Source organism: Accipiter gentilis, chromosome 32 (assembly GCF_929443795.1).
Source record: "Accipiter gentilis chromosome 32, bAccGen1.1, whole genome shotgun sequence".
NCBI classification, from domain to species: Eukaryota; Metazoa; Chordata; class Aves; order Accipitriformes; family Accipitridae; genus Astur; species Astur gentilis.
Genome location: NC_064911.1, coordinates 19992729 through 20228083, shown reverse-complemented (window position 1 = coordinate 20228083; position 235355 = coordinate 19992729). Strand labels below are relative to the sequence as shown.

Below are 235355 nucleotides of genomic sequence, written 5' to 3'. Positions count from 1 at the left end.
TCACTGTGATGGAAGAGGTTTTAAACGAACAGTGTGTTCACCTGCTGCTGCAGCAGCATGGCTCCTTGGGGCTATCCCAGGTTAATGTTTTTACCATGTGCTGTAATGCAACAGAAGCAACAGCCAAAGGCTTACAGCTCAGTATTTCCCTCTTTGGGTGTCTGGCACCACGGTTTGGTGACCACAATAAGAATTGCAGCAGGCAGTCTTTCCGAGAAGCAGTCCGACGCAAGGGTGGCGTAGCGCTGCACAGTGTTCTTGTTTGCTTAGTGGCTCCTAAGGATTTTAGAGAGAATGCAGATAAATGATTTAAGAGGCAAACCTGTTTCTCACTGCAGAGAGTTTGGGGCAAATAAACTGTTGGATTTGGTCCACAAGTTGGGCGTGTGTGTGCTTTTTTGACAAAAGCACTGGTCCATGAGACTTTGGAGGAGTAATATACAATAGCCGCCAGCGATACAACCCATTCCTAGCAGCTTTCCTCTTTAGGCAAGGGTCAGCCTTTTTACATGACAGCTCTAACTATTAGCCTTGATCCAGTAATGCACTAATTAGCTGATGTCACAGGAGAAAAATCTAAATCTGCATTTAGAAGATGCTCAGCGTGCACATTGAAGCCTCTGACCAACAAAAAGCACTAGCACAGACGTTTATGATCCTCCCCAACACAAATCCTACTTTGTATTTTTTGCATCATAAGAAAGTTTGGTTGAACAGCTGGTATTAAAACTTGAAATGAAAAATACAGTACTGGCAAAGGTAAGGGATTATTTGCACGGGAACACGTTTATCTTACTCAAGAATGTTCTTGGGCTTTCAGCAGCTAACATGCAAAAAACAAATTGCAATTTAATGGGTTCAGAACAGCAGATGCACGGTGTGGTGCTTTCTGTAATAGTGAAAATTGTCAAAGTGTCAATTTAGAGCAAATATGTAGGCTGGAATTGCTTAGTGGGATGTCTCTGAGACATAGTAAATAAGCCTTTTCTGCCTTCAAGAGGTTATCAAAATCTAGTTTGTTGTAGACCTCAGATGTGTCTTCTGGTTTAATTTTGCAGTTTTTAACATTTGGTACCATTAAAATTGTGGAGAGCTCTGGCTCTTGGTCTTGAAACAAAGTGATAGCCTCTCAATAGATACTTTATGTGAGTATAATTAAGAAAAGGATATTTTCCCCTTTTCTTAATTATATTCACTCATCCTCCAAATAGTATCCTCCCTATTCCTTAGGCATTTTTCCTCACAAGCTGTCATGGTCTAAATATCCATTTTCAGTAGTTTAACCTCGTGCAATTTGTTCAGAGTTTGCATGCTTTTTTCGAAGCTAGAAAAAAGAAGTATTTTTAAAGAAAGAAGCTTCATTTTACATACTGCAACTGAGTCTTCAGAAACTGTGGTTCAGTGCTGTTATGCCTGACATTTCACTGAGCAACAGTATCTTCAGATCTTGCAAGTCACCTGAGTGAGAATAAATGGTAGATTCAGGTTTTGAATATTCAAGCCGTTTCTGTGCAAACTAAAAGAATGTTAAATCTAAAAGAAAACAGTTAAGTCAAGTCATGAAACGCTCTTTCCTCTTTTGGAAACGTGGTCCAGTAATGAAGTTATAAAAAGAGCCACCCTGCCCCCAGAACTGCTTATTCAAAGGTCCAGGCCAGAAGTGAACATTCCGCTTTCAAACAACTTTCCAAGACCTTTTGCCTTTGCACAGACCCAGCCTGACAAAACCAATCATAAACCCTAAAGGCCAGCATTTGCTCTTATACAGTAACATAAAGATGATGCCACAATTTTCTCAGGCAGCTCTTTGCACCTGTCAAATCCACTTAGTGCAGAATATTAATTACCACTTGGACCCCAGGAGCAATATAGCAATATGTTCGCTGCAATTCACAAAGACAACAAGTGCTCCAAAGAAAATAGATGTCCTTGAAACCACTTCACCCCCCTTCCATTTTGCAAATCCCCAAGCAGCAGTTATTTCTCTAGACATAACTGGGCTAATGGGGAGTGAGTCCTTCCTTTTTTTCCCAGGGCTACAAGCTTACAGTTTAAACCATAAAGCTGAGCTCTAAACTTATAAAAGTTTGACTCCACAGGCAAATGTGCCACCTTTTCCCCTGATGCATATATAGCTACAGCATACCTTAGCTTCCCCTTTTTTAAAGAAAACACACACAAAAACTAGTGGCATAAATGCCAGACTGCAATTTCATGGCACTCTAACATTTTCAGCTAGTAAGGAGGCCTCGTCCCGTTTTACCCAGGGTCAAGGAAAGCCAAGATCTCTTGGTTCAGGTAAGCACCAAGTAAACTAGAAGACACCCAGGTCCATGGGGAACCTGTGGATCTGAGCTCTTCCAGAGTGCAAATCCGCTCGCCTGTGCCCCGGCAGTGTTTCCCAAAGACTGCCGGCCAGCGCAGCGTCCCGGGCATCCATCACACCTGGTGCGGAGATGCCCAGGAGCCCGTCCACGGGCACTTGGCACCGACCAGCCTCGCACACGGGCGCATCCTTGGCCACAACCACCATAGCAAAGAGAAGGACTAAAAAAACCCTCAACCTTTCCTGAATCTCTATCGATGCAGAGAGCTCACACTTTCTATATGGCTGATAGTTGGCATTATTTACATTGTTTCTCTCTATCAGACAGCTAGATCAGACCAGTTACGCAAGACTCGGGCATGTGCATTTATAAAGTCTGGTTAAAATCTTTGTTCTGATTTAAGTACCTGTGGCACTCTGGCCTTCCTCACTCAGTTCAGGAATTGAGGAGCCAACAGCCAGCTTAGAGGCAGAAGTTAACTCAAGTTCTCTAAAATATAATCTTTAATCAATTAGTCAAACAGAAAATCACTTATCTCCAACTTTCAACACATTTCAAATAACTTCTAGTTTATCCTTCAGATGGGAAAAAAATCAAACCAGGCCCCCATCCAGAAAGACCTCCCTCAGACCCTGAAACTCCTGAACCCCGACTAAGATGACTAACGCTGGAGAAAACCTCAAGAAAACCTGGGGAAAGAGAAAACTTCCAACTTAGGAGGATGGAGTCCTCAACTAACTGTCTATATCATGTTGATTTTTAGTATTCAAGTACTAGATATGAATACTTTAATAATATCAGCCCTAGATTTCTTCACTTGTACAGCATCTTGACGTGATGAATATTTTCTCTTTTGCAGTCCTAAACCTAACAGATTGCTCCTTGTGTTAGGTCTCCCTCCAGTTCAGCAGGTCCTAGGGGTGAGAAATACACATTTCCTTGAGGAATAAGAAGCAACTTCAAGAGGTCTGGTTTAAAATGTTTGCACGGGCAGAAGATTAAATAAGCTTACTGGGCCCAATTAATTTTCCTGTTTTCAGCTTGGTCAAAGTATCTTCGACTTCTGTATGTGTCATGGCTTGGTGCTTTCATTGCAGTAGTTCTTACATACTGTTTTAAGACAAGACTAGATTCTCACTTTTAGCTTTCTCAAGTTATTTCTCGCTGAAGGAATATTCATGATAAAGGCCACCTGAGTATTCACTTTGATTCCAGTTAAACAGGCTTGTTCTGTCTACTGATTAACAAAAGCACAGCAAAATTGTGACTGTGGCAGGGAACACAACATGGTTACGCACACGTGTTGTACAAACAATGGAGAGGACTAGAATATGTGGTTCATTTTTATTCACATTTAGGCAATTTTTATATTGCTGTAGATGTCAGATACATGAGGATATGTGGGGCTTAGAAGCTTAGCAAAAGCAAAGCCATCGATGCTGCTTAAAAGCATTTTAAATATCTATGATCACAACAGTTTTGGCATTACCAGTCGGGACTGTGAAAAGTAAAGGAATCCTGAAGAGGCAAGAATTGCTTTGAAGTGACAAATAAAAAACTATAATCTGTTATGGCAATACTTGCTTTTATGACAGGTACTAGTGAAAACTCCATATATTTAAGCAAATACTGAGATTTAGTACAGCTTCAGTAAGAATCCTTAAATTGCACCCACATTTTCTTCTTGTTAAGGCAGTCAAGAAATTGCAACATATATTAAATACGAGCTTGGTATGTGAAGAAAGAAATCTACCAATGTCCAAAATAGGGGCCTTTTTTTTTTTTTTAAAATCAATAAGAGATTCACATTCATGAACTGGCAGTGTGAAAAGTCATGGGAGAAGCAGGCAGTAATTGGTAGGAGCACAGCTAAGGCACCTAGTGAGACAGAGAGCCACCTTAGCCGTTCTGAAAACCTCTGACAACTATTATCTCTGCTTGCATGATGCCCTTTCTTTGTAAGTATGAGCTTATTAGCATTGGGTCTGATTTTAATATCTGGGTTTGGCTAGGTGCAGTTCTCAGTACTTTTAATGATGGGACCTGAATGCACATAATACTTACCGCACACCAGTCTACAACTGGTCCTGGTTACACAGTGAGACAAGGTGCGATGCCAGCTGCTTCGTCTTCCTCCTTTGTCAACTTATATTACATTTATTCTTTGCTAGAGCAGTGCCACACGCTCGAGGCTATTAAACCCACTGCCAGATAACACATCACTCTTGTACAGTGAGAAAATTTTATGGCCAGGTACATTGTCACTCAAATGCAGCCCATTTTCAGACATCTACCTGCCAGCATGATAGGAATCATTCCTGAAAAGTTTTTTAATGCTGTGAGACCTTCAGCCCATCATTGTGTCAAATCACATCTCTGTCAAAGCACCGAAGAGTTTCTTCCTGCACTTTGCAGTGAAAAACAAGTAAAATAATAACTCAGTTCCTGTTCGAATCCCAGACACCCGGAAAGCACAGAGCATTCCTGACCTTTTCATAGGAACCCCACATATGCTTTGCTAATAGCCTTGTAATAGAAACATCCACCTCTTCTTTGATTTGGGAAATTCCAAATAATAGCTGTTTGAAGAAAAGCATTGAGCTGATGATAGCAGTAAGATTTCCAGAAGCAGTAGTAAAAGGTAATCCTTTTTGTTACCTGACAGCCTTCTTTTCTCTAGAATTTCAAATCCAGTTGGATAACTGTGAATGAATTCAGTATTGTTTTGGCGTGTTCTTAGCTGTTCACACAGCAACAGAGAAGTAAAACATAAGGTTATTACTCTGGCACACACACACATGCAGGACAAACACCAGTTACTCTTTCTTACACCCCCAAATGAGAAGATCAGCGAGCTGCAGATTTCCACATGGCACGCACACACCACTGCAGCACGAAGCCAGCTTGCGGAGCATCCCATTTGCTTTCTGTTTAACAGAGGCACAGCGACATCTCAGTCCAGCCTGCAAAAAGACCCCAGCCAGAGCCTGCAGAAGGCAACTACCTTACCTGAGCTGTAGCATCGGCACCTTCACATGGGCAGAGGTGGTGGGCAGCCCCCCTCCTGTGTGTCACAGGTGTGCTAGGACTTACGTTTCCAGAGCAGCAAGGTGTCAGATTCAAGACAAGAGGAGGTTTAGAGTCTGAGTTTGCTGCCATTTATAATGATGCAGGAGAAGGCTGAGGAAGCGCGAGGCCCGAGTCAGGGGATTTGGAAGGTGAGTGAAAATGCGTGTGGGAGAACTTGGGCTTACCCCAGACTTGCACCCAGCTGGACAGAGCGGTGCTGCTCCAGCTAGTGCATTGGTGACAGGTACCTGCTGCACTGGTGACATTTGGGAGCTCTGAATCAGCCTCATTGACTTTAACATACCTCAGGTAGTCCCAAGTCCAATATTGAAGCTCACAGCCATTGCAGTAATGTGGCATCCTTCTAGCATTAAGAGCTCCCGGAGCACAGGTTACTGAAATGCATTTCTGAGGTGAACAGGTGCTTCAGGTCAGAGCATCAGAAATTTTCAATTCCCCTGAGATCAGTGCCAGGCACGACCGTGTAACCACAGCACAAACATCCTGAACCTCCGGTGAGAGACTTGTCATCCATTGGCAAACTAGCTTTCTCCAGCCAACACAGCTTTTGCTGGGGTCTCAAAATCTATGTCATGTTTCCCTCTGCCTTGTGCTTTTATTTGCTAAATGGCTGCACCTGTGCTTCCAGCGGGGCTCAGTAAATTTGGCTCTTTGAATCCAGAGAAGCCAAATTATCTAGCAGCAGCAATTTCCATGCAGGTGCACCTACTTTTCTACTTATCCTTCCTTAGCTGCTGTTCTGTTTTTTGGTGGCTTTGTGCTAGGAGAAAGAACATGGTGCACGGATTGTGTGAACTGTGCTATCACCTGCGCTTGTTGTGTCCTTTGCAATGAAAACCATCCCCAGAAGGGGGTAAGCCCAGGTGATGGGTCATCCTGTAGCAGGGACAGCTGCCCAGATTAATTTTCACTACCTCTAAGAAGAACCCCAAAAGTGCTCTCACAAAATGCCAAACTCTACATTGCTGTTATCCAAGGAGGTGAAGAGCAGCCTGATGGGTCCCTTTGCAGAAGGACGTTTGCCATTCACTAGCTGGGACGAAGCATGCAGGGAAGAGCTTGTCGTCCTGAGGAAAATGATCTCCCACAGGAAAGTGAAATGCCAGGTCTGGGAGCAGGGAAGTGAAGGGGTTTTACCAGGGAAAGTTTTGAAAACAGATACTTCTTTAATGTTCTGATATTCAAAATTGCTTGTGAAGCCTGGTCATTCTTACCTTATTTGCTTTGCCATTGTAATTTTTAAGTTTTCTCCTCCAAGAGAAACAGCCTATTACAACTTCTAAGATTGTACTGATAAAAGACAGTTATGTTTTCCTGTGACTACCACCATCTACATTCTCCAGTTGCTTTTCCTACATAAAAAAGGAAGATAAGAGAGTTCAAAACCTACTTATCTGAGGGGCTGGAAGAGATTGGTAGGCCCTGCCTCCCTATCGCAACCTTTACAATGTGTCAGAACAATTACTCTCATGGATCTAGAGATTTGTCTAGAATTACAGTTAATTAACTTGCTAAAATACACTAAGATAGCACTCCAGTTTGTAGGGTAACAATTTCAATACAATTAGTTTACATGTTAAATTTTTCATCCTACAGTACTAATGCTTTAAAAAATACAGTTAAATTTCTAATACTTTAAAAAAAAAAAGGCATAAGAGCATTAAGCCCTGTTGTTAGTTTAGCTGTTTGCAGTCCAGACCCCCCATGCTGTCTAACAGTGGAACTGTGAGCGCTGAAAGGGGAAACTCAGACGTGTGTGGCAGCACAAAGAAAGTCTCTGAAACTTCTCTCCCCGAGCCTGCCAGTGGTTTACACCAGCCACCTGTAAAAGTTTGTGCCTGCACAGTACTGGAAACCACCTTAACCAAAAGAACCAGCACCAAACAGTGGTGTGTTGAGTGGGTCCGACACCCCTCCTGACCCAGGCAAAAAGTGGAGGGGAGGGTGGCCCAGGCTGGTGGCCACCGCAGCTCCCTGTGGACGTTTAACAAAGCGTCTTTCCCTTCCTCAGCCGCTCCGTTCCAGGCTGGGGAGGGCTGGCACCCCCTCAACCTTCAGGGCTGGCGACCCAAGGAAGTTGGTTATTTTCCAGAGGTGGGGAACGTGGCGGGGGGGGGCAGGAGGAGGGAAGCAGCTGCAGGAAGCGGGGAGCAAACGGGCCGGGGAATGTGCTACCAGCTGCTAATTCCTAGGGAAGCTCAAGAGCCGGCCGAGGCCGAAGGTGCCAGGCGAAATCTGATTTCTGGCTGAAAGGTATTAATAACCACAGATATGTACAAGTACCCGATGTTTAGCTCCGTCCCCTCCCTGGCTCTTTGTAACCTAAGGATTGCCCTGAACCAAAGTCAGTGCCTGGAGGACCCTCTCCTTGCCGAAGCCCACGGGAACTGCCGTTGCCCCCGCGGCTGATAAGCCCCCCCAGTGGGGAAGCTGCAGAGCGGTTGCTTGTTCCCACTTCCAAGCAGTATTCCTGCCCACCCTCCAAACCGCAGCCCGCCTGCGCGAAAACCATCTCCTCCTCTCCGACCAGCCTCCGCGCTTCCCTCATCAACGCGTCTCTGTCCTGTTCCAGGCCCCAGGTCCCTTTCTTCAGAGGAGCAGCAAGACCCCAGAGACCTCGCGCCTCGTGGGACCCACGAACCGCACCGCCGCTGACCGCAGCCTCCCCCCCCAGCTCCCCAGGCAGGACCACAGGAGCGTAAAACCCCCAAACCGAGGGTAAAAGCGCGACAGCTGTCAGCGTGGTTACGAACGCAACGCGGCACAGCCAAGGAGCTCGCAGGAACACCCCACATCTTCAGGCCACACCAGCGGCAAAGGTGGTTTTGTGCCGGCACAGACTCCAGGCACGAGGAGAGCGGGGACTGCTCACATGTGCGGAGAGTCCACAAGAAGAGGAGTGATGGGATCCCGTACCTTCAGGAGAACGCGGATTTCCGAGGGTGTTTTACGGCGCTCTCCCGCCTTGCTCGCACAAGTGCAAATTTCAGCCCCGGCTGTCACGGAGTCCGGCGCTCCTGCAGACGCTTCGTACGCTAAGTAGCTCACGAAGTTCACCGGGCAGCTGGCTACTGTACACCTGGACACAAATTTACTGCATATACTTGTGTTCAGCCCTTTGACCTGTTAGCATAAGAACGGATTCATCTAACCCTCTTGCTCATTTACAAAGGGATTGTTAATTAAGTAACAGAACTTAATAAACACTTTGAATATTTACCATCTTATTTCCAAGTGTCAAGTGCTACGATCTCACATTAAGAAATACTTGCTCCTTTTAGACTGTTTTCTTAATAACCCAAACATTTTCCAAATCAAGAATTTGAATATTAGCATCCAAAGGCATGAGCCTGGTGTTTCACACCTGGCTTCTACACATAAACAGAAGTCTGCCACAAGACTGGTGTGTGCATATTAATGAAAAGTCATTTCATACAACTCTTCAAACAACAATATTCAATCATTTCACATCAAAATAACTTCATAGCTCAGCAGCGTTTCCTGTTTTTCTTTAAATACAAGCCCAAACATTTTTAAAAACAGCTGTTTATATCCGCAGGTTTAATGCATAATCAATCCTCTTTGAAAGGGGAAAATCCATGTGTTATGTGAAATACTTTCTATTACTACAGTGAAATGCCGCAAGAAGAGCTTGTACTTCTACAAAATCTCTTCTCTCAGAATAATCAATGTTCAAAACAAAGCATTTTCACAAAATCTTATTTAACTTCCTTTTACAAAGCATGATATGCTGGGCTTCTAACTTGGATTTATAAAATGACAAGTTAACATCTCAATGGGATAAAAAAAAAAAAAAAAAAAAGTAATCTGATATAAGGAAACTCCGTGCCAAATTCAGACTTTTATTTGCAGAAAATGGAACATTTCTGAGATGTCTCATATTTCTGAGGTACAACTCAGGAATCAGTACTTTATTTACCACAGATACAATAGTTTATCTCTTTCCAGAGATGCAGTTAGGAAGCCAGAGCTGTTCATTTCTGGATATGTGTTCCAAATGTATGACTACAATTCTTATTCTTTATCCCCCATTTCCTCCTGTTCTCCTAACTTTGCTGCTAACTTCACAAAAAACATGGAAGTAATCTAGAAATCTTTATTGCTGGAAAGCTATGTTGGGACTATCATTCTTCATACAAAAATATTTTAATGCGGTTATTTAGAAATGTTAAATAAGGGCATTTCAGTGATAAAATATTTTATTAGTGCTTCTGTTTGAGTACACTGAGCAATGTATTGGGACTTTAACAAAAATTCTCATTTCACTACCCGATCTGACTGTCTCAGGCGCCACTGTTACAACAGAAGCAGATGCTGTGGCAGAGGAAATCATCCCCACGGTAAGGTTCTGTATTGCCAGTTGAGACCCATAAAGCAAGATTCGCATACGGTGGAGGTGGAGCGTGTATTTTATGTATCTATGCATATCAAAAAGATTATGGGAACTCTGCCAACCACGTGTGAAGGTGACCAGCCAGCTGAACACTACGTCTCATCCAGCTCCTGGCAGGCAGGGGGGTTAGCCGTGATAACACGATATGCTGGCTGGAGCCAGCTCTAGCATTTGATGAGATGACAAATAGATCCTTTGTGTGGTTTTTTTTTTGTCACTCTGAAGCATCACCAACATCACTCACCCACTCACTCCACGCTATGCAAAAATATCCATTATTTAAACGCTTTGTATAAGCTCAACAGAGATTGCTGACAAGGTATGAGATACTCCGCGTCTAGCAAAGAACACACAAAACCTCAAACAAAAAAATGGAAGACCTTATTTTGAAAGGACAAAAACAAACATAGAAACTGGAAGAAATGAAGAGAGCCTCAGGTTCAATAAAATGATGAAAAGAAAGTCTTGCTGCAAAACCAGACTGTAGAGTGTATCAGTCTGTAAGTGTACAACATGATGTAGCAAACAATACCACGTAAACAACAAATGAAACAATATCACACGATAGAGAACTTTGTGCATGAAATAATACAACTTTTTATTCACGTTTTATAGATTACTTTTATTTATTTTTGCTTTAATAATGCATATTCTGTTCACTCTGTGCAAAATCGGGGACAGAGGCGGGCGTTTAAATCATCTAACGAAAATCAAGCGGACATGAACATTCAAGTTGAGGGAGAGGCCTATCAAAACCAGGAAAGCTAAAAAGCCACAGCTGCTCAAGACAAAGCTGCTCTCAGCTGCGCCCTTTTGTCCTGCCACCTCGCACAAACCTGGCTCTACCGACTGAGCAGCTGTACGCTGAGAAGGTGACCTCCGCTGGGCACGGGGACACAAGTCGTCGTGGTAGCTACATCGGGGAGACCTGGCTCGCAACCGGCTCCAGTCAGTGTGTGGCAAAGAAAGGCACAAATCATTGCAAAGACCGGATTTCTGTTGGTTTGTTTCCTTCTTGTAAATACATTTCTGTACACAACGTAAATTTAAACTGTAGGGGATCTGGGGACATGAAATTGCATATTTAACAGAACTTAAAACCAGAACAAAAAGTAGGCTGTTCTATCTTGAAGCAAAAATAATCCCTCCAGCCCCAACATTAACATTCATTCCTGGCTATATGCAGTACAAACATTTTAAAATCTGTGACAAAAGACAATTAAAAACCAAAAGTCAAAATCATAAAGCTTGTAAACAGATAATCTGAAATACACTTTCTTTATGGAAAAATATCATCAAAATAGTACCACTATGGACTAAACTGCCTGAGTTTTCATTTCACCTAGATCTTGAAGTAGAGAGCCTTTAGCACAAGAAGATCAATTTCAGTCACAACTAGTGCTGCACAGCACTGCTTCGGGTGGGAATTTTGTCCTCGTTGTTGGTATTTTTGTTGTGCTATCAAAAACTGTTGTGCTAATCCTTCAAATAAAGGGATGTTGAGGCAATTCTTAAATCATTTGGCACAAAGTTATTTTGGCTGGGGCATAAATTTGAGTCTCAGTCATGAAGAATAATGCAATATTCCACCTATCAAGTATTCACTTTGATTGAAGAGCTTTCTTTATGTCATTAACTTCCATCTGAAAAAAAACCAAACAACAAAACTGGGATGAAATCAGATGCTTTAACAAACTGAGGCACAGTTGGTTCTGCTTGAAAAGTACATGTTCCGTCTTGCCCACAGGTGTCGAGTACGGGTTTTATACTACTCTTATTTCCACAGATTTCACAAATTGAGGTCACCTTCTCAGCTGCATAAGGTGACGACTCGTGGCTTCCTCTCCTCCGAGCCTGACAAGTACAGCCATCGAATGTACCACGAGACCTTTCAAACTCTTTAAATTACAACTTTGACAAGCCACGCAGCTCACTGCCAGGAATTACTTGCAGAACGAGCACTGTGTCCGTGCACCAGCTGCTGCACTTACACCTGGCACAAGTAAACTGAACTGCTGACAGTGAGCACTGGTAGCTGAGGAGCAAAACCCATCGTGTCACTCCTATAGGGATGGTTCTTGCTGTAGGGACGGCAGTTGCCTTCTACACTCATCAAGCCTGGTCCAGGCAACTTAAGGGCTCTGATGGATGTACAGCCATGTGGTAAAAGGATGTGGCTGAAACCATCACTGGCCCTAGTTGTACACTTGGCCCCTCTGACAGAGACTGGAAACCCCAAGGCAGGGGTATTGGATTTATTCAAACACACCCACAGTGCTCAGCTGCGCCGTGGCCTCAAGGCAGTCTTCTTTAATGCATGGACTGAGAGCTGTGCTACCTTAGGACTAGCAGAGCACTCTTAAACTAATGCAACTTTTCTTTGCTGAACTCTCATCTTCTTGTAAAGCTAGTAATGCCACCTCGGCTAGCATCTGAACATTTACCAGTATAAGCAACATTTGAACTGGAGTAAAAGCATTCAGCTATGAGATCATCATTTAAAAACCATCAATACAGGTTTCTGTATAAAGATGTAAAGCCATCCTTGGAGGTAGAATCCAGACCTCTGAACAGTCTGGTCTGTTAGACTAAATCAATAACTGCTATTAAAAATGTTCATTGATTTTATCTGAATAAATTTCAATTTTAGCTGAAGATGAACTGTGTGTTACTAGAAGCCATACTCCTATGTGGTTGCACACATAAAGTCCTTTAGGCAGCCCTGGAGCACAGACATTGATGGTCCCCAGTTCTGCCACCCTTTTCCATGTTCCCAAGCACTTCACTGAGCAGGAACAGCCCAGGGAAATCACAATTCGATTTTCTATCCCTAGTACAAAGAAAAAGTAGTTGACCTATACCATAAAAATATAAAATATAATGAATACTAAACCACTTATCCAGTACATCAGAATAGAATAGAATGGAATGGAATAGACTATTTCAGTTGGAAAGGACCCACAACAGTCATGTAGTCCAACTGCCTGACTAATTGAGGGCTGACCAAGTTAAAGCATGCTGTTAGGGAGTTGTCCAAATCACTCTCCCAAACCCAGAAGAGCAGTTGCAGCATCATTCCGTATCGAAGCAGCACAGTCCATGATACTAGCAAAGGCCCAGCTCCATGATTCTCGCACAAGTAGGGCTGCGTGCTGCCTGGCAAATGACTGAGCCAGCATGACAACATCTAGAGCTCAGGTACTATAGAAACTACGGCAGCAGTAACTGGGCTCTTCATCAGAGCACCTTCTTTCATATTGTTTAGGATGCTTTAGTAAAGACAACCTGCGTACAGTCTGTAAAGCAGACATAAAAATCTTGCTATATGAAATAATATTCCAAGCATATCAATGCTAAGACAAGCCTACTACAAAATATAAAGCCTTGAGAAAGAGCAAATAATTTAAGAAGACATGATTTCATTTGTGACAAAATCAAACCATTAGAACTGAGACTAAAAAATATCATAGTTTGAATCCTATATTGTGTTTCTTTTTTTTGTGTGTGTACTTGTGCCGATAGATTTTTAGATAATTATCAGGCTTTTCAGTAAGAACCCAGTATTGCAATGTATGTGACACAGACTGGCAACACTATGAAGGGAACAGGTATGTCAGTAGTTTTCGATTCACTCGAATCTAAGTACCTTAGCAGAGTTTTATGTCCCATACCTGAGGCTAAATCAAACCTGGCAATACTTCCATAACATTATAAATAATGTAAGTACCTGCAATCGTAGACGGATCTTCTTTTCTTCATCCAACTCAGACAGCAACTGTTTAATCTCTTTTCTGTTAAAAGAATGCAAAAAAAGCTTGGAATGTAAACAATTAAACTAGTAAAATACAAAAGATCGCCTCTTGGAGACATATTTTCCCCGTTTCACTAGTTACCTTTTTTCCTCGGAACAACTAATCAAAGTCAGTCTACTCTTGTATACGGTATGCTATACTACAGACAAGTAAGACTCTCTATAGTAAGGACAGTACCCTCCACACCCCAGGTGGCTAATGCATAATATATTTCCTCCCAACAGCCCTGCATCCACAGGCTTTGCTCCGGACTAGCAGTATCAACACGGCATCAGCACCCGGTTGCCTTTTTTTCCATACAAAATGGAGATGGCTTGGCTGTTGGTGGGTTGTAGGAACGGGTAACACAAATCCTGCCCCATACTTAACCCCCTGAAAAGCTGTTTACGCCAGCAATACAATGTAACCTTCAACTTCATTTAAAGACGTAAGGATCCCCACTAGGGATTTGCTGTCATCCTTCTTTGTCGGGAAGAGGAACGTAGCTGTAAGGAGCAGACACCTTCTCATGTCCCCACTGAGTGATCTCACCTTAAGACAGAAACCCGCAGGTGGAAGCAGCCCTTGCGAGAAGGGCCGGGGAGACCCGAGGAGCAGGGGTCGGCCTAAGAGGCGAAGCCGTGGGGCTCGCTGGCTAGATCCAGCTTCAGCCATGCCCTCCCGCATCTTCTCCCAAACTCCCGGCACACCTCTGTTCCGCCACAGTCTCTGCACGCTGCTTTCCCTTTTCTTTTTCCTGCCCGGGCTACGCACAACTGACGATGTAAGTGAAGGTTTAGCTTCCAAAACATTAAATATTCTCAGGAATAGCGAAAGCTACATGCCAGCCCCAGTTTCTCCTAAGAAATGAGCAGCTTAAAGAAAATAAAGATGCCCAACACTAAAATATTAAGATTCAGGGTCATAAACACAAAGGTCTTCAAATGTCCTAATGACAATTCAGTTACTTCTTTAGTAATATGAGCTTCATGGGAATATGTGCCAACAGTCAAACAACAAATCGATTTAATAATTTCAGGAACTTGTAGTAATCCGTACTACAGCTAGAACAAATGCACCCCTTATTACGATCAATGCCCATGAGTTCCCAAATAGTTATTGGCAAATAAAACAACATAAGAACCTTATTCACCGCTTATAGCTTGTAACTTAAATTTTTCAACACCCCACAAACATCTGCTTATGTCATAACACAGGAAAAAAAAGCAGTTACAGATGGATAGTGCCAGTCTTTTTGCCTGACCTTCTCACCCCGAACGTGTTCTTGTCAGACAAAAATCACTCACAAACACAAAGGCACACCGTGCAGAGTAACAGACGTGAAGGCAAGCTCAGGAAGGAACTGCCACCACCATGCATGGACGGATGCATCCCACCTGCAGTTGTGATTTGCAGTACTTACTTCTGCTGGTCTTTCATGGTTTCAATGATGGTTCTTAGCTCCTTAATTTGTGTTCTCAGCTCCTCCAGGGCAGTCTGACCTTGGCTCAAGTGCTCAGTCTTTGGCTTTCCTTCAGTACCAAACAGGGATGGGGAATTTGACCTGTGGCCTGTTGTTCCCATAGCGATGGAGTGAAATCCAGGTGACGGTGAAGGGGATAGTGATGGTTGCACATTACTGCCACTAGCCAAACCTCCTGGTTTTGGAGGCAAGGAAGTTTTATTATCAGACACCTGCAAGAAAAAGAGTAACATTTAATGTCTGGAGAAAGCTTTATGAAAATCAGACCTCTAACAAATATTAAGTGTTTTGCTGCTCTTTCATAATGTTGAAAGTCCATGTCAAACATGGACAGTTTTGATCAAAGCTTAATAAATATAACAATTAGTCATTCTCTTTGTACATGTACATCAGAGGGCTCTAGTTGGGATGCAGAAGTTCAGACAGCTTCGGTCAGGCTTTCCACACTTGCTACAACCAGTCAGCAATAAGTGTTTCCAAGATCTCAGACGCAGCAGTGAGATGAACCAGGGACAGACGCTCAGTGTTTCTGTCAGAAGTGTGTGAGAACATACCTATGGACGTCTCCTGCAGAGCACAAAACTGCATGACCAAGAATCCGAGTTGTATTTTTTTTGCAGATTAAATTTATGATCGTCAACTAACCATTGAAGGAATCTTCAACATCCAATGTTTTTTTTTTTAAATTAAAAAAATGTGTTACACGTTGCCCTTAGCATTACAAAAATAGCAAAATATTCCTTCAGTTTGCTTGTTGGTATGATATAAAAAGAAAAACAAAATCCCATGACTTCAAAATGATAATGTAAGAAATACATGTACTGTACCGTCCCTTGTTAACTGAAGCTTCTGTGAATTCCTATTAACTACCAATGGCTCTATTCCTCCATAAACTTAACAGAAAAATGCAGCATTAACCGAGTTACCCTGGAAGCATGGGGCTATAGCTCAGAAGGATCCCATGCTCCTTGAATTGCAATCCAGTGCTCTACTTATTAGATAAGGCATAGAAAATCTGAAGTCCAGCTACCATATACCACCACCTACTTCACTGCATACACCGAAGTGTACAAGTACAGTTAGCACAATAGCAAGTAAGGTGAGTCTTAATTATTTATCATATTGTTATTTGGCAATGTTAATGTGTGCATTATACGACAACTACCAGGAGTATCTGAAAATCTGATTTGGCCAAGAGTAAGAAAAAGCACTAGGCAACCCTCCAAGTCTATCTCGGGAAAAGGGATACTGAAGTTGAATGGCAAATAGGGTAAGATATTGAGAAAAAATGGTATGGGAAGGCGAAGAGACATTGTAAGTGAGGACCTGGGGAGTGGGGTAGTGGCATTAGCTGGACAAGGTAACTGAGAGAAAAGTTAGTGGTCAGATAAAAATTAGGAGAAAGTGTGATGGGGAGGGCAGAGCAGGATACACTGAGTTCTGCAAAAAACAGTCTTCCCATCTACAGGAGCGTGATTTGAGTACAGAACCTGTCCTGGGCAAGCACTGCATAAAAAAAGTATTCTGCAGAAAAAACAGCACGACCACAGAAATAAAAATGGCATTATAATCACAAGAAAGCTGAATCACTCCAGTGGCTTGAGTGGTTGACTTCATCACCTTAATAATGTTCTTTTCACATTTTTTATATATGTGTGTGCATGTGTGAGTAATGTGTACCTATAAATGGATCTTTCATACATAATAATCCTTATATCAGTAGATGCAAGTTTCCTTTGGATTGAAAAGAGACGTTCGGCTGAGTTCAAACCTGGAGCAAGTGAGCAAGGCACAACGGGAGTCATCCAAGCTGAGCCCCTTATTCCGGCGCTTAACTGGCTATCAACATTAAAGCCTCTAGCAGCTACTTTCTGGCAGCAGTCATCTTCTTTTACAGGAACATCTACATCCTTGGCATACCAGCATCTAATTGACAAATGTTGGCCCAAGAGTATTCCTTAATGCAAGGGCTCCCAGAAGAGGGAGCTATGTAACAAAACATTATCCTGACAACTTGATCACAGACGACTTCATCTTTCAAATACGTTTGTTACACTATTAGAATGTAACAGTTGTAATATTAAAGGTATGTTATGTACTAAAAACTAGCTCCAACCTCTGAAGCCTGATCTACACGCTCCTTCTGTAATATTCGATCATCCTGTGGTTTTCTACCAGTACACAGTAAAAATGGCAAAAGCTTATAAAATGAACACTATTATACCAGTATAAAAAGCGTTTATACTTGCAAATTTAAATCCACATACTATTAGAGTGGGTCAAAGAGTTGTATTTTCTCTGCTTACAGACACTTCTAATGTAAACTCAATTTACAGCTGCAAAAAAAGGGCCTTTGTTTCTAAAATTTAGTTCCCTAGCTTCTCTGATTCTGTGAAATATATTTATACTAGAATGATTTGTTTCACAATATGGTTATGGAGACATTTTAACTGTGCAATTCACTTCAGACTTGCATTTCAAACACAGAACAATCTTTAGTAACCCTGACTGTTGAATTAAATTAAAAAAAAAGAAAAAAAAAGAAAAAAAAAGAATACTGTTTTAAAAAAAGAAGATGCATGTGATAAGGTTAAGCAGAGGCATTCCAATTAACTTACTTGTGATATTGTAACTGTTCTTGATTTCCTTGACGCTTCAATAGCTTTGTGAGTAATGGAAACATGTTCCTCCTTCTCGTCTTCAGGACTTGGTGAGTCAAAGAAATCAGGGCTTGAAAGGGATGACTACGTAGACAAACACGCACACCACAAGAGAGGGGAAAAAAAGCGCAGGTATTTTCATTGTACAAGCACTTAACAAAGGAAGAAGAAAAGCATTTATGTGGTGAAATTTTTTTATTTTTTTAGTTTTTAGTTATCATTTTCAAAGTAACAGCACTTAAAATCAGGACTCTCCCCCTTTTTTACATCTTATTTTCAAGGCTAGAATGCCTGCAAAGCGTTCACGAAATAAGCTATACTCGAGAGCTGGATTCAACATTAATTTCCATCCTTGCCTTGCGTTACAAGACGAAAGCAGCCTCCAGTCCACAAGAAGAGCTGCACGTCCCCTGGCGAGGACGCAGAGCCCGGTGCTGCGGGCTGCCAGCTCTGTCCCTGGGCAGCTCTGCTGTGGCCGTGCTCAGGGCAGGGCTCACTCACGCGGCTGCTCCCTTGCACGCTGGTGGCACGGCAGGGCTGCCTGGTGCACGGCTTCTTGGTAAAAGTGCAAACGGGGAGGGTTCTTTCCACCCCTGGTTCCTTCCCCCATAGGTTTGACAGGGGAAGAAAAACCTTTTTACTTGTCTTCTACGGGTCTGTATTTATGTACGTGGTCAATTTTGAAAGCTTTCTTTTTTGTGTTCGATTAGTTTCACCATAATTCTTTTTGTTTCCCTCCACTCTTTTTCTTCAGCAACATAAACAGAGGTAACCGTCAGTAGTTGTTCTCATTCTGATATTCCAGAATGCAAAAAAGTGCAGAAATGAACAAACCCCAAATCCCAAAGAAAAAGACACTGAAAAACTAAGCAGTGGCTTCCAAAGTATGGTTTATGAGACCAACTGGTCTAAAGATACATATTAGAGAGTGACATTTGAATCACCCTTATGTTTACAATTATGAGTGTAACGAGAAGAAACACATGATGGCTCAAGGAGAGCTGTTGTAGGCTGAAATGGTCTGTTTGTCCTCAAAATCTGGTAAATATTCTAGAGAAACCAAGGGAAATGCTTCTTTTGGGAAACACCTTCAAAATCCTTAATACTTAGCACAGCGTAGTTTATTCCAAAGATTTTTACAAAGGCTTTTTCTGGCCTCAGTCATGGCTGGCAAGGAATACTTGGCAGCACCCAAATGAGGGGGTACAAATCTTATGAGGGAGGGAACGTTTTAAACATCAGTATTCAAAACACTGTCAGCCTTTTGACAGTAGTTTTCCTGAGCTGCATCTCTCTGCTTCACTGTACATGTGAAGGAATGGCTGTGCAAATGTCGTAAAACTACCAGGGAACACAAATGGGGGGGGGGGGAGGGGGGAGATCAGAAAAAAATATTTTTAAAAGAAAAGGAAAATTAACTTACAGACGTGAGAGACTGGGAGGGTGGTCGCCTGCCAGTAGCTTTTGGTCTGGTTGTGGTTGGATGATTAAGCTTCTCAGCAATTGGTATTACAGAGTCAAAACCTTCCAAGTCTTAAAAATAAAACAGAATTGATTTGATTTGCTGGCAATTGTCCTCAAAGGGAAAGAATCACAATTTTTTTCTAATTTCAAAGAAATCAAATCCCATTTTCCCCATTGTGCCACAGTGTTCTGCACACACTAAGCCACCACGATGGCACTAAAAAAACCTGGAAGTCAAAGGCAGCTGTTTTCCAGTCACCCTTGCCAAGCACAATTACCCTTCCACCTCAAACACAATAAAGCAGAGGGGAACGTATAGGGAAGCCTTTGGCTTTGTTTTCGGCATAGTGAAAGCTAAACGACAACATGGGTCCTGTGGCATGGAATAAACAGTTTCAAAATTTCCATCTTGCTATTAGAGGGGTTAGTAATTTTTTTTCCCCCTGAATAATGGGAGACATAAGAGAGCGCACGCGTTGTCTCAAGAACTGTACTGTCAGCGCTGCACCTGCGGCAATTGCCTAGGGCAGCACGGAATGCGGATGGTGGAGCTGGAAGTGATCTGCAGGATCCCGGACGCCCGCAGCTGGAGGCAGCACAGTTTCCAGTAGCTGTGGGTGAGAGGAGTATCTCCCTCCAGTAGTCCAGAGGCTATGGTAAGTAAAAACTCTGACAGGCTCCTGAAGCTGTACAGAGCCCAGGAAAAAGAGGTCTGCTCAAATGTGGTACTGGCCATCTTCACGGCTAGCGAAATGCACTGGGGAAGTGTTTACTGAATACAGCCACGTGCTAGCATGTTTACATGAAAGAACGATGCGGAGGCTGAGGGAATACTCCAGCTCGTGATTATGTGCCTGAATCAAATGGCTTAACACCATTCATCTATTTTTATGGGTTATATCAGTTTCACTCATCGCCATTTCAAAATGCCCTCCTGCATATGTTAAGCAGAAATGAGTCAGAAAACATACAAGAGGCATTTTTGACAAGATAAATCACAATTCTGTAAAATTACTTTCAGACGTGAATCAAATACTGCAATGATATTCATTATTCAGAGACTATTTTTCATTGCACGCATGTAGGAAGAAATAGCTTTTAAGTTAATAGTTATAGATATTGGGCACTTAATTTTCAGAACTGTTACAGAACAATGAATCTCTGGAGATTGAGTTTGTTGCTGTATTACGACCATCATACAAAATTGCACAATGGGAAAACAAATGAATTAATGGGCCTATGCAATAAACTACATGTACTGAAGGACACTTAAACTGATTCCAAGTACTCATGATTTGGCAGCTGGGAAGTAAATGGGATCAGACATTCCTTATTCAGCAATATTCTTCTATCTCTGGGAGATAAAAAAAAGAAAAAGGAAAAAAAGAGACCTCTTTCAATAGCCCTGAAATAGTCTAAGGTTATTCACCTCCACATACTACTCTATTTTTGGAGCAACTCTTCCTATTTATAACCAGTGACCCCACTGTCCTCTACCAGGTATTTTTTCTCATTGCTTTTTTTCTTGACTGTTGCAACCTATGTCCAAAGGTAGGTCACAAAGTCTGTCAATGGGAATTTGGCAATCCAAAGCCTCAACTGTACCTGACGTGTCAGGTGGGGCTACAGTGCTTTTCAAGTAGAAATGAGCTAGCATTAGCAGACTGCACAAAACCTATCCGGAGTCCTAAAGAACTTCAGAGTTTCAGGAGAGGAGAAAAGGAAGTAAAAATTTATTTTCTGGGGAGAAAAAATGCAAATGTAAGAGCTGGTTTCCAGTAATATCCAGTTTGAAGCTGACACATGAGGTGATAGCTAAATGACTTGCTTAAGATCACACAGCAAATCAGTGATGTATTTTCATACACTGTCTTAATTTTCAGCACTATGTTACTTTAAGTTGCACAGCAAGAATATATTGCCATCAAAAATATACACTCGTCTATAAACGTGTGAAGCTCACATACATGAGTACAAACGGAGGCGGAAGCAATCCTTCCGTTTGTCCCAGCCTCTCTTTCCCACCTAGCTGGTTTTACTATTTTTTTTTCCTGAGCTAGTTTTAATCCGGCTCATTTTCCAAGAGCACGTGCCCAGCCACACAACTACCCATGGTGAAGGAAGGATCGGGATCAGTACCAGAGGACTGATACAAGCTGCTAAAACTGAGAGGAAGAGCAGGCTCCAGCTTTGCGGGGCAGCAAACTGGCTGGAGTCCAGCTGCAGCCTGGGAAGGCTCCAGTGCGTGACTTCCCTCTCCCTGTCTTGCTGCTTCCATGGTATGCACCGCTGTCCTTCCTCTCTTCTTACAAAAGGTTAAGTATCTACACTAATATGGAAAACAAGCAAGGAAAAAAATAGTGAAGGCATTAATTCACTGTGGGGGTTTGGGCTTAAATAAACTAATAATTACCTAGAGTTCTATGTTTGATCAGAATAGTCAAATACTCGTGTTTAAATTGTAAAATGTATCAATATACAGAGAGTGTGTGAATTTGTGTCCTTGAGACCCATGAGCACTTGCAGATAAAATCTGCTCCACACATTTTAAGAATACCGTGAAAGATGAACATTTCTGTGCAAAGCTTCTATTATCAAGAAATATTGGGAATGCTCCATTTTTTGCACTTCTGAATGCATTTCTGATAGCTAGAAAAACAAACTAAAGCAGCCTATACCTGCACTGAGTTTTAAAAAGAGAACAGAGCAGAGGTTGGAAAGGCTCCACAGGTAGAATCTGCTGCCAAACTAGTGAAATCACAGCCATTCAGCTGATACTATAAATGAAATTCTATTTAAGTGTAAGGGACAAGGTACAATGCTAAAATAGTAAATCCATTTCCAGTACTTCCATATGCCCTTTATCCCCCCCCTGTTTGTTCTCCTTATTTAGATGTGGTTCTTGCTCCCAAATCTGCTCTGCATCTAAGGTTATCATCACCTTCCACGGTCATCACCTATGAGATATTCATTCAGGAAAAAATCCCATCTAGTAAACTGGTAACTAGTCAAATGAGGCACAGAACCACTCAAGAGACCTCTGCCTTACTGTCATCTGTACTGTAGGTTCAGTAATGAATTCACTCATACTGTTATTTGATTAATTTTTGCTGATGGAAAGCAAGGTTATAGGGGTATGACTATATTACTCACTAAGGTCACTAAATGCAGAGATTTGATTTTAGTTTGCATTTCTGTAGCTATCAGAAGTTGGGAGCTTAAACTTACATACTAAACAAAATGTAAAACCTTCCTGAGCCGGACCAAATGGATGGCCATTAAAACCAAAGTCCCGTCTACTGTATTCACAGCCATGTTAACTGCCAGGAAGGCAGACCTGAACTCTGCACTGCTCCAGCTTTCTCTATGTCTAGTAATAATAAACAGTAAGGAAGGTTCCCTTGAACACATCGAACATAGAGGGCACCCATCAATTAACAGTGCCACTCCCTAATTAAAAAATAGTTGATACTTGTTCTGCAAATAAACAGATGCATTCATCATTATTACTGTCTCACTGATCAAGCTGGTAATTCATGAAGTAATTCATAAGATGGGAAGAAAGACATCAGAGTAATTCTGATGTACTAGTGTAGTACACATAATACAATGTCTGGCTTACTGAGCAAACATATTTAATGAATATGAAAAACGTTAGCTGTGCAAGAATTATTCCCTGGTATCCTTCCAAGCCAGTTAAGAATAGGATATTTTTCCCCATTGCTAAGTTCATTTGGAGACATGGTTATTTAAAGCACAGTGATGGTGTTTTTTAAAAAAATGCCCAGATCCAGGAAAACAATTATGCAAGGAAAATGTTCTCAGCTCATTAGACTTGCACCTTCTTGGAAAATAACCTTCAATCCACCCCCCACCCCCACCCCCAAAAAAAACCCAGAAGGAAAAAGTTAAATGTTAATGCTTCCTTCCTTACCCCTTTTACCCCCTGCATTTACTGTTCTGGCAAAAAATGTGGCTAGGCCTTACCTTTATCTTACGTTCAGGTTTTTTAGTCTTTGGGCAAAGTAATTTATACATAATGAAGACAGAAAGCTTTCTGAATTAGCAGAGAGATTTCACCTTGAGAAAACTGAAATGGAAAGTGATGGATAATAGCAGAATCAAGACATTCAGAATGCTAATGACGAGGCGTCATAGACCAGAAATACAGCAGGGCTGGAAGAAATGAGGCAAAGGTGGTGTTCAATTCATTTGAAGAAGATAATGTCACAAAAGCCACAGAGACAGATTTCATTTCATAATCATTTTCCGTACATTTAAAAGATTGACAATAGGCTTGTGAAATGGTATGTATACTGTCTTTAAATGCAATAATCCTGAAAGCTATCAAATGAGACAGGGATACTGCAGACAGAATCTTCTGCACTAATGTCCATTCAATACATAGCCCTTATTAAAAAGCAGCTCAAACAATAATCTGAATGTTACTGGGAATTTTCAGAAGACCACAATTATTTTAGCTACTTCAAGTGCCCAGATTCTGCTACCCTCCCCATGCTGAACAGCATCGTACCCTTCAAGGAATACAGCCATGCTCCTGGCCAGGGTCAGGGCAGCAGAATCTCTCCTGTAATGAACTGCAGACTCTTCTCTGAGATTTGGGTAATGCACTTTTAGCAGGAGGGCTCCCTGGTGGCAGGGTTACTGTGTTCAGGAGCGTAACAGTGATGTGCCGGGGCGACCTGCCTGCACGGTTCTTTGCTTTGGAGGGAAGCAGCTTAGCTCACCTGGCTTCCCAGGACAGCAACTGGACAGCCACCTTTCCCAAAGTGTACGGTTACCTTTTCCCATTTCGACCCCGACTTTTATTGCTTTACTAGCTGAATGTAGAAGGCTGCCATAATGAGCTTTCCTAAGCACTTGCCAGTGCCCTCATAAGGATTTTATTTTTAACGATTCAGAAGATGCCAAGAAAGAACTGAAAGGTCAAGAAAACTGAGCTAGAAGAAATGGATATGCTGTTTTCAAGCACCTCAACTTGACACACTTGGAGAACAATTTAAATTTCTGGTTTACTGCCTTTTTCTGGACCCTCCAGGGCAAGAGATCTAATTAATTTACGTAATGGACCATTAATGTATCCCTGATTATAATATTTACAATTCACAACTATGTTTATGGGTGATTTTGATTTGCTGACATAAATATTACAACTTAACCCAGCTGGGTAATTCTGCTCCTTTGCTTCGCTCTACTAAAATGAACGTGAACAGCAGCCTAGAAAGAAATAACTGCTTTAGGCAGATTTCGGTCTTCATTATACGAGTCACATTTTGTCCTCTAACCCTTATATTTACCAGTATTTTCTTTTTTCCAACTTTTACTCTGTGTCTTCAGGCAAAATAATTATGTCTCTCAGTATAACAGCCTGTGGTTTAAGGACAAACCTGCTCCATTCTATAACTTTTTACTGGAAATATTCTCCATCTTTTTCCCTCATGTGGGCCAAATCTTATTAGATCACTTGTTCTTCCAGTCAGAGGCACAAGAGCAATCACCTCCTCTAACAAATATGAGCACGTTACAGCTCTAGAACAACTGCAAATACAGATCAAGGAAACATGATATACTGAAGATTTTTTTTATGTGTTTGTTTATTAGATATTTTCAAGTCAGGGTTTTTTAACAACCCTTCCAGGCAAGTTAGCACTAGTCTTGGAGGGAGGGACAGAAAAAGATTGTGGCTAATAACGTGGGTTTGGCCAGTTCTCCATGATCCACCAGCAAATGCGCTGAAGATTAAAACCCAAAGAGATGCTGAAAAATGGACTCATGTTAACCAGCTTTCAGGGAATCTCTTAAGAAAATTCATACCAACACTATATGTTTCAGCAGGAATTGATGAAGGCATATGTGCCTTGCGTTAGCACTGATAAAGATTATTAACTGCTTTCATAAATACTATGCAAAATGTGTGAAGAGCCAGGAAAAATATTGGAAAGATGTTTCTGCTTGGCTCTGTGTGGGAAGCGCCTGTGCAGCTCAGTCTTTTTGCAAAGCACAGAAACTGCTTCTTGTGTGGATTAACTGAGCATTTCCACAGTAGATGTATTATTTTTATTTCTTTGTGGCTTATTCTTTAAATCACTTAGCTTAAATCCATATGATTTTAAGTGTTAGATGATTTCAAAGCAAACCTACTTTGGATAGACACAACTTATTTCAGGATTGCAGGATTCCAAAGTGTGTGTATATATATATAGTTAAAAGACTTAGGATTAAGTTACTTTCAGTGTAGCTTATGTTGCTTTAGAAGCATTTTAAACCAAGCTCAAAAAGCCACTGTCAATCTAGAACAGTTGTTGGTACATAAGACTTTACAACAGATGTAACTACCATGATTTAACAACAGCAATACTGGAGACAAAGTCTGGGGCGTCATGACCGTGCGCTTTCCACTTAGAGCCAGTGAGCGCTCTTCAAATTTCTATGTTTTGTGGACTTTTTTTTCCTCTTTCAGACTAGGGAACCATCCTAGCATGTTGCTAAATATTTTTGTAAGGACGTCACGACGAAATATATGCATTACACTTTGCGATGACACCATCTGTCTGAAAGAACAGGTTAATGAAACCACAGCATTGACAAACAGCGCCTGCAAACTGTACATGTCACTTAATATCACTAAAATTTCCTATGGTACAATCAAATAAACTACAATGATTTCTTGTTTCAATGCTATGGTGCAAGATCTTCTGTCACAATAAACTAAATTTCAAGTTTTAGCTAAAAAAAACCCCCAACCTGTAATAGCCATGTACACATTAGGTGTTCTACAAAATATTTCTATTTGTATTTGTTTGTTATGCATTGTCAACTAAAGCAAAGACAGGACAGACAAGAAATGGAAAAAAAAAAAGCCTTACCCTCATGAAATGAAGAAAAGTTACCCATGGCAAAGAGATGTATAGAGGAAAAGCTGGATGAAAGATGTGTGGAAAAGAAAGTAAAGGCATCACTGAAAACCGGGAAAAAGAAAACAAAAGAAGTGAGGAGGAATGGGGAATGGTTGCTCTTAAATAATATATTCTGAAGGCTAGTTTTCCAATGTTTTTTTGTAAGGATTGTGGAAAGAAGCAAAGGCATGAGCAACAGTGGCAATAGCTGCCGTTGTACCTACAATCAGCAGTGATGTTGCTGAACAGGACTTGCTCTTGTCAGTACTGATTGCAAAACTGTAATCAGTGCTGTATTATCATCAAGAAATTTAAATGTCAAGTCACAACTCTGCTGAGCATGCTAGTGAAATCAGGCCATGCGCCAACATCTACATCAAAATCGCTTTATATATATGCAGCTGACAGAACGTTATGCACAGTATTACACATCACCTCAGCCTTGCTCAAGCATTTGTGACAATCCTGATCGGTGAAGTTGGGTTGAGAATGTTTTCAAAGGTATTTTTAAAAGGGTGGGGTTTTCTGGTTAGACAACACTGATCCACTGCTGGAATGTTACTGAGAAAATAAATAGAAAAATGCCATTTCTGAAACAAGCAGTGTTTAACACACTGATCTAGAATAAGGGGCCTAGACAGCATACAAGTTTTCACCCTGGATGCCCCAATTCTCCTCTGCATACTGCTTCTCAGTTGTTGATGGAATGACTGGTTTTGTTGTTGCTGGTCACTTGTTTGGTTTTTGGGAGATGGCACATGGAAGGACCCTGCGCCATCTCCTCCCTCATCGTAAAGGTTTTGGCCTCATCATGATGAGGGAAAGGAACCAACTTGGAAATCCTTAAAACGCTTTCACAGAATGGAAAACTGCTCTCCATCCAGCTTTAGTATGGTTTGCTTTTATAATCAAAACTGTCTCTCCAGTGCTTTTGTACATCTCCCTGCTTTGAATGAAAAGCAAGAGCTTTAGGCTGGCTATAGGACGGAGAAAGCGACAGCCGTTAGATAGCCAGCTTAACATCGCTAGTGTAGAAAAGCCAGGAGAGTGCTGTAGTGCTCGTTTTCCGTTCATGGGTCACCATCAGGACTTGGCGTAAGTGTGAAAGAGGGTGAGGCAACTTGTGACCGACTGCTGCTTTTTCCTCTGTCTTCTCCGAGAGCTCTGAGTGCCCAGGAATGGTGTTGGGGCTAACTGCGGAATGAAGAGGAGCCCAGTACCCAGAATGGTCGTACACCCAAGCTGCTGCAAAGGCCATCTACCTTCCATTTCTTCAAAGGCTACTGCTAAGCCCCACCTCGTCTGTCACATAGGTCCCCTCTAATTCGTGGTGTCAATTTGGATTACTGAAAAGACACTGAAAGACTAGACTTAGTCAGATCCATTTTGTCTGGAAGGATGAACCTCAGAGAAGCTGAGGCTGTCCTCCCCGCAGTGTACATCAGACTGGGGCAACACCGGTAACACGTGCCACAGTTAAATATTACTATTACCTGGACTCACGCTGCCTGATCCGTCGAGTGTTTTGAAATACACTGGGACAACTCCACTCGCTCATCCATCATTTTTACTAATAGCTCATTTAGCCACAAGATTTCTCCAAGCCATTGTTCTCTTTGTAAAGAAATAAAAAATCTAACACATTTATCATAAATCTTTCCCATTACACTGCCCCATAAACTGTCCTGAACTCCAAATCTTGCCTCATAGTAAAAGACGCTAATCCACTGGGAATCGTTTTGGCTTATTATGTTTTAATTTATTGCTCTGCCCCCTCTTAAAAGGCTGTTTATTGCTTTAACAATATTTTACATGAGCCATCAAAAGCCTCCTAAAATTCGTATCAGTTATGATCTTTGGGTCCACTTTCATTCCAAAATCATCACTTATTTCTTTTTTTCTTCTAACGAGTTGTCTAAGAGGCCAGAATGACATGATTTGCCCTTGGAAATGCCATTCTGGTTTGACCCTATCAAGTTATACTTATCTAAGTATTCACACTATTTTATCCTTGGGCTCAATAGGTTCCCCTTGTTAGTGGTAACAGGAGGTCAACAGCTAACCCCTTTGCAACATGTTGTGTACGTGGTTTGGTTTATGGACTCTTGTTGGCTCCTATTCTCCATTAAAAAAAAACAACCAACGCCCCCCCCAACCCTGCCCAAGTTCTGAAAATGAACAAAAATTATTATAAAGTAAATTTCCTACCTAGCCTTTTATAGCATGTTAAAAAAACCCAGAAAAATACAAACCACTGTAAGCTTTTGTCCTGATAGTGATTCCAAGGCAACGAGCACTAGGATTAAAAAGGTTTAATTCCATCGGACCACCACATGCTATCTGCAGTCAGAGCTTTCTCTTTCCAGTAAGCAGAAGCTTACATGCTTTGAAGCAAATTTGTAAACACGAGTGACAAACACTAAATGGTAGAATTTGACTGCATTTCCATACCATTCCTTTACATTAATCTTTACAATACAAAGGTTCATGCAATTTATCACAAGCTTCCAACTTTCCATGTTTATCCCAAATGAAAATCTGGAAAAGAACATACTACTTGCTTCTCCAGAAGAACGTTACTATCGTAAACCATAGCAACAGCAGAAGGTTAAACAAAAGCAGACATATGGATGCTGAAAAGCTCATAAACCCCTGTGAAATCATTCATATGATTTCACACCATATTTTATTGATACTTTGCAATTAAAATCCATCTATAAGTTAAAGCTCTGCTTTCAGGTCCGAGGAAAAGGCAGGTTTGGCTGTTGAAAGTGGACTGTTTTTCAGAGACGTTTTACTAATAAAGCAGCCCAGGTGGAAACCACCACACCGACGCAACGTTTAACGCCGCCAGCGAAAGGCGGCGAGGCTGCGGGACGCGGGGCGCCCGGGTCTGCCCTTTGCAGAGACAGGGCTCTCGCGGCGCAGCTGCGGCTGCGGAGGAGAGCGACGGCGGCAGCTGGCACCGGCCTGCTCCGAGGCTGAGGTGGAAGATGGCTGTCGCGGCTTTTCCTTGCAGCCCCGGGACCGGAGCCCCTGGCTTTCCGAGTGCCACGCGCTGCAGCACCCGCCCCGCAAACACCTCTCCTGCACTGCCGACTTGGGAAGGAGGGAGGGTGAGAGAAGGAAGAAAAACAACCTATCGGTGCGCCTTCCCAGGTGATTTCCCGATTAAACTGTTAATGTTGCAGGAAGCCAAATTATTATTTTTCAAGAGAAATTTAGACCGCTTTTAATTGGTGTTTGCAGCAAAATTTATTCAAATTGGCCTGAATTGGGTCTCGATTCCTTTGTATTGCAACGTGTAAAGCTTACTAACTGCACCAAACCCGCAATCTTTTGCAGCATTAAAATACAGCAGCACTAATACTACTTCTGTTAAACAAGCATGACTTACTATCGTTGGCCTTCTCGCTTGTTTCAGATTTTTAAACAGAAATTACAGAAGCCCTCCTATTCAAAATAGCTCACCATTCCATATTTCCTTTTAGAATTATTTTTTTTAAACAGAAAACCCCAACAAAACTTTTTTAAGTAAAGCAGAAATGATCCTTTAATCCTGTGGTTAAAATTTTACATGAATGCACTCACATTCATTGCCAAATCCTCAATCTGCCTTTTGGATCATAACAAAGTCACTAAAAAGCAGGAATTTACACCACAAATTTCTTAGGCAAACTACAAAAAGCACTATAACTTACCGATGTCATTGCTTCTTTCAGAGGAGTCTTTCTCTAGGGTGCCGGATACTGCATTGCCCACTAATTCCACTTTTGGACTATCACTCCTGCATTTGGAGCAAGAAGAGGAGATATTTTACTGGAGTTTTTGTGTGGGTTACAGTAAATTGATAGCTAACTTGCAATTAATAATGAGAGAGCAAAATATTCTTCCTTTGCAGCACCAGAGTAACGGCAATGTGTCAGAGAGAGCAATCTCCAGTAAGTAGACATGCTGTATGGATTAACCTTATCTCATTTCTCCTTAACACCTGTCAAAAAAGCCTATTTTAGACACCGTAGTGTCCTGAATAATTCTTCAGATGTTCACAGCATCTCAACATGAAGGAAACTTAAGGGCAAAGGGACATTCTTCAACATCTTATTTGTAATTTTTTCTAATTAATTGGCTTGAATAAACCGTAGTGATGGAGTGTCTGGAATACGACAGAAAGGGAGAGAATCTCGAGCTAGCATCATGCATTTCAGTGGTTCCTAGTATTTACTCATAAATGCAGCTCCTCCACCACATTTCTGCACGTTGCTTATGACATTAGAGTACGAATATTGTTTCCGTAGGTCCAAAGAACCAAGATCACCTACTCTGTCTGAAATGTCTTTGGAATAGGCAAGTGTCAAGAGTTGTGACACTTTATAGAGAGGAACTGTTTTTCAATCAAACAGGAAATCAAACATAAGCAACATGATTATTCTTTCTTAGTAAAACTTTCTATCCCACAACTACTTAAATTTACCAAAATAATCTGACTACTGAAACAATTAATTAAAAAAGACCCGGGGTAATTGAGTAGCTCGGCATTGCACAGGTCACACAGACAAATCCCTGTGACATTTACTGTGATAACAACTGTTCAATTAATGCAACAAATTGTACTTACCATCATTATCAGGTCACCTGACAAGTATCATAGTTTTTCCACAATGACTATTCCCAGCGTAGGGCTGTAGCAATTAAGATGTACGTAAGATACCCAAATTATGGGTAAAAATACAGACCTGCCCCTGAAACAACCCAGGCAGATGTGCTTTTCTATGAACACTAATAATTAGCCATTGACAGTAAAATACATAGCGAGCTCCTGAATCTCATTGATTTTTTCATTTGACTCTGCTTTTGATGCCAGAAGCTGATGACAGATGGCCTGAACCTCAACTCATGGTGGCAGTTTATGAGCAAAACACAAAGGGGCTGGAAACCCTACTTCAGGCTTCATGGAGGCTGTGATAAAGAGCCTGAAAATTTGTGTTAAAAAAATGGAGTAAGTCAAAGATTAAGTGAACATACATCCAGTTAAACACTGTAGTAAGGTGGCAAGTATTCTATGAACTAAAAAAGATAGACAAACAGTTTATGACCTGAAAAACAAACTAGTCCTACACAGCTATCCATATAGCAGGCAGTCTGCACCAGGAAGGAAACAGAAGAAATTTAACATGTTCCTAGAAAAATTTATTAATCGGGGAGATGATAAATAAGGGTATTTTTGAAGTGATCTACCTGATCAATCAGTTTTCTTATCATTTGGTCTTTAACTTTTTTAAAAAATTGCTTATGTATTTGTAAATCTATAAGAAGCAACATAGTTTCTTGGCTGACAGGGCAATGAGCATCTGAGTGAGTACTCTGTTTTGCACACATGTATTTCCCAGCAAACTGAGAGCACCATGTGAGTTGGAAGTGCTCTAGGAAATGTGTGAGTACAGTTTTGGAGGAGATTCTTAGGATGGCGTGATTTAGGGCTGAAAGTCACAACATTTACCATTTGACTACAAAAGATACCATGATACGTGACAACGATCCCACAAAAAAAACCCAACTCTGCTGTCAAAACAATCAACAGGCTTATTATGCCAATCTCTATCCACGCTGTGAAAGGAGCGGAGCCATCCTTTCTTGGTCTCAGTGTCTCCCTCCCTCTGCACATGCCCATGCAGATAGGCTGTCAGCTTGATCAGACAGACGATCAGCCTGAAAGAAACCCCACACTAATAGAAATTCCACTGCAAACTGATTATTTGCCATCTGGAGCAACTCCCTGACCCATATGGCTGAACGGCTGCACAAATGCTGGTGCTAACATACGGGAGGCTGCGGGAATGGGCTGCCAGGAGAGGGAAACTGCCCCTGTTAGCAGCAGCACGGACACAGATTGGGTTAGACTGACTGCAAAAATGCACTTTCTGTAGGTCTTTATGGCTTGTCTGCTCCAGAGAATTGACTCATCTGTAAATTGTATAGTCACAGGTACATCTAAATAAGCTGTGAAGCCTTTGGAGCAAACTGACAGCTAGTCTCTGTCCCACATGGTTTTTGTCTCTCCTATTGCCCTTGAAGCCCTAGCCTGCCTCCAAGGAAGGAGGATTATATTTAAATGGAAAATCAACCATCACCACAAAAAGTCAGTGAGATGCAGAAGATGCAAGCCACTTAGAACAGAAAAAACCCCTCTTCTGCTCAGCAGCTGCCACGGAAATCTCACGGGACTCACTTTAGAACTACAGCAATTTTTCCCCTAGGATCACGTACTGGTTTTGGCTGGGGTAGGGTTAATTTTCTTTATAGCAGCCTGTATAGTGCTATGGTTTGGATTTGTGCTGGAAACAGCATTGATAACACAGGGGTGTTTTCAGTATTGCTGAGCAGTGCCTGCACAGTGTCAAGGCATTCTCTGTTTCTCTCGCTGCCCCACCAGCGAGGAGGCTGGGGCTGCACAAGAACGACCCAAGGGACATCCCGACCATCTGAGAGCGTGCTCAGCAATACGAGCCGGGGGAAGGAGGAGGAAGGGGGCACGTCCAGCATTATGGCATTTGTCTTCCCAAGTCACCGTTACGCGTGATAGAGCCCTGCTTTCCTGGAGATGGCTGAACACCCGCCTGCCGATGGGAAGTGGTGAATGAATTCCTTGTTTTGCTTTGCTTGCATGCACAGCTTTTGCTTTATCTGTTTAACTGTCTTTATCTCAGCCCACAAGTTTTCTCACTTTTGCCCTTCCAATCCTCACCCCCATCCCACTGTGGGGGAGTGAGTGAGCAGCTGGGGGGGTTGAGCTGCCCACTGGGGTTAAACCATGACAGGTCAGCAAAAATTCTGCTGGTTCAATTTTTGCTCTAATTGCCTTAGGTATTCCAGATTCTGGAAATGGATACCAGCAGGTCTTAAAAATATTTACTATCTTATGAAACTGAACTGGTTTAAAACCAAAACACCTTTACTGAAGTGACTGCTTCCATTTGAAGTTTCACATTTCTCAATTATTCAAGTAACTCAAAGTCTGTTCCATGGATTATTACATTATGTGCACTTTCTGCCCTCTTCCTGTAAGGCACCATTACAAGTTCAAGCTTACCAGACAGAACACCTATATGAGATAAATCCATTAATTTGAATTAGCTGATAAAGAAATTCATAGGGAAACTGCTAGCACTGTGATCATCAACATGCATCATCATCACCTTAAAAATCACCTTTCCTTCTAAGTTTTAATCTAACTACTGTTACGAGTAAAATACTTTCAAATATAATGGTATTAGATGAAAAGACCAAAGCATTTTTTTCTGTGCTAGACATAGCAGAGTTTGGACAATTAAGAATGTAACAGGGTTACTGTTTAGATCTGCTTTTCCACTTTGTTAATGTGAAAACTGAAATATCTTTAAAAATGCATGGTTTCTTTATACAATTTTGTACTTAGAAAAAAGGAAAACAGAAGAGCAATAAAACACCCCTCCACAACTCTGAATGTTTAAAGTATTTATCATATGTTTAAAATATTCCAGGCAAAGGATAGAACAAAAGAAAAGCTACCCCATTGCATGCCTAGCCAGGGAACTGAACACTGGGGTATGTATTGGTCTTGCCAAGAAGACATCACTTAGCTAAAGGTCGCAGCAAATACTTGCTTTTCCAAGCACGCCCAAGTGACCAGCAGGTGTGGACTACATTTTGGAACCACTGGGCAAGCCTGTTCAAAGCCAAGAAGTCCAAAAGAATCTGTGGCAGTAGCACCTGGATAGAAGGGTGAGTTCTCAGAGATGCACAGCCAAAGCACTTCAGTAAGATGAAACTGGCAGCACAAGGCAGGCACCGTCTTTCTTACTTTATGTGTCTCAGATTTCACACCGGGAGCATTTGTTTAATGAACCATATGTGGAGGAATGAGGGGAATCAATGTCTAGGATTTCTATTTTATTCCACTCTACCCTACACTCCATTCTGGTATTTAATTCACCATTAGTATACTAGAACTCCAGTAGTTCAATGGCAGCTAATTTTTCCAACAGCGAAACAGTACAATTATTTCTATGCCTATATTCTAGTATTTCTGCAAGATGTGCAGCTTGCCCATTTTAGGCAACTGTTTTTTTCTGGTTTTCACCTATTTCTATCCACTATGCATACAGGAAGTCTGCAGTGCACAACCCAGACACTGATGACTAATGTAGCCATCTCGACTTGATTAGGACGACAGGCGAGGCCTTTTAATGTCTGCAACCTCTGCTTTTCCAAGCTCTAGCAAGCAGAGATTAAACGGAGTTGCGTTGGCAAGTCCAATTTCTCAGTGCTCCTCAAAGGCTGTAACCAATTCTGATAAAGAGCATCATGTAATTATAGAATAACAACCAACATCAGAGCATAAATACTTGACAGCAGTATTCTGTGGTGGCAGCAGCTTAAAGAACATTCTATGAAGACACATGTATTTTGCTAAAAATTGATCTAAAATGATCAAAGAAAACAGACTGAAACCAAGCTGACAGTGTTTGAAATAGTCTAACGCTGTTCCTCAGTACAATCCATGCTTTTCCACTGACTTAGTGCCCTGGCTAAGCTGGAATAATTTGAGGTAAACTAAGAAAATCAACATCAGCACAACATACTGATGCAGACATTTCTCACGTATTCTGCAGTGGAAACTATGATGTTGCAGTAACAGTGTGTTAATCAGTAGAAATGAACTAGTAATGAGCAGACTAAGACACTTATTCTTGAGAAGATAGTTATGATCCAGCCAGATGACTAGAAGGCTTTTCTTTTTCTTTTTTTTTTTTTTCGTGTTTTGTTCTTTAAATATAGTTTACCATGAAATAAATTGTGACATTAACTGTAAAATCGAAATTCTTTAAATGTGTGTTTTTTCCAGTAATCCCCAAAGCACTGGACTGAGGAAAACCAATACCTTGTATGAGTCACAGGCACAACTGGTCTTTCTGGTCGTCTCGGGGGCAAGGTACCAGGTCTATTCACAGAGTTTGCTTTGGGTGGCCGAGGTTTCTTCGGAGGTATAGCAGGAACTGAAGGCTTCTGCAAGTCTAACTGTTTTTGCTCTCTCTCTGATCTTTCTTTAAATCAATTATTTCCAGAAAAAAAGAACACGGATATTATTAAGTGGAATTCATTTGCACTCACAAGTCTACAATTAAACAAGAAATCTTCAACTGTAGATACTCTGTATACAAAGAAAAAGCTTATCCCCTTTCACTTCTGTCCTAAATTATTCTTTATTTGAAATAACATGTTTACCACAAATCAGTTGCTTGCCCTGCCTCAATGTTCTGCCTGTAACTCCTCACGGGTGAAATGTGTGTGCAGTGTCTGAATGGGAATGCCAATTTTTTATTTTAGTAACTTACCCATTTCTGAGTGTAAAAAATAAGACTGGCAAAAAAATACATACCATATGGAACAATTTCCCATGAGCACAACTTAAATCAAATTCTTATATGAAACAATATTAAGTTAGAAGGTCACAAAAATAATTATGCTGGATATTCTTAACACCTCTTGAACAAACAAAGAAATACCATTTCTGGGGGGAAAAAGGTGTGTTTCAAGTGAACTAAAGTTAAATAAAAATACAAGCATTAAAATTTAGCTATGTTTGGCAGGATGTAAACTGCTCAGAAAAATCAGACCTTTTATTTAGGTTTTTAAGCACACACTTATATGCTGAATTGTTCAGCTTTGCCAATGAAAAACTGGATCATTTGCAGAACTGATTATGCATGGTTAGGAAGTGCCACAATACTAATATCCAATCCCAAACATGCAATGCCTCCGAGTATGTAAAGTACAATACACATGAACAACTCTTGTAAATAATGTGCTCTAAATTCATAATACAAAACAAACACGTAAACGTGTTTGCCACACCATAGGAAACCCGCCTGTTCTTAAAGAAAGGACAAAACTCTGAAAGGGACCGAAGTTTCGCTGTCTGTACCCTGCTACGTCAGCACCCCGCTTCCCTCGACAACACGGTCTGCGATAGGTCACGAATATTACACCTCTGTACACAGCTAAGAGGTACTGGGAATGTTACAGGGTATTGCTTAATGGCTTCTGGGTTTCGGCTGAAGAGGGTCATGGAATAAATCAGCAGAACCACAACCCACATTAGGTCTGGAATAGTCCAGTAAGTGGCTGTTGTTCACAGGTGTACACCCTTTTTCAGCACTTTCAGTTGGTGTAATCATTGGGTCCTCTGTAACACGGCAGCTTTTCCAGCGTGTTGTGTAATTTTCACACACTCCTGTGACTATACTGCGTCAGCGTCCAAGAATCTAAACTATGTGTGCGGGATGGGCTAGGCATCCTACCAACACACAGCCTGAAGAACGCTCCTGTGCCGCCCCTGCTGCCGCGCCACAGCGAACAATTCCTGCCACTCCCCGGCGCTCCGAAACATAGGCATGACTCCCACCGCCTTTCTTCACCATTTAGAAAAGTTCCAGATATTTATACCCTGGGACAGTAAACTTCCTCCTCCGGTTTGACAATTGGCTTTGTAAATCCAAAAATGGAAAGCAAAGGTATTTTGTGGTTACCTTTATTGCTAAGGTAACCACAAGACGTAGCACACATAACCAAAAGTAAACATATGTAGACAAAAGTGCTAAAACACCTGTCAGATTGCCAAGATGTATATCCAGAAGCAGATCTTGGTGCACAGTCTGAACATTCTGGCACTAAATTATAACTGCGTATTACACACGTCGTCGTGTGCGCACAAGTTCGAATACTTAGAAGTTAAGAAAACCCATAAACAAACTTGTCTGTACAATCTAATAGTCCACTTAAACATACGAGACCTGACCCCATCTTCAGCTAGAGAATCAATGCAACCATTTTCGCCAAGCTATTCAGAATGCACAATGAACACAATGAAACCATTAAAGGTTTAATTCGCTTGTCACTGCTCTGCGTGGTACTGTGTCCCATTTCTTGCAGTGTTCAAACCCGGTGCTGAAGACAGAATTTTTTCATTTCTCCACAGGCTTGCCTGTGACTTTTGTGGCTATGATAATGGGGTGATTCAGAAACGTTAATGGCTGTATCTTCACAAAACCCCTCTGTGATACAGGAAAACCACCAACCTTGCTTTTAACTAGAGAACCAAGACATATAGATGTTAGAAAAAAGGAACACACTAATCTGGGGTATCTTACTCGATCAAGGACCTGGGTTTTACTGTGCACAGAGCTTTAGACAGCATTTTATGTATTGAGAGCATATCTCCCCTTGACATCAGCTGAGGCTGCTGTGAGTACTTAACAGCTCTGGTACAACTGAATACCCTGAATTTAGTCCAGAAGCAACAATGAGATCCTTTCCAAAATGCATATCATCACAGATCTATCAGAGTGGGAAATAAATATCCAAACAATACACTTAATGAAAACAGAGATTGGGAAATGGGGATGTGCATCGATTCCATTTCCTCTGTCTCTCTGCAGAGAGGAGGCAGGAAAGCACATTTCATACCTTTTTCTTCTGTTCGATTAGGAAGACATTCTGGCCTTTCAGGAGGTACCTTTTTGATTTCATGCTTTCGATCTGTGGTACCTGTCAAAGAAAGGAAAATTTGGAATGCTGAACAAGCAAACAAACCAGCATATACGGGCACATAAGATTTAATTCTGCAATTTCTTAGGCTTTTTACGTTCTCCAATTTGAAAATGTCTTGCTAAAACTGAACATAAATCTAGTTTCAAGTATTTGCTTACACCATAATGACAAAAAAAGCAATTGGATGTTTATGTTTCCACAGTCAAGTGCAGAGTTTCCAAAATGTGCACCTCAAAAGCATAGGCACCTTCAGACCATTCTGTGGAAAAAAATAATATTCAGTAACTACAGATTTTTAAACATGGACAGATCCTTTACCATTGTAGACATACTTAAATGAAGAGCAATTCAACAGTGCAGAGAATCATTAGGAATAAATCAATTAATTGGGCATTTCTGCCAAGATAATATTTAATATAGAAGAATATATAGGGCTTATTTTACATAGTTACCCCCCTGCCTTTTTTCACCTCTGGTACTAGCTGTTCACTACCACATATTAGAAGGATGAGAATGGTTGTATTGACAGTGTTCTGCATGACTATTTTAACTGACAGCCTTTGGCCTGGAGGTGTAAGTCTCTGCCGCCTTCTGCCTCCAGAGTGGAGACCCTGACATACTGACTTCTGTTGCTACAAGGAATATGGGAACTTGTGGCACCAACAACGGGAAGATTTTGCAAAAATTTCCTGGCACATGCAAGATGCAGTCTTCTAGTCCCGGTATTATAAGAAACGCTTTACTGGATATTGGCTTCGCTGCATTGGCTAACTACGAGGTGCTAATGCCATTTCAACTTAGCGGTGTTGAAAACTGCTTTAGGTAACACTGTTAGTATTTCAATAAAAATTACAGTAGAGGACATCCAAGAAAAGCAGAGGAGGCAGGGCAGGGAACACAAGGCAATTTTTTTGCTTCAATCTATTCTATTATATGCAGTTCTCAAGTACATTTACATTTTCTGAATGCGCTGTCACAATTCTCTTCTGCAGCTGGTTCCTAGAAATCAGTACTCATCAGGGCAATTTGCTCATCGGTGGTGATCACTGGCCATTGTTCCTTTATGTAACTGTGCTGTTGGACAGGCAACACTTGTATCACTTCTCATGTCAATAAATAATACTGAATTGCCATTTTATAGTTGGATTCGATGATCTTAAGGGTCTTTTCCAACCTAAATGATTCTACGATTCTGTGAAAAATACTTCATTCCTGAGAGGAGAAACTGTCGCTAGAAACCAATTAAAGCCATTCTAAACACAAGTTATGCAAAGCACAAGTCAACATATCGATTATCTTGCACATACTAGTGTGTTCAAGGAAAAAAGAGACACAGGTCTATCTATATACCTAGTTACAGTAAGATTCTAACAGTCATCATTAACACACAAAGGGACATTCTCAGGTCACGTCTAAAACAATGAGCCTGCAAACACGGAGGAGCTCCCCGGCCCAGGTGTACTCCCTGCTTGGGTTGTGACCCCCAGATTAATCATTCCCCAGGCACACACCACGATCCTGCCACAGCTGCCAGGAGAAGGTCCCCTGCGAGGAAGCTCTGTGAACTCCGTACCAGCTCCAGAGGGACTCAGGAGAGTATTCCCAGCCTCCAGCCTAGACGCAGGTGTACTGCTCATCTCAGCTACCCAGCGAAAAGCCTACTGCTTTGGAATGACTGCGTAGGGGACTCATGCTCCTAACTTTAGTTCTCCACTTTTCACCTTACTTTGTAAAGTAGCCCAGCACAGACGGCCCTTTCAGTCTACTGCCGTGCAGAATTTGGAAATACAGCCAAACTTCCAGCTATAGCATAGTACAAACTAGACACCTCCTTTTCATATGTGCTGCTTGTACTACAAAGACCAATTCCAATTCTCTGCTAAGATTTTATGCTCTGCATCGGAAGATACTGATATTTAATTATTTAGCCTGCAACTGACAGTTCTCAATTTATTCATCACACTATGACTGTTTAAATATGCAGAAACATTGCTGGAAATTGTTGCCTGCTATCAACAGTAAGGCCTGACATGGGGATGCGGTAAAATACAGTGTTATCTCAGTAAATTGATAATTTGACAAAGTAGAGGATGTCAGGATGGTAATAAACATAGGATGATTTTCACCTCTAAATATCTATCAGAAGAAAGTCTTGTGCATCATCAGCCAGCACTTGTCAGGGACTGAGTATGAAAACAAAGAACAGCAATAGCTTTGGCTTTGCCATAGACTTACATGGCCTTAATCAAATTGTCTGCATCTCTTACGCACCCATTTTGCCTTCTGAAAATGGGCACATTATCCTGCTGTGGCGACACAGCTAACGCGTTCGATGCAAACAGGTACAAACATATTAAAAGTATTATTCTCTAATTACAGGAGTATAAATGGAAAGAAACATAACGTTTTATAGAGCTTTTCCAAAACGGGTCAGGCTGTAAGGTCGGCTGTCACCAAGCCATATTTAGTACGGAAGCACCACTAGATGGCAAAGTTACACTGTTCGCTCTGGACACTGTTACTCACTGATCTTAAAAACAATCTATGTTTTTAGGAGTCACAAGACAGAGTGAAGAATAAACCATGGCTGTCAATAAGCAACACAAATATTTATAGTCATGATTCTGTAGTCAAAAACTGCTTGACAAATTCAAACTAGTTAAATTATAGCCTATTGATTCACAGTAAATTGTACACTGGTGTAACTTGTTCTTCTATTAACACATCAAGACTGCAGGAGAGAGAAATTTACTTTTTAAAGTATTGAAAGCTGGAACAGACCACAGTGGCAAGAAAATTAATCTGGCTAAATTGGATGTGTTCATTTTGTTTTCTTAACGTGTGCCAGCAGTGGGGGAAGTGGTAGTGCTGCTGCAGAATTTTAACAAACTAACTGGAGTTAAGGGATTAAAGAATTCCAGCCATAGTTTTGTTTCCACCACAACTGCAATACAAATGAAAACTCTGAGAGCATCCCATGCCTTGTGATTTGTGATTTTACATGAATGGAACAGGAATCTGGTTTCTGAGGTCAGAACTGTCAAGCGCGTAGATACTTTAACTGTTTCTAAGTTTCACGGAAAAAATAAACCATGCAGGCACTTTTGAAACTCTGTATTGAGAGGTCGTTTCGAAACTACAAATAAAAGTGGTTTCAGCTCTCAGTATTTAGATGCAACTCAGTCCAACATATTCCAAACCCAACTTTACTAGCACTTACCTGTTTGGAAAACATAATCAGCCCCTCACACATTGCAACACCATTATCTACATAACCAGATTCAGGATAACTCCTGTAAGTTTTATGCTTATGGCTATGAAGTATTGAAAACCAAGAATCTCACTATGGCATAGAACCTAGAGACAGACAGACAGCGCCAGCATTCATGGATATCCGTAAGATTTAGATTGCAACTCAGATAGGGCCACTGTATTACAGCCAAATTCTCTGACGCTATTTTATGGCTATGCAAAAAAGCTCTTTATCTCTAGAATAAATCAGATCTGGAGCTGTAAAGTGAATGCAGTTTTCTCCTGCAGGTATTATTAGACTCCAACATATTGGGTCTATACTGGAAAGACACGCACACAATCAACTTCAGTCAAGGAATGGAACTGGAGAACTTTTAAAAACTGAAGTATGATGCTCACTCCAAATGAACATGTTCAAGGGGCAAAATACATTATTTTAAAATGGTGCGGATGGTTGCCTGCAATACATTTAAAAAGCACACCACAGTCTTTCAGGGCTATCATCTTCTTGCAATTTGATTCTGATTTATTAGTTGTTGTCTAGATGCCTCCTGCTTATCTATTTTGATACAGATTTATTCTATATAAATTTGAATACACTTAATTTAGACTGAGATGTGCTCACTGATGTGCTGTATGAAATCAGCTGCACCTCACCTGATCCTTGTTTGATGACAGGAGCTGATGGAGGTGGTGGTTTCTTCGGTCTCTAAAATTTAATAACAGAAGAAAACAGTTTGCTTCAAAATGCCTGTAAATCTCATTCATACAAAGGTTAGAGTTAATCATACATTGCTTAACATTAATAATTATAAAACTTGAGACTACAGATCTGTCACATATTTCCCCTGAAATAACTTCATTAAAATAAATTTGAAGAGACAAAATAGCATTGACCAAATAAAATTACATTTTTCTACTTTTGCAATTGAAATGTCCTCCTGAGGGGAAAAGTCCAGTTTGTGTGGCTTAAGATTAGAGAAGTACATGACCTTTGGTTTACTGAAGAAACTGATTTATTTAAAGTTTAATCTTGTAAATATTCCAACTCATTTTGGAAAAAAACAAAGACAAAAAACCAGCTCGATGCAGCAAAACCTGGAGTGTGTTTTTTCAGACTCACGAATGGGGCAGAAATGCAGAACACAGGAAATGCTGCAAAAGTTATATTTTATTTGCTCACTGTTACACATTTACAGCTGCAATTGTGAAAGACAGTTATCAGAGTTTTAGATGTTTGGTGAAATGAAATAAATTATTCCAATCAATCTGTGCTTTTTACTTTTATCACCTCTGTTATGACCATTTTCCTAATAGAACTGTAGTAGCTGAGAAACATGACCACCAAATCAGTGCCAGAACCATTTGCCTTCACCTGCAGGAGCGCCTTTTCCTCTGTGTTGATGTGTGTCCCACACACACCATACTGGCATTGACCATACATGTCTTGGAATGAATACACAAACAAATAGAGCACCATGCCGGATCAAATGACATACCTTAACTCTCACTCTTAAAAAAAAAAAAAAAAAAAAAAAATTTTTTTTGAGAATAAAGCCTAAGTAAAAATTAATAATTGTTTTCTTCATATGTCCATCCTTTGTTCTGAGCCTTATTTTCTTTGCTACAGATTGATCACAATCCCTGTCACTACATTGCTGGCTACGCAACACTCTGTATTGCCTTGTGGAACTGCCTATAAGATGATGTTTCCAGATATGCAGAGCCAAACATTTAAGTTGATATTTTCTATCAATCTCATGTTTAATTTTTTCCCCTATTATTTTCTATATATCTGCCAAACGGCTTACCTCCTTTCAAGAAAGACCAGTTGTTTTGCTCACTTGCAGTAATTAGTTCAGCCTCTGCCCTAGAGCTCACAAGTCCTGGTCTGAATGTTGACAGGGAGCAGGTTTGCTGTGAAGGCTGAACCCTTGCCACTCACCCTTCCCAGGGATCTCCCTCAAATCTAGCAAATGTGTTCATCTCTGCAGAAAAAAATACCCGTTTTGCCCAGACTGAGTAAGCCTAACAGCCTAAATCTCTGAAGTCGCCATCCTGCAAGCCTCGGGTTTCTCCTACCACCTGACCCTAACCAGCTCACCTCCTGTCACCAACCCGAGAAAGCTGTGGCCAAGAACTCAGAGTGATCTTCTCTAGCCTGACTGCCGCGGGCCATCGTCCATGAACAGCGAGTCCCTTAAACTCTCGGAGACGCTGCTGAGTTTAGGCAACAGGGTTCAAGGTCTAAATGCAGAAGAGTGCAGAAAAATGTGGAAAGGGAAGAAGACAGGGACAATAAGTTTCTTGTGATAGCAGTTGAGGGTTTAGTTGATAATAGCTGCAGAGTGAAACAGTTGGTGCTGAGGTTCCAACAGCATAATATACACATTTGGGGCTTTATTCTGGAGCGGTGTGAGCCTGATCCCATTGACTGTCCATAGGTCAGCAGCTGGAATATATGAGGTGCACTCCTTTAGCACATCTTTTGGCTTAGTTCTCATCTGAAAAGAGGCTAGTTCGTGTCCCCTGAGACCTGTCTTCAAGGCAAACCAAAGCACAGTACGTGCAGATGGACAAACGAGAGGTTCACTACAAATCCCACCCCTGATTAAAACTAACACACTAATGTAGATAAGCACAAAGGAGAAAGGATCCTAGGGTTCGTTAGACAGAGTGGCTTTAATTGGAAGCTGATGAGGGAAATACTTTGCTCCAGAAAGGCAGGCAAAGATCAGAAAGGAGGTAGCGTGCAGGTGCCTTATGACTGCTGAATGAAACATGGAGAAGGAAGGAGGAATTACAAGGGTCTGTGGCTGGATGGGATAACTGAGAAGGTGATGGAGACAGACTAGAAGTGAAGCCAATAGAAAGGAAACCAGGACTGGTTGGACAAGAAGAGAACAAAACTACAGAGCAAGGACAAAGAGCGAGGAGGGAGAGGAAAACAAGCTGGATAAAGAAATTGGGTGTAGGGATAGAAAGTAAATCCAGATGGTGATTTAGACTCAGGTAGTGAGCTCAGGGGAAAATCCTGTAATTGAGACCACCTGAGAGGTGGAGACTGGGACTAGGCAATGAATAGAAAAGGCCTGGGACAAATAGCCATGTGTGGAAAAGAATCAGGATTGGAAAATTGGGGACTGAACAAGGAGATGGGAAAAGATCCCAAGTTTTTGTTCAACAAGCAGAAGAACTACTGCAACAAATACTTTCAGGCCATGGGATGGAATCCAAGGTTTCTGGATCGCATCAGAAAATACCTGAAAAAGGCACTGGAAAAGTATCAATTTCCTTCCCTTTTAGCACTGATTCAAGCAAAGACAGACAGTCTGTAGTCCCACCAGTTACTTACTCATGTGGCCCTATCCGTGCCATTTTAAAAATTAATAAAATTTTATCCTCCACATTTACAGCAAACCTAGCTGCAATTTGTATGTGTCTGAATATTTAATTTATTCTACAAGTTATATTCATTGTACTCTAAAGAAAAAAACACACTTAAAGACATGCAAGTTCAAAGGGACTGAATAAATTTCACCACAAAAAAAATGGATAAGAGTAAAGGTGTTTTTCTTCTATAATAGGCTCACCATGTCCTAAGGTTTACGATTTCTGCCTCTTCTGGAAATCACCGTTTATTACTAGGCCTAAAGCTAGGATGTCCACTCTGCTATGGAATTGCATTTTCATCTCTCACAGTTTTTTCTGCTCTTCTACCTTCATTTTCAATAATTATCATGTTAGCTTCTGTGAGTTGTTTAATAGTTGCTTTATTAAGCTTTCCAAGTTATTTAATTTTTGCCTCCAGCATCCATTTTTATTGCCAAAGATTGAAGCTGAGTGTCAGTAAGTCTCGGTTTTATCACAGAAGGCTTACACTGTCACTGTGAAATACTCATCAAAAGCCTGATTGCAAGCTCATAATACCCCACTGATGACTGAAAAGGTTCCTAAAAATGGAATGTACTTTTGGGGGAAATATTCCATAGCTGTATTTCAGGAAGCTGCAGAATTTCTAAACATTGTTTGGCAAATAACAATGCCATCTCTTTCAAATAAATAGAGGCTGAAAAAGCTTTTGCATAGATATTATACCTTCTTTTTTAATAATTCTGGGAGAGGTAAAAAACATGCCTCTGAGATACCAAAAGCTCACTGTTGCCTTTCAAATCTCACAGTTAAAATTTCACCCTTTTCATTCTGGAACGCTGCTTGACTGCTGTCAATCAGCATGCAGGTGGTACACTAGCTTTCCATATTCCACCACAAAAACAATGGAGAAGAGGAGTTAACAATTCTGGTCATCATTGCATTACCCAACTCAGCAAACTTCCCTGGGACCTCCCGTTCCCCTCTCTCTCAAACGTAGGACGCAGGACAGAGGGCTTTCAGAGCAACGCAGTGGAGGCAGACTGACTAGATGGGCCAATCAAACCGATCAAAGAAACTCCATAATATGACTTTGAGTGCCACACGTTCTCTTTGTGGATGCTCGTTACCCAGAAATTTGTTTCCTTTAACCTTTTTTTTTTATTAAGTTAGAAGTAAAACTTTGCCAAAACCACGTATCCAAAAGAGAATTTCTTTCAACTCCACTTTCATTCTGTCTAACGCAAAAATGAAATACATTGCTTACCTCTTTTTCAAAATCAGAAGGAAGAAGCTTGACAAAGTTATCTGGAAACACACCTCGTCTGCCATTGAGTTCTCCTTCCCACCAGCCCACATCAATGCAATCCTACAAAATAGTAAAATAAAATGAAAACCACAATTTGCTTGTGTGCTGAGCAGATTTGTGTGCTCAAGTGCTCTTTTGCATAATGTCCTGCCTTTTTACTAGAACATGACAATTTAGTGGAGTGCCAGGTTAAACGGGTAATGTACCAGATGAAAACTTCAGTAATCACCCCGCCATTACATTATCACATGGAACAGCTAGGAAAGAACAATAAACATACTGTAAGAGCCCAAGAGCTTGTCTGTGTCTAAAGCAAAACACGCTTTCACCATTTGATCTATTAAACCAGTAAGCATTTTGAGCACGTATGATACTACTTCTCTCTGACCTCATTTTATAGAAGGACAATAACTTAATCAAACTTCACACATCCCAGGAGGTAAAAAAGCTCCTTTATTTCCCATACTTTCAAGAAAAGCTTGACACATTGGAATTATTAAATTTCATCACAGTCCAATTAAGAAGGCATTATACACCTGATCAATATCAAGCATCACCTTCTTCTGCAGCATTTTTGAGCAGCACAATGCAGAGTGCGTAGCAAAACAATGCACAGCTAAATGCTCACAATAAGTGAACTACTATATCAGTGAGTCTAAATGATGAAAAAAATAGCACAGCTATTTTGGTAATGAATAATAATACTAACAGAAGCCACAAGCAGTTTAGAGAAGGTTAAAATTGTTCCTTAAGTCCTGGATGGTAAGCTCCACGTTCACTTATGTTTGTGTTTGCTGAAGAGAACAATTCCAGTTGAGATTTTCCACATTCTTCCCTGAAAGCTGTAGCTGAACCAATTCAGCTGTTTTCCAAAACACAATTATGGGAAAGTCACCCGTTGTCCGCTCAGTCTTAAAACCATTTCAGCCCATTTTAGTGGTTGGCTCAGCACCAGGCTGGCCAACCTTTCTATCCTCTTGAGCAGTAGCCCTAAATCTTCATGTGGCTCAGAGCCATGCAATAAAAATTATACACCTGAGGCATGAGGGAAAGGGAAATCCCACAAACAGCGCACGGGTTGGACATGGCGAAAACTCCCGAGGGATTCCCCCGTTCTATGAGAGCCAGGGCTAAACAGGGTTGGGTCCGCAGCTTGGACCCCACGTCATCTGGCAGCATCAGCCTCAAGCAATCACCGCAGCATCACTGCTCCCACAGCTACAGGTCTGGACGGAGCAAACCGTCTGCTCCTGCCAGGTATAGCCAGCTCTACCGGCAGCAGAGCCACCTGGAACTGCTCAAGAGCTCAACGTGTTGGGTGTTCCTGTTCCAACATTTCTAGACTAACCCTGTGGAAAATCTCCCAGATTTAATGAAGTATTTTTGCTTTTCAAAAAAATCACATTTCACCACTGTTCAGAAGACATAGGTTGAAATTTAGCAGCTGCGTTCTCTGAATACTTGGTGGTACTGATGTAGGTCTAACAGTTCTAACGGGGGGTACGGCCACCATTCCAGGTCACCCTGCGGTGAGGACTCTCCATCGCTCCCTGCTGCAGAAACGGAGTGGTTCCTTCCCTGCAAGGACTTTATCTGGGCTGTGGAAAAAGGCATGATCGTGTACAAAGCTGGCTCATTACAGTCACCTGTCTTTTCCTGCTTTTCGGTAAAGTGAGAGCGAGCAAAAAAGCTGTGCATTGGAACACCAGAATACAGGGACAAGAGGATATAATAAAAGCAGGCAAGAGGGGGCAGGTAGTTTAGGAAAAAGGGGGAGGCCACAACATGCCCTAATAGATTTTCATGGAGAACAAAGCTAGAAAAATTGGACAGAAGCAAATGAAATAGGCCAAATACTACAAGCCTCATCTATGTTATGAGGCAGCACCTCTCCAGAAACAGCACTAGATCAAGGGGTCCAGAATCTTAACATTCTTGTGGTGTGAGAAAATAGCTTTAAAAACACCAAGTGGAACTGCGTGTCTTAACACTGTTTATCTACACAATTTGGTTGTGAAGGCGTACCTGTTGTGCAATACATGTAAAGGCTCTGGGGTTAAAAATGTCACACGCTCAAATCAGTCACTGCTGTAGCCATGTGTATTAGGGGAACGGAATGTTAAATATTCATTAAAAGACAGATCTGGGTGGTTTTCTTTCCAAGATGAGTATCCAAAATGAGCAAAGACTTTAAAATATAGCCACTCGGATCTTAATTTTATCATCTGACTAGGAACAATCATAGCATGCCCTCACAATTTAGAAAAGTTTTGAAGATAAATGCTTACAAAGCATCTGGGCACTACAAAAGTACAGAGGGGAAGAAGTAAAAGGAAAAGAGTATATCTTTGTCTAGAAGACATAAACAGTAGTTTGAATAGGGGAGAGGATCCACTGAAAAAAATCTGAATGTGAATGGGCGATAAAAGATTGCATGAGAATACATGCATGCAAAATAACCTTATTGTTACATTTTCATGAAATAATTTGTTTCAGCTGCTACAGGGACGACAGAATAATGCAAGTTAACTTAATGAGGTATATTTAATACCAAGAGAAGTCTTAAAAATATTGTTCACAATGACTGTGCTTGCTAGTAGATTTCTGTAACTTATAATGCATGAACACTGGATGATATTTGAGACAAAACAGACTAGTGTTAAAGAAGATAATTGCTTTTATGCTTTGGGTCTTTTTAAAGTTATTTTTCTGTTCTAGGCTTTTTATTTAGCTTATTTAGTCCACCTCATCTCCTGAGATAGAGTATGCGCTAACTAAATATGCAAGCTAAATAGCCTGGTTTCTTGCATCATGTCTGTTTTGGGTGTTTATTTTTTTCCCCCTCATATGTCAATATTTTACTCTGATGTAGCCTGCTCCTGATCTACAGATGCAGGTACTGAACAATCCTTTCATTCTTTTTCTGGTCGCTTTCTCTCATACTCAATCTGTGCTTTTCTCCCACATTCTCCCTTCTCTTCCTTCAGCAGTGTGGCCTTCACCAAGGACACTTAACCTTTTCTAGACCTTCCCAGGAGTTATTTAGGAGGTATTTACCAGTTCTGTTAGACCGTCAGGCCTTTGTTAGTGAACAGGGCTGATTCTTGACTAGCTGATGTTTTCAAAAGATCTGCTGAGTGAATACAGGGCTCCACCGAGGACCGAGATAATCAGCTAGTGATGCATAGCACAGGCAGGCACTGTGCAGGACATTACTCTGAGCGCAGAGCCAGCACCCCCCAGTCCCGATGGGAAGGCGCTCTCCCGCCTGGCTCGCTCCACTCACGCAGCCGAGTCATCAGTGCACTCAACTGTTCTACCACGTGGTGGGTTTTATAATGCCCTCCACCCCCCAGGCCACTAATCTGAAATTGCCAAAACATTTATGACCCAATTTAGATTTCCAGAAATATTAAGAATAATTCAAGCGTCCAGAGATCAAAAGCTTGTGCTTCAACTGCTAGCACAGCTTAGTGCTAGCTAATAATCCTGACTAAACAACACACAACATCACATATGTCCTTTTTAGGTTGGATTTTTTAATGCTCTTAGGAAACACAAATCTTACTCCTACTTCCTCGTTTTATTAACACCCATGAATTTTGTATTCGATGCTTTTTTTAAAGCTCCTTTGTTTTCACGAAGATGCTGTTGTGTTAACACGTTCATTAATGCCAAACAGCTGCAGGTTTGCTTTTTTCTCCTCTCTAGCCTGTCACTCAGGCTTATGCAGCCAATCACCACGGCGCATTTTCATACAGTAAGTAAACCTTTAGGCAGTTTCTCTTTAATTTTCTCATTTACTTATTTGCCACAGGAGGCTTCTGTGACACGGAGCAAAAGGACAGAAAGAGATCTCAGGCATTAAAAGCTACAGATGAGATCTGGTGAAGAATCTCCGTGGTGGTGCCCTCCCGCTACCCACGGGGTTGCAGGCTCGCCTATGTCTCTGCAACCTCTGGATGCCCACGTACGACGCTGGCAGCGGGTACGTCATCACGAGACAGACCACCACCCAAGGATACCCCAGTTACAGCTGCACAAGCTCCCTCAAGTGCTAACAAATGCCAGAGCTGTGAAGCACAAACAAGACGACATGATTAAAACAACGTGGCTGCCTGTGAACATTGAGCAAAAGCTACTCCAATACTTCTAGATGCCCATCAGCTACGCAATCCTAATCATATTGCCCTTTTTAATATATCTTCATGTGTTCAAGGTCAGCAAAACGGCTGTCATTTCAAAATGCAGATATTCTACAAAAGCTGTCAAGCTATTACAATCCAGGATCAATATTCCAAAATTTATTAACAAACCAAGTGGCTTTATCTCTGTGTTATCCTGCCAGACTCATAACAATGTAAACAGACAAAAATCAGATGCTGAAATACCCCAAAAGTTCTACGAAAAATACGTATTCCAATTACTAAAAATGCATCTTAGTTTAATTTAAGAAAAAAAAAGAAAACAAAAGATTTACAAAACTGAAAAGTAAGTCACGGCAAAAAAGTAGAAATTGTGTTTGACAGATACTAGAGTTCATGCAAGTTAGGTGGTAGCTGGGCCAACATTTCGCTACAGTAAAAATCAGCTCCTACCAAAGCTTGACTCAGAGACTATAGTTCTGTACTCATTGCAGTGACAGTGCAATCAAATGCCTTAGAGAAATCCACTGCCAGTTCACATTGCCATGCCTGTTTTCATTGTTCAGGCAGAGAGAAAACAAAAATCTAGAGGGGAATTCTAGCATTTTCTTATTGAAACACAAATCTTGGTTTTATCCTCATTTCCAGTGAAGTAGTTTTGCTCCAAAATCTTGTCTCCGATGAATTTAGTTCAAATTACTTTTTAGACAACAAAGTAAAGGGAAGGAGGAGAGACAAAATGAAAGAAAGGTTGAAAGGCTCTTCTATGGCAGAATCAACATCCATTCTAACTCCAAGCTCGGCAGATCCCAAATAAGTGATAATAAACTCAATACATTGGATTTATTAGCAACATTCATCTTGTGATACGTATCAGGGTAAAGAACTGGACAAAACATAGTGATGAGAAAGACACAGGTGTTGAGGAATTTTTGAGGAGGAATTTTTAAACTTTATAAGAAATAATATTACACAAAACATAAGGTACTAAAATGTCAACCTGAGCTGGAATTCTTACATAAGTCAGAAAAATATTGTAAGAGGAAAGAGTAAATGTGGGAGAAATGGCAACTACCAGAAAACTAGAATAAGACTAGCTTTTGTCACATGTTGCCAACAAGTTTAAGGCTGTACACAGGTGAACTAGAAAACACCAGTCCTCTTCTTGACATGAAGAATAAGAGGGAGAGAACTATCCTTCATGTAATTAGAAGTGAGACACGCAAGCTGTGAAGAAAATTCTAAGAGGGAATAATCTGGAGAAAACAGGCTTTTTTTTTTTTTTTTCTGAAGGGAATATTAAAACAGAAAAGAAGAAAACAAAATACAAACCCCAAACCAACGATAAGACAAGAAAGATAAGAACATAGTTCCACTCTGAAACTTCTGTCTGTGGTGACTGAAGGGAGATGGGGGCAAGAGAGAGAGATGGGTGGCAAGAGAGACCAGACAAAAGCCGTGCAAAGTTTCCATCTGGAGCACCAGATTTTTCATACTGTTACTGAATGTAAGTGAAATACAGTGAAATACTTAAGTAGGGTTGACAGGATAAGGTCATGGCTTACAAACCTCCTTCAGTCAAGCACCATTGCTGGTTTTCTTTGGCGGTAAAAGAGGCGACAGCCGAGGTTGATAAGGAAGAGCTGTCAGTCCCCTGCTAACTTGATCTCTGCTTTACTAGCTGATACCACATTCAAAACCACGAAATTAAAAGCCACGAGTTGATACCCGGCAGGTGACTCGTCTCTCTTGTGGTGAGCCCTGCCCCAGCTACGAGCCCGATGGTGACGGATTGCCCCGTCACACAAACACGACTGAACCCTCCCTCCGGGAAACGCTGGATTTTCATATACCCCAAAGACAGAGGGGTTTTTTGTCATATAAAGCTCTCTCTTAAACACCAGGCTTGGTTATTACAGGTGGGTTTATTTCTAGCCCACACTGCCACTTGCACTCTAGGCCTGAGCCAGATGAAAGGATCACGAAGGCAACCAACGCTTTCTCTGAAACCGGAAAGCAGCACTTCTGGTTGTGAACATATTTATAATAAAAACTCATGACCTGGATTTTTTTTTATTATTTCGCTAAGAGTCAATAAAGCATACAAGATTGCTATAATTTAAATGTCAGACATGGGCCAATCTATGTTTTCTTCCAACTGCTATGCGTTATTTTACTTTTTTTTTTATTCAAGCCACTTAGAGGAGAGTTACTATGTGCTATGAGACTGGACTTAGCCACTGAAAATAAAAACCAGTAGCTACTCAGCTCTCTGTTCAGTTATCATTACGATTTTTCTCTTGCCTGTGTTCAGAAGCCCACTGGACTTGTATCTAGGTCATCGCTGAGGCCGGCTGCAAGCGCAGGCCAGATTTCTCTCTCTAGCAGCAGCAGCAGCAGCCATCCGATGACACTCGCTGGGAGCCAGCAGCAGAGCGACTTCTGCAGCTTTACCAACAGAGATGGGAACCTGAGAGCATCTCAGCAAGAACCTGAAGAACAGCAGCACCGCAGCTGGCAGTGCACGCCGGGGCACAATAACGGGTCGCAAGAGATGCAGAAAGTTTTACGGCCAGGCAGGTATCTGCTGCTTCAGCTGCGTTTTCTATTTATTTTAGGGGCAAAGATGTTTTCTGCCTTTTCCCCCAAAGCAATCAGGCCTTCCAGGCAGCGCCCGCTCCCTTGTCTCCTGCTACTTTGGGAAGGACTGACCATTCCAGGGAGTGCCACGGCCCAGGTTCCTCTCTCCCCTCCCTACCCTACCTTCCAAGCTGCCCCTAGCAAAGGGGAAGGCTTTTGTTGGTAAATGAGGAGTTTTTCCTATTCCCCAAGGTCCCGAAACAAGTAACAAGCTATATATTTATTTTCTCTCCTATTCACGACTGTGCTGCAGCTGTGTCAACTCTCGAAGAAACACATCTGAAAAAGGCCGATCTTCTCGTCTGTGAAAAGGACTTCTGTTTTTCTGAGGGAGCTGATCCCTGCGCAGGTTGGCCCTCTGAACTTGCTGCTACTTTGTAATACTGCTAAAACATGAAGCCCTGGTTTAGACATCAACCCCTAACTGCTCAGTTTTCAGCTTTTCTGATTAAAAGTTTTCGATACAAAAGTATTTCATCCTACAGATGTCATCATTATAGCTAGGACAGAAACAATGCCAAACCCAAGAACAAGCAGGTCCTCAGAAAAGGCAGCTGCAAAGCATGTACTGTGGCATGCATACTCTTGGAGTGTTCACTTAAGAAGTTTTTTTGCTCATGTCAGTAGAAGCATGCATGCATACTCATCATTTCCAGAGATCTTCTAAATAACTGGCCTATAAGAATTATCTTTTGAATTTAAGATTTATAGATTACTAAGCTTCAAATATACCATTGGCAAGCTAAATTTACAAAGGAAAAGTTCAGACTATTCAGAGTACTGAGATACACCATAACGGTGCAGGGTTTGAAAAAGTGACATTTTCATAGTAGGATACCAGAATTTCACTGAAATCTCCACTAGAATACATAGTTCCTTGCACAATTTAAAAAAAAAATAAAATAAAAAAATAAAAAAAATCCCAGTTGTATTCATCAAACGTCTGCTTTCCTTCTGCCCTTGCAAAGTGGGTTCTCACTAAGAAGAATGTTGAGCTGTTAAAATCGCATTCAGAAAGCCATGAATACTTCTTGCACTTGCACTGGGAGCTTTCACGTGCCAGCTCTGCTATGCAGGCAGCAGCGCATTAAACGACTACCACCCTCTCTGTAAGCATCTCTCTAGCAGTCTTTCCACAACTGAGAGCCAACCTCGTAACTTGAAGAAAAACAAACCCCCTTTAATGGGAACACACGTGTCTATACCACTTTTCAAGACGCCATCCATACACACAGAGATACACATAACACACAAAGGCTTCTGAACTTGTGCGAGGATTAAAGGTCTCACAGAAAGACAAATCTGAAGGACAAGCACGGCGCCATCCAGCCCCCCGCCGCAGAGCACCCATGGGGCAGCGCTGGGGCCAAGAGCTCCCAGCTCTCGCGCAGAAGGCCACGGGACAGGCTCTGTGATTTTAAAAGTTGGTGCATGACATCACTGGGCAAACCCAATAATGTGCGGAGAAATTTCTATTTATTTTTTTTTACCCTGTGATTGAATGAACTGCCTTGATTTAAACATACGGTCAGGTGTCAAAGATCAGCATTATTTTAGTAATTTTGAAATGAACTAAACAAAACCTGACCTCACACCACATCAGATCTTCATTAATACAACCTTGTCATTGGAGGGAAACAACAAAATCATGTTAAAGCTGGGTGAAAAAAGCAGTTCAATAATATTCAAGAATGTTTCTTTAACATTTCTTACTACATTCAGTTATCATGATGCTGAAACTAAGCCATATTATTCTCAAAACCCAATTTTATTTTACAAGTCAGAAAATAATTGATTTTAGAGTCTTCATAAATTCTTGTAAAAATTGGTAAAATATCTATGAATGAAGGAAAGCATCTCTCCAGAGGCTTATGTTACACCCACCTTGTGCTACCTAAGACTGTATTGAAAATGATCAAGCTTTGTTACTTATTAAGCTCAGTTACAGAGATTGAGACCTTAAAGAACAGTGAAAAATTGGTGGATACTTTTGAAGAAAATGCTGGCTATGATTTAAAGTACCTGGTTAGTAATCAAGTACTCCTCAGCAGAAACATAATTTTAAAATCTGGCAATAAGGCAGAATGAATCTCCCAAAAACTACCTAATCCAAGATAATTTAGATAAAAGAGACAGTGCAACAGACAATAAATTAGTCTTCTGAGGCAGTCCTGGAGAACACCCGTTCTCCCTTCACATATGCTTTCTTGGAAATATTCATAGATTATGAAATACTGAAAGAAAAGTATGAGATGAAACCTCCCAGTCTGGCTCTGTTTGGCCCTTAACCCAGGGATTTATCCTGCTCAGGTCCTCAGCCTATGTCCCAAAAGACCCAAATCCTGCATGGATCCTTCCCAGCTCCTGTCAGCTCTCATGAGCAAGCCATAAGGAACCTTACATCTGAGGACGCCAGTTGCATCTTTTAAAGCTTAAGAAGTCAAACAGGTACACTTTTCTTTATCCATAAGCTCCAAGGCTCCACAAAGAATTTACCATTGTCAACACTGTGCAGAAGGAAATGGAAGAGACTGTCAGAAATTAGACATTATTTCAGCTGTGGTTACACTACTCTTTCCAGATGGTGTTTTTTTACTGGAAGGCACAAGAAGAAGATACCTCTCCAGAAGACAGTTGGTTCAAGAATTGGCCCAGGTTATTGAGCCCTGCAAAAAAGAAATTGGCTGTGAACAATGAAGGACCCGCAATACCCAGGACATTAGGGTAGAGGATCTAGCAGACCAGATGAATTTTGTCTGTTAAATCTGTTGCAGGCAAGGTCTAACCTTTTGACTTTATACTCAGTGACTAAATAGTTTAATCAGTAATGGAGCTGAAATGCTTTGATGAAATATTTGTACAAACAGGAAAAATTACGTCGCTCACTGAACAAAACAATCTCTTCTGGGGATTCACTTCACTTGCAATGTTCAGTCAGCAGAATATCATGGAGAAATAAGTATGTTCCACAACATAAAACTCTAGCACTCCAATACTCAAATTAAAACTAAATTAGCCAACACAAACACAAAAGGTGGTGCTAGTAAAAGACATAATTTATGCATCTGATGAGCCAAGATATAATATTTATGTAATTACTTTTTTTAAATTTAGAAATATTATAAAAACATAGAACAAAACATTTGAAGGATTATTTAATGCTATTACTACTTAGATTGCAGACATGTTAGGACCAGGGTCCTAATTACTTGGCACCATATGTGCATTTCTACTTTCCCTTTAAATAGCTCTCCCTAGCCTGAAAAGGTTGGATTTCAGATAATACTATCAAACCAGCAGGTGAAACCAACATTCAGGATAAAAGAAAGGATGAAGCTAAGCAGTGAGTCTAAAGCCCACATCGTGAGCAATAATCACAGTCTTCCAGATGCCTCAGCATTTCAATGATATCTTTTGTAAGCACAGGGTAGAAAAAAAAATTCTTTCCTTTTTTATCTTAAAATATGTCATCTTTTTAGATTAGCTTGGCTGTATTAAACATACTTACAAATAAACCTAACTCTTTGCAAATGGTGCAAATCTTGAAGCATTGCACGCATGGGGGATCCTGCCACTTCACCTACATAGCTTGGCATGAACTTCCATTTGTCAAAATTCAAATTTAGGATTCCCCAGGAACAACAGAATCCCTTCTTCTGAAGGCACTGCTGTAGTGCTGCAATCAGTGATAACGAGAACAGTAAAAGAGAACTTCAGTGCGTACTTAAAAAAAAATAATATTATTAATATACTAACAAGAAGAACATTCAAATGCTGGCTGTTCCCTTCTTCCCTGTACTAATCTCAGGCTTCACAGTCAGTGCTCAGCTCAAACATTCGTGTTTCAGTGATGTTTCTAAAGATACCAGTGAAATGTAAGCTGCACCTGGTACCTTCTTAAACATATTGTCAGGCTTTGCCTCTATGCAGACCTTACTTAATGCCCCATTGCTAATCACAGCAGCCAAGAGATGCTGCAAGATATGAATAAATGTTAAAAATTCATTTATAAACATCTGAAAGTCTTGGCCAAGGACAAGGTTCAGTCAAGAAGCAAATTGAGAGGACAATTACTTACAGTCTGTTTCCCCTGTAACTTACTGAGTGTATCAAACCACTCCTACCGCAGAAGGGTAGGAGCAGAACCATCCCTTTCAGCAGCCACGCTTTGCAAAATAATTTCTTGTATTGAATCAGCAACGTCGGTACGAGCAGGTTTCTCCATCAGCTCAGGAGGCGGGATGGCTTGGGGGAAAAACTGGTGCTAGGCACAGCGCAGGGGACAGGGAACACAGAAAGCAGATTAGGTACGGCTATTAGGTCCGGCCAAAGATGTGTTGAATAATTCATGGATATCTCAGGAGAGAAAAGGGCAGGCGCTGAGACCCTTTATGGTATTGTTCTCTCTGAGGGAAATACCTATTTATTTCCAAAGGCAAGCAGTAAGTGCCTTTATTGCTTACATGGTATTCTTTAAACATAAAACATCATAAAAGCTTTCTTAAAGCGGGACATTATTTGAGGCTTACTTACTCTGTTCCTTTCAGTTTCTATGTGCAAGGTTGTTGCAGAAGTTACAAATGCACAAAGTTTCTTGTATTAAACCCCCAAATAGACGTATGTGTGTGACCAAATATTTAGTGTCAAAAATCCACAGTGTTGCTCTGATAGAAAGCCGGTTTTATGTTTTATTAAACCAGATCATATTTTCCCCTGCATAACCTAAATTTTTTGTATTGTTGTATTAGTAAACTAATTTCTAAAAATGAGATAAAAGCTTTTAGCTGTCAATCGAGGAAAAACAACGTTACCTGAAAGGCTATCATGAAATATGACTAACTTCTTCCCTTCTTTTGAAAGATACAACCTTAAGCTACCATACTTTTGCTTTAAAAACTTCTGTTTCTTGGCCAATGAGCTTTATTTTTAATTACTTCATGTATTACCACTCTTTTTTTTTTTACCCATAGAGTAGAAAATACCAAAATTTTCACCTTAATAGGGAAAAATGAGTGATACTATCTACCTATTTGCTCATACTGAAAGAAAAACTGGAAGTCTTCTAATTCCTCCACGTATTTCTATAACCAAGGGTTGTAAAGTATCTATGTGCTGTTTGCAATTAAAAGCTTACAGAAAAATTCATCAACAAAAAACCCCCATAGAAACAAATGGAAGCAAGAGAGAGGTTTCTACCCTAGTGACACCACGACCTAGCGAAATGTTCAATTAAGCATCAGCTAGCGCGTCCTCCTCTATCACACCGCCCGGCTCCTGCTCCTTCCCCTGCTCACGGCCTCAGCTCACTGGAACGACTCTTGTACATAGTACTTACTAATTTCATCCCTTTGGGAGCCTCCCGCATCCGTCGGAGCAGCTGTTTTCCTTCACAGCCCTACCCAGCCGAGTTCGCCTTGGCAATCGCCCAGCCAACGAAAGTGCTCGGGACAATTACCTCCTGCGCCAGGATGAGCACTCAAAGATGCTGTAAGAGGGAACACCGGGAGAATTGTTTTGGCGAAAGGGCTGTACTTGGGTGACTGTCTATAAATTCAGTGAGGGTGAAATTAAGTGCCTAACGACTACCCTAATTGGAAAATACTAAACGCTTCACATAAGGACGGATTCCATTCTCTAACACGGACAAATGCACAGAGCAGTCACTGCAACAGTGAAAAGGTGACATTATGAGAGAGACTATCAAGAGCGAATCTCATTTCATTGTTTCTTTATACCCTTCTATTTGGCTGAACTTACTTGTCTGTCCTACCACTTGACTGTATGTGCTTCGGGGCAGGGACTCACTACACGTACAGAAAACTTGCAAATCTCCCACTAAATTATTAACAGTAACACTGAAAGCAAATACTATCTTTGCAAAACCTGACTGCCATTATGCTTATTTTTAGATACTAGGTTTATGGCTCTTTCTTCCCCAGCACAGAATTAAGCACTACAAATTGGATCGCCATTAAATATCTGGATTGTCATTAAATATCTAGACCAGATAATTTGTCATGTAAGTCTTTCAGTAGTGACAGGCATTACCCTGTTCTCTCTTTCATGATACCAATGCACCAACTTTCCCAGTACTATTTGAAAAGCATCAGCAAGATTTTGGGTGTTGCTTTCTTTTTCACTGTTGCTTGCTGGAAGCCCTCTGTGAAAGTCACCTCCTCATGAAAGCTCTTTTGCAAAATCAGAAAGGACCCCCTATTACATTCATCCATCACTTCAGTGCAACACGTTCCTACCACTAATGCCATGTATCCAGGCATTAGCCTGCAGCAGGAGAAGAAAGGCTTTGTAATCCAGGTTGGTGGAGGCTGAGGGAAAGCCAGGTGGGATATGCAGAGCATGGCACAAGATTATTATTCCAACTGATATATTAACAACTATTCATTTCAACATCTTGTACATTCAGAATTGGCAGAATCGCCACTGATATTGCCCTCCACTCCTCCTACTCCGATAATAAGGGTTCAGGTGACGATACCCTTCTATTACTGTCAGCTTTTCAAATTTGCAATGATTTTTGAAGTAGTTAATTTTATTTATCCAGACCATTTTCATTCCTGGGAACAAAGTGGTCTTTACTGCCTAGAGCTGAGCTAGATTGATGCAGTGCAATGAAATCTTTCACACGCAAGTAAAACTGCTTTCAAATGAGTGCGCAGCTGCCAGTGTGTGCTTGATGTATTTGCTTTGAAATTATTTAGCTATTACTATTGATTCCTCACACAGGTCATTTTCTGTATGCCAGTGAACTCTCCAGAATCCTATGCATTTTGTCAGAATTTATAAGAGCTACTAAAAAACTTGTAGCGTTTGCATAAACAGTCTTTATTAACACTGGAAAGTAGCCTATGGTAGCTATGTCTAAAAGTGCTGGAATGAAAAATCCTAAAAGATTTTCAAGACGACAGTTGAAAATGTCACATGAATCTTCTGTTGCTTAAAAGCAACTCCATTGCAGATAGAGTCTCCAAAATCAATATTTGAGCATGATAAAACACCTGTTTGCCACTCTCCTTCAGCCGCACTACTAGTGTTCTCATCCTTATCCAAATGCTGTCAGGAACATTTTGAAGACACTAGAAAAATTACCTAAGGAACACAAATGTTTGACATTACAGAGAACAATCTACAGGGTAAATCTCATGGCCTCTTGCCACTCACATCTTTTCAGCTTATGAATGTATCTTATCATCAAATTGCACAACTATCACCTTAACTGTACAAGTAAAATTACTGTATTTTGCTTTTTGTTTTCTTTCCTTTCCTCCAAAGGTGTATTTTTCTTAGTTTCCTTTTCGCAAAGCAAAGGTACCAGGTCTACTGTTTTATTGCCTTAAAGATGAAGTTTTTACCTGCCTTTACAATATTTTCTGGTCTTCTATCTTTAAATATTTTGCATGAAGGGAATAAAGGACTACCATTTGCCCACTTTAATTTCCTGTAATTAATAAATAAGACCTTTTCTATGTATCTACAAGGGTATTTGCTTCACTGGGGAAAAGGAGGAGAGAAAAGCCTTTTCCAGAAATGTTTGGAATTCATTTATGAGAAGTTAGTTTCTGCTTTTCTTCTAGCTTTTAAGGTAAATTTTAATCTATGAGAAAGCAACTATTATTACCATATGTTTGGATTCTGTCTCATCGTGATCTTTTCCATGATTTAGGCCTATGCAGTTCATCAAAAAATGACTCAATATGCTGTTTAATCAGCAATTATTTTTGGCTATCATTCTTGCATAATGCCATCCTTCCCTTATATCTCCCAAATTACATACCATTCTGACCACTAAATGATCAGCCTCTACTGACTCACTTCAGTGTTTAAATAAAACTTATCAGCACATTCTCCAAGTGATTAGGGAAGTCATTTGTGATTGAGCAAATCCGTTCAAAGTATTCTTGGCTATTTCATAAAAAAATTCAGATATTCCGATTCCCTTATCACAGAGGCCTATAGAAAAGGACTGACCAGCTTTTGATTCAAGATCTCAACATCCATCAAAACAGAAAGAACTTGAAACAGATTCTGCAAAGGCCATGACAAAAAAAAAAAAAATTGGTTTGTTCTCTGTATGAGGTAGATATTTGATGACCTTGACAAAGGGATTTTTATAACTAATTTAGCTGAAAAAAAAAGAGAGAAATCTCATATAATCTTATCCCTTTTATCTGCAGGGGCACTGTCAAAATCGTGATTTTGAATTCTGCATTTACTGATACTACTTCTTTGTAATTCTTTCCACAAAATAAAGTTTTAGCATTTTAAGATGAATACCAGACTAACAGCTTCCTCACACATGTACTCTCACATGTGCATGCACAAATAAACAGGCTCTCCTAGTAACTTACCATTTAGCTCATTTAAGTCATTCCCCTTCCTCTTAGCACCTATCAAGTGCTATCTCATCTTCATGCTTTTTAAGATTCTTTTAATGCATTTTACGTTATTTTCATGAGATTTCTCTCCCATTCCTCTGTCACTCACTCATTACTTCAGCCACTTCCAAACATTCTCCCAAATGCTTTTGTTTTCAATTAAATGCAAATGCAGTACGAGTTAAAATTGTGGGTCTTCAACATTCCCATAGATCTGACTGTGTGAAAATAGATTAGCCTAGTGAGGGGCTTTTCATACAGGGAATTCATATCACTTCTGGTTTTAGTGATTTCAGCAAAACACATTATTTTATGATAATGCATCTGTGGTTGTAGGAAGTAGTACGACACCCATCTCTTTCTTTAGAAATAACAATCTTCTCTCCTTCCGCCTAGATAATTGGCAAGAATAAATTTTGTCTAATGCTCCAGCATAGAAAGCAAACCTTGCAAAACAATTTCTTGCAAATAGATTAAAAGAAGCTCTGTAATCTGATAGCAAAGCAAAACCATGGTAATCGTTTCTGAAGTGCTCTGTATGTTTCTGTTTAATTCCTCTTAGTCAGTACGGATCACTAACTGGTTATGGAAAGGACTCTCTAAGCTCAGTGATTTGAATTCCAGGTAAATGGCAACTCTCTAGCAGAAGCTGTTTGTGGGCAGAAAGGTGAGTCTGACTTTGTTATTGCTGACAAAAGAAAAATGACAACAGACACCTGCTTCAGAAGTTTTGGACTAAAAGAAAGTTACTCCATCCCATGGTAGAGCATGAAGGAGGCCCCACTGCTTTCAGAACTCTACAGCAGGGACCCTGACTCCACATCACTTGAATTTTATTTTTTAAACTATATGTGTTAAAACCAGACGAAAAAATACCCACAAGTCAGACTGCAATGATGTCTGCAAACCACAAAAGGATCTGCAAAGTGACTGCTTGTTAAGCACTGTGTCTTCAGTATCTCAGATTAGTTCAGGCACAGCATAAAAAAACATCCACAGAGACATGCCAAGCCTTTTTGCACTGAGAACTCCCACTCTCTCGAGGCATGGTTTTATGTAACTGTTCATAGACATGTCACATACCACAGAAAAAAGAAGAAAATTGAATAAAATGTTTGCAGTGGCTTGGTACCATCAGGCTGGAGAGTAGATGGACAGGGGACATACTAGCAAACAGACTGACAAACGTCTCACTGCATGGTTGGGAAACCTGATCAATTCAGTCAGATCATCGGTTATTATAAAAGACAAATATCCTTCCATTGTGGAGGCAGAGGCAGCAGGAAGAAGAAAATGGGAAAAAGCAAGCAAATGGAGTCTTGTACTGAAACCTCTGTAAAGTAATTTTCTCTTTATCTATGTATACTGAAGAACACAGCTCCACCTGGAGACCAGCCATCTCAGAGAGTTAAATCAACCTGCTCAATAAAGCGTAAAGTGGACAGGAACAACGTCTTAAAAGCCATTTCCATGATCAGAGGCACTGTAAAATACCCACACAACAACATTGTAAATCAGGCAAAGCCAAGCAGTTTTCAGGACAAGCTACACAAAAAAGTCATTGAGGGCAAGTCATTAAAGGATATTTAATATACATAATTTAGTTTTTTAAATTTGCAGTTTCTCTTCCTACCAAATGTCTGATTATTTTGCCTCAGTACATGTATATACTTCAGGACAAAGATGATGTCCTCTAGGATTGCAGATGGCTTTGATAGCAAACACTGCCCCAGATGTACTTCCCAAGGCTTGGGGGTTTTTCCGCCCAGGTGCCGAATTGCTAAGTCAAGTAACAATTTCTTACAAAACTTATCAATTATAGAATTCATTAATTTACTTTCACATAAGCACAATCAACAACAGCACTATTGTGCACATCGTCACAATTAATCTTCGTCATGCAAAATCCACAGCCTTTTCTAGTTCGCAGCTTTCTTCCCCAAATACTTACGCCCAGCAGTCAAAAACATTTAAACAGACTGTGAAGTCTTTAACCAAGAGCAGGAAATTAAGTGCACCTAAACTATAATCCGTCCCCTGTAACATGGTGCACAGCTCTTCTATAAGAAAACCAACTGTTTACTCACCATCTTACTGTATAGCTTTTGGAGATTTAGTATAAATCCTGGCACTGTTTTTTCATTGCTAATCTTGAATAATTTCAAGTAATTTTAAAGAAAAGAATATAGATCTAAAATTATTTAATTTCTGCTTTATCATCTTTTCCTGCTTTACCATAGTGTTAAGGGTGGCTACATTTAAATAAGTGTTTAGTTCATTAAGCTAATTTAGGCACATTATCTCCATCTAACCCCCAAAAATCTAATTCACAATTCCTGCAAGAAAGATAACTCACACACCTAACAGAGATGTTCAAAGCTGCCTCTTTCTTGAGTCTTCCAGTTTATTCTCTAGGCTTTCATGTTTGTTACAGGGATCAATTTACAATTCCTGTAGATCTGCCAGCAGATTAAAATTAAAATTAATTGAATAAACTTGTAAACTCAAGAGTACACGTCTGCTGTTCTTCACTTAACATTATCAACGTAAGGCTCTAAAGCACAGAAGGAAGGGAGATGCAGGGCTCTCTGAAGTCTACGTAACATTTCGTTGTCAAACCAGCGCTGTCTCAGGAAGGACGCTGTCAAAGGCACAAATAGGGATTTTTACGGCAATTGAATGATGCCAATTTAAATATCTGGATCCCTGCTTATAGGAGAAAAACATTGCTTTTACCTTACTGATAAGTGTGACGACATCACCTTCCCGGATTGTGAGTTCATCATCATTCTGTGCTTCATACGGAAATATCACTTTGCAGTACTCCTTGGCTGAAAGGAAGAACATTCAATGTGATAAATTGCCACTTTATAACAACTGCTTATCCAAGGATGAAAATCTTCATAAAATGTTCCACAAGTGTCTCTTTGTGCTGCTTTATTTTCTTGCCACCTTTCTTTTTGTATTTTAGACCTTCATAAACAGTATGAAATATTTTAAAAACTGCACACTGATGAGCATTCCCACACACGTCATCCAGGGAGTCAGCTCTGTAGCCCCTAGAACCGTTATCTCAAATGAAATTGCTCCAGACAGCAACCTGCCACCAATCATTTGCCTTAGAGTAAGCCTGTATCTGACACTTGCTTCAACAGTTCCACTGGTACGGCCTTCCAACAGATCATATAAATTGGAAGCATAAAGGACCCAGTAGGTTGACACAGTTTATCTATCCCTTGGTGTGCAAGAAAGAAGGTATTTTATAAAGATGATAAAATAATAAATAATACATACTACATTAGTAAATATAAAGGCATTCATAACTAAGCCTTCTGTACACTCAGCATAAAAGAGTTTTGAATATTAGTCTACAGTTTCCTCTTCCCTTTTCCCTTTGCTGTCTGTAAATAAGGGCCTCAACTCAACTTTAATCTGGAAAATACAGGAGCCAGCACTCCTACTCAGAAAGCATAAAAAGCAGTTGTCATGAAAAGCAGTTACGCACAACATGTTGCTGTGCAACAGAAAAGTATGTCAACGTGCCTTACAAATAAAAAGCGAATATGTATTCCAGCTGTTAAATAATGTATAAATATATGTGATACTCTAAGACAGCAGGTTTAAAAAGACCAAAGAAACACACAGAGGAATTACTGGACCCTTTGTAGAGGGGCATGTGACTTTGAAGACGTGTTCACCTCACTTCAGCTGTCTCAGTTCTGATGACCTCTACCTCTAGTCAACTGTCATGTTCGATGCAGAGAAACGGGTACTTGCAGGCCACAGAAATCTAAATTAATTTGAAAGAAAAGGACTTATTTCTTTATACTTACCACAGAGAGAACCTGCGCTATCACACCTGTGGGTCTTTGAGGCTCCACGGGGGAGTGAGTTCAGCTGCCCAGACACTAAGTGCCACTTTGGACACTCGTGGGGATGGATGTAAGACACCCGCGCTGTTGGCAGATATGACGCACAACCTATGGAAGAGCCAGGTCCCTCTGGCCTGGCCGCTGGAGGCAAGCCAAAATACCTTGGGGTATCATCTCAAACAGCTCCAGATGCAGGCTACTGACTTCAGCCCCTAGGGCTGCCCCTGGTGTCTGGGTTTAGATTCGGACAGCTGATGTTAGAAACCGACGACGCCAGTGCCTACGCTCGCCCCACAGTCAGTGGAGATGAAGTCGCTAAAGTGAGCGAAGCCTTGAGAGCGGCTCTCACCCTGAGAGAGCGAGGTCTTCACCCTAAGAGCAGACACCTACATTTGGTTAGCCGAGTCGCACCCCGAACTCCCCGGACAGACCTCCGCTGGGACCCGTGGGAGCCCGGACACAAAGCTCACACGCGTACACCGAAACTTAGGGCTCCGACTCAGAGGCTGCATCCCAACTGCTGAAGTTTAGTGACAGGAACATCGACCTTAAACAACCAGCCAACACTCGTGCGTGTGAAGGGTTGCTGCCTGTAAGCACAATCAGCCTGAGAAACGAATCAGTACTGATGGGGAAGGGGAAAGCTCTTCTCCAGTTCACACACCGCTGCTCAGAAACAGCATGAATTTTGTGTGGCGCCAGTTCAAGTAAACAAGAATTTCTCAGGCTTCAGAGCTGTATTTTCCTGAAGACAAAAATTTAAATTTATCCAAGAGCATTAGCAGTCGGCCTTCCAGCCCTGCTCGGTACTTGGTCTGGCTGGGATGGAGTTCGTTTTCTTCCCAGCAGCCCGCAGGGTGCTGTGTTTTGGATTTGTGACTAAAACAGCAGTGGTAACCCCCCCCGCCCCAGTGCTGTGGCTATTGCTGAGCAGTACCTGCGCAGCGCCAAGGCTTTCTCTTTTCTCTTTTTCTTCCCCATTCCGTCCCCCAGCACGTAGCCAGGAGGTAGCCAGCAAGAAGCCGGAGGGGACGCAGCCGGGACGGCTGACCCCAGCTGAGCAAAGGGGTGTTGCGTGACACATCACCTCCTGCTCAGCAATGAAGAAGGCTGGCCTTGGGGGTGTTGGTCTGAGAGGCAGACGTTGCTTGGAGACTGGCTGGGCATTGGTCTGCTTGTGGTAGGTGGTGGATGATTGCCTTTGCGTTGCTTCTTTTTTTTTTTTTTTTTCCCTTCCCTCTTTCATTCACTCATTAAACTGTCTTCACCCATGAGTTTTCTTGCTTTTACTCCCCATGTTCCCTCTCCTGGGGGGGAGCAAGTGGCTGGGTGGAGCTTAGCTGCTGGCTGGGATCGACCCACCATACCCCCTCTGATGTCTCTGAAGAAACAAGAGTCTGACAAAGACAATGAACGTTATCTTTGAAAAAAACATCAACAAGGGAAAAATAAGCCTCTTTCGCTGTTTCTGAGAGCAGGGAACACTGTCAAATAAACATTTGGTAACATTGCCAAACGACTGGGCATGTGAGAACCACCACATCACAACTCAGATTTCAGGCGATGAAAGCGATGTCTAACTGCTAGTTTACTGCCTTCTGGAGGAAGGGTTTGGATCTCTCTTTATGGACCCAGCGAGGATGTTTTACCTGCTGACTTGTCCTGAACACAGTATAATAACATTTTATGTAAAAGCTGGTTAAAAGTTGACTTAGGTCAGGTAGATGCAGAGCAGCACATAAGAGAAACATGAGATTCGGCGCATTTTTATGCTTCAGTGTGTACGCTCTCTTAAATAATCATGGTTCTTTTTTTTTCCTATTCTGAGAGTATCTGCATCTTGAAAAACAACTTTGCTAAATAATATATTCAGTGAATTAGTACAGAGGCGATGTAGATATAATACTGTACTAAAGAAGCTGAGTGCTGCATACTCAGGGAAGTCTCTGGTTACTGTAAACAGGCTTAGCACCTCTTTTTTGGGATACAGAAGTCAGGCTGGGCTCTAGGAGGCAAACACTGCCTGGGCCCAAGGAGGATCATTCTTGAGTATCCATTCCCAAGTACATAAGTTGTTCCTCCATTCGCTAGATAATCTATACACTGTATAATCTCATGATTAGACAGGAAGCCAAGCACAATGCACAGCTAATCAACAGTGAAGAACAGCCACTATACCACAGTAATGGAACTATTCTGAAAGGTTGCCAGCAGCGCAGCCCTCGCCCAAGGCATGGATGAATCCCATGCATTTCAGATTAAAGAATGCTTTGAACAGCAAGTGTCTCCAGGGGGCTCATGTCTCCTGAATCCTGTTACAGGCAATCGTCCCTCAGCTCCCCCTTGCTATTTGAAAACTGTAAATTTGAATCATCCTTCAAGATGAAGACCCCGACAGACAAGAGTGGGGAGAAGGTTGTGGTTTCAGCATCTGAAAAAGTCAGTTGATAATCAGGAAAGTAAGTGCTTTCTTTCTTCTCTTTTTTTTAAGCTTTGCTGCTAAAAGTATGTGTCAGTGTGGATCTCACAGTAAGTGGCTGCCAAAAGCAGCAAGACTTTAACCAAAGAACTCAGTCTTTCACATATAGCAAATGGCTACGCATCTTCATCTTCTAGCTCTGATGTCAAGAACTCTGTTCTCCCATGACCTGTTCGCCCTCCCCACCAAGCTCTTACCTTTATTCTTTCTTTTTTTTGTTACAATATCCAGATATCAGAGAAACAAGCAATTAAACTAGAGAAAAACATCAAAACCCAGATCTTAAACTCAGCCAAATACTGATGAAGTTCATAAAGAGCCAGGAGACAATCTTGTGAGAGGCACAAGAGGGAGCTGGGGTAGGCTTACGGCTGCCCTGTGCTCTGAAGGCTGGCACAAGAACACAGGGTGAAGGCACAGCCATAGAAAAAATTCATGGTTCATGTACAGTAGAAGTCTGGACTCCTCGAGTGCAGCTTGCACTGACGTACACTAAATCAACACATTCCTCTGCCTAACAAGGACCCTGTGGACCACACTGCAACAGAGCTAGGTCTCAACAACACAGATGGGTTTGGAACAATGTAAGTGACTGGACAAAGTCAGCTTTCTAACTTCTTCTGAGGGAATGGTAGACCAACGTGATTTAAGTAAGTAAAAGCAAAGCCAACAGCACTCAAAATAATATGAACCTTTACAAACAGATTAATAAAAGCAGAGAAGAATCTAATGGGTCACATCACTCTGCTGCTAAAATTGTCCTTACTCAGCGGAGAACAATACCGCAAGAGGATGTAGAAGCACTTAATTTCAACAGTTATGTTTAGATAGGAAGGAAGAAAAGATAAGAGGAAATTCTAATTTCAGACACATCACTGTAGAGACCACACTGGAACTTGCCAAATCCAGTGGTTTTCAAAGTGAAAAAAAAACCCAAACCACCAAAAAACTAAACTTCAAAATAATATATCCTATTACAGGTCTGGTAAATAAACTTAAACCAAATTAAAGCTTCAAACTGAGATACCAATATTAAGCATCCCTCAACTGTAGATGATAAATCTCATTTTTGCATTTGACATTGAAGGCTGGATTTATACATCACAGATGGTTCTTCCAGAAGCCCCTCTTTTCTCCTCTGACCTGAAGACATTTTAAAAATATACCTGCTAATAAATCCCTGACAGCAGACATCTTGGAAACTGTAAGGGAGGAGAAAACATTATATTCATGAGTTTTTCAGCCCTCATTTATTAATTCAACAATAATTCACTCTGTCAGACCACAGAGCCTCTCTCTGCAAACTCACAGCTCCTCCCCAAGCAAACGAGAGCAACCCGCCACAGGCAATGGCCACTGCTCAAGGAACTGAGTGAGCAGATAAACCTTACAGCATATCTTAAAACTCAAACAGGCTGGATCTAATGCAGGATGCTCAACTTCTAGCCCAGCATATTCTGAACTGAGAGGGCTTGGGCTAGGTATAATCCCATTTGAAAGTATGTGCCCTTGGTTTCATCCTGTGATTTTTGAACTGTATTTTTCCAACAAGACTAGGTACAATGAGGACACAACAATAAGCATCTTCTCTGCCCACGTCCCCCCTAGTCCTGTCGTTTGGAAGGAAGAACAAAGCTATTGCTAGCTTCCCTGACAGACCCCAAGGGCCTAGGGTGACAGGCAGTTCACCTTCCCAGCATCATCCTTGTAGCTCAGAAGTTGTGTACTGGGTTTGTGTGGCAAGGTTTTGGTAGCGAGGAGGCTACAAGGGTGGCTTCTGTGAGCAGCTGCTAGAAACTTCCCCTATGTCCAACAGAGCCAATGCCAGCCGGCTCCAAGATGGACCCGCTGCTGGGCAAGACCGAGCCCATCAGCGATGGTAGTAGTGCTTCTGGGAGAATGTATTTAAGAAGGGAAAAATTTGCTGCACAACAGCAACTGCAGACAGAGTAAGGAGTGAGAACATGTGAGAGAAACAACCCCGCAGACCCCAAGGTGGGTAAAGAAGGAGGGGGAGGAGGTGCTCCAGGTTCCGGAGCAGAGATTCTCCTGCAGCCCATGGGGAAGACCATGTGGAGCAGATCCACCTGCAGCCTGGGGAGGACCCCACGCCGGAGCAGGTGCGTGGCCAAAGGAGGCTGTGACCCCATGGGAAGCCCGTGCTGGAGCAGGCTCCTGGCAGGACCTGTGGCCCCGTGGAGAAAGGAGCCCACGCTGGAGCAGGTTTGCTGGCAGGACTTGTGACCCCACAGGGGATCCACGCTGGAGCAGTCTGTGCCTGAAGGACTGCAGCCCATGGAAGGGATCCACACTGGAATAGTTCATGAAGAACTGCAGCCTGTGAGAAGGACCCACATTGGAGAAGTTTGTGAAAGACTGTCTCCCATGGGAGGGACTCCACGCTGGAACAGGGGAAGGGTGTGAGGAGTCCTGCCCCCGAGGAGGAAGGAGCGGCAGAGACAAGGTGTGATGAACTGACCCCAACCCCCACTCCCCATCCCCCTGCATCGCTGTGGGGGAGGAGGTAGAGAAAATCAGGAGTGGAGTTGAGCCTGGGAAGAAGGGAGAGGTGGGAGGAAGGTGTTTTAAGATTTGGTTTTATTTCTCATTATCCTACTCTGATTTGATTGGTAATAAATGAAACTAATTTCCCCAAGTCAAGTCTCTTTTGCCTGTGATGGTAATTGGTGAGTGATCTCTCCCTCATCTCGACCCACGAGCCTTTCGTTATATTGTCTCTCCCTGTCCAGTTGAGGGGGGCAGTGATAGAGTGGCTTTGGTGGGCACCTGGTGTCCAGCCAGGGTCATCCCACCACAAGTTGGAAGGAAAAGCAGCTGCAAAGAACTAGATATTTATCATGTGGTCTGTCACTGCCCATACTTGATTGAGGAAAAAGTCTCATCCTAAAGACCATAAAGGGGCTATCCTCTAAAAAGAACTGCATGTTTTACAGGGGGTAGTTAACATGCATCTCTGTTCAGCACCTTATGCCCCACAGTCTGTCCTGAGTTCAAAATGCAGCTTATTTGATACAGTCTCAAGCCCCCCAGAAAATCATTGCCTCAAAGAGGGAGAACAATAGCAAGACAGAGCCTTCCTAAGAATACAGCTGCTTCATTATCTAGGCTGCTACAAGCACTGTATTTCACCCACGGAATTCAGCGGCTCAATATGTATTTATGATGACAGGGTAAAGCACTGGTTTCAATGTATAGACCTTCTATATGACTTGGGATTCTGCAGTACTGTAGTAGGTAAATTCATTTGTTTGCATTTTGAGAAACTGGTTAAATATTATTCTGTTCAAACCAGAACTGAGCAAATTCCATTTACTGCACCAGTGGACCCCGTTCACTTTAAAAGCACGCCTCTTCTATTTGTTCTCCTGCCAGACTCTAAGGATGAGCTGTGACATTCAAGACAGCAGTCCACAGACAAACATATGTTCAAGCTTAAATTTCACAGGGGACAGTGACTCTGGAATTTGCTTTTCCTCTTAGGCCAGGATGACACAATTTCCTCCTCTCACATCTGATGCTGCTTCTTTTTTGTTAGGTAAGAACTGTCCAACCCCACAGCAAGATTTCTTCCATGTCAGGGAATGTAACCACTGGGCTGGAGTCACCCTTCTAACTTTTAAGAAATTGGTTATTTATTTATTTATTTATTAGTAAAACAAACAACAAACCTGTCCAGTTGATTTTTGAGGCTTAAATATTTCCCCCTTGATGAAGTCTAAATCATACACCAATCAATATGGACACAAACAGTAATATGAAGAAAGAAAAGAAGCAGCATTAAAGTAGTATTCTTTGAGCTTAAGCTTCCTCTCTTTAACTATCACTCATAAAATGTTCCTGAAATGGAATAAAATGTACAAAATCTAGTGAAAAATTACATCATTGTTACCAAAACCACAAACCAGTTGAAAAAACCCAAACACTACGTTCAACAAAACTATTAACTGCCATACTCAAGACTCATAAATGGATTGTAATAGTGAATATTTTCACAGAACTTCATGAGATTCAAACTGTCAAACCACCACCTCATAAAAAAAAAAAAAAGAAACAGAACTAATTAGGGCCCCATTAATCTAGATTCAGCTACTCCTTACACCTTCTACCATCATGCAAAAACATTAGTTGCTTGCTAGGATTTTGGTATTCCCATTATGCAATAGGTTAACACAAATTGTAAATAGTGAGTGGAGTAATCAAATTAAGTGCTGTGGTCAGTGCATTCTGTGACTTATTGCCTTTGCTGTTTTGTTGTCTGCTTATTTATACTCCGTTTTTGCAATCTCAGTAATCTGCAATAGCCGTCTCAGTCACTGTAGATCTTTTTGCTTTGCTGAATTTTAGAATCCAACAGAGCTACTTAAAAATTTATATATATTTCCTACAATATAGCCCTCCCACTGCAAGCCACTTAAACTAAAAGCAAGGTACTTCATAGAAAAACCAATATATCTCACCCCCAAGATAGAATTATAAACACACACGCGTGCATATGCCATCCCAGCTACATGAGAGAGATGGAAATTCTACAGCAGAATAATTCCCCTGTAAGCCTAGCCACCCACAAACCTAAACCAAACAGCTCTCCCCTCTTCTCTTCAAAGATGCATTCCGTCATTCCTGAAAGGTTAGTGATGTTTTCCAAGGGTCCGCTCAAGCTCTGTAAGAATTTGTGCTTTCAGTGTGCTCTCCCTTTGAACAAAATGTCCTCTTTTGCCTTGAAGAGTCATCCATTTATCCCCCAAAATCTTTTATCCCCCAAAATCTTAAGAGCACTTCTTAGGGAGATTTACATAGCATATTATTGGGAGATGCATCTATAAAACATACTGCTCTGTCTTTTGCTCCAACCAACACACCCCATTGCAGAACTCAGGCCACCTTGCATGTCCTAAGAGCAAATGGTAAGCGCATCAAGTGCCTTGCTGCAAATCACTGCCCTACCACACCAGAAAAGCTATAGGAAAAAAGCAGACTCAAATCAAGACGTGGGAAGAGTCAGCAACCATCACTCCATGCTGAAGCCCCTCCGGGCAGAGAGGGAAGATGCTACCGCTCTCCATTTCCTCTCTGAGCAGGCTCTTTCACAGTAGAACTGCATTTTTTGTCCAGTTGAGACTAAGGAATAACAGCATCAGTCACAGAAAAAAGTAGGTGGAAGATGAAAAACTGCATTATTCCTCTAGCAACGTAACCTCTCTCTTGCTTGCAGCATACATGTCCAGCAGTAATCCCAAGGGAATCTAAATCACATAGCCAAAAGTCCCCTCTCCATACTGAGCTGAATCTATGGATCTTCTGTTTCTTGCTGCTTCTTTGGAGAATGGCACAGTATCTGTTCTGTTCAGCAATTAAAGACTCCAAGGAAGACTGGGACCCTACCATCCCAGGCAAAAGTGAAAGTACCTGAGGTCCAAGGTGGAATGATACTTTTATGCTGAACACTGTGATTAGGACATTCATCAGTTTTCTGAGACTGCCAACTGCCCTGGATTCAACGCTTTTTCAAGCTTGTTTGTGGTAGGTTTTTAGGAGAACGCAAAAATTAGATTTTGGAGAAATGACAAATACTAGATAAATCACAGTCATATGCCAGACTCTGATGGTACTCCTCAGGTCTCACTATCAGACGTTTAACTGTATTATGAAAAAAATATTCCTCTGTCTATATCAAAACCCAAACCAGACTGAAGTATGTTTCACGTTCACTGGAAAGTTTTTCAATTTAAATGAAGACAGCTTCAACTGATTGGAAAGTATCTCCTGTGACACCATTTGAGGCTAAGACAATTATATATAATTACATTATATCAGACCTTCCTATACATGTGCTTCTCTTTCCCAAGCAAGAACAGAGATGCCAAAAATTCTACTGAGGCCCCAGAGATTCCAGGAAAGAGAAAAAGTCCTAAATAATAAAGTTTAGGTAAAATTCATAGAACATGCGAAGATACTGCACAAATAAGTAGACCATCCTTCTCATTGGTTCTGGCAAAAGGGATGTTGAATGACGTTTGCACACAACCGTGGTGAAAACAGATAGCAACAGAAGAGGGATTTTCTGACCAAAAAGGTGTATCCAAGGGAAATTAAAAAACAAGGTGAAAGGACCAACTAGAGCCCAGAAGCGTTGATGGAGAAGTGTCTCTGTCAACCAGAGCTCAGTGTGCCACTGTAGAAGGTACAGTTCTCCAACCACTGTTCATAAGGTTTCCACATTTGTTTGTAAATGGTAAAAGTATGAAACCCCAGTACCCTGGGATGCAGTTTCAGCTGTCAGAAGTACGAGCTGACGTGGAACGAGGCAGCTGTCTCCCAGCCTGGCTTACCACACAAGGGTTAGGAAAGCCCGTGGGACCACCCCTTCTGATGGCACCTCCACTCCGGTCAGCGTAACCTGCTCAAGCTGCAGGTTGGGAAAGGTAATTCCAAACACATTCATTCAGGAGCCCTGCTCTACATTACCAGTTTGCTCATTTCTCAGTATTTCGAGTTCTCATTTCCTCAGGGCAATTGAGTTCTTGCAGTACTTCCCTTTAACAGCCTCGTGTCACAAGGGGAACAAGAGAAGAGAATGCCGCGAGTCAGTTAGTGTGGTGCAGCTAATGGACAATAACTCACTAAAAGTTGTTCTAAGCTGCTTTTGCAGCTCGGAGCTGAAAACGTGGTAAAACAGGTTGTAAGCATACGCCGTTCTCAGATAGCCCCTGTTCTCCTCCAGATGCTTGCCTTCCTATGTCTGTATGTGCTTCAGTTCTGAGACAAAACGTTACCTGCTAACTATGTAAAAGGAAGGAGAAGGACTGTGCAGGACTTAAAAACTCAACAGTTTATATTATACTCAATTTCTTTACTAAGGCATGGCTATGTTCTTTTCCTTCTTATTCTTTTCTACCGGAATCCATAAAGTTTAGTTGTAACTTTATAGAAATAAAATCAAAAGATTGAGAATATATACCTAAATTATTTGGTAAGCTAGTTGCATATGCCTCCCTAGAACAGCACTTAGACCTGCCTAGAAGATACAAATATTGCTTTTTGTTTACTAAGCATTGAAATGATGCAAACAGTACTGAAGTTGGACACTGTTCATTTTCCATACAAACTATACCACTCACACCAATTATTTCTGCTACACAAAAAAAGAAAAAAAGAGGAAAAAAGCAAGGTCACTCACAACCAGAGATATTTTTCTATGACCTACCTACAAGTTACAGCCTGAAGTTGGATCTTATTCAACTCTGATTAATTCCGAAGTACCCTCAAGGCTGAAAGCTGATCACGTAATTTAATTTGATTTTTGGTGGCAGAAAACTCAAGGTAGGATTAACAGGGCAAAAAGAATTCAGAGGATTCTGTGAAACAAAGCATTCTATGTACCGCCTACTCAAAGTTTATCCTAAATATAACTATCTGCATCCTCTTCTTTCGTATATACAGGACACTCTTTTAGCCAAAACCAGGGAAAAGTGTTCAGCTTGCTTTTAAGAGGCTTAATAGCATGAAGTGCAAAGATGAAAAAACTATGAAACCTACTTTTTGTTCTGCTGTCCACTTCTATTTTTGTTGGCTCCTGAGTTGCTGTGGCTGGAGGTAATTTCTTCCCAACACTCTGAAAAAAAATAATTATTCTCCTTTAAAATTTGCAGGTTCAGTTAAAAGTTGGACAACATAAAAAATTGTAACAGAAATAGAAAATATAGGAGTAGAAAAAGGACAGTAAAGAAGCAGAGGCAAAGACTTAGGTTTGTCTGTCGGGTTTTTGTTAGGTCTGGGGTTTTTTTAATGATATAGAATTCATAAAAACGTGATTCTCAAATTTTCCCATTAAAAAAATGTTTACTAACATTTTTAAACAATAACCCCTTAACACAGTTTCAGGGAAGACTCACAGAAATTTCACTGGTGGACTGCATATATGATGAAATTACTTAAGGAAAGGTGCTATTCAGTACCAAAAGTAAAACCAAAAGAAGGAGGGGGAGGGGGGTAATCCCCCTTCTGTCCATACAAGGAGTATTCATTTCAGTCATTCTACACTAAGTGTGATTTTTAAGTTGACAACAACTCTTTAAATGGTTCTCATTTTTATTTCTTTTGAGCAAAATTAACTAATTTACAGAGGAGTACTACAATAAGCAATAATCAGCCTCAGAAAGGTACGGTAAAGATCTATCTGGAAAGCAGTGAAAATTGTACTGGAAGAGATGTAATGAAGAATTTGAAGCTACTCGGCAGTCACAGATTAAAAAAAACAGAATACCTTCAAGATGAAAGTGAGACTGGGAAGACAGCTTTTGGTTCAAAGGCAAACAGAGCAGTTCAAGATAGCTGCACATCTCAGTACATGCTCGTTCATGATCAAACCTTTATTCACACAGTTCTGCTTCATAAAATGGTTTGCAAAATGATGAGAGCACATCCTCTAAACTGCACTGCTATTTACCTCAGAAAGAAATGCGTACTAGAGGAATATCCCAAAACTTTAATTTAGGGAAGTTTTTCTTTTTTTAAAGATGAAATTGTTATTCAAGAACAATTAATTAAAGGAAAGCATTTGCTAATTGCTTTATCATACATGAATCATTGATCCTATGACATGAAACCAAAACCCAGATAAACGCACAGCAAGCTAAAATTTAACAAGCTAAAAATCACAGCAAAAGAATCATGGGCAAAGAGGAAGGAACTAGTGTATCCCAGTGGGAAGGGCAAGCTGCAATGTAATTTCTTAATTTATAGCAGATGCAAGTGCAATGCTTGAAAACATTCATTCATCTGCTTGTTCAGAATGAATGTGCAGGTGAATAAATCAGCGCGGGGAACCAAGTGACTCCTTGGGAACAGAAAAGAGAATACCACCCAAACAAGGCTGTTCTTCCGCTGGGAGCTAGGAGACAGGTCAGAAAGCAGTCTTTGCATGAATTGCAATTTGTTCAGGAGAGATGGTAAAAAGCCCAGGGAGCAAAGTGGCTGAAGACATGACTCTTTTTGCACATAGAGAAATAGCCTGAGCACAGAAACAAGAAACTGGACTCCTGACAGGTCTACCGATAGATGAAGAGCAGTGCACAACTGGGTGCAGCACACGGAAGGCGCTGAAAGATCAGTGACCTACAACATCTAAAGATCATTTACTGCGGAACAAGCGAAGCTGTCCCAAAATACCGCGGTGAGTAGAGGAAGGAATGTTTATATCTACGAGGAGGACACAGAAAGTTGTAATTCAACTAATTTAAATGAGGGTTGCACAGAACCCACTCCAGTGAGGAGGGACACCGGAATTTGTTATGGGACAGGAAGAGGAGAAGACAAGTGGAACTGGTATTCTTTAATTGTAAGGGGACTGCACTCAAGGACTTACAGGGGTGACGCAAGCACCACTGACAGTAAAAAAGAAAGAAAATGGATAAGCCATGCGAATCTGTTTCAGGTAGACCTGCGCTGCCAAAAAGTTTTATTCTTCCTGTAAAAACGTACTAAAGGAGATTCTTTTAAAATTCCGATTTCTTTATGTTTACAATTAGTCTATACTGATCCACACATTTGCATGGAAAACATTCCTAGAACACCTCCATGAAACTTAATATAGTACCCATTTGTTCATTAGGAAACATGCAAGATAAACTTTCCTCACTCTAAGAGACACTGAATCCTCTGTGATCTGTTAAGTCTGATGGTTCTGCTTTAACAGGATAAAACCTCAAGTATAAGCTAAGATCTGCATGCTGGGAGTCCCAGGTCGAGTAGTATTATCACAGTTACCAATTTTTCTGACAAGAGAAATGGAAGACAGACAGATCTCCTCCCATATGAGCCAGAAACTCCCCTTCTGACTCACCAACTGTTCTACGTCACTCATACTCTCATACATGTCAAGTATCTACCAAAGTTACTAGTGGCTAGGAGAACCAAGCAAGCCCAACTTAAATTCTTGCTGATCCAACACACATCTCCATGACATAGACTTTTCTTTTCAGGGACTAGTTACTATAGGGTAGTTTGGTCTCTTCTGCAGTTGAAGGCCCAGCATAATTTACCAAAACCTTCTTCACTTCTAAAAAACGAAACATGGGAGCAAAGAACACTCTAATTGTGTTGAACTGAAGATTTCAATACAATTATTTCTCCTCCTCTGTTCTTCCTTTACATAATAAGGTCAATTCAGAAGAAAATGTCGTCCAAGCCCTTCTAGACACAATGATCTATGCTGCAAAATACCGACGTACAGCTCCAGCTTTCACAGTACTTAGTCTTACCCGATTCATTCCTACCTATCAGGCTCAATATTCCCAAGAAGCAAGCAGATCTTACCCCTTTGGGACAGAGGCACAAAAAATGACTTAAAACTTGAAGGACTTTTGGGGAATTTAGACACTCCAAATGCAAGAGCAGGATCCTCAACCCTGCCAGCATCAACTGACATCTCCCAGCATGAACTCTCTCTCTCCATTTACCCAACTCTATCATTTTGTCAATAATGTTTACAATAAAAGGTCACATACAGCGTGAACCAGAATGCCCATGATGACGCCCTCCCAGCAGTGTCCTAATTGCCAGGCTGCAAAGATAAGTGAAGTTCTGCATTTTCTCTCTGGCCCTTTATGTCTTGAATTCTTGGCTGCAGAATGGTTTGAGCACCCGCAAAAAGGGTAGCTAGCATATCCTCCTCTGCCTTTGTATCTCTAGCCTGGTGGTTCAGAGACACTTCTGAAGAGTACCATTTCAGTTTCCCTCTACCGTCCTCCAGTATGCTGATTACCATGAATCTCATTTCTAGTTGATGGCAGTCAGCCTTGTTCCACTTACATTACTCTGCAGACACTACTCTGACTTGCTTAGTCCCATCACACAAGAAACATATGGTGGAAGTAGAGTTCATGCTTCCTGACTCCAAGCTCCGGTTGACTCCCAACACACAACAGAACATATCAACAAAACAGGCAGAATCTTGATCCCACTATTTCTGCAAGGCGAGTATAATTAGATTATTTAGCTGTCAGACACAAATCCCCCTAATCACCTGACAAGTGAATCCTAAAGATGAAAGGGGATGAAGTGCCCTCTTACTGCAGAAACAGCTGATAAAAGCATGAATAATGACCATGATTTGGTGTACAGATATTCAGAGGCATGAGACAGATTTAGCAGCAACCTGCCAGTATTAATGCTTGGTGTTATGAAGCCAACAGAAGGGTAGTCTAGCATTAAATAATAGGTTCTGTTAGCAGAAGAGCCCTCGATGATGGTTTGGTACGCTGCAAGTCCCTACCACTGCAGACCAGTTTCCTCTGATACTGAGTTAACAGTGATTACAAAAGTGTTTGAGGTGGCACACAAAGTTGTGTGAATGAGGTCACGGTACAATCTAAACAGTCTCATTTCCTTTCATTTATGTATTCTGGTTCAACTGCAATCCCTGTAACAGCAGAGAAGAGCACAAGAGAAGCAGAGCACGTACTGGGCAGTATACATTTTCTCACTTGAGGGCACTACGGCCCTTCCCTACAACTATTCAACCCTGACCAGAGGAAGAAAAGCAGACTGGTAATCCAGTTTCCTCCTTCAGGATATTTTAAAGTTGTATTTCAGGGTTTTCTGTTGTTGCTGAAAACTGAGTTGTCTATTTACTTATGTTATTCCAGTCTTGTGTTTCTAGAATATTTCATCTGAAAATTCACATTGAATTGTCAGTTGTGCACCAGCTAGGTCCATACCGAAGATTTTGTTATACTTCTTTACACTGAAGGAACATACTTATCCTTTTACTCTCCTTTAACAAATACAGGCTTCTCGAAGCAACAGCTTATTTACTCACGAAACAGGAAAAAAAGATTTACTCAGCATCAGTATTTATTCTGGAAAGTGAATTGAGGTCTTTACGCTAGATAAAATATTTTGGAACTGCTACTTGAAATGTAGCTCCATGAAGATATCCCTAGAGAATACATCAGACATTAAAGAATTCACAAAAATGAGCTGTATGAGCTGGAAACACTAACTATTTTAAGCTTAACATCATTTGTCAGTTTGAACAGTGAAAATAGAACAATATGCACTGACATCTTATACAGGGGAGGAAAAGACAGTTACTTATCTTGAGAACTTTTAGAATTTCAGAAAACCTCAATGATTAGGTCAGGGGAAAAAATGTGCTGTATTTCTTTGACCACAATGCTTCCTTTTAACATTCAACTAGTATTTTTGAATGTTGCTTATAAGCATGAGACTTTTTTCATCTATAGGTTTACATGCAAATCCAAGGCCACTATTAGTGACAAGATAAAAGCTCTGTTCTTTAATGTATTTTTTGACAGTCCATTTTGTAACTGAGAACATTTTTTCACAAAGAAGCAGAAACAGTTACTAGATTCTTCCAGCTCTGGATGAACAGAAACATAAACAAGCTTCTCATTGACCATGTATAATGCTGGTGTTGTGAGGGGGGAGCCAAATTAATTTCTTTGTTCTAATATGCTTCAAGTACTTAAGGAACATCATCAAGTCCTTTATCCATCCTACCTGGTATACCTTAAATTAAAAAAAAAAATAATTAAAAAATTGAAAGAGCCCAAGTATAAAAACCCCAAAGGCTTTCAGATGTCAAAATGCCCTTACTCTGTCAGAGACAAAATAAGAGAAATGTCCAGGATTTCAGTTTTTCCCGTGATACCAACATTCAACTCCACATAAAGTACTTTCTGTGACAGCATGATCAAGTATTGTTATCCTGGGGTTTCCCAAAAGGACAGAGCTAACACCTTTCCTAATGGGTCACCACATGGCACTTCAAAGAGGCTGATGGGAATTTTAAGGAACCTTTACAGAGAAAACAACAATTCTTTAGGGAAAGTGTGATTAAGCACCTGCCTGCACATTTGATTGCCTCAGTCATCTAAAATAGCTTGTTCCTCTGTAGCTACTTTCTACCCAGCTGTGCTTTGGTAGAAATACCATCCATATGCTCCTGAACTACTATTATTAATGTTTTTTAATACCAACTAGATAGGTACATCTGCCCAATGCACGCCCAGCTAATATAGAGAGCCCCAGTTGCCCAAGCTGCACGCATTTCTACTGACATCATCTGCGAAGAGGTTCCCACCATAACGCAGGTAGTTTCCTTAAAACTAGGTTAGGTGAACAAATGGGACAGGAAACGAGTGTTCATCAAGTCCTCAATTACAACCAGACCGTCGCAAGCACAGGCAAGCAAAATCCTTTTCATTCTCCTGCTCCTAGTTTAGTCTGAGTATGAGCAGAGAGACGGGACGTCTCGCAACGGGGCTTTGAGCAGCCTGGGCTAGTGGAAGGTGTCCCTGCCCATGGCAGGGGCTGGAACTAGACGATCATGCTAGTCCCTTCCAACCCAAACCGTTCTATGATTTTATGATTCTAGAATTGGTGTCTCACAGGTGTCTCATAATTCACTTGCTGTGAGCAAGAGAGAGGGAACAGCGCGGTGGCTGCCCGAGCCCACCCACCAACGGTGGCCGTGTCCCCGGGGAGCCAGCCTCGGGCGCCGATTCCTGCCACCACTCCTCCCCTCTGCCATGACGTTAGCCTATCTGCAAGGGGAAAAAGGAGGGAATTGATCCGTGTTAAAAAGTATTGCAGAAGGGAAGGAAGAACAAAAGAGAGTTATCTGCTTCGCTAACCGGCTGCACAAACATTGGGGTAGAACTCAGGCAGGAAAATTTATGGTCATAGGGGTAAGGCGCAACTCTCAGCTGCAGCGCTCATTCATACCAGCTTAAGCTCACTGGGAAAGCATGGTGAGCACTTCTACAGTATGGTTTAATGATTCCTGGGGCCAGCATACTGCATTTTGACCATGCTCAGGGCAACCAAAGGAAAGGTTGCAGTAGTGCTGGTCTTTACAACATTCAAAAGATCAAATACAAACCACACCGAAGTACTCAGCTCTACATAGCAGATGATACTTCCATAAAGAATGGGCACCCTGACCACAGGATCAGATGTGGCACACATCCACATGGGATGTTTTAATGGGACGTTTGGCAAATATTTCACAGAATGCAGACAACAAAGCAATTAAAGTATTTTTAAATTTCAAATGACAGTTTCTTTGCACATAGTCAAGCTATATAACCTTCTACTGGACAATCTGAAAATAACACACTTTCATACTTAGTCCATACTCCAGCAGACTTAAGTGCAGTTTTTCCTACTGATGTCTACACTACATGACTTTTGGACTTGGATGAACATAGGCCTTCTGAATTATAGCGTATCTTCATAAAGATATAAATGCTTCTTTTCTTTTGAAAAAGACTTTACCTGTGAAAGGTTTTACCCTTCTACAGCAAGGTTATGAAACCCTGTATTTAGGTGCTACGAAAGGCATATGAACCACTGGCACCTGAATTCTCTCTGTCTTGACAAAATCATCAAATCTCTAAATAAAAGATGTCCCTCCAGATAAAATCCTTGTCTTACAAAGCAACAGAGCGAAGCCTTCATCCCACAGAACTCCTTGAAAATTGACATAATTTCAGCCATCGGCATGACTCTTGCCACAATTAACAAGTCTGGACACAGCAGACAAGTTGTCTGAAGTCAACAGTGAAGAGGTGGAGGCCTCGCAACTCTTTATGAATATCAGTCCTCCGGGAACTGGCTACTACACCAGCACTGCTTTAGAGGAAAGCAACGTTCAAGTAGTCAACAAGTACATCCTCCTTGAATTTTAAAGGCTTTTGGAATCAGGATGCATATGCAGAAAAATTAAAGGTATCTGGGAGAAAAATGTTTTCGCATATTCGCAGAGAAACTGATATGTTTTTTACCAAATACAAAAGTTACTTCTTGAATGCAAAAAAAGGGGGGCGGGGGGGAATGACAACAAAAATAGCATGTCAGTCTAAATCCTACTACAATACTCTAATTCTCATTCCAGAGAATGGTAAACAGGTTGTGATTACATTACACCACACTCAGTTCACTTGGTGCCCTAGAAATAGAGTACTGAATGTCAGAGCATCTTACAATTGCTGTATCTGTCATCCATTGTCACGGCACTGGAATCCAAACAGACAAGCAAGAAAGTAAACAAAGCAAAGGAAACAGCACAGAGGTCCCCAAACAAGGGAAATTTTAGAACAAAACATGATTTTGCTGGGGCTTTGTTTTCTGATTCATCACTGATGATTATTCTTCTGATGATGCACTTCTTTTTATAATTGAAAAAAAGAAGCAGAACTACCTCTTGTCATCAGTTAAACTGCTTAAGCTACATCAAGTCTAAGAAAAAATGCTTTGAATACTTAAGGAATAGTCATATTTGTTTTAAATAAAAACTATTTTATTTTTCAAAATAACTGTTATTTCTGAAATATTTAATAAAAAGAAGTTACTGGTGCTTTACTTAATTACCTCAAAAAGTATTTGGAAATCATGTTCAGAGAAGACCTAGAAAATCACTTACCAGGGTAGACAAGGAACAATTTATGTGGTTCTGAAACTTCATGGCAAAATAAAGACAAAATGGCAAGCCTGTACTACCTTTGGCATACCACTATGAAGGATTACATACAGCAGAAAAGGGAGGGAGAAAGCAAGGCCAGGGTGATTTAATCAATGTATGCTGACATTCCTTGATGGCTTGGAGTTTGTTACTCCTTCACATTTTATTTGATAGCAACAACTGAATGTCTGATTTGTTTTCAAGAAAAAGTTCTTTAAAAGAAAAAGGGACAATGAATAAGAAGCAAAGGTCAGAGTAGTAATTTCTTTGGTATGTTTTCCAGGTGTGGAATTTTTTTAGGAGAAAGCACTAGGTGCTGCAATTAAACTTATATTATTGTTTTTATCTTGTATTAATCAAATTTTATCTATTTAATATGTTATTCACAATTACTTACTATTTTAATGATCATTTAGCACTATTTCTTACTTAGCCATTCAAAAGCTAGGAAATGTTAAAATTTAGGGTTTCACGCAGACCTTCACTTCTGCTGTGTTATAACTACATGTGAGTCTATCATGTTTTACATGTAATCTGGTTATACTTCTCAGCACAATGGCATTCAGCTGGTTCTGTCACTGAGATGTAAAACGACAATATGTTGTCATTCTGAAGTAGTTCTTCAAGATGGAGTTCATTTCACTTAAACATCAGCTATAAGCCAGATGTGCACATATGGGCCAGTGGCTTCAGGCTTCCCTTCTGTTACTGGAGGTAAATAGCCCTTTTAGCATGTAATTCATCTGGCCTTCTCCTTTGGAATAAGAAAGGTCACGTCCTAATAATGACTTCTAGTCTACAGACTGTGAAGAAACCTTGAGTACTAGCAACATCATAGACATCTAAATTCAGTCAGTGGAATCCCATGATACTTGCTATTTTTAAATATTTTAGTTGTGTAGTCCATGCGTATTATCTGCCTGGACAGCAGCCAGCTAATCTACCTATAGATCTGTCTTTATCTCTCTCTCTCCCCCCCTCTCTCTCTCTCCCCATATTTATCTATCTATCTCTCGGTCTGTCAATAAATCTATAAACCCAGCTATCTAATCAATAAATACTGGTGTTAGAGCAGTACAATGCTGTCTTTATGCAAGTCCAGTATAACCTTTTCTGCTTTGCATGGCCAATTCACAGCAATTTTCATTAAAACACACAAATAAAATGTTGCTGGTCCTGGCTCCTGAAGATTGAAACTGTGACCTAAGTGCACACTAAAAACTGAGATTAAAAAGAATTTATTGTTCATCCTTTTAAAAAAAGATTAACTTGGATAAGTAACTGATTAAAAGACAGGAAACAAAAGGCAGGATTTCGTCATGATGACCAGTGGAGTCCCCCAGGGATCTAGATCAAGGCTCTTGTTTTCCACATGTTCACAGATGATCCAGAAAAGGGGAAAGACAGAAACTCAGTTCAGATAGAAGTAAAATGACACATTTGAAGGAAAACTCCTATCTTGAGACAGAAATGATGGGCTTTGAAACACACAGCTGTTAATACTTTGGAAAGCAATAAGGAGCAATGGAAAGCACTATCGAAACGCTGTATAAATCCATCCAACACCTAGATCATTGTGTGCAGCTCTCTCCTCCTTTCCCCCTCACACATAACCCACCTCAGTCCCCAAAGGAACTGGAAAAGACAAAGCCACCAAGAATGATCAAACCTATGAAACAGATTCCTCCTTCTGGGGAAAAAGATGCACAGGGGTGATTTAACACAAGTCTATAAAAATCAGGTGGGGCACTGAGAAGGTAGCTAGGGAGGACTCACTCATTATCTCTACCAGTACTAAAAATTAAGGGCTGTCAGATGAAATTAGCAGGTACCACATTCAAAACAAAGGGAGGCAACTCCTTCCCACAGTGTGTGACCCAGCTGAGTGGAACTCTTTCACAGGAGTTACAGACGTAACATGTTCCGTGTAATGAAAACGCGACCACTCGAGCTGATGAGGAGAAAAAAAATCCATTAGGGTTATTAAACACAAAGTTCACAATGACTAGAGGCCATGAAGGCTCACTGCAAGAATTTCTCTGTATGCTTACTCTGTTCTCCCATTCTTCCCCAGGCTTCCAGTATTGACCCCTGTTTGGAGGCACGATACCAGCCCAGGCACGGTTCTCACCTGAACTACAGGTGTCTCAGGATCTTCCAATTTCCTGAAAATATCATTCCTTAACGTACGGAAGTGAAATATTGAATACAATACATTTCGGAAAGAAAATCTAAGCAAAGCAAGGTGACAAAAAACCCTAAGGTATAACACAAGGGAAACTTCAAAGGATTACTCCAAATCCTCTCTCCCCCCAAACATTATCAGAGAAACTAAGTTTTTCAGTTAAAAGGAAAGCGCAACCATAGGGAGAACAAAGATATAAGAGAAAATAATTAGAAAAGTCTTGAAAATTATAAAGCAGTAACTCCTACAGGTTCATTTAAATCCTCTGATTTGTAGGCCACTACAGAAATTTCCAATGCAGAAATTTCTGAGCCAAAAAATGCTTTACGGCATATGCAAGTCTGCTTTCCTGGGCCATCTTTTGTAGTTATCACAGAAGCAGAGAAACCCACTATGAGTCTAAAAGATTATAAAAAGCAAACACTGTATTGACAGTCAGCTATTGTATGAAAAAGACAAACCCACAATACAGAAATACATATTTGCATTTCCTCTTTAGCCATCTCGGACTTTTTCTGAGCTGTAAGGTGCACTACGTCTACCATATCTACTGCAACACTATCGGTGAAGCGCTCATAACAACTTACCAACCCCCCGAATAAATTCGATTCTGGCAAGCAGTCTGAAAAGGCTTTAACTATCTCTGACTTTCCCTGAGAAACTGCTATAGATTTAAGATGTCTTCAGAGGCACAATGTTTCAATATTTCAGTGTATGAATTCATAGTGCTTCCTCAGTAATGATATTGATGTTTATGCTGAGCTGTAACTGTTTATATCCTCCACATTCATGTAATTTATATTTTTGCATTAAAAGTAGAGTCTCAAACCTTCATAGTGGGGAAGACATCTAATTAGAGAGACTGTTTCACAGATTCCTAACTTCCCATTTACAACTACAAAACATGTCCTCAGCGATTTCAGAACTGCTTAAATGGAAAATTACTTTAGTTCTTGCTTCCAGCTGTTGAGCTCCATTACGAAACGACCTGAGCCAGCACCAAATGTCCCATCCGGCTATCCATGCACTAAAACTACCAGGTGTTGAGCAGACCACCAGCAGTCTACAAACCACAGATGAAGAATATCTTCATTAGCATTATGCAAGTCACCAGAGAAATATGTGCTATCTCAAATAACATTCAAAGAAGTAAGTAGGTAAAATATGCAATGCAAATTTCTTTTTTAACGTCTTGGATGGAAAAGGGAGTAGAAAGAAAAACATGAGTATGAACAGTAAGACATCATTTCCATTAACACTTTGGGTAGCTTGGAGAGCAGGAGAGCGCACACTTTGCTTTTACATCACTCTTCTCCACAGTTAAACCTGTTCTACCGGCAGGCGAGTTCAGACTCTAAAGCTGTTGTAACTTCATATTTTGACAAGTTCTTAGAATTTCAAATTCTGGGCAGGGAGGACAGTAGAGAGGCTTCTTTCTACCAGAATGCTTGATGTGCTGGACAGGAGAGAAACCCATGTGTCTTAACTCACACACCTTATAACATTCGTATTTCTGTAAAATTTGGAATCCTGACGTTTGATGCTGTCAGGCTATTTCAAACCATTAATGAACTAAAAATCTGCCTTCCTAAAAGGTTAATGGTGAGAAAGTCAATGTAAGAGTTTAGATTAGGCAGATGCTGCTGAAACAAATGGAGCAAGACATATTAGAATCACTGATGAGTAAAAATGCTTTAGCAAATTAAATAAAAAAAGCAGATACAGAATGAATCCCACACAGCACGCTCCCAACTGCCTCCTCTCAAAGCACTGAAAGCATGTGCATCAAAATGAGCTGTATGAACAGGCTCATTTTCCTTCTTCCTCAAGTTGCGGATTTGCAGTGCTAGAATATGCTTTTGTAGTGAAAGTTAAGTATTTTGGGGAGCAGATAAGTCGTCTTTTTTCGCTGCTTTATTTAGTCTTCATTTTTGCCTTTTACTGACTGCGGCTTACACAAATGTAAAGGATCCTGTCCCCTTGCAATCCTCACCAGGAATTTTACCGTTTGCAGATTGCAATTCACAGTTAATTTCTATCTCCTCTAGGAAGAATCCTTTAGGCCGACTGCACTGAGTGAATGAAATTCCTTCCTACTCTCCCAGGAGAACTGTGCCTGTCTAGATTGCAGCTGGTAACTAGCATGATCCAGATTGTACCATCCAGCTTAGACACTGCTGTTATGAAACCTCCCTCTTTTACAAAAATTAATGAACCTTACAATGGCTACATGGATCTCCACTTCCTTGTGCAGCAGTAAGGAAAGCCTAGTAGCAACTTTCACCTCTCTCTCAAAAAAAAAAAAAAAAAAAAGAAAAAAAAATTCTAGGAAAACATTCAACAGGGAATGGCTCTTAATATCTTCCTTTTTTAAAGTGGCAACAATACTTCCTTGGTCTTTTGTGAAAGTTACGATGCTTGCAAGTAGCTGTTTAATTATATTTTTCAAATTCAGTAACTGAAAAAAAAAAGGCCAAACCCATACTGTCATGCAGGTAGTCCCAGACCTAGTGCTGACAGCAAATATTTCTTCCATTTTGGCATTTTATTTCTTCTCTTCTCCTCAGATTATCTTTAACTTTCATTTTTTAGTGTTATTTTTTCCCACTTTGCATCACTGAAATCAGAAGTTACTGAGGCAAAACAGGGAGATATTTTAAACTCTTACAGAGAAAACCGCAGAGCAACAAGTGACAACGCAAAATGCATTAGCATCTCCATCCAGTTCTCTTTCAACTGACTGCAATTTCATCTCCTTTGAAGGAAGCTCTAAAACTGGAAACACAAACGGAGAATGACTAACTCAAGAGTTTCAGCTTTTCTTTTCAGCAAGTGCTTCAGGCACAGAGACTGCTGCAGAAGCCGCTGCCGGCCGGCCGTACGTACAGCGGGAGGGCTGCCGCGCCTTGGGTGGCCAGTGCGTGGCAAGTGGCCCAGCGCCCAGCAGAAAGCAGGCACCAGCAGCCCCCGCTTGGCCACCAGTCACTGCAGCATCAGGACTTCTTCCCCCGGAGCTGAGTCCTCTCTCCCTCTCCTTGGTTTTTATTGGGAAGTTTTTAGGAAGCGCTTGGTCAACTAACTGTAGTACTATAAGCTCATGCCCACAGTATCTAGGAACTACCTTAGAACAGAACATGCCACTGACCTGCTATAGAAACACACACAACAAGGAGTTAAAAAGGCATTTTAGAAATTGGCCTACAGACTTTTTAGCCCGCCGAGTGCCTGGCTGGTCTATGATCCTTTTGCACTACTCCTTTCCTCCTTCCTCTTTTCTTTTTTTAAGGCAGAAAAAAAGAAAGACGCATGGCACATCCTAAGAGAAGCAGCAACTCGGAAAACTTGTAGCTTCGTTTCTGCACGCAGCGTACTGACTTTAGCTGTGAAAAGCCAAAGTTGAGAGAAATTTACATTTTTCTACTGAAAGTCCCCAAAGTATCTGCAAATCATTACACAGCTTACTTGGTGTCTCTCCATTCAGCTTTCTATAAAATTTTACAAGCACCAGTTGACTCCAGTTTTCCTTGCTGTTTCTTGAAGGAAAGGATAATTTCCATCTAGATTTTATTATCCCAATATAATTTTCTCCAAAAATTATTCGTATCAGTTTTCCTCATTTGTACAAAAGACTCCCAATGTCACCTCTCTCAGAAGAGGAATTAGTAAAGCTCCTCCTCTTTTCTCTGCCAAAAAGAAGAAGTGCAGTTTTATGAGTGCATTTGGGAAGGAAAAGAAGGGGGATGAATTTTTGTTTACTAAGCAAACATTTGAAAGAGCAACACATCCTAAAGACTGTGCAGCTAGTCTTGTCTAACTGCAAAGTTACATTATTCTTTAGAATAAGAAAATTGAAACCAAATCATATAGAAATAAAAAACATCTGTGCAAGTTTAATGGCCAAACACTGTGAAAGGAAAAAAACTTAAGCTAAACAGAGCCAGGACAGAATATACTTTCACACAAAAGTAACCCCCTGTTCTAATACGGTCCTCTATAGCAGAAACGGACGTCGGGATCCCCAGCACCCTTTTTCTTTCTTTTCTTTTTCCCTACCCGGCATCTACAAAGTGTGCAGAAGAACGAAAGAACCCTGCAGTCGAAACCTGTGCTCTGCAGAATACATATTACGATACAGTTTTAAACGGCCACAGAAAAGAACCCCAACTAATCGTAAAAGAAATACCTCCTCTCCCATTGTGAAGCCAAGCTGCCTTTCAGCAGCTCCAAGTGTCCAAGAAGAGCCCTGGAGTCCTGCCCCTTCCTTGCATGAGCTCAGCTCAGCGAGAGCGGGAGCCCAGCCCTGACACTGACTCACGCTCCGGGCCATCCCGGGGAAACAAAGGTTCCACTTGTTTATTTCACAGGAAATCTGGAGCTTTTCCTACCTCTGCTCACTCGCAGCGAGAAGTTTCCTCTCCTTTCCCAAGCCAGCCTAGTCTCTCCTGGCTTCTTGAGACCGACAGCTAGGAAAGGCAATGTGAGCGAGGATGTACAGACTTTTTGTGAACAGCCCAGACAGAAAGTCTTGCAAAGAACTCTACAGGAAAATGAGCTTATGACAAATTCTGAGTGTACTGGTCTCTCTGTTAAAAAAAAAAAAAAAAGGCAAGCTGAAATTTCATGTCACCTATGCCTTTGTTTCAGCTTTTGTTTTTTAAAGAAAGATGATCAAGAAACTTCAGATGATGCGCTCTTCCATGAAAATCTTATAAATTCTTAATACTGCCTCCTCACAAACATTCAACTTTAAAGCGACTGAAAAAAGAGCAGGGGAGGGAAACACACCAAGGGCTTCTCAGATAATTTGGAAGAAATTAAAGATTTATATTTAAGCAAGCCACAAGACACTATCCACTCTCACTCCCATTTGACCGTATATACTGTTCAGTAAGCATTCACACGCGAACACATCTACTATGGACATACTCGGGCACACTCAGCACATTCCCTATACGCACACAGCCCGTTCTCTACAGAGGCATTCTCATGGGAGTGCCAACACAATTATGGGACAAGAAAAAAAGTCTCTGAACTCATACATTAAAAAGATAAAAGCAAAAAAATCGGTTCTCTGTTTTAAGAACCACTGTAAGGAAGGACATGACAAACTTTGTAGATTTTAAAGGGTAGGACAATAAATTGTTCAACATGGTTCCTACAAAAAAGAACAAGAAAAAGGTTATTTGGCAGAGCCAGGATATTACAATATATTTTCTGCTACAACTGTGGAATATGAGAGGATACACAATTTTCTTTATTGGATGCTTTCCTAAAAACCAGCCATCCCCTGGGCATTGTTCATGTATATTTGGTCCTAATCCAGTTGAGAGGCTTGGATTAGATGGTCTCCGAGATGCCCTTTGGCCTTATACTGAAAGCAAATCACAGTTGATCTGAGTAGGACTATCACTGCAAGCATAGATCTCCAGAAAAAGTATCAGGATATTTTAAAGAAAGGAAAAGGGCATGAGATGATGGCTCACAGAAAAGGCAACATCTCTTGCAGCCACACTCCCCACGCCTGCACCATGCTGCAGAACAGGTTCAGGAGTGATTCAGAGCAAAGTCTGAAGGCATACTGAGCCTGCAATCTCCTTCCTCAAGATTTCTGTTTTCCAGTCACAAATTATTTTAAAGTTATATTACAATACATCATTAATTTCCATTCCAGAAAAGACTCAATTACTGGTATTTGTTTTAAGAGAGAAGAGTGATCTGTAACACATTTATGAGTATATAAAAGTGTAAGTACTACAATCAGGCATGACTTTGAAAAATAATCCTCAACTAGGAAAAATTTTAAAAAGGAAACAAGTTTGGAAAAAATTCCACAGACTAATGAGGCTAAATTGACAGCAAAAGATGAGTGTATAAATTTTACTTCACAGGTTATATTCAGTTTGGTTTACATTCATCGGTCTTATTGAAGTTATTCGTGTAGTCTCCAAAGTCAGACAGGGTATTTTATTTTTTTGCATAACTGTATTTGTTCTTTTAATTTTCAAAGTTTGCGTGTGCTAAGAATATCAAATGTCATTCCATTAGTTTTTTTATAATCTTTTCAAAGTTTAAAAAACTTAACAATTCAGATGTAGCAGTTAAAAATCAATTATAGTATCAAAAAAAATCCAAGTGGGGCAAGAAAAAAAAGATCATTTTACTTAGAAACACTAAGACACAGTTTATAAAACTGTTTATTCCTAAATCCTTGATTACACTCATTTAAATCTTTTTATATCAATTAGATTTTACTTAGGTAGATTTTACTGCTATTATTAGACATACAATATCATATTAATTCATGATCCAGTTCTTTTGAAGTTCATCAGACAGCAAAGAAAGCTAGCTTGCATGTCAGTACTGTGAGCCTTCTGAAGCATTTTCTCTGTACTGGTGTTGAAACATGAGACAAATCTTTCCTAGAAATTCACTTTATGTCTCCATCAAGTATTTCTGGAACTCAGGAAATCAGCTTTATTTTAAACTATTAAAGCACAGCATTTTGGGGTTCTCAACGATTCTTCTTTTGAAATGCTTGTCAGGGTATAAGCTTGGTAATGGTAGAGACTCAACTGAAATTCAGAGATTTACTGCGATTAGCAAGCTACCGATCATCAGCTGATCCAGAGCGACTTGCAACATTTATTGTCTCCCTATTATGAAATAAAATTGCACTAGCTTAAACCTACACATCCTGTTTTTCAGACTGAAGCATCCTAAGATTTCCTAATCAAAACCAGGACTGAAAAACCAGGAGTATTCCCTCCCAGCGAGCACTCCTCCAGGAGAACCCGTGCTGGCAGAAGCCCAGTGCTGTGCCCCAGGAGAACAGAGCAGATTTTCCACGTTGCTTTTAAGAGTAACTTCTGCTACTATCAATACTTCTTACGCTACTCTGCTTAGTAGTTCTTCAAGATGATTTTCTTGATGTTCTTTTTATTTTTAGATGTTCTTCAAGTAGCTTAAGTCAGGAACAGAAGTTGAAAATGTTTTCATGCGTACGCTTGATGTGTTTCTTTCATGCGGACAAATCTTTTCTGAATAAAGACCAACAACATGCAGGTAAAGTCTTGTGGCGTGGACAACAGCTAGCATGCACTTATAGTCCGATAGCTGCTTTAATAAAAACAAACACCTAAAACCATCACAAGCAGCACAAACCACTGTGTGCGTAACCTCCTCCACCGAAAACTGCTGGTGCAGACTGATGTGAAAGCTGACCTGCATCACCAGTACCTGGACAACTCTGTTCAGGCAGCCTGAACTTTTTACAAACCAAACGGAGAAAACGAGCAAGCACAGATATCCAAGGGGAGAGCAGGGAAGGGCAGGAAGCACGCAGGAGACCAGGAGTCACTCTTCACTCACGCAGCACAGTTCAGTGACTCAGCAGAGACTCATTGCCAGCCAAGGTTATTGAATTTCTTCCTCTCTTTAAACTTAATTTTGCATTTCCCGTTCTATTCCCTTGGTACCATCTCCTGCTTTGAGCCAGCCTCCCCAAAAGGGGTGTGCTGCTTTTCGACTGTCCCTCATTTCACGAGCCGACCATATTTCCCCTACCCTTCCCTCTTATTCCTGTGAATTAGCTACTCCAGAAAGGGTAACAATCGCCTAACAAATTTACTTATAATGTCCACACTGCCTCATGAACGTCAGCCACCGTTTGCAAACACGGGCTATTTTTTTGCATAATGAAAGAAACACATAAATCCTGTTTCCACACTGGACTCAAGGAGTGGGGAGTTACACCGGCGCAGGAAGAAGCCCCCGCTGCAGGCGACCTTGCTCTCACGACAACTGCAGAAGGGGCCAGGGTCCCTCTTCCCCACAGCTGTCCTCACAAGATGCCCCTACAAGGAATGGTCGGGGCAGGGGTGCCGGACTACGGCAGACAGCAACTTCAAAGCAAACCACAAATGCTACTTGAACAGCCGAGCGCTTCCCCCTGTTCCTACGCGGAGTTCGACACGCTGCCGATGCTTGCCACGACCGCCGCGCCGTCGCCGACGGCTGTCTCTGAATAAACGAACGGCAGAAACCTGCGCTTTCGAGCGCAAAGTGCTACGCACACGTGGTGCTCACACCGCACGCCCTCTGCCTCAGCAGGCGTTTTTAATAGCCTTTGCATTCAGGGCCAGGTGGGTTCGCTCGCATCCATTTTTTCATTTTCTCGGTATTTTGAATGCTGGCTTCAACATTTCTGCTAGGGGAGCAAGCGCCTCCAAAGGCATCGGAGGGGACAAGTAAGTAGCAGCGAGCCATGCCGTAGGGAGGGAAGGGCAGCAGGCGCGCAGCACCCACGGCCGGCGCTGGCGTCGCACCATCGGTGCCGCTGGGCAGCGCTGGCGGAGCTCCTTTTAAATGACAACTGAAAATTAGGGGGGGAAAAAGTTTTCTGCGAGCAACCAGGCAGGAACTGACAGAGCAGGGGTGGGAAAGGCGTGACCGCCAGCGCAACGGGTCCCGAGCTCACCGGCTCAAAACAGAAACTCAGACCTCGCAAGCGCTCAGTCTCAGAGTTTACAATCTCTGTCTTATTGCAATGGACAGGTGGACTTCATAATTGACATGAGCTTCTAGCCCTTACAGCTCTTGTGTCTACTTCCATTATTTCTTCTCTATTTTAGTTCTCCCAAAAGTACTGAATATATACAGAAAAAAAAATTTCTGTATAAATTCAGTGTTTTGCAGTGAGAAGGATCCCTAAACACCAGTTAAGTAGATCTTACAAGTTGCTGGAGCTAGAGCCACGACAGCCTCCCCTTTATATTAAATCATTCCAGTGGCTGCAATATTCCCCAGGTTGAGTATAAAATTTACATTAAGTTCTGGCACACACTAATGTGACCTCACCAAAGGCTGTTAATGAAATGTAGCTCTGCTCAAATTCACCACTGCTAGCCATCTATGAAAGCCTTGCCTGTAGAAAACTACAAATATATCTCAAACGGAAAATGTTAAAAATACCCTTAATAGTCTCTTCTGAAGTAAGGGCAGTTTTCAGAAAGATAAAAATGGCTTTTTAAGACTTTTTATTGTGTATTCAGCTATGATGGTCTTCAGCACTTCCAGCTGAAGCCTCAACTCACGGACCAACCCCATACAGTTAACTCAGACTAGAAAATACTGGTTGAATTAATTTTCCTACACTTCTAGAGGTTTATTTTCAGGTACAGGAGAAAAAAAAGTGATAGCTTGTTAGAACAACGGAAGCACATATAGATCATACCAGAAGGAAGTCCAACCTAGAAACAGAAGGTTTAGATAAGCCACTATAAAATGAAAAAGGAAAAAAGAAATAAGCATAAACACCTGTTCAAATGTCTTGAAGCTGCACAAGCAGGAGGAGGACATATGACACAGGCATTTCTATTTGACCATAAAACTTGTGCTACTTTAACAGTGTTACACTGGATTTTCTCAGGAGACACGACATGCCTATACACATACTGTATTTCTCCTAAAAATTCACCTGTCAGCAAGCTGTATCTTCAGTCACGTGCAGCATTGTAAATTAGTTCACTTACACCCACTGTTAATGGGAATTTGACAGATCCATGCCTCAGGAATCTGATTCTGGTTATACATGGCCAGTAGTCAATTCATCAACGCAAACAGGCAATGAAAAGGACTACAAAGCATAAGTATTTGATTATTTTTTTAAAAAAGCACAGCTCTGATAGCACTGCTCAGATTAAACTCCTAGAATCGCATCATTAATTACCCTAGAATAATCTGCTTCTGTGATTTTTAGAACAAAGAACAGCAAAGCAATGAATTCTCCACACCAATAAAACCAAGGGGGTTTCACGCAATTCCTCAGTTTTTTCTTTAGTTAGAGAGTTTATTGATCACCTTAAAAGGCAAGGGCCACTATATCCTACATCGTTACCACTGAGCTAACACTTGGAGCACATCGAACTGCCTGGTGATTTACAGGAGAGCCTAATGGCATCTGCTTCCGCTCAACTGGCAAAAATCCCTTCTGCCCTCATACTCCTGCCAATACTTGTGTAAAAGCCCTCTTAACTTAACACCCCAATAATTCATATCACCTCTGTGTGAAATACGATCTAAACTTATGATTCATAAAATTGAAAACACATTAGAACACAAAGTGATAACGCCAACAAAATGAGACCCTGTTGATTCTTCTGCAAATGCAACTGACATTTTCCATGGGAAGTATCTCGTTCTGAATAATCCCACATTATAAAATCCTCACAGTGATTTGCTGATGCTTTAAAAAAAATCAGTAGTTGTTAGGAAATCTTTCAAATCAAAGAGGTAACAGTTTCATTACAGTAATATATAAAATGTTTCATCAATAACTGTATCAAGAAGAAGCAACAGAAAGAGTTTTAGGGTCTCCAAACTTCAGAAAGAATAAAAAAAAAAAAAAAAAAAAAAAAGGAGGAATTTAGGAAAGCATTGTTTCTGCCTCTACAAAAGATTACAAGTTATTGAAAAACTGAGGCTACCTGTAAAAGAGCAAGGCACATACCAGGGCAAAGATCTCTTCAAAAACGACATTGCTAGGGAAAAATTTGTACTGATTTGGCACTCTGCATCATACATTGCAACACTTTTGATCCAGTATGCAGAGCTCTCAACCTAAATATGACCTTGCCTGGAACAGCAAACTTTATGCAGGATTCTCTTGCTCTCAGCCAGCATTAAATGGCGAAGAACATGGCAATGATGAGGGAAAAACCTCCTACAGCCAGGATAAAGGTATTTGGGGAGGTTAATGTTCTGCAGTTGTAACAGAATGTTGTTTCGGTGAATCACATTTTGGTGCTACGAGTAGGCAAAGACCACAGTGCTGAAGCCTCTGAATGGCACTGCTCAAAGGTTAACCATCCTGACCCTATACAGGAAAAATGCAATGACAGCAAAGAAGTGTTGCTTTTAGTTACCTACACACTTGAAACACAAATAATGGATTGTGTTTACAAAAATGAAGCCATTATTTTCCACTAACCGTGCCAACTTTAAGAGAAATCTGAAGACATAGGAAGGAAGGTCTGTGGGTATGAGGGAAAATGTTAGAATTTTCCTGAAAATTCTATATTCAATTTTTGGCTGGGTAACAAACCTATTGACTTATGCCGCACAGATATTTGTTCTTTGTGAAAAACAAAGGTAAGACTTCTCATTATTATGAAGTGGAGTAAGACTTCCCTTCAGGAACGAAGGCCACTTCATATGCACTTTGCGAACACTTCACGTTAAAACAGGAGAGAAAGTGACATTCTGACCAGTGACAGAATTTAGAACTTTAGGATGAAAACTTCTTTAAACCAACACCAAGAGAGAACTAAGAAATGACACGTACCTTATCTACTGGGAGAAAGTCGTTTTCAACTTCTATTGACCTTGGTCGTAGCTTTATAGGTTTGTCTTTGAAGATATCTCCAAAGCCAACACCCTTGACCTTTTTGGGTTGGATTGTCGTGCCTCCATTGGCGCCTTCCGATTTTGTGCTGCAAGAGTCACCACCATCACTCTCAGAGCCTGTAGCATCTTTTAGGCCTGTGAAATGGAAGGATGAAAGAAGGAATCTTAGGTCTGAAGCTCACTATTTTCAAAACAGATTGTGACTGGAAAATGATCCCTACCACCATCCTCTAAAGGAAAACTAAACCACAAGAAACAGGTAGAGAAGATGCTCTCTGTGCCATGCACTCATTTGTGAGTTTCAAAAATAACTTTATTTCATCACATTGGTGTACCAGTTAGAACTTACACCAATGCACAAAACATGCATACTCCAGCATCAAAACTTCATGAATGAAGACGGCCATTCCTTGAGTACCAAGAAAATCCTTCTTCCTCAGACAAAAACTTTTTGGAAGAGAACTCAATAAACGAAAGAGTTAAATTCAGTTGTAGGGCAGCTATTGTATAAAGCCGCTTAAAGCTAACAAGCAGTCAGACCAGGCGAGCTGTACCTTAAATCTGTATGACTCATATCAAGCCAATTATGCAATTAGTATCTAAAGCTACATTACCTAACCGGGAAATACAAAGCTGAAAGCTGTTCAAACAAATTTGCAATCAAATAAGCTGCATAATATGTTCTCTGCTGAAAATTAAATCTCTCTGCAGCATAGACAGCCTCATAAGAAAAGCACCCATGCACACTATCCTCTAGGAATATAATAAATCAAAACTGACATTCTGATTTGCATTACTTCTCTCAGTGATTAGGAAAATTTATCTGCACTTATCTGAAAATATCTGCTGTTTGAATAGCAGAGGCCACAGATGCAATATGGTGATGCTTCAGCCACTTTACAGAACGGTGCAGAATCAGGCCAAACAGCCACTGGCAGCAAATGTGACCCACTGAACTTTCCTCCAATTGAAAGAGTCCCCTGGAACATTTAAATCTTCCTTCCTACAGTACACATTGACTTAACTATGTTTCCAGGAAAACCACAGCAATTGCTGCTACTACAGCACTCATTCTACCTAATAATAACAAACTCAGATCCTCACATTCCCCTCACAAGCATTTGTGGTGCCACAGATGTGGATCTTACAAGTCAAAGAAAGAAAAATTTCAAGTAAGCTTATCTTCTTAATTATTTTTATATCAAGGTCCACAAAATGATTGCAATGGATTTTCATTGTAAGAGGCCACCTGTACAGAAGAAAGATTCTTCTTTAAAATCTAGACACCTAAAATCAAGTAGAGATTATATACAAATCTCTTTCCCTCCTCCCTTTGGTAAGCAAGTAATGTTACCCCCAAATTATCTGTATTTCTGCCAAAGGAAAGAAATGGCACTAAGATCCGGCAAAGTCTACTGGATCCCTATAAAAGGGCTGCAAGTTGTGGAACACAAGGGAATTTTTATAAAATCTACAGTTTCTACAATTCTCTGATGTGTATAAGCAACAGAAACAGAATGAAGCAGTGTTCCTGAGCTGAAAGCATCCGAGTATCATTTCCAGCCTACCTACACTAGAACAACTCTTCAAAACCAAATAGAGGAATTACCTAAATAAAAAATATTTTGGTCAATTGAAATCTTTATGAATAAAAATTTTAATATTAACAATTGAATCCTTTGTTTTTGCCTCCCCAATTCAAGTGATGACTTTGGTTTCAACAAACAGCCTCCATCCAACAACTTTCTGCCATGCTGGCGAGCAGCAGCTTGTGCTGGGGGGGACTTCTTGTCTTCCTGGCAATTGGCTGCTCAGCTACATGACTACCCAGTAGAACACAGCATCTTCTTCAAGGGCTACTTTAAGCTTCTTGGGTGAACCACAGAAACCAGTGCAAGTCCCGAGGTCTCCAGGCACAACTTGGCGATCCAGGACGCGAGGGGCTCATCTATTAAATTGGTTTCAACACCAGGGTGCTGCTAGGAAATGGAATCAGGAATTATGAGTCAGACCAGGATTTTTACCAAAACTGTTAAGCAGAAAAGTCATCATATGCTGCTCCGAGATCTTCTGTATCCGAAACATGAAAGGAGTATAAATGCGGAATTAGAGAAAGTTCCCAACTGGAAACAAACAAAAAGACTAAAGACTAAGGAAAACGCTTAAGCCCTCTGGCCTCCTCAAAGCCTGCTGCATCTGCCTGTTGGATGTAAGTAACATTTCTGTTTCTTCAAGTAGGTAGAAGAAGGTAGCACTGAACAAGGTTTCTTTTCCATAAGCTGTGCAGGATTGGAATTTAAAAGAAGACTAAATAATAATATTACAATTCTTTTCTTAAATACGCAGGGGTCTTCATCTCTACTTGGACGTTTTCAGTTTCCCAATAAGGGCCTGGGGAAAACTTTGAATCTGGTTTCACTCGTTTATTATGGTAGTTAGAATGGTAGTATTGCTGCCATCAGTAAAGTAAATTCTGCATGCTCCTTCTCTTCCAGAGCTCATGAAAGCATTCACTGCCATCCTGCTCCAGGCTGTGGTTGGAAGGAGGGGAGAGGTTATCTGTAGCACAGCCATTCCACGATGCAGAGGCACTCAAGAGATGCAAGGGTAAATTAAGCCAGAGGGGTATAAATCTCCTCAGGCAACACAGCAAAGTCACCACCTCTTTCTTACTGCTACGCCTTGTTGTGACTTGGGCAGTAGCAGAAGAAGCTGTAAGTTCTACCAGCTGGACCTTCCCCAGCTTTGCAAAGTATCAGTCACCAGGACCCTGGCTGAGACAGAGCCTAGAACCAACTTTATTTACTACTTATAAATGCAAAGAGAATGCCCACCAATCAACTATACTGAGTTACAAATAATATTTCTGAGTATAAAACATCCACAGCTCAAAAGACTGGAACAAATCACAGTGATCATCGCCTCTTCGCTGAACAAAAGATCTTGATACAGGATGGCAAAATTACCCTCTGGCAAAGGCTTCTTCTTTCATCCTTGCCAAAATCTCCTCGAACTGCTCTGTGATGGATGGAAGGAGCAGTGCAGAGATGTCCCTCCACAAGTAGATGGATTCTAACTGATAGAAACCATGACTGCTCTTAGCCACTCCCTGAAATGAACAAAAAAGCTATCTTTAAAATAAATAATTAAAATAGCTTTTCTGCATCACTAATCGTGGGAGAAGAGGACCTGGATCTTGGGCAGTGGATGGAAGTAAAATATGGAAGTAATTATAGGAATTACTCAACAGGTCTCACATGGACTTCCAGATCTTTGAAGCCTGCATGAAAGAGATATCAGAAACCTCAAGGGGCTCTAGTAAGAATCAGGCTTTTGTTTCTGGGTCATCACTTGTTTTTCATTATGTTCTTCATCTTTTATGACCATTCTTCTATGACGGGACATCACACCTTGTGTCAGAAACCTCACCTCAGGCTTACAACAGATTTCCCTAGCATCCCCCATCTGTGCTTGATGATAATCCAAGAGTCATTTCATTCTCTATGCTGCCACAGAGCTTTGTCTCAGTATATGGTCCTCATAAGGAAAGCAACATAGGACATAGCAGCATATTTTTTTTATTTTTATTTTTTTTTAAACGAAGACAGAATGGACTGAAGTGATGCCTGTCCAAACTAAACTGCATTTGAGTGGCTAGATACAGAGGCCAGCCTTACAAAGCTCCTTCAAAGTTAAAAGAATTCTTCCCGATCAACTGGAAAATGACAATATTGACACAAATGACACAAACTGAGGAGCCCTCTGGACTGGAATAAATAAATAAGCAAGAATAAAAGCCCTGGCTTTTCCAAGAACTAGCCTGCTCTTGTTCTTATCACTTCATGGCTGAGGGCAAGAGGCAAAGGTGACAAAAGAGGAAGACTATATGCAGCGGAAACTGAGAACAAATTAGATAAAATTAAGATCTGCAGTAACATTAAGAAACAATAATGCAGTGCTCAAGTACAAAACAGTCCTGCAGAAAATAATCCAACATGCTCTCACTCTTAAAGACGTGCTAAGGACACTCTCTCTTACCTTCCTCCCCAGGCACATGAGATACACACCTGTGCTTTGTACAGATAAAGAACCTGCAAGCAAGGATTTGCAACACTATGTCTACCCTTGCCTGACAAATTCTCTGCTCTCATTTATTTTTTCATTGGGTTGTTGCCTCATCTCTCTCTCTCTCTCTCAGCATATCTATGTCAGCAGTTCTCTCGGAGCAATCCTGCCAAGTGCAGCTGCACTGGCCTCCCCAGCCCTGCCTACACAGGGAAGGGATGGCTGATGGCTGAGGTGATCTCTCCTCTTAAAACGGAAAAACATCCCCCTTCCAAATGCCTGGCTTTTGTTTTTCTAAATTCAGCTTTTCATGGCCTTTTTTGCCACTACTGCAAACAGCTTAGTAGGAGAACAGAGCTGCGTGGATCGTTTCCCCAAAAAACAGATGTAGCCCACGGATACAGCTGGGAACTAAGCAGGAACCTGAGTGACCTAGACTGTCAGATTATGAATTTTAAACATGACGTTTTCTTCAAGAAGAGCTACAGCTAGCAGGGCGGTCAGGTTGCTAAATGGGCATTGCATTAAAAACCGGAGAGCATTTCAGTTGGCACGGTCAGCTGCTGCTGCTGACCAACACACCCGCGCAGTCTGACACAGCCGTGCTAGAGCGGCGCGCTTGAGCACGAGGGTAAGGCCAGCAGCTCAGCAAACTGCTGTCCTCTGAAACACTGAGCACATCCTGCTCTTCTTTAAATCTAGTTATTAAATACTTCAAATATCGCCAGGAGAGGATAAAAGCTACAGCAGTCAGACCTCTCACTATTTTATTTTTTTTTAACTTTTTATCAGCAACTTTTCTAGAACCTGTCAGCTCTCTGTCAGCACTTGGAGGGCTGACAAGCCAAGAATGTAACATCAACAAGGTGCTCACTAACGCGCCTACTATCACACCAGTCCTAATAGTAGGAAAATTTTTCAGATCTCTCAAATTCCTCAAGAAGGAGATAACTCTTTTGGGGTGTCACTTCCCACTTCTGGCTCTATAAGCACAGACACTTTATTCTTTTACCTAGATTTATTGTTGCTGAATCATCATCGCCACAAGGTAGAGCTCAAATCTGAGTGTTGGGTGTGCTTTTATAGTAAGCTCCATAAAGTCTGAACATGAGCAGCATCAGCAGCAAGAAGGTAAAATTCCCAGTAGCCGACCATTCCCAACTTTTGGCTGGGACAAGATATGGGACTACTGACATAAAGCTATTTAAAAACACTCAGAGCTATAAGATTCTCTGTTGCTTCGTGCTCCTTACAAATGCAAGATAATTTAGTATTCATGAAGATTAAATTCTCACAACACTGTCTGGAGGAATTTCGCACTTCACACACTTTTTTTTCTCTATGGGTACGTAAGAGAGATTAGTTTTCTCAAGACATTTCAAACACACCACACTCCTGCTATACCAGTTACAGGCCTTTTGAGAGCAACATTCTGAAATGTACCAAAACAGATTAGCTCAAATAGGGATTAAAAAGAGACCACAACATGGGGCTTAATTCACCAACGGCCCCAGAGCTGCGCTGGCATCAAACCAAGATTCTAAAGCAGAAAGATATTTAGGGATGATAAAGGGCTGTGTAAACTAAAGCTGTTAAAACAAAAATAAACAGCTGCGATAAAATTAACTCCATTCAAAGCAGGAAATGAATTGTTTCTAAATAGCCTAAAATGGCAGGAAAAAAGGGGAATACATTGTGAGCTTTACAGAGCTTTCTATTTTGAGCTGTTATTAGCAATTTAATTTTTGTTCTTTATTCTGGATTGTTCTCTCCTCAGACAATTTATGGCACTGGGCAAAAGACGGACCACTCTGATGACGTATAAGCCCACGATGCTCTGGCCCTCTAAAGCGCTTCTCAGGCTCAGCGCTCTGTTCAGCGATGTAAAGGTCAGCTGTTCAGAGGCACACACCTGAGACGATGCAAAGGATCTCCTGATTTGGTCTGGCAGCAAAGAGAAACACTGTCAACTGTGTTTAACAGAACAAAGAACTGTGTAAATGGAGCTTATTGGGATTTATGCCTTTTACGGAAGGGCAGGAAAGCAAGGGGAAATATGTCCTTTCCTTCCATTTAGAGAATGACAGCGTGGAACGCCCGAGTGACCGATCTGAATGACAAAGAAGGTGAAGTTATACATGGCAATTGCAGTAGATGAGACAGGAACTGTCCTTCTTCCTTTTCCTCACGTACTGGTGAAGACAGAACAAACACCCACAGCCTATGAGGTATTTATCTTGAGCTTGCTTTCTATCAAAGTCCTGTATTTTCTTGATGCCATCCCCAACAACATTCCACAGTGTCATCAAAAAATCAAAACCAGAAAAGGAAGTTGGATTTTCAATATTACCGTAGAACAAAGCCATGTTGATTCTTCACAGTTTAAAGGTTAATACACTCACGCTTTCAAAACCACAAATTTATGCTTCTTTACCAAGAGTGGTTATACATGTACAAATGGCTGAGGCAGACTGTCTCCATATTAGTCATTATTTGCTATTCTCAGTTATATTCCTTTAAGAAATGTAACCATGTAATCTAAACATTTTGTCATTTCCTTTCAGCGTGTTCGTTTTCCTTAGCACAACAGTGCTTGCCACGTAAGAAACAACCCCAAGATTTTTACACTTGCACAAGAAATCATGCAGGGAAAAGGGGAGCGGTGTCCAGCACCACGCAGCAGCATGCATCGAGGACAACGCAGCGCAAGCATCCTCTGCAGCATGAACACAGAGCCATCAATACCGAAGTTGGTGGCTTCACCTCATGCCCAGCCATTTCCCCGAGTACTGTAAGAGCGAATAGAAACAATCATTCATTCAGGAGCTCTATAACTGTACCATTACAGTTCCATCTTCATTTTGGAACTTTTTTTTCCACCACCCGTGTTCTCACCAAGTACAGGAACACATTATTACATGTGAAAGGACGGGTAAGCAACCACAGCCAAAAGGAGTCTTTACCTGCCACTCATCAAAAGCTGGTCTTTTGTGACACTCATGGAAAACCGCTTGGTAGTGGGGAGTCCAAATCAACGGAAGGATTTAACAAGTTGCACCCCAGTCAACATAATTCTTCCACCCACCACCCCAATCCCTTGCCATCTGCACATTAATTCTCCAGAAAACAGGATGCTATTTTTCATCATAAAAATTTCCCTCACCCAATTTTAGCATTGTTCTTTCTCAGATGTTATTTTTCATTATAGCAGCTGAGTATTTAATAAATGTTCTTCTCTGTAAGCAAGTTATAAGAAGTTGACGTGAAATGAAAAATTATAACTGTCCTCTCTTCAGAACTGCTAAAATCCACATTTGGGTTTCTCATTCAACTTCACTTACATTCAGACACCCTCAAATAGGGTTAATAACATCATAAATACATCAACCATATTGATTTCTTGGAATTCTGACCAGCCATAGTTCCTCAAGGTTTAGGGGAGGGGAAAAAAAAAAAAGTAAAAAAAAAAAAAAAAAAAAAAAAAAAGTGGTCAAACAACAGAAAGCACAATTAAGGTTACTCACGAATATTTCTGTTTCAACGATCCTGTCTCATCTTCTTCCATTAAATCTAATATCTATTACTGACAGCATTGTGGATCCATTTATAAGGAAAGAGAGGCAAATATTTGTCAAATCAAGCATTGTATCTGCCCTGTTCCTCAGTTATAGCATCTTTGAAGAAAAAGAAAGTGAATGAAGAAAGAGAAATTAAACCAGTAAAAATAAAAAAAAAATTAGAAATCCAAGAGGCGTTTTTCGTGGAGGTGCAGGGAAGTTGCAGGATGAAAGAAAAGAGGGCTGTGATCAACAAAACGACAAGTAAGTAATTTTTGTATTGCTGTGTGTGTCTCTTCACACAGCATACGCAGTTGCAAAGATTTTCTGACAGCAGGTTGATAAGCAGAACGCCAAAGGAGTTGGAATTATCACTGAGCAGAGCCTGGCATACCTAATGACCAAAAAAGCCATGTCAGCATATGGAGGCAAGGCCCGCTGTTTATGCAGGAGACAATCTTGCATGTTTCAGTGGAAGGTATCTCTAGAAGCTGCTACACACTAATTCAACAGCATTTAGCTATTACAGGCCTTGGTTAAGTAAGGACATGGCTTTTAAACACAGCAGTTGCAAAATGGCTTCCAAAATAAAAGGATTTAGCACTAAGCATATGTTTGTAAACTGAAGCAAGCTTAGAGCTTTTACAAGTCGAGCAACGCTTCATGCAGTGCGATACAGGTGAACCCCAAGCACCCTTCGGGCATAGCCAATCTAAAGGTATGAATGGACTCCAGCTTAACTGATGGAGAAATCAGAAAGCTGAAACAGAACAGCTGTGGGTTGTTTTAAACAGACATCCCTAAACAAAAACAGTTCTGTGGAATGCCTCCAAATGATTTTCACTGGAGACATAAGCACATGGGTATTTGTCTAAAAATAAGGACGACAGGTCAGACATGAACTGGAAGGAGCTGGGCACACCTTCAGTGGGTCTGCTCAGGAGGAACAGGAGGACGCAGAAAGGGAGCTGCCAACGCTGACAGCTGTAGCAGGAAGACTGAGAAACCCTCCTTCTTGTATGTTAGTTTAGGAGATAACACTGCTGATAGTATCAACAATGCCAACCCTCATTTTGTTTAAACCTTCCCAGATGACCTGATTTTGCATACCATCCACTTCAGTCCCAGTTCCAACCCAGTAAGCAATGAATTGTCCACCAACGTAGCTGGACATCTGGTCTTCTGAGATGCAGTTTTAAAGAGAAAACAAAATACCTCTGCAACATGAAAAAATACCGAAGTGTCAGCCAAATGCCAAGGGAGGTAGTATTAAACAAGACATCTTTTGTCAGCTTTAAAAACAAAGGTTAGATGGGTGTTTGCCCAGAGCAACGAGACAATCTACTGTGGGTTCAGCTGTCTTCTTGCAGCTGATTATCAAGCATACCTGTAGAAACCCATCCAGTCCCGCACTCTGTGAAATCACTTCAATTAAATTTATTTTCTGTGACATGGCACAATCATGGGCAAGTGTTATTGACAAGGAGAACTACATGAAGAGCTCTAGCACAACTGGAAAGGTGACTGAATTCTTCCTGACTTCACTTAGGCTGACCCTAAATGACTCGAGAAAAGGGGAAGGGCTGTTGGACTGTTAATGAAAAATTGGCTGGGCATGGAGAGCAGGTTTCTGGAAAACTTTGAAAGGTAGTGTTTGGGCAACACTGCCCAGAAAGACTGATGTTGTGAAATTAAAGGCTCCAAAGACAGACCTTGCATCCGATTTGAAGCTAGATCTTAAAATCAGAAGTCAAGCATACTGGAGATTTAGTTCATAATTCCTTATTATACCCATCAGATAGGTGGACTTGAGGACACAATGGTCTAAGAACTCTGCAAGAAGCATGCAATTTCAGTGATGCATAAGCAGTCATGAAGACTCTAAGGTGAGAAGCAGCAGAAAAATGTGAAGACCACCAACCGCATGGTCTGCTCCAACCAGAGCAAGAGCTTGGTTGGAAGCTTGAGAAGAGGTGCAGAAAAGAGATGAATTCTGGTAGACAGGGAGATAGTTCTCCATGAGGAAATACTCAGAGCTGCACACATTCACAAAGATTTTTGTTCAAAAAAAGATAAGTTTTTATTTAAAAAAGGAAGGTGTAAGTGCAAGTTATCAGAATAGAAGACTACCACTTCGACTGCTTCATCCTTTGCTGTGAACATGTATAAAACAGAAACCCTCAGAGGCAGGAGAGCAAGCACCCCCACCCAGAAGGACGAAGAAGGGCAGCACAGCTTGGATCTTCTCAAGAGAAAGCTGTCTGGGACAAAAGCAGATGCCGAAGTTAGCACAACATCCTGCTCACCGGAGGACAGGACTGAACACTTCGTACTTAGTCACACTGAATGTGACTCAGTAGGATCTCTTTCTGCTACATTTCTTGATGAGGAAGCAGGTGCAAGGACAGATTTCTGTCTTCCTTGCTTCCTCTCTCTTGCATCTGATGTAACCAACCCCTCTTCTTCTGTATTAGCAGGGTAGTACAAGCATATGAAAAGCAGCATGTTCCCTGCTTCCAAAATGCAGAAGGCAAAAGCCTGGACATGAAATGAAAGTAGCGTTGTCTTTTTTACCCTCCTTGGCAGAAAAAACGTTATCGGCCAAAATGCTGTGAGTAATAGCTGTCAAAGACAGAATGCCAAACGAAGAGCATGCAGTAAATAAGAAAAAACCCAAGCAAACAACAAAACCCCAAACAAACCAAAACCCACAAGGTTCTTTAGGAAAAGCAAAGCATATTTTATGAATTCAGCAATCACAATGGGAAGTTTCATTTTGGAGCAGAAGGAATTTTAATTCAAAGGTTTGTGGTTATTATCAACAGTCTTCATGTTTCAGGTGGCAAAAACTATGGGACTAAATGGTCTTCATTTCAATCCATAGCTGAGACCCAACCCTCCGATGTAATTCACATTTTATTGTGGACTCGCACACATACATTATATGGACATATAACATACACATGCACAGAAGGAACGAGTGCATTCTCATTGCATTAACGCTAGGCAAGTTCATCAGCAGCAAACTGACTTTAGCTTACAGACAGATATATGCATGTAGAGTAGCCGTAAGTGAGTAGCAGTGGCACATTTTACAAGTGTAGATAAATCAAACAAGTACAGAGGACTAAAGCTATTGCTTGTTGATTTTGAAACACACTCACTGTTATAGCGTCTGTAGCTGTCAATCTTTGCCGGTGCCACTCTGTACAGAATTGTCCCTTCAAAGGCAGATTTTCCTGACAGCAGGCAAGAGAAGGAAAGACGAAAAAAAAACAGAGAAGGGGCAGGGTGGGGGTGAAGAGATCGAATGATGGTAAAAAGAAGGGAAAGGAAGAGGTTTTAATCTGTATTTTCAGTCACTAACATTCTTAAAGCCTCATTAGCAAAACAACGAGAATATTAACAAAAGTATCTGATTGTACATGAAGTTAAAATATTCTTACTGCATGTATGTCAGATAAAAGAATCTCATGATTTTGCTAAAGCTGTTCTTTACAATGTCCAACAGAATGCATTTTTCTTAGGTTTTGTCTGTTGTCCATCAAGTTGTGAGACTTGGAAATGAAATTATTTGTCTCTCTTATTCAGCCTCCTCATGGAGTGCAGGGGAAGCCTGAAAAAAATTGTTACTGCAATGATGTACTCACAGTGTCTCAACACTCCTGATGCAGATGTAGTGCACTCGAATAAGCACAGCTGACATCCAAACAGGGCAATGAAATACTCACATTTCTTTAATATACCAGGATCCTGTCAGCATCAGAAATACTGCATCTTTCCAAGATGACTATTAGAAATGTTTTGGACATGGGAACTCGTCTTAAACAATGCTTCGCTGAAGGGATAGGACACTAAAACCTGAATAAATCACTTTTTCAGCCAATGGCTTAATCAGGTGTTTGACTTGGCACATATTAACAAAAACAAAATACTAAAATTAAAAAAGAAAACAAAAACCCCACAAAAACTCCAAACAAATTCCACTTCCATCTTTGATCTTTAAGATAATATTTTTATTATCAAACTCATTAATTTCTTGGGTTTTTTTCTTTGATTGCAAGGTAACTCATGCTCTGACATTTCTGAATATGAAATTCAAGTGAAGGTAAAGGCATGAGCAGCTGAGGTGTTTTGTGTATTTTTTTTTTTTTTAAACCCGAGGTACCCAGGCAAGCCCAAGAACATACCAATGTCACCTTGTTGCCAATCTCACCCAGGTATACGACCATAAAAATTAATGTCTTCAGTAAAATTTTATAGCAAAATAGCCAGTACATGTGAATCGTCCCAAAAGAGCATCAAACCCCTTTTGGTACCAAAAATGTGTATTTTTTTCCCCCCCTGCATATCATTCTGTTGGACTTTCAGAAAATAAAAAGCTATATTGTATTATTATGTATTATAAAAGGCTGTTTGTTTGTCCTTGCAGTTTAATTAATAACAAGAGACAAATACTTTAAAAACAAACAAACAAACAAACTCCTAAACCCCCAACCTTTTGATCTTGCAACAGCCTCACTTTCCAATTTGCCGAGCACCCACCATCTGAGGGGAAGCGCAGGTTCCCAACCCTTTCAAGTTAAGGGGCAAGTTAAGTCCCACTATCAATATTCAGAAACATTTAAGCACTTCCAAAACTAGCCCCAGACATTTTCAAAAAAGGGGCTTTTTTGTTCTGAAGAAACTTCTGAGGTTACTCTATGGCAGAACGTGAAAAAAACCTAAGATAATTCCTTCTGGCCATTTACTCTGATCTGCCATAAAATTTACATGGACACAATAAAACCAATAAAATCAGACAACGCCTTTCTCCCCAACTGGGCCTGTGTAGGTCATAGCAGAAGGACAGAGAAATACGCATTTTTATTAACCTTATTCCTAAAAAGCCAAGTTATATAATTTTTTTTGTCTTCTGTATTTCTTCCACTTTTGAGTTCACCAAAAATTACATTTGCCCTTCCAAAAAGGCTCTCTTTAGAGAGAGTCAGTAAAACGTGATTAAAAGATCAGGTTTAACCAAGTTTAACCAAAGCATTGAATTTACCTAGCAACTAAAAAATACTCTTGTTTTACACAGTGCTTCTTCTCCAAAGATCCCTTGCCACTTTCCCAAGTCTCACAGTAAACCTGCCAAGTATTACCTTATCCATTTTACAAGCTGGACTGAAGAGTTCAAGGTTGCTGCTCAAGATTGCAGAGCCATACCCCAACCCTTCCTAGGCCCCTCGAGAAGCTGTGTAGAACCTCGGTGACCGCCCAAGGTTCTAGTTCAGGTACAGCCCCTCGCTCCTGAGCGCTAACTTCATAATCTAGAATTCATATTGAAGGTTTCTGCCTTGCGAAGTCCTGTGACACAGACATATTCAAACAACGTTTCCAGAGGAACAAAAAGGAGTTACTGCAGATTTGAAGTGCTGTCATGTCTTGTCATCCATGGAGGAAGGAGTTGATCTAGAGGCATGAATGTACACCCTTTCCAGAGGTTACCCAGAGCATTTCAACAGTAGTGCTAGCCTGATGCCCAAATCTTCCAGGGTTTGCTTGTTCAGCTTTTATTTTGCGATGTTTTAACTCTAAGCACAGATACTTGGAATGAGATTATCATTCCTAGTCAGTTGTATAAACTTGCTGAAATTTTTGCTATCTCGTTATGGAGATTTTCAAATCCAGATAGTCAGTGTACCTGAAGAGAGCCTCATAAAGCACCATGTGTTAGAAAGCAACACCTGAAACAATTACATATACCATATAGAAAGAACCAAGTTGAAGCATATTTCCCATAATTCTGCTAGGGGAATGCAATTCTTAAATTGATGGTTTTACTTGAAGAAAAAGATATAAAAAAAAGCATTAAAACCCCAATAAGTATCTCAACATTCCTTGAGTCTCTGTTTCTCTCTGAGGAGGTTTACAGTGTTCTTCTGTTTTATAGATATTTTGCTATTTAGAAAATAGCTCCTAATAACACATCATCTTAGCTAGCCACAAAGCACCTCCAAAGAGTTAAATTACATACAAGAAAGAAGAAAAGCCATCTCTCAACTACAGTTATCTTCAATTTAGTTAAAGAGACAAAAATGCTATCTGTGTTACCGATATCTTTTCAATACAAGTATCACAGGTTTTAGTTTCCACTGACAGTCAGAACCAGCACACAAAACTGAGTTTGAACTAAGCATGTGCCATTATGGGTGGTGACAAAACAAGCTAATGCTTTGTGGCTGCTTTTACACACCCCAATATATGTTTTTGTTAAAAGACATTTTTAGGATGCTTATTATAAAGTAAACATTACCAAAGTACCTGGGGAAGGAATATTCATACATTCATACAGATAAAATTGGGGTATTGCATCCTGAACAGTATCACTTACCTTGTTCATTTATAGAGTACCAAACACTACAGAATCCAGAGCTGAAACTACATCTACACAATTAGTTCTTCCAAGACTCACTGTGTTTGTAACGAACAAAATTCATGATAGCATATACAGGTTACAGAAAGCAGTTTGCAATCTCATCGGAATGTGCAACTTCACTTAATGCCCTTTTTCCATTCCCATCACGCTAAAATCGTTAACTTCCTTAAAAATATTTTCATTCCAGTCTGAAGGAACGTTACCTGTAAATATATTTAGCAGCACTGACCACAAGACTAGGTCACCAGTGCCACTACACATGAATAGGTACTCCATTACAAAAATACGAAAAATTTTCATCATTGCAAAAGTCAGGTTTTTTAGGATCTTATTTCTGTGGGATGGAATAAAGATGATAAATTCGCTTTAAATGGAAAAATGAGAGAAAAAAATTAAAAAGAGAAAGTATTATAACTTTCTACCTCTTACTGACAGAGTGAACTATAAAGGCTTTGGTAAATTTCAGCTGACATAGGCTTACAAAGATCTTGGGATTCCTTTCACTTTTGCTTGTTCAGAGATCTCAGAAGAACACTACATAGCAATGAATATCTGCAGTGCTGAAAATAGGAAGACCTTGGCAGGTATTGTGGAATTAGCCTGAAATATGTAAATACAATTGACTTTTTTCCTTTTCACTAAAGATTCAGAATTGACCACTGAATTAGGAAATAAAAAGAACATCTGTTTGAAGAACTGAAAAAAAACATTAAGACCAACAAGCGTCCATTTCATATAACAGCATACTTTTGGTTCAGGTTATTCTCCAAGGGAAGTTATAAATAGGACAACCCACTACCATGCTTATACTATTGCAAACTTAGTTACCAAACATGCTTTTCACCTGCAGCAGTACTGGCCCACTGTAAGTGAGAGAACAAAGTCCATGTCCCAGTTCTGGCCTTTTTCCCTTTGGCTGCTGGGGCAGTGGGTGACGGAGGTGATAGTAACATGCTCAGCACCTGGAGGGAAAAAGTGCCGCATGTCCCACACCAATAATTATGATTCCTTAAATCTACTGGAGTCATTATAGAAGGCATGGCACTTTAATCCCTCGTTTAAATAAGCACAGCCACTTTGTAGATGTTTGGTTACTTTGTTCAGTTTCCACATCTAAAGACAAAAAAAGCCTTGTAATTAATCTTGAAATACAAATCCAATAATCATCATTGCCTTCTCTGTTCTTGGTCTGTTGCAGCTTGGCAAGTCTTAACACAGCTCAGGGAGCATTGCCAATATTACAACTCAGGTAGCATTGCAAGTACACACTTATCAACATCATCTGACCCTTTCACAGCATAAATTAAGAACATGGCATTCAAAAACGCGTCCAAGAAAGAGATAAGAATGTGCTACCCTATCAATCTGTTAGGGGTAAAGACACAGACATACATACAGAACATCAATAATATTTTTTTCCTTACTTGGCTTTACTTGCTCTTCCTGTGCTATTCCAACATCATCAGAATCAGAGAGTTCCTTTATGAAGTTGGAAGGAAACATGCCAGTCTTTCCATTGAGTATACCTTCCCACCATCCCTCTTCCACCTGCACGAAGGCAAAATCAAGAAAAAGGGGGTTTAACATAAGCAACACTTTACAGAGTTACATTATATACATGATTTTCAGTAATGATGACAGTAATGCTTTTGACCAGTTTGTATTAATTTCAGGTATAAGGAGCACATGGCATAGGCTCCAAGCCAGAACATTTTTTATTTTTTTTTTGGAAGTAAACCCAAGAAAGATGCATGCACCCATCTGCAAATTTCAGCAGTGCTGACAGCAGTCAGGAGCATGGATGAGCATTAAATAAAAGGATAAAAGAACAACCAGAGAGCACACAGTGTCTCTACATTTCAATTTTTATGGATATCAGTTCAATCACTAAATTTTCAGCACACACTGTACTCATGTATTCATGACCATCTTCTTAACAGATGTGATTTGCAGATTATAAGAGTTTAAATTCCCTAAGTAATCAATGGCGAAAGAAAAATACCTGCAAAGGGCTATTCAGAGAATCTAAACTAGGTATCTTAATATAAATCGTGTGAATATACCTACCTTTCCCATCAAAATCAGAAATTCTCTATTTTTAAAATTAAGAATGTTGCTACATCATTAATGTGTTAATGTAAGAAATCTACGGAGAACAAAGAACAGCACTAAATGCATATTTTACTCTAGATATACAAAGAGCTACTGAAAAGCTACTGAAATACATAATAATGATATGGTTGGAAGGAGGAGAGACACTTCCTAGCCCAATCCCAAGAGAAAATATCACTTAAAAATGACAAACTCGCTCTTGTACAACCCATTCAGGATTGAACGGCAGTGTCAGGCAGTGAAATGACAGCCCTTAGAAACCAGATACCTTTAGGTTATAATGGGACAGCAAGAAATTACTTATCATATGCATCGGCTAAACACACCCTTGACAGATAATATTTTTCATCTGTCAGACACTGTCCACTCACCAAAAAAACTGACAGGGGACGACAGTGTCAGCCTGTGACACCTCCGTCTCCAGTAGTGTTTGACCCACCTCTTTCCTGCCTACCTACAAAAATTTTGAAAATAGAAAGTTAACTTTATAGGTTTGGGGTGTTCACATCTACTGTTAAAAAAACAACCCCACAGCTTAAATGGTACTAGTTAATTACCATAGAAAAAAAATTCTGTTTCGTATCACTTATCTGTGAAAATCTCAAGTTCTTAGAAAACAACTCTCTTAATAATACAGGCAAATATTTCCTCAAACTACAGAGGAATGGTTGAATTTTTTTCAACTTAGCTACATGAACTATTTTACTACAAAGAAAACTGTTGTTACTTGAGGAGTGTTTCCTGTGCTTTCTCTCCATCTTCAACCTTTTTAGCACTTTTCTTGTCCTCCTGGGCTGATTTTTTTGTTTTAATTTGAAAGCAGTTCAGACCAGCACAGCTACTTTCATTTAATCTCAGTACCAGCCCATGACAAAACCTTTTTTTCTCCGCCCCCTCCTTCTGCCCCCCCAAATGCATCAGTAGTATCAGTGAGGTCAAGCACAAATCTGGGAATAATGGCTAATATCTTGCTGCTACTTCAGAGGATAGAGTACATACAAATCACTCAATCGCTTCAGTGGGGTGCAGGTTATTCGCATTATAGTATCAAAGTCTCTGGAAGGTAATATTTGCTTTTCTTCTTTCCAGACAAATTAAAAACAATATGGAAAAGTGAAACTGCATGACACACAACACTTAGTAGATTCTACGAATTATATCTCTAAATACCTATATGTGATATATCATTAAATAGAAAATACACAACATGGCGAAGACTCTAAGAGCTATAAAATATTTCAATTTTTATAAATGCAGTATTCCCAGATGGTTCTACTGATTAGAACGAAACATTAAACTATAACTGTATTAGCTGATTGATCAGAAGATTAATCACAGGAGAATTACACAGTTCCCAAGATCCCTGCTTTGCAATATGCTGAGACTACTCGACAGAAATAAGGTGACCAATATCACTCAGTTCTATCATTCCCTCAAGTAATTTTCTCCTGCTTACTTCTTCCAGGGTAACACTTCACAGCTTACTTAAAATTTAACATTAGCTCTCTTTATGCGGCGTGTTTATGTGTGGATCTCTATGTATGTGCAGAGAAATACACATATACAAAGATGTTTTGACAGGTAAGTCTAAATTGGATGTGAACATACTCACAGCATTCTAAGTTTTCCAGCTGATACAAGAATGAATTATCTGAAAATACCATGTCATATTCAATAATTTTACAAAGTCAGAAAAATCTAAAGCAAACCCCAGATTTTTTTATCCGCAAGAAAATGCAGAATCATGTTAGCAAGACATCAGAGGTTCAGGTCAAACTGGGCTTCCCAAAGATTTGTTAGGAAATTTGCATCAAAAGCATCCAAAGCTTTATTTTTTTTTAAAAAACCTTATAGCTACATGGTACATACCTTTAAGCCTCAAAACACAGCAGCTAGAGATTAATCCATACAATAAAGACGACACTAAATAAACCCAGGATGTAGTTATCCCAAATTGGGGCAATCCACTACCACATGGTTTGACATGTCGCAATAATTTCCAGCCAATAAAACCTTACAAATGAAAATCCATTATTCATGGAGGTAATCGCTCTGAAAGTATGAGCACTCAATAGAATTTGTTACTATACTATTATAACAAAGTGTTTTGAGGATTTATACATCTAGGTCCTGATTTATGCCCAGCATTCATGTGCTGAACCAAACAATCTAAAAAGAGGAGGATTTCATTCAGTAGTCCATGTCCCTATGCCAGAAAGGAAGTTCTACTATTCATAATATCCTACACACCAGTTGTAAGTTCAGCCTGAAAACAAAGTTTTTAAGTTAGAAGAGGAATCTTTCCAATCTGCCAAATCTAAGTGGCTACAGCTAGAGGTATTTTCAAGACGCATTTTCAGTGTGTTATATCTGTTCACTGCCTTTCGGAGAGGCATGGCCCATCCTCATCTTGCCAAGCCCCGAGGCTGCCAGTACTGCTGTCACAGTGCATTTGAAGAGCAATAACATACAGGAAAGTGACTGAAGGTACTTCATTACTCTACTTCGTATATTTAGGGAGGTTAACAGCAAATGTACCCAACTGCAGCTCAGTCAATGCCATGTGTGGGGCAGCGACAGATGCACTAGCAAACAGCGATATGCAGTCCAATGCCTGGATGTGACTGAATGAGATATGAAGGACATCACCACCAGAGAATGGTGCATCGCCTCTAGAGAAATGCATCCCATTAAGAAGCCTTGCCTTTGGGATTTAAAAGGAAATTTAATCTATATAATAATTATGCAACATTCAAATGTTCTTCCAGTGTCATTGGGCTTTGGGTTTTTTTACATTTTCAATGAAGAAAGAATACTTGTATTTTGTTTTTATTTGAATTACTGTCGTAGTTTAACCGCAGCTAGCAACTAAGCACCAGGCAGCTGCTCACTCACTTCCCCCCTACCCAGTGGGATGGGGGAGAGAATCGGAAGGAAAAAGGTAAAACTCGTAGGTTGAGACAAGAACAGTTTAATAGGACTGAAAGGAAGAAACTAATAGTGATAATAACAATAATAAAATGACAATAATAAGAAAAATAATAAAAGAATGGAATATACAAAACAAGTGATCCACAATGGCATTGCTCACCACTTGCTGATGAATGCCCAGTCAGTTCCCAAGCAGCGATTCCCCCCTAGGCCAGTTCCCCCCAGTTTATATACTGGGCATGGCATCACACGGTATGGAATACCCCTTTGGCCAGTTTGGGTCAGCTGTCCTGGCTGTGTCCCCTCCCAACTTCTTGTGCCCCTCCAGCCTTCTTGCTGGCTGGCCATGAGAAGCTGAACAATCCTTGACCTAAGTCTAAACACGCCTTAGCAACAACTGAAAACATCAGTGTGTTATCAACATTCTTCTTATACCGAATCCAAGACATAACACTATACCGGCTGCTAGAAAGAAAATTAACTCTATCCCAGCCAAAACCTGGACAATTACTCAATCAGTAGAGCCCTTTTTGATGTAAATGAGTTTTTTTGAAACTATAAACCAAATACAGATGAAAATAATTCAAAATATACTGGTTTACTTTGTCAGAACGTGATTAATCAAATTGTGAGATCCCCGCACACTACAATAACTCAGTACAGATAACCCAGTACAATAACCCAGACTAGAAAGACAGTAAGAGGTTGTAATAGTTAATTTTACTTACAAATAATAGTATAAATAAGAAATCATAACAAAGTGCTCAAAATAGATACCATGGAAGTGGACAGACAGGAAAACAACACAGAGAATTCGATGGGTGAGACATCCAGACACACAAACAAGAAGTTCTCAAAAGGGTATACAGAAGTTAGGACATGCTTAAAAATCAACAAAAATTTCTTGATCTCAGCCTATTTCCATGGTTAACATACAAAAAAAAAAATTAAAAAGAAAATAATACGACAGCAGTCCAAGCCTTCAGGCAAAGATAATAGCTCTATTTCAGACCAGAAAGGCAGTTTTATTCTGTAACTGTAAAGCAACCAAAGAAAACAAAATCCCTTTAGTAGGTCACTAGGACTGCGAGATTAAGATATTCCAAAAGTGACGAAATGTTACTCTTTATGTTCTTTAGGTTTTCTCTTCGTGGCCAATACAATGAGCAGCACCTCCCCTTAAAGAAAGGAATGTCAGAGGGAGCATCAGCCCGACCTGCAGTGCAACAAACCTTCCTGCTACAAGCCTAGAAGCACCTTCCCTCGAGGGAACTGGGCACCCATCCCTGTAACTCCAGGATGGGACACCCAAAAAGAGCAGGAAATGCTGAGGCCAACTACCAGCAGTCGCTTGCCAGAATATCTAGGACTGCCACAGCTGCTTGCTTACACCTTGCTATATAATTAATAGGCTAAAGTTGTTAAATGATTAAAATGTTCTGCTCTTTGGAATCACTGACCTAAAGTGTATTTCCAATAGCCTCCTGTATCTGCCTGTTCCACAAGCTTTTCTACAACCTCCAGCTTTGCCTGCCTGTTAGGCTGACAGACTACTTAGAGCTCAGCTGGGGCAAATGAGGGAGGCTTTGAGTCAGCAAAGGTTTCAGATGGAAGAAGGTCTCCCTGGATCACAACAGAGTCTGTCTGGGCTGCTAAAACTAAAACACAGTCCCAGGAATAAAAGCAATGCCAGAGGCAAGCAACAGGAAGGAGAAAAGCCCAAGGTCAACAAATTTTCTTTTGCTTAGAGGGAACTAGAGCAGAGAAAGCAAAGGACAAAACTCCCTTATTTTATAAATTCTAATGGAAGATCTTGAGCTCGAAGGACAAAAGCAATCGTATGTTGAAAGGAAATTAAAAACATAGATTCCCAAGAGGCAAAATAAACAAATCATATCCACTGCCAATGGGAAAAGAAATTTCGGAAACAAGACCTCAACAGAAGATGGTGCCTACAGTGCCACTTGATGGCTTATTCTGGGAGTGCATTCAGAGAGAGCCATACCCATGAGACGTCAACCAGCCCTTGGGCTTCTGCTACAGCACATCTGGAAGCTGTTTGATAACTCTGGTGCAGAAGGGAAGAATTAAAAACTGCACAAGTACCTTGTATTAGGCGATCTTTTCAGCCTCAGAGTTCTTTATTTTACAATGTCAAAATGTGCTTTGGGATCTTTTTCATTTGTTCTTTGTGGTTTGGATTTTTGTTGGGTTTTTTTAACATCATCTCCTAAGTAAGAAACTGAAGAGCAAAGAAAGCAATCACACAGAACTTCAATGATCCTATAAGCACCCTTGTTTCCACAAAAAAGCATCCTACCACATCAACTAACCAAACAAGCGGTAGCCATAGAAGTCCTTGTGTTGGAAGAGGATCAGGAAAAACACAGCATTTCACAGAAAAGTAACAGAGGGACATGGAACCCCAGCATTCATTCCCAGCTCTTTTCTTGCAGTATTATACAGTTCCGTACTTGTGGCACAGACCATCCCCTTGCCACTATTAAATATTCCCCTTTCAACTCCACAGCTGTCAAAATAAGTTACTCTAAGGAAAGTCCAGCTCAATCCTCACTGTTTATCCTGTTCTTATAAATGGGTTGAACCACTTTATCTCGTAACAACAACAACAAAAAAGCCCCATCACCCTTGTCCCAAAGGAGCAAGAGATTTGTAAAAATTCAGTCTGCATTTTTATAATTTTAAATGAGTTACTTACAGGATTTGATCATGTAATATAAGGCAATGTTAACTAAAAGTCAAAAAATAAGCTCAGTGGTATTACAGCATGGCTCAGTCAAAGACTTAGCTGTGAGCTTAACTCCATGTACCACACATTGCCAAAAAACTGACTTCTCAGCAGGATGAGGCCACAAGGTATATAGCAGCACGACAACAGACTAATCCCAAATGAAAGCAGGCTCAAAACTGTTGAATGACACGCCAAATGTCCTTACTCTGATGCTACAGGTTAATAGTCTGGCATTCTGTGAAAGTCTAAGGGTGAAACATAATTGGAATTCAGATATCTGCATTTAATAAGACAATTAGTTACAGTTGTATTTTGGGACAACTGTAATTAGAGTTATAGCTAATGAGCTAGGAAAATGACAAGCAAAAAACTATCAATCACGCATTAAATGTGAACATAAACAATGATGAAAATGCTTCTCTTGTTAGTTTCAAATGTACTTTTAATTTACGTCTGTTAATTAATTTCTCATGGGTATCAGTGTCTGTGTAGTTATAGGAACCTCCAGTTTAACAACCACCATTTTATCTGTTGTGATGAATGCTTGATCTTATTATCATTAATTTCTGGCTATTCAGAACAAATAGGAAGGAACTGTGAATTCTGAACATATACAGCCTCCAAGGATATCTACCGGTGACAAGCCTAGTATCTCAAAACTCATGCTTGCTGATGCTGTTGTGTCAATTCACCATACAGCCCCAAACCACTTGTGCCACACCAGGAACTTCCAATTGTACCTACCACAACCACAGACATAAAAACCCTTTCAAAAAGTGTCTTATCCAATCTGTTGGCACCAGGAAGAAGGATCTGGGGCAGCTTTAGATGCTACTACACCTCAGGTGTTGGTTAGCACCCTGAAGCAGAGGTGGGAGAAGGGAAGACATCCTCATCCTCAGCATGTCACCGTGTGATATCAGTGTAACCCGTCTTCACGAGGGGTCTGGGGAAACACACTTGCGCACTGATGGAGGCAGCTGAGGAGAAGACTTACATTCCCTTCTGCCAACCCTTTGCTGGAGGCAGGGACCTTCAAGGGGTTCGAGGAGAAGCAGAACCCATTTCTTTAAGGATGAAGCCAAATTAGCACAGTACAACAGGAACCAGCTTTTCTTTGCAACTGGAGAAGTTTAATGAGTCGTCAACCACAGGTGACATTTTAAACACTTTTTTTGCTAAATACCCACATAAAGATACATCGACCGTATTTTGATCTAAACAGTATCTGTTTTAGTTTGCCTTAAGTCAGTTAGAAATTGATTTAATTTCAACTAAACAGAAATCCACAGAGATTTGAAACTATTAATCTAAGTCAATTTAAAACAAATTAATTCAACTGATGCAACTTTCTTAGAAGGATACAATAACATGCTGCCTGTGAGAATCTGAGACCTTCTATTCATGAATAAAAAGATGGGGTAAGAGAAGGGAGCACCTGGAAATGGAAAGTGAATGACCATTAAAGTTCCAGTTACCCACTGAACCACTGTAAATAATGCTGAAGATGCTATCATCCAGTTTTTCATCTTGAGCAATGGTAAACAAAATTGATACTTTGCAAGAATTGCCTCCCATTGTCACCTAAGTGGGAGGGGTTTTTTGCTGTTGTTTTGAGGGGTTTTGTACAGTAACACAGCATGATTTTGGCCCTTGCAAAAAAATCTCCATTTTCACAACTGAGGAAGCCATATTTTTTAAATAATAAGTCCCTCGCGTCAAACATTTATCATTTGAAATAAGGAGCATTGTATAATGACATAAACACTGTGAATCCTATTTCAAGTGCAATGACCCTGTGCAGCATTACCTACAAGCAGAAGGGCAAACAATGAAGTCAGTACATTGGTTGGTGCTGCCTTCTACATCAGATAAAGTTCCTGTTTCAAAAGAAAAATTCTGCCCTACTTTTTCAAGGAGTTAGCACTACCACGATGAGGGCAGAAGAGGAAGTAGTAAAGGCCAATATTCAACATCAACTGCTTGGTATCAACCATGATGGAAAACACAGGTCACAACAACACTTTCTGAGGTGCTGAGAAATTTTTCTTTAAATTCCTTTATTTTCCCTCTTTCACCAGCTGACCTAGTTCTACCCAGAAGAGTCAGACAATGTCCTGGATCGCATGAATGCACCAGATGATGCCTGAGGAAAAGCTTATGTTTCAGTAGCTGACAGAACAGGGTATTTTGTAAGCTCAAAGTGGGCACAGCCTCACCTGTGCTAGCTGTTGTTCTTCGGCATTTACTTATGGCCAGCGGTTCAAGCTAGCCGTGAGCAATGCTCCTCCACGCTACAGTAGAACTAATTCCAGTATGACATTCTTTAGGACTGCCAATCAAAAAAGCAGCCCTAGATATTATATTTTCTTAAACCTTAGAATCTGCAAGTTGTCAATGGTTTCTTCAACAGTAGCAATTCAAGGTACAATTATGAGGTTAAGACTACGAAGTCTGTAATCGGCAATCCAAGTGGGTTTCAAAAAACAAGCCCCTAACTATAAGCACTGACATGCAAGTACAGGAATGTTTCACTTTCCTAGTTACACATCTTTCAATTTTAATGCAAACATTTTCAGTCTTATTTGGATTTAAATAAATCTGCTATTTATAATTAAGTTGTTCAAAGTTACGAGAAGACAAGTGATGCATTTCATAAGAGAAGTCTAGTGTCTCATCTAAATTATTTAATCATACAACTTATTCGGTAGAGTTAATTTGTTGGCTGGATACTAGGAAGGGGTTTTATTCTATCACTTTACTCTTGAAAGACACAGACTTAAAAGTTTTAAGTAGGGCAACTGACGGAAGATATTAGTGTGGTCATGTGAGGTCAAATATACTTAAAATTATGCGATGAAAACGGCTTGTGCTGCCGTGCAACTCATTATAATATCAGGTTTACATTGTCTTCAAAATATTCTCTTGAATATCTTACAACCTTGACATCCCCCATTACAATTCTGCTCACAGACAGAATAAGGTTAGTTAAGAGGCACATCATGCCTGATTCCAAGAAGAATGATGCGCAGAGCTAGCATGCACAGCTAGGTCAAAGGAAAACCAGTGATCACTAAGCTTCTTACATTCAGATGTGAGAATTTAATCTCATAAGAAAATGCTGGATGTCATGTAGATCGCAGTAGAATTTATATTCTTTTAGAACTGATTTCTTAAGTGACAGATGCAGAAAAAAAGAAAACTAATCATATATCCTTGACAAAAAAATAAATGTTGACTTACTAGCTGCTGAGTCACAGGGGAAAAAAAAATCCAACAAGTAAATGATACAAGCTGAAACACACCTTTTATTGGCTGCTTGAGCAGACTAAGGTCTTAGATCTTTTTAAAGCTAAGTGAATAAAGACTAAATGAGTTTGAATGCCTTCTACTTAAAGGATTCATGTTAGCGTTTTGACTTTTGGTCCTCATGCTATTAAGCTCAAGAAGACATTTCTAAAGTCTCTGATGGAAAAAAAATGAAGGTATTGGGACCGAACAGCATTCCTTGATCCTGCAACCACATTCACCCATGAAAAGAAAATTTCTGTATCTCTGTCCAAGCTTTCATAATTTGGTCCCAGTCCTTCTAAGACACGTGCATTCATTTCCACATCCATTTCCACCCAAAATAAATGCATCTTAAGTCTCTAAAGAATTTGTTGGGGTTTTTTGTTTTGTCTTGTTGTTTTTTTTTAACTAAAATGAAATTGTTAAAGTTTACAGGCAAAGATGACAGAAGGTGAATGTCACTGCTGAACTCCAGAGGGCTTCAAGTAACTTTCTTAAATGTGTTTAACTCTGTAAAGATAATTCTTCCCTGTGACTGGCTTACTAAAATTGGGAAAAGCTTCTTCTGCTATAATACTGGTTCTTCAGAGGTACAAACTCAAGAGCCCTGTAGCACAAACTTCAAGCTTTTTGCCTAAAGAGAACTCAGAAGCATCAACTGATCAAGTAAAACCAGCAGACATGCTATGGGGAAAAAACCCCTCACAAAATCCATAAGCAACCACCCACATCCCTTCACCCCCGACAGTAACCCAAACCAGACGTGTCAGTTTATCAGAGAAGAAGAGTGTCTGGTTTAAATTATGTCTTAAAACACACTGTATCTAAGTGCTCAGCATGCAGAAGGTATGTCAGAACTGCATGTGTGTATATTCCATTAAAGATCTGCTCACCTCTCCCACAACTTCAATGATGTCACCAACTTTTAATTCCAGTTCATCTTCATTTTGAGGCATATAACTGAAAGCCACCTGACATCTTCTTCTTCTGTTTCTCTCTCCTGGTGGAAATGAAGGAAACAGGGAAATTGTAAAACTAAAACAAAATTCCATGCCAAACATAAGCCAGGGGAAATGATTAAAGATGAAATATTATTCTTTGAGCACTATTAAAATAATCTGAATTTTTGCAATGCTTAGTATATCTGCCTAGAATTAAATTTATGAAAAGAATTAATTACAAAAAATTATTTTACAAAAAACACTCTCCCCCCCCCCCCCCCCAACAAATTCTTTACAAAAGATTTCTGGTGCATATTATTTCTCTCAACTATTTTTGTAATTCAATGTAATTAATAAATGAAAATAAATTGTGGGGATTTTTTCCTTTCTGTAATAATATTTAAGAGCCAAAATTTAAGTAATAGATTGTGCTTCCCAGTGACAGGATGGACAAACTTTACCCAGAGGATCTTTCCAGGTGTATTTGCTATGATTTTGCTTCTAGGCTAATGCTCTATACACATGATGTAGACAAATCCAGGAATTGGAGGGGTGGGGAAGGGATCCAAAACCCTGTGGCTTTTGCTCGTATGGAAATAAGCTCTCAACTGATTATTTTGTCCTGTATCTTTTTCTCCACAACTCTTTCACAGGTGTACACTTATCTCACTAACCTTTTATATATATTTGTTTTTTCTTTTACAGATATATACACACACACGCACATCAGGTATATATGTATGTATGCACACGTATTTGTAAGGTATGTCTTTATGCACTAATATCGGATTAAAGAAAATGGAAGGAAAACCAATTCCAAAGGACCCCCAAAGCTAGGTGTGTCATTGGGTTAGTGTGGTTAAGACAGGCTAATTTTGGTAATCAACCAGCTACTGGAAATGATGTTACCAGCCATCTTTCTCTTCAGCTTGGCTGTCCAGGCTCCCATGAGAAGCTGGTATGAAGGTGCATCTTTGGATGCGTGGGTGGAGAGAGGCTTGAATTCATAGCTCTGAATAAAAGTAAGACCCTTCACTTGACCCTTCTGCCATCACAGTTTTAAGACAGACAGATAAATGAAACGGTTCAGTTCCAGAGCCATTTGCCAGATTCGCTGGCTTACATATAATTATAGTTGTATGATTTGTAGCAGAGCGGATGAGAGAACTTCCCTAAATCAAGTTGCCAGAGCTTGCTGCCAGGCCTCTGTTAGCTGAAGGACAACTTACTGACATGAATCATGACCATGTTGGAATGTGGTGGTGGAGGAGAAGGTAGGAAGAGAGAAATCATTCAAAACACAGGATTCACTGATTACTCCCTCTTCTCTAAAAGATGTGCAATGTATAAACCATACTATCTTGTATTATTTATATACACGTATCCACACAAACATATATACACACACTCTACACAAATAAATGTACTTTCTCTTACACTATTTCTCTTAACTGTTAAACATGCTCAATACACACCAAATCAGTTGTGTAAACACTGTCCAAGAACAGCCTTAATCTGACATTAAATTACAGGAATGGATCTTATGGTCAGTCTACTACTTCCCCTGCAACATGTCTTGATAATCCTGCTCTAGGGCGAACAGTAATAAAAAGTTACAGATTTTTTGTCCTAATCTATTAATCGAAACTAAATAAGGGAGAAGGGAAGCTATTGAATTTGGCTTTCTGACAGTCTTTTTCACAGCCACTGCAATCCTGCATGAGTGGCAGCTTCTTGAACGTTAAAATTAATACCTTAATGCAATGTAACCAAACTCGCTCAAATTGGCTATTTTTTCCACCTACAGATGACTGTTCATTCTTCACTGTCTAAACTAAAATGGTCCTAAATGACAACTTTACACAGCTGCGTTCAAAATAACTTAAATATAATAAATACCTTCCATATCGAGTACTTCTTTCATTGTGCAAAAGAGGCCGGCATTTTCCCTAAAGATAACATTCCCACTATGATTTCTAACATCAAGTAGCAACTGATGTGCTGATGTTACCTAATGTGACAGATGTCAGTTGCCACCCTATTTAATAATCACTATTGTGTGACTCTTGGAGAATATTTTTAAGATTGCTAAGAGAGTAAGAAGTAAACACAATTCTGGATGTTAATAACAGAACTGTATGAATCCTTCCCCCTCCCACCCCATAAAGTTTTTTTATTACTGTATAGAAAATGTAGTGAAAGTCCGCATTTATCTCCATTACTCTCATGGCTGTCTTGCTGGTCTCCCTCCCCTCCCCAATCTTTCTCTAAAGAAATACCTAAGTGGAGAGTAGCAAGCCAACAAGAGGCATAGACTCGATGTACCAACTAGTTCCTCCCTCTGGTCTAATACAAGACAACAGATCCAGCAGCAAATCCCTTTGGTTTTAAGGAGAAGGTGCTGCTGGACCCCACATGCATGCTAATATTCGGAGCACTTGAGCAGAGCACGAGTTGTGTGAAGAGCTCTACAGTCAAGGCGTATCTGTTTTTTCTTACACTAAAGCAACTTGGGTAATACAGCAGTATGAGCTTTCCAAGGAAACAGAGCTGACAGGAAAAGATGTCACAAGTAACCAAGCCATGTGTATACAAAAACCATTAGTAAAGAAAAACTCTTGGTTTTGCAAATGCAATATTTCCACCCCAGCATCACTGATTTTTTGTCTGTTTCTTAACCAGCACAAAGACTCCAAAGTCAGCACGGTCAGGAACCAGGAAGACCTATAAGACCACTAACAAGCATTTTAGACAGAAATACTGAACTCTTGGTCTTCTCTTGCCATTTCCCCTTTTGCTAATATTGCCACTTATTGCAGAGTATTATACAGTCTATGCTTTAACTGCTAGTAATCCGAGATCTAAATGGTACTTTGCACCTTTAAAATGTAAGTAATCTGACTGATTGATGTAAAGTTAATTTTAAACTATATAGGGCAGCAATTCTGCAATGAAGACTGCAGGTACTTTCTAATCTAATCCATTTTTTTCTTACTTGTAAATTGATGAAGAAAGTATTTTCTTGGAGTTTTTTTGCATTTTTCTTCACACTTGAGCATAAACTGAGTTACTTGCAGGTGAAGTTACCGTGTGGTGAAAAGGCAGGTAATAAACCCAGTACTTTAAAATCAGAAAAGGTGTGCTGCAAAGTCCTCACTGGGTTTTGAAAGGCTTAAAAGAAGGAAAAAAAAAAAAAAAGGATCAGTGAACTTTTACTTTCCCACGTATAATAATTTGTAGCAAGTAAGCTGCTGCAGGTAACATGGCACTGCCTGCTGGTCGCAGTTGTAGGCTTTTTCATCTCTGGTAGCTGTGGCACAACATCAGAAGTGTTTTGAAGGCAAAACGCCTATGAGTTGCAGGCTGGGAACTAACCGAGATACACTGTATTCAGAACAAGCTATCATACAGAAATAACATCACTCACCCTTGTAAAAAACACTGGCTCCCGTTTACATAGTTATAATAAACCTCGAAGGAAAAAAATTCACACGCCTAGTTTGTGCAGTCCATTCTTAAAACAAACCAGGCAACTACAGAGAATTTTCTGTGCCTGTATGAGGGGGCTAACAAACCAGTGACTCAAAGCATATTTCATCTGAAGTGAGGGCACCAAGACCTCAACACCGGTGCTGCCGAGCATGCCTGACTCTGCTCCGCTCCCTCTAAGGGCTGTGTCAAAGGCACCGAACCCTTACAAAGCGTCTGCGGATCTGGCAAGGGAGGAAAGAGAATGGACCTTGCATGTGTTGCTGAAGGTGTCATGTCACGATGCACCTTAAGAGCGATGCTGGTTGCCTCCTTATTTCAGCTGTTGGTTGCCAACTCCTGCTCACCCCACCTGAGGCTACTGCTTCCTCTGCCCTGAGAGATGAACTGCTTCTCTGATCAGGCAGTTTTGGGAATTTCTTCCCAAAAACCTTCGCTCAGAGCAAAACCTGGTAGCTTAGCAGGGTAAACAACAGGCTTTGCTAAACCAGCTCCTTTTGGTCTTCATCCTAAGATTCACCTATCTCGTTGTAGGTGTCCCTCAGTTGGATGTCTAAATCTGAGCACATCACTCAGGAGTGGAGAGAACCCAATACCTCCAGAGGGTACTTAGTGTCCCTGTAAAATAGACAACTAAAATACATCAGAATAATGACTCTCTGGAGGTGCCTTTTTCTACTGGTGTGGTTGGATCAGACCTCAACATCTAACTTTAAAAGGTCTAAAGTTAGGTCAAGTGGAAAGAAGAATGAACATACATTTAGAAACTTGAAACAAACAAATCTCTGAGGGCACAAATCCAGCTCGGTTCAGAGTGGTGTTTGATCAGATTCTAAAAATGCTGTGGTTGCCTGTGACAGCAGGAGACCATAAAGGGGCTTCCTCCAGCTGTACACATGCAAGAGAGAGCACTGATTTCTAGATAGCTAAACACCCTTCTGGCACTAGCAGTGAAAATAAAAAAAGAGGCAATGACAAGGCTTCAAGGCTTACCTTTGTAAGGGGCACCAAAAGCTGAGGCATGACTACACAAGAAGTCACACGGGTACTTACATGCTGGCATCGGACCCAGGAAAGGTCACACACTGACAACGCGGGGTTAGATGAAAAGGGCGGCAGCAGCAGAGTAGATAGGAAGTAAACTACTTAAAAATGAACTGGAATTTTCAAATCCAAACTGCTTTTTTAAACTTAAGACCTCTGTCATGAAACAGCTGTTTCTATAAATGTGTGCATGTGTGAGCGGGTTAGATGGTGGTGTGTACAGAGCCTACTTTTCACTGATGCCAATGTCTTTGTAGCCTGACTGTCAGTAAAAACCACATGGTTAACTTCACTAACAGAAGGTCCATCAACTCTACATAACAATCTGCTTTTTTCCCCACCACAAAAGAACAAGGACAGCAATCCATTTTGTAACACAGTACAACTATGCTATACAGTCAAAAAACTATATTCAATAAAAACCATCAGAGAACAGACTCATAGAACAAATGTCCGTCCCTCTCCCTGGTGAAAAAAGTTATACCTAAATGGCTGCCAATCTCGTCAAAACTAGGTCCCACAGTTTTGTAATCGGATCTGTTTCAAAAAGAGATATATCACTATCATTGTGGCTCAGACAAACAATCCAACCCAATTGTTCCTGGATTTTTCTTAGTATTGTTTTTTAATAGAGGAGCGTTGCTATGGAAATTGCATGGGTTAGGTTGGGGAATAAGTCAAGGTTTGCAGCGTGAGGAGCCTAAGGACATTTCTGCCACATCTAAAAAATTTCAGACGCTAAAGCACACAGCAGCTCCTGCAGACCCACGGACTTCCCTCTACTGTGGGCTTGCTGGGCGGCAGGCTCAGGTGAACCACGGAAGGAAACGGAGATCCACGGGGCCACCCTTCAGGGAGACACAAAGTGACTGAACTCAGTAAAACCGTTTGGCAAAGCAGCACCTTTCAGGCAAGGATATTAGGAGGAAAATGACAATTTGGAGGAAAAGTTTCCCGTCTTCTATGCCAGATTTCCCTGCACGCGGCATCATCTGCCCATCAGCCTCAGTTGCACCTCCCATCCTTCCAGCTTTCAAAGGTCTATCTGTAGCTGGGGGGAACTGGTTCTGTGCACAGCGTCTCCTGATCAGACAAGCTGGGGTGTGATACGACTCAGCTAGAAACCAGTTCTAAATTTAACGTGCAAAAAGACAAAAGGCAACTATTGTACAACTAAGAGATTACATACATGCTTTTAGGTTGCATATTATTGATTTTAGTGGTACTGATGGAGTTCTGGTATAGCTGATTTGGACTGCCAGCCTAGATAGTTACTGTATCACCTTTTTTTTTTGGTTATAAATCATTGAACTGTGTATGTTAAAATGCAAATGTTAAGAAAAAGGTTGAGCTACAGGCTTATTTCTGAGAAAAACTCTTCTTAAAACTACTACCTTCAGTAGACGCTTTTGAGAAACAGAAATTACCTAATCAAGAGCAAAGAGATAGTTAGCATTAAAAATGTTAACTTTTTCAATGGCTTTTTAAAAGTATATTGAAGATAGTGTTAAGATACTTTAGATGTGGATTCTGTCACTATCTTCCACAACACAAGGACTCCACCATCTTATATCCACGCACTAGCAGAAATACAATTCTGATTTTAAAAGGCACCGGAACTGTCAAGTTCCAATTTCCTTCTTGTCCTGGAGGATTTTGGCAGTATTTTTCTGCCCTGGGATGTGACAAGTCAATTCCAACTCTCTCATCACCTACATGCTGTTAGAAGGGTGAATGCTTTTGGATGGATGACAACAAAACCCCGCTGAAGTATGTTTGTTCCCTGTCTAGTAGAAAACAGAAGTAAGCTGGGTGTAATACTTCTTTTTTCTGGCGGGGGGGAAGCGTTGGGGTTTTTTTTGTTTGGCTCGGGGTTTTTTTTTTTGGCTGGCTGGTTGGTTTTGCTTTGTTTTGTTTTTTAATTAGTGACACAAATATACCAGAGAAGAGAAAGATAAATTGCAAGGAGGGGTGAGGGGAGACGGAATATCTGAGGTGCTTCCAGGACTCTACCAAACGGGTTGTGTAAAGCTGCTGTGTTTTTCGAAAAGCGGATGAACTGATGTGTGCAGCTGAATCATGGAGATTGCAGGACTCCATGAAGCACAATTAAGCCACGATGCAATATGCCATCACTGCTAGTTATATATTACTCTGAGCGTGTTCATGTTCTACTGTTACCGAGGAGTAGGTTTTCCCTTGCTAGACTCCACAGCAACACTTCCAGGTTTCAGCCATCTGGCTGCTGCTCTGAATTTTATGACCAAGATTTGTCTGTGAGGAACCTGAAAGCCTCTGTCAGAATAACAACAAACCTCATATTGTTCACTGAATTCATTCTTTTGTGAAAAACATGCAGTAATATCCAGGCCATTTACCGTGTATGAGTCTTTTGCATAACAGCAGTAATTACTGGAAGCAACTTACAGCAACATGGTACCAACAGTGGTCATATGGTTTTAGGAGAAAACCATTAATTAAGTGAGAAGTGGAGCACACTTCAGGAGGCAGGCTTGTGCATTTGACAGACAGAACTGAAATACTAGCGAAGACAAGATCATTATTTAAGCCTAACCCAAAGCAGAAGGAAATGCTAGAAAAGTAACTGTAAACAAACTCAAAAGACACTTACACAGTTTAACCATACACCAAAATATTTTTCTTTCTGAGTCTGAAAGTTTTAAAATGCATATCAAAGGCATAGAAACTTCTGCAAGTGCAACATCAAGAACGCAGTCAAATCATCACCATCACCAGCAAATGTCTAATTTGTCTAAAAGCAAGTCCAAACTCCAACTGGAACACTTGGCCTTGCCATACAAGCTGCATATTTTGTACTCTATCTTTTAGGGGGAAAGTGTAAAACACAGTTTGAAACTACACATTAACTCAACCACATGCAGAACGGAAAATATGTATGTTCATCAAAGCTACTAGTTCTAGTACCTGTATCTTTTAAACTTCACAGTGTAAATTATTATTTTGGATTAGCATTACAGGTGAAATGCTCCATCACAAGATGAAGACTGGAACTTGATGACAGAGTTTCAAACAGGCTTTTTAAACTGTACTTTGAAAGCAGTTACACAGTCCTGATAAAGACTGGACAAGCTCGCTCAGCTTCTCACCTGCTTCCAGAGATGCAAAAATATTCCTCAGCAGCAAGCGGTGCCTTTACACCAGCTTTTGCCAAATGACCCGTTTACTTGCCGTTCTCGACAATAACAGTTTGCTGCTCTCGCCTAGTGCCTTTCACAAGCGGTACATTCCAAGGAGCAGCAAATGTTTCTGTCCTCATTGTAACGCTGGGCAAGCCAAGGCATATTGCAACAGAATGGCTTGCCCTGGTCGTCCGTAATTTTGGGACTTCGTTCACTGCCACATGCACTAGGTCCCACCACCTGGCTCTGGGGGGGCCCACCACCCCTTATGCAATTAGCACTTGTTGCCATGAGGGGACCTATTACCCAACACAAGATCTTGCACTTGCCTGTATATTTTGATTTCTTTTACAAAAAGAGTTTGTCACACTGGCTAGCATACAATTCATCCAAAATGACTGTATAAGGAGCTTTAAGAAATACTGCAGGCAATAGATATCTGTAGCAACAAATTAGCTTTTATAAAGAGCAAGAAGAGATACACAAAGTTGAAATATTCTTTCTTGGATGGCAGATGAAGTTTCAAAATGCAAGAATGGAAACACAACAAGATTTGCAAATGGCCCATAAAAGGCCTTTTCTCTTTCTATTCTCTCTGCATACACCTCACGCTGTCATGGGATAATCCCAAAATATTATCTCGTTAGCCAGGTTTTGAGATAGTGGTCGACTGCTTTGCTCTTTGCTGCTTTTTTGTATTGATCTCTAGATAAACCATTTGACTAAACCAAAACTAAACATGAATTGCTGTTGCATCTTTCCCACTTCTCTTATGTTCCATCACATAATTCACACCGCTTAAATTGTCTATGCACAGTAGCACTTAACATACAGCAAATGAAAGCAAATAGCTCTAATTTGTGGAACCACCATGCACATTCAGTTGACTTTGTGTTCTCCACTCTATAAATAAAGGCATTTAGATCAAACCACATGGATCCCTACACAGTAATCTCCAAAAATATTAACTTTGTACTACAAGCTTGTTGTCTTGAAGCTGATTTCTGTCCAACTTAAGTAAAAAAAAAAATTCCAAACCAGCTTTAAAAAGTATGCCTTTTTCTTAAAGAATGCTAACAACTGTGCTACTTCCTTCTTAGCTACCAGAGTATCAGTGCTTTTTGACAGGTTCTCAATCTCTGTAATGACATTACATTGCAGGTCTTACTCTGACCTCTGCTACATGAGTTTCAAGTAAGCCTCTCTTATCAGGGCAAAAAAAATCTCATTGTCAAGATTTTATTTTCACTCCAACAGGTAACAACATACATTAAACAAATGTCTCAAGAAATGTTGGAAAGATGCAAAAAATACAGCAACCAATTTTCTGGTTGCTGCACTCGTGACAGCTATTACACAATCAACACATGCAATAAATCTACAACACTTAACAAAAACCAAAACTCTTGGGCACTTAGAACATCAGTCAAGTTTTTAACCTACAATCTTGTTTTCCTATAGAATATCTATACAATTTAAATACTCATTGTAAAGCAATTAAAGGTAACAAAGTTAAACAAAAAAACATTAACACATCCACAGAGCGGACACTTCACTTTCCTGTTCAGCAGCGTTCCTAAAATCTAAGAAGCTACGTTAAATTTGCCTTGGAACACAAGCCCAGACAAATCCTAAATTCTAGGAAGCTAACGCACGAAGCTAGGAGATGCCCTGGTAAACTGGGAAAATGTCTCACCCAGTCGGGTGTAATGGGTCTGATTCTGCAACGCTAACACCGAGACCAGTAGTCACGTGGGCAGAAACACGCAGGCATGTGTCTCCCATGGCAATTAAGCCGTGACATTTTCAAAACCTTGCAGTGAACAGAGCTGTGGCAGGGCTGCTTGCTGGGCTGCTGACACACAGCAGCTCAGTGTGCGAGGTTATACAACTACCTGTCCTTCAGCTCTGCTAAAAGGGAAACACACCAGTAGGAGCCCTCAATTGCACTCCTCGTGTTAAGATTTGTTATTATTTCTCAACTACCATTGTGAAAATGCTATAATCCAAAATAACCTGCCGTTTTAAAGGGCATGTTATGCTATACTTTGTTATTTGAGGGTTGCGCAAGTGCCCAGGAATACATGTTCAGAAGAGCAATAAATAAATACGATAAATTTAAATAAATCAATTATTCTTGCTGCTGCTGGCCCTTTGAAGCCCCAGGCACCATTAGCTCTGTGACAGCTGAGCAGAAGATAGGTTTCCCAAAAGGTATCTCAGTACTGAAAGTGAAAAATCAACATTCACTGTTCCACAACATCCTCAGAAATGAATAGTGCCACAGTATCCACACAGGATAGTTCATTCCACAAGCACAGGACAAGTCTTTCTGTATCAGGCAGATCGGATGTGTTTCACTATCCCCCAAAACTGAGCAACAAATGGGAAAAAAGAAACAAACCAAAAGGCTATCTGTTTCAGCAAGTCACCATACACCAACACCAGGCAATGTTGGAGAATGAAGGGGAGCCAGCTCTGCAGCATCTTTAGCTTTTGGTGGTGAGAAACTCTGAATGCCACAGAAATTTTCCCTTATTTTCTTAGTTGTTCTCATCAGTTAAACAAGCCTCTGTGGTATTTATAAGCATTCATTTTTACTAAATTAAACTGATGAACTATTAAAAGTGATGGCTCATGATAAGAAGGCTGCTAGCAATTTAGTTCTTTAATATAGTGTCACTTTCAAAAGGTGCCACACACAGATCATGTTATTTTGGTCTTCTTCCTCTTACTTTTTCACAAGATTCTAACACATTCAAAAAGCCGTAATTTATCAAGAGGGTGTTTAATCAGAAGACCCAAAAGGTATAATGTTCAATTTCCTCATTAGTGCCTTGTACCTTTAGTTCTCATGGGAAGCAGGCTTTATTACCTCAAAATCCTCTGCTACTAAGCACATCCAGAGGTTTTTAGCCCTGAGTGTAAGGGATGTGCTTGACCGCAATCATTAATGCTAAACCAACCACACACATAACAGTAACAAATCAAATTGCCCGTGGTGAGCAACACCTTTTCTTCAGTGCTGCAGGAAGAGGAGTGTGGCACTTGGCTTTGGCAAACCAGAGAACAAGATTCCACTTCCTGAAGTTAGTTCAAGCATTGAACTTTATAGTGTTGGTATTATGCTGCACCCCAGTAATTTCATGTCAAACCCCCTTAAGATTTTTATCTTGCTTCCAGGCATGCTCAGCTGAATTCCCCCACTCTGAGTTTCAGAGCTTATCTTTGGTACATCACCTGTTACAAGAAAAAGTCCTTCAGGACAGTTTAGCCCCTTAGTTGCACCTCCACAACTTCACTACCTTCCAGCAACTCTGACAGGAGTTCCTACGCAGGTCTGTAGAGAGATCCCAGGCAGAAGCTGAGAAGCAAATTAGAGAAGTCCTACCGCATCTCAGCCTCTCAAAGTATTGGCTACTCCAGTGCAAGTCCACCTGCCAACCACTGGTTTGCCTTGCTCAAGAGCATCTATCCAAACACAAATGCATTCCTAAAGGCCTGTAAAACCCTCCAGGTAAGACTTGCATCAAACAAAATTAACGGTCATTGAATAATTCTTATGCCACCCCCCACTAGTGCATTGCCAATAAAATTGGAAGCAAGTGATGAAGAAACTCAAAAAACTTGCTCATTAGCAGATCTGATTGCACCTTGTATCTCTCAGGCAATCTCAGACATCTGTACTTCACTAGACAGTCCAGCCAGACAGAAGCCAGACATACTACCGTTTCTTTTAAAGCATGAGTTTTATTCCAAAAAACTTACTAGGCACTAAAGGCAGAAATTTTAAATTATACTATGTCTATTGACTTATGTTGCGGGTGCTGGTATTGTTGTGGTTTAACCCCAGCCAGCAACTAAGCACCAGGCAGCTGCTCACTCACTCCCCCCCCGACCCAGTGGGATGGGGGAGAGAATCAGAAAAAAGTAAAACTCGTTGGCTGAGATAAGAATTGGAAAAATTTAAAACTCGTGGGCTGAGATAAGAATGATGTAATAACTGAAGTAATATAAAATGTAATACTAACAACAATAAAAATAATATTAAACCAACCAAACAACCCAAGAAAAAACAAGTGATGCACAACGCAATTGCTCACCACGTGCTGACCGATGCCTGAGCAGCGATCTGCCCCTCCAGCCAACTCCCCCAGTTTATATACTGAGCATAACTTTCTCTGGTATGGAGAACACTGTTGATAAGACACTGATGTTTTAGTTGTTGCTAAGTAGCGCTTATCCTAAGTTAAGGATTTTTCAGTTTCCCAGGCTCTGCCAGCAAGCAGGTGTACAAGGAGCTGGGAGGGAGCTTCCTGACGTAGAGTAAAAAGGGACACGGGAAGGCGCATGGGCACGCGAGCAATTGGGACAAGACGTGCTCAGAGGAACCCTCAGTACTAAGGAAAGCCCTTGTATTATGTGCTGTACCTGACTACTTCAGGTACAAATGCCCATTAAAATCTTGCTTTAAAAGCAGCTTTTTCTGGTTAATCTTTGATGCTGCCTGGAGAAGGGGAACAGAAGGAGTATGCAGCTCCCACAGGCAGCCCTTGCATGACCGAGGAATTTCAACCTACTTGCCCCCAGCCACCTCTTGGTCATGCCTCATGTTCTTGCGTATCCCCACAGCACGGCTGCAGCTGCAGACAACTTCCACTTGCAAGCTAATGCTCATATTTGTCCTCAGGGCTACAATTATTTTGTACATTATAAACAGCAGCAGCATGTTTGCTTACAGAGCTACTGAGCTACACTATACCCTGATATAGCAATCTGTAAATATTAAATAATCTACTTATATCAGTCTAAATATCTTCACAAAAAGCAGCACCTGGGAACTAATATGAACCCTGGCTGTTCTTATAAAGTGTGTGCTGCTTGCATTATTGAAAACCAGAGTAAGGTAATTCAGTAACAGAGAAAGGTTTATTTAAGTGTAGAAGAAATGCCTATCAATACCCAAGATGAAAAAATAACAAAAGCAAATCTAGGACTCCATATCTCAGACAAATTTTTAGATCAAGCACCACACAAAAGATACTTGATATCTTTGTGCTATAAGGAAAGATTAATATATGTAAAGCTTTGCGTGATTCACTATCTTTTGCCTTTGAAGACAGATGCTGAAGCATGCAAAACATCTGATAACTTACTTGCCTCTGAGGTAATTCATACTTTTTTTATTTACAGAAATAAGCCTGTAACTTATTACTTAAGTATTTTTTCTTTTTTTTTCTTTTTTTTTTTTTTTTTTTTTTTGAGTAAATTACATTTCTTTGTCTGGTCTTAGATCACTTATCTTGTTGTTTTATTATTTTGTGGTGTTCACAGATGTTCAGTATCTTAAAACCCACTAAGAGACCTGAAGCCTGCACTGAAACTCCAATTTAAACAACCTTTTGTAAAGACAAAGAGAGTATTTATACCTGGAAAACTGAGTGTGGTAAGGTGGATGACTCAGAAGTAACAGGCAAAAGCAAACACAGCACTGTTTCATCTCCTTTTTCAACAGATCAGGTTTAACCTGAAGCTGGGATGACAGCAAATCTGATGACTGTTTGGCCGTCACGGTGAGGACTGACCATGCTCTTGCAAATCAATTTGCAATGGGTATGTATGCATGTAAAAGACCTCTGAACTCCAAATAGCTTAGTGAACAAAGCCAAATTTGTATGTGGAAATAGAGGAAGACAGAGCCACAGAGTCTGCCTGATTGAAGACCACCTCTCCAGGACAGAACATCGCACTTCACGGCGACACGTCTGCTTGCAGATAAACCCAGAGAGACTATGCAAACATGGGCCCTTCTTTCACAGTACGTAGTATCGGCAGCTGCTGCAAAACTGTCAGTCCTTCAGTTTTCACTTCAGCTAGCACAGAGATCCACATGAATGATAAAATAATCACCAATGTATCTAGCCTTTTTCTTAAAGTGGGAGTATATAAATACTCCCTTTTCTGAGTCAGAATAATTACTTCACATCTTATTCTGTTTCCAGTATTTTAAATGCTGGGTATTCTCAACGTAGAAACCCACAAAGGATAGACTGCCATGTTTGTTTTGGGTTGCAAAAGTTTTATTGTAACAAGTCTCAGGTTAAAGTATTCTTTGGCATCTTCTGCAAAAAGCACTATATTTGATGTATAGCACAACAGACAATCAGGCTTCATGTTTCCCCATGCCCAGCTGACTTGCCTGTAACCGAAGGCTGAATCACAATGAACAAAACAGACTACAGTCCAAATACAGAAGAACTGCTTCTCCTGGTTGAAAGCCTCCTTGAACCAAAATGTTTGTGAGCAAAGTCATTCATTGATATAAGAGCTTTTCTAGACGTTGAGACAAAATATTTATACTATCAGAATACTGTCTTGGCTGCCCATTGTCTTGCGTTATTTTCCTGTGAATTCATAGTCTTTAAGACATCTGTTATCTCAAGCTGGCAAAGAAAAGAATCTCGAGGAGGCAAGCAAATGATTCATTTATCATCTGCCCTCTCTCCTCCTGACTGCTTCTCTGCTGATTTCAAATGGTACAGTAACAGTTTATTTATAAAAGGCACCATTGCTATCTTCTAATTTTGAACACACATTAACTGATTGCTTTCTTCTACTCACGCCACCTGCCCTGATCTCCAGGGCTGTATTTACTTCTTAGTTACCTTGCACATATTCAGATTTCTCATTGTTTTAATCTTTGGTCTACATACATATATCTTTTGTTTTAAATGACTACAGTGCGATGAAAGTGAGAAATAAAGGACTGATAGCACGATCAGCCAAAGAAATTTTTCAAGACAGGCAACTGAAAATGAAATTGCTCCAGTGCTGTCCAGCATGGGAGCTATGTGGTAGTAATAGAAACATATATAAGCCTCCAAAAGCTTCTCTGTTTAAAGCTGCCAGTTAAAGGACGCAATGCATTACTGGGACCAGCTGACGAGATGACAGTTACCTGAGCCATCTATGCTAGAGATGCTGCTCTAATAGCAGAGCACTGGCAAGAGAGGCAGACACACTTGAGCAGTGCTTGACACTGCATTATAACAATACCTCTTTGACCTTCCAGTCTTTCGGCATCAGCTAACAGACTCTATGGCTAACATTCACTCGTGTTAGCTTTTTCAGCTGTGCTGTCACTCCATCCACAATATGTTCCCTTCAGCCTTTCCTGACATCCTCTTATCCTTTCCACATTTACCTTTTCATTCCATGTACAATGACACTTTATAGAGCACTCCCCTCCAAAAAGTCTTTGTAAATATAGAGTAGTAAGCTTGCATTTTAAGAAACTAGCCTGAGACGTGGTGTGGCTTCATTCTGCAATAACTTATGACTTGTGCCTTGAGCATTCGAGACTACAAGCTCCTGTCTGTACAGCATCTTGCTATTTGGCCAGCAACCAGAAAAGTAGGAAAGCAGGGATTTCACTGGACCAGGACTGGACCAGGATCTCTAGTTGTTAATAGAATATAGCTAACGTTTTTCTTACCTTTTTTTTTTTACTGGGCAGTTGGTCAAACGCTGGGACAGGTTGCCCGGAGAGGTTGCAGAGTCTCCATCCTTGGAGATATTCAAAACCTAACTGGACATGATCCTCGGCAACTGGCTCTAGCTGACCCTGCTAGAGCAGGGGGTTGACCTAGACGATCTCCAGAAGTGCCTTCCAACCTCAGCTATGCTGACACTCTATTTTAAGGCTACCCTTTAAACTCCCTATGCCCCATGATTCTGTATTATTTCTGTTATTAATCTTCCTTGTCTACAGCTCAATTGCTAAAATCTAACCAAGCTGCTCTGAGGCACTCTCCTTCCTATGAGTCAGCCTCTGACAGGCGAAGATGCTGAGAGCAAAGTATATTATTGCAACTAGGTGTGAGCTGTCAGCAAACCCACAGAAACTTGATTTCATGTATTTGATGCCTTTCCTTGTTTACAAACTTCATGCTAGTACAACCCATCCTCCAGCTCACCAGGCTGAACCAAACTCCCTTAGGATCTTGTCTGCAGCAAATGCCACTTGGGATCAGACAGCACATACTAGAACTGTAGACTACGAGGACTGGCATTTCACTAGGGAGCTGCAGACAGCCTCTCTTCAGTACTTTTCATTCCTCTCTTGCTTGTTAACCAAGACGACTTCCGTTCAGGTAACTGGAATACAAGGGGAAATGAAGCTTTCATCATTATATCAGAAATACTCCAGAGCTACTGTCTGTTTATTTTTATTCTTAATCAGGAAGATAAACTTCCACATTTTTGCTCCTCTTTGTATTTTGACAAAGGTGGCATAAGGTGAGTGAAAAAAAAGAATTGTGTGCTTAGAAATATGCAAAACTTTAATGTATATCTGCATATTACTGAATTATTTAATCTTTGTATGAGGAACAGGGCATCCAAAAGCCTCTAAAAGTTGCTTCGTAAGCAGCAGAACTAACGAAGCTTGGAGAACCATGGATTTGCTCCCAGTCCCTTCTAATCACCTCGACCTCTACCCGCCCCCACCACCCCTTGCTCCAGTTTCCCCTTGTATCCTATACCCGCACGGATGGGAAAGTGACCGTAGGTGCTGGGACTGCTGCAGAGCAACACCGGTACTGACTGCCTGGCCAGCACACCTCAGTGACCTGGCCACTGGCTGCTGCCTCTCAAAATGGAGGTTTTCATTCAGTCCAGAGCACTAATTTGTGCCATATTCCTCTATTCAGCTTTCAATTTTAAAAGAACTATCATGTTCCTATAAATGCATTAAAGATCCCTACTCTTCCATCAACTCTAGCTGGTACTGTCCAGAGGGTGCCAAAAAATCAAGGGGAAGAGGGCAAATGAACAGATGCTCTCAAACAAGATTTGTTCCATTAGGAAATTGGAATAAAACTCCTAGTGGCAAAGGCATCCAGATTGTCACAGGATGACACTCTCTTTGCTATATGATTCCAGTATGACTCTTCCCTCATACGCAAACCAGTATTTTGAGCCCAGCTCCTTCACACTAAACTAAGACAGGGGGTTGTGATACGCCAGTCACTTGCTGCAAACGGCTTCCCTGGAGCGGGACCTGGACTAGCAACATGGGGGTTACGTCGCCCATCTCCCTGAACGCTGTCTGCCTCCTGGGAGCCGCAGTCACCCTCTTCACCAAGGGTGGACCGCTTAAAGGGGGAAGTAAACTTCGTACCTCTTCTCTTCATTCACGTGGGCTTGTGGGACAGATAGCAATCTTCTCGGAACACAGGGATGTTACCAGAACCAATTTTACACTTTAAATAAATTTGATTCAGAAAATTACAACAGAGCCTTCACATTCTGAAATGAGTTTTATAATAGGTTTCCTACAGGATCTGAAAAAGGCACCTATGAAGAATCTCTTTATCACAAATTTGTCTTTCTCTCTCCAAGGACTCAGTTCAATTTTTATTTCAAAAGCAGTTCTATCTACCACACTACATTTTGGATTTTAAGAACTAGACAAGAAAAGTAAGGAAGAAAATAAAATCCTCGTAGCTTTCTCTGTTGTGTGCACACAGTTGTCTGCTTTCCCTGAATGTATTAAAAAATATATTCTTCAGTGTAGTAGTAGTTTCTCTATGTTAGGTCCAGTATTCATACTGAAAAGCCTAGGTGGAAATCTAATGTAATCTTTAATACCTTACATAATGAGATAGCTATTAAAGAGCCTTCTCTTTTTCACCGGGGACAACAAAGCCCAGAAAGTGTCCATTCCCACATTAAATAGCCTTTGGTCCTGAAGATGCTGTAGCTTGCATTATTTTTCTAAATAAACTTCAAATAACCACTTAAGCAGTGTGCCACTCTTGCATTAAGCAATGAATTTCACAATGCAAATGGTGGGGAAGCCCCAGAACACAGAAGAGGCAGACAGTTCAGACAAATTTATGCACTGGATTTTAATCACTCTGCTTCTTCCAGACACGGTCAGTTTACACTTGCATGCCCAGTTTTTTGGCACAAAACTTCCTACAACCTGACTGCAGAACAGGAGCTTGCTGGGTTTTGTGTCTTTATACTAAGAGCTTGCCCGCCTTTTAATTTCCTTAATTGTATTCTCTACTCGTGGCATGGTAACCTCCTATATAAAATTTAGGATAGGAAGTGATAACAGATTAAACATTCTGTCTCCTAGTCAAGGGATCTATTGCGAACCATCTTTCTAATGATCTTCACTTACCTTTTATCTTCAGATTTTTGCTAGTTTTCAGTGGGTTTGAAATTAGACACTGAAAGATTTCTATACAGAAATAACCCAGTCTTACTACATTGTACCAAATGCCAACTTCTAAGCTGTACATAACTTCCCATCAAAAACCTCTGTTGCTTTGCTTGCAGCAAGTCCCTCATCCAGTAGCTGACCCAGACTTCCCCCCACCATGATACACCTGGGCATGTCACACTTGTGTGATTCTTCACCCTAACGCCCTTCGGCTCTGCCTCTAGGGTCACAACCATTTCTGCTTCTGACAACGTGCTGTGAGTAGTGATGATTTTGTGTCAGTTCTGATCTCTGCAAGGATGAAACTTCCCGCAAAACTAGCGAATTCCTGGAATCCAGTTGCACAGCTCTCCTAAAGCCATCCAAGGATGCAACTGCACCCAAGATCCCCTACTGAACCTGCCACCAAACCTTTCCTTAATACTTATCTTTTTTCCCCACAGCAGCAGTTCACACAAACTACTTCTATCCCTGTGTTTTAGCACCGGGCCACCTCCACAAACTTTCAGTGGAACACTGCCTAAGACTCCTTAATGTCATGATAATCAACAGGCTAGAGCCCTCCATGTTGAACTGAGCAATTTCTTCTAGTTTACTGTCCCTCTCTTTTTTTGTTCTGCTTTCCTTAAAAAAGCGTTTTCCAGACTTCTGAAGTGAGGCAAGGCAAGCAGGCTGGTTTCATACCTTGCCACCTTGATAACCTTTTTGATGGCATCTGTACACCCATCACTACTTGTCTGCTCACCGTCTCCTTCTGAATCATACAGTCTATTACAAAACTATGGTCAGCTGTTATGCTGATGCGTTTGTGCAATAATGTTACTTTTATTTGTAAAAAAGTCCTCAAAATGCACTTTGTGCATTTGAAAACACTTTATCAGGTTTACTATTTTTCTGCCACTATCAGTTTCCAATTTTTAGTGGGTTTTTCATACAACACATAGAACATCCATTTGCATGGAAATAACAATGTAAGTGGAGGACTACTCAAGCTGACAGAGCAACTGAAGTACATTAAAAGAAACTCCTTCACCTTAAAATAATTAAAAAAAAAAATCTGTCTGGGTTTAAAGTTTGTAATGTCTCAATATCTTTTTTAGTTTTGCTGGGATAAACACTATCTTTTCCTAAAAATAGCTGCCAAGTTCCTCTTGTCTCTTCCATTACACTTGCTACATGAATGAGAAGTTCCTTCCTCAAAGTTAAAAGCTGTGAATAAATAGGCCTCTGGCTCAAGTCAGCTGCGTCTGTAAAAAAAACATCTCCAAAACGGTTCTGTGGTTATAAGATGAAGACTGGGGAGGGGAGAAGGGTTCTGTATAAGGAGGATTCTGTATACAACTGCAATGCTGTTTTTTGGGGGCACTGACCAAGCCATATACCTCCCCAGCACAAGAGAAAAGTGAAGACCAACACTGACCATTCCAACTGACAAGACAGCAAGTCTGTTTTCTTTAGCAGTTGATTTAATCAAATGACCACGAACTGACTGAAAATTTTTGACATACCATCAGTCTCCCATAGCACTTTTAGAGTGATTTTCATCTGCAACCAAATAAAAGGCAGCACTGCTGCTCCTTCTGCTTCTCCCAGCTCCTGCAACATTCCTGGCCGTCCCGTCAGACCCCATGCTTGTGCAGCAGTGTGAGGAGGTGGGCAGTGAACTGACCTGCTATTAAAAACAACCTCTGCATTTTTCTTGCTAACATTAAACATGTTAACCTCCATCAGTCTCCTCACCTGGCCCACCATGCAGCCAAATATCTGTACCAGAACATGGGAAGAAGAAAAACAGGAAAGATGGCTCTTTTTTTGGTGGCATTGCTAGCTTAACATCTTTCTGAAGTTACAGCCTCAGGCTAACCTTTCAACGTTTATTACTTCTATTTTCCACTACTCTATTTGCTCAATAGCTCCCAGACATGTGAGTGAATCTTTTGGTTTTCTTAAGGTCACTGGAGTTTTGGGTTTTTTTATTTAAATAACTTCCTGGACACTTCCTGACCTCTTATGAATTCCCAGAAGTAACCACGACCCGTGTAATTTAGGATAACACTATGCTGACTCAGTAGTCTAACAGAGAATTCCTAGGCCTGAAAAAATACCAAGTCTTATGATTGTAGTTGCAAAATGAACCAGTAATGGCTGACACTGCATCTTGCAGCTTTTGCAGAGCTACATACCAGACTATATAGATCAGTGACATCTGGAATCTGGGAGGAGTCTAACAGAAGTCTACCCAAGGTACACGTGGTACTAACTGAAGCAGGGAAATACAAAAATACAGCATGTAAAGTTATTTCAAATGAATGGGATATCTGGTGCTAATACTGAAGCTTGTGTGAGGGTACTTTAATTGGTTATTTTACCACTGAAATATCCCCAGTGAATACATGACAGAGGATGACAGCCAACAGGAAAATCCATGACCTAGTGTAAAAAAAAGAGCTGCTTACATGTATATGATGGTTTAAATTCAAGCTACTGGACAGGTGGGACGCTACTGAACCCTGTTTGATCACTAAACACAGTGTTATCCCTGTCATCTGCTGTAGCGCACCACTCGAGAAATCTGAGCAATGAGTACAGTGCCAGGCTAAGCACTGTACGGGTACAAAGCTGACGAAATCTGGTCCCTAGAGAAAACAGTATCAGAAACAGATTCTGGAGCTGCCAAGCATTTCTGGGGGGAAGCAGATGTATCCTGGGCTGTGGCCTGAGATCCTTACAGGTGCCAGTGCTCTCTGGAATAGTCTGTGGAGTAGAGCGGCAGATTTATGAAGATGTAGCTACAGCAGGTGCTGTAGTAACAGCTAAAAACATGAGGGGCTTCAGTGGGGCGATGCAGCCCAGGCAAAGGACCACGCTAGTGGCACCACACCCCCACTGACTTCAAAACTCCGTCCCAGCTAATTTGGGCATCTGCAGGGAGCTACTTCTCACCATGAGGACCTCTGCCCAGCCTCCCCTTCAGTTTCTAAATAAAGTCAGTGCTGAAGTTAGGAAATAACGGCTCTTGCTGTGTGACAGATAATAATAATCTTTCACATCGCAATCCTGCGCTTGGGGCCAAGCATCAGCAATCAGACACTTGTCAGCACTTCCACGTTTCACTCCCTTGTCAAGCACAACCACCCTACCAATGAGCTTGGAAACTAGGCATCATCAGCAACACGCTTTGAATTTTTAAAGAGGATGATATTACACATTAACACCACGCAAGAAACAGGCACAAACATGTATTTATAATTGAAAAGGGAATGCAGAAAGATATAGAACAGGAAGTCTGATTCTCTCTTACCACAGCTGCCAGATACGAGGCGTAGGTACCCCAAGCTAGGCACTGGGAAATAAAGGTACAGTGACCCTAGGGACTCGCTCCAAGGCTCAGTTGCTCAGTTTCAGGTGAGCCATCCTGCTCGTCTTCTGCCATTCCTTAATCACATAAAGTTGTGAGAGGGGACAGGGGAGAAAGGATGGTCTGCTAATTTTCAAACCAAGTTAGCCATGCTGTTCCTGAAAACCCCACACGACCTAGATGAGAGGCTCATGGAGACAGACGCAGCCATCTACAGTCAGGAGGCAGAAGGTCAGGGACAGACCTCCGAGGCAGCTGGGCCTTGCGAGGTGCCAAGTGACATATCCTACAGCAGCGAGGAGGAGGGAACTGCTGGCGGCAGGGAGACACTTCTCTGCAGAAGCTTGTGAAAAGATAGTCTCTTTTGTGATGGGGAAACTTAGTTTTAAGACAAGAGGAAGTTCCAAACTTGTTCTTGTTACTTTAACAAGAATGGCTCTAGCTTTTAGTATTATTTTACTGGTTCGGGCTGTTAAAGGAGATTTCAGCGTAACTGCTAATAGAAACAGACACTTGGCACCTGAGTTTGAGAACACATTTGCTCTTGACTAGTACCTTTTGGACAATTACCATACACTGCGATGAAAGTGAACTAGCAAATCCTTATACAACTGTTAGAAGATATATCTGACTTCATTTTGTACTTCAGGCACATAAAACGTTTTGCAAAGCTCTTAGAAAGGAAAAAGGTCCTTTGACTAATTAAACAAAAACTTGTAAGTGTTCACAAAAGAGAAGATGCAACTCTGTCAACTATTCCTTCTTGTGCATTTTTTAGATATTTGCATAAATTACTTGTAAAAAGACTTTCTTCTCCACGTTCTTTCAACTGTCCCTGCAGCTCTATTTCACCACTTCATCTGTTCCCTCTCACTCTCTTCCTCAAAAACTCATTTATCTCTGCTTTCCCATTGACACAAATCTAATTCTGGATCTACCTGCAAAAAACCTCACCAACAAACCTAACTCACATCCCCATTTGCCTCCGTAACTACCTCCCTCTGTTTCGCCGATCAGTGACTGCTCTCCCACGTCTCTTCAGACTCTATACAGAAAGGGCACCTTCTGCCTCTTCTCTGTCCTGGGTGTCAGCATCCAACAGTGCCTGTTAAACTTTAAACACAACGTTGTCACAATTTTCTCCATACTGCCCTCCCAATTTCTAATTGCAGATCCAGATTTAAACCTTTCATTAAAACAAGTGTCCTCTGTCTACAAGAAACCTGAATACAGTTAGCCTGCTAGCAATCATCCAAATAAAGCATCTTCTCTTGTATTATTCTTTTTTTAGTTATCTGCTTCCTTGTTTCATACATATGTATACACACCCAGAGATGTATATATAGTTAGCTCCTTGACGCAGTGGCTATATTTTTGTTCAGTGTTTTTACAGCATGGTCCATAAATGGGATTCCTACAGCTAAACATACAACACACAAGACAACAACCACCTAGGCAAACAGAAGATAGATGCCCAGAGGAGAGAATTAACTCGGAATTACAATTCAAACCAAGAGGGATTTCTACAACGGACTTCTACAACGGAGACTCATGGCACTCACTAGGATCCCACACGAGTGGCTGGATCCAACTATGCAAAACTGCAGAAGCTACATCAGGGCTCAGCATCTGTGCATTTTGCAGAGTACCAGGAAGGAGTAATTGAAAAGAAAGGGTAGGCACTTCCAATAAAAAGAAGATGGGGGACACTGCACAGTAAACAACAGGAAAAGAAATGATCTCACTGGAATAAGCTATTGGAATCTGGATAGGTAATGAAACTTTAACTGAAAACCAGGGCACCAAATGACCATAACATAGAAAAAGTTTAGATTTTAAATATATTAATTATTTAAATAGGACTCATAATCAAGATCTTCTTGAAAAGAATGAGTGAGCACCCGTTCCACTGTTGCCAAGAAGACAGCATTGATATCTTTCTTCCAGACAGAATTAAAAAAAAAAAATAATCATGTCAATGGTCAACAGACAAATCTCAAATTTAGAACAATGGTAACAGCTATCTCTGTATTCCTGTTCTACAGAATAAAGCTATTTAAGGCAGATTTCACAGTACAGTTACAACTACAAAAGACCCACCCCCCCCCCCCCCAAACGAAACTCGTTTTATGACATCAGACAGATAATACAGTAATTTTAAAGTGCACCGGTTTATGACTTCCCTTACTATATAAATGTATTTATATAAAAGGATAATGAATCCAAAAACATGGTCCTATGATACAAGGAAGGATGTTCACACATCAGACAACTACCCCTCATCTGAACACATCTTATTCATCAGCTCCAAAATTAGCTATATTACATGCACATTAAGCGTCCCCCTCACTTTCACTATTGAGAATTATTTTTCATCAGAAGAAAAGAATGCTATAGAGAATCATCATTTTTCAATGTATTCTCTATAGGTTGCAGGTCTAAAATAATATACTGTTTTGAATAATCAAAAGGGAACTTTACCAAGTAGAGGTCTTTCCTCTAGCATGGGATAGAGTCCTTCTCACCTGCCTCCAGAAAAAAATTGTTAAACCACTACAGATCACACACACCACACACAAACACACCAAGTTTCTTTCTGGCTGCCGCCCACAAATCCAGCACAGACTGCTGTCTTTTCCTGCCTCCCTGAACTGAAAGCAGTGCCTTTCAGTGCAGTGTAGCTTACCTGAGGGTAAAAATTATCCCATTATTTATTTTCAAGAAACAGTACTTTTAAAGGAAATGTGTATTATCGGAGGCACTACTTATGCATATACAGATACAGTATTTAAACTCAAAGAATAAATATTTTGCTGAATTTGAGTTTCCTGTGCCATTGATTTTTTTATGTCTCATTTTGGGTTTGTGTCATATATTGCACGCATATTTTAACCTTAATAGGCTGAGAAGTATGTTCTTGTGCATATTTGTGTAAACTGCATACTGATTATACACCAATTAGCTGGTCTTAAAAACCAAAAGGATTTTTTTTCATGCTAGCTATAATTTCTCTGAAGTTGGCAGTATTTGCAAGGGAACACCAAAGCCTGTCTGTGGAAAGGGCCTGAATGTATAAACAGCAGAAAGATAATCCAACCAAAAGAGAGATCGATGCCTTCAAACTTCCTGTGTTTGAACGGAAAACCAAAGCTGAGCATACCGAGGGTCAGACACCTCATCAAACACTTGACTGGCACATGACAAAGGCAGTTGCTTGCACTAGTTTTAGTAATAAAAGATTTTATGAAGGAAATTTTGACATTTGCCTTTCTGTTGAAAAATATGACCAGAATCATAGCTTACATACATTACTTAATATAAAACTTGGAGTTGACAGACACATATGCTGAGTTGCCATTAGCTTGTCTTTTTAATAAATGGGGTGTGGTTTTGTATTCAAATAATCATAAAACTATTGAACAAAATGATGAAGCATTTTTCTTGTAATATACTTTTCTCATTTCTCTAATTTACAAAAATAGACTTAAATCGCAGTTTTGCATGCAACAGACTTGTTATTTATTCACAACATAAACCTATTATATCATCAAACCTACTTTCACAGAACTCTCCCTTTTAGGATAGGATGCAAATTCTCTTTATTATTTCAATGTAGGGTGGAAGGTAAAATAAATAACACTCAAGAGAACTAAAAAAAAAACATTTCCTTGCTTTCAGTATTTGGCTCTGATTAAGAACATGTAACATATGATGAGCTGTTCCAGATTTGCTGGCTTGAATAACCTCAGCGCAGACTGCATTTACAGTTTACATAAAACAAATACATCTGGCAAGGCAATGTATCTTTTCCTCAATTATGTTTACTTGTATAACAATTGTTGTTAGTTTACTTACAAAATACAGCCCATCAACTGAGTTTTGCAACTCAGCCTATGCAAGTGGGCTCCTATTCCCAGATACACAAAATAGAGCAATGAAATGGATACTTAAAAATAAGATACTCAAAAATCAGAGCAAAACTATCCTAAAATAAGCCATTGCCATTTAATGGTGAAGCTCACTGCATGCAAGTGTCCATTAAGTCCCTTTACACCTGGATGAAGATTGTACTGAATTTATGGCAGATCTGAAACAGTTGCAGAACTTTGGATCTGGTTTTGGATTTTGAAATTCAACTTAGAAAAGATGGAATTTCACCATGTTGAAAAGCATTTAAGAAAAAAAAAGAAAAACAGATATCTTTCGGTGTTTTCCTACTCCAATACCTGACTGTAATTTTCTTACATTATTAAATAATAGTCCCAATAGCAATAATTTCACGTTTTTCAAACAATCTGAAAATGTTCTCAGGGAAGAAAAGGATTTCCCAACCTGTTATTACCAGGGTACAACAATGCCAATTCTAAACAGAAAAAAGGATAATTTTTTTAATTTTTTTTTTAAGTCAGCTTTACATAAGTTTTAGAACAATAGTTTCATATGCAACCAAAAATCTGGAGCAGTGAAAAGATATACTAAGACCCATTCCTGGCGAGGCAAGGATTTTCTTGGCATATGAACTGTAGGAAGAAGCAAAAGAATGATCGCTCCCAGGTTCTGGCAAAGGGTATGCAAGCCAGCCACAGCTGACATTCATAGAGCCTCAGACAGGTCGTTCAGTGCCACGGCGTTTTTCCCTAGACAGGGGCTGATGAGGCAGCACCTGAAGCATCAGCATCAGCACCATCAGAACCAGCCTAGAGCTGCTGCAGCCCTGGGAACTGTCAGGGAAAGCACAAGGACTTCATGTTCTCCTAGCCCCATCTCCACACTCGAGCAAATGGTCCTTTTTCGAGCCTTTCAGAGGTGAAGCATGAACCCACTGGAATGCTATATTGAAACGTTCAGTTTCCTAGATGTTAATTGCCATTGCTACCATGCTAGAACAGATCTCAACACCTTTATGAGGCAGGTATAAACCCAGGTTTGCCAGTAGGCAGCATGAGGCAGAGTCACCTGGAAGTTATGAAAATTTGGATAAGCCACTGCAATCAATCAGAAAAAAACCCTCTACCTATCTGAAAAATCAATACATATTAAGACACCTGACCTTGGAAATTAAAGTGTGGTAATTTGGCCAACAGAGTTTAAGTGATTTAGCAAAAGTTAGGCAGCAACACTGTGGCAGACCTAGAAAATAAACCCATTATTTCTTAGGTGTAGCCCTAACTTCTAGATCATACTTGCAACCCTGTCAAGAGAGGAAATACCTACAAATATTAACTCTCACAAATATACCAAGGCCAAGTGTAACAGAGTGTCCTAAATTATGTTCATCACAGCAATAATTTCTACCGTTTGCTTCCATCAGGTCACTAGTATCCGTGGTCAGCAAGAAACATTAAAGGATGAGAAATGTTTCGTTATTACTGCTCGCAGTGAAAAGCAGACAAAATCAAATCCTTCATTATCTTCTCCTGGTCTTTATAACAAAAACCCAAATGATTCACAGATGGCATCCTACAACTAATCATACCATAATCAGTTGCCACCCTCACTATGTAATGGCAGTACTAACCCAGGTAGGCTACTACTGCTGGCATTACACCAACTCTAAATTGTTCCTAGGTTACATCTGCAATCCAAAGTAGTCATGTCCACTACTTATTTGATGAAATAAGCCTTTACAAGAGGCATTTCAATTTACACTGATTTTATTATAAGAACCCCTAATTTCAATACTGTGCTTAGAAATAATTAGCATGAACAAACAAGATATAAATTTGGAACCTAAAAATATTTTTTGTTCAGAAATCATTCTTTTCCTCTTAGCTACTTAGATGTTTCTTACAAATAACTTAGCTATTTTCCTTGAATACCACTGTTGGACACTCGTCAATATTCCTCAAGGAAAAACTCTCTACAAGCCAGAAGCCCAGAAGGCCAAGATTCTTCTGCTCAAAATGTAAATGCCTGTTAAAGTGCTGCCACTTAAATTAGGCCAACCAAGTTAAGTAGTAAAACTATGCAACGTAACACCACAGCAGTAGAAGAACACTTATCATCATCTTGGTAATAGAAACAATGCACCAGCACAGAATGCTTCACTCCCATGTGACTGGACCTGCTCTGAAGTTCCAAGCAGCAAGTTTACATTGCCTAAGCAAATAAATAGTACTGCCTACTATTTTCACTGCTGAATGATGGCTAAAGACCTTTAGATGCATCCCTCTCTTCCTCACTTCCTAACAACAAGGAGAGAAGGAAAAAAAAAACCAAACCAAATACCCCCTTTCAGGTCAGGTCACATTCTGTGATCAGTAAACAGATTGAAGTAGGGTTTAATAAAAATCACAGCACAAGAACACTTGAAGAAAATAATCCCTGTGGCATTTAGGGCTCCCTTTTCAGTAAAATATCGCAACACCTTCTGCAAGGAGATTTGCCACATAGATCTTTGAAGACTCGTTATTCCTGAACACAATAGTAACTACTCGCTTAGCAGTCCTCACTTCAACAAGGATACTTTGGCATCACGCTAAAACCAACCCCAGACAAAAAGAGGGGAAGCTTTCTTGGCCTTGTTATACTCTGTGCATCCTTAGCTGTACTGCTAGATTACAGCACACTGCAACTGCTTGCTCTGCAAAAGTGGAAATGGCTGTGGAGAAGCAGCCAAAATGAAAAATTTACTAACCCTGACACTATGTAGGGGTAGCCATGAGAAGTGCACTCCCCACCAACAAAATCCAATGCAATAACATCCTAATATGAAATCTGCTATTTCCAAACCTAACCCCTTCCTCAAGCTACAGATCTTCATGTCAGTCTTTGCCTCTCTCCTTTCAATAAACATGAGGTTTTGTATTCTTCAGCTACAGACAGAAAAAGAGAACTTCTTTATATCCTGGATCCTTTAAACCTTCTGAGCCAGAGGGAAGAGAGAGGAGGAGAAAGCCTGTGCTCCAAGTATCATATTTGGAGTGTTATCCCCTTGTGACTGAACTGAATCTCTGCATCTGCCACAGCTATTAGCCTTCTCCAAATAGCAGCTGAAGCAATATGGAACAGACTTGGTCCCTAGATAATTTCCCAACTACTCACACAGTTCTGTATAGCAGCCATGAAAAAGAATAATTCTTGGTAATTTAATTCTGCTGTTGCTTGAAAAACCTATGACCTAAAGCAGAAATGTTGGACGTGTCTTCAGATTCAAGATGACATTGCAAACTCAAAAGACAAAGCTTTCTGAGATTTATTTCCAATTTTTTGTTTCAGAGGACATCAATCCTTGCAAAAGAGGTGAAGATTACTCCCCCTTGCATTGCAGAAATTATTAAAACTTCCTTGCTTGCAGTTGCAAACCTTAGGTTTAGGGCCTCTAGTCAAACTGTAGCTCAAATACAATATTCACTGATAACATGGAAAAGGAAATTTCCATATGCATAGTCCTAACAGTAAAGAAGACATGCCAAAATGGAAATTACATTACAGCAATGATTAACAACAGCAGATTATTCAGTATAAGACAGCAAGCAAGAAACCATCCAGTGAATTCATCAGGAAAAAATACAGCCCATCTCTCGCACACAGCCAATTGTCCTCCCACAAGCAAATGGGAGCATAAACATAACCTAAAGAGAAATCCAGCTTTTATATTGCCAATTTTTTGTTTTGTTCTGATATTTCTGAGAGCAAGACTGGGAGATAGGGAAAGAGACAGAAGATCTTGAGGCTTTCATTTTAGCAACAAAAAATCCTACATAGGAGTCTACATAGGGAATCAAGCCAGACACGAAGAGCACACATTCCAGTCTGAAACAGAAGATAGTGATAGACGCTTCCCAGGAAACTAACGCGTTAAGCTTTATGTTTTCCACTTTTTTTTTTTTTTTTTTTAAAGTTCTCTGTCAGTAACCAGTCTCTGTCCCAGATAGAACATGAATACAAGAATGTGGACTGACATCGCTGTGCAAAAACCTCCATATATGCAAGCTGTCAGTTCCTTACTTCAATAAGCTTTAGTAATCTCCTCATACAGCTTTCCTTAATTAAATGTATCTAGGAAGGATTTCTTTAAGAAAAAAGGGATGTCTGTGCAAATTAATGTGGAAATATTAGACACAATACATGCATCCATACGCGAGTCTAAAAGGACAATGAGATTTCTTTTTTTTTTTTAACTATTCCTGCTATGCCTTTACAGTTCAATAGACTCTAACTTTATTTCTAGAAACAAGGAAGGTTTACATTTTGTTCCCTTAAAGATCTGAATTTAATCTGCATTTAAGGTTCCATATACTATACCTTTTTTGTTGGTTCTAATAATTGTCTCAGACAACAGTAAAGGGCTTCCATTGGAAACTTCGTTTATAGGCTTCTCTGGTGGTTTGTTGGCAGTATTTTCTTTCTTCATGTCCTTCTTTATTTCCTGCAGAAGAAAAGGCAGGTGGAGAGGGAAAAGAAAAAGAAGAAACAGTTAAAAAAAAGGTATTGCAGAATATACTAAATCTCAAGCTCCCAAGATTTCTCAAAACTTGTGTACACACCCCTGCCTATTCTAATGCTACCTCAAAGACTCTTTATAAGTCAAAATGCCACAAAATGAAAGTCATTTTCAGTAACTCTTCCAATGGATACTATTTTTTATTCTTTTTAAAAGAGGTTAATTCCTTATTTATGTGTGAAAATTGTAGGACAGCTTTGCAAATCTCTTACTAAAGATCACCAAAGCTGAAAGGTGAGGGGATGGCAGGGGGAAGACTTTTCAGTTTATTATCAATTAGCTACGCATTGGACACACAGGGCAGAACTGGGTACAGTGCTCCTGATGTGAAGGCAGCTGAGTCTGCTTCCCCTCTGTCAAGAAGCCCAGAGAAACAACCACCATAGCAGGAAGAAAAAAATGAACTAGGAAAATATGACAAGTGTTACCACAACTGGCAGAAGCATATAGAGAGCCTGCTGTCAGAGCCGTTGCTAACACTAACACATTTTGCAACTGACTACCTTTTAAGGTGATTGACTTCTTTGGCAGCACACAGAGAAAATATATATGGTGGAGTTTCATGAAAGTAAACCCACAGAAAACAGCTTCCCAAGGGTTCACAGTTAGTGCTTGTGAAGATGCACAATACCTCTCTATCAGCTTCTTAGGCAGACTTGAAAGGCCCAACTGCTTCGGTGTCTACACCTACTTTGCCAAAGCATCCAAAATATCGTAGCCTTTCACAGATCTTACCTTGAAACACCGCTGAGATAGACAGGTAGCATTACTTCCATTTTATAGACGGATTACTGACACACTAAAGAGGCTAAACCATTCGCTTATAACCATGTACCAAAAAATAAGGAAAAAATAATTTCAGTTTTGGCTCCAAGCATTGTCCTAGGTAAGGACTGCAGAGCCACTTGGGCTGGAGGGACCTCTGGAGGTCTCTACTCCAAACTCTGGCTCAAAGCAGGGCCACCTCCAGGGTCAGACCAGGCTGATCAAGGCTGTTTGCCCAGTTGGGTCTTGAAAACCTCCAAGCACAGAGACTCCACAAGCTCATGAGCAACCTGCTCCACTGCTTGAGTGCCCTTATAGTGACAAAAATTTTCCTTATACGCAGCCTGAAACTTTCTTTTCCAGTCCCATTTGCTCTCGCCTGTTGTCCCCACCGGGCACCACTGTGAAGGGCCTGGCTCTGTCTTCTGGATACCCTCCTTGTACATATTGGAAGGTCCCCCCAAAGCCGTTTTTTCTCCAGGCTGAACAAGCCCACCTCCCTCAGCATGTCCTCCTGGGGCACGTGCTCCAGCTCCCACAGCCACAGAACTTGTTCCAGTTTATCGATGTCTGTCTTTTACACAAAATCCACATCCCATCCACCAAACGGGATGCTGTATTCTGGACGTGGACTAACGAGTGCCAGGTACAGGAGGATTATCACTTGCCTCAATCTGCAAGCTACTAATGCAGCCCAGGATGCTGTTGACTGTTTGAAGCCTGGCTCATGCTTAGCTTGCTGCCCACCAGGACCCACAGGTCCTTTTCAGCAGAGTTGCGCCCAAACCCATCAGGCCCCAGCCTGCATATCTGCCAGCAGTTCCTCATTTCCAGGGACAGAACTGGTATTTGCCCTTACTGGATATCATGAGGTTTCTCTGTCTGAGTCCCTCCAAACAGCAGCCCTGCCTTCAAGCACGTCAACTGCTCTCTCAATTTGGTGTCATCTGCAAATTTGATGAGATATTCTACATCAAGCAGGCATCAGGGACAGGTGATGGCTTTGGACAAACTCTTCCCCCTTGTAAAAAACCTCTACCTCTCCTTCTCCTCCCTTTCAACTCTCATACATTCACTGCCCTCTTCTACATCCCAGTGCAGTAGCAACCTCCACCATCCCACAGCACTGTACCATACTCAGGAAATACTGTAGATCTTATTTTGGTTTCCAGAATATCAGACATAAGCACTAAACCATAGAAAGCAAATTTCTATTTGAAGTTTCTGAAGTCATTATCTGAGAACAGCAACAAGCAAAACAAGAATATCCAAGTCACTCTCTCTATGATGCCTTTTAAACCTGAAATTCATTACTGTTTTTTTTTTTAACCTTTTATTTCTCTAGTTCAATTGGTATTTCAAAGCTGAACTATTAGCTACTCAACATTAATACAGTCTTCTGTATCTGCACAAGGCATTTACTGTGTATCAGTATTCCATGAGCAGAGATAAGTTTTATAAACTACTGCTCACTGAGGGTACAATGAATCTTTTATCTAGTGCCATCACACAGGTAAAATAGTATCTAAAATCCAACTCATCACAGTACCCATCATAACTGAAATAACAAATGTGAATGAATATGTGTATGAAAGGTGAATGTGTCTGTGTGATAGATGCTACTGTTGTTAGAAGAAGAGATATTGCACACAGTTCTTGTATAAAAGTGAACCACATAATAATTTAAGAACACTGCATGCATTTAGAAGAAACTTGTATCACTTTCTAAAACAATGGACTAGACTAATACATACATTATTCCATGAGATTTTTTTCACAGCCTTAAAAATTAAAATGTGTAATAAATGAGTATACCCAAAGCTTGTTGTATTGAAGCTTTAAATTTATTTTGCAGCTAGGCGACAAACTCACAGTAGATTAAAAAAATTATCTGCAGTTTAAACAGAATTTGTGAGTCAAACAGCACTCTTATGTGAACAAGACCACAAGACAACAGCCTACAGAAGACCCCATTTTGCCAGAACTTGCTTCCTGTGTGTCATTACTGTGTTATTTTCCATTCTTTATGTCAGAATGTAATTAAATCCTCAAGTCACAAATTTTGAAACAACAGTATGATGTTTTTTATTTTTAAAATCCCATTTGCAACTTCAAAAGTGACAGAGAAAGTCGTCTGCTATAACAGAAAGCAGTGCTGCACGCTCAAGTCTCCAGATGAATGACTGTGGTGCCTTTGCTGCAGCTGACGGCTTTTTGAGGAAGCCTTGTTTGGCTCTTGAAAAAAACAACAGGAATACAAGCAGCCACCTCCCAAACATTGGCTTTTGTCTGTAGGGTGGGAAGACTTACACTTCCTTTCTCGTCCACTGTTCATGGAAAAAAGACACGCATGCCGAGTGTCCACTAAGCCAAAATTCATACACAAGGTACAGCACCTTGCAGTCACCAAAATCGTCCAAGGATTGCTTTTTTTCTCCCTTTCTAGTACTGGTTTGGGCTACTTTTCATCACTGTTTCCTTTGATGCTCATGAGAAGGGTCATAATTTTTCACAGCTACTGCCCACAGTAACATGACATGTGATCAACCCCAGCAGCATGAATTACAGATCCAGGAGGGAATTGAAAGGAGACGCGGAGAATTCTCTAAATAGTGAAACAGAAATGAAGCAAAAGCCAATCCAGCTGTACTAAGCTAAAGTCTTATCAGAAACATACTCATACTTAGCAATAGCCTATGGGAAGCCCCTACCTAAGCAGCTTAGCACACATTCTGCAGTAGAGAAGTTATGCCAGCTTTAAGCCACTTGCGCACTTTTTCAATTCCTGGTCTTAGTCTACGTACAGCACAAGACTTAAAAACATACAAAACCAAACAAAAGCCCCACACCTTAAGCAGGCTCACCACTGCAGCCTGCGGCAAACATTACTGCCAATATTACATCCTCTGTCCTCAACCCTCAGCTTCTGCCTCAGCGCTGTCGTCTCTTCCACACTGCTCACCCTTAGGGACCTCGGGATTTTAGGGCTTTTCCTCAGCCGTGGCCCAAAGAGAGCCAGGGCGCTGGCCCTGCCCATGACTGTCTGTTCCACGGCTAACACACCTCCCGGTCCACAACACCCAGCCCTCTCCCGTGCAGCGCCTGGGCATGGCTCAGCAAATAACCCAGCGCGCAGGCTGTTCCCAATAGGCAACATGGAAGAGGCAAGCCTGCAGAGGAAGGGCAGGACAGAGGACTTTGCCATCAGAGTTGAGCTATGCCTCTTCTCCTCAGGACAAAGAAAGGGACCCTAGTGCTGTTAAATTCCGAAATATTGACATAAGCCTTTACATCCATCCCCACTCTTACCTGCTGTAAAAAATAAGTTATTACTGTAAAACACTACAACACCTTACTGAAAACTGCATTTCTGCTTGAAAAATGGAGTGAAAACAAACACAAACAACTCTGGCCACCAAGCTAGCTCACTTTATTTCACCACAAAAAATACACTGAACACGACTACCTCGCATATTTGGTAAGCTATGCAACTATAATGGCCCTAAAAAACTTGGTGCTCCATCAGTAATGGTTATAGAAATCTCTCTACATAGCCCACGCGTTCTAGGTTCCCATGGAACAGAAGCCTGCCACATGAGGAAGGAGTAGGCAAATGAGCTTCCAGTCCCACATGTACTGAAGGTGGCCTTCAGGAACTTCCCCCAGTCTATGACAAAACCCATTTCTGGTTCTGGTTTCAAGTTGAAGTTTGCAGATATTACTTCTTTTAAAGAAGAAATTCCATGCACACAAAGATGTAGAAAGTAAACTTCCACTTAGCACAGGAAGTCCCCATTCTGCCACGGTTAGTTCAAGAACAGCTGAATTTAAATGCTAAAGGAGGATGAACAGAAACTAATAATCCAGCTGTGAGCTCAGGGACTACTGTTTCTTGAAGAAGGAGCTTGTGTATGAAAACAGAGAAGAAACAAGAAAGGTAAGAGACTTTACTGAATTATACTGCTCTAAAATACTGGCGGGGGGATCAACCTAGAATTAGCGGTCTGCCCAGCAAGGACTTCATTGTACCTCCTGACCAGGGTTCTTGAACCGGTTCCTGGTGACATTTTGACTACAGCAAACACACTCACACCCTGATCAGATAAGACCACCACCCACTGTGGGCCAGTCTGCCCTTGAGTATGACGGGGGGGACTGGACAGGTACCGTGGGACATCTGCCGCTCTGCTGAGTCTCCTCAGGACACAGCATGAGCACCTTCACGAGGAATCCCTGCGGTGACACTAGTGGGACCAGGCTCAACGACCACGAAAGCCCTTTCCAGAACCCAGTTCACAAGACCCATGCCCATGGAGAGCCCCACACAGAGCCTCAGGAGAAGGGGCCTGGAGGATCCCGAGTGCAACCACCACAAACACCTTGCCCACTCCTCCGATACAGAGATGTTTCTGCAGAATGAGCAGCTCACTCGCTCACACAGCCTACCTGCTGTAGGCTTTCACAGTGCTAACAGCTTCAGAGATATCTCTAAACCTCATCTCTAATACTATTTGATACTTGATTTTGGGGCAGTGCCCGGTATGAATTTCATGGGTCCAAACGCTGCATTTTTTCCTAGCCCACACAAAGATAATTGCAGGTTATTAGCAGATCATTTTCAAGGGTCTATGCCTTGGGAAGCCAGCCCTTTAAGTAAATGACCTCACATTTCAGCCACTAAATCTAAACCAGGCCCTCTTGATGCCACAAATTTTAAGGCAGCTTCCACCTCCTGTGTATGTGGGTTTCAGAGTGATTCCAGTACAATAAGCAGTTCTTACTGGGAAGAGGCATCCTCGATCTGAGAAATTCTGAAAAAAGTCACTGTCAACTTTAAAAATAAACTTTAAGCCTTGATGAAATATTAGAATTTCAAAGACATTATGGGAACGTAAACATATTTTAGAGTGCTCTGAAGGCCCTTACACCTTGTACGCCCTTTTAATATCTAAAAAAAATTTTTTTTTTTTTTGTAACAAGGCATCAACCATACTGCATAGATGCCAACAGCCAAATCACCATGAAAAGATTATTTTCTTCTAGCAAACTTAGAAATATGGTTTCTCCAAAGAAACGCAAAATCCTAGACAATACTTGAGCTGGTTTTATTTGGATTTTCTCTAACCCAATCCTACATCAGTATGAGCCACAGAAAATTTGTAAGACATTTTCCATAAGCTTGTGAGCTTTTACAACGTGACAAAATATTAACTAACAACAAATTACAGTGTGATGAAGCTCCATCTCATAAGAAAAGACAACATATTCAAGTGCACCCGTACCCTATTAAATGGCTAATTCAAACTATAAAATCAAGAAATTAAGCATCTTTCATTTTTTTTAAGTCAAGACCTGTTACTCATTAACATGACACATACCTTGTCAAGCTGGAGAGGGATAAAAAGAGTGGTTAATGGTTTTCAAAAAGAAAAGTCTTTGGCTCACCTGCCATCTTCCTACTGTTGTTTGCAAGACCTAGCTTTGTTTTCAGAATTTCATCATTCATTACCTTTCAAGGAAAAAAGTCTATTCTATCTATGTGCCTACATGCTGAAGTTTCCGCTAATCTATCAAAAAGCTTCCTTTAATTTATAGCAAATGCTTGAATTAGGTCAGCCACAAAAGTCACAGTTAGTATCTGTTACCAAGTCTGAAGGAAAGTACAAGTACTTCTGCCATTTTCACTACACCAAAGTTTCAAGATTTCTTTACTCTAGCAGTTCTGACCTTTACAGGAAACTCAGCTGAAAACATTTGAGGAAATTGCTGCAACCCTCTCCATGACTGTAAAGGCAATGAAATGCTATTCTATGCTGCTGCAGGTATGAAATGCTCCAGCCAACACTTCATTCCTCATAGTTGTTGGGAGCCATGAAAAATCATGAGAAAAATCACTATCAGACTACAAGCTGATTTATCTATGGCTTGCATGTGCAAAGGGAAAAACAGTTTGTGTATACTGGAAGCAAGAGGTTTAATCAAAATCAAAGCTTTTTGAAAACAAGACACGTACATACTGAGAGTTCAAAGCTGAGAAATAATGAGGCTTTCACAATTCAAAAATCTACATCCTGTACATTGCTTGAAGCCAAATATGGAAGCAGGAATAAGAACCCAGAATCATATGCACCAGGGGGAAACCACGCAACACATTTGAATTATCAAAAGATGACAATGGAAATGTCAGGAGTGTTTTGACCTCTCAGAGATACAGAATGCTTTTCCTTTAATCTCTCTTCTCAAAAACCGTACTTCACATTTCAAGAGACAACTGCCACCATGACTGCCTGCAAACAAATGTCTGCAACTTCAAACAATATATGAATTCAACTACCCATTTATATTAAAGCCTCGAAATATAACTCTGCTGCAGAGTACATTAATGCAATATTTAGTCCTCCTGAGACATTTCCTGTGACATTTTCACTAAAACCAGTTAAGAGGTTTTGAATAATTATAAATATGCTCAGATAAAAATGCAACTCTGATATTGTCAAGACTCTTGTAGTTCTACTATGAAATGAACAACCTATCTGACAGCAAGGTTGGAACAAGACTTCCCAGCATCTGAACTAGCATCAATATGAAAATTATTGTCAACCAGAAAGATGGTGGCAGCACTAAAAGCCAGTGTGCCTTCACAGCACTACCCTTAAACTCCAGAAAAAGAAAAATCACAATGATTCAGAGACAATAAAGAAACCACCTAGCTTTTATTTTCCTGGCTTCTACACCACTTGAGATTCACTAGTCTTTGGCTTCTCCTTTCTCGGGCAATAGCAGCTCCAAGACACAGGGGCAGAACACGGGACCTTAAAGCACCATGATCAAGACTGAGAACTCTCCATTAGATGGTCATGACAGGAGACACTTATCAGTGGCTTTGCCAGCAAGTAGAGTGGGAAGGACAGCTTGGAGAACACGCTTCCCCGGCAGTGACCCCCAGCTCCTACAGCCGCACAGATCCCACACTGCTACTGCATCCGTCATCTGAGCTCGTGACAAGAGTTACGCTCTTGTTTCACTACAGCAGGATTGTACATCCTCTCTCCTCTTTCACTATCAGCTTATCCCAAGTTTATAGGAAACATGTTCCCAACTGCCTGTCAGGCATGTGACATACATAATCTTTGGGGGGGGAAAAAAAAAAAAAGAAAAAAAAATAGGGTTAGAGTTCACAAGCCTCCTGGTTTGTGCTAGTACTGCCTATTTCTGGGGTTATTTCTAAACCACAGCCTCCTAAGCCTCTCTCAAAGAGTTCTTTGGTTTCTCTATCTAGCCTTCAAAATCAAGTCTATTTCTGTGGCTCACATGACTTCTATCTGATTTACGGCTTGATAGAGAAAAGCATTATTTGTTCACCAAGCTTTAGATGCTGAACAGCCTATCTACTCCAGCAAGAACAGTAGCAGTGTGCAGAACGAAGCACATTAAGGATGAAAGCTCTGATGTACCTTACCCATCTTTTTTTTTTTTCTTTCTTGTTGTGTTACATTAAAAAGATGCAATCTTCTGTTTTGCTCTCTCGCAATGCAGATAAACTCTTGAACGCCATCCACGTACAAGCGCTGCTTGCATGGCTGCTCAGGTAAGCCCGCAGTGCCGCCCTTGCTCCTCAGATGGAAAGCCTTACAAACACTGCAAAGCTTCCTGTCAGGTCACCGCTCAGCTATTTATTGTACGCATCTAGAACCTAGCCTGCACAATCATAAATTCATTACATAGCCGTAAGGGCTTCAAAAGCCCATCTGTCATGTGCATTGTTCTTGCAGCATTTAAATATTAATTTTATTATTAATTTTACTAATAAACTTAATATAGAAGCAATACCTCAAACCTTTGGGACAATCTATTGGGTCACATGAAAACATCCATGTAAAAAATTAACAGTTTGGATTTAGCACAAACAACTTGCAACAAACAAAATTACTATGAAATGACAAAGCAACAGTTGTTACGGAAGAAAATTAACTCCTACACCCAGCGTGTTCTACATTAACTGCAAAAATACTGTGCCACCGGAGGCACAGTGCAACCAGCTCCTACCTAAACTGCTGGTAACGTCTCTGTGATATCCGTGTTTGAAGATTGCCTGTTTACCCCAGCCTGAGATGCCCGTGCTACGACACCCTCCCTGCCACAGCTCTAAGGAGGCCACACTCTGCCACACCTGAATTCCTCCATTCCTCTCCGACACACCAGCACCTACTACTCTACAGCGAACCGAAGCTCCTCTTTTAAAGAATCTCCACATTCTTCCTTGTTTTGATACGGCTTTGTTATGTCTTTTGTACACGCTTCTGATAATAAAAAGTCTTCTGGATAGGCTTGCCTATCAGAAAGCCTTGTGCTTTTAGAAAGCTGAGTGCATGTTTCCTAATAAAATTAACAAAACTCCCAGGTTTGTTAAGTCTTATGCAATCTTTCAGCTTTGTTTTCATATGAACATTAGTGTGTTTTCCTGCATCCATTCAGGTCAAGAAAATCTCCTTGTTCCATGCCCTTACCCTCAGACTTCGTTCTTCAGTTCAAAAGGCGACAGCTCATATTTACCCATACAATTTAGTTTTTTTAAAAAATTACCAAAAAAGAAAAGAAAAGAATAAAAGAAAGGTTAAAGAAAAAAAGATACTATGAGAAACAGCAAGGAATACAACAATAAGAAAAGTGGGGAGTACATTTTAAAAAAAGTGTAGCAAATACGTAACACCAATTGTCTCAGAGAAAGTCAGGAGGAAAAAAGAATACACCCTCTACTTGTTGTGGTTTGGGTTTTGGAGACGTGCTTGGCTAGGGCAGTGATTAGCTTTGCTACCACCAGGACAAGCAATTCATTACATCCTAATGCACTTAACAGGCCAAGGCTGAAAATGATAATTAGACCAATAAAAAAAAGGCAAATCGGAAAAAAGATGCTAAGCTGGGTGCTGGATGCCATTCCAAGTCACTGGATTCACCCTGACCCCAACACTGCCATGCTGAGGAGGGGAGAGCGGTCAGGCCTGATGCTCTGTTCCAATCTCCTCTCTAGCAGGTACTCTAACAGCACCTATGGATCCCATACCACGGTGGCAGAAAGAATGACAGTACCTCTCTCTCTGAGATGTTACAATCTAGGTGTGAGAAAAAGTATAACTGCTTAACAGAAAGAGCAGATGGCAGGAAGCATGAAGAAGCAGAAGTAATTAGCACGGGCCAGGTGCGTAAGCAGTTACCAGCAATTTGGAAGTGCTGTGACAAGACACCTTTAAGGAAGCCTTTGAAAGACAGCAAGTAAATTTGTGGATCTTTATGTGCAGGTTCCCCAGGTACGTGAGAAGTACAAAAGCAGAAGCTCGATATAAATTTATTAAAGAGGTAAAACACAACACATCACCTTGTCACCAGAACAGGGGCATACAGTCCCACCATGCATGTATGAGGCACTTGGGAGATGGTGACCCAAAGACTAGAAATTGAAGTGGACAAGTTGCAGAGCTGATACGGGCTTTGCATTTGTGAAACCTTACAGAGAATCCCATTGTACAGCTGCAGCAGGTTTCATAACCTGCACATGAACTGGAAGCAACCTCCTTATTTCGTACTGCCATCAAGTGCTCTGCTAGCACCCACCAGTGAACCCCTGCAGCACACACTCCTCCCCAGTTTTAATCACACACACACACACATCTGTGCAGGTGCTTAGAAACGCATGCTCCTGCCTGCATCTGTGAGTACTGTCAAGGTACAGCGAGGAGGCACAAAAGGTTCTTCTCGGCCAGCTTCCCCTCAGTCCAGCTCCAGCAGAGTGAAATTATTCAAGCAATTTCACTTTTTAATAGAATTAAGTTTCTTCTAACAAAGGCTCCATTTTCATCCAACTATTAGAAGCATTACTACTTTGCTTGAAAGTGCAACGTTGTTCCTCCTTTCTTCAAGCAGAGAGTGGGATAAGCCAGAATTTAGCATGTTAAAAGTTTCCCCCCACAGGCACCTGGCCACATTCAAAAAGCCTGCTGTAGCAGACTAGTTTTAGAGGGTCATAAATGGATATTTCATGTAGTAGAAATATTTCTGTTGTCAGTATAAAAAGCCCTGTGCATTTTACCACATAAAGCAAAGTTGGTAAGATAGACAAGAAATTACTTGAATCCGTGAATTTCCAGGGTTGTGTCTTTGTTCCTTCTCACAACCATACAATCTGAAGTAGATGACCAAAAGAGACAACATACCTTCTTAGAAAAAAAGCAATGGGAGACTTTATCACAAACTGTAATGTGTTAGATAACCAGATAAACTATCTCTATGACACAGACAGGTTGAGAAAGAGACAAAGTAGCACAAATCCTTTATGCAGAATCCTATCACACACCAGATGATCCTTAACAGCAGGATTTTCTAATGAGAACATTAACTGACTCATCCAGTGCCTTGCATTCTCTGTTTAAAATCAAGTGCCTTGCATTCTCTGTTTAAAATCATATGGAAGAATTTTTTTATGAAAGGATTTATCTTCTCTAAATGATATGTTGTAGGGCAAATGAGAGACAAATCAAAAAAAAATATCAAAAACCCTGAATGAAAAGTCACTGTGCTACGCAAAACATACAAAATACAGAAAATACAGCTGCACAGAATTTCAAAATTTTCATTTCAACCACACTTAAAAAACCCCTAGTGATGGTCCAAACAGCCATTTTAATTTCCAATTAACAAGTCAGGAAAAATTATACAAATTCCTACAGAAGTCTTTAATCACGTAATTCTACCTTACAGAACTGTGCCATAAAAACGTTTGGGCAAATTACAGAGATTCCTATTGTTCTTTGATAGACCTGTCTTCAAATACATGCTACTCTATTAAATCAACCCAGTTACTCAACCCTCTACAGCATACAGCTATAAAGGTTATGCAGAAAAGTCCACTGAACCTACACAGACAGGGCAAGCGTTGTGTAATTCCACTGCATGAAAATTAAAATTGACATTCCTGAAGACGCATCAGTATTTTAAAAGAGTCCCCTCAGATAAGCTGAGACTTTTTTCAAGAAGAAAAAAGGGCTCATGAAAATATTTATCTGGAAAGACACTTACAGTGTTACAGGATTTTTAGGGGTTTGTTTGTTTGAGTAACCAGTTGTATGAAAGCTAGCAGGCATTACTGAAATAAGACCCTGGATTAAATCAGAGTTAATGAGATCAGGAGTACACACATCATTATTCAAATCACACACCATGTGAACAGTATGCACTGCCAGAGATGTAAATCAGAGATTAGAATTTAACACACTTCTTTCTGAACTCTGACAGTTTAGGGCCAGAGGTCTCTTCATAAATATTGCTGGCATCCACCTGCCACAGCTTCACAAGAAAATGTATGATGATTCTGTTTTTTCCTGGTGCTAAGCACCAACAACTTCAGGAGGGAACTGATGGCAGAGGCAGTTCCTCAGCACTTCTGACAGCCACATTCCTCAAGTCTTACAACCCTTGCAGCTGTCAAGCAAAATTTGTAATTTAATTATTTCCTTCTTAATCTGATATTGCTTCCTGCAAACATTACAGCAGGTATAGGTTAATCCAAGTGAGTTTGGAATGGGGCCATACACCTTGTGGACTCCTTTTTGTCTAGTACAGACTTCTGAGTTTCAGCATGTTGCTGATACACTCATCTCCATTGGTGGTTCTCTTTCCAGTGTGTCTGGTATGCAAAAGTTTAGTGCAAAGATCGAAGAGGTCCTTTTTTGGAGGGGGGGGGGGGGGGGGGGGGGGGAGAGATAAAACTGAAAAGATTCAGAGCAAGATTTTTTAATAATCCCCATTAAAAGATGTCCCAGAACCATGAATATCCCTTTATAAAAAGTAGGTCACACGTTTCTTTGGAGGTATTAGACTTAATCCTAAAGACTTGATATTTAGAAAAGATAGTCCTATTCATAAAGTCTTAAGAGCTGGGAAAACTGATCCAAACCTTAAACAACAGGTCTCAAAAATTCCCTGGCCGACATGGAGAAATGCAGCGGCTGTTCTCTACACTTCAGACTACTTTCTCTTAATAGAGTGGAGGTCTTTGGACAAAGCTTTTCATTGTAGAACCTCTAGGCCCTTCACGTGTTCTGTCTGCTCTTTTGCAGCTGTGAAAAAGGAACAAGCAGGCAAAAGGAGACAGATGGGTCAATCTATTTAAGCAGATCAACCTTCTATATTTCGGTCTTATTGAAAAGATGTACAAAGAATGCAAACAGTCTACTGTTATTCCTAAATAACCCTGCTCAACACTGATCCAGAACAGCAAAGAGTGTTGCTCAAGACTAAAAAAGGTGTGATGAGTGCTACAACTGCCTGAGAGAGTTTGATATGCCCTTGGTATTTGTAGGAGAGGTGTAGCCTAGCATCTGAGATAAGGAAAAGATTTGGTGATCATGATCCTCACCTCAATTACTCAATCCCATAATTACTCAATGTTTGCAAAAGAGATTGGCATGTTACCTTTGAAGTAATGCATCATACTGAAACTACCTTTGCAGTTTCTCAACCTAGTGTTTATTCAGCCAGCATGAAACTTTAAAGAAACTTCCATGGATATCAGAGCCGCAAAGACTCATTGGCTTGTATTAAAAGAAAAAAAAAGTAGAGGACATACTATGGTTAAGTCCACATGAGAAAAACTGATGTGTATCTGCCTAGCACACTCAGCAGGATTCCTGTTTACAGATAAGAAGAGTTGCATGAGAAAGTATGATCTTTGTTTGGATAAGTCTCCTTCCAAGCAGAGACAGTCATCTTATGGTGTTTACCAATGTGACATGTGGTTTTCATTTCTACATTTAAACAAGAATCAAGAGGAAAAAGTTGCATATGCTACATGTGGAAGGAAGACCTATCTGCTCATCTAAGCATTAGCAATTCTTTTTAATTGGGCTTTTTGCTGACCAACTTATCAAGAAAAGAACAATTTCTTTTAGAACAGTTGATTCACTCCTGGTCTGTGAGTGCTGTAGGCTGAGGGAAGACACAGTGTTATTGCTATGTGTTGAAGAGGGCTCACTTGTATTTCAAGTAAAGACTTTAGTGTAACCTTAACTATGAAACTGCTATGTCTCCAATTATATACATGCAGAACTATGCCTGGAAATTCTGCTAAATATCAGCTTGCATGACTCTCAGGAAGACAGGAAAAACAACAAGTGACTTAGCTTTTGTTCCCCTACAGCAACTTACCTTGAAAGTAGCTCTCTGCGTAAAAGATAAATGTGTGTGTATGCAAAACACAAACCAGAGAAAATTAAGCCATCAGAAAAATCTTTGGATAATTAATATAAATACAAACATCTCTTGAAAAAAAATAGGGAGGAATCTTGTTTAGCAGAAGAGAGTATCCTTCCATTTGTGACAAAGACTGAATTCAAGAAGTTGCAGGCAAAGCTGAGTAGTTTTCTTCCGGGCAATTCACAAGAGAATGCTCTATCCATCCTGTCCCTGAACTGCATTTCTTACTGAAAAGGCAAAAACCCCCACTCTTCCTCCCAGCTACTCTGACAGCTTCTAGGAATTACAGGATATCCCAGGTGTATTTAAACTCCTTCAACCACAAACAGCTTCAAGTTCAGGTGTAGGGGGCTTTCATACCTTTACAATATTAACTTTGACAGATCACAGCAGAAACCACTTGCTTCCTTTGTTTTCATTGGGAGCCCTTCTTGACATGTTTACTCCAGGTCAAGAAGTACACTTTACACATAGGTAGTCCTACCAATTTTAACAGGCATTGTCATGCAGTAAAATTTTTAGGCATTTTAAGTAAGGGTAACTTCCTTTGCCCCTTCGAAGCAACACAAAACCTAGTAATACTCAGTTTTCTGAATAATAATGAGGAAAAAGCAGCTGGCTATTGACAAGCAATAGCAAAAATCACTCAATTGCACTATATAAAGATTAATGAAAATACAGAATCACTGGCATTTTAAGATGTAGCTGTTATATGCCAGGCTGCTAGCTGTATCTGGAGGTGACTGGCAGATACTACATACCCATACGTAAATACTCTCCATAGCCTGTATTAAAACTTATTGAACATTTAAGCATTTGAAACACACATGCACACACACACACACAACCAACTTAATTTTGATGACCTATTAAAACTTGTCTGATTAGAAAAAATTTAGGAAGGAGCAAATATTTATGCTACAAATGCTGTAATAACCACTTCAAATTACAATTAATATTCAGTATTTCACTCATAACTTGGAGTTGTATGATTCAAATTCTCCTTATATGGGAAACTAAAAAGAAAAGAAAAAACCCCCTCATTTATTTGTGGAAAAGGGCCCTGAAACAGCATCATCAGTAAAAGAAACAGAGCATGTTGTGGTTTAAGAAATCTGTGCTGAATGAACTGTATCTAAAAGCCCATCCCTCAGGAAAAACAAGACCTGAAACCTGTCAGCGCTTTCTACTCTGTGAAAGTACTGTTCCTCTCCCTCTGTGATCCAGGCTAGATGGGGGAATAGTGAAAAATAGAAAAGTTATCTAGGAGAACCTGCACAGTGGTAATTAAAAAAAACCCCAAACCAACCAAAACCTTGGGTGTGCTCTACTTTGTTAACAGTATACTTACAATCACAAATTAACTAACAGACTGCTTCAGGAAAGTCATTAACCACTCCTGGAAAGGCCTGTGGTGGACACTTCCCAGAATTCATGGGAGTGGTGGACTTGGTACAGAGATCTCTGAAAAGGAAACAGGGATAAATACACATCATTCTACACTGAAAAGCATAAAAGCAGAAGCGATCCCTTTCAATCCCAAGAAAGAAGGCCTGTTGAGGATGTTCTGCTACAGAAAGAAGAGCATGAATGCAGAGGAAACAAGCAGCAACCATTAGATCCAAGGGCCTAGCAAGCAGCTTGAAGTCCACAGCTGAAAGGAAGCCCCACACAGAGCTGGGGAGTGGACAGGCAATCGCCAGCTGGGGCTTCACAAACCAGTTTGGACGTGTCTGCACTGTACCATACAACATACAAGTGCTCGGGTGCAAAGGTGACATTCGCTAACCTCTAAGTGGTAGTAAAGATGTGAAAGGCAGGCAATATCTCAGTAGATCTTTAGGGACGGTGGCCTGTGTACACCAGCTAGTGATGAAAACAAACTTATGCATGCTGTAGCCAGTACCCATTTAAGGAGATGCAACTCATACGTGCCTATAACAGTATCTCAATTTAGCCTTCAGTCCTTTAAAGAGAACTGGCTGATCCTACATTTTGCTGCTGGCCACTTCTCTTATGTCATGTCCTTCCAGCATGTAAGTTTTGCACAGTCAGTGGCTACTTCATAGAATTTGTAAGTATTTACAGGTATTTTCAGACTGAGACATTTTCAACACTTATTTCATTTTCTATGCTATCACTAAATTTAAGTTGGCACAGACTACAGGGCACGAGGAAAGAGTTTGCTTTGGACCTCATGTTTTCTGGAGAACTGAACAGCGTCACACGTGCCCACTGAACTGCTGAAGATCTGGGGCGAGGGCCTTCGTCTGTAAAGGGGAGGGAAGTAACTGGTATGATCAAACGTGGTAGTCGATCTGCTAAGGGCTGCAATTCTACCAGCTACAAGAAGCTCCTAACCCACAAACTGAAAACACACTAAATCCTTAAAAATCATGATTACCATTATTATTTCATATGCTTTTTAAAAAAGTATCACTCACTTCCTCAGCTAGATAACCTTTATCTCACATTCACTGTGACCAGACCCACTCAAATAAATGTGCAATAACTGGAAGAATCCATTAAAAAAAAGGCAAAAAAGAAGCCTGAGTATAATAAAGGCTGTACTGGCCAAGTACTGGTCAATTCCATGTTTCCTGAATTCTTAAATATTTATTAAATACACACACAGGTCAAAAGGAATCATCTGGTCTCCATTTCTTTACACAGTTACAGAAATCCTTAAACAGGACCAAGCACCCCTTAACATTAACATCATTGACAATTTAATGGGAAGTCATTTGCCATTGGGAAAGCAAAGGCTGAAGACACGGGTAATCAAAACCAGTATTTCAGCTTTCTTCCTTCTCCCTCTTTATCACACAGCACAATATTTTTTTGTTCTCTCAGGTTCTCCTGTACCTCATAACACTGTCTTCAGTATGACAGTTTCACTGATCAGCAATGAAAAATAAAGCAGTTCTGTTTTCAATAATGAAATTCCCTCTCATACTTCCAATTTTCTTTTTATTCAAATCTATTTACAAGATACATTCATGCAATTCTCAGGGAACTCCTATATATATACTTATTTGTCTTAGCTTGTCTCTGAAGTTCTTTCTATTCAGAATTTAAATTTCAATGTAATTTTCTAGACAAAGATGCTTCTAAGGCCAGAAAATAAGACTGTCTTTCATTTAGTTACACAGGTTTCCAGGTAGATCAGTGGAACCTCAAAATATTTACCCAGATTTCTAGGTGCGCAAGAAAAACTGGAAAAGCATAGTACTCCTTTTTCACAAAATCAGAACTCTGTCCTTGTCTTTGGATACATATTTTCATTCACTCAAAATTTGTGGCACTTGGCCACGAATACACTTTTCAAATAAGTATTACAAAGACATGGCTAAACTTGGTTTCAGTAAGAATCTTTGGTCAAATACTTTTGCCAGCTCTTCAAAATTTATAGCACATTTTTGAAACAAGGGAGAAAGTTCTATTACATTACAAGAATTATCGTAACTCCATTTGTCTTGTGTTCTTAATTGACACGCACGCGTGCACACACACACGTATCTCATACGTAACAAGGTTAACTGAATAAAACCAGAGAAAATTAGAATCAATCTTCACAGTGCATTTCTGAATATCAGCAATTTTTAAAGTACCGTCTGGAGAGCACAGATAAATTTTACCTTCAATCTCTTCTCACATCACATTTTTTAAACTTCTTTCCCTATTTTAACAACATGAGATGACCAAAAGTAAAGATGCCCTGAAGACTATTTTGATCCAAAATATTTTCCAGACTCCACTGTTCTACAGTGAATAGTGTCTTAAGAAATGATTTTTTATAAATGAATACCGAAACTGTGTAACTATTCAGTGTACTAACAACAACAAAAAAATCTAAATTGCCATAATATATGCAAAATCCTTTTGAGAATGTACAAGGCAAGACAGTAGTCAGTTGACACTAATTTACACTCCATTTCATTTTGTAAGCTTTATTTCATAAATTTAATCTTTCCCAATTAAGTGGATGCTTTAATTCAATTACTTAAACAAAGAACACTGATTCTTTCAATCCTTTTCCTCAGTCACTGCTTGAATGGGTGTCTGTTGGATACATTAGAAAAAGATCATCATCTACAAGTGACCAGCAGAAATTCTGTCCAAATAGATTGTAAGACAAAGCTGGGAAATCTAGCTGAGCCATGAAACTTGCAAAAGTTGCCCAGATTTTCTCACATCTTTTTCTTGAAAAAGCTATCCCATTACAATACAACAGGGTTTAACAGTAGCGAGAAAAACCGCTTGGTAGTTCTCATCCTGTCACTTTACATATGAAAACTTAGCTTTATATATTTTTAAGGACTTTTATAGCAGAAAAGCAGATTAGACATGTATTTTTGTTATTCAGAGGAAGTAAACCCAGAGTTGCACTAGCCACATCAGAGAAAACAACAAAACAAAACCCAAGAGCACATGTATCTGACCACAGCCAGATGTCACCTTTACCAGTGCAATATCATCAAGTCATTATCTTTATAACCTTTCATGCAGGATGAGTACCCTGCTGAAACACTGAATCTCAGGAAGGCACCATGAGACAGTTTTTTACTATTAATCTTTTGTACAGACTGTCAACAAAAAAAATAAGCCTCAAAAATTGAGATAGAGCTTTGAAGATACGGGTTTAATTCACAATATATCCACATCAAGCTGATGATCATTTCTAAAGCAGATTTTTGTTACGAACAGCTTGAAATTAGGAGCTCAGAGTTATTAGATCCAGCTCCAAAGCCTGTACCTAATCAAACTTTACTTTCTATCCATCCTGTTTGCTTGGGGGCAGAAGAAAAGGCCATTGTGCAACTCTCCTTTTAGTGCTGGATGCCCTTAAGGGAGTGAAATCAGCTCTGCTAGGCTAACTGGACAGCCATCAAAGCCTGGAAGGTTTTGGTTAAGGTGCAAAAAAAGCAGAGGAATCCTCAAAATGGGGGTGGTGGGTTAGAGCATGGGAATGAAGATAAATGAGGGGAAAAGAAAACTTAGCAACATGCAGTGCAGGTAAAGAGCCTTCAATATAAATGTATTCTGTCTTCCCACACAACACTCTGCCTTCCACCCTCTGGAGCTATAGATGCTACCTGGTAAGAAAATAAAAACAATCCTGTTTGTTTTTAAAAAGGAAACACATATGCTGAATTAGATCCCAAACCTAATGAAAACAGCTGAGATTCAAGTCTAGCAGACTGGGAAGAAAGCCTCCAAACACCATAACATTTGTACAAGGTAGTATCCACCTTGTATCTAATGAAGTCCACTCAGGTTTTTTCCCTGGTGTCCCTAGCTCTTTGGTAAATTCACAGCCAGAGTAACTGTGCAAGAAAGCTTCCAGAGAAGCTGGCAATTGGTACAGGCTGCAAACCAGACCTTCTGAATTTCCTTAGACTACAGCAGAGTCCTATAAACACCCTTACAACAGCCCCTTTCCATCCAGTAAGCATGTGTTACAATAGGAGGCTGCACTGTTGAAAGGGAAAGAAATACAGATCCTACAATAACAGGCATGTCCACAATGGTCCTGCTAACAAGTTTCACCCAATTATATGTGGTACTTGAGAAGAAAAAGCAAGAGTTTGTCTGAAACTCACTATTTCTATAATGGCCAAGACTTAAGCGTAGGGAAAAGTGTGGAAAAGAACTCAAGTAATGAAAAATGAACGGGACACTTTGAAACAGGGATTAACAATCCAGCAGGTTGGACATCAGCTCCAGTCAAAGACCTAGCTGTGGAAAGGGAAACTCCTTCCCTCTCTCCCTTGAAAATCAAGTCAGTCCATAGATTAGGCTGCTAAATACAAAACATGTTCTACCAGAGCCAGAAGTCGGGCAAACCAAGCACCACATCTAGAACACCAGGAACATATAAGTCAGAAGGCACTGGTAGACTAAAACCCAGCGTATTATTTACAATTGTTTGATGAACTCAGAGTTTTGAGGGAGAAGAGAGTGAATTTGCAATTTATTTATTTATTTATTTAGGTAAATATGTATAAAAAAGACATGTAAGATACAAATTGCTCACTAAGGACAAATTATAAACTGTTCCACCTCTGCCTCTGCCCAGTCACTTTCCTGAGACAGAGTCCCTGCCCCTGAAGGACAGCAGTGACAGCAGCAAGTTAAAGTTAGCACACCTATATTTTCTTGTGAAAAAATAATTAGCATCTGCAACTTTGTACATATGGATTCTGAGTGGTAAATACAACAAAGCTCAACTCCATTACCACACAGTACTGCAATGAGCAGGAGAGGCATATTTACAGCACTTCTCTCCTAGAACTACATATAGAGTATTCCCAATCTGATGTACCAATAATTTCTGTAAGTAATTACTTGTAAAAACAAAGGCAGAGGGAGTTAGGAAGTACAGTGAGCAGCATAGATTACTTTCTAGCAGGCCAAGTAGTGGTAAAGATCTCACTGGCATTACCAATTCAGTAAGCTCACTTTGAAAACTATTTTTCTAACAGGCATTCTTTTTTTTCACTTTTATCTGTACATTTCTTCTATCAGCATACAGTGCACACTTAGTCACAAACAGTTAACTGCCTTAGGAAAACTAATGCTAACATATTATTACATTTCAAAACAGTATCACTAATGTAATTTGTTCCTTTCCATAGCACTTTCCCCCTTCAATAACAGAAATGCAGCTCGTCTGAACAGACTTGTAAAATAGTACCTACAAACCGTAATATGCATTTAACTCCCCCCCCCCCCAGCTCAGGAAAACAAATGGTCATCCAAATTACAGGATTTTTAGAAGTTTGTTACTAAAAGGTAGGTTGTGAGCAACATCAGCTCAGTGATTCCCACGTGATGTAATCAAAAAGGAAGACGTGATGTTATGCTGTTCTTCTCCTGCACCCTATGGATTGTAACAACCAACCATCACTATAATTTTGGTTTGTCCTACAGTTTCTCAAGGTAATAAAACTAAATGCAATTCAGCGGTCAACAAATCCACCTCCTCTATCACATTTAAATTATAAGTGACGGTCAGCTCAGCTGGAAGACCTAATTTAACAAAGAAAACAGGCAATTTTAATAAGGCAGAGGAGCTTGGACTTTCTTTTCTTAAAAATTCACAAGGATTTTTCCTGAGCAAAAGAGATCAAGCAAGGAGTCAGTGAGATTAGATCATGACCCAATTTTCATACAAATAAATGGAAGAGGTGACATCTATCTAGTCAACCAATGCAATTACAGCTTACAACAAAGAGCAAGATGGGCAGTCGAAGTAGATATTCAAAGCACTTCTTCAGTATGCAAAGCATCAAGCCCAAAACCGGCAGGTTATACCATATCATATGTGAAACAACAACAACAAAAATGGTTTAAAGGCAGTTTTACACTCCCGTTTTGAGAGGTAACAAGAAACACTCCAGTGACAGGTTAATTCAGGAGAGTCTACTGCCTATTCTTCTCAACCATCCATTACCGCTGAGTGCTGGAAACAGGGCACTGGACAAGACAGACCACAGCTACAGCAGCTCCTTCATTTTAAAGCGTAACCTCTGTCTCCACACAGGGATGATGGTACTTACCACCTAGGTGCACTGATTTGAAGCAAGTAACCTGTACTTTCTTTGGTTACCTACAAAAACCCAAGTCCATGGCATTGGCACTCCTATTACACTACCTCACTAACACAAGCCCTACGCAAAAATACAATTGTTATCTGAGTATTTTCAGTCTTTTGCCACAGCCTTTTAAAAGCTAGGCCAGCACTCTGCTTTTCAAAGTGAGCTTGAAAGAAGCAAGAACTAAGATCACCATGCTAAATGGAGGAGATACAATCTCTTCTATTACACATAGAAAGGAACTTTGATTGGCATAAGAAAGGAAACAAATATGTATTTTTAACCAGAGATTTTGCATTTAGATTTAATAGCTGTTGCCTTCTCCAGCTGCTTAAGCAACACAACAGATGAAATGTAAGCCATAATCCAGGACATACATTTTTAAACTTCCTGTCAAAATCTGCAGAGTAATTTCTTATTCCACCATGCCAAAGCTCTTCAAGCACACACGCAGCACTCGGCAGGAGAGCCCTGTCCTCCTCTCTTCCATGAGGTACCAAGCGGGTTCCTCTAGGCCCAAACTGAGCCATGTCTGTGAAGCAGGAGTCTCCACACTTCACTGGCAATGCTGGAACATGGAGGAAGCAATACCCCAAAGATTCTTCTGCTGCTCTTCAAGCTACCCATAACCCACCACAATCATGCAACAAGTTTTGGGCTAGGCTTTGTCCACTCGGCAGTTTTGGGGTGTGGTTTTTCAACCTTTATTACTAGGTACGAAGGTTCAGACTCCGCACAGGAAAAATTTCCAAATCCACTAGGAAATGCACTCTAAGCTGTCCTACAGCACTAGTAATGGAGCTGCAGGGACAATCAAATTGCTAACACAGACCCAGGAGCCCAAGCCTACAGCTTAAAAAATGTGCTGAATTGGTGAAAGGCTGCCAGACACCCGGGATCATTGTTAGCTGCCATGGTTACTAACTCAGTTTTAACTCTGCAGGCTGTAAACACCACCGTATAGAACCAGCTATAGAGTTAATTAGTTACAGAGAAAGGAAAAATTTGTAATGTGGGCAGAAGAGGAATCTCACATGGACAATCACTGGCAGCTTAACTATATGGACTTTCCAGAACTCTTCCAAAATAAACATAGAAGATACCAAGGTTATGGCCCATTCTTTCAGGCTGTTCTTAAAATATATTTCAGGGTATTATCTCCAGTTTCTCCCCCTGCTTCAGTTACTCTACTTCGAATAATCTCTGAAGCACAACAGGGGACATCTTACTGCTTCTGCTTCATAATCCTGACAGCACTTAACCATCTGACAAATGTTTTTTAAAAAAATATTAAAAAGGACGGGAGAGGAGGACCTAAAACTAAAAATGGGTGAAGGTGGAGTGAAACAAAGTGAAGTAAGATACTGGCATCGTATTTTCAAGGAAGGCTCATTTAAAAATAACACTAGAAAAAACACCAAATAATTTAAAAGATCAACCAACAGAAAATGCACTTCATCACTTATGTTCGTCACTATTAACACATCAGAGCTTTGACAGATCCTGTTCAGCTGCATCACGTCTGAGACCTTTGAAGTTAACTTTAGGTTGCTTCAGGTAGGCCTCCTCCTCCTTTTAAATTATTTACAGAAATACTATGCAGTATGCCTAATAAGTGAATCATGGATTCTTTCTATAGTGTCTCAAAGACAGGCAAATTGGTTTTCTTCAGAGTAATGAATCTCAGTTCAGTAAACAGACAACTTCAAATTTTTAGAAAAAATTATGACAATACTTTTCTTAAGACTGGATAAGATACCCATGTGAACATTTCATTACTACAAACTTTTTTAAATTCAGGAATAGAGCAACCTCTTCTACAAAATTTCAAACACATTTCCTTTTTTTAAAGTGACACAAATGTAGTCTGTTGTGCTAGACTACAAAAAATTAAGGAAAAATTATGCAGCTTAAATAGTGTATCTCCCCCTTTTTGTCCCCTACCGCATATTCTGCACTGTCATAGCTTCCATACCACCACAGCCTTTTACCTGGCAACCCCTCCCCAAATAACAGTGAGAGTAGAAATGAAGTTTTAAGGAAGGTGACTAGAGTGTGTGTAGCGAACGCATTAGCCACTTCTTTCTTCAAATTAGCTTTGGCTTTTCCACATGAATCTGAAAACACTCAGAGAAGAAAAGCGTCATCTGTCTTCCCAGCGCCAGCAAAGGGTCCATAGAAAGAGAAATAATTGTTCCTTTTGGGCACAGAGTACATTGTAATTCTTTTGGTTACATGTATGTAACATAATAATGCTTTGCATTGGTATTTTGCAACTTACATAGGTTACAGGTTGTTTTATTTTTATATACACTGTAAATGTCCCTGTAAATAGTAACATGCAATAGAATTAACCTACTAGGTCATAACTTCAGCCTATTCTAATAAAAAAAAAAAAAAAGTAGTGCTGACACAGTTAGCTTGGGGTGTTTTTTTTTCCCCCCAATCAAACTGGTAAGTTAAGATTCCACATGGATGCAAAGGATTTCTGTTTTCAGTCTCACTCATTACTAAGATGCTTCATTAGACAACACCTCAGCTCTCAGCTGGGCTACAGCAAGAATAACCCGTCTCCCTCCCAGACCCAGATTCTCCATTCCCTATCCTGAGCCCTCTGTGGAGGATTTTACACGTCCTGTACTACACAGCAGAGGTGGTGACAGGGGCCACTGAAGAAGGCATAGAGAAATGTGGGGGTTTTAGTACCTCTTGTGCCTCAGATCTAAAAGACGGGCAGAAAACGGCGTAGGAGATGACAAATGCATTCCCAGGCTCCTGAGAAACTCTAAGAACATGGAAACAACAATACTGCCTATTTTCATGTGCAGCAAGAGAGCAACCACAGATTGTGAAACAACCCTGAAGCACTTTATTATGGTGATTCAGACCCATTCACCATCTCAAGGGAAAAACAAGCCTCCTATCACCACCACCAAAAAGCCAGTCAATTCCCACCACCTCACCCCAAACAGTTTGCACCATTTTGTTCTAACAAATATGCAGAGGCATTCATTGGGACCTCACTCCAAGTCCAGCTGAAGGATCCAGCAGTAACAATGCTGGCTGAATGAAGACCCAGTGCAGGACCTTGCCATTGCCAGGTCAGACAGCACAGCACGTCAGCTGGAGTGAAAAAGAAAATTAAAAATAAAAATATGCCTTCATTTCCCAAAGGAGAAGCCCCTCATAATGAAAAGGCTTAGAGTGATCCCTAAGTCCCCTTTCCATAGCACTTCGCGATGCCCAAGCAAGTAGCTGAATCCCTACATTAGGCTCCATGCTGATGATAAACAAAAAAGGATTCACAATACTGCCAGAAATGCAAAGAAAGATTTCATCTGTGCAAGCAAGTAGGTTTACTTTTCTTTGTTTGCTTACCTTTAACACCAACACATTTATTTATTTGAAATTAAAAAGGTTCAGTTTCATAACACAGAAGAACTTCCAAAGCACATAAAAATTCCTAATTTTAGCTTTCCTCACTTTTTCTGCTATTCATAACATCTTTAAACTGTCTGCACAAAGGAGTAAATTGAAGCAGGATATTTGTAATGCAATTACTTCCCTTGTAATAGTTATGTGCTTCTAAATCTATTTAGTGGGCTCTGGAACAGTACAAATTTTGTAAGGGTGGCTCAGTACTATCTTTGCAAAGCAATGAGCAGATAATAGCTATTTCAGTCAATACTGTATCTATCTGTTGCCTCAGGAGATTTTTTTTTTTTTTGGTGGCATCTAAGGAAATACATTTTGCTGTTCCATTATTCTTTTTCCTTCCAGAAAAAAATGTAACCCAGCATTAACATAATTTGTGTTTCAAGCTGGACCCCTAGAACTCAAGAGCTAATGGTTCAATACATACATGATGGTGCACAAAATGGGAAGAAACTACATGATGAGCAGGACAAGTGGTAGAATATTTTTAGGAAACAAGATTTTACTTAATTCACAGCAGCCAACAGTATAAATATAAGACAAGAAGAATCAAATGTAGAGAAAATAGTTATTAACCAAATATATAGTGCTCTTTGGCACATGGACACAGATCATACTCAGAAGTAATTATACCTGTCACTAGTTACAAGTTTTATACCAGATAAATAAAATCTCCAGCTAAAAATCCAATTTACCTTTAATTGTTTGTTGGTATTTTGTATTTGGAAACTATTCTTTTCTCTTTCTTTTCATTTATTTCATTTTATGCATCATGGTTTAAAACAAAGCTATATAATTTGGCTGATGTAGCAGTGAAAACTTTATGGTTTTTTAATAGCTTGCTAGAATTAAAAATAGGGAAACATTTATTTTGTACAAAAACTTATTTTCTTTGGTTCTTATTTGTCTAAAGCTATGTTTTAAGTTCAAAGACAAGTTCCACAACAAAGCTAACCTGCTTTTGTCCCTTTGAAAACGTAACTTATCCTTGTCCAAATTGCACAGGACCCCAGCAGTACAGTCCATTATTGCAAATTATTTCCTATTGTAAAACCTGTATTTACCCATCTATTATCTTCACATAGTTTTCAAAAAAAAAAAAAATCTATGTAAGAAAAAGTTTGAGATTTAAAAAGAGAAATGTCAAAATCTCCCTTTTTGTATTTCTAACAAGAACCTATTTCTAGAAAAAAAGCTTAGGACAAAGTAGTTTTAACTATCCTAAAATCCTAAACCTTTGAAAACCACATACTTGGAGGCATGTTTTAATATGCCATGCCATTAAATATTACCATGGGTAATATTTATACAAGGAATATGCCTGGAATATACAACTCAGTTGTGCCAGGCAGGGCTGACTCCCAGTGCAGGAACTCGCACCGAGACCAAGCCTTATGCTTCCAGTGGCCCCACGCTAGTACCCCAGCAGAAGGAAATCATCGAAGATCAAGCTGGAGGAACGAAAGTACTGAGGGAGGAAAAGCATTTATTATATTGAAATAAGGATCTGGATCAAAAACTTGTGGGAGAAGGCAACAAGGGGCAGAGTGGAGGGTGAAGCAGAGCAAATCCAGGGTGATGACCTGGGATGCAAGGAGGGGGAGAGGGGAAGGAAACACAGAGCAGGGGAGATGAGGAGGAAGCCTGGCCCAGCTGAAAAAAGATTATGAGCTCAAGAAACCCTAGAGGTGGGAGTGAAGGAGGGAACATCAGGAACGGGCTAAAGCTTAAGCGTAGAAAGAGCCAGAAGGAAGGGAAGGAAAGCAACTGAAACAAGATAAGGAGCCTGAATTAAAAAATGAAAAGGCTGGAATACGGCAGGAGCCTTGTAGAAAAGTAGTCTGTTACCATGTAAATCAAAGGCTAAAGAAATATTAGGTCCTAGGTAAGCTGGCCTTTCCTGAAGTGCTGCATACAATTTTGCAGTAAAGAAAGGACTAATCACGCTTACAGAGGTAAAGCAAAGGGCTGGGAGGATCTGTGGAAAGAAGAGGACACTTGAAAGGAGAAATCAAAAGAGCTTGGCCTGTTTGCTAGGTTGAAAATATATATCATTGCTCTCTAAAAATACATCAGAGGGGAAGGAATAGTAAAATAACAGGAAGGGAAGGAACTATTTCATCAGAAATATAAATCATGAGAATAAATGAGCCAAGATCTGCCAGGAATAGTTTTATGCTGGACAAGGGAAGAAGTTTTTTGTTATTGGGTTTTCTTGGAGGTTTGGTGTTGGTTTTTTTTGGTTTTGGATTGGTTTTGGGTTGGTTTTTTGTTTGGTTTTTTTTTTTTTTTTTTTTTTTTGGGGGGGGGGGGCTGTCTTTTGTTTTATTTTAAATCATAATAGCAATATCTTGAATAACATCTGAAAAGAAGCAGATAGAACATTTTTTTAGATGCATAACCCCCCCCAAAGCCCTATCAAGCTAACAAGCCAAAACCCTCCCTCTAAACAACCCCTCAACCACCACCTTTAAATCTTTTTGAGCAGAACTTGCTGAGCTGATGAGAAGAGCTCTCAGAGGTGAGCAGGAGCAGCAGGACCCTCACCTGGAGGAACTGCCCAACAGGGCCTTACGCCAGGGCTGCCTTTCTTCTCCCCCTCCTGACAGCAGCAGAGCCAGCAACATGCTCCAGACGTAAACCACACGTGGTTCTCTCTGCCAGCTTTGCTTTTAGCCCCTTAATTTCCAACAGCTACAGCCAAGTGCAGGGAGCCAGCAAACCACGGTTTACTGAGACCAGCACACAAAGACAGCGTTTTGTTGTTTGGGTTTTTTTTAAGCTCTGTGCTCTGTCTGATTTTGAAACATCTGTAATGCTCTTCTGACATCTCTGTGTACAACAACTCCACAGTCGAAGGAAAGCAGCACTAGCCAAATGATTTTTTTTAACATAGAAATGTATTTTACTGAAATACCTGTAAACTGAAATAACGAGTTCTGGATCTATTCTGGCACCCAGTGTAAGTCAAAAATAACATGCATGCAGATTATGTACTTTGACAAGAGGCTTTGTTCTGTATTTAACTGCTGTTTAATCACCATCCTACTTGCATTTAGAGTAGAACTACTCATATTTAAGGGTGAAGTCCTGTTTCCATTGAATTAAATAGGAATTGTAGCATTATTTTGATTGGAGACCAGCATTTTACTCCAGACAAAAGATTTACCTTGGAACTACAGAATGCAGTAGTTACAACTGGTTAATCTTTCCATTCAGGAGAAAAGCTCATACAATATACCACAACTGAAAACATTTAATTTTTATTTAACCAAAGTGGTTCCAAAACAACCAGACTTCCCTTTAAGCAAAATGATCTAGAAATTAACCACAAGTAATTCATCATTTGTTTGCTATGAGGAAGAAGACACACCAGTCCCCACAACACAGAACTCCCCAAAACAACTGGTTAATTGTATGTTTCATTCAGTAGTTACTGGGCGCATTTCTGGTGAAAAGGCACAAAGCCATTCCGCTTTTAAGTAAGTATGTCATTTTGTGGGTAGTATCGTAATGAATACTTTTAGTTTGCATAATTATTTTCTCAAGGTCTTCTTTATAGGACCTCTAATAAATATTTAAACAGGAGTAAAAACTCCAGCTAATCCATCTTCCAACACAGGCAGACTGCAGCCCACCCACATACCTATCATCCTTTTTGCCCCAACTCTCGACTCCCAGACACCCAAGATATTTTATGTTACTTATGTGTAAAATAAAAATACTTTCAGTTAAAGTCACATTGTTTACACATGCCCTGCAGCCCCAAAGCAAGCCCTTCAGCTCTGATCACACCCACATCTCAGGTTTTGTTCAAAAATGATCATTCCCTTCTTTCTCCTGCAAAGATAATTTTGAAAGCATGACCCCATCTTAACCAGTTGTTTTGCCCACCTGCCTGTACAGATACACTGAAACAGGCTACTCCAAATTCATGCGTTTTTGCCATAGGTTAATACTAACTTCCAGTGATCTCGAAGCCTTTCCAATACATGACACCTTGCTTCTGCAAAGGCTGAGGGCAGGAGAAGAATACACAAGACCAGCTGCACCCACAAAGATACCCTCCTTCACAGGGCAGCTTCTACCTCTTGTGTGAGCACACTGAAACCACATCAGCTCTGTAAAAACAATGGAAGTGAATGAATAAGAATAGCTGATAAAAACAGTGAATGGACTGCTTAAATCGAGTCCTCCATACATTCCAAATGAGATTAAATCCTTTAAAATACACCAAGAGATCCTATGTCCTAGCAAGAATGCTTTGGCATCTATTGTCTGTCCCTCTGTCCAAACTTTCTTTAAAACATTCCTACACTAAAAGACTAGGCTGACTAAAATCATCTTCAGTGGCTATGTTGTTGTTTTGGGGGTTTTTTTTGGTTTGGTGGGGTTTTTTTAAATCAATACTTCAGCTGCATCAGTGCACCATTGACCAGGTTTTAGTATAGCTGCTTCTCTTTAAAAATGTAAAAAGAAAAGAAAAAAAAATAAAAATTTGAAATTCAGATGTTCAAATGTTCCAGAAGGCCCTTTTCCTCTGGTAAACAATGAGAAATATATGCACTCAAGCTTATTAGCAAGACATACTTCCCAACATCAATGAAATTACTTTGATTTGTCTATGATATGACCAAAAAAAAGAGAAAACCTGCTTTTCTAAAAAGCACAGTTCAGTTTAAAACACAGCTGAAAGCTCCAAATCTAATTGTAGACTTATTCATCTGCATCACCATTACCTCCTAACTGCTGCACTGCTTTTTAAGAAAAATATGAAAATATGTATCAAGTAGGTAAATTCATAATAAGAAAATTAAAAATTACAGTATATTACATTCCCATTCTGTGGGAACCAGTGTTCTCTCTTGTACAGATATTTGATATCACACAAATCAGCATTCATATGTTCCATCTCTTCTGTGATAAACATAAGGCTGTATTTTCGTTTTCTCACTATGAGTTCAACTCAAACCGCTCTGCATCTACGGCTGACTGACTGTCCACGCTGAGTACAAGCTAGCTGGAGGTAACCCCTCCGAGCGGGTTTCAAACAGTTGCCCAATGGAGTGGTTTCTCTAGAGCAGAAGAGGAGGAGGAAGAGGTGAGAAGGGGAAGAAGCAAAGACAAGGAACTCTCACAGGTCGCAAGTCGAGAGATAACGCTTTCAGGGAGTTTCCACAAACTTCCGAACCAACCTTTAGAACTTTTAGCATATCCAAAAGGACCGTGCTGAAAGGTCAAGTACATGCCACAGTCACTGCTCACTACCACCCCACAACAGTCACCGTAAAGCAGGCCCCAGAAGCCATCAGGCCAGGGTCACAACTTCAAGTAAGGCACGAGGAGGACGAGCGTGCTCCAGGCGCACCTATTCTCTGCTCACCACCACAGTCGCAGCACTGTCTTTTCAGGAACGCTGCCTTGGACACATAGATGCAGGCAGGCAGTGTCCCAGCCTGGCAGGATCCAAGCCGTGTCCGTTTAAATAGTAAAGTCCACATTAATTTTCCTGCAGCAACACCCAGACATGCTGTCTTGCGCCTCCTGGAAACCCTCAGACGCTCAAATCACTCCATAGCAAGTAGATCTCTATCCTATCAATTGAAAATGTGTATTATTTCCCTAAATGCAAGGGAGAAAAGGCATTCCTTTCACATGAACTGCATTCATTAGCTGTAAATTACAGTGGTTACAAAAGGCTAGCCAAGGAGAGTCATTCATACCAACCATACGTGGCACATGTGACCATTTTACAAAAATGTTCGTACAGCTTAAATTGTTATGTTTACTTTTAGTATGTGAAGTAGTTAGTGTACAGCAGTAACAAAACCAGGCAAAGGCACTTCTTACACTAAATTCTACCCCAAAGACCAGCTGTCACAAGTACGGTTGTATAATAGTTATAGATGTCAGATTCTTTGAGGCTTTCTCGAGACATCTACAGAATATCTTTCTCTTTCCTCTTCTCTCTTGCTTCCTCCATGCCAGACATTAGACGGAACTGGCATTCAAAGCCAGCCAACAGGCAAGACCACAAGACCACGTTTATTTCTACTTTCATCTTCCATGTGTTCTTCATTCGCCTGAATTTTCAGCATCTCTTTATTCACCTACATGTTGAAATATTTGTGATTTGTTTGATTTGCATTTAGAGAAAGACAGTGAATAATAAAAAAAAACCCCTCTTGGCTTCTTTCACACCAAAGGATGAGGTCACAGGGCTGTTGACAATTATTTTAAAACAATCAACCTTTCATTGAGTGATGTGATTGTGCACATTCACATGGCTTGATGAAATACAGGCTTGCTTCTATCTAGAGCCTCAGGATTGCAGCCATGATATCAAATAGTAGTTTTCCAGGCCTGGAAACACTTCTCTAACAATTTCATAGACAAAAGAGACATCCTATCTTCCTTAGTTCTTAATCCCCAAACTCGAACCATTATTTCCTAGCCCTTCAGTGCTCTAAAAATGTGCCTTTTAACAGTAGATGTATTAAAAATATAATTTTTCCTAAATCATTTTCACTGACGGCAAACTTAAGTACTGCGATCAGTTCTAAAAGCCAGCCTCTCCAGCTGCCTCCCATTGCTCCCCCTCAGCCTCAGGAGCTCAGCCATCAGCCACAAGTAACTTTCTGCAGCGCTGCAGAGGGAGGGAGGAGAATGACTCATCTGTGTCTCCTCCCTGATCTCTAAAGAGTAGCTTCAGCTTCAACATGAGCAAGAGAATAGGCATTTTAAAAACAAGAAACATACAACTCTGACTCCTTCAGCTGCTACTCGGGGGTCAAAAAAAGTGGCAGACAAATTAACAACTGTCTGAGCTCCTTGAATGATGATTAAAGCAGCCAGATTGGGGGAGAAATTGTGCCAAAATTGTTTGAGGTGTCCAAGACCCTGAAAGGCTATGTCTACCTAAGTGTAGTTAATAACACACCTTATGCCTAGATTTTGTCACAGTCTGTGGCACACCCTGTGAAAGGAAGGTTTACGAGTAGCTGGGGACTTGCAGATGTTTGCCACTTCTGTGCAGCCCAAACAGTTCAAAAGAAGGAAGAGGCAGACAAACAGGTGGCTTCCAGGGTTCATGACGTTTCTTAGTTAATCAAGGGCAAATCCAAAAACCATGGAAGTAACACAAATTCTCCAAAACTATGCATTTCAAGATGTTTTCTTCACAGCTGGCTTTAAGGAGTTTCAAAACAAGGAAAAGTAAATCCACAATACTGCATACTAACTATTACTAGTTTTCCATGTTCTACCAAATCAGAAGGGGGAGGATACTTTAGTTCATTGACCCCTTCTAACTAGTGCAGTAGGATCCATGGGCTTCTCTAACATTATCTCATCTTCTCCTTTGTCCCAGGGATAGGAAAATTTATACCTGATTTTCATATGTTCAGGTTGGCATCACAGGCATGACCTGAAACTACAGCTTCCAGTTTTAGGACTGTAACATTGTGCACAAGCACAGAAAACTTTCTTTATAACATTAAGCTTGTATTTTGGGGCTGGAAATGTAATCTTTTAGGAAGACTGAATGCCAGAGACTGCTTCCTTGTCCTGATAAACCAGTACCCATTACAGAATCCATTCCTCCAGTCTCGCTAGTGGCCATTTTCATCAGGGTGCAGATGCAGAACATGACCTGCAGCTCCACACAAGAAGGAGCCCTGTGAAGGGCTTCGACAGGCTCCCAGGCAGCCAGACTCACTCCATGGCCTGCGCCTAGCAGGGTGCTCAGGAATGGAACTGCAAGTGAGGTCGCTACGCCTGCTTTTGGAGCAAATTCCCAGTCATCCTCTGAAGGCTGAAACACGTTCCAACCCAAGAAAGTGCAAGGGTAACTGCTGCCATTCCACAGTGGGGACAAAATTCATAAAAACTAACATTTTTCAGAGTAACTAAAAATCTCAGGTTCACTCTGCTAAAACCAACGCAAAACCAGATTCCTGCTTTCTACCCATGCTATGTTCCTGCTAATACAGATAGAGATACTTCCTCGGAAAACAAACAACTGCTGTGGTACCTGAGAAGGATTTTCTTTAAGAAGTGTAATAAATCCCTAATGTCTCTGCAAAGATTCAAAAGCCCTTTCTAAAAAGTGCAAAAAGGAAAAAGTATGGAGATGATGAGCCACAGTTACATGCTTAAAAATTCTAACATAATTTCAGGAATTAATGAAAAAAGTTTCCCTAACAATTCCTCTCATTTCTTTTAACATTGGTAAGATAAATCCATGCAGCGTAAGACATTATAAATCCATTGAGACAAACATTCCCTGAGGTATGTACTGCATAATAGCTGTAGTGGAAGCTATGCCAGTAACTAATTAAACTTATGCCTCAGGCTTTAGCAATGTCAATTCATCTATTCCAGATTTATTCTGTTTTTAAAAAGCAAGTAGATAATTTTCTTCATGAGCTCTGTCATAAAAAAAATTGATAACTAAAGATCTTTTAAAATAGAAATACACTGTGGAGAAAATGTGTTTGATATGACAGGCTATCATATTTGAATAAACATAGTAAAGTTTCATGCTCTTGTGAGTCAGCTGGTCATCTCATCTGAGTAGGCAGAAACTTCTTTCTTCCTTACAAGAAGTGAAGGAGTACAGAAAAGAGCTTTGCTCTTGATAAAAGGTAGCTTCTAAGAATGCCTGCAGAAAATAAGATGCTCATCCAAGATGATCATTGTCGCACTATATGATGAATCTTACCGCCCCAAGAGTTACCAGCTTTCATTGCATTATGCCGCATTCTTTGAGCTGTAAAAGTCCTCTGGGTTTGGTTATCTGCAACAGTAAACTACAGCAATAGTTACTCTTCCCATTTCAGCAGAATGGCTACAAAACTGATGTAGAAATAGCTTCTGCAATAAACTGCTGCAGTCTTTACCTCACCCTGGTTGCTTTTGTCAGCATCTTCTGAAGAAAAAGAGGGCAGTCACATTTTCTTCCACAGTTATTGTTACAAGGTTTGCAAGAAGGCAGCAAAATGATGACAGTACCTCTTCTTTTTAATTGCAGCAGAATTCAGTAGGGCAGTCTCTGCCTAGCTGTTGGGTCATTCCAATTGTTGCAATTTCACTTTAAAGGGTAAAATAATTTCCATATTAAGTAGCGTTGTCTTCTTTACCAAAAGCTCTAGTTCATCTGCAAGCTCCATAAAGCTAACAGAGTAGATCCTCTGATCACACTACTTACGTGACCATTTTAGGGACGCTATATTCATAGTTGTTTGAATGATTCATGTAGTACCAAAAAGAAAAAAAAAATTCTGAAACTCAAATCAGAAACATATTGTCATTAACTGCCTTTGCTTTTGGCATGCTACTCTGAAAACAGACAACTAGATGTTATTTCTCCTTGCATCAGATCGTGCTTGAATTTATGCAAACACTGTGCAAGCGGTCCAAGTTCACAAAGAATGAAACTGCTGTTTGCCATCTGCACTGGTAGTGTTGTACTGCAGAACATTAAGCTTTATATAGCATCTTTTCTGCTCAAAGTGTTACCAAACAGCATTAACCAGTCTGGTTAAATGCTGGTGTCAGAGAAGCCACTACAGCAGCCATTAAACAGCTAGCAAAACTTCAGAGTGAATGTCATTCTTGAACGTTCAGATCTATTTTACTATAAGCAAATATTAGAGGTATCACTAAACATTTTAGAGGCAATGTTACATAAATGCATGAACAATTTTAAATAATGTGGTCATTAATTAGATATTAACCAGGTATTCAGGAGAAAAAAAGGTTAGATTAATGCAGGTGTTCAGTTCCCAACATGCAGAGTACTCGCAGCTCTAAGGCCTAAAGTATTTATAATTAGCTGTGGAATGAAGAGATGCTGAATTGCTCTAGCACAGAGATTCATCAGATTGAACACAAAACATTTCCAGTAGGTTCCAAAGGTACCGTTTGCAGAGATGCCTATCCAAAACAGTAGTCATAACTAACTCTGATCTTTAGAGGCAACCAAGGAAGATGATCTAAATACCACTCTTACCACAGAGGGGGAAAGAGAATTCAGAATGATGCTTAGTCTCTGCAAAGGTAATAGATGCAAGGGCTACCTTCTGCTACCTCACCTTAACACAACAAAACAGATTTTACTGATTCAACTTTAAAAGTTTTGTCCTTAGACAATTAGAACTAATTCTTATTAATGTAATTTGAAAGAGTAAGATTTCAAGAAAGAAAGAGACAATAAATAAACCCCATAGATATGTCATTTTAAGTCACAACATTGGTCCATAAAGTTTGCAGTGTTTTCTGCTCCCACTCAGAGACTACAAGAAAACTCAGAGTATGGTCTAGAGATAAATAATAGACACACACATGTACAAAGCCATACATTAAACTGTTCAAGCAAAAGCATAACTTTTGAAGAGAAGATGCATCTTATTATTGGCAATAGGCAGTGCAATCCAAAGGGAGCTATGTCATAGACTACATGAGCTTTGGATCAAATCCGTGAAGCTAATACTACAAACCACCAATAATAAAAGATTCCATAAAACAAACCTATGCAAAGTAACTGTTGTGAGAAGCCGTGAGTATCTGTCAGAAGCTAAACCCTCAAAGCCAAAACAAAATCAGAGGAACTGATTTTGATTACACCATTGACTGCAGTTTTAAAGGTGGCTAATTGGGGGAAATAAATATAAAGTCACCATGGCACATTTAAAAACACTACAGGACAAAAATCGTACAAACACAGCTGTCTGTTTTTGCCTGTAGACATTGTCACAGAATATAATTTTTTAATCCAGGATCTCTTCACTGCTTGTACTAAACCTTGGTATCCTCTGTACAAACAGACAGAGGACCTTACTGGGTGGCTCCCGAGAGCTGTTCTGCTTAACCTCAGTGCTCCAGGTCTTAAATTCCTACACATCCCCTCAACTCCCATTTGCCTTGCCACTCTGTCTTACTACTAAACCTCTGTGAAACAGGTGGAGTAGAGGTAGTTCACAGACACTGTTTATGGTCTGCAGAGAAAGCCACAGGGGCATGCTTATAACAGGGGTGATAATTGAGGAAGAAGATGCAAGAAAAAACACCCCCCAAAAAACCCAGAAGACGACAAAAGGAAGCACAGCAGAGGTTACATTGGGTTTGCACATTACTCTGCATTTCCTCCAGTCCACTTTCATCTTACTGGGTTGGGGGTTTTTTTTCAGTTTGGGTTTTTTTTTACAGCACTTGTATTTTTCAGCATATTACCCTGGGCTATGGTGCCCTATCCAAGCCTTTTAACCCCAATCCACAGCTGCACTCCCTTTCAATCACCCTTCTCAAATTCAGCCCTTGTTAGTAATTCAACAGAAATCTTAACACTGCATGCTGTTCTTTTTCATCTTTTTATTAACTTCTACCTATTTTAGCAGTGGTCATCAGTTTTAACTCTTCAGAACAGCAAGCATGCCCCAGTCATTACAGTATTCTCCTGCAAATTATCTACCATCATTTCATTGTTCCTCTATTTTCCTGACTTAAATCTAATACCGACCTAATACCAGTTTCTCACAAGTTTGTCCTAGGTTTACAAATCCAAGAGGCAAATATTCCATTCCCAAATGTAACCTAGATAATTGTCTATCTTGGCCTGGCCTCTACCAAGTAGTCTTTGAACCCAGGAACAAAATTCTACTGCAGTGTTGTTTGCTTTCTGTACCTCCCTCACACAGGTACAACACATTTAGAATATGGCTGCTGAAAATAAATCTTACTTCAAGACAGAACAGGCTGCTCAAACGCTCTGAAAAGAACTTGTTCATACAAAGGCTCTATCTTAGCAGAGCCCTCCATGAATGACAAAAGAGGAGTGTGATTCATTTGGCAGCCAAATTATTTAATCATTCCACAAAGGCATATAAAGCCCCATACACATCACAACTTTTGTCTTCCACAATCATTTTTCTCTTCCCTTTCACTCAATCATTTTTCTCTAAATTATTAAATCCTCCTTTCCTCTTGTTACAGTTTGGGAATTCTCTGATGGTAAGAACTCATAAGAGAAGGTTACAATTAGCAGTAAAAAGAAAGAGGGTTGTAAAACACGGCTCTGTGGGAACTGTGAAATGGTGGCTATTTCAGGTAACCAAAAAACCCGGTGCTCACTTCAGTGTATGACTTCTTCAACAAAACTCATCCCAGCCTGCATCCTGCTTAGCAGCCAGCATGCAGGTGGTTCACTGGTTGACAAAGTCCACAAATTAACATACACAGGCACACCATCAAGCCAGTAAAGAGCAATTCTGGAGAAAAGACCAAATTATTTGTCTAGTATCTAATGAGACTAGAGCAATCTTGATGGCATGAACAAATGCAAAATAATCATTAATGTACAGGTCTAAAAAAAAATAATCTTATAATAAGTTTCAGAGAAAGTTATAGCAATTCAGACTAGCTAGAGAAAGATATTACTGTTTTTCAAAACAACATGCAGATTTTACTTCTCACATAGTTTTGAGTCCATTTGATAAACACAGGTCTATGAACTGATTTACATGTTACTGAAAATGAGAGGAAATTATTAAATGGATAACAGATGAGTCAAAGTCAATATACAAGGCAATACTGAGGCTTAATCTAAAATACTATGTATTATTCTTTATTATGTCATGCCTATCCAGCATGTGAAGATGTGCTGTAAATAAAACATAGACATGCTACTAGTATTTTCAAGAGAATGAGAGCCTACCTTACATCAGCATCTCAAGCAAAGAGAAAACCTTTAATGGCTACTTCAGAACAAAGAGCAAAGAGGACAAAACACCATGGGGGAAAAAACCAAAAAGCCATCTTAACCCACAAGGAGAATGCTTGCACAACAGCAAGTGATAAATAATAGCCATTAATAAATTTAGGATAAAGAGTAAAGGAATGTTTCTAACCACAAGAGCAAAGAGATTCTCAAGCAGCATTTGCTGGGCACAGCAACAACACAATGAAGCTTCATAAATGTGAAATACAGGGCCTGCAAGAGTAAGGGGACTGGAACCAGGAACTAAGAGGTGTTTTCCAAACTCATCTCATGTTCTTGCTCTCTCATTCATAAATAAATCCATACATGTACACACACACCCCCATGTTAAGCAGACACTTTTTTTTTCCCCCCTGAGTAATTTGAAGCTACTCAGAATAACATCACTGTCTCTTGTGGTTGATTATTATTCTGATATTTGTATTTTCTTCTACGCCAGTTTTTCCAGCAGTTCCCTCCAAGCACTCTCCTCCCTTGATTCTTTTACATCACACAAGCCAAGAATTCATGTTGCTGTCTTTCACAGAATGTGGATACTCTTCTCTCCGTAGCTGCCTACTTTCACGAAGGGTTATTTATGACTTGTAATAAGTTAACAACTCACATCTTCACAGTTAAAGGGCACTTCAGAAGTTGTGGGATATACAGAGAAAGAAGGAGGAAAGGAAAAGGATACACCTAAAAGCGTGGCCCACAGAAAGCTAGGATTAAAAAAAACCAAACAACTAAAGGCACTGGAGTTCACTCAGCCTATTCAAGTGCTTCAAGAATCACAATTTCCTAATGTTGCTAAAACTTCCTTCTCTATTCTTGGCATAAGTGCATGTGTGTGTAAGCAGTGGGAAAGGCATCATATTTTTAATTGGAGTGTGAAAAATGCTGCTCACTGAAAGAAAAGATATGTAGTTATAATTAGAAGTGGAAAATAAAACCAACACTTCACTTGAGTATACAGAAAAGCAATCACTTGTTCACAAGATACAGCCTCTAGGTGGGCCCAGAGTCTTATCCTCTATACTTCTACTAACACTCCTGTTTAGTACTCCATAGTTGAGTGATCACAATGGAGCCGCAGTACTGCGACCAAACTAATCGTTTTTACAGACGCGCAGAATGGCTGAGGCAGGAAGGCACGTCTGGAGATCGCCCAGTTTAACCCCCTGGCTAAGAGCAGGCTCAGTGAGAGCAGGATGCTCAAGGCTGTGTCCAGCCGGCTTTTAATGACATCCAAGGGTAAAGGCTCCACAACATCTCTGGACAACCTGTTCCAGTATTTGACCGACCTCACAATAAAACATTTTTTCTTATGTTTAAATGGATTTTCCTGGATTTCAGTTTGCGCCCATTGCCTCTCCTCCTTTCACTGTCTACTGCCAAGACAAGTCTGGCTCTGCTTTCTTTACTCCACCACAGCACGTATTCAGACACATTGATAACACCACCCCGAGCCTTCTCTTCTCCAGCCTAAACAGTCCCATCTCGCTCAGACTCTCCTCAGGTGTCACATACCCCAATCCCTCAACCCTCTTCATGGCCCTTCACTGGACTTGCTCCAGTATCTCCACCTCTCTCTCGTACGGGAGAACCCAGAACCGGACACAGTGCTCCACATGCGCCTCACCAGAAAGGAGAAGAGGAGAAGGATCACCTCTCTCCACCTGCCTCCTGACAATCCTCCGCCTAACGCAGCCCGCAAAGCTAGGAGCTGCCTTTGCCGCAAGCACACGTTGCTGCCTCAGGGCCTACTTGGTGTCCACCAGGATCCCTGGGGTCTTTCTCGCCAAAGCTGCTTGCCAGCCACTCAAACGCGGGTTATTCCTCTCCGGGTGCAGGACTTGGCATTTCTCCGTGTTCAGGAAGATCCTGCCAGCCCACTTCTCCAGACTGACGAGGCCTCTCTGAATGGCAGCACGACCCTCTAGCGTGTCAAATACTCTTCCAGTTTTGCATCACCTGCCAACTTGCTGAGCGTCCACGCTGCCCTGTCATCCAGGTCATTAGCAAAGAGGCTGAGCAGCGTCAGTCCCGTCATCCGCCCCTGCAGCACACTCCAGCCACCGGCCTTCAGCTGGACCTCGTGCTGCCGATCACAACCCTTTGAGCCTGGCACTTCAGCCACTTCTCAATCCACCTCATTGTCCACTTACCTTCATCAGTTTGTCAGCGAGGATGACGTGGCAGACAGCATCAAAAGCTTTGCTGAAGTCAACATAAACAGCATCCACTGCCCTCCCCTCCTCCACCAAGTCAGCCATCTCATTGCAGAAGACTAACAGATTGGTCAGAATGACTGCCCCTTCATAAATCCATGCTGACTACTCCCAACCAGCTGCTTCTCCTTCATATGTTTGGAAATGGCTTCCAGGAGGTCAACGTGAGGCTTGAGTTCCCCAAATTCTTCTGCTTTTCCTTCTTGAAAGCATGAACAACTTTATCTTTCTGATAGTCCCCAGGAGCCTCCCCCAAGGTTCCTTCTGAGAAAATAAATTTTGTGTCTAGAATTAATCTGCTCCGAGATCTTCTTCTGGTTTAGGTACTACATCAGATCTGTCTACTCTATCTTTATGATGTATGAATGGAAATAACACTTGTTTTTCAGACATCAGGCTGGGTTGCAGCAATGATGGAGAGAGGGGAGAATGCTTTGTACTGTGGAAGCAAATATAAGCTAGAGTTACTGAATGACATTTTGACAGAATAAAACAGGTCTCCCAGAAACAAAACACTGCAAATAAAGTTATCTTTACTTTTGCAATCAATCGTGAAACAGACCAAGTATCCATGTGAGGGCAAGGAGAAGAAATGAAGCCATGTAAGACATAACTATTCAAGAAATTCCAACACTCATTCTTAGACAGCCATGATTAAGTAAAATGCCACCTTTCAGGTTAAAATGTACTCTTTAGAACATATATGCATCCTGTCAGCTACAATAAAAAAAAGTGACCATATATTATACATATAAGAGCATCCAACCTTCTTGTGGGGGACTACATTATTACAGAGTTTCTGGCAAGAACCATAATCTGCCCACACTAACCTTTAACACAAGGCAGTTTGGCAGAATTGATACCTGAAAAGTTACCTTTCCTAAACTCAGGTGTAGACGTTATGCTGAACAACCTCTGAGAACAGTTTCCAACAGGTTAAGCTGGAAACAGCAAAAGGAAGGAAATGGTACAGGCTGGGAACAGGGTGTGAACAAGGTTCTAGAGAAGCTCCCATGTAATCCACCACATAGTTAGCACTGCTTTTTCCAACACTGTCAGAGATGTCTGAATTTACGTGATTTCTCCTGTGCTCATTTCTGCCATGTCTTTTCCTGTTTGTTCTGTTTCTTTCCTGATCAAACTTGTGCTTCCTCAAACTTTGCTTAGTCACACCATTCTTGCTACTTGCATGAAAGCAATCTAACACAGTACAAGCTGCACAGCTTTTCTCTCTGCACATAAGTGCACTCAGCAGAGAGGAGCTGCAAGGCAACACACCACTGAACACAACTTCAGTTTTGTGCTAGAATAGCTATGGTTTCTGCAGTGCACGGAAGTGCTTCATGAATGTTTAAAACAATGTAATTTGGTGCCCTAGCTACATTTCCTGTGATGGTCTGTATAGTGGAGTTAGCTTACTATGGGTTCATCTTAAAGAAGCTCTTCCAGATACCCTGGAGGTATTCCTTTCACTTAAAAAACATTAAAGAAACTGTTAAATCACTCCTTTCTAGTTGTCTCATCTGCTAACAGTTGAATAAAAAAAATAGAGTTAATGCTAGTGTTTCATGACAAAGCAGTAGTTATTTGGATCTTAAATACTGTCATAGTATCTTACATAACTTACACATCTGCCATTATGCTAGCCTTTTCACTTGAGAATAAAATCTGGATACTAACTACCCTCTGTTTCTTCCACTCACAGAATTCAAACCTTAAACTTCTCTCTTCCAAGAGTGCAGCAAATGTATCAGGTAGAGAGGCAGGTGGCTAATAACTATATCCAAGAGCACCTACATTTAACTAAGAGGCACAGCTGTAAATTCCTTAGAAAGAAGGGAAAAAAAAAAAGATACAAAAGGCGAAGGGGAAAAAAGGAACAGACTACATTGCAATGATGTGCTATATATGTTAGAAACAACCAGAGTGGAATTCCCTAAAATGGTACCTACTTGCAGACTTCTGCCAGCATAGCTGGAGCAGGAAAACTGGCAGGTGTGATTTGCAACTGAGCAGGCAGAAGCCCCTACCACTGACTTAATTAAACTAGCTAAACTGGTTTAACTGATTGAGCTTTTACTGGTACAGCCTGTTTCCTTGCTGTACGGGGTTTTACTAGATGGCTCTGAAGAAAAGCTTCACTGTATAGCTGCTTCACAGCAGAAGCTCTCTGGTAATACATTATACAAAACCATGAAAGAACAATGGCACAGACAGAGCAAAAGAGATGCAAGTTCCTATCGCAAGTGAGGCTGCTCATCCATGATGTTACAAAGAACAATTTGGTTTTGTATTATCTTACGCTATGTATTTTTGCAGCAGATAATATTCACACCATGGTATTTACACCATTGAAAGGTGCACACATTCAGAACAAAAAAAGAAATATTTAAGTGGCCACTGTTAACATCACAAAAATCAAGGAGCTCTGTTGGTGGCACCAAATGACCTTTACTGGACAATTACTACTACATTGATGTATATTTTTTTGCACACCTAGAAAAGCACTTGTAATCAATCACTCTATCCTTTCTCCGAATCATTACTTGTGACACCTTTTCACAACCCCTGTTTATGTGCATTGCCCTGCGAGTAGAAGGAATGCAGAAACTTACTACTTTGAGGTGAAGTTCAATAAAATGATGGTATCAGTATAATGGCAGTACAATAGTAATAATGCTGTTTCAAGTTCAGGCCTCCTCCTGCTATGATGTATCATGCTCCAATGATGCAAACTTCCCTTTTCTCTCAAGCAGTCTAACCAGCTAATATTAATTGGCCCTAACTAAAAACAATTGCCTGTAGCCAGTATTTATCTTTAATTTTGTTGTTTGTTGCCAGATCTGATGAAGGGATACCGAGTCTGGGAGCCTAGTCAATTTTTCCAACAACGCAATCCAGTAAGAGATAGTAATTTAGCCTCTCCCTGTAAATCTTAGTTTTCGCTTTATGAACATCTGAAAACATCAGTAGGAAACAAATACATCTGTTAGCACTCATTAGCAAATGCTGGTGGTGTTGGTTGTTAAAACTCAAATCCCACCTCCCTGTCTGTCCCTCCACATACACTCCTCAATGGTAGGAGTGGAGTAGCTCATTTTAGTACAGACAGGCTCAAAGGCATGACCGAGAAAGCCTCCACTAATATAACCAGTCTTCAAACAAACACCACTCTTTAACACAGCTGTAATAAATATTTTCTCTCATTCTTTACAGTGCTCAGTGTCACAGAGCTGCAATCTGGCAGCAGAAGGGCATGGTACAGAGACTGGAGGGGCAGGTTACCAACACACTACAAGTAAGTAACTCCAGGCATGAGCAAGGAAGCCCTGAAGGAGTTCTTCAACCCTGTAACTTGTACGCCCAGTTTCAGCTTCATGAGAAAATAAAACTCACACAGAAGCTGCTGGGTGGGGAGTGGGAAGAGAAGGGCAGCTTCTAATGGAAACACATGAACCTTAAAAAAACCCCAACTATTGGGGAGTAGAGTATACTCACTTTAAAGAGATCAAAACCAAAAATCACCCTTTTCTAAATATCTGAATACTCACTAAGGAAACAATGAAAAGGTAAAACTCCCAGCACAAAGGAATGGGGTCAGCATTACAGACCATCACTGCAGGTGTCACCAAGGTTCAGAGGGGTGGGCTACACACACTCTATTTCCTTGTAAAAACTGTTTCAGGTATAAAAGATGAGCATTATACAATTGCTTAGTGGAGGAAAAAAGTTTGAGTTAATGAATGAGGCCAGAGAAAACATTTCCTTTCTTTCTCTCTATTTTGTAAAATAAAACTCCCTTTAAAAATAATTTCTGCTACCTTAACTTGTATGTTTTGGTTTTAGACCTAGTATCTATTTCTACATATCACACACATGCGTTATGCATGTCTACTACATGCACTTGTATGTATTGCTGAAAACATTTTGAAAGGGAACATATTAAAAAAAGAGCTTTTATTTTACAGTTTAATGAGGCATTCCTCTCCCTCCACTTACAATTTTCCTCTGCTGTCCACCAGACAGTTTGCCTAGATTCTCTAAAAAATTTTCACATTGTCTGAAAGGTTGCAGAAGTTCAAATGACCCACTAAAAACATGTGGGCTGAAAATACAGAAATCGGGAAGTTTTCTACACAGAACCGCAGAACAATTAATGATTATGAAATGCAGTACACAGTCCTTCAAGAACTGATGCATATAAGCAGTTGTATCCTCCTAGTCATTCCATCAACTTCAGTGAACTCCTTGTATAGGGAATTTATTTCCGTATAATAGTTTTTAAAGGATTTGCCCTCAGCTGTTCAGTTAAGGAGGTTTCAAAGCACATATGATCTTTCCTTCTGCAGGGAGAAATACTGCTGATATCTCACAGCAAGCTATCACAAATTCTAACTCCTACCAGGACTTTAGTTTAGCTTTAGCATTCTGTACGCTTACAGAACTTCAGTACCAAAACAGTTTTTGGTTTTGAGTTAACCGTCATTATTTGTGACAACCTGCTCCAGAGAACTGATCAACTCAAATTCACAACCACAGGCCTTCAGGTGCTTTCGGTTTGAAAGTACAAATCCCGCAAAGAAAGGTAAACAGATAAAAGTACATCACAAAGCATTATGAATTGACTGAACGTCACAAAATGAAGAAGCTGTGTGAGAACAGAGGAAAACAACTGAGCTTATGCCCTTTTGTACATGCGCAGCAGTACATTTCTGGTAGTTCCACTTATAAGTATTTTTTCCATGAAACAAATTGTCTAGAATATATTCAAGTAAATTTTAGATTTAGGCTCCTCTAAACCAAAAATGAACCATCAAAAAATTTGCTGAAAGCTGCACTGAGACATGTATGCAGCTTTTTGGTGGGTGAATTTTAGATATTTTTTATTGACGATAGTTAATGTGGTAGTTCTGAACTACAGGCATTTTTCCATCTATATTTCTCTAATTCAGCCCAGGAAGGAGAATAACTCAGGTCATCTTAGAAGGACTTTTAAAGGAGTCACAGGTTACAGTTTGTCTTTCTGCTTGATAGTGCAATAAAACTGAAACATAGGACATTGGGGAAAGTTAAAGAAAACACCAAGATTTGCATCTTACCTTCTTCTATCTATAGTTACTAGGTGTTCATTGGGCCAGTGACTCAGCAATGGCTGACAACAGTGTATGAACCATGTCTTTAAAGTGCCATGGCCACATAATGCAGACAACACCACAGCAACATGCGGTAAGATGGGCAGTCTGCTCACATGCTGGCAGGGTGCTGGGGCAGCATGATAAGGAAACTTAGGGGTGAGGGAACAAAAAACAAAAAAGCCTTCAAGCAACCAAAAAGCTGATAAACACAGGTGGCAAAGGGAAAGCTGGATAACACGATGCTCTTGGCTACAAGCAGGAAGAGAATAATTTTCAACCAAAAGGATAAAAAGGAGTTTCATTTACTTTGTGCTATCAATCAAAAAGTAAATACTGACGGATAGATCAGACTGCCTAAACTCACCTAACCATGTCTAAAGAGCTTAGCTAAGCTGGTTATCATGAACCAGCCAAAGTAATGGCAAGAACTTGTAACCATAAGCAATCACAAAAGTTATGAAAGAAGTTTCTGTTTGAGAGATGGTTTCTGTTGGAAGGGTGTTTTTAATCAGGGTTTTTGATAATACTGGCCTATAGCCTCTGGGAAGGTGCAAGTTCTCTGGAAGAACGAGTACTCAATCTTTCAAAGGGTGCAGTGAGTCCTCATGCAGCGGGAAATGGAGAAAATAAGGTTTTCTGAATCGGCAGATACATACATTCAACACCTTGCACAGTCTTGAATGACTTGTGATGCATTTATTTCTCTCAATATTCGGGGGGGTGGGGTGGGGTGGAAATGTTAATAAAAGCAGAAGTCATTACCACCTTCTGTAAAGATGACAGGTTTGCCTTGTTCCTTCTCCCCGGGTGGGAGGTACCAATGTTATTTTTAAAAATGTATGCTCTACTTGTTTCTTCCTTTCCATCCCTCACCACCTGCCGTCACAACCGTCAGCGCTAAGTATCCATCACTGAAGGAGTCTGAAGTCAGAGTGAGTAAATAAGTCATCCTATTACATGATGGTAGTTTACTTGCACCTCTGTCTTCTCCAAGGGTAACTGAATGACTACAGTGTCTCTACATAAACAATAATATATTTCATATGGCTGTAACAGAGCCAAGAAATGAGGATTAAGAGACTCACATACACTTGTCTCTTTCCAACTCTGAAGAGAACAACATGTGCTGATCATAAACCTAAACTGCTCTAATATACTCTGTCATATTATAATTTTACTAACAGTGCCAGTGAAATTCCAGTAGAGTAAATAATTAGGTGATGGCAGGAAATGGGGGACCCTTCAAGGACTTTGTCTCCAAATAGAGAGCTTCCCAAACAGTTCCCAAAAGATTCTAGAAGGGAATTGCAGCACTTACAGACACTGAATACAGATATCTAATTAGTCAAATACTACTTCCAATAGCAAATAATGCAAATAGTTTGCCATTCCAGTTGATATGCACTTTATAAAAGCATGAAAGCTGTTAGAAGGTCTACACATGATACTTCAGAAAAAAACAGCACTTCTGTAGATAGAAGTAAAACCCCAGAACAACAAAGGAAAGCCAAACAAATAAAAAAATAAACACCACTAAGCAACCCCCCCCCACATACACACATGTACTTACCATTAATAAAGTACAGTGTTTGATCAGGACAGGAATATTCAGAAGCAAACAGTATAATTAAGTCATGACAGCAGCAGTTAGAACAGCTAGTCTTACAATCCCCAATAGCATTCTTTTTCCCACATGTCCTGCTTGCTTGCATCTTCATTTTTTCTTACTGTTACTGTTACTTAACATTTAAGTAATACAAACTGAAAGACAATCAGATGTAGTCCGGATACAGGTTGTATCATTCTAATGGAGTAAATGGAATATTTGGCAGACTAAGCTTGAATGCAACCACAACCCTTCACAATTACGATTATTAAATGCTGTAGTTACACCACAAGCATCCAGAATACTCTTTATCTTATACCCTTTTTTTGCAAACAAACATTAAAAGCATCAGAATCAAAGTTTCCTAAAGTTGAGGGAATCCATCTCAGGGCTATATAATTAAATTGCAAGAAAGGTGGAAATACCAACAAGTACTCTCATGTTGGCTTCAAGCAGCAGTGGGACTGAACTGCAATTCAGTTTCTAGGACCTTGTCCTTTCTGTTACTGTTTTAAGAATTCTAACAAGGGTTTTGGTCCTGTTGGGAAAAATCAGATACACAGCTGTACTCTGTAAATTCAAAACTGTAGAAGTATGTTCTGCAAGACATTTGTATGCAAATGTTGCTAAGCACCTCTACAGATTTTACGTACAGAGAAGAGTTTCTCACAGCAGCCTGCTACAACAGTAAAACAATTGCCAGAACAAGTGTAAAAATGAATCAGAGCAAAACACGTGGATTACTATAACATACCCACCCACACATAAACAAGCTACAGAGAAAATAAAAACATCCAGAGCTTGGAAAGTTGCCAGGAAAAAAAAAAAAAAAAAAAAAAAAAAGAAACCGACAACAGGGAAGAGAAAGTATAAGGTCAGAACACCTTCTCTTTGCCTCCCAACCTTTTAGGACTAGGCTGGAGAAACGCCATCAACCATCTAATCCTGCCATTTCTATAAATCCTTATGGAAACTACTTTAAGAGGCTATTGCCAAAACCACACTGACTTCCCTGTGTAACACACAGTTCCAATTAATAGCATATAAATAAGTTCTGAAGAAATTGAATCTGCTTTAAAGAATTATGAAATTACAGTTCCAAAGAAGTTATATAATTGAAAATATAACTTTTAGATAGCACATGTGGTCTTTGTTTCAATCTCTGATTAGGTTCTCCTCCTCCTCAGGGCTTGGAGCCTCAAGAAGGGGGGGGAAAAAAAAAAAAAAAAAAAAGGAAAAAGTAGTGTTTAGCTTCATTTTAGCATAAAATTATATTTTTTTTATTTAGAATTTAACCAACGGCCTATTTTAAATAGAAATACTGTACTGAAATTTTCTTAAGAATGCAAAAGACAAACTTGAGCAAAAAGAGGAAATAATTGAGACTCCCAAGTATATCAATTTGTACTACCTACACTGAAGTCTCAGTGAACCAATATTATGTGTATGTAAATAAGAATACTTCTTTTTATGTTTTTTAAACACCAGCAAATATGATGTGTATTAAAGAATGAAAAGCAATACATTTTCTTTTCAGACTGCTAAATTTTCACCAGCTCTATCAATACATAATTACAATTAAGCCACTGCCTTTTCAGAAGGTTACCTTTCACTAATCACTTGTTGCAATATAAAGTACTAGTCACTAAAAGCTAATAAAAACCTTAAAACTGAAGCTTCGCATTACCATGCATCCACTGCATGACTGCTGCCCGTATTCAAAACCCTCTCACTTTTGCATAGCTCATCAAACGTTCACACGCTGGTTCCCACAAAATGCCCAACAGCTGACAGCCCCAAACAGCAACCCTTCTTTCCTCTCTTTTCCACACCCCACCCCACCCCCCAAAGTAATCCCTTTCTCAAAACCTGGCACCAAAACACATCCAACAATCTGATCACCACAGGACAGCCAACACCGCACTCGCCCCTACGACAAACATACGGGATCCATTCTGCCGACCGCGACGAGCACGGCACCCTTCCCATCCGGCTGAGAGTATCGCCAGTTCCCTGTGACGAGGAATGGGCAAGAGCCTCTGTCACTGCCAGGGAGCCTCACGTTGCTTCCAGGCCAAACACCCAGGGCAGCCGCCTCACCGGGAGCTCCCCCACCTCCTCTGAAGCCAGACGAACAGGTTGAGGCGCGACATTATTTGTAATCATGCCTTGGGCATCCAGGACAGCCCAGAGTGCTGCTGCTGCTCTGTGCTGAGTTCCCTTAGAGGAGTCAATGCTGCTGTGTCAGAGACTACTGACTGGTAGAAGACCATCCTGGTGGATCTGTGTCTTTGTGGGGGAGATGGGTTGGGAGAGGGAAAAAGACTTCGTTTCGTTAGTTTTGCTTTCACCATTTTAAGAGTAGTAACAGCAGCAATAACAAATACGACATCAGCGACGCTATGTTTCTCCTCACAAAACCTTAATTGCTGTTGACAGAAACAAAAGCTCAAGGAGACAACATTTTCCCATGATGAAACCTATCTGAAAGTTTCTTTCACCAGTTATATTCCCTTGTATTTCACCACAAGGATAACAAGTTTAATGGCCATACCCAGAACCTGGAATAAGAAACTAGTACTCCTGGCTCTCATTCCCAAGAGGACGTAACAGTTAGGATGCCACAATCTAAAACACTTCCTAAGAACAAATACGTAGACAATATTCTAGTAAGATTTCCAACAAAAAAGCTCAGTAATTGAATTGCAAATTCCTGCCAAGTATGTAAAAAAACTCTGTAATAATTCACTGACCCATAAAGCAAGTTATCTTTTCAGGTACAGACAAAAATAACACTGCTTTCTCTAGTCTGCATATAACTTCAGTGCCTCGGCAGATGCCGTCACTTTCAGAAGCGGCTACTCAGGCAAAGCTGGCCCAGACGTCACTTAATTAATAGTATTCAGAGTACTTAGGAGAGCAGTGAAGGCAATACGAACTTACAAGGCCTGAAGCAAAGGCAGGCACAGCAGTATCGGAGAGCGCAGTGGCAAAGCAGGAGGGAAGGGCAACAGCAGTGGTACCAAGCAGCAGCTGGAGGGCCGGGGAAGCGGAAAGTATTGCAGGAGCCAAAGTGTTCTGGGACATGGGGAATATTCTCTTTTCCCTCCCAGGAGCCAAACTATAGCTGTAAAGGGCCCCTGCATATGCACAGGCCAGTCTTATGAAAGGTTTTAGGAAAGCGTAAATTTCTTTCTTTATGCTTTATTGACAGGGACAGGTAGGGGTGTGTGGGGCGTGTAACAAGCACAAGGGTGTCAGTAAGGAGTCACCCTGCGTTTCACTCACAATCCCCTGCAACCTCTGGCTGGTTGTGAAGATCAGAAACATACAGGGAAGAAAATTAAATTACCAGCAACAGATAGGGATCCCCACCGTATACCTATGATTCAGCATGAACATCCCTAACATCCTACAACTAACTTGCACCAGTTAAAGATTGTATTCTGCTGGTATAACAAGAAATCCAGGTTGCTGTTCTGACCTGAGGCAGCAGTACAGTTTCACAAAGCCCCCGTCCTGTTTCATGGATTCTAAAACCCAAGCTACACACCACAATTTCAAAAATAAATACCACTACACTTCTTGCCAATTTTAAAAAAAAAATTATCTCCCTAATTCTGCTAGCAATATTGGCAAGTCCTCTGGAGCACAGACAAGCCTTAAGGTTCTCACATGCAGTAAATTCAGTTTACCAGTATAACACAATCAAATCCCACATAGAATTGGCTTTGCAAATTAAAACCAGCAAGCATGGGTCTGCACCACAGTTTCCTGCTTTCTACATCTTCCTCTGCTATCAGCAAAATCTAACTGTCTCAGATGCTGTCACACTTACAAACAGTCTTACACTGCAGAGCATACTTAGACAAGGAATTTGTTAAAATAAGACCACAAAAAAATCAAAAGCTTCCCATCTGTCTCCTAATGGCATTTAAAAAAAACCCTAATATACTACAAATAATCCACATTTACTTTATTTTCTGGTTATAAAAGTAAGGATTTTTGATTTCAAGTTGAAGTTTTCAAGCTAGAAAGATATCGAAAACCAACTTTATACCACGCAAATGAACAACACTGCAGTCACACCTGCTACATCCCCTTTTTCAACTGCATAATTGAGTAGAACAGATAACCAGACACAGTACGTAATTCCCCACTCATACTTCTATTTCTCTACCTGAAAAATTGAAAGAAAACAGAAAAAGACGACAACCAGATACATGTTTCATACATTTGTTATGATAAATTCAGCAGCAGTATCTCTAACAAAAGTAGATATCTACAAAGGCTGAGAGAGGTAAATTAGATCTTAATGAGCGACCAAAGAATTTTCTTATCTTTAGACAAACTTCTCCCACAAAATCTTCCAAGTGACATTAGCTGCAGACTAAGAGGCAGTGAAAACAGAAAGAGAAAAGAAATTTCAAATACCTTTTCTGTTACACCTTGCATATTAAATTGCAGAGCATAAGAACAGTATGAATCTGTGTTTTTTCGTGTCTGTATGTATAAAAATATAAAAAATTCAGAGCAGTTGTTTTGCAGATTCAAGAACAGGAAGTACCTCTGATACAACTTCACAGTGAAAGTCCCCTGAAAAAAATAACTGCACATGGGCTGCATACATATAATCACTACCTCCCCTTTCCTCTTTCTTTCTCACATCTGTCTTCAGACAACTCCTCTTCAATGGTCTCCTAATTTGCATTTAATTCCATGAAATTTAAACCCAATTTTTCTACAGGCAACTCCAAAAGTCTCTTCCACATTCACAACCTAGTATTCCCTTGAAATTTTTTATTATTATTATTTTCTTAAGTAACACTTCATATTGATGTCTTTTCATAAACATTCCAGTATATTGCTTTCTCTAATTTTTCCATTTCTGATTTGTACATCTTTTCCTCCAAACTCTTTTCTCTTCAAACTGCACTTCCAGAATCTATGCGCAAACACTAACAGAGACCACTCAGGCCTCTTTACTGTGTTAATTCAGTGGTTTTGATTCAGCCCAAACATTCAATTTTTGCAAAACTCAACAGTTTCTTTGGAATGTCATCATGAATTTATTCAAAAGAAAATCAAATCACAGGAAGGAAAAGCTCTTTTCCGTAAGAAATTATTCCCTCCACTTGAAGGCAGAATGCAAAGCACCTCAAGAATTTCATTAGTGATTTTCACCTCCCGAGTAACTTTCTTAAGTAACTACTCTTACAACCAATTCTGATAAGCAATGGGAATTTGGAGTTGCATTCAACTCCACCACTTATCTGTAGCATCACTTTTTGCCTGCCTCTCAGTTACCTTGCTGACACAACAGAATAGCAATGGGGCATGAATTGATTGCTGGTGAGCTCAACTCTGCATGCCCTCGTTAAAAAATTTTCCATAACTGAAAGAGAAAGATTTACAATTACCTATAATCTTAGTGGACAGAATGATTACGCTCAACAAACTTTCTCCTGGGACTGCTGTTACATTTTATATAGCTCTCCAGATACAAGGAGATTTACACAGGAAAACTGAAGAAAAATAAAGGTTTTCATTCAAGATGTTCACTAACTGTATTTTTAGAAAGTTTGTATCCTCCACTCCACATTACCTAATTTAGAGAGGGAATGCTCAACTACGAAAAGCATATTCACTTTGCGTTCAAGTTGAGGATGAGGAAGAATTTAATGTGGTTTTTAGTTCTTTAGAAAACAGCCCTGGATGTTGATCTTAAAGAAAAAAAAAAAAAGGGGGGGGGGGGGGGGGGGGGGGAGTGCAAAGACCAGGTAGGGATGTTTTACAAGAACACAAAATCCAAACCATTTATTGTTGGTTTAGAACTTTCTATTGAGAAAAAGCTATTTATATTTCAATTATGTGACAGGATGCCACAGTTTGAAGTCATTTGGGAAAGAAGAGGCCTTAAAATTAGGTACTAAGGAGAGGAACTTGCAAACCTTCATACTTAGATTATGATATATTCATAACAGAAATTCATAGGCCGCATTTATTTAGAACACTAAATCCAACACCTCTTAAAATCAGCAGCAGATTTCAAACATCAGCCAGGAGAAAGCTTAGAGGAAGTCTGTTTTTGTCCCACAGAACTTCACAGTTCATCAGAGTTCAAGCAGAAAAATATTATCAATGCACAAGTCCCAAAATAGTTTCTTCCCCCTGCCCCAATGTACAGATTTTCAGAGGTTAACAAGAAACAGGGTATCCATTTTCCTCCTCCATTCCCTTTCATCTCGTTGAGGCTGTTACTTCCTCCTAATCATTGATGCCTGACAGACACAGAGCTGATCTTTCTTCTCGGCAATGACAAGAACGAGGATCAGGACGTGAGTACGTTTGCCTCCACAGGAACACCTGAGGCTCCAGCATCCCCTCCCACTACAGGCTCCCTAAGTTTGCCACTGAATGACTTCCCCAAATTACCTCGACACGTGCAGCATTATTGATGTAAAATGAAATTACTTCATTATGTGCATACGTCTAAACGAACAACAGGCTGACACAGTTTGAAGAAGAAAAAAAAAAGCTACTTAATACCCTTGGAAAGGGAAAAATCACAAAGATCATCTGAAGCTGTAGTAACAGATTAACATAAAACCTATTTATTTAATTTATTGTTGTAGTTCTTGCCCTCTTTTCCACAGCAGAAAATCAAGTTTATGGAGGTTTATAGAAACTAACAGCTTAGGTCTGCAATGACAACTCAAGGAGGCCCAGAGGTACTAAAAGTCTCATATGTGCAGACATATGCATGCACACACAGGTGCCCAGTAAAAAAGATACATATTTCTAAAACTTTGATTGGCTTTCCTAAAACCAGTATTATTGCAAGTTATTTGGTACATTACATGAAAGAAAAAGTAATGATTTTTTTGTTTTGTTATTTTTAAGTTTTTATAGGCAACCGTTTGGAAAAATCCACTTGAATTATTCTCAACTAGTTTACCAGGTAAGTATTCACAATAAGCTTCTGTAAAACCTAAGAAAGCACTCTGGAGAAGAAGTAGCAGTTACAGAGAAGAGAAAATATTGCAAATGCCATGACATGTAAGTTGTTATAGAATAATCACTTCTTTCCCAGACCACACAGTCAAACATAATCACTGAAAGGCAGAGAAATGTATGGGTAGCTACTTTTATTTTCAAGGTATCAAAACTACACTGTCTTTGCAAAGAAAGTAATCTTTTATTTGTAACATAGCCTCAGTAGAACATTGTATTGCAATACATTATGGGTTTGGATATGATTATGATATAAAGGCTGATATTTAGCCTCAACAGCACAGTACACAAAACGTATACACACAACACAAGAACAGTTCCACTTTGTACTCACTCTTACAAAGTTGTCAGGGAACAAACCTCTTCTGCCTTTGAGCTGTCCTTCCCACCAGCCTCCATCATCTTTCTTGATATTGGTGATTATGTCACCTACAGTGATCGTCAGCTCATCATCATGTTGAGCTTTGTAGTCAAACTCCACTATCGCCTCCACTAAAAGACAAACACACATATGCACAGTTATTGACTACATTTAAGTCTCCAGCCCTTTGAAAGGAATAAGAAAACAGCAATCCAATTATATATTTTCAGTGAAAGTAATATATACAGCTTAAACAAGAGAGCATATCAAATTGGCAACATGTAATAGTAACATTTTGTGGGAAACTACTATGAGAGAGGCCAAAGAAAAAAAAAGAAAGAAAAAAAAAAAGAAAAACCACAGGAATGCCCATCATGGTTGGGGCAACAAATGGCATGCATTTTTCTTTACTGATTAAAGGAAATCAATTTGTGATGCTTCAGCATTATCTACTCCAGAAGCATTACAAAGTTTATTTTTATTTCTTGGACAACATTTAACTTTTGTTCATAGGACTTGTAAGGCATTTTATTTCTGGAAAGGTTCTCAAATTCATAAGCATCCCAAGCCACTGCACCCACTTTGCTAAATAAATCACTATTAACCTAAAGAGTATTTAAAAAGTATTTTTGCATCAGGCTGAGTTTCACTGCTGTTTATACAGAAATACAAAGCTTTGCTGCATGAACATGTTTTTGCGGGGCTTCACCAAAGGGAGAAAAATTTACTTTCACTTGAGATTATGCATCAGAGGATCTGAAGATAAAACACTCCTACTGCTCTGAATGTCTGTTATCAGGCAGAGGTGCATTATAAGCTTGCTACCATTATATGGTGTATCTTTGTCTCTACCTGGGAGGACTCCCCATCCCTCGAAACCATACGCACAACAAAGTCTCTGTAGAGAATTAAGGAAGTCATAAAGATAGAAAAACTCTTGGAGAATCAAAAATAATAGACCTGGAGTATTCAAATATGGAAGCCATAGTTGTATCTAGTGGTTCATCAAATAACTACTAGGAGAAGCCAGATTGGCAATGTCAAGGATAGCCATATTTGTAAAGCCTTACTCCTGTGTTCTTCAGTGGAAAATCATGCCCCAGGATGTTCCACCAAACACTTAGCACTTCAACCATCGAAACAACAAAATGGGAACTAGTAATAGGCATCTGCTTTCTGCAGAAATGACGGTGCTATGTAAAACCTGCAAGATGCGGCCTGCAAACAGGCAATACAGCTCACAGAGCAAAGCTAACCATTACACCACAAACAGCAAAAAGGTTCTGCCTAAATAACAAGCCTGCAAACTAAATCGAATTAAGATGACAGGAAAAAAAGAGTTATTCCTCTCCACCCCCAAAATGTGACACAGTCACAATGCTGAACATCTCCCTCCCTCCCCCAGAGCCTGCAAGTCATAGCTAACAGGGTGTTCTGACTTTCGGATACATCCCAGACAGAAGGCTATGGCTGATAATATTCATCTATTGCTTCCTCTTTGAAGCCCAAAACCATTATAAAACTAGATCACAAGAGGCCTGCTAAACTACATAATGAACAGCAAAAGAGAAAGAGTGGCCCCACACATTACAAGCTGACATGCAAACAGAACTTGAAACATTTACCTCTGAAAGTTAACTGAAAAATCAGACTCATTCAGGCCAGGAGGACCTCAGGTCTCTAGCTTAGCTTCCTGTTCAAAGCAGGACCAGCTCTGAGGTCAAACCAGGTTGCTCAGGGCTTTGCCCACATGGGTCTTCAAAATCTCCAAGGACAGAGGTAGGGCATGCAGGGGAACCTGCTCCCCTGCTAGACTGGGAAAAAAGTTTTCTCTCTACCATCCATTGGAACCTTTCTTGTGTCGATTTACACCCATTGGTCTTCTCCCACCACGCACTGCTGTGAAGAGCCTGACTACATCTTCTTGATAACCTCCTTGTAGGTATTGTAAGGCTGCTGTTAGGACCTCCCATTTTCTCTTCCCCAACCTAGACAATCAGAGTTCCTCTAGCCTCAGGTCCCCCCACTCTTTAGCACATGAACTGTTCTACCAATTTGTACCAACCACAGACTTGAGGAAGAGTGCACTCCACTGCCCTCTCCAGTAATTGATAAAGGTGTTAAACAGAAGAGATCCCAGGACAGCCCCTGGTGCTACTCTATTTACTATCAGCTTGCAAGTAGAGTACAACCATTACCCAAATCACACAACATTTGAGGTTGGAAGGCACCTCTGTAGACCAAACCCCCTTATTCAAAGCAGAGATAGATAAAGCACAGATTGCTCAGGGCCTTATACAGCATATTTTTAATATCACAAATGATGGAAATACCAGTGTTTGATCACCCTTAAGATTAAGAAGGTTTTCTTATGTTTAAATGGATTTTCCTGGATTTCAGTTTGTGCCCATTGCCTCTCCTCCTTTCACTGTCTACTGCCAAGACAAGTCTGGCTCTGCTTTCTTTACTCCACCACAGCACGTATTCAGACACATTGATAACACCACCCCGAGCCTTCTCTTCTCCAGCCTAAACAGTCCCATCTCGCTCAGACTCTCCTCAGGTGTCACATACCCCAATCCCTCAACCCTCTTCATGGCCCTTCACTGGACTTGCTCCAGTATCTCCACCTCTCTCTCGTACGGGAGAACCCAGAACCGGACACAGTGCTCCACATGCGCCTCACCAGAAAGGAGAAGAGGAGAAGGATCACCTCTCTCCACCTGCCTCCTGACAATCCTCCGCCTAACGCAGCCCGCAAAGCTAGGAGCTGCCTTTGCCGCAAGCACACGTTGCTGCCTCAGGGCCTACTTGGTGTCCACCAGGATCCCTGGGGTCTTTCTCGCCAAAGCTGCTTGCCAGCCACTCAAACGCGGGGTATTCCTCTCCGGGTGCAGGACTTGGCATTTCTCCGTGTTCAGGAAGATCCTGCCAGCCCACTTCTCCAGACTGACGAGGCCTCTCTGAATGGCAGCACGACCCTCTAGCGTGTCAAATACTCTTCCAGTTTTGCATCACCTGCCAACTTGCTGAGCGTCCACGCTGCCCTGTCATCCAGGTCATTAGCAAAGAGGCTGAGCAGCATCAGTCCCGTCATCTGCCCCTGCAGCACACTGCCAGCCACCGGCCTTCAGCTGGACCTCGTGCTGCCGATCACAACCCTTTGAGCCTGGCACTTCAGCCACTTCTCAATCCACCTCATTGTCCACTTACCTTCATCAGTTTGTCAGCGAGGATGACGTGGCAGACAGCATCAAAAGCTTTGCTGAAGTCAACATAAACAGCATCCACTGCCCTCCCCTCCTCCACCAAGTCAGCCATCTCATTGCAGAAGACTAACAGATTGGTCAGAATGACTGCCCCTTCATAAATCCATGCTGACTACTCCCAACCAGCTGCTTCTCCTTCATATGTTTGGAAATGGCTTCCAGGATTATTAGTTCCATCACCTTCCAAGGGGTCAACATGAGGCTGACCAGCCTGTAGTTCTCCACAAAAGGAAGGTTTCTTGCTCTCCCTGAAGACAGGAGTTAGATTTGCTTTCTTCCAGTCTTAAGGAAACTCTCCCGATCACAATGACCTTTCAAAGACTATCAAGAGTGGCTTCTGAATATCAGTTACCTCCCTCGGCCCATACCTCAACAGGGCCATGGCCTTGCACATGTCCAGTTTGTTTAAATATTCCCTAACCTGATTCTCCTCCACTGAGTGTAGGTCTGCCTTGCCTTGGACTTTCCTACTGGTTTCGGGGGCCTAGGATGGCTGAAGGCCAGAATTACGATATAAGGACTGAGGTGAGTAAAGCATTAAGTACCTCTGTGACAGGCCCTCATTCCCATTCAGCAGGAGGACCACACTTTTCCTAGTCTTCCTCTTGCTGCTCATGCACCCATAAAAACTTTTCTTGTTGCCTTTCACATCTGTACTGATTTTGGCTGGGATAAAGGTAATTTTCTTCATAGCAGCTCGCATAGTGCTATGTTTTGTATTTGTGACCAAAACAGTGTTGATAACACCCAGATGTTTTAGCTGTTCCTGAAGGGTGCTTACACAGCCTCAAGGTCTTTGCTGTTTGTCATGGTGCCCCAACAGGAAGTAGGCTGGGGGTGCACGAGAAGCTGGAGGGGACACAGCTGGGAATGCTGACCCCAACTGACCCAAAGGATATTCCAGACCATATGATGTCATGCTCAGCATATAAAGCTGGGGGAGGAAGGGGGTACATTTGGAGTTATGGTGTTTGTCTTCCCAAGTCACCGATACGTTTGATGAAGCCCTGCTTTCCTGGAGATGGCTGAACACCTGCCTGCTAATGGAGAGTAGAGAATTTCTTATTTTGCTTTGGTTGCACGTGCAGCATTTGCTTTGCCTATTAAACTGTCTATCTCAACCCACAAGTTTTCTCACTTTTACCCTTTCAATTATCTTCTCCATCCCTCTGTGGGGGAGCTGTGTGCGGCTGAGCTGCCCACTGGGGTTAACCCACAACATCCCTCACCACATTAAACTCCAGGTGGGCTTTGGCTTTCCTAACCCCATCCCTGCACACACAGACATTCTCTCTACCTTTTTCCCAGGTCACTTCTCCCTGCTGTCACCTCCTGTACTCTTTACATTTGATTTTTGTCAGGTGCTCCTTCTTCATTCATGAAGGCATCCTACCACCTCTGCTGGTTTTCCTGCTTGTCAGATGGACCACCATTGATCTTGGAGAAGGTGATCTCTGAAAACCAACCAGCTCACCTGGATCCCTCTTTTCTCCACAACTGTCTCCAGTGGGATTCTTCCAAGCAGAGCCCTGAACAGACCAAAGTCTTCCCTCTTCAAGTCCAGGGTTGCAATCCTGCCTTTTTTTGTTTGCCAACCCAGACCACTGCTTCCTCATAAGATTGTTGGTCATCCTCTCCCTCCCCCGTCATTACTATTTCCAAGCTCTCCTCACCTTGTTCGCCAGCCTGTTAGCAAAGATACTTTTGCCCTACTTAGGCAGATCCTATCTTTTCCAAGCAATCCTCAAAGACGGTCTCATGATAATAAAACTAAAACTCTGCTGCTGACACCAGCTATGTAACCAGCTGTTACCCACAGGATCCGTCCACTCACCCTCACACCCTTCCCTCTCACCATAAAGATCAATGAAAAAAACACCCAGGCTCCCGTGTCCTTGACCATCACCCCAGAGGCATATAGTCACAACTGATAATTTCCAGACCACTCCTGGCAATATGATTGAAGCCTACATGGAAGAGCAGCAGGGGATAGCAGTCTGAGGGCCAGTCAAGCCTTGGCAGTCTTTCCACAATGTTCCAGATCCAAGGCCCTGGCAAGCAACAAGCCTCCCTAGATGACAGGTCAGGTCAGCAGATCAGAGTCTCCACCCCCCACAGCAGGGAATTTCCCTACTATTACCACTTGCCATTTTTTTCCTGGTACTCCTGCATGGCTCAGATTTAGCCAGCTTGGGTGCTTCACTAGATGGAGCACCCAGGCCCTCAGCACCTATGAGAGCAATGAATCTGTTCTGTAACTGCAGATCTCGAGGTGACGCAGGAGCCTTCCTCCCAGTGTCAGATGTTATAAACTTCAGGCTTCCAGACTTGCCATTCTGGGTGTCTCCAATCCCACTCCAAGAGGCACAGACTCTGTCTGCCCTTCATTCAGGAAAGTTAAGGGGTTGGGCTTTTGAAGCCTCAGGGACTTGGAGAAGATCTGGAAAGCCCAACCCTTTGAGCTCAACCATCCAACCAATTTTAAAACAAACCTAGCTGCCCCGCAGCATACCACCACAACTACCAAGCCATGCCACGCCACCTTTGGCGGAGTCTCTGGACCCCTTCGGTGCCAAGTGCTTCACAAACCAGAGAATCTGTTGAACTTGAACTAACCATTCCAGTTAGGGAAAATACCAAAAAAAGGAGGCATATTTCTAAAATATGAACTAAAGCCCCCCAAAATAGCACTGTTATTATCCACATATGCATACTTTACCCTGAAGTAACCACTAAGAGTGGTTCAGAAGTTGTATTTACATGATAGCTCTCCAAAGACTACTGGATTCAGGTCGCAGCACCAAGGTACACACACTTACTTCAAGTCTCACACCAATGAAAATTCCTATCTCCACAGAACACAACAGCACTCAGGCCCAAAAAAAAGCAAAGTTCAGACTATTTGGCAGGGTATTTCCAATTTGGTTGAACCCCCTGAAAGATCTTTTGAGAGCAAGGCCCTGTATCCTTCATTTTTAAGCAGCCTATTAGGATGCACTTGCTCTCAGGACTCAAAGCTTACACATTGCTTTTTGTACATGCCAAGTCATTTCTCCTCCCTACTTAGGAAGCTTTTAAATCCTACTCCCATTTTGCTGTGGATGCAATTACATACTGCTTTGCTCTGAGTTCTCCCTAAGAAACCAGGAGGTGGTTAGAGACCTGTAAGGGGGAGATGGCAATGGAGCAGGGATTCGGGCTGGCTCCACCTGCTGATTCTTCAAACACTCCTCAACATTCAGACTGCAGCAAGACATACTGAAGGAAGGCAAACAACTCTCACGCTAAGTCTTATGTTTTAAAAGACTTTTAAGTGCCTGTTGCTGTGCTTGCAGTTTTTCCCTAAGAAGGCTGTAGAAGGCTGTAGAACTGACATGATTCTTGACAGTTTTGTTTTCTTATTATGTTCTCTTTCTGATGAGGAGAGACCAAAAGGTTGAACAGGGCTGCTGAGTTGACTCTACAGCTGCTTGGGTAGGCTGGAGGCACTGGAGTTATGTCCCTGAAGTTTGTCTGCCTTGCACCAATTCACATACAGGCAGCTGCAGCTGTTCAATCACCTTTGTTTTAGTGGAAGTTTGATTAAACAAACAGAAAAACCCTTTACAGTGCAGGGTCTTCCCTGTCTGTAAGTTTCCACTTATTAAAAAACACATATAAATATTTTTAAAAGCCGTCTCCTCTCAGAGAATTTGATTACTATAGCTTAAGTCTGTGTAAGCTGTCAGAGACACATAAGTCACCAAAAATGGACCACACAATCAAGATGTTTATAAACCCTTCAAAGGAAACCAAGAGCAAGTTTGGAAAGAGGAATAAGCACACCTAACAAATGCGCAGATTTGTGACAAACTGCTGGGAACGTACTTCTGAGATCACTCAAAATTCTCATTTATCACACTACCGAAGCTTGCAGAGCATAGAACAGTCTAAAAGTGCTTTATAATTTATAGGTCCATCCAGTTGCAATTTTTAAATCAACCTCATTTTCATGGAAGCTGGACTGATACTAGAGACAACCCTGATCCACATACGCTAGAAAAAAGTGGATCTGAGTTTTGCTCCACATCTCCAAGTACAACATACCTCATTCTGGAAGTTCTGTGCTGGATTTCTCCTCAGGAACTGGACTAAAACAGTGCCCCAGTTTGCACAATGCTTTATGATGTGAGAAAACACTCCATGGACAGTGAGCTCAAACCAATTTTATTTGTTAACCAACAAAGGCTGGTCTTAGGCCCAGCTCTGCCAAGGTAAACAGCTTGTTACATTAACAGCCAAAACCCAAATCCCTTTTCAGCCAAAAGCAAAATAAAACGGGGAAAATTGGGGCAAACAGATCTGGCTTCTCTTTTTGGTGCGTTTTTCTTCAAAATATTGTAAGCCATGATGCCTGAAGGTCAAACATACCCCAGCTTGCAAACGCTAGCTATTAGACTCTTTCTGTTGGAAGAAGGCATTTTTCATGTTAAGAATAAAATCCAATATCAAAAGCTATTCAACTTATTTTTATCTAAAAGGGCAATGTTCATTCTCATGCCAACACAATCAGCTGCTCCCAGCCTTATATTACCATCAATCCAAATTGTAACATAAAAACTCATGAAACACAATCAAAGCTAGTTATTACCAACCCTGCTGGAGACTGGCACAGTACAACTCATTACTGCAATGTCAGGGACAAAGACTTTTTTAATTTAATGCTTAGTAGTTTGGGTTTAAAATACAAAATTTGAAATGTTAATGGTATGAACCAGGAATTGAAATGTAACCTCTCAGCTATATTTAAAATAAGCATATCTGGAAAAAAAAATGTTGATTAAAACTTCAACTGTTCCCACCTTTCATTCCCCAAATTAGTCTTACATATATACAAGAAATTATCTTGTTGACAATTATAAACATTTTTCCTATTGATTAGTTTGATTCCTTGTCACATTTTAAATTACAAGTAAAATCTAATCTCTTAAAACTGACCTAGTCAGAATAAGCATTTCTTTAATAATGCCACCAATATTTAAAGACAGAAGTGTCTCAGTTTATGCTATTTTCAATTACTGTACACAGTGTCTTTCCAAGCAAGAAATGAATCAAGAAAAGAAACAAAGATTTGCTACTGTGCAACAAAAACTATGTTATTAAATCAGCTCCTGGTGACATCTGAAGCGTGTAGGCACAATGGAAACGTTACTAACGTCTTTGGCACTATTCCACCCAAGTAACAGCATCCATATGGCAACACCACGTTCTGCAGCAGCGCGGTTTCACACACAAAAGCAGACCTTAAAACTAGTATATACAGTTAGACATGGCAGTCAAAGAGTTACTAGCTTCTCCACTCTAAGTTTTATGTTTTCACTTTTGTTAGTCACTCAAATTCATGTGAACGATAAACACACATGTTGCATTGGTTTACCCCCAAAAAAACAGAACTGAAACTAGACAAACTACCTTCAAATCTTCTACACTAAAGCTTTAATTTAAAGTTCAAATTACATGTCCAGAGAAGAGAATGCAACAGAGCTTTTCTCTTTTGCATAAAGATAACCGTTCAGAAGTAACAAAGACTTAACGGCATGGACAGGCATCACATAACAGTCCTACGTTTATGTCACGCTCTGCGTAAGCCTCTACAGGAAGGTCTCAGTGACTACAGTAGGCTTCATATTCTCTACCACCTACTACAGTAAATCGATCCAATTATCAAAACCTATTAATCAAGAAGTTGGAATGGGTTGCCTTTCTGTAACACCATATTTCCCTTATAAAACAGTTACAAAGATTCATTTGGTAGCAAATACTTAATAGTTTATCAATATTTTCATTATAAGTACATTTTATAACAGGTTAACAATCTGGCCATCAAATTCCACCTGCCTCAAAACTTGCTAGACAAGGTCTTACTTCAAATGTGCTGTTCTGTTTGAAAGACCTAGGTAAAAACTGGTGAACATACTATGCGCTTTTTTAGTGCTTCTGGGCATAGTTTACAAAAAAAAAAATAATCAGTATTTTTGCTGTAAAACAGGTTGCAATAAAATTCTTAGTAGAACATTAGGAGCCACCAGGAGGGAAAAAAATCAGTATCTTTTATTAGACCAAATGACAAAGCATGACTTACATTCTGAACTCAAACAAAAAAAAAACCAAACCAAGCACCAAACTAAGTTACATTAAATAGTGCTGGTTTCCTAGCCTAGACCTGGAAGGCCAGAAGGCCTGAAGACCAAATATGACCTAGAAGGCCATTGTTTTCTGGACTCTAGGAACACTGAGCAGCTGGCAGGCCGATCACATGTGGGATGCTGTGGTACAGATATGTTTGAGGGAAGAGGAGGGAGATAGATTCACATATGGTCTGGCAGGATTTACTACAGTTGGCACAGCACTGATGAAAGGGTAATGCACTGGTGTAACCACTGAATGCCCATCTGGGGCTCCAAAAGTCCTTCCTATCCAAAACCATCACAGCTATTGCAGGCATCATGCTATAACTTCTCTATGATTATAACTAAATGCTTGTTAGCATCTGGGAAGGAGGAAGAGTTGAGAGTGCTCTTCTACCACAGAACAAAATCATCTGTAGTTTGTAAGGACTCAACTCTCTCAATGTCCTCACACTTTATAATTCTAGATGAAGGAGCCACTGAATAGCCCTTTGAGGCATCACTCTACCAAAACGGAAATGCCCATTGCTGTGTACTACCTCTGAAAGGCACACAAAACCCACTAAAATAATAATAATAATAATAATAATAAAAAAACACTAACTTTACTGTTTAAATGTAGATTGCAACTGGGATTTTTAAGAAAGCATAAGCTCTTAGTTTTGTAGCACGTCTGTGGCAGAAAAAATGACTTAAACATTTTGTATCTGCTTGATTGCATGCAATTATTGAAGAACCATAGTTTTCTTGAAAAATTAATTCCAAATTTTCTCCATTTTTAAACATTTTTTCTTTTTGCAACACTTACTATCAGGAATAATACACTGTTAAAATTATTTGCAAGGATTCAGCTTCATGAAAAAGAAAAGCTCAAGAGGGAGGAGAAACCAGTAGCAGAAGGAAAACCTGTACTATTCAATCTTCAAGAGGTTAAATCCATGGTACATGATAAACAGCAGCTCCTCTGCTAAGACAACAGCTTTCAGTTTACATTATATTTTCCTATTTCCCTTTCGAAAACAATGGGGGGGGGGGAGCTAAAGGTCACAGTCCTAGAATAGCATCTTCACTGAATCACTCCGGCAAAGAGCAGTGCTGTCACAGAAGGGGCGACCGAAGTCATACTGCACGTGGACCTCTTTATGTTGTCGTCCCAGTCCCTCCCACAGGCCACAAATGCTCTCCACCCAACTTGCACACTCGTTGGAAACCCAGTAGGCAGCCGTGGAGCACTTTGCACAGATGGGAAGCATTCACGCGTATGCACACACGCAGGCACAGAAGCAGAGGAGCTGTGCAGAGGACCCCAACACAAACCTAATTTGGAGGACAGAGTGAGCGCTTGGCCTAGGGCTGTCCTGATGTGACTCTTCTCTGGGCAGCAGCAGAGCTGAAGCCACTCCAGCTGTCTGACATAACGCCCGAGCTGTCCTCCAGGAAAAGAGGAGAGCTAGTTTTCTGGTTTTCAAAGGGGGATAGGTATGCTTGGTTCCAGCTTTTAAAAAAACACAAACACCAAGTTATTCTAGTGGAATTCGCCCAGCAGGACAAGAAATACTTTATATTCCAGCTGAGGCATTTGGTATGACCACAATTCGTCACAAAAATCTTGCATTTACAGTTAAAGAAGAACAGGAAGTCAGTGCATTTGTATTTCTGTATATACGTGGCGTGTTTCCATATAAAATACGCATCTCATAGCAATTCTGTGGTAAACAAATTCAGGCAGGTACTTCTAATAAACATTATGAATTTGTTAAGCTTTTCTTAGGCCTATCACAGTAGTTGCCTCTCACTGAATTTATTATATCACACTCCTATCTCTGATACAAACTTTTTAAACAATATGCCAAAGCACATCTGGTCATCAGAGATGTTCACACAACTATGGAGTAAGCAAGGAAAGAAAAGATCATTGTGGTAGTTCTAAATGGCAGCAGTTATATCTGTATTGCCAAAGGCTCCCTTATATGCCACTTTGGATCCAACAATACATGTTAGATTTTATTGGGCCAAGTCTCCTTAACTCTTTTGAAAGAAGGAGATTGCATAGATAATATTCAGCATTCATGTGACTAGCGGTCTAGGAAGCACCTGTATTCCACGAATTAATTAATCTCTTCCTGCAGGCCAAAGCGGTCCTTCTGCTTCAGACAACAAACTGCTAGAATCAAGACTGTTGCTACTGAAAGAGATTAATTTTACTGTAATTCATTGGTTCTATCAACCAAAGTACCTCTCAACAACAGCAGATGCTCCCAGTATACTGCATTCACAAACAAACTTACTTTTGATTCACATGGTCATCAAGTTCATAGACAATGCGCATTGCGTTAACCTGTAACTGCAGTAATACAGTGCCTCTTAGAGGCAAAACTGTCTTGAGAGTTGGTTCACTTGTTCCAACATTGATCTTCCCCTCAGATACTAATGCACACAAGAAGCCATCCAGAAGACATGGAAGACATTAGATTCAGAGGGAAACATTTAACATCATCTTAACATGAGTTCCTGCCTCCTCCAAAATCCATAAAAATAATTCAAAGTTCTGAAAAGTATATGGATTATACCCATTGCTGAGATAAATAGGAAAGGAGAAGAGGACTGTAACTTAAGCTAAGCAAAGACAAATAATTCCCATTTGACAAACTATATAAATTCATAAAAACTTGTAAGTAATGCTACTTTTGCAGTTTCTAAATCACATTCTCAGACAACTGAGAAGCTAGGAAGGATATTAGTTACTTCTTCAGAGCAAAAAGGAAGAAGATTACTTATAGGTAAATATAGCTAAAACTATATATAAAATTACCATTTGGCTAAATTCATAAGAATTGCTACCAAATTAATGTATCAACAAAAAAAGGAAGCAGGATAGAAAAGCTGATGCCGTGAAAGTAACTGCTGTTGAAGATTACTCAGAAGTACTAGTCCAGTATAAGTGCCACATGATTCTAGTCCCCAAGCTGCCTTGATAACATTTGTAGATTTTGATGGATAGGCACTGAGGTGGAAGGTCAAATAAATAAATAAAAAATTGAAAGCCAGGGAACAATTACCTTTTCAGTGATATGATGTACCATCATTTAACTCCCAGGAACATGAGAAGAGGTTGTGGTCAACAACTTGTTCACAATCTTCATATTGTGTACTGCATAGCGTTTAATCATTAAAACTTCAGAACTTCTACAGCAGTAGCATTCACCTAGTCTCATTAAAACCAGACTAGAAGCATGAGCGTAATTATGAATATGATCTCAGAGGAGCTTGGAGGTTTTCACTATAGATGCCTAAGCTGTTACTATCACTGCCGTCTTTGCCAAAAGTAGTAACCCTTTTGCACAGGAGGAGGATGGGGAGAATAGGACATACTACTCTGCATCTTAGCCACATTTGCTCGAAGTACGGATAAAAATGGGTTTACATCAAGTAACTAGACTGAGAAGTGGCGCACAGATACATCCTGTTGTGGTACTCCTGCTGTTGAAAGTGGTAATTTCTGCAAGAAGATACAGCCAAGATCCTTGGACTGTGTTACAGCTCTTTGCTGTGTAATGCCAGCTGCAGACAAATGTGGTGTCTTACAATAATTTCAAAGCTCTGTTGTTTTCCCTCAGTTTCATGGAATTCTATTATTTTTAAGACAGCAGCTGCAAAACATTTACCTTGGCAGCAGCTCTTGTGATTCGACCCATCAAACCTTAAGACTACAAACCAGTGCCATGTTTTAACTGATGCATTAGAAACTGTCACGAAGAGATGTGTTGTAGAACAGTGAGAACCTGGACTTGATGTAGAAGAGAAATAAGCAGCTTTTTTCTTTTTTTATTCTAGCCCTCTTTTACATAAATCCAAGCACTTCAATCTACAAAACTTTGCATTCAGAGGCAGGTCAGGCCCATTATGGAACCCCTCAGCAGTTTTGTAATTTATAAGCCAAATGAAAGGACACTTACTATCGTGTTTGCACGCACAACAGATTGTCAGGCATTACAGGAGTTACAAAAGCTATGTGTGTGCTGGGGCTCGTAGCTCCAAGTGCAAGAGTTCAGACCACAGGTTATTTGCATTTCACCACTATGGTCCAATACATGATTTACATGCCGGCATTAAACCATCTCCACTAACCTTTAGATCATACTGAAAAATAGCCCCAAATCACCTAAGTTGTTAAAAAAAAAACCCTAACTTGCTCAATTATGTGAGCAACAATGGAAGGTAGGGTAGGAGTGTTTGGAGGAAGAACACATTTGATTAAAATAACACCCTTACCACCCACTGACATCGTATTTTTTCTTGATTAATAAAGAAGTCTCATAAGACCGCTGCTCATAATCCTTAGCAACTTGGGTTTTTTATATCAGATTCTTTTATTCTCCTTCAAACTGTGGTAAAAGCAATAGTGCTGGAAAAAAAATGTTGTTTTAGAAACAGAAATTACTACATATAAAGATTCACAAGTTCCAGACAACCTTTGGGCAAATAAACTTAACTATCATATAAGATAACATGTGTTGACTCTGTGCATTAAAAAGCTTTCAAATTTCAATTTTAGAATTCAGGATGCAATTCTGGAGAAATAAGTTTTAAATGGTATGTTTAATGCCTCTCTTTTCTCAGCTCAAATCAGTTTCTGCAGGTAATTTCTTCTGGATGTCACAATAAATGGAATTCACAAACTAACATACTTTTTTTTGCTCTTATGAACAAAAATGTTCCCACATGACAGCCATTAGCTTCTCTGTTTTGCTTTCACAGTGCTTTTCAAAATCTCATGTGTCAATTAGGCCTGGGTAAGGAGGGACTGCCATTAATATTTTTTATTTTCATTTTCTCCTAAGAGAAATCCTCTGGATTTTGAACACAGCAAAGCCTTTCAGAAAGCAGAGGTTTCACACAGAAAGACACAGCTCTTCTAACAGGTATCTCTGGTAGCAGGTTAAAGAACTCAAGAAGTCTCCACCTGAAGAAACACTCAGTCTCACTTCCAAGAGATCTTCCTTAACATTTATGACTAGAATAAACATCCAAAAAGGAGATACTACACAGAGCTCCTCCTTAGAAGAACAATCCTGAAAGCAAAAACTGCTGTAAGCCAAACAAGTACGTCTGAAAGTTTGCCACTGACTTTCATTGCGAGCAAGACCAGCTTGTTACCCGATGACAGCATTGCTCCAACAGCGAATTTGAGCCACTGTGTACTGGTTGAATGTGAACGCTCCGCAGAGCTGCGTATGGAGTGCAAGCACAAACAATAGTCAGCATTTAGACAGAAGAGCCCATTGCTGCATTGAGGATGTGGGGAGAAAGGGGAAGCAGCAGCAGGATGGAGCTCCGTGGAACACAAGTAAACACCAACAGAGGCAATGAACCTTATTGTTTTATAAGTAATTATTCTTCTGACAACCTCCTCCTCCCATCCGCCCCCAGTTACCAACACTGGTACTGTCTGGAACAGAACAAAGCGTGTGGACAAGGAAGCGACAAGACGACACATTCTGCTCAAGATGAGTAGAACCTCCTCAGATGCTGGCACAGAATCTTTCTATGGCATACAAGAGGCAGCCTGCAGTTTAAAACCATACAACCAAGAGAACTAGAGAGGACAGAAATAACGCTGTCACTAAATGTTATCTGCCTTGACCACTTCTTCCAAGGCTAAGCAGAAAGCTCTACTCTTCCCTCATCTAAGGAAAACATTCCTGGGCTCCATCCATTTGGAAAATCTTCTAATGACCTTCCCTGGTTTCCAATGATCCAAGCTCTTGGAGCTAAAGAAATCAGAAGCCAAAACTAATGCTACATTCCAGATGGTCTAGAGAGGCAAAGAGAGAGCATTCCTTGCATTTAAGATCTCTGCTTTGTAAGGATGCATTTACATCAGCTCCTTGGTTTTGATTCTTGAGAGAGACACTGACAGACTTGAACAGACAGGAACTGAAATACTACTTGAAATAGCAACATCCTGCTTTTAAGTTCTCCGAATTAAAATACATTGGAACTTCAGCATTTGGCTTTGCCAACTTCCACAACTTGTTCTTCTCCACACACCAAAGGCACCACTCTTCCATCAGAAAATATTCAAAAACGTGGCCAGCAAAACACAACGTGCAACACAGACCTCAGCATTTAACTTCCAGGGTACCAATTCAGACTCTGAAAAAACTCAGCAAACTAAAGCAATAGTCTCTAAAAGACAGTCCCTCGCCTTCCTGACGTGGTGTTTATGAGATACCAGCTGAAGGCTTCTTGTTTCCCTAATTCTGAGGCAAAATTCAGAAAGGACCACCCACAATTTTGCTGTATTCCACACCAGACGGTCTTCAAAATTTTGTAGAACTTTGCATCTTAATATAGGGAGTTTTGAGACCGTGTAAGTGAAGTATATAGGAAAGTTTCCTAAAAAGAGAAGTAGTGCACTTGAAAGACAAAGGAAAGAGAAGGAAAGATAAATTTGATGGAAGTGTATGAGAAAAGATGAAAGAGCATTAGGTATCTGAACGGGGGGTGGGGGGGAAGACCATCTTTCCTAGAAACAGGTAAGAAAGAGTGATGTAGATTTATTTTAAACACCCCCCTCCCCCCCAAAAAAAAAAAAGCCAACCAAAATGAAACCAAGCCAACAACAAAACACAACTTGCAAGGGGAAAGAAGCATACATGCACTTCTATAAGTGATAGGAAGAGGAGCAACTGCTTTCTGACAGAATGAGGTGAAGGAACGAAAAACACACAGGAACAAACAAGACTGTTTTCTGCACAACTGTGAACAAACTATCAAATATATTATGGAGGAATACATATTAATAGATCCCTCATGACTCCGGAACCAGCACAGATGACTTTGAATTGTCAAACCATAGTTCATCATGAACTAGATGGCATCTTATCTCAATCTTCCATGAGCCACAGTCAGATAATTGAGATGTCAGCTAATCAAAAAACACTATTTATAGGTGCTTCACACACAAAAATTGTAGTCTTTAAAATAAGTAGCATGCTTAATGCAAATCAAAGCAAGCAATTCTGAAAGGCAGTATGAGGTGACAGAACAAAGACCATTCAAGCTGACCTCAGTGGTCCAAATAAAACCGACAAGTGTATTTCAACTGTTTGTAAATGCACCTAAATAAAGGTATTTGATGAATGAAGTGATCAGCAGATCAAGTGGACTTTAATATAAAGTTTCAAAGAAAATAAAGATCTTTCCCATTTTAGAGGAGATTATGGGACAGAGGAAGAAATAGCAGCTGTCCAGGCAGATGAACATTAAAAACAATTGTAACCAAAGACGACAGCAACAGTAGCAGTGAGATTTCTCTCCCAGTTGAAAGGCTGTTTCTTGCAACAGAAAGAGCTGATCTTCCTTGTACAAATGAGTTGGCTGTTCAAAGGTACATTTCTTTTCATCACAGAGGACACCCAGTTCAAGCCTTCAGCAGCACTCAGTCAGGCAAGGAAAAAGTCATAGTAGGTACTTTTTTCTGCTCTATGAAGACCTTCCACCAATAAAACAGCAGTTAACTTAACTGGATTAACTATGCTTGGAAACCCCTCTATTAAATACATGCTACCTCTATGAAGTTGGATCAGTCTTATACAGATATAGCTGGCCTTGGCTCACTATGACCAACAAGACTCGAAGTGCTACAAAAAGAAGCAACTGAGACGCTGGCCAAATGTATAAGCTAGCTAGCTAAAATCCAATGAAATCCACAAGGTTTAGTTCTGTGTCACCTGAAAAATTAACTATGTTGTTAAAGTTACTAACAAAAATAGCTACAAAGTACACATTTCCAGCATTAAGAATACAGCAATTAACAATGAAATCAAAACAAAAAACAGTCCAGTATCAGACTGAGATTAATGACTGAACTAGTTAAATGGTCAGCTCAATGCAGCAAATGGCTTAGAATCTTAAAATGAGATCAAACTTAAATGTTACCAGTTCCATTAAACAAAACACAACAAAAGCACAAGCGTATCAAAATCATTCAAATCTACTAGTTGGAGCCCATTTAAACCATCTGACTACAATATCAAAATATTTAAGTCTGAACCAACTCTCAATTTCAAGATTGCATAGTGATTATCCTTTTCTTTCCCACAAGCAATCTAAAAACACAGCAAAGTTTGTAAGCTACCAATCCAGTGTTCTCAACAACTGTTGGCAGCTTGATGTTTCCTTGAACAAAAAGTAAAACTGAAGAATAAAGCGTGGCACGTGCCGTTAAGGAAAAAGTCTTTAATATCATGAGGGCCCACAAATTTGCAGACATCTCCTATATTCTTCTGGAACTGGTATTTAAATCTCCATTATATCAGCAAGTGAAGTTCCACACATTTCTTGCTATCAGACAGGCCTTCACATGGTACGTTTTTCTTTTCCCAGTTAGTAGGACAATACCCTGCCTGGAAGTGCTGGTGCTCGCTCTCAGGCGTTCAGAAATATCCATGGTCACAAATGGTTTGATCATGCGCTCAGGGCAAGGCTTCTCAAGCTTAACCTTGACTACAGGGCTTTACACTCTGCACCCATTTCTCCTTCCCTTCTCCCTTTGCCCAGTCATTTAAAAGCTGATGGGAACAAAGTTAGGTTCTTCTAGGGTTTGGGGGTTCTTTGGTAGGAGTTGTTTGAGGGGTTTTGGCTGGTTTGCTGTTCTTGTAATTCTGATAGTTTAAGCAGGAAAGTTGGATATTTGTATTCAACAAACACTGCAGTTCTGCAGTCTCGCTGAAATACAGTACCCAGACTATTTCATAAGAAAATAAGATGCTCTTGCCTAGCGTGAAAGGTCTTGATATTTTTCCATAAAGCAGTTGATGACAATAAGGACACATGCATAAGAAATGGCTGATGAAAAAGAAAAATATCTAGGTAATCAGTCTTCATCCATAAAACATGCAAATACTGTTTGTAAATAAGCACAACCACTCTTCAAAAGCATGACATTAATCCTTACGTTTGGAAACATAAGGCCAAAGCTAAACCACTTTTTTATAAATGTTCTGAATTTGACAGCAAAAAGTTTGTTAAACCTTTTCATAATGAAACCCCAAAATAAAGGCATCTTTTTCTGGACGTACTTTGGAATTTCTGGTGTGCCCTTTTACAGTTGGTAAGAGACAGAAAAGCATTAACAGCTCAATAAGAGGTTGGTGAGACCTCACAGAAAAAAACAGCAGGAATGAGAAAAACACTGAAAAATTAAGCCGAGGTCTTGCTGCTTGCCAGTTTTGTATCTGCCACAAGGATAGCAAATTTCAGTGCTGCACAAGCCTATCACAGAAAAAAAATCCCCTCTGCCAAGGTACCAGAGTATTAAAAATGTTTCTTGCCAGTGGTGAGGATGAATCGGCAACCGCAGAGAGAGGACATATTCGATTTAAACTTGAGATGAGAGCTCTCAAAGAATGGTTTTCCATTTGGCCCAAAAATGAAAAGTTCTGTATGTTTACATTTATACTCTAATACTTCTGCTACCTTTAACTAAAACCTTTATAAATCTAGCTATGTGGAAAGATAGTGCTACATACAAAGAGAGTCAGGCTGACACGGGTAGTCAATACAGCACAGAACAGCACCAGCAGTTGCACTGACCTCCAAGAACTTCTTCCCACAAAACCAAACCAAAACAAACAGGAAAACACCCTGAAGTGATTTTTGTGTGTGTTTGGTTTGAGACCTCATTATCAATAAAAAGCACCAACATGTTGCTTTGTAAATTAACAAGCAAGCTGCTGGAAACTGCAAGTGGAGGACACAACATGACATGGGGATTTCTATTTTGCTGGGGTTTTTGTTGGTTTTTGTTGTTCATTTGTTTGTTGTTTTTTTAAAGACAGGCTGCATAAATTAATTTATTACAAATTACTTGTGGGACACAAAACACTTAATTTTTAAGTATGGGCAGTGTGACCACTGAAAGCTAATTAAACACTGAAAGCTAATTAAAATTTTGAATGGTTTGGGTTGGAAGGGACCTTTAAATATCACCTAGTCCAACCCTGCTGCCATGGGATCAAGTTGGGCCTTGGCTTGCAACACACACAAGAAATCTATATAGACTTTTTTGAAAAAGCATTAGTTCCCTGGGGAGCTGCACACAAACGCTGACTTTGGTCTTCAAATAAATTAATAGACTTACTTACACCGGTTTTGGTGTAAGCTGGTTTCAATCATCAAAAGTGATTTAGCTGCACAGTACAAAAGAGTGAAGAGGAGATGAAGAGGAACTTTTTCCTTCTATACAATACTTCTAATGAAATTCAAAGGCAGAGTTCAAAAGGCACCACTTTATACCGATGCTACAGATTAATTAGAAGTTAAGGATATTTTCCTCATATAACTGCCCAGCTTTCTATACTGCATTATCCTTGCTGCTGAAGAGAACTGTTTCAGCACTGACATAACTTCTGATCCACAACTCTATAGACAACTCTTCATCCTAAAACAGAAGCACAAATTCTCAGCAACACCCCCAGTGGAATACAAACTGCTATAAGAACGAGAACAAAGACATCCTTTCCCCCTCCACCGCTCATCATCCAGGATGCTCTTTTCTCTAAGGCAAAGTTATGTTAGGAGCAAAGCATGGCTGAGACATTGCAACAGTCATCTCGCCATACAACTTCTAAGCGGGCATTACCACTGCATTCTCAAAAGCTGGTTTCTACTGATGCTTCTCGATTGTCAGTAATAAAAAGGGGGGGAAAAGTCAACTCCATTTGCTAATACAGTCCCTGACTACTGAACTGCAGTATTGCATATTCCCTCACACACAGGAACTTAAGGCTTTTATTGTGTTTCCTCTCTGTGTGAAGCAGACTGTCAGCAATTACTTTTACATTAGCTGAATTACTGAATCTTGATAATCATCTCCTCTCTCGTTCCCCTCCCCCTAATATATTCTTTCATCATTCCTCAGTGTACAGAACGTAGATATGCCCTACAGCTACTTCCTGCTTTTGAATCCAAGGAAAACATCCACTCCCTGGTCCAGGATTTTGTATTCTGTGATTTACAACAAACAAACAAACAAAAAAAACCACACACAAAAAACCCAACCAAAAACCAGATAGGAACCATACAAAATCCATCATAATTTTTTATGAGCTTGCTCTGTAACAGCAGTATCAGGGCAAAACAACAGATACTACCTCCGTGGCTGTTTTCTCTCCTTTGATCCCATCAGGGGTAACCTGCTCTTAGCACCTCAGTGACCTCTAACATTTCAGACCTGCAATTTCAGCTGCTCGTTTCACACTACCAAGGTCTCCTTTTTCTCCTCCTAACACATGCATCCCTTCCCCTTCAAGTGGGGAAGGAGTCAACGCATTATCTACAAGGTCAGTGCTGATCTGCTGTATGAATTCTGATACACTGCTAGTAGAATGATTACCAGCAGTATTCTCAAAAAAAACCCCTCTAACATCCAGTGAATAGCAATTACAAAAGAAGCAATCTGAATGACATTACAGATAAATTGTATATATTGCATTAGAAGCAGTTTAAACAGAAATACGTACGCACTCAACATTAATATCAAAATAAAACTGCTTCTCAAGAAAGTGTTTTAATTATTACATACAATTCCTTAAAACCGGGCAGAAAAAAATACCTTTTCTAGCAGCGATACCATAATTTTCTACGTAGGAATCTTTAATTAGTACAAAAAGGAGCAAGAATTCTGCTGTTTTAAGAAACCATCTATTTTAAGTATTCTCTTCTTTATCACACTTTCTGATCTAAAAACAACAACATACAAAAAAGACTGCGCTGTCAGAAATTATTTCCATAATCTTTCACATATACACACATATTTATGTATTTTATATATCTTGATTTTAGACCCCTATCTTCGTCCACTTAGAAGGCAGCTCTGACAGCCTTTTATGGCAGAAATGCCATCATCTCTTGATTTCCAGGGAAAAAAAAGCTTTATACCAGCTATTTTTGTATGAAGTTTTATATAGGCTACTGAAAATATTTTATCACAGTTTATGAAAACTCCACTTGAACTCAGACCGTGAAGACATTCACAGGCTGTATAAATATTGTCACCAAACAACAGGAAATCGGATCCTGAACAGCTCCAATGCAACCTGCCTTGTTGCGAGAAACAAACCTACCAATGAGAACAATAGAATTAAAATGAGTAACACCCCATATGAGGAGGAGAATAAAGACTTTTTTACAGGTTGGGGAGGATTTTTACACAACATTTCCTATATAAAGCCACTTCACAGCTGCTTAACCTTATTAAAAAAAAATTGAAGTGAAGAAAAATCATGTAATCATCTTTCTTATGATTTTTCCTTATTCAGCTGAAACTGTTCAACTGTTTTCAAGGATGACAAGAATGACACATGCTATTCCTATTTAAAAATGTCTTACAGCTATTTTGCTGAAAGGCTCCAAAATCTCCACCATTTTAGAGAAAGAATTCCTCAAAGAGTAGTCAAGAACCGCAAACACACACACCTACCGCCTTCCATGTGTGATTTATGCAACTTCTGCTACGCCCAGGCCTCAAAAACGCTTCGTTTTACATAGGAGCGTAGAGTTGTTAAGAGTTTACCAGCTAAGCTCCCCAGGGCTCCCGCTGCAGCGAGCACTCTCCAAGTCACACCACGGGGCCAAGCAGAAGTTTTGATGCAAGCGCAGCTCTTGCTGGCCGGAGGTCAGTGCGGCCCCACGTGCAGGAAATGTGCTCAGAGTGCTCCCGCTGCTGATGCTTCGATAAGAGAGAGGGTCAAAGAGGAAGTGGCATGTCTGAAACGCGTACAGAGAAGCAGAGAGGGGAAAAAAGATAAAAAGGTAGGGGCTGACGAGGGAAGCAGGGCAGAACTTGAGGGCAGGGGATTGAGGAGGATTTGGAAAGGGGAAAAAAAAAAGAGACTTAAGATGGGTAAAAACAGGAAAAAGGATTGCAATTGGTACAGAACAATCAGACTCTCCCATAGATTCGAATTTTTTTTTTTTTATTACATTACTTCCTCCTGTAACATTCCTTTGGTGCGTACAAACTAGCTGCGGTATTTCACAGCACAACATCTTTGCCAACTGCTAGTGTAAAGCCATGCAGACAATAGTTGTCTGCCAGTATCAGTAATCTAACTGGTTCAAAGGGCACGAAACTTTCTCTGGATCCAAACTCCTAAACATGGAGACAGCAGAGGTGATCAATGTGATTTCACATAAACAAAAGCAACGTATCCTCTCTTCCACTTTCCCAACAGAAAAAGCTTTAACAATACCTTGAAAAATATTAAGATGAAAAAACATTGATGATGAAAGTGTTTGTTTATAACCTGGTATTTACAAGCACTATGATGAAGGTTTCACCTGCTTGGCTTCATAGCGGTATTATTACATAGGACCCATACCTCATTTAATGTACTAAACTGTCTTGTGCTCACAAGATGAGCAAAGACTGCACAGCAAAAAATAAGATCTTCCTTCATCTACTGCAGAAGTTGGAAGGTGTGTCTCGGCTGACATAAGGAGCTGCACAACATCAGTTGTCTTGTGATGATGGCAGTTAAAACTCTGCTTTCTAGCATCAGACTTGTACTCTCGTATTTTCTAAATTTGATAAGCAGTACATTACAAACCAGTTCTTCCCCAAGCAGCTACCATGCCTCCTTCTTACTTTGTTTTCTGGACCTCCAACTTCAGGAGGACGGCCTGATACGTGGGCATGTGAAGCTCTTGCAAATGAGACTGAGGAGTTCTCTAACCATATGCAATCCTAAGTAGTCTTAAAATAAAGCAGAACAAAACACAACAAGCCTGAAAGCAACAACAAAAAAACAACCCCTCCGCACACACAAGTCCCTGCAAAACACCACCTCTTCATTTCTCAGACATTTAAGGAGGGGGGACCGAGCTTGTTCCACTGTATTCACAATTGCCTTTAAGGTCTTTGCCTTACCCCCCTTTTACGTTTAGAGAAGTACCACCATTATTTCACTCAACTCTCCTGACAAGTCCGTTCCGTGTGTAAATTGATTCACTTTAAGGTACTCTACCTATAATGTCATAGAAAAGCTCATAAAACATCAATAAAGCTGTATTTCTTATAAGGTCTGGGGTACGTGCTGCAACAAAGCTTGGGGCCGCACACTGAACTTTAAGATACGCATATGTGTAACATACCCACACATATAGATGCATAGGGTTGGACTAATAACAATATGCAGTGCCATAAAGAAAATTTAAATGGTTAAAATGGAAGGCATACAAGTAGTTTGAAACATTAGGAATCTTAATGGTGTAGCACATATAAAGAATTCACCTCTTCTTTTCTGCATCTAAAATATCTTTCAAAAATGCTAACAATGTTTTTAATAAAACTCTGTTTTCGTTTGATATCTCCTAGAAAGATTTTGTTTTCATACTACTCATATCTTCACTTCCTTGCACAATTTTTCTATTTGTTTTTAAACTACAAGAATCACTTACCATTGAAGACACGAACAGCAATGAAACCATATCTACGTTCCCTCCACTCCCATTTTGCAAAGAAAAGTCTGACTGAATGACAGTGATTTGGGAAAGTCATTATCATTATCCAAATGAGCTTTGAAGAAGCCAGATGTATGCGATCCTGGCCAGCCCAGGGGAAGGAAGGGTGGGTAAAAGGGAAAAAAAAGATGGCCTTCACTGCTAAGTTACAGTATTCCCAAGCCTTTCTACAGCTCTATCAGCACTTCACAAGACCTTTATCGCTTTCCTTAATCTTTTGTACCACGAAGCTAAGAAAAGGCTAATATTTGGACTACGGGTTAAGCAGAAATCAGAAAAGTCTTACTGTATCGCAACAGAAAGTTACTAAGAAATAGACGCACTGAGAGAGGGTAAGAACACAAAAATAATACTAAAAAAATGGTTTCTTGTGACATGCCCTACTAAAGGCAGATTCTGCTCCATTCAGCAGTTATAAACCCTCGACCTTGTTGCAGCACTACGTCTAAAATCTTATCTGTTGCCGCAGAAGGCAGAAGTTGAGAGCTGCGTTAGTTAGCGAGCTGGCAAACCAACCCTAACGGAGTCCTCTGCGATGCACCCACTTACACGTGGCGGTCTGGGATGCTGGCCCACCGTCAGCAGCATCAGAGTTCACCCAGACCGATACAGCTGCATGAGCTGCCTGGGGATGAAGCGAGGCGTTTCAGCCTGAGCCGGAGGACTAACCGAAAGTCAATGGCGAGGAGCGGGTGCTTCGTCTTCTGACACGCAGGTACAGCAGCTCTGACAGCCTCGCTCAGACAGCACCCCGCAAACTAACCTCTCGAAGAACAAAGGGACGATATTTTATATTTTTTTTTCCTTCCCCCCCCCCCCCCCGCTACGTTCCCCAGGCCAGCGTATGACAACAGGTAAAACTGTGCGAAGCGCCCGCCCGCCTAGCGCGCTGTTTTCCGTCCCTTCGGCCGCGCTGCCCTCGGGTCTCCCCGCGGCCCAGCACCGTTCCAGCCCGGCGGGCAGCGGCGGGGCCCGGGGACACCCCCACGCCGCTGCCTCCAGACCTGCCGGCCGCCGGGGACACCCCGGGGCGGCCGCCGCCGCTCCAGCGGGCAGGCGGTTTCTTTTGTTCCCTCCATCCCGCCGCGGGCACCGCATAACGGGACGATACGGGCACGGGCACACCCGCCTCACTCCGCCGCCGCCGCCGCCCAGGTAGCGGGCTCAGCCCCTTCCCGAAGCCCGCGGGAGCCACCTCACGGGCAGCGGCGGGCTTCAACCGCCCCAACCGCCGCCCCCTCGCGGCGGGGCGGCCCGGCGCCCTCCCCCCCAGCTCTGCCCGCCGGCTGCCTCCCTCACGGCCGCCACAGCCCCAAGGAGCGCAACCTGCGCGACCGGGGCGGAGGTTCCGCGCTCCCCCCTCTCCTCCCCACCAGCCACCGCCGCCGCCGCCGCCGCCACCACCAACCACACCCCGGGCTGCCCTGAGGGGCGGGATAGGCGGCGAGGCCGGCCGGTGCACCGGAGGGCTTGTAATCCTGTCAGCCCCGCGCGGGGATCACCCACCCGCGGCAGCCCCTCGCCCACGCTAAACCCCGAGCCCTCCCCGCCTAGTCACATGAAAACAATTATTGACTCGGCCGGGGGAGGAGAAGTTAAAAGCCGTGAGGCGGAGGCTGGCGGCCCCCGGCCTCTCCGTCGCGGCGGCGACGCGCACCCCACCCCGCCGGGCGGGAGCCCCGGTCCGCGCCGCCAAACTCGGAGCTCGGCCGCTGGAACTCACCCATTTATGTCGAGCTGGGTTTTAGCCTGGCGGCGGAAACAGGATGAAAGTTTGAGGCGGCTGGCCGCGGCGAAGGCGGAGGAGGGAGGGAGGGAGGGGGGGGAGACGGAGAGAGACAGCCGGAGCCGCCGCGGCGGCGGCGGCGGGAAGGAGAGGAGGCTGCTGACAGAGCCGCTCCCTCCTCCGGCGGCCGCCGCTCTCAGCACCCGCCGCAGCCCGGCTGCATTCTGCGTCCTGCTACCAGCACCCCGCCTTCCCTCAGCATAGGGATGCGTACGGGTTTAAGAAGAAAAAAAAAAAAAAAAAATGGGGGGGTGGGGGAGAAATCAGGCGAGGGAGCAAGGGGCTCAGCCCTCCGCTCCTGCCAGCCACCCGCGTCCCCGCTGCCGCCGGGCAGAGCAGCCGGGGAGAAAGCGCGGCCGAGCCCTGGCGCGCCCAGAGGCGGCTGACTGCCGAGCCGCGGACGGGGGGTGGTGGAGGTCTTCCCCCGCCTGCCGGTGCCGCGGGGCAGGGCGAGGGGACGAGGAGCAGCCGGCTCTCCCCGCTGCTGCTGCCGCTGGTGCCGCCGGAGCGAGCGGCGCGGCTCGGCTCGGCGCTGCGGGAAGTGTCGCGAGACTGCGCCAGAGCCGGCAGCGGGGAGGGAGGCGGGGAGGAGCGGGGCGGCGGGTCCCCAGCGTGGGCAGGGCCGGGGCGGGGGAGAGGAGAGGCGAGCCGCGGCCTCCCTCCTTCCCTCTCAGGCCGGGAATCGCCGACCGGGTACGGGCGGGCAGCGGGGGCTCGGGTCGGGGAGTGTGGGCTGGCCTTATGTCGGGGCTTGCGGGCACCGTCTCGGGGAGCGGGCGGCGGGACGGGCGGTTACCTCAGAGCCCTGCCTCAGGGCGGACAGCCCTTACCGCTGCGGGCCGCCCCCGGGGCTCTGCTTCCATCCCCCGGGAAACCCGACGGCAGCTCCGCGGGTGCCCCGCGTCTCGCCCCAGCCCCGGCCGTGAGGGAAGAAGGCGGCAACCGTGGCCGTGAGGGAAGAAGGCGGCCCCGGGCCGTGAGGGAAGGCGGCGGCAGCCCGGGCTGTGAGGGAGGCAACCGCCACAATCCCCCCCTCCCCAAGCCCCTTTCCAGGCTCGGCTGTGGAGACCGGGAGGGAAGGAAGGAGAGGAAAACAGACAAAAATATGAGAGGAAGTGGGCTTTTTTTTGGTTGTTGGTGGTGTCTCGGAAAAAGAGAGCGGAGTCGTACGGGAGCAGCTGATTGTTCTTTTCAGGTAGTGCAGGAAGGTGAGAAACATGCATGCTACAGGAAAACTGAGCGAAAGAGAGCGTTTCTGGACAGAAGGGCACCTAGTGAGGCCGCCGGAGAGCCTTCTGCAGAGGCAAGTCTTCTCACGCAGGTGAAGACCGTGAGAAAAAAAAACCTACTCCAGCAGCACAGGAGAAAAGCAGATTAAAAACTATATAACCTGGTATAAAAAGATAAAAGCACAGGTAACATCTTTCACAGCACAAGCACCTTCGATATTAATGAAAGGTTCAGCAAAAAAAGCTTGTTCTAACCTCAGGTGGTTAATTCAGGCATAAAGACAGAAAACTGCCAGTAACATAAGGGATAAGATTTTTGTACTCCTCCTCCTCCCCCTGCTCCCACCCACGTACAAGAGAGTTTATTTGAAAAAAGGTTTTCGGAGGTTAGAAATGTGTAAGAGAATAGACGTCCTGCCAGGCGGCATCTGGCTTCTTGGCTATGAAAATCCACATTTTCGAAATTGTGACAGTAGTGAACTGTTTGAGAGAAAATTAAAGGAGTTTAACCTATGAGATGCTTAAGTATTTACACAGAATTCCTAATTCTTGACTTATTTTTGAGAAAACTTAAAAACAAGTTCTTGTAGCTGTGGTTAAAATTACTGATTATGTGCCACAGCAGCAATAGAACATTAGGACTAAGGCAGTTTGTCTTTCCACTTGTAATCTTTTGCAAAAAAATTAGTTCCTGTGATACAATAAAACCTTCCCAGAGATAATTCTCAATTTTTGAAAAAGTTTCTAAACATAACTAAAACAGGAAAGCAAGTTCAGCTATGAAGAGGAATACAACAGAAGCAGGCTGGATGTAGGTATAGACAGCCTCTAGTTCAGTGTTTCACCAAAAAGTCAAAGACTTGAACCACCTCAACATTGTTTTCAGGCACAGGGGGTCACTAAGTCACAAACCACTGAGAGTTCCAAGACCAGGGGGGTAGGGGGGAGAGGGGGGAGATGGAAAAAATGCATTTTATCTTCATACATACACAGAGCATCTTTTAGCCAGTCACATGCTAGCCAACATTCACTTATTCATACACACCTTAATAAAACAACGGTGGTTTCTGTTATCCACAATTCCTCATGGCCGAAGGGTGTTTGACCTCTAGTACCTGAAAAATTCATAGGACTAATTCTAGGAAGTTACCAGAATGAGAAGTAGCAGCTTTTACTTAAGTGTTACGGCAAACTGGCTGAAATTGTCAAGTCATTCAGAAGAAAATAACTATGTCAAACTAAGTAGAATTGATGCAAGCAGGTTTGAGAAGAATGAAGGCATTTCTGTTGTTAGTAATTTCAGTAATTTTGTATGAAGTTTGGATTTCCAGTGCTCCAGCTGTGTAGTTTAAGGCAGAGTAAATGGCATAACTGAGTAATTTAGCTTGGTGCATGCCAATAGCACTCTATAAAAACTCCTCAGGGCTGATAAGGAGTAGCACAAAGTAATCACGTTACAATGTCAATGTTACAGTACATAGCAGAAAGCCAATTTGATGGCTCCCTCAGACTCCCAGTTGCAACTATCGCTAAAAATTAACGCCTGGGAACTTCTTGGCTTTCCAAAGTAAAGCAGCAACACAGTACAGCAGGTTGTCCCTTCCAGAAAGTAGAAAAACTCCTTGTAAACCAGTGGGACCACTGTTGTAGTACCCCCCAAGACTTAGCTTCCCCTTGCTCCTAAGCCAAAGAATTTCTATAGGACTGATCGTGTGTTCCTATAGAGCCTATGTCAATACGGGCACCCCCCAGCTGGGGCTTCGAAGTAACCTTGCAATGCATGTGGACTATTCGGATACCTCACCTTTGTGGGAAAAAGAGCTGAATAGACCATAGAGATCATGGCAGCATTTAGAAAAGAAGCTTCTCTTCACCTGTTGAGGAACTGGTTAGAGAAGCTGAAGAGATGTTTTTAAAGTGATATTGATGAAAATTAGCAACTTGTACCTAAACTGGCATGCACTTCTGAAGACCACAGTCTAACAGTTAGGAAGCACTATTATTATATCCCCCCCAAGCATTATTTAAACATTTTTCTTGAGAAGAAAAAGTAACAGTGCCTTCCCCCCCATAGCTACTCTACATCACAGTAAATTTAGGAGTTTTGCTTTACTATCCATTTCAGGAATAATA

The 235355-nt window shown here is 40.7% G+C and overlaps 1 protein-coding gene across 5 annotated transcripts; it reads right to left on the bottom strand.

Moving 5' to 3' along the window:
- Positions 1-10404: 10404 nt before the first annotated feature.
- On the bottom strand, positions 10405-232539 carry SH3KBP1 (SH3 domain containing kinase binding protein 1). 5 transcript variants are annotated; one of them, XM_049834875.1, is made up of 19 exons: positions 231931-232539; positions 206216-206373; positions 151897-152020; positions 122316-122422; positions 111761-111884; positions 107080-107154; positions 96232-96428; positions 74755-74830; positions 63583-63677; positions 45627-45728; positions 41645-41696; positions 37652-37732; positions 35067-35229; positions 29848-29933; positions 19189-19298; positions 17724-17849; positions 15046-15317; positions 13559-13622; positions 10405-11474 (listed from the first exon to the last, which is right to left on the bottom strand). In XM_049834875.1, exons 1-19 carry the CDS (start codon positions 231932-231934, stop codon positions 11433-11435), a joined length of 2058 nt encoding a protein of 685 aa, XP_049690832.1. In that variant the 5' UTR covers positions 231935-232539; the 3' UTR covers positions 10405-11432. The 5 variants fall into 5 exon arrangements, with proteins under 5 accessions (XP_049690832.1, XP_049690834.1, XP_049690835.1 ...); XM_049834877.1 differs by having other exon boundaries at positions 206242-206373; XM_049834878.1 differs by lacking the exon at positions 206216-206373.
- Positions 232540-235355: the final 2816 nt, after the last annotated feature.

Coding starts and splice junctions, on each gene's coding strand:
- SH3KBP1 (XM_049834875.1), bottom strand. Junction 96,429..107,079: donor CAGCTACAGACGCTATAACA/GTGAGTGTGTTT, acceptor TCCATTTCACAG/GCCTAAAAGATGCTACAGGC. Junction 13,623..15,045: donor ACCATGAAAGACCAGCAGAA/GTAAGTACTGCA, acceptor TTCTTTTAACAG/AAAAGAGATTAAACAGTTGC.